Source organism: Acomys minous (assembly GCF_964271855.1).
Source record: "Acomys minous genome assembly, chromosome: 2".
NCBI classification, from domain to species: domain Eukaryota; kingdom Metazoa; phylum Chordata; class Mammalia; order Rodentia; family Muridae; genus Acomys; species Acomys minous.
Window position 1 is genome coordinate 65,997,977 of NC_140484.1, and position 202,486 is coordinate 66,200,462.

Sequence of the window (202,486 nt, forward strand, 5' to 3'; positions counted from 1 at the left end):
GCAGCTACTGTTTCTCTACTTCTCCCGCACACCTAATTTGGAACTTTTGGAGAGGTCTTGTAGGTGATCCAGGCTGTAATACAACCAAATTGCATCTGTTTGTCATTGAGACCCAATGCCCCCAGCTCTGTCGACCACAGTGAGCTGGCCACAGCAAATGTTCCTAACAAGGAAATGTTTGTCTTGGAATCAAATGCCTCCCAGACTTGTTTGTATGGAGACCAGATTAACCAGACAGACCTCTGTGCCTCCTGATACAAGCTGAAGAGTGCTGCACTAAGGGACCACAGCAGGCAGAAGGCAGTCTTGCAAAGAGAGCACCCACATGATCAAGAAAGCGCATGTGAACACATGAACAAATGAACACATACACTCACACAGATGAAGGAAATTCTTCCTACATTTTTGGTCTCCCCAGATCCATGCTGTGGCACTTCCTGGCTGCTGCTTTAAAGAAATGTAACCTATCTGGCCTGATGTTGTCTTTCTTTCCTGAGACTTTATGGACCTGTAGGAAACAGATTCTGAGCTAAGAAAAGTTAACTTGGTTTCAGATTTATTAGGGGGAAAGAAATCAGTGTGGATGCAAAAGATAAAGAAGAAAAAGAAGAAGGGGAAGGGGAAGAAAGAAGGAGGAAGAAGTGGAGGAGGAGGAGGAGGAGAAGAGGAGGAGGAGGAGGAAGAAGAAGAAGAAGGAGAAGAAAAAGAAGAAGAAGAAGAAGAAGAAGAAGAAGAAGAAGAAGAAGAAGAAGAAGAAGAAGAAGAAAGCAAGGAAGTGAATGTGTGCTTTTCTCCAGGAGGGAGACAAGGCTGAGCACCAGGATGTTAGGATATGGATCACATCTCCAAGAAAACATTGTGCAGCAGGAAACCAAAGACTCACACTGTTCCTAGAATCATCCTTAGGGTGGTGTGCATGAAGGGACCACCATTTCTGAAGACATACCATAAAAACATCATTGTAAATGTTTAGAAAGTGTAAACAATGGGCTAGAGAGATGACTCAGGGTTAAGAGTACGTAATGCTCTTGCAGAGGACTGGAGTTTGATTCCCAGCACTCATTTATTTGATGGCTCACAACCGTCTGTAACTCAGGGTAGCTGATGCTCTTCCAACCCCTACAGGCACTGCACTCATATGCACCCAATACACATAACCAAGCCATCTAAAACATGAATAATTAACAAAATGCTCAGCACAGTGGTGTGCCTTTAATTCCAGCACAAAGGAAGCAGAGGCAAGTGGATTTCTATGAGTCAAGGCCAGCCTGGTCCATGTAGTGAGTTCTAGGCCAGCCAAGGCTAAATGTTAGACCTTGACTCAAAAAGTAAAGTCACAGCCAGGCATGGTGGCTCATAACTTTAATTCCAGCACTGGAGAGGCAGAGGCAGGGGGATCATTGTGAGTTTGAGGCCAGTTTGGTGTACAAAGAGAGTCCAGGACATCCAAGGCGACACAGAGAAACCTTGTATTAAAACAGCAACAACAACAACAACAACAACAAAACAAAACACAAAAAGGAAGAAAAAAGAAAAAATCTAAAGTCATAATAAAATTAATTTTTTAAAAATGTGAGAGCTGAGCCGGGCGGTGGTGGCACACGCCTTTAATCCCAGCACTCGGGAGGCAGAGGTAGGCGGATCACTGTAAGTTCGAGTTTAGACTGGTCTACAGAGTTAGTCCAGGACAGCCAAGGCTACACAGAGAAACCCTGTCTTGAAAAACCAAAAAAAAAAAAAAAAAAAAAAAAAAAAAAAAAAAAAAAAAAAAAAAAAAAAACCAAAAAAAAAAGAAAAAAAAGAAAAGAAAAGAAAAAAAAAGAAAAAAAGAAAAAAGTGAATAAGCAAAAGATGGGTGAGAGATCACCCTCATTTTCAGAGCCTATAAATAACACTGTTATTGCCTATGTGAATATCCTTCCAGACTTTTCTATCAAGGAACAAGCCTGTATAATCCTGCCCCCCCCCACAAATCAGACCATACTTATCTGGAAACCTATGTTTCTTCATTGCACATTTCCAAACCACCTTTCCACAGCAAGAACATTCTTTGACTTCTTCCTCAATATTTTTAACAGCTGCAGACTATTTCTTCCCCGAAAACACATGGAAACTTGACTATAATTAGCATGAATGCAATTTTCAGTGTTTCATGCTAGCAAAACACTAGAAGGAGTATCCTTTTGCCAAATCTTTGCTTGAATAAAATGCAAACACACCGTTTGGAAACACACCGTAATGGAGGGAGCATATCTCTGTGAGTGTTCTGATGCCCGGTCCCAACGATCAGGGTTCAACCAGCCAGGTCATCTGCAATCGGTGGCCTGATTCCTGCCTTCCTGAAGTCATCACAAAAATCACTATAAAAAGTAAGACAGGCTGGTGAGATGGCAGAGGAGGAAAACTACTTGCTGTGAGAGCTTGACAACCCGGGTCTGATCTTTGAAATCCACAGGGAAGGGGAGAACCAACTTCCAAAAGTTGTCCTTTGACATTCTTTCCACATACATGTTGTGACATACATCCTCCTGCACTGCACACACCAGACACAATACACATACAGCCACAAACACAGACAACACAACACGTGGAGAAAAAAAAAAACGAAACCAAAAAACAAAAAACCTCACACAACACACACATACACACAGACGTCTCTACACAAACACACACAACACACAGAGACACAGGAAGGCAGTTAACCAGATTCTAGGGTCTCAGAAGTCTGTCAGCTGAGAAATAAATACTTTCTCTTCTCTCCCCTTCCCTCCCTGGGCCCCCCTCTCAGAACTCTATGTAGACCCAGCTGGCCTCACATGAACAGAGATTGAAGGTGTGCGCCACTACGACCAGCTGCATTTTCCATCCTTTCCTAGCACACCTGCAGAGGATGGTCAGAATCTTGTAAGAGACTGCTGGTATCTAAAGGAACTCACATAGTGTGTGTTTGCCCATGCCTACACAGGTGGAAGCCAGGCCAGTATTAGGGTGTGTGTGTGTGTGTGTGTGTGTGTGTGTGTGTGTGTGTGTGGAAGCCAGGCCAGTATTAGGGTGTGTGTGTGTGTGTGTGTGTGTGTGTGTGTGTGTGTGTGTGTGTGTGTGGAAGCCAGGCCAGTATTAGGGTGTGTGTGTGTGTGTGTGTGTGTGTGTGTGTGTGTGTGCGCGTGCACGCGCCATGGCACACATGGGAAGTCACAGAATGGCTTATGGGAGTTGGTTATCTCTTTCCACCACATGACTCCTAGCAAATGGACTCAGTCAGGTCTTCAGCAGCTGAGCCATCTGCCCAGACCCTCAGTCCCAACATTTGGGCATGACTTGGTGACCAGCAAGCTGCAGGGACCCTCCAGTCCCTCCGCAGCCCTGGGATGACCAGATGCACATGAGCACACCTAGCTTTTCACCTGGGTGCTGGGGATCTACACTGGGGTCCTTGTGCTTGACACCAAACACTTTACCCATGGAGCCCTCTTGACCGCTTGTTAAAATATAAAACACTATCACTGCGTGTGCGCATGATTTGTGGACCCGAGTGCCACGGCATGTCTGGAGACCGCTCTTTCTGTCTTCCTTTGTGTGGATTATGGGGACTGAACTTTATAAGCAAAAGCTTTTCGCTGCTGAGCCATCTCACTAGCCTTTTAAAAAACCTCCTTAGGAAAGCTATTTTGCTAAGGTAATTAGTGTCACCTGCCCCACTGTCCGGCATTTAAAAATCTATATCCCAACTATTTAGGGATGAATTTCCCATTTTATGTTTTGACACTACTCCAGAAATACCCGCCACAACATTTAATCATGTTTTCCCTGAATTGTGAGTAGGTGAGAAGAATTCAAGCCTTTTCTCCAAATGGTTGGAGTTTGGAAACCACATCACTCAATGCAACAGCTCATTTGCTGGCCCTGTTCTGAGAGCCCAGGTGTCCTACAATACCAAGTTCTGCATCTCAGTTGTTGGTGATGTGGGTGGAACAATCACGTCAAGCCAAAGTGGCCCTTCGGGGTACGTGCTGTCAGCAGCTTCAGCTTTCTCCGCTATGGGAATTTCTCTATAGAGCTTGGTTCTCACCACACCTTCCTTGAAATCAACACAAACATTTGACCGAGTTGTGTTCTTAGATTCCTCTTGAAGCCAGACAGGTCCCTATGGAGACTGAGGATAAGTTTCAATGCCCTTTAAAAACTATCTACACTATGGGCTACAGAGATGGCTCAGCAGTTAGCAGTAGCTGCTGCCCTTACCAAAGAATCACTTTGGTTCCTAGTGCCCGCACTGCAGGCTCCCGATCATCTGTAAATCCAGCTCCAGGGGACCTGATGTCCTCTGCTGGACAAATGCACATGCAGGCACACACACATACACACACAAATAAAAATAAAAAGTCTTAGAAAAAAATTAAACATACCTAATAAGCAGGAACTTGCTGATGCTGAGACGGACACTAAAATAATGCATCATGATTAAATAGGCTTTTATTGTCACATTTAACTGCTTTGTCAGATATACACTGTATATTTCAGTATGGCATAAAAATAAGAATATTTTCCTGAATGTCAAAATCTGAACAGAGGAGATGGCGATGGCACTTTAAAAAACTGGAACTCATACCGTGCTGAAGCTGATAGTAGGTAGCGGATAAAAGCTGGAACGTACTGCAGATAAAGTGACCCTCAGCATTCTAAACAAACGGCAGTGGTGTGAGCCCAGAAAATCCAGGACAGCAGTTACAATGCAGACCCTGGGGCGAAACCAAAGCAGGGCAATCCAGAATCTTATTTCTAAGCCTGTATCCACTGTCTGAGACTGGGAGCTGGAGCTCATGAGTAAACATCGCTATAAAATGAAATGAATCCTTTGGAACCAGATTTTAAGCCTTTTAATGGCATGTTCATCCTTACATGTATTAACTAGTCCAAAGAAAGGCAGTTCAGCCACAAGCATCATGGGCTGATTGACAGCCATAAATGGTAGATCTTGCCACTTCCAATCCAGTAGCCCAACATATTAAAAAATGTTTTTTAGTGGTTTCACACATTCTGGTCAGAACTAGAAAACAAGCAGTAATTAAATAAAAGCATAAGTGCATCCCAATGGTCTCCACACACTTGCATTTCCCCCCAAATGGCAACTTTAAAAAAAGGTAGCCAGACAAGGAGGCATATGCCTTTAATCCCAGGCCTGGGGAGGCAGAGGCAGGTAGATCTCTGTGAGTTCGAGGCCAGTCCAGGGAAGCCAGGGCTACATAGTAACCCTGTCTCCAAAAACCAAAAACCAAAAACCAAAACAAAACAAAAAGAAAGCTATGCTTATTCTGAGTTGCAGTGGATCTTTATTTGCCAAGAGTCCTGGTTATGATCTTAAACATGTCTTGCCTCCACAGGTCTAGCCTAGGATCTGCCAGCTCTAATTGTGTTACATTCTTTACACAGGAACTCAGCTCAATCCACTGTGTCTGGGATTTGCTTACCAGCCTCAAGCCTGGCCATCTCCTTTCTGCTACCCACTGTTGTGTGGCCTCCCTCAGAGACCCGAGAAGAGAGGCCAGCCATGCTGCTACAGCAGAGTTGCTGCCCTATACCAAATGACAAGGAACTGCCTTTAGGACATTGATTTGGCTGAGCACTCACCACGGATTAGTGTTTCTACATTTTTAAAAAGGCAACCATTTTAAGTGACAATACACATCAGGCTAGAAGAAGAAAGTTGAAACAAAGCCCTCTCTTCCCATCTTCCAAAGCCATGTAGATGAGAAGAGGAATGAATGTCTGACTTGTTCCAATTAGGCTTCTTGGAATTAACAAAATTTATTTTCTGGCAAAGATGAATTTGGCTCATCATAGAAAGTTCTTCCAAGGCTGCTGCTAAACTCATTTCCCTTTGAAAAAGCGAACTTCAAGGCATGGTAGTGCAGAGGTAAGTTTCTGACTTAGAGAGCATTATAGACTAATTGTGCTTGGCCTCTCATCTCCAACTCATCTTAAAGAACAGGCTACACTGAGGAGCTTCACTCTGCCTAGTTTACTAGTACATCCATGAATCGCACCACAATTAGGACAATTTGATTATCATAATGATTCTGTTGTGAGCCCGTGCACTGCACCCAGAAGTGAGAACCAACGGACAGAGGATTCTGGGAATTTTGTGCACACGATGCTCCATTCAGGAGCCACGGCATCTGAGAAAGCAGTTCTCTCCACAGATTAAGTCCTCAACAAACACTCAATAAGCCATTAAGAAAAGCAGTGCCAAGTGGAGAGTGTCACTTGTTTACTTAAATCTGGGAGGTCTGAGTGTTCCTGGGGTCCTCATCAGGATGTGTCACGGGATGTGAATTCTTTGAATGTGAGTATTCGCTACGAGGGGACTCTGCAGGGTCAATCAAATTTTCATAATCACTGTCATCTGACTCCTCCCCACTGTCTCCAGCTGCACTCTGGGAAGGAAGAAGATCTGTTCCACTTCCGGTGAACTTCAGTCCAGCACTGGTTGAAGCATAGTTGGAAGAGCCCACAGCCTGAGGCCGAGGCATGAAGACACTCCTTTCCATTCGAGAATGGCTCAGAGTACTTTCTTGATTGTTTGGGTGGAAATCAGAGTAAGGGGGAGGAGGATCAGAGGGCTCGGGGTCTGCTAGAGTACTTCTTCCCTCGGCTGAGAACCCAGAATAGGACATCCGAGGGCTGAACGCGGGCTCCAGACTTTCGGATGGCATCTGTCTGCTTAACAGGGCCTGCTGTAATCCTGCGTGGAAACAGGAGGAATGTTTTAATAAGTTCCATGTCTTCACAGCTTTTTACTCCCACTCATTAAAAGAATGTTCTGGAAATGAGCAGCAATGCTGTGAAATGATCATTGCTAATATTTTACAAAGGATTTCTTTATACATTAATTTCTTTGCATCTCAAGTATCAGGCCAACCACAGTTACACAGCAAGACCCTGTTTCAAAAACAAAAAAGAAACCCGACTTAAAAATCCAGGCAATCTGACTAGAGGTGCAGCCTCAAGATGTAGAACATAACTTTGTTACTCCAAATTCTGGGATATTTTGTCTGTTGCCCACTGTACTTAAAAAAAAAAATTGGGAGTACCAGCTGACACTAAAAGCCATCCTCAATACTGTTACAAGTCACATGAACACAGAACATTCCTTAGACAATATCCTATCAAATGCCATATTGCTCTTCTTTTAATGTGTTTTTGTGTCACTGTCTACCATTTGCATAAAAGTGCCCAAGGAGGCCAGAAGAGGGCACTGGATCCTTTGGAAAGTGAATTTACATGCAGTTGTGAGCTGCCCTACATGGGTGCTGGGAACCAAACTTAGTCCTCTGCAGGAGCAGCAAGTTCTCTTAACTCCTAAGCCATCTTTCTAGCCCCCAAGAATTTCGTTTTGAGAAACATGATATTGTCAATACACACAAAAAACTGTCCTAAATTTCTTAGATCTGTTCTAACTTTTACTTCAGCATTTCTCTTTGGTCAGAAACTTGAGGAATTCCATGAAAACAGCACTTCTCATTAGGAAATGCTTAAAGACAAGGGAATGCCCCCTGTCCTTCATGCGAACCTGGTGCTTGCTTAGTAGTGTAGGATTCATGCCAAACTGAAGATATGGCTCAGTGGGTAAAGAGCTTGCCTAACACACATAAAGCCTGGGATTCAGGCCCCAGCACTACATACAAGTGTGGTGGCACTTGAGAGGAAAAATCCCAGCACATGAGAGGAAAAATCAGGGAGGACCAGAAATTTTAGATCATCTTCAACTGCAGAGAAAGTTCAAGGCCAGTTGGGTGTATTGGCAAAGCAAAAACAGGCAGATCTCTGTGAGTTTGAGGCCAGCCTGGTCTACAGAGCGAGTTCCAGGACATCCAGGGCTACATGGAGAAACCGTCTCAAAAAACCCAAAAATGAAAAATCAAAACAAAACAAAAGAAAGAAAATTAGGTCAAGGCCAGTCTAGGATATATGAGACCCTTCCTTAAAATTTTGGGGATTAGGAGAGGGTTTTCAAAATGGCTTCATGTCACTTAATGGATAATTTGATAATAAAGTAATGAATAGTTTAGCCAGGTAGTAAGACCTAGCTACACTGAGCTGCGCATGGTAGCAGCTGCCTTTAATCTCAGCAGCGGCAGGCAGATCTCTGTGAGTTAGAGGCTGGCCTGATCTACACAACAGAGTTTGAGGCCTGCCTGGACCATGCAGCAAATTCAAAGCCTACCTGGGAAACTTAAGAACATTGTCTCAAAAACAAAAACTAAGGCCAGTGAGACGGTACAGCAGATTAAGGCACAGGTCTCCAAACCCAACAACTTGAGTTCAATCCCTGAGACCCACACAGTCGAAGAAGAGAACTAACTTTTGCAAACTGACCTCTCACTGGTACTCACAATAAATAAAAACAAATAACTAGACAGATATATGAATGAATGAACAGAAACAAAACAAAAGAAAAAAACAAAAACCAAAAAGCAAAGCTGGGCATGGGAAGCATATGACTTTAATCCCAACACTCAGGAGGTAGAGTCATGTGGATCTCATGGGAAAAGCAACCCTGATCAAGTATGGTAGCATACACCTGTAGTCCTAGTACTTGGGGGGCTCGGGGGAGATCTCGTTAGAGGACAGTGTGGTCTACATAGTAAGTTTTAAGCCTACCCAGGATACATAGTAAGTCAGTGTATAAAATATAAAATTAAAATAAATACAAAAAGGGGGCTGGGGTATAGCTCAGTGGTGGAGTCTTGCCTAGCACGTGGGATCCCAGTGTCAATCCACAGTATCATGCCCCAGGGAACAAAGCCACCCTCTGATACTGGATGGTAGATGGGTCAGAAGCTTACTTCTTTCTTGTTCCTTTTCATTTTTCTTCTGAGTGATTTGTCTTCTCAATTCATTCACCTCTGCCTGACAAGATTCAACAACTCGCTCACTCTTTTCTACATCTGCACATACTGCCTGAGGGGGAAAAAGAACACAAGAAGAAAGATTAGCTTCAATCCCAGGAAAAAAATGGGCTTGTAATGAAGAGATGGACCAGCACTTAAGAGCGCTGACCGCTCTTCCAGAGGACCCAGATACGAATCCCAGCAGGATCACAACCACCCAAGAGATCCACACCTTCTTCTGGCTTCCAAGCTCACCAGGCACGGAAGTTATCAAAGTTAAATGCAGAAAGAAAATGTAGAGCATTCTTGAGTGCTCATAAAAGCAGGGCTGTGTTTCCCCACTTCCCTTTATAAGACAAGATCCCCTCTATATAGGCCAAGTTGGCCTCAAATTTAAGATCTGCCCCCAAAAGCCTCTTGAGCACTAGGATTACAAGTGTATGCTACCATGTCTGATAAGGATTGCTTTTCTTCTCTGTTCTTGTAGGCAAGCAGGTACATACACATGTGGAAGCCGGAAGTCAACCCTGAGTGTCTTTCCTTAAGAACTAACCACCATTTAAAACTTTAAAAAAATGTTGTCTATGTGTTGGGTTACACACACAAAGATGAGAGGAAGGCATCAGGTGTCCCCTCTACCACCTTCTGCTTTATTCCTTTGAGAAAGCGTCTTTCCATAACATGGAGTTCATGAGTTTTTTTGGTTAGCCCGGAAGCTAAGCTTCTAATACTGTCTGCCCACACAGTGCCAGGGGCACAGGCATGCACAGGACCATGCCCAGCTTGTTACATGGACCCTGGGATCTGAACTCTAGGCCTCATGCTTAAACACACTCTAACCACTGAGCCACTTCTGCAGCTTGATTTTTTTTTGGTGGGGGGGAGGGCTGTGTCCTAAAATCTATATTATATTAATCAACACAATGAAGAATCAGTTTTAGTCATCTTTTAAAAAAAATTATCACTAGGGGTTAGGGAGATGGCTCAGTGATTAAGAGGAGGACTGCTCTTGCAGAGGACCTGAGTTTGGTTCCTAGCACCCATGTTGGGTGACTCAGAACTGCCTGTAACTTGAGCTCACTGGAATTATCTGGCCTGTGTGGGTACTTGCATTCACATGCACATACCCATACACATACCTAATAAGTTAAAAATTAGTAAGTGTAGAATTAGCATGTATGTGTGTGTTTGGGGGTGTGGGTATGTGCCATGAGCACATGTGAAGGTCAGAGGGAATCTTTGTGGAGTCAGTCTTCTCCTTCCACCTTTACAAGCTCCAGCTCCAGGGACTCTGATGCCCTTTTCTGGCCTCCCTGGGCACTTCATGTATATGGCACACATCCATACACACAAGTAGAACAGCCATACAGGTAGGTAAAATAGCTAGATGAATAAAATAAAACATTAAAAAACATAAGGCAGACTTATTTAACTGAAAATAATTATGATAAGGGAAATCTAGAAAAGAAAGTAAGTTTCAGAGTCAAGGTTTGAACATATGGAATTCAACTACCAATAACCACTCTGAGAGCAGGCACTCTTTAAGCAGCAAGGTAGCGTGCGACACCATTTAAAGCCATTTGGCTGCTGCTAACGGTATGAACGGCCATGGTCAGGAATTCAGGACAAAACCCTGTTTTTCACTGCACATTCCACGCGTAGCAGAAATACCAAGAGCTTCCTGAAAAGAAGTTTGGCAGCAGTGAGTGTGAACAGCGCTCCCTGCACTTCTGAGAGTGGGATGCACATAGGCCCTGGAGACTGTCCTGCCAGGCTTTGCCCTTTTACCCAGGCTTCCCCGTTTTGGAGGCTGCCTTCACTCCTCCTCTCTCTATCCTCTGGGCTCTTCCCCAGGCCCAGCAGAGTTCCAGCTTTGCCACTTTCCTCCTCATTCACAAACGTAAGTACAGTGGGCAGCGCTGTCAGTGCGTAGCTGGCAGCTGGAGGTGATGGCGTCAATACCGGCTGCATGACTGACCAGGAAGAACCAGGTCCCACTGTGATCCTCTCCCGCTCCACAGTGGCGGCTGCGGGCAAAGGGAACAAACTAGATGAAACAGAGCTACTCGGCGGCCAGCTCTGGACATTGTCCCCCTTAGAATACAACTGACAGGGAAACTGCGACCTTGGCACCCCTCTTCAAACTCACTTTTGAAGATACACTCCCAGAAAAAGCACGGCTGCAAAGGGGTCCCGAGTGCCCTAGGAAGCAGCATTAATTAATAAGTACCACAGGGCCTCTCCCGCGGCACAGGATGCAGCATTTGGAGGTTGGCATCTGACATTATCTTAGACATTCTGACTTTTGAACCACTGCCCACTCATCTGTCAGTTAAAGATAAGTGTTTGTTTTTTTTTTAAAGTAGCACTTGAGCAATATGAACAAGCTGGAAATATCAGTTACCTGTACTTTCTCCTGAAGTGCATTATAAACCTGATAAATTGCCCTGATGTCCTTCATGACTCCATCTTTGTCAAAAAAGTCAGTACTAGAAGACAGAAAAAAGATGTCAGAGTTATTAAAACATGAGAGGTATTTTTGTTATCACTTCTACCATACAGTATTAATTACATACTGTGACTCAAAGGTGACAACATCTAAGCAATAAAATTCTAGAGTTATAGAAAAGAAATAAAAAATATGTTACTAATTAAAAACAAAACATTTTAGCCGGGCGTGGTGGCACATGCCTTTAATCCCAGCACTCCGGAGGCAGAGGCAGGCGGATCTCTGTGAGTTCAAGGCCAGCCTGGTCTACAAAGCAAGTCCAGGACAGCCAAGGCTACAGGGAGAGACCCTGTCTCAAAAACCCAAACCAAACCAAACATTTTTCAGTGACTATACCTATCTTTAGGAAAAAAAAAAAAAAAGACTTGGCTGGTCTGAAACTCACTATGAAGTTCCAGTCTGGCTATTTTTCTTTTTTAAACTGAAGGAAAGCAGCTAGAGAAATGGCTTAGAGGTTAAAAGCACTGCTGCTCTTGCAGAGGACCTGGGCTCAGTTCCCAGCAGCCACGCCACAAATCACAGCATCCGTGACTCTGGAGCATCAAGTGCTCTCTTCTGCTCTCCTCGGGCACCACACACACAGAGCACATACATACACCCAGGAAAATATTTACATGCATGAAATAAAAAAAAATTTTTTTCTTTTTGTTTTGAGACAGGGTTTCTCTTATACTCCTGGCTGTCCTAGACCAGGATGGCCTGGAACTCACTGAGATCCATCTGCTTCTGCCTCCCAGGTGCTGGGACTATAGGTGTGTGCCACCACACCTGGTGTAAAAAAAGTGGGGGGCTGGAGAGATGGTTCAGAGGTTAAGAGCACTGTCTGCTTTTCCAGAGGTCCTGAGTTCAATCCCCAGCAAACACATGGCGGCTCACAACCATCTCTAATGTAATCTGATGCCCTCTTCTGCCTTGCAGATGTATATGAAGACCACTGTATAAATAAATAAAAAATAAATCTTTAAAATAAATTTAAAAAACTTGAAAGAAGATACAATAAAATAAAAATATCTTTATTTTTTAGACAGTAAATATTTTGTACTTGACAGCCATATGGTCTTCAGCCACTGTCCATATATAAATAAATAAAATTATCTTGTTTTTGTTTTTTGAGACAGGGTTTCTCTGTGTAGTCTTGGCTGTCCTAGACTCACTTTGTAGACCAGGCTGGCCTTGAACTCACAGAGATCCACCTGCCTCTGCCTCCCTGAGTGCTGGGATTAAAGGTCTGCACCACCACGGCTGGCAAATTATCTTTTTAATAAGAATAAAAAGCTTAATACAGTTAGGGATTCCTTTGTGCATGCCTGTGAAGGTGCAGATGTATGCTTCTACAGGGGCCAGAGGTCACTGTCCGGTGCCCTCCTATTTCTTTCCACCTTACTATTTGAGACAGAATCTCTCACAGAACCTGGCGGGTTCCATTTTGGCTGTTCTGCTGCCTGATCAGCATGTCCCAAGTACCTGCCTCCAGGTGCAGGAGTCATAAATATGTGATACCCAACCCAGTCTTTTATTTTATTTTCTAAAGATTTATTTATTTATTATGTATACAGTGCTCTGCTTGCATATACACTGGCAGTCCAGAAGAGGGCATCTGATCACATTATAGATAGTTGTGAACTATCATGTGGTTGCTGGGAATTGAACTCTGGACCTCTGAAAGAACAATCAGTGCTCTTAACTGCTGAGCCATTTCTCCACCCACAGTCTTTTGTTTTTAACTGATTTGTTTTATGTGCATGAATGTTTTATTTGCATGCATGTCTGTGAACCACATGTATGCCTAGTACCTGCAGAATCCAGAAGTGGGCGCCACTGGACCCCCTAGGACTGGAGTTACAGTGATTGTGAGGCACTATGCAGGGGCTGGGAATAGAACCCAGGTCCCCTGCAAGAGCACCCAGTGCTCTCAATCACTGAGCCACCTTTCTCCAGCCTCCCACCCAGCTTTTGCACATGGTCTTATGCTTGCACAGCAGGTACTTACTCTCCACTGGAGTAACTCTCCAGCCTCAGATTTTTGGATTTATTTTTATCTTTTTGTGACAGTGTTTCACCATGTACCTCAAGCTGACCTGGAACTCAACAGAAATCCCCTGCCTCTGCTTCCTAGGTGCTGGGATTAAAAGTATGTGCTACCATGCCCTTCAGAGCAGGCTTGTTTTGGTGTGGGTTTTATTGCTGCGGCTGTTTTGTTTATTGCTGCGGGTCCTACTCTGTAAGCGGGCCTTGAACTGATGGCCACCTCCACTTGCAGCCTCTCAAGTGATGGGATTGCAGGTGTGAATCACCACACTCAGCTTCAGGGATTGTTTCTATAGTTTATTAAGAACAACTTTTGGTGTATATATACAGTGGTGGTGGACTAGAGAATTGTCTGTTTTCTTCAATTTCAGTTAAAACAAACTTAATTTCACATTTCTTCTTACACTTTGAAAGACATGGACGAAGGCAATACTGTTGACAAAAGAACTCACTTTACCTTTCAACTTACCCATGCTCTTTAATAACTTTGGCATAACTTTGAGAAGTGTTTGGCACTGAAGACACTTTGTACTCTTGCTGGCTAGTATTGCCTAGATTGGGAATAGCAAGTGATATCCTTTGATTATACCTATGGGGACAATCGAGAAAAACAGCATGTAATATGTACATTTCTTGGTTGTCGGAGGCAGGGTCTCACTACATAGCCTAAACTGGCTTCAAATGTATACTCTGCCTGCTTCAACCTCCCATGTGCTGGGATTACAGACATAGGCCCCATACCTGGCTGCACTGCTATGGTGCCTGGCTCAAACACTCTGCTCACCTCAGTATCCTCATTCCCAGATTTATAGGTATTCCTTTAAGAATTCGGGTTGACAGGTTTGATTCCCAATACCCACATAATGGCTCAGTATCATCTCTAATTCCAGTTCCAGGGGATCCAACACCGTCTTCTGGCCTCTACCAGCACCAGGTATACATGTGGTATACCGAAATACATGCAGGCAAACACTCATATATACATAACTTTTTTTTTTTTTAAGGAACTGGGATTGGTAGCTGTGGATGCAGCACAGCTGGTAGAGTACTTGTCTAGAGTGCCCAAAGCTCTGGGCTCAATACTCAGCAGTACATAAAGCAGGTAATCCCGGCACTCAGAGGCAGAGGCATGTAGATCACTGTGAGTTCGAGGCCAGCCTGGTCTACAAAGTGAGTTCAGGACAGCCAAGGCTACACAGAGACACCCTGTCTTAAAAAACAAAAACAAAAACCAGAAGCTCAAGGTCACTCTTAGCTACACAAACTAGTTCTGAGCTACATGGTGAGTCCCAGATCTGTCAGGAATCCACAGGGAGGCCCTATCTTAAGAAAACAAACAGCAAACCCAGGAGGATCACACCAAGTTCAAAGCTGGCCTAGTCTACACAGCAAATGCCAGGTCATCCACTACACACCTCGACTACAGAGCAAGACCCTGGCTCACAAACAAAAGAAAAGGATAAGGCTGGCAGCAGGCTCTGTGTCTCCAACCTTGGGAAGCTGACACAGAGGGCCATGGCCACCGAGCATGCATCAACTTCCCTTCCCTTAAAGCAGGAACCTCCTGAACACCCCATGAGGGCCGGGGCTATGGCTCACACATTATTTGTATGCCAGTGACTGACAAACCCTAGGAGATAACTAATGAAATCCTAGAAGATTTACCTACAATGACTACTTTCACTGATGGTGACTATGGATCCTGTGAGCACATTTCCAGAGGGAAAGCTTTCTGCAACTCTCAAGCAGGAAATGTGGTCACATAATATTTTCTTCTCTTTAATAGCGTCACAATGGAAAACCCCCATCAGTAATAATGGATTCTTTTTACAATTTCTATCTTTGCATTCTGTGTTCTACAGTTACAATTAGACTCCAAAAGTGGCAAAACATTTTTGCATAATGGGTCAAGAGGAAGCAAATGAATCTCCTACCTGTAAGAATAATAAACATGTCTAGGCGATGCTTACGGATTTCCAAACCACTTTAATCCATTTAATTGGCAAGCAAGCCCCTGGAGTGCCCATGTTCTGCCCACTGACTGTTGGGGTTACAGATGCAGGCTACCACGCCCAACTTCTACACAGCTGCTAGGGAGCCAAACTGTGGTCCTCACTCTTGCTTTGCCCGCTGAGCCCTGCCCACAGGCTTGGTATCTTTGTACAGCTGGAGGGAAGCTTCCTTTACCTGCGATTTGGTCTAAAGAGAACATATTCTAAAGCATGAGTGGAACTGTTGGCGGTAGAGATGAAGCTGAAGAGCAGGAAGACAAGATCGGGCACCCCAAGGATGCGCGTGAGCTGCTTGTGGATGACCTGCTCTCTGTAGGACATCTGCTGCTGGGTGTTTCTCCGGAATCTGTACCACCCGATAACCTTCTGCAACAAAGACAAGACAGGACAGTATTAAGAGCTTATTTAATTCAGAAGGCGTCCAAATGAACACCAAATGAACACAAATGAATTAAAGGTGGTGGCGCACGCCTTTAATCCCAGCACTTGGGAGGCAGAGGCAAGCAGCCATACTATGAGTTCAAGGCCAGCCTGGTCTACAAAGTGAGTCCAGGACAGCCAAGGCTACACAGAGAAACCCTGTCTCGAAAAACCAAAAAAACGAAAAACAAAAAAACAAAAAAACCCAAAACAAAACAAATGAACACCTGCTATAAACAAATGCCCATGACCACTTTATGTTGGCTAGCCCAAAACTAAAAGGAGCCTTGAGTGAATGGACAAACTGGGTAAACTGTGGTACATCTGTACACTGGGACCATATGCAGTAATAAAAAGGAACAAGTCACCATGGAGGAGTCTCAAAATACTGTGCTCAGTGAAAGACGCCATTGCAAGGTGTGCTGAAGGATTTTACTAGCATAAAGTTCTGGAAAATGAATCTAGAGTGATATATAGCATAGCTTCTTATACTGTGCTGTGACCCCATATAGGGCCACATAACTGAATGTGAGGTTAACAAAATTGCCAACAGTAAAAAGTTTCTAAATGTGAAATGATCAAAAACTAATTCAAAATCAAATATGTAGGTCTGTAAGATGGCTCAACAGGTAAAGGTACCTGCCACCAAAGCTGCAGACCTGAGGATAATATCCAGAATCTACACAGTGAAAGGAAAACTGACCCATGCAGATTACCCTCTGACCTCTACATCTGTGATATGGCACAAAATGACAGGACAGTGAATGTGTGACACTCTGGGAAACACACACAAGCACACACACATGCCATGCACACACCATTAAGGCCTGAGTTCAGCCTGGGCTCTGAACACAGCACTTGCACTACACGTGCAGCACACCATGCCATGCCAGCAGATGCGGGCAGAGGACCCCAGCTGTGTCCCAGACGGGGTTATACCATGAGCTGCACAGACAAAGCTTTTAGCTCTGCTAAGAACACAATGGTTTCAATATGGAAAACAAAAGAATACCTTCTGCTACCATTCCTCAGTGCATAAATATCAAATTAGTGCATCTTTGAATTGAATGTCGTTAAATGCTTTAAAATTAAAAAAAAAAAACATGCTGACTTAGGCTTACCTAAAAAATAAATTACCAAATAAATTTGGGCTTGGATTAAGACAGAACTTCTAGCAATATTTGTAATATTATGTAATGCTATTTTGCATATAGTCATGTGAAGTTGCTTTCCTAGCCTTAATGATTATAAAATTTAAAAATCAATTAACTTGAAATATACTAAAGATTTCCATAACATGAAATATACTGAAGATTCCCATGTCCTACAGTATTAAATACCTAACAAATTTATTATTTTTTTTTCTTTTTTTTAATTTTTTTTTTTCAACACAAGGTTTCTTTGTGTAGTCCTGGATGTCCTGGAATTCACTATGTAGACTGAACCAGCTGGCCTAAAACCCAGAGATCCACCTGCCTCTTCCTGGAATTAAAGGCATAGGCTACCACAACCTGGCTAAAGATTTAATTCTTTTTTTTTTTTAAGATTTATTTATTTATTTTTTGTATACGAGTGCTCTAGCTGCATGTACACCTGCACACCAGAAGAGGACATCTGATCACATTATAGATGGTTGTAAGCCACCATGTGGCTGCCGGAAATTTAACTCAGGACCTCTAGAAGAGCAGCCAGTGCTCTTAACCACTGAGCTATCTCTCCAGCCCAAGATTTAATTCTTTATATAATAAATAGAGACATCACCTCATTAGGAAGCAAGTTTGCTTTCATTTTCATTGTCAATAAATGATAAAATTATATGTATACAAATGAGTTGTCTTAAAAATCAATTTCTTGCTGGGGTAGTGGCACAGACCTTGAATTCCAGCACTTGGAAGCAGAGGCAGGAGGATCACTGTGAGTTTGAGTCCAGCCTGGTTTACAAAGGGAGTCCAGAATAGCCAAGGCTACACAGAGAAACTCTGTCTTGAAAAACCAAAAGAAAAAAAATCAATTTCTTTGTGACCTATTATCAATAAATGTTTTTGCACAGCTAGGGCATATAAAAAATTTTTTTTAAACACAGAGTTTTCGCTGGGCGTGGTGGTGCACTCATTTAATCCCAGCACTTGGGAGGCAGAGGCAGGTTGATCTCTGTGAGGTCAAAGAGAGTTCTAGGACAGCCAGGGCTTTAACACAGAGAAACCCTGCCTCAGGTGGGAGGGGGGGATTACCATAAAAACAAAACAGCAACAATAACAAAAAAGGGTCCGTGAGTGGAAAAATTCAAGAAGCCCTGACATAAGCAATTCAGGGGTTGACACAGATAGGGAGGGAGGGTGTGAAGAGAAGAGGAATGGGAGATGGAATCAAGAGAGAGGTTTCCAGGTGGCGGGAATGTTCACTGTCATGTTAAGGTGATGTGTCCAGCGTGCGCATGAGTATTAAACTGATGAGAGCATGTGCTAAGCTCACTTGCCACATGCCCATTGTACAGCGCCACTCCATAGCCAAGCTCCCTGGTTGACTAGGCTCTCAGAATACAGACACATAAGAACATCTTTAAACAACAAGTTCAGCTATTCAAATTATTACGTGTGAAGAGTGTTAGAAGTATGTTAAAATAAAATTTTAAAAAAGAAGTATGTTAAAATATAAAAACCCTGAAAAGACCTAGGAATACTGTTTATTGTCCCTGAATCTCAATAAGTAACACACAAAGAATTTAGATCTGTTGTTGTTTATTTTTTGGCCTTGTCTCACCCACTCCCCGCACACAGGATTTTCTTTGTGTAGTCCTGGCCTCCCTGAGTGCTGGGATTAAAGGTATGTGCCACCATGCCCGGTTACCTTGTTTTTGTTTTGTTTTGTTTTTATTATACATTTTTTTTTTTTTGAGACAGGGTCTCTCTGTGTTAGGTTTGGCTGTCTTGGAGTCACTTTGTAGACCAGGCTGGCCTCGAATTCACAGGATCTGCCTGCCTTTGCCTTCCTTGCTGGGATTAAACGCGTGCGCCACCACACCCAGCTTTTATTATAGTATTTTTAATGCTTCTCTGAGAATTCTATACGCGTGTGTGTGTATGTATATATACACCCCCACACTCCTCACGCTAGCTCCTCTCAGATCCACCTCTTGTTCATTGTTAAGTTATACTATTGGTCAATTTTCTCTATAGCATTAAGCAATCATTAATACAAAATCCATAGTTACAAAAAAAAAAAAGGCAATTTGACATTTGCTGACAGTTGTTTTTTTTTTTTTTTTTTTTTAAGATTTATTACTGTGTATACATGCGCGCCTTCACACCAGAGGAGAACACTAGACCTCATTACAGATGGTCGTGAGCCACCATGTGGTTCCTGGGAACTGAACTCAGAACCTCTGGAAGAATAGTCAGTGCTCTTAACCTCTGAGCCATCTCTCCAGGCCTGCTGACAGTTTTAAATGAAATTCTCTCATCTTTCTAAAAAGTGAAGACGAGGATGCCAAGTTCATACTGGTGTTATCTGCAATTCTGCACCTCTGGGTTAGTTGCGAGCTCACTGAGAAACTAGGTCACTGGCACTAAAACGTCATTTTTGGATTGCTACATCTAGGCCAGGCTGAAGAATTAAGTCCTCTCTCCCCAGACCTTGTCTGTAAAATTTCATAGCTGAGTGTTCACAGACGTCCTTCTCATGTCTCAGTATTCCCTGACACTGGGGCACACTGATGAGCTTTCACTTGTGTTCTCTTGGTCCTTACAATGCTATGGAGATTTTATGTCTGTAATTGTCTATTTCATAAAGGGTGCTCTGACTTCAGAAGACACAAATTTTGCCCCCGCCCCACATGCTTACCTTAATCTAAAACCTGAGGCCTGGACTGGAGAGATGGCTCAGAGGCTAAGAGCACTGTCTATTCTTCTGAAGGTCCTGAGTTCAATTCCCAGCAACCACATGGTGGCTCATAACCATCTAAATTGAGATCTGGTGCCTTCTTCTGGCCTACAGGCACACAAGTGGGCAGAATACTTACTACACAAATAATAAATAAAAACAAAAACAGCAAAAATAAAACAAACAAAAAACCCTGAGGCCTATGGAAACTTTGTAAATTGTAATATTCTGCTAGAATTGTACATGACTACAGACTTAAAAAAAGCAGATCTATGTACACATGTAGTGCGAGAGCTTATGTGCACAAGTGCATGTGCATCTTACTTAACATGAATATGTGTGGACCTCTGAGAGTGAGTCCATGTATCTCACCTTCCACTTCATGTGTTGAAGCACAGTCTCTCACTGGAGCAGAAACTCACTAGTCTAGCTAGCTAACTTGCTCTCAAGAGCCTGTCTCTACTTCTGAACTGTAGGCTGCCACTCCCAACCAGCATGCGCGCGTGTGTGTATGTGTATGTGTAAATTATTACTATTAGTTTTTTGTTGCTTTTGGATTTTTCAAGACAGGGCTTCTTTTATAGTCCTGGCTTGCCTGGACTCACTTTGTAGACTTAGCTGGCTTCGAACTCACAGATACCTGCCTGCCTCTGCCTCACAAGTGCTGGGATTCCAGGCTTACACCACCACACCTGGCCTTACTATTAGTTGTTAAAGATTTAGTTTATGTTTCTGAGTGTTTGCCTACAATTATCTATGTGCACCATGTGTGCAGTACCTAAAGAGGCCAGAAGAGGGCACTAGATCATCTGGAACTGTAATTACTGCATTACAGACAGTTGTGAGTTGCCATGGGAACCAAACTGGGTCCTCTGGAAGAGCAACCAAGTTGAACTATTTCTTCAGTCCTTATTATTTTATTAATGAGTATTTTGCCTGTGCAAAATTATAATTGTACCACATGTGTACACTGCCAGTGGAAGCTAGAAGAAGACACAATATCCCTTGAACTAGAAGTGCAGACAATTTTGAGGCCTCATTGTGGGTGCTGGGAACCAAACCCCAGTCTTCTGCAAAAGCAGTAAGCACTCTTAAGCTGCTGAGCTGTCTCTCCAGCCTTCCATTCAGTTTGTGTGTGGGATCTGGGAACATGAACTCCTGTCCTTACATTTGTAAGGCACACAACTCTACCCAGTTATAAACCCTTTTCCTGCCCAATATGAGATTTATATAGGAAAAAATTGGCTCAATTCTCAACTTTCACATTACAAGTGTTCCTTTGTAGACAGAACACTCTTTTGAGATGAAGGTTTAATTTCATGCCTTTCCTGCATGCTTTATTTGAGTGGACCCAAATAAGAATAAACTTTAAAGCTTTCTTGTCATCTTAAAAATTATGTATCATCTCTGCTTTTGAAAAAAATATCTTAGCTGAGTGGTGGTGACACACACCTTTAATCCCAGCCCAGAGGAGGCAGAGGCAGGCAAATCTCTGACTTTGAGGCCAGCCTGGTTTTACAGAGTGAGTTCCAGGATAGCCAGGGCCACATAGAGAAACCCTGTTTTGAAAAACCAAAATCAGCTGGGTGGTAGTGGCGCACACCTTTAGTCCCAGTACTTAGGAGTCAGAGGCAGGTGGATAGCTGTGAGTTCGAGGCCAGCCTGGTCTACAAAGTTAGTCCAGGACAGCCAAAGATACACAGAAAAACCCTGTCTCAAAAAAAAAAAAAAAGCCAAAACCAATCAAACAAACAAAAAAACCTTTCAAGGTGGTCTCTTGTGTATTTGAATCATTTACTCAAATTATATCTAGTTATATGTAATACTGCTTTCTCCTCGAACTACTTCAGTAGTAGGGTGCTATAATGCATGAGGTTCAAGCTTAATTTTACACTCAAAAAATGAGGTAAAGTCAAAAAAGATGATGAGCTTCAAAGAACCTCCTTATGGAGATGGCTTCAAATGTGGCAAACCAGCCACTAGGCAAAATGTCCTTGTTTCTGCCACAGACAGAATTCTGCCTAAAAATGGGCAAGATTGGGTGTGGTCGACAGCAAAACTCTGCCAAGACAGGGTAAGCGAGTCCTCAATAGTTCCTGCCTCACAAACATGTCTGTCAGATACACTGGGCCAGAAGGCTGAAGAAGCTGCTCCAACGGTATAGAGGTTGGATGACTGTTCAGGCAGCAAACTGTCCCTGTCATTTTCTCATTCTGGAAGCTGCTTACCTGCACTTCAGTGTCTACTCAGGTAATTAATTTTATTCCTTCTCAAGTCTCTGATGGAGTTGAAGACTGGATAGTTTAGTTTTACAATTAAGCTTAGTTGTTTTGGGATTAATATGTGTTTAGGTCTAGATAGATGTTTTAAGTTGATAAAGATGAGATATGATAATGATTTATATTCAGAATTTTAGATGCACCAAGATAGGAAAGATATTCTCGTCAAGGATGACAAATACAAATAGCCAAAAACACTATGAATGCAACATTAATATAATTCCTGATTGTTTTGTGGTTCTTCTTGCTGTAGGTAGTTTATTGTATGTATGTGTAATAATATAAATGTATATATAAAAAGAAAAGAAAAGAAGAAAAATGAGGTAAAGGCACTTCCCGCCAAGCCTGAGGATTTGAGTTTGATTCCTAGAACCCACATGATTGATAGCTACTCAGCAAGTTCAAACCCAGCTTGGACTACATTGGGCCCTGTCTCAACAAACAAGCAAAAACAAACAAAACCTGCCTACCAAATCCTGCACTAATTTCCACTCACAACCACTCCTCATCCTTACTATATTGTCAGTGCTTCTAATCTGTGGCAGCATGATGGGCCAAAAATGGCACCCCATTTGAGTTCGTGTTTTTGGTTGAGGTAGACCTCCTTTCATGTGTGTCCTGGCTATTATAGACTTCTTTTTACATCTTGTAAAGTGCTTGTTCTGTTCTGGTTTTTTTTTTTCCCCTTTATTCCCTCTTTTTAAAAAAATATTTGTGTGGAGGGCTAATGAGATGGCACAGTAGGCAAAGTGTTTGCTATGCAATCTGTACATCCCAAACCCTGGAACCCATGTGTGGAGGTTTGAATGAGTCTCACACAATTGAATACGTAGTCCCCAGTTGTTGGTGTTGCTTGGGGAGGCTTAGTGGGCACATGGCCTTGCTGAAGAAAGTATGTCACTGGGGGCATTGAGGTTTCAAAAGCCACATGCCACTCTCATTCTGTTTCCCGTTTGAGTTTGAGATGCGAGCTCTCCACTGTAGCTCCCATGCCTTCCTGCTGCCATGCTGTCTAGCCATTGCATACTCTAAGCCTCTGAAACCATAAGCTCCCTCTATAATTTGGGTGGGTCATGGTGTTTTATCACAGCAATACAAGTCCTAACTAGACACTTGTCATGTAGGTTCTCACATGGGACTCAGGCCATCTGCAAGAATAGATATGATATTAACCATTGAGCCATATCTTCTCCCTTTATTATTTTTTAAATTTTTAAAAAATTGAGCAGTAGCTGCGCACGGTGGCGCACGCCTTTAACCCTAGCACTTAGGAGGCAGAGGCAGATGGAGTGCTATGAGTTAGAGGCCAGCCTGATCTACAAACTAAGTCCAGGATAGCTAAGGCTACACAGAGACACACTGTCTCAAAAACCCAAAACCCAAAACCCAAAAAACAAAAACAAAAAAGAAAAAGAAAAAAAGAAAAATAAATTGACCTGCATGTCTGTGTGTGCCTTGTGTGTGCAGATGCCAGTGGAGGACAAAAGAGCACATCAGATACCCTGGAGCTGAAGTTACAGGCAGTTGTGAGTTGTCCACAGAGCTGCTTGGCACTGACCTTGGGTGCTGGGGAAGAGCAGCAAGTACTCTAAGCTACTGAGCCATCTCTCCAGTTCGTACATGTTTGTGGGGGTAGGGTGGGGGATGCTGTCTTAAGACAGATGTCCAGTAGCCCAGATGGGCCCTCCACTCCTGATTCTGCAGTCTCCACTTCTTAGCTTCTAGGACTACAGGTGTACGCTACCATACCAGGCATACTTTACATTTTCTATGATTGTTTTGACTGTAAGATCAGTATATTTTTATGCGGATTCACCTGAAGCTGAGGAGTGACAGCGACTGAATGCTGCTGAAGGGCAAGCCAATGTTCTTAGGGTGTGTGGACACGGGTAGGCTAGTCAAGTATATCTAGGCAGCATGAACTGGACTCAGTGAGTTAAAGAAAACAAAAAGAGGCGCATGCCTTTAACCCCAGCACTCGGGAGGCAGAGGCAGGCAATCTCTGTGAGTTTGAGACCAGCCTGCTCTACAAAGTGAGTCCAGGAGAGCCAAGGCTACACAGAGAAACCCTGTCTCAAAAACCAAATGAAACCAAAAAGAGGACATAAAGATGAAAGGGACAAATGTTAGGGAGAGGTATGGGGGCGGGGGGGGGGGGAGGGGGAGGGGGGACAGAGGTTGGAGATGGATATGTGTTGTGGTGATCTTTTTGTGCACTGTGTAAAGGTTGTCTTTATATTATTCAAATGCTGATTTCTGTACTAGCAGAGAGTTGAGTACAACCGAACTTTGGTATTGTTACTCTTATGTTTGCTACATCATATTTTGTAAACCCTCCCTCCAATACCTCCTGATTGGTTTCATAAAGAGCTGACTGGCCTACAGCGAAGGAGGGGAGGATAAAGGACAGGTGGGAGTTCTGGCAGAAATAGGAACGTGAGAAAAGAATCAGGTGCAGGGATTCGACAGCCAGAGGAAGTAACAGATGCTGGGACTAAGTGACTGAGAGGGAACAAGCCTAAGCTAAGGTCATTACTTGGGCTGCTGATGAGTCCAGACAGTCTGTCTATAATTGGCACCAAACATTAATAATTGGCGTCCAACATAGTAGCTACAAATCCAAGCTTAGAGCCTGAGAAAAGTTCCAGATAGAAGGCAGGAAACAAACACTTCCCAGAGCCAGATGCGGTTTCTTAGGTGGGAGGTTCCTTTAAGAAGGGGTGGGAGGGCTGGAGAGAAGATTCCGAGGTTAAGAGCACTGGCTGTTCTTCCAAAGGTCCGGAGTTCAATTCCTAACAACCAAATGGCTCAGAAGTCTCTATAATGAGATCTGGTGCAACCTTATGGCCTGCTGGCTCACACACAGACAGAACACTATATAGATAATAAATAAGTCTTAGGAAAAAAAAAGGAGCAGGAACCCAGGAGAGGCTGAGTGCTCTTCTAGAGCCCCTGCTGAGCAGCAAGACCTGCTTGGCTGCCAGGTGTTGCGAGGGGACCTGGGAGCCACAGTGTACTTCACAGCTGCTGGAGAATGGACTGAGAGGCTCCCAGCACCAGGCCTGGAGACAGCAGCTTCTCTGACCAATGGGGCAGGATGGCTGCTAGTGGGTGCCTACAGGTAAAAACCTGTAGGCATCAGAAAATCAGTGGGTTGGAAAGGCTTGGTGAGGGCTAGCAGAGTGCTGCCGACAGAGTCAGGCGGAAGGCTGGAGTGAAGCCAGCTGCCACCACCAGGTGCTAAGCTCAACAGCAGAAGGAGCACCAGGAACATGCAGAAGAAATCCAAGTCCAGACTGAAAAGCTGAAGCCCTAAACGTCTAAAAGGGTAATGTATTAAATTTGAAACAATAAAATAGAAAAGAAACTGGGTATAAATAATCATAGAAAGAAATAGTTTGAAAATAATAAAGTGAAGTCCTTAAAGAGAGAGTTAAGTAAAATAAAAAATATAATGCACATAAAAATGTGAAATACAAGACTAAGTGTGGTGGCGTAAGACTTTAATCCCAGCACTCGGGAGGCAGAGGCAGGTGGGTCTCTGTGAGTTTGAGGCCAGCCTGGTCTACAAAGCGAGTCTTGGACAGCCAAGGCTACACAGAGGAAACCCTGTCTTGAAAAACGAAAGAAAACAAAACAAACAAAACAAAAACATGAAATATATAACACAGGGTATTTGGATTGTATATAGTGCTACTTTAGATAGCTTAAAATAAAAACAAAAAAATGAAGATAAACGATTTAACTGAGATTGGTTCAATACCAATTATGTTTACTATTATTCTGGTATTTTGTATTTTATTCTTAATACCCATAGCGGCTTTCTGTGTCCTCTCAAAGAAAAAAGCTTTAGAGAAACAGAAAAAAGAAAAATATGAAAAGCGGGTTTGATGAGAGACAAGCCTTAGAGGAAAAAATTAAGAAAGACTTATCAATCAAAATGAAAATGATACTCATATAGAGACAGAGGAATTAAGACAAGAGCCGACTATGTCACCGTATAATGAAATTAAAGGCAGTCAGCCAAAAATTCTTAAAAACCAACCTAGCCTTTCAGGTTACTATATGATAAATGCCAGAAGGCTATAGGCACCCCATAGCTATGAAGAATTTGGATGGCATCCTGTAGAAATGCAAAATTTTAAAACAATTTAAAGAAGCTATAATTTCATATGGTACGAATTCACCATTTGTGAAGCAGATATTAAATTCTTGGGAGATTCAAAATAGAGTAATCCACCAAGGCTGGAATGATAGGACAAAAGCAATATTAGAAGCTGGTCCTCGGTTACAGTGGCAATCATGGTGGAAAGATTAAGCTAAGGAGAGAGAACAGGAAAAAAGGGCTAGAAGTATCAGTACTTCCCAAAATCAGTTGCTAGGTGAAGGTCAGTAAGCTGAGAGATAGCTCAGTGATTACGAGCACTGTCTGCTCTTCCAGAAGTCCTGAGTTCAATTCCCAGAAACCACATGGTGGCTCATAATCATCTTTAATGGGATCTGATGCCCTCTTCTGGCATGTCAGTGTACATGCAGATAAGGCACATATACACTAAATAAGTAAATTAATCTTAAAAAACAAACAAACAGGGCCAGGCATTATGGTGCACCCCTTTAACTCCAGCACTCAAGAGGCAGAGGCAGGCAGATCTCCTTGAACAAGTCTAGCCTGGTCTACAAAGAGAGTTCCAGGACACCCAGGGCTATTACATAGAGAATCCCTTTTTCAAAAAAACCATACCAAACCAAACAAACCAAAAAACAAATGCAGGTTGAATATGAGGATGCCATCTTGGCACTGTGTCATACAGCAGCTTTATTTATTTGTTTGTTTGTTTGTTTATTTATTTATTTAGGTTTTTTTCGAGACAAGGTCTCTCTGTGTTAGCCTTGGCTGTCCTGGACTCACTTTGTAGACCAGGCTGGCCTCGAACTCACAGCGATCCGCCTGCTTCTGCCTCCCGAGTGCTGGGATTACAGGCGTGCACCACCACGCCCGGCTCATACAGCAGCTTTAAATCCTTGGGACAAAATATAAAAAACAAGAAAAAGGTCTGAACTGTTTACTAAAATTATACAAGTTCCAAAGGAAGCATTCACTGATTTTTTTTTTTTAAACAAAGATTGACTTCGCTGTAAATAGAAGAGTATCAGATTCAGGAGCTAGGCAAGTATTAATCGAATCTTTAGCTTTCAAAACTGCTAATTCTGTATGCAAAAAGGTGATTAGGTCTCTAAAGTCGAGATCAGCACCAATAGCTGAATGGATTAGAAATATGGCTGATAATGGATTTCATACTTATGATGCAACTTTAATAGAAGTAATCTTTTAAGGCTTTTAAGAAAAATCAAGCTGTTAAATGTCTTGGCTGTGGTAAGCAAGGTCATTTAAAAAGGAATGGTAGGTAGAGACAAGCTAATTTTGAAAGAAGGCCTGAGCCTTCTGGAATATGAAAAAGGCATGGCAAAGGCCAGCACTGGACTAATGAATGCATATCATCAAGGGACAAACAAGGTAACCCCTTGTAGGAAAACACCCTGGTGGCCCTTCTGCAGGCCCCGATATCAGATTCAAGTTGGCTATTTCTGGTCAACAGCAGAGAAACTCATCTGAAGAGTGATTAAACAGCACTGCTCTGGATACATCTATTAATAACCCAGATATCAAAGTCAGAGAAGCTTCAGTAGACAGAACAGAAAACTCAGGAGAGACCAGAAATCAAGTATTCTGGCAAGCTGCTATAGATACTCAGAGGCCAAAACTAAAAGGTATTTATAAATGATATTGAAATTGAAGGTTTGCTAGACACAAAAGCAGATGTAACAATAGTATCATCAAAATCATAGCCTCCAGATTGGCCTCTTCAGGAGGGAGATATTCAATTTCTAGGGGTAGAACTTTATCTCAGGTAAAATAAAATGTGAGTTGGCTTAGATGTATAGGGATAGAGGGACAACTAGGAAAATCAAAGCCATATGTGAATTTTGGTAATGAATGTATATGGGGATGTGATTTGTCACAGCAATGGAAGATATAGATTTAACAGTCTTTCAATCTCAGAAATAAGCCGTAAAATAAAAAATGCTTCTGAGAAAAATATTAAAAGGTGTCATCAAGAATAGTCACAGACTGTCCAGGTTGTTCATGAGTAGGACATGACAAGTGTTGGTTTTTCAAATGTACCAATGCCCTACCTTTAAAATGGCTGACAAATCTGGGTGTAACAGTGGCCTATGACAAAATAAAAATTACAGGCACTAGAACAGCTAGTGCAAGAGCAGCTGGAGGCTTGACACACTGAAGAATCTACCAGTCCTTGGAATTTATCTGTATTTGTTATTAAAGAGAAATCTGGAAAGGGGAGAATGTTAACAAATTTAAGAGCCATAAATAAGGTGATTTATCCTATGTACTCTTTAGAGCCTTGGATCTCATTGTCTTCAGTATTACTTAAGGCATTGAGTATTATACTGATTGATTTAAAAGACTGCTTTTCCACAATCCTTTTGCATGAGCATGATAGGGAAAGGTTTGCTTTCTCAGTATCTACTTGTAATAATAGGTGTCCAACAAAGGGATATCAATGGAAAGTCTTATCACAAGGAATGTTACACAGCCCTACCTTATGTCACTATTTTGACAATAGCCATTAGAAATAATTTGTAAATAGTTTCCTCAATCTATAATTTATCATTATATGGATGCTATCTTATAGGCTGATTCAGATGCAGACACCTTAGGAAAAATATTTGATGAAGTACAGCAAATTTTGCCTTTTGGGGATTACAAATTGCTCCTAAAAAATACAAAGAAGAAGCCAGGCGTGGTGGCACACACCTTTAATCCCAGCACTTGGAAGGCAGAGGCAGGTGGATCACTGTGAGGTTGAGGCCAGCCTGGTCTACAAAGCACATCCAGGACAGCCAAGGCTAACCCAGAGAGACCCTGTCTTGAAAAACAAAACAAACAAAACAAAAACAAAAACAAACAAACAAAGCCCCCCAAAGAAAAAATTCTAATGATTAGCTAGGAAATAAGATAGATTGAGAAAAAATTCCAACCACAGAAAATATAAATCAAGAGAGATCAATTAGAAAATCTTAATAATTTTCAAAAATTGTTGGGAGATATTAATAGGCTAAGGCCCACAATTGGATTAATTACTTAAGAGCTAAGTAATTTATTTCAAGCCTTACAAGGTGATTTGGTCTTAAATAGTCCAAAAAAAATTATCAGCTGAAGTTGAAAAAGAATTGGTTCTGGTGGAAAAGAAATTATAGGATGCACATATGGATCACTTGGCTCCAAATGGATTGTACTTTAGTTATTTTGTCTTCTGCCTATTCTCCTATAGAAATTCTTATGCAGAAACAAGATAATATCATAGAACGAATATTTTTAGCAAACAAGAATGAAAAGACCTATGTAAAAATGTTTTCTGAATTGATTCTGAAAGCAAAAATGAGACTGTCAATTAGTAGGAATAGACCAAGCAGAAATTGTGGTACTTTTTACTAAGGCTGAAACTGCCTCATTATGGACAGAAAATGAACACTGGGAAAGAGCTTGCAGTCATTTTTTGGGAGAGATTCACAACAAATGTCCCAAAACTAAGAGACATCAGTTTATAAAAGTAACTTGTTGGATCCTCTCTCATATAGTAAAAGGGGCACCAATTTCTAGAGCTGGTACATTCTATATGGATGCAAGTAAATCAGAAAAGGCAAGTTATAAGTCAGGAAAAATAGGTAAAGTGTTCAAAGCCCTTATGATTTAGTTAAAAAATCAGAGTTGTATGCCATTCTTATGGTATTATGTGATTTTCATGAATCTCTTATTATAGTTACTAACTCTTAATATGCAAAAAGAGTCATTTTACATACTGAAACTGCTGAGCTTATTCTGGATGACTCAGAATTAACTTTCCTATTTATTCAACTACCACAAGTAATCAGAAACAGGAACCATCCATTGTATATGACACATATCAGTCCCTCTAGCACAAAATGATGATGGAATTAATCAGCTATTAATAAGAAATGTGCTAGAAGCCTGAGAAATGCAAGTTAAGGCCAGGAGTGGTGGTGCAAACCTTTAATCCCAGCACTAGGAAGGCAGAGGCAGGTCGATCTTCATTAGCTCAAGGCCAGCCTGATGTACAAAGAAAGTTCTAGGACAGCCAGGGCTATTACACAGAGAAACCCTGTCTCAAAAAACAAAACACAGACAGACACACACACACACACACACACACACACACACACACACAGACACAGACAAAAGAAAAAGAAAAAAAAGAAAGAAAAAAAGAAAAAAGAATAAAAAGAAATGCAAGTTAGTAGCCAGTCAATCAAAACTTATGGTCCGGTTAGGTACTAGGTTAGTTAATCACAGAAATAAGCTTTATTTATCCTCCTGTAGAAGTTTTCAGTTAATCAGATAGTAAATAGCTAGAAACAGCAATCAAGCAATGTGCCTACTCAGTTATACTATAGATAGATAGATGGTCTTCAAACATTTTAGAGATCTACAGAATATGGTATTTGAAGATGTTTTAATAATAAAAGGCTTATTTGACAGTGAGACACATCCGCCTGGAAGCAGCCCGTACTACTTCAAGGAAGATGACGGGCATCAAAGAGCCTCCATATGGAATTTGCTTCGTATCTGGCAAAGCTAACCACTAGATAAAAACTGTCCTTGTCCCAACTGCTGACAGCATGCTGTCCAAGCCGTGCCTAAACAGGACAATAAAGAAAGTCAACTGCCGAACTCTGCCAGGACAAGGTAGAGAAGTCCCTCATAATTCCTACTTCACAGAAAAATTCTGTCAGATATTCTGGGCTATTAGGCTGAAGAGATGGATGTTACAATGTTGCAGAGGAATCTTGAGTAACTGACCAGGCAGCCGGCAGTCTCTGTTATTTCTTGAGTTTTGGAAGCTGCTTGCTTTACACTTCCTGTTTACTCAGGTAATATTTATCCTTCTTAGGTCTCTGATGAGGTTGAAGACTAGTAGTTATAGTCCTACAGTTTTCCTTGTTACCAAATTCAGAAAAGAAACTCACAAAACGATATGTAAAGTTTATGAAGGCTGAGAGACATAAAAACTTAAGTTGTTTAGGATCTAAGAAAATGTTTTAAGTTCTAAAAAGATGTCTTAAAGGTTGATAAATGCAAGTTATGATAGTTGAAAGGTCTAAGAAAATGTTTAGGGGATGGCAGTCGAAGTTACAGAGGTTAGGGGACACAAAAGTTTAGATGAAAATGAATTAGGTATAAAACTTTGGATTCACCAAGATAGGACAGATAATGGAGTACTTTGTCCACGGTAGCCACAAAAAATGGACTGGACATTGTGAATGTAATTCTTACCTGATAGCTCTCATAATTATTCTTAATGTATATAGTTTTCTGATGTTAGAAAAAGAACCTTTTATTGGACTAAAAGGGGGAGTAGTAGTGGTGATCTTTTTGTGCACTGTATAAACATTGTCTTTATATTATTTAAATGCTGATTTCTATACCAGCAGAGAGCCGAGTACAGACCAGGCTATGGTATTATTATTCTTACAGCTGCACCATATTTTGTAAACACTCCCTTTAACATTTTCTTTGGTTTAATAAAGAACTGAAGAGCCTATAGAAAGGAGGAGAGGATAGGTGAGGCTTCTGGCAGAAATAAAAACTCTGAGAAAGAATCAGGAATGGAGCTTTGCCAGCCAGGTGGGGAGGAAGAAGCAAGTGCTGGGACTAAGAGACTGAGAAGTAACAAGCCACATGGCAGATCATAAATTAGTATACACATGCTACTTTAAGTTTAAGAGCTAGTTGGGAACAAGCCTAAGCTGAGGCCAAGCTTTCATATTAATAAAATGTCTCCATGTCATTATTCAGGATCTGGTGGTCCAAAGAGAGTACCGTTATATATATGATCAAGAAATACACTACATATGTATGAAATTGTTAAATAAGGTTAAATTTTTATAAAAATACAAATATATAACTTTACTTTTCAAATTATAAAGTATAACTAATCATCCAGAGTCATCTGGACTATTGTTAGTTTTTTGTATTAAAGTCTAAATTTTAAGTAAATGAGATCACATTAAAAATACTCATTCCCCCAATGATATAGTGTAAGCATTATTTAAATCTGTAATTTACCTTTAAAATCTACTCACCGGTGTAGCTCAGTTGCAGAGCATTTGCCTATTATGCACAAAATCCTGAGTCTGCTCTCTAGCACCAAGAGAAAATATTTAACACACACTGAATATATCAGCTCTAGCTGTCCTTCCTTTTGCATGCTAAAGTATGACTTCCAAATTGGATCAAGCAATACATAAAACATACCTTCCTCCGATCTTTAAGGATTCTGTCCAAACTCTCTTCATTCACTTTGCTTGCATAATCATAAAAACTGTTTTTTATTAAAGAAGAAAAACATTAATTAAAATGCTATAGTACTATGATACAGACATAACCCCAGGGGCCTACAGAGCATGTAACCCTAACAGACGCAACTGCTTCTACTCAAAGATTAGTAAACAGGAATCAGCCAAAGTGCTTTCTTGCTGGGAAGCTACATTTTGAATCAAATATTACTCAAGAGATTACTTCATTCAAAAGACATTCCTTCCATGTGTGGGAAGCAATCAAGCAATTACAAAATGTATGGTTTCAAATGGCTCCACTACTTTGTTTCTAAGTATCAATTACTTATGAAAAAAAGGTAACAGCAACTCATTTTTCTGGGAAATGAGGGGAAATGACCATTTGTGGAATGTTTAACAGACCCTCAGCTGGGTGCTTTTTCATTACATGTGCTAGCCACAGTGCTGAGGTATGAGTTCATCCGAATTCAACAAGGCTTTCTGCTGTTTTTTTTGAAAGAGACAGCATAGCTAGTGGGACAGATGGACTGGACTGGAAGCCAAGTCTACCTAGGCTCAAACAATGTGCTCACCTCCAAAACAAACCATGACCAGTCAGACATATTGACATGAGGGCCCTCCAATGTCCCTGGTTATGGTCTTAGAAATGTCATCCTCCTCCCACCTCACGCCACACAGGCAGGAAGGCATTCAAGATACAAGGAAAAAACTGACCCAGAGATCAGGAGATGTCAATTCCAGCCGTGTTGCACTTCTCACTGCAGGATCAAGGGCAGACTACTTACCCTACCTGCTCTCTTTTCCTGCTTTGCTAAGTAAGAGGCTTGGAGTATGGACATGATTTCTAAGAGAGTCTTCCATTCTAAGTATGAGTCAAATCCTTGTTCTGAAAGTTCTGACTTGCAGTGTTTTGTGGAATTACTCAGGAGGGTGAGACATAGCATGTCCAGTGAAGCCCTGTCAGGCCCAGAACAGACACATCCATATCCAGTCAGAGGTAATGTATGGACCAACACCTCATGATCTTTTCAGATGAACCCACGGCTCCTCATCTGGCTTCCTTACTCCTCTTTCAGGTATGTGGAAATGGAAAGACCTGAGGTCCTTGGCTACTTTTTGGCTTCATTTATATGAAGCCACAGAGCTTAATGACAATCCTCTGAAATCACTAAGGACTAAGGGTGTGTATGTGTGGGGTCCCCAGGAGTGGAGAGGTGCTTGCAGAGGGGTCAAGGTGAAGACAGAAAGGGACAAACAGCAGGAAGAAGTAGGCAAAGTGACTAGACGGGATGACAGAAGGAAATGAATAACAAGAACACTGAAGAGAGGGAAAAAATAAAATAAAAAGAACACTGAAGAAAAGATGGCCATGGTGGCATATATCTTTAATCCCAATACCTGGGAGGCAGAGGTAGGGGCAGCTCTGTTTGTCAAAAGCAACTTGGTCTATACAGTTAGTTCCCAGTGAGCCAAGGCAACATGAGATTCCGTCTCACAGAACAATGAATAATGTTTATGTGGGCACACTGGAAGGAAAGCACTGGCCTGGCCTCTGGGAGAAAAGGGGGAAGAAACAGAGCCAGGGGAATTTTCTGAAATATGTATCTCAGTCCCTGGTGGAAGGGTGGAAGGTGAAAGAAGACAGAGACTAATGAGGTAGTTCAGCAGTAAAGGGCTTGCGTAGCATGAGCAAGACCCTCCATTCATCTGGTCATAACATGACAGAGAGGCCCGGTGGGAATTTGGGAATATCTACTTTTCGCTCCAGGTGTCATTCTCCTATTGATTTTTCCTTCAGAATGTCTCCTTTCCATTAGGTTCTGTCCTTCAGTGGCCATATTACAGAAATAGTGTATACTAAATTAAACACAAAAAGCAAAGTTCGTATTCCTTTTTTTGAGATAAGGCCTCACTGTGTAGCCCTGATTGGTCTTGAACTCAGAGATCTACCTGCCTTTACCTCTCAAGTTCTGGAATTAAATGCATGCACCACTACTACCTGGCTCCTGGTTTCTGATTCCTTTTATTTTAAAGTTAATCACTGAAGACTTTTAATTTTCTCAAAATTAAATTTATATCTATATGTGATTTCTATAAATAATTCTGTCTACATATAATCTTTGATTAACTTACTTCCTTAAGTAAAGAAGCCTTGACAGGGAACTTGAGGGGAAGGCTCATTCTAAGCCACCAACACTGTAATTAACTCTTCCCCTCTTCCCTTTTCCTATTCAAGCATAGTCATGGTAGGACACTTGAGAAGGAAGGCCTTGAGTTCAAGGCCAGCCTGGAATCCACAGCAAGATCTTTTTTCAAGCAACCAAACAACAACAAACACACATGCCAAAAAATACCAAACAGAAAAAAATTTTAAATAGATTTAGAGTATCCTTAATTATATTTATAACATAATCAGTTACAGGCCTAAATTCACTGGTTTCAAACAACTTTTTCAATGAGGACCAAAACTACAAAATCAAATGTGGCTTACCTAAAGAGTTTTGAACAGGGCTGATGGTTATGGATTTCTGTAATCAGACAAAGCAAATCAACTCAGTTAATCATGTAAAGTGCAGGCAACTAAAAAAGCTCAGGATTTTGTTTGGGTAGGGGGAAAGGGGTTTCGAGACAGGATTTCTCTGTGTAGCCTTGGCTGTCTTGAAACTCTCTTTGTAGCTCAGGACTTTTAAAAGATTTATTTATTTATTTTATGTATATGAGTGCTCTGTTTTCATGCACACCAGAAGAGAGAATCAGATTCCATTCCATATGGTTGTAAGTCACCATGTGGTTGCTAGGAATTGAACTCAGGGCCTCTTCAAGAGCAGCCAGTGCTCTTAACCACTGGGGCTAAGGTGAGCCCCTAGCTCAGGATTTTTTTTTTCAGGATTTTTTTTAACCAAAATTGAGGATAACCAAGATCACTTTGTTCTTATAAACAGATGCCATGTGTATGCCATGGAGGCAGTGTGGCAGTGTGGCTGCTTCCCATGACACCCAGAGACACAGGCTCAGAACAAAGCCAGCTGGAGAGTGAGAGCTCTGCTTCCACTTGTCCCTGTGTGATGAGTGCACTTCTGACAGTTTTCATTCAGGAAGGCACAGCTATTGTACAACTTACTCAATCTTACCTATTTAAACAAAACATCATAGGAAAAAGTGGCCGCTGACTGGAAGCAGTTAATCAAACTGGATAAAAGCTGTGCGGACAGCTTTCCTATCATTAATAACCATCTAACGATGTCTGACCACTAGGGCCAGGTGTTTGGAATGCTGAACGTCCATTAACTCTTTCAAAGCTGGTTGGTATTAAGGGAAAGAGTCATTTATAAGACAGATCCTAATAGCTTCTGAAAAGATGCTGGGATTGAGCAGAATGAACATTTTCTTCAAGCTCATCAGGGGGCCACAGGCTGGTTTTGAGAAGCACATGAGACTAATTGACTATTCAATCGTATTTACCACATTCTCCCAGAGAGTGACTCATCACCTGCTGTTTAAAAAACCACAGCCTTGGAATTTGGGGCAATAATTTTACCTCAATTAATATAAAACCCACAGCCTTTGAGGACAGAGCTATTGTCACTAGCTAACACTGCCAAAACACACGCAGAAATGCAGAACTAACACTGAAAGAAGAGTTCATTTACCTCACTATGGCATCAACACAACAATGCAAACAAGAAAGCCTCATCTATCAAATTCCCTTCTTTTAATGCTTAAAATGATCCAGCGTACTATCAGGTTAGGATTTGGAATAAAGAAAACTTTTTTTTCTTGTTTTTTTGCACAGAGTTTCTTTATGTAACAGCCTTGGCTGTCCTGGAACTCGCTTTGTAGATCAGGCTGGTCTTGAACTCACAGAGATCCTCTTGCCTCTGCCTCCCAAGTGCTGGAATTAAAGGCGTGCACCACCTCGCCAGCTGAAAACTTTTCTTTTACCTTAAAGGTAACACTGTTTTGTCCGCTGAAAGCCCTAGAGCAAGTTCTAAACTCTGAACCAGTAGTAGTCCTCAAGATAAACTGTCTAGCACACTACAGACATGATCTAGGCATGTAGCTCATGGGGGGGGGGAATGAAATGTCTCTCTCATATATGTGGAGGCCTTGGATTTGATAGCCAGTGCTTGAATAGATACCAGAAGTGCAATTTTTACACTCACTTAACAACATCTGGCAATTTAGAGGTTTAAAAAACACTTATTTGAGTGTTTGCAACCATCATGGCATAAGTGTGGAGGTCAGAGGACAACTTAGTCCCTCCTCCCACTGTGTGAGTCCAGGGGTCAATCTCAGGTCATATGGTAGGAAGTGCCTGTCTACTGAATTATTTCACTGGTCTTACATCTATCAATTAACCTTTACTTCCTAGATGGATTTTAAAAACTTAGATGCAAATAATAAAAAACTACATACACAGACATCTTTTGAAGTAAAATCTTACTACTTAGCATTTTAATATATATATATATTTGTGTCTGTGTGTGAAGCTACACGTGCCATGGCATGGGTATGGAAATCAAAGAACAACTGTTTCTCTCCTTCTACAATGTGAATTTCAAGAATAAAACTCAGGCTGTCGGGTGTAACAGCAAGCCCTCATCCTCAGTGAGCCATCCTCCTAGCCCATTTTTTAAGGATTTAAAAAGTTAAGCAAAACGAAACCCTCAACCTCCGGATGAAAGAGGCTGCACACAAAACACGTCTTTGCCTGGCAGGGAAGGGCTGTGTGAATGCTATTACAGTCTTTACTCTTCTGCCCCCATTCTCTACAGTAGAAGGCAGCCATTAGACTAGACTTTAAATTGATGATTTAGTTCCAATGTGACAGCCCAGCCCCCACTCAGCTTCCCTTTAATTTTTGTGTTTCATTTACACAGAGAGAGGGCAGATTCTCTGTATGCTCTATACAGCCGTGTAATGGAAGTTCTGGTTTCTTTGTAAACTCAGTTGGGTTATGTAAATGTTTTTGTTCTAATCCCAAGTGTAGGATTTTAGTTTGAGCTTTAGCTTGTCCACACCTGTTAATTGTCTCCTGAGGGGTGTGGCTTTTGCCAGCTGGTGACGAGGGGTGTGGTCTAGGGCTCTGAGACTATAAATAGGAGCCCTGAGAGCGGAAGAGCATGGTGTTGGGTGTGGTGTTGGCACGCGTAGTGTACCAGTTCAACGAGACCAGAGACAGATGGTGTGGTGGTTTGCAGAGGACAAACGGAGAGAAACGCCTTGGGGAGCAACAGCTTGGAGGACTGCTGGTCGGTGCTGTTGGTGGAGACAGGTATAGCACAAAAGAACCCAACTGACCCTAAATAGCCGGGCCCCCTCCCCCGACTAACCATCTTTCTCCTGCTTAGGGTTAGGAGGTTAGAGTCTAAATACCCCAAATAAAATAGAATTTAAAAGCACTATACAGGGCTGGAGAGATGGCTCAGCCGTTAAAGGTTAGGCTTATAACCAAAAATATAAGAGTGCTACTCAGCCGTTGCTCATGTTCCCCCACACGTGCTGCCCTCTGAGACTATGTTGCCTCCTTCATGATTACTGGCCTCCTACTACCAGTTTGTTCCTTGACTCAGACATTTACGGGGCTTGGTTTCTTTTTTATAGTTTCATCTTGTGCTGTCATATCCTCCCGATCATTCTTCTGGAAGGCAGAAAGGTGTCTGGGAATTCCTTTCTCTGCTTAGCTTAGGCCTCAATCATACAAAGTCCTCAGTAGGGTTAGCAAGGTGGTTCAGTAGGTAACGGTGCTTGCATGTACGCCTGACAACCTACGTGAGATCCCTGGAACCCATGGACAGGAGAAGGCAGAGACCGGGCTCCACGAAGCTGGCCTCTGACTTTGGCATGCCTCCCCATCAGGCACAAGGTTATTAAAAAGGGCTAGAGTGAAGACCTATGGTGAAGAGCATGAGTTGCTCGTGTAGAGGACCCTAGCTCAGATCCCAGTCGCCACAGCAAACGGCTCACAACTACCTGTAACTCCAGCTCTAGGAGGAGCTGATGCAGGCACCTTACACACACACACACACACACACACACACACACACACAATAGGGGGAGGGGAGGGAAGGGGAGGGAGGGAGGGAAAGAAAGAAAGAGAGGGGAGAGGACGGAGTAGAGGGAGAAAGAGTGGAGGGGAGGGAGGGAGAGAAAGAGAGAGGGGAAGGGAGGGAGGGAAGGACAGAAGGGGAGGGGATGGGAGGAGGGAGAGAAAGAGAGAGGGAGGGGAGGGAGGGAAAGAGAGAGGGAGGGGAGGGAGGGAAAGAGAAAAAGAGAAAGAGGGGAGGGGAGGGAAGGAGGGAGGGAAGGAGAGAAGGAGAGAGGGAGGGGAGGGAGGGAAAGAGAGAGGGGGGAACAAAGCATCCTTTGTTCTACTTTGCTTATTAAGACTGCCATGTGGCAGCTGGGTGTGGTGGCACATGCCTTTAATCCCAGCACTCAGGAGGTAGAGGCAGGCGACTCACTGTGAGTTCGAGGCCAGCCTGGTCCAGCGAGTCCAGGACAGTTAAGGCTAACACAGAGAGGCCCTGTTTTGAAAACAGCAACAATAACAAAAGAAAAAACAAAAACAAAAACAAAGACTGCCACTTGGCACTGACTGCTCCTCCAGAGGTCCTGAGTTCAATTTCTGGCACCCACATGGTAGCTCCCAATGTCTGTAACTCTATATCTAGGGGATATAACATCCTCATCTGGCCTTTGTGGACACGACACACACATGTGGTTCCCAGACATAAATTCAGGCAAGGCACCCCGCCACACAAAATCTAATAATAAATAAAAACAAAACTTAAAAGATTTACTTTAGGCCTGGCATGGTGGCGCAAGCCTTTAATCCCAGCATTCAGGCGATGGAGACAGGTGGCTCTCTCTTGAGGCCAGCCTGATCTAGAGTGAGTTCCAGGACAGCAGTTGCAAGCCACTTGTCATAGGTGCCATCTCTCCACTTTCTTATACCATTTATTATTTTTAAATTCAATCTATTTATTTGTGTGTAAGGGGTCGATATGCTAGAGCATGCATGTGGAGGTCAGAGGACAATCTGTGGGAGCCAATTCTCTGCTTCCAGCATGTGGACCTGTGGACTGAACCCAGGCTACAAAATTTAGCTTCTGTGCATTCCTTTAGCACTTTATTTACTTATTTAACTTTGAAATAGGGGCCTAAATAACCCAGGCTAGTTTCAAACTTGCTATGTAGCAAGAGCTCTTGATCCTTCTGTCTCTACTTCCAGAGTGTTGGGATTACAGGTATGTGACACCCATCTGGTTTTGTGCAGTACTGGGATCCAATCCTGGCCTTCTTGGAAGCTTAGCAAGTAAGTCTACCAACTGAGCCACACTCCCAGTTCCCTGTAATACTTTCAGTTAAAGTCATTAGGAGCCAAAGTACAAACAAACAAGTACACATTTGGAAAAGGGTATTTCTGGGGCTGGAGAGATGGCTCAGCAATTAAGGCTGCTTTTCTAGACGACCTAGGTTTGATTCTCAAGACCCACATATTGGATCACAACTGTCTGCAACTCCAATTACAAGGTATCTGAAACCCTATTTTCACTTTTAGTTCTTCAGGGTTCCAAGGGCACCAAGCACACACGTGGTACACAGACATACATGCAGGCAAAACATCCATAAACATAAAATAAAAACTGTATTAAAAAGATACTTCTAAGCACAAAAGTAAGCTTACCAATTACTTGCAGAAACTCTGTGTTGCTGATTTGTGAGTCACTGATGCTAAAAGTTTCCTCTTGTCTTACCTCTCCCAGCAAAAACCCTTCCTAAAACAGAAGAAAATATCTGGTTAAACTTAGATAATTTTTTTACTACAATTGAAAGGAAATGAGGATGCACTATCTTACATCAATTTTAACAATAATCCAAGTAAGCTTGGCATGTAAAACGCTGTCTTATAAACCAGTGACTGGTCTAATCTATTAATAGGGCCATATGGGCAAAAATGCTCCAAAAATGAGATGCTATAAACCAACATGTCTTCCTGTTGTAAGATGAGTCCATTACTTAAACCACCTTAAATTGCCTTAAATGCTGGACAATCTGAGGAAGCAGAAATATGCCATGGATGCTTATATTAAGTAATATATAATTTCATGTTGCCTATTACTTTTTTGCTTTAAAACCCCCACTAATGATTAAAGAATAAAGACAATGACGGATAGGCTGACATGAGAAATCAGGATTTCAGTCAACACACCTGCTCTCATCTAATAAATGCAAAGCTTATTTATACCTATGGAGAACATCTATCAACACAGAATTTCTTTGCAAATTACCAGTTTGAGCACTTGCTGCCATGTTCAATACAAACAGCTCATGAGGATAAACCCTAAAAGTCAAAATAATCCTCCTGCAGAGAGGACAAATGGCTTCGCTCACTGTCTTGTTATCTCTCTCTTGGCAAATCCAAGGCTCACTCCTTCCCTTTGCTCAGATGGCACTCCATCTGAGAGGTCCTGTCCTCTCACAGGACACACAGGAAATAAGATCTGCCAGGCACTCTGTCCCCTACATCCTGCCTCCGTTTGTCTTCTCCTTATCTGCCATGTCACAGACTTACAGAATAGTCAGTGCCTACCCTGGCTAAAATTTAAGCCCAGAGGCAGGCACCTGTGCTTGTTTACTGTTAAGGCTGCTGCACTTACATTGCACCCAACACTGACTGTTGGAGTGATGTTATTATGCACCATGTAAAGATTGTCTTTTAATTATTCAAATGCTGATTTCTGATTATTTATTTACAGGCTGGACTTTGGTACTGTCTTTTTTGTGCAGCACTTTCTACTTTAGTGTTTTGTAAACATTATTCACCACCATCTTCTGATTGGCTAAATAAAGGGCTGAATGGCCTACAGCAAAGGAAGGACGGAGAGAGCAGGACTCCTGGCTGAAAGAGAGGACCTCAGGTGGGAAGTGGAGGGGCAGTAGTCAAGCACAGAGAAAGAAGCAAGGACTAAGAGACTAAGAATGAAAGGTAATGGGGCCACAGAACAGGACAGTATTGCTGGGTTAGAATAACTCAGAAACGGGCAGCTATAGTGCCTAAGCTAATAATAAATATACTGTCATTATTCAGGAGATGGGGCAGGCATAGAAAGGCGGGACAGTTGTAACTGATTGCATAAATTCTGCTGTAATAAGACCATGTTCTACATAATCCTCCATTCTACTCTGATTCCTCAAACCAGCCACAGAAGCCCCCCAGTTTAAAAACAGTTCCAGCTGCAAATGCACACCTGTGGGTGAATGGAGCAATACAGATACTTTGTGGCCTCACTTTTGTATTTGATTTGGGGGAGTGTTTGCTGGGCGTGCAGAGATTGCTGGGAAATGTCATGCCCTGGTCAACCCACAGCATTGCCAGACACCACAAAAGAAATGAAAAATTGGGCCGGGTGTGGTGGCGCACGCCTTTAATCCCAGCACTTGGGAGGCAGAGGCAGGCGGGTCGCTGTGAGCGGGTATCTATGACTACTGGTTTGAGAAATAACGACTAAGTGGCTAAGTGGTCCAGGACAGTAGGATATGTTGGTGAGGCCAACATAGGAGGATCATGAGAAACACTAAATAACCTGGTCTTATTAATTATGAGTTCTCATTACAAAAGAAAGAAAATATAAATTTTCTGGACCAAAGTTAAAAAAAAAACTAAACAAACAATACACTATTACCACATAAGCACACTAATCCTTAGCATGAGAAACCATGATAAAACTCATGTGCAGCCAGACATGGCAGCACACACCTTTTATTCCAGCACTTGGAAGCAAAAGCAGGTGGATCTCTGAATTCAAGGCCAGCCTGGTCTACTTAGGGAGTTCCAGGATAGCTAGGGACAGACTCTGTCCCCACAAAACCAAAACAAAAATCTCAGGTGATATTAAAACATTCTAAAGTCAACTAGTAATTTGGAATGTTTATTTATCACTGGTCTGAATTATCTGAATAACTATTACATCAGTGTTTTTTGTTTGTTTGTTTGTTTGTTTTGTTTTTGAGACAGGGTTCCTCTGTGTAGCCCTGGCTATCCTGGAACTCACTCTGTAGATCCGCCTGCCTCTGCCTCCCTGAGTGTTGGGATTAAAGGCCTGTGCTACCACCACCTGGCACATCAGTGGTTCTTAACCTGTGGGTCTCAAACCCTTTAGTAGGTCAAATGACCCTTTCACAGGGGTTACATATCAGGTACCCTGCTTATCAGATATTTACAAGTCATAACAATAGCAAAATTACAATGATGAAGTAGCAACAAAAATAAATTTACGGTTGGGGTCACCACAACATCAAGAACCGTATTAAATGGCTGTCGCATTAGGAAGGTCGAGAACCACTGTGTTACACTGTAACGGGAAGAAGCAACCAACAGGCACAGCTCTGTTAATGCACAGCCTGCATGGTGTATGGTTGCTACAGGTTCAAATGGTTGCAAAAATTAAAACATGTTCCACAAAACGTTACAACCACTGGCCACTCAAATTTCAGTGCATAAATAAGTTCTTACTAGAACAGTCACCTCACTTGCTCATGGTCTACACGTGTTCTCTCCTCACAACTGCAAGATTGAAGAGTTGGAAAAGAGACCATAAGGCTCCAAAACTTTTTAAAAAGTGAGAAAGTACTATCTTTATTATCTGGTCCTTTTCAGAAAATGCCTGCTTTCTTCCAAGAGCCAAAAATCCACCTAACAAAAACCCAGGCCTAAGAAACATTCTGAGTCAGGACTGTCTGAGAGACTCCGAAAACACAGTCTACTGCTATTGTCCTGTCCTTGGCAACCTCCAAGAGGTATAAGAAGTCCCAATTGTCGAAGACACACCATGTACTTCAGACACTGGGCCCAGCGGCCTCTGAGCTGGAACTGACCTGGATGTACCCTCCCTCAGGAGAACTAGCTTTCACGGTACTAGAAGGTGCCATACAAGCGTCCAAAGGAAGGCGACAACCAACAGTCCAACCCAGCTGGGACACTTAGGAAGCAGACCAACAACCAGCGTGTCACAGTAACTCTAAGGGTGCAGCAGCGGCACACCAGCTGGACTTAAGAGCTGCTCAATAAAAGGAAAACCGTGGCTGGCACCAAAAACCCAACCAACTTCTCAATGCTAGTAAAGTTATGGGCCTTGGAGAACCTACAACCACCACTTGACTAAACCAGCATAAACCCTAGCAACAATCTAAACACTTGTCCTTCTACTCGCAGGTAAGTGTACTCCTCACCCCTCATCACTACACCCCAAAACACTACAGAAAACCACAACCAATCCAAATGCAGCATTATGGAGCCCAGGCCCAGTGGATGCGTCTACAAAACACTCTCCCCCTAAGGCTCAGGGAACACTGTGGGAGAGGGGGCAGAAAGACTGTAAAAGCCATAGGATCATGATGTTTGCTGTGAGGCTGTCAGAAGCTTCGCCCATAATCTCACAAACACGACTTCCTAAACATGAGCCCAACAAGGGTGACGCCGACAGGCAAAGTGGACAGGTGAGAGCCTCAACCCCTTAGGCAACTAAGGAATGCTGAGAGTGGGAGAAAGTTTTCTTCAGGGAAGAACAAATCAAATCTTCCCCAGGGAAGAACAAACCAATTGGTTATCAAAAACAAATAGTCAGCCCTGAAACCATAACTATGGGTAGCATTATACAGACTGAGCAGGTTGTATTTAGGGATATATACGTATACATATAAATATGAATAATGATTAATAAAAAAAGACCATGAATTTGAAAGACAGCAAGGAGGGTTATATGGGGAGGAGGGATGGAGAGAGAAAAAAGAAGGGAGAAATGGTCTAATTATACTATAATCTCCAAAAGAAAAAAGATTTCAGAAGTGTTTGCTAACCTTAGCTCCATAGAATAATTCTGGTTTTAGATTAATTTTCTTAGTAAATTCTTGGTTCTTCAACTTTAAAACTGACATCACTTTGAAGCATTCTAAATCCATATTTTTGGTAAGGTTCATAGAAAAGAGTATAATCATATAAAACACAATGCCAACTATTGGCCTTGTATAAAATTTCTGCCCTCATGCCAAACATGAAAAAAAATATTACGGAGAAGCCGAATGTAGTGGCGCTCAGCTGTAATCCCACCACTCGGGAGGCAAGGCAGGTGGGTCTCCGTGAGTTTGAGGCCAGCCTGGTCTACAAATCGAGTCTAGGACAGTCAAGGCTACAAAAACTAACTGTCTCAAAAAACTAACTAAATAGATAAAGAAATAAAAAGGAGATTGCCATTAAATGGCTAGCAATCTAAAGCTGCATGTAATGGCATACCCCTGAAAACCCAGCACTTAGGCTTTTGGAGGCAGGAGGATTAGGAGTTCAGGGCCAGCCTTGAATGACACTATCTCAAAACAAGAACAACAAAAAACTGGTATCAATTGAAGAAGTAGGACTACAGCAGTTCTTAGAACTACTGCCCAAGTTTCTTATCCTTATAATAATCTTGCCTTATACATAACCATGACATTCTTAGGTACTCTATAAAAGAGAGTGGAGAAGCACCTCTAGCCGGGCGTGGTGGCGCACGCCTTTTTAATCCCAGCACTTGAGAGGCAGGGCAGGCAGATGGCTGTGAGTTCGAGGCCAGCCTGGCCTACAAAGAGAGTCCAGGACAGCAGAGGAATCACCTCTGAACTTCTAACTGTAGTCCATGGACACTAGGAGTGTCAATACCATTTACATTTTTTTTTTCGAGACAGGGTCTCTCTGTGTAGCCTTGGCCGTCCTGGACTCACTTTGTAGACCAGGCTGGCCTCGAACTCACGGCGATCCGCCTGCCTCTGCCTCCCGAGTGCTGGGATTAAAGGCGTGCGCCACCATGCCCGGCTCACCATTTACATTATTAAGCGGCTGGCTGCAATACCAAAGGCTACTGTTTAGAGCTGTCTCTGAAAAAAAAAAAAAAGACTACGCTGAATATATTCCTATCAGTAATCCCCACCATCAACAGTGCAGAGAAAAAAGGAGAGTCCATAAAAGTAAATTTATTCCACTCAATTTACTAATGGAATCACCTCTCAGCATCACTTTTTATTAATGGAATCAAAGACTGCTGACATCAAGTCAAATCCAATTTCTCCTCCAGCAATTGCTGTTTTGTAATGACAACCACAAAAAGGCCACTCTCTAACTTAATGAATTTAAATCGTTCACCAATAGCATCACTAAAAGATGGACAAAAAAATAAAAAATAAAAAAAATAAAAGATGGACAAAAAAAAATAATAATCCCCCAATTGGTGGGCAAATTAATCATGTCCTATAAAAGCATCTATATCACAAAGAATTTCCACTCCGAGGTCAGTGGCATTGAAAGGTAATTCGTAAAATAAAAACACTCGAAGAGAGACTTTGCTCCTATCGACTCCACGGCCTGTACATTTCTGCTCGCTCACATGTGGGCCTGTCACTTCCCTATTAAGACTTAGTTCCGTGGATTAGGACACTCGCTGAGGAACTGAACATGCAACTTCGCGGAAGTGCAAACAGACCCTGCACCTAACGCGCCTGTTCTCCATTTTCCAGTGGGGTGAAAAAACAACAAACAAAAAAACCACAACCGAATCTGATAAGTATGAACAGTGACAAGTCACACGGCGAGCGAGCAGGACTTGCTTGGTTTCCCCTCCTTCTAAATGACAAGCCGGATCTCCCAACTCCATCCCGACCCCACACAGCACTCAAGTCTGGAAGCCCTACTCTCAGCAAGGAGTGGGTACCAGCTTTGGCTAGGCGACTACTCCTGACACTGGCAGGGCTGGGCGCAGGAGGGCGGCGGGACTGAGAACAGCCGGGCTAGGACCCGCCGGAGACGGAGAGCACCAAAGTGAAGGGCCCCGCGCAGTGCAGGAGCTGGAGGGGGGCGGGAGCCGCCTTGGGTCACCAGTGCCTCGGCTTGGCCCCGAGATGGAGGGCCGAGCCTCCAGCGGTCCTCGCTTGGCCGCAGGCGCCGGCCCGAGGAGATGGCCGAAAGCTCCAGAGGCCACGGCAGGGGGCCCGGCACCTACGTGGTCCGCGTTGCTGTTGGCGCTGTGGAAGCACACAGCGCTGAAGGTGTAGCCCGAAATGGAAGCCGCCATGATGGAAATCTCCAACCTCCCCCATCATGCCCCGCGGAGGGCGCACAACCTTCCGGATGCCCCGCCGCTGGGCATCCTGGGAAATGTAGTCGTCCAAGCGGCCCTAGGAGAGCACAGATCAAAGAGACCCAGCACACGTAAGTTCTTGGTGTCCCTCAGATGGCGGCCTGTCTGTATAGTACAGCCTTGTTATAATCCAACGTGTCCATTCTGCAAATGAAGCTGAAGGATGAAAAGCCAGAGATGATTCAAAGAACTGAAAGGTTTGGGATTTGACACTGGAACAGCATGATCTAAAACTTCAATTTGAACAGACCACTTTGCCTACGTGGTTGAGACTAATGCCTAAGAGAGGTGGAAGAAATACGGAGATATACAATAACCCTGACTGGTGTAGTGACAGAGGAATTTTGGTCAGAAGTAGTGGAACTGGTAAAATGATTGGATTCTGGATTCAAAAACAATTCAATTATAAGCCGTGTAGTGGCAGTAAGATTGCAAGTCTGACGCCAGCCAAAGCTTCATAAAGAGACGTTTATGTTTCAACAAACAACAACAAAAGTAAAACCCTACAAGTTTCACAAAAATCACAGAAGATAAAAACAAATAAGTAGCAGTGAAAGCTAAACTATCAAAGTTAGAAAAAAGGGAACTCGGGGAAGGAATTAATTCTTCTGCTACTTGTTGAGTCTTCAGTGTCCCAAGCTGGCCTCCTGATTTCTCTATAATGCTGCTTCTTACTCCTTTCCCAAATTCAGCAGATAAAATTGTTTCTAACAACTACTCAAGTCAAAACCCTTGTAGTCAGCCTTGACAACTTCTTTTCTCCTGATCCTCACATGAGATCAACTAACACAATCTTCAGCATATACAGAGACCTACAATTCACAAACAGTACACCTGCTACTCCGATCCGAAGCACCATCATCTCTCTTCTGGTTCTGGCAACTTCTATGAGAGTCCCCATTGGTGGCAATTTTGCCCTTAAGGGACACTACATCATCATTTGGAGATATTTTCCAATGCCAAACCCAGGGGAAGGAGCTAAACTCAGGGAAGGCCTCATAACAGAATTAACCATCCCAAAATGTCACGGAAATGAAGTGATGCTGTTCACCTGCCAGATATATTCGCAAAACCAGCCAATGAAATGGTAGGTTAATGTTTAAGTATAAGGTGTCAATCATACTTGGCCAACCTCCAAATGCTACCCTGACAGGATTGCCCCACCCCTGATTTCTGATTGTGTTTCCTGCTTCTACTACTCTGGTTTACTTGGGCTTTGGCTACAGTCATAGCCCTTTTTGCTTTCTGGAAGCACTGGAAAGTTCACCAGGTCACAGTGCCTTTGCATTTGTTTCCTCTGTCTGGAATGCTAGTCTCCTTGGCGACGACTGCATAGTCCACTGCTTTCTGCTTGCCCTAGGTGCTCTGAAAGGCCACCCAGATCCCTTCTTGCAGGACTGATTGGCTTAGCTTGCCTGCTGGGGAACTTTTCCATTGACAGCTTCCAGCTCACATCTCCCGGTGAAAGAGAACCTAATTTTCCAAGAGCAGCCCTTTCCAGCTCAGCTACTTTTCTTATCCAGTTTAGGACCAGCTGCCTAAGTGCCACCCACAAAGAGCTGGGCCGTCTACATCAATTAACAATTGCTAAATAAAACTCGATGGTTTACTCACAAGCCAGCTTACGTCCAGCTAAACATGAACAGAAAACATTAGACCCTTGCTAATGCCTCATAGTCTCCCTATTCCCCACCACACCCAAAGTTTAATAAGCTACCCTCCAAAAACAATGATCACAAACAGCCAAGCTTGCCTATAATTTGATAAGCTCTAAGATAAGCAGGATGTAAAACATGGAGATACAGCTATACATGGTTTATCTTGTTAGGATTGTAGCCTCCTAGTTATTCAAAAGTAGAAGGAAGGGTCATTTGTTAGGGATTATAGACAGATGGTGCTCTGGAGTCAGTTAGTAGTAGGCTTGCCATCCTAGGCTGACATAGGAGTTTTCAAGCTTGCAAAACAAACTGCTTCATTCCTCTACTCTGAGTTTCTAGGACTCTTATTGTGAAGTGGGGTTCTTGTTTCCTACAATCCCCCCCCCCAAGGTTGTGCCCAATAAGCCAAGCTAATCTAGGCAACTTCTCACTGGAGGGTGGTCTAGTCCCAGATAACTCTAAGGTGTGTCAAGTTGGCAAAGCTAACCAAGACAAGCTCCTACCACCGTTATCCAGCATCGTCTCTGTTTTTATTCCATCTTCATGTTTATCGTCTTTTTCCTCTGCTAGCCTACTGTGAGCTTTGTGTTTAATTTGTTTGCAGTTGCATTTTTGTCATATGGGCTAATGGCAGGCATGTGGACACTACCCAATGTATAACTGTTGAGTACATGTTGAGTGAAAAGGTGTGGAGTTAAAGGAAGATGGTTTTATTCTATCAGCAGGTTGCTGTAAGGGAACGGGGATGTGCTGGGTTGGTGGGGCCTGCCTTTTATCTTAATATACAGAGTTCAATCCCTGGACCCCATGTGGTAGAACGCGCGCCCACACCCACACCCACACACACACACACACACTTACAGTTCCTCAGCTTTTGGTGATCTCCAACCATAAAATTATTTCATTGCTACTTCATAACTGTAATTTTGCTACTGTTATGGCTTGTGGTGTAAAGATCTGATGTGCAGGGTATCTGATAGGCACCTCCCCAAGGGTGGCAACCTACAGTTGAGAGCTGCTGCTCTAGCTGGTAAGGACTTCCAGTTTAACCTCTTGCCCCTGCGCCGACTTTTTCTTCTAGCTGCCTGGCTTTCCCTTCATACTTTAAGTTCAGTGAAACTAAACTCCTGCCCTCCCCCATGCTTCCAGACCCGTTTGTTTGTTTGTTTGTTTGTTTTGAGTCAGGGTTTCTCTGTGTAGCCCTGGATGCCCTGGAATTCACTCTGTAGACCTCAAACTCACAGACATCCAACTGCCTCTGCCTCCAGAGTTCTGGCATTAAAGGCAAGGCACACGCTACCACTGGCCCACCAAATCCTCTCTTTTAAAAAATCATTACATGGGCTGGAGAGATGGCTCAGAGGTTAAGAGCAAAAAGGCCCTGAGTTCAATTCCCAGCAACCACATGGTGGCTCACAACCATCTATAATGAGATCTGGTGCCCTCCACATGCAGGCAGAACGTTGTGTACTTAATAAATAAATTAATAAATAAATCTTTAAAAAATTCATTACATGCTTACTATGTTGTTGTTGTTGTTGTTATTATTATTATTATTATTACATGGGCAGGAAATGAAGAACAATTCAGTAAGTGTTCCTCCATAGACTCTGCTTCAGTTCCTGCCTTGGTTTACCTCAATGATAGGCTATCTAACCTGTATGCCAAATAGACTCTTTCCTCCATGAGCTGCTTTTGGTCAGTATTTTATCACAGCGCAAGGAAAGCAAACTAGAGCAAAGATGCACAGCCTGTAAAGGTCACAGCTGGCATTTTCTGAACCTTGAGGATAGGTCGGCCTCTTTCCAAGCAGGGGCTGTTTAAGCTCCATTTTATAGTTGGAAAAACAGATCTTACATTTACTGACCATTTCTCATGTGTCAGACAGGTAGGATTTGACTGCACTAATCTCATTAGCATTCTCTAGGCGTCTATTATGCATGTTGTAATATAGGCTACACAAGCTGAGCTGGCGAAGTTCCAGAACTTGCCCACAGTATTGCCTCAAAACGTGGGAGTCTATCTCAAGATCTGAGTGCCCACTGTCCTCTTTCTGGAGCTCACATCAGAGCAGGGGAGGTAAGGAGAGTTTTTCTAGACATATGTTTTTTTTTTTTTGCTACTGAGCGTTGCATGGTTGCAGAAGGGAAAGCTCTGCCCTTGATCTTGGATTTGTGAAATGTTAAGTGTTTGAGAACTCTGGAAAGCATAGGGGTTTTTTGTTTGTTTGTTTGTTTTTGTTTTTCTGAGACAGAGTTTCTCTGTGTAGCCTTGGCTGTCCTGGACTTGCTTTGTAGACCAGGCTGGCCTCGAACTCACAGAGATCCACCTGCCTCTGCCTCCCAAGTGCTGGGATTAAAGACGTGCACCACCACGCCCAGCTGAGAGCTCTGGGAAGCATAGTTCCAGAGGAGCTGCTGGTGGACACTGTGCAGGGATAAAAATAAAGCAAAAAACCAAAAACAAACAAACAAAAACAAAAAACAAAACATCAAAAATCCCCCAAGGCTGGCAGCCTCATAGTCTACAATTCTACAGATCTGCCTTTGGCCTCATGTGGGTGGTGCTCAGTGGGAGGGGCTGTGTCCTTCATATAGCTCTTGTTCTCCCTGGTGCTAGGCAGCTTACCCAATGGAACTTCTCCACTTGCCAAGAATCCTGTTTCCCTGGGTGATCAGAGGTGCCCCACAGCCCTCAGCACTAAGCAGCCAGAGTAATCCTTCCTGGAGCCAGGGAAGAAACTTGGTATAAACTATGGGTTTTTTTTCCCCCTCAGGGCTCCATACCAACAACTGTTTATAGCTTTCATCACACACAGAGAAACATCTGAAGTGTTGGCATGACACAAGGCTAAAGACAGGCTTATCTTTCATGGATGCTCCTTAATTAGAACCTACAACTTTTAAAGACTCAGTCTGTCACAATTGGGCTTGCTTTCTGTAGATTCTAGAGTCTAGAAAGATCAAAACAAGCTACTTGCTCAGGGCAGCGCTAATTGGCTGTGGTATCCGGTGGTTTTATTGCTCTGTAATAAGGTTACTTACGCTGTTTCTTGAGTTCTTTAATCACTATGTACGTGGATTTCCATCTGCCCTTTACTTTATTCTTTATTGCCAGAAGATCTTGGAATACCATGTATAGAAGAAAGCCCAACTGCAAACTGGGAGGGCAACTGTTGTTGCCATTTGCCTCAAGGGACTTGTTATCCCAAAGCCAACAGAAACATAGCCCTGGAAACAAGGTTTCCTTGGAAGTCTGCTTGGCTTGCTAGGGGCCTCTGAGCTCCTTGCCTAGGACATTGGACCATATGTATTTGGCTATTTTGTGGCTAGTACGGAAAAGATCCTAGGCCCTTGACCTATAAAGAGCTCATGTATTATATTGCAGAACGACTGTAGTCGGACCAACAGGCAGAAGCCACCTCAGGTTCACGTAGTCTTGAAGAACAAGTTCCTTTCTTATTTGGAGCTAATTACATGCAGACATTGAGAGCTGGACAAGCTCAAGTGCCGGGCTGGGGACAAAGCAAGGCCTATATAGGCACTCTAGCACTCTGCTTCCGGTTTTATCATAATTCCATGGCTGGTAGTGTACTGTGGGTGGCCCTAAGGCACTCATTTTCTTGGCCATAGACTCTTCCATTTGTTTGTTTATTTTTTTGTTTTGTTTTGTTTTTCGAGACAGGGTTTCTCTGCGTAGCCTCGGCTGTCCCTGGACTAACTTTGTTAGACCAGGCTGGCCTCGAACTCACAGCGATCCGCTTGCCTCTGCCTCCCGAGGGCTGGGATTAAAGGCGTGCGCCACCACCGCCCGGCGGCCATACACTCTTAAAAGGTCAGCGGTTACATCTGGTCATTTTCCATAATTCTACCCACAAATGAAATTAGTCTTTTGGTCAGGGAGCCAGTCAATGCGATGGGCTGACCTACCCAGTTTCCAGATCGGCCTGGCTACGGAGAGACGACTTGGCGTTTGGACTGAGCGGTGTGTGTTTCAGGAGTTTTTCTGGCTTCTGACAGTTTGTTTTCCAAAATGCAGCGTTTTCAGTAATGACAGCGGTCCCCTGATTTGGTCACTTTGTGGACTGGCGAGAAGGGGATGCATAGATGTTGGCTGGATCTTAGCCTCTCTAGCCTGCACTGCACACTAGGTGGCCTCTTAAGCAGCCTAGGTTCTCTCTTGCAGTCAGCCTTCCACAGCCTGGCCTAGAGCATTAGAGAGAAGGCCTCCTATTGCCTAGAGAGGCCAGGTCCCACGCATCCACTCTGCTCGAGCTGCGTCTCTATGGCGGCCGCGACAGCTCACTAGGCTCAAAGCGACATGAACGCGGATGCTGACGTTCAGAGCGGTGCTGTGGTCCCTGTGCGGTCTCGAGAGGGCAGTCCAGCGGCGGATGACTTCGTCCCGTCGGCGCTGGGGACACGAGAGCAGTGAGTGTGGCGGGGAGGGTAAGCGGGAGCCTGAGGCCAAGAAGGAGGTGGCGCCCCTGGGGGCCTGAGGGAGGAGGATGGAGGCCACCTGTAGGGGTTCAAGGGGCGAGATCCCAAGCACGCCCTGGGTGGCAGTCAACCCTCTGTCAAGGGATCCAAGCCCACTCGAAACCCTTGGGGGGCCGGTGTAGGGGTCTGGAATCTGTCTTGGGGAAAATAGGGAGAGTATTGGGCAATGAACCACACAGTGGCCCGAATGAGGTCCCGGGAGAGCTGTTAGCTCTGGGAGCAGGAGGAGGTGGGCGTGGAGGATGCTCTAAGAATACAGGGAGAGACAGAGACTGTTTTGGCACTTACTTTTAAGCCCATTTTATCTTGGCTACATTCATTGTGAACAAACCACTGACTTACTGGTAAGAAAGTCCTCTGTCTGCCCATTGAAGAGCAAATTTGCAGTAACAAACTTAGCTTGTGTAGTCCAGTTTTGTACTTGGGTCTGGGACTTAGAGATTCGTGGACAGTTGCCTCTTTCTATTTAAGCTAAAATGGATGTACGATTATTCATCGGATGAGTTTAAGTAGTTGTATTACTTATTTATTTATTGTTTTTTTCAAGACAGGGTTTCCCTGTGTAAGGCTGGCCTCTTGAACTCACAGAGGTCTGCCTGCCTCTGCCTCCGCTGGGAGTCTAGGCATGCAGCACCACACCCACCTGTCATTCTCTTAACCCAAGGATGTTAAAAAAAATTGAGCTATATGCACTTACTGATAACACTAATAATGCTTAAGACCACCGTAAGCACCTATATAATACATTGGGAATATATATTTAATTCACAAAATACAGTTTGATTTGAGACTCTTGCTTCACGTTTCCTTGTTTATGTAGCTGGGATGCTGTTTATGAGAGAGAACTGCGAGCATTCCAAGAATATGGAGATACAGGGGAAGTCTGGTGAGTGAAGCCGAGGCCTTGTCTGTGTGGGTGTGAGAGCATGAACATGCGCACTCAACAGCTGCACCGGCAGCCTAGAGCTCGGCAGAAGCATGGCTTGAGTCTCCAGGGGCAGCTCTAAAGTATTTTTTGTTGTTGTTGTTGTTCTAGTTTTTTTGTTTCTTGGTGTTATTTTGTTGGTTTTTGTTTTTGTTCTTTTAAGACAGAGTTTCTCTACATAGTCTTGGCTCTCCTGGAACCTTGCTCTGTAGACTAGGCTGGCCTCGAACTCGAAGATCCACCAGCCTCTACCTGAATCTGACTTCAATGATAGCTTTAAAAAAAATTTTTTTTTAATGGCCCAGATTTGAATTGATCATAATACTAGGAAGTTACTTTCATTCTGTAGTTGTCATTTTTCAGTACGTGATAAAACATTTGCTGATGTGTAAGACGGCAACTATTAGGAGAGTATCTTAAGGGATTAATGCCGATGTGGATAGAGTATATGTGTTTGGAAATATGTGTGTACATACTTACATATATTACATATGGTATATACATAAATATGTTTAATACACACATATGTTGGGTATTACATTTTTAGAGGTATAATCTCCTAAATAACAATAAAGATAAAGCTTAAACCATTAAAATACTACTTTTCACTTTTCAAAAAAGACTTAAATGAGCAGACAGTATTAAGCAGCATAAGTGGAATATAGTTGTAATTTTTGCTATCTATCTGCCTTTTGCGTTCTGTTTCTGACAGGTTTGGGGAAGAGAGTATGAACCGACTGATAAGGTGGATGCAGAAGCACAAGATTCCATTGGATGCCTCCGTGCTTGATATTGGAACCGGAAATGGTGTTTTCCTGGTTGAACTTGTTGGTACCTTTAGTATTCATATGTGTGAACCATTTCTAAAATGATAGTTTAAAAAGAAATGTTTCAGTTAAGAGGTTACCATCTAAATGTGAAACGACAGCGCAGCTGGGACACTGACGCTGAGTGTTCACGTGGGAGGAAAGGCAGACTGCCTGGGTTGCAGCAAAGCACTAAATATACTCTGTCAGGCATAGTCCTGAAAGACAGGCTCCCAGGTGTCTAGTGAACGGTGAAGTCCTAGGTGTGTAGAACCTTAAAATTCATAATCCTGAAAGAGCAAAATCTTGAATGTTGAAAATTCTGGAAGCCAGAATTCAGAAATCCTCAGTCCCTTTATTCCTGTAGCAAAAAGCAAAGGCTATATCAGGAATAAAAAGCTGAGTAATGGGCTTAGAACATTTGTAGTTCTGTGTGTGGTAGTTGTAGCACGTAGGGTGTAGTGAATACCAAAAATCCTGCCTGAGCATTTTTAAAGCTATTTATGTGAGGTTTCCAGAGGAGATTAACGTCTGAGTCTAGTTGGAGTAAGGGAGGAGCTGTCTCAGTTTGGGTGTGCACTATCTAGTTGGTTGAGGCACGTCAGGGACAAACACAGCAGGAAGTTGCTCTTTCTGGAAGTTAGGACAGTTTTCTTTTGCTGCTGTGCATTTTGAAACTTTTGGCTGTAAGACTCTAGGCCTTACACCAGCGGTCCTGGCTTTGAGCCACAGACTGAGAGTTACGTCACTAGCTTCACTGGTAATACAGATTTGGTATTGGGGAAACAACATAATTCCTTCTTACTGTGTTCCTTAGAACATAATGAAAGAAATCTAAAAAATTGTTCCCCTCACAGAAAGTTTTTGCAATATTTTAATTTTTATATTTGTTTGTTTGTGTATATGTGTTTTAGTCTTGGTGGCCAAGTGCCTTTACCTCCTGAACCATCTCACTGTCCCCAAGACTTTGGTAATTTAATTGTACAAGGCTACTTAATTGTTAAAGATTGTTAAACATCTTAAAGCTAGGGTCAGTGAGGCAGCTCACTGGGTGAGGGTGCCTGCCCCCAGGTCTGCCCACCTGCATTTGATTGCTGTGACCCACGTGTGGAAGGAGAGAATTCATTTAGTAATGCTGGTCACTTGCCCTCTGACCTTCATAGGGGTGCCTGTCACTTATACAAACACATATAACAAGTGCAAAAATGTTTTTCAAGTTAAAAAAGTGTGTGTGTGTGTGTGTGTGTGTGTGTGTGTGTGTGTTTGTGTTTTAAATTGAGACAGTGGAAAAAAAAATTGAGACAGTGTCTCTATGTAGCCCTGGCTGTCCTGGAATTCTCTATTTAGACCAAAACCAAGCTGACCTCAGACACACAGAGATCTGCCTGCCTCTGCCTCCTGTGTGCTGGGTTTAAAGGTGTGTGCAACCATGTCCAGCAAGTTAAAAAAAATTAAAGTGAATTACTGGTGGTGTGGAAGTTGCTGAATTGCAACAATCAAACAGTAGCCAGCCCTTCAAATGGACACGTATACTTAACATAATTTGACAGCTGAAAGTCTTCAAATGATAGTGCACTGTGGCAGAGAGTGCAGTAAAAATAATGGTTTGAACACAAGAAAACCAAGGTTTGGATACTTAGCTTAGTAGTAGAAGAGCCCTGAGTTCAGTCCTCAGCCCCGATGGGGATGGGGGACAAAAACCATTCAGGGGGCTAGAGAGATGGCTCAGCAGTTAAGAGTACTGGCTGCTTTTCTAGAGTACCCAGGAACCGCATGGCAGCGCACAACTGTCTAACTCCAGTTCCAGGAGATCTGACACCTTCACACAGACACACATGCAAATGAAGCACCAATTCACATAAATGAATGAATGCAAGAAAATCTTCCTTCCCAAATTACTCAGTTGTGTGTGGCTGCCACTTCTGCACAGCACCGGGCTCCTTGCAAAGAATGCTGGTCAGAAGGCGCTTGAGAAGATCAGTGGCCTTGTGAATAAAAAACCTCAGTTTGACTACTGAAGAAGTCACATATTTATCGTTAAGTCTAACAACAGAATACCTCACTGACTAATGGATGGCCCACGCTGTATTTTGAAACTATCTCCATTGAAAAAAAGATAAAAAGCTCACCCCCCTGAACATTTTAAAACTTACTGCTTTTTTGTGTATTAATATCTGGAAAAAGTGAAGCTTTGGGAGAGTTTTTAGAAAAGCAACTTAAATTGCATCCCACGACAGTAATGACATGTGAGCAAGGGTTTAGGTACAATCCAACCTTCAGCCAGTGAATTTTAAAGTGTGACCAGTAAAGGGTTTTGTTTTGTTTTCCACTCAGCTGGTGCATTTGTGACCAAATTTAGTTATGATCAAGTACTTTCAGTAGTATAGTCACAGACAAGAGACTGTGTAGGTGCATGAGTGCAACACAGTAGGGGTGAAATTCAGTTTAAAAAGGACACTGACTGCATTTCTAGGGACTGGGTTTAATTCTGAGCACCCACATGGCAGCTCAGAACCATCTGAAATCCTGTTCTCATAGATTGTGGCTATAACTCCAGTTTCAGAAGATTTGATGGCCAGGTGGGCACCAGGCACACAGGTTGTATACAGACATGCATACACACAAAACACCCATACACTTATAAAAATACATGACATTTGAACTTAGAGCTCCATATTCATGAGAGACCCAAGAGAGAGAGAGAGATGAAAATTTGAGGAAGTTTCCCAGTGTTCCCAGTGTTGACTTTTTGGCTTCTACAGTCATGCACACACATATAAGAGCACAGGTTCACCTGTACCCACACATAATGCATACATGCAAAGTATCATTTGTCGTCACTGGCATCATTTCTAGATGATGCAGTTCCAGGAATTTTTGATGAAATGAAGCCAATGATACTACTGAGTGGTTTGGGGATGATGAAGTGCCCAGCCATGGTGTGTGTTCACCAGTTTTGTGTGTTGAATTTGTTGCCTATGTCTGAGTACATAAGGAAGAAAATTGCCAAGTGCTCAAAACAACACGAGCATGGGGCTGAAGATGGAATGTTCATCCCTTTAAAGATGTATTTTTTATTATGTTGTATGTCTGGTCTGTGTGCATGTCTTCGGTGTGGGTGAGGATGGCAACAGAGGCCAAAACAGATTGTCTAATCCCATGAAGCTGGAGTGGCAGGCAGTTGGGAGCCTCCCTATGTGGGTGCTGAGAGCTACACTCAGGTTCCCAGGAAAAAGAGAAGGCACTTTACCTGTCAGCCATGGGTCCAGTCCAAGACAGATCTTTCTGATAGGGTGTTGTTATGCTGCTTTGTATGAGTCATAGAACTTCAGAAGAACAGGACCCAAGGAAATAAATGCAAGTTTATTTCTCTAAGAAAGGCAAAATACACATCTTGACATGAGACCTCGCAAAGCAGGTCAGCACTTAGGGACTACTTTCCTGTACTTATCCATAATCTGTCTTTATGTGTTTGGTTTTCATGCATGGTTTTTTTTTTTCCTTTTGATTTATTCCCAGACCTCTAAATCTCCAGTTTTTTTTTAATTAGGCAATTTGCTCTGCTATATATTTTATCTTTTGTATCATTTTGTATAAAATGTGTAAGGACTTAATTGTAATTTAGGCCAAGCATCATGGGGCACGCCTTTAATCCCAGCGCTCAGAGGCAGGTGGTCTTTAGGAGTTCAAGGCCAGCCTGGTCTATGCAGAAAATTCTGGGTGAGCTAAGGATATGCACTAAAAACCGATCTCAAAAAGAAACAAACAACAGAACCAGAAAACTGGTTGTTTTATACCTTTTTGTAGAGATGAATTATCTTAGTGTTATTGGTATGGTGGTAAACAGTTTGTTCTTTGAGACACTGATACTAGCAAATAAGAGGTGGGGTTTTCTTGGCATTTGTGAAAATTTCAGAAAGCTTCTTTGTTTGCAGATTATCAACAAAACTTTATTGTGGGTTTTTAAAAAACTTGGATTTTTATTTGCTTTATATACATGAGTGTTTCATCTACGTGGGCTTATGTGGAATTAAAAGGTGGCTGTGAGCCATCATGTGGGTGCTGAGAACTTGACTTACATCTTCTGCAAGAACAGAATCTGCTCATAACTGCTGGATCATCTCTCCAGCCTGTGTTCATTTATATTTTTTGTCCTTTGAGACAAGGTTAATGTGTAGCTCTGGCTGGTCTTGACGTTGATCTGTAGACTAGGCTGGTATTGAACTCACAGGAAACTACCTGTCTCTGGCTCCCCAGTTCTGGGCTTGAAGGAGTGTGCTGTCACACCCAGCCCTGGTTCTGTTTTGAAGTAGGGTCTTGCTGTGTGCTCCAGGCTGGCTGCTAACTGAGGTGCTCCTGCTTTTGCTTCCTGAGTGCTGGGTTTACATGTGTGTGCCACAATGCTGGGTGACCTGCTTAGTTCATCTGACGTTCAGATATATCTCCAATCCCTAAGTTAATGCCCTTTAACCATTATTTTATATATTATTGTTCTTTTGAAATAGGATGTCATGTAGCTCAGGCTGGCTCTAGCTTACTGTGTAGCTGAGGATGCTCTGAACTTGTGGTACCCGCCCTTCTCTTCTGAGTGCTGAGAGTACAGATGAGCATCACTATGCCCGGCTTAAGACAGTTTCTAGAATTAGGCTCCTAGAGTTACTTTTGAGATATTTGATCTTTCAGAATTTCCTATTTAGTGATTTGGTCTTTCGGGGTTTCATCGTTTGGGATTGTGGTATTTGAGACTGTGTGTTGGGGTTAGGACCTAAAGCCCAAGTGAGAGGCCCCAGGGCAGCACATCAATCTTGGTTCTTTTGCTTGCAGTCTTTACCCTGAGCAAGCCAGCCTAATTTTTTTTTTTTTTTTGGCTTCAGCTTCTCTTGAGGTGTAGGCTGTGTGATGTGTATTAGCTCAAAGCTCTAGGAATCTGTCTATATTAAAAAGAAATGGAGCTGGAAAGGTGGCTCATTGCTTCAGAGTCCTTGCTGCTGACTTTGTAGGCAAGGCTGGCCTTGAACTCACAGAGATCCGCTTGCCTCTGCCTCCTGAATGCTGGGATTACAGGCATGTACTACCATGCCTGGCTAGAGGTGTTTGCTATTATTATTATTATTTTTTGTTTTGTTTTGTTTTTTTGTCTTTTGTTTGTTTGTTTGTTTGTTTTTCAAGACAGGGTCTCTCTGTGTAACTTTGGCTGTACTAGACTCACTTTGTAGACCAGGCTGGCCTAGAACTCACAGTGATCTGCCTGCCTCTGCCTCCCGAGTGCTGGGATTAAAGGCATGTGCCACCACACCTGGCTGAGATGTTTTCAATTCCAATAGTGCATATATTCCTTATTTTAGGTAATTATGTAGCTTAACAAAAATATAATGTTCATATACCTGAGTTTTGGTACAAGTTCCTCTATTCAGTATTGCCCTGTGTTTGTAGTGGTTGTTGCTGTGCAGGACTTGTAAGATAGAGGCTTCACCTTAGATGGTTTTACTGTTCTTACATTTGTTACATGTAACATTTTTTGTTTCATTTATATATTTGTGTGTTGCATGTGTGCATGTGTGTATGTGTCTGTGCATGTGTATCACAGTGCTCATGTGGAAGTCAGAGGACAACTTGAGGGAGTCAGTTCTTTCCTCCTATCATGTGAATTTCAAGGATTGAACTCAGGATACCAGACTTGGCAACAAGTGCCTTTACTAGTGGAGCCACTTAAGATGTATAGGTAAGAGCTGGGCGCGTGGGCGCACGCCTTTGACCCCAGCACTCGGGAGGCAGAGGCAGGCTGATCTCTGTGAGTTTGAGGCCAGCCTGGTCTACAAAAAGGAGTCCAGGGGGAAAAAAAAAGATACATATGTAAGATTGAAATTTACTAGTTAACTACCACATACTAATACTAGGTCCTGAAATGATGAAAGTGGATCTTGTGCTTAGATTGTAGTACAGTAGAGGATGGGCTGGCACATAGTTAAACTGTAGCTCGCTGTAGGCCAATGGGTACTGAGTATAAAAGAGGAAGCAAGGAGCATTGGAAAAGGGGGATGAGGAAAGGTCTTGAGGAGTTAATATCCAAATTGGGTGGGAACTGTAGTGTGGGTGGGTGGAGCGGAATCACAAAAGGAAAAATACTGAATAACGAGAACTGAATACATGAAGGTTGAAGCAGCGTAGGTCTTGTGCCTTTAAATAGTTGGTAAAATAGAGTTTGTGTGGGGCAAGGGTAGAGCCAACTAAGTTCAAGTTAGTTACCATATTGTATGTTGCACTGTGTAAGAAAGAGCTGAGTTTCTGCCTTTCAGGGGTGGTGAGGAGAGAGGTGGAGTCGCCTTTCTTGAAACAGTTTGAAACGTCCAGACAGAACATAGTTCTTTAGAGAGCAGGGATGGAATGTCTGCAGCTCAGTGGATTGTTACAAAGTGGGTACTGTGGCCAAGTTTCCTCTTCCCTAAAAGTAACTACCGTTCTCTGCTGGTTAGCCAAGTGGGCCTTCACTTCCTAAATTGATCAGCCTGTTTTTGAGGTGTCAACAGAACGTGGGTCTCCATGCAACGTTCTGTGAGGTCTGCTGGTGCTCGTAACAGCAGTTAGGTGTTTTCATTGCTGTAGGCTTCTCGCTGTGGCCACTTCACTCACATACTTATTCACCTGTTCATTTTTCCTGTAGATTTTTTTTTTTTGGTGGGCGGGGGGGGGGGGGGGGTTTACTTACTTATTCAGTTTTTGTGGATTGAACCCAGGGTTTTACACATGCAGGACACCTACTCTTATCACTGAGCCATTGTCCAAACCTTCTTTGGATTGTAATAGCTTACTTGTAAAAGCTAATGGTTGATGCTTGAGATTGTTGATTGCTTTAGATTTCCTCCGTCTGTAATTATGTGCTTTGTGGTTAAGTGATAGCTTTAGTTTTCCCCTTTTAATCTTTATTGCTTCCCTCTTGGTGTGTGCATATGTGTTCATGTGGATGTGATTGTGGGTGTGTTATATGTATGTGGAGGCCAAAAGTTAACATTGGGTGTCTTTCCTAGTCTCCACCTTATTTTTTTTTTATGTCTATCATTTATTGTTTGTTTATAATGTGTGTTTTGGGGTGTGCATGTGGAGGTCAGAGGACAACTCTGTGGAGTTGTTTTGGGGGATCAAATTCAGTGTTGTCAGGCTTGGTAGTGAGCACCTGTGCATGCTAAACCATCCTGCTTGCCTTTTCCCTCATTGTTGATTCACCTACTGTCTGGCTCCAGGAATCCTCCTGCCTCCTCCTTCCCCAGGCTGGGTGTAAGTGTGTGATCCTGTACCTTGCCTTTACACGGGAGCTGGATATTGAGCTCAGGTCTTCATGCTTGTGGAACAAACACGGTACCGATTGAGCATTTTGTTTCTGGTCCCCTAAACAGTCGTGCTTTTGTTTGTTTGGACAAGGTCTCCAGCTCAGGATGGCCATGAAATTGCTAGTAGCCAGATTTAACCTCTAGCCCACATGCCTCACCCTCTGCCTCCCAGTGCTGGGCTTATAGGCATGCTTGGATATGGGATGTGCTTGTTACTGCTGAGCATTCTCTTACATGGCTGTGTCTCACCTTATTCATCCTTCCACTGCTTTGTTTGTTTGTTTTTTGAGAAGAGCTTCCCAAGTGCTAAAATTACAAATGTGTGCCACTATGTTAGCAGTTTTGGATATTTCATATATGGCCTTGTGTCTGGCTTCTTTCACTTGCATAATTTAAAAAAAAATCTGTTTACATTGTAGCATGTCAGGACTTTATTCCTTTATGTGGCTGAATAATATTCTGTCCTATGGCTATACTACTGCTTATATATACATTTGTCAATGGATTTTAGATTGTTTTTTTCCAAGACAGGGTTTTTCTGTGTAGCCTGGAACTCAGTCTGTAGACCAGGCTAGCCTTCAACTCAAAGATTCACCTACCTCTGCCTCCCTGAGTGCTTGGATTAAAGGCTGGCCTAACAATCATAGAGATCTGGCTCCTCGTTTGAGTCTTCAGTCGTCACACTGCTTTACATCCCATGCCCCTGTCAGGTCTGGCTGTGTGCATTGCTTCCCTGATAGTGCTGAACTGGTATGCTCTCCCATGATGCTGATGATGGGCCTCATCCTGGGATGCCCGTGGCACCTGCTCCTGTAATGAGGCCACCCATGGGAGGCCACATGCCCATCTTGCCTCCAGTGATGAGACCTCCTCTCCAGATGATGGTACCTGCTTGGCCTGGCATGACTCAGCCAGATAAGTAAGAGCGTAAGGGCTCTATCAGTTCTGTATTTCACCAGATCATTATGCTGACTGAGCCTGCGTGTTTTCCAGCTGCATGACAAGGAAGACTTCCCCTTTCCTAACAGAGAGAATAAATTTGGAGGGGAGAAGTGGGATAAAAAAGTACAATTTTCACTTGTATTGTGAAATGTGAAAATAAAACTGATGGCTGGCTGTTTTAGTAAAAAACCAAAAAACTAAAACCAAAAAAACCCCACAGTGATTTGCCTGCCTCCTGAGTGCTGGGGTCAAAGGTGTGTGCCACTGTACCCGGCTTGTTCCTCTGTTCTTATTCCCTTGTACTTTCAAGATTTTTCTTCTTAGTTTTCACCAGAAATACTATGGCTTTATGTAGTTTTGTTTGTTTTCATCTCATTTTGCATTTGAAGTGCTTGGGCCCTTTGTGAGGTTTGGGGGGAAAAAAAGCCCAAAACTCGGTTACTTGTTTCTAATTCCTGCCCATTCTGGTTTTATCTCCTTCTTAGATCACTGATATCTGTCAATACAGTGGACTCTCTTTCTCAGTGAGGTCTCTCTTCACCTCATCTGGGGAACCCCAGATCTTGTAAGGAGCATCATATTAGCTCTCAGGGAAGATTACAGGCCCAACCCTCTCCTGGTAGAACTTATCCAGCAAGCACCTGGGAATTCCTGCAAGCACCTCACCTTATGTTAAGGAGATCCTAGCTTCCAGCAAATGACCTTTAATTGTACCTTGGAGTTCTTCCCCCACCCATAGGACACTGTGGTACTGTGTTTCCCTTCTTATCCTAAGACTCCATGTTACTGCGTATAAGTGAGATACCATACTGTACCACAGTATATAGATTAAGTATCCTAGCATTTCTAGCCTCAGCAAATCAGACATATTCACCTACAAATCCCTCCCCACTGCCCAAGGTTTATAAATAAAGGTTGGCTGACTTACTCTCTCATGCTCTTGCCATTCCTCCACCATGACCATCTAAGACTTCATTTATTCTGTAGAAAAACCCCACTGGACACCTGGGTGCTTGACTGCCAGCCAAGATCAGTGCTAACCACCACACCAGTGAAGCACCTGCCAGGTCTGCGTCTCATTTGCCCGCTTTCCCTGCTGTGCCTAGCATGGAACAAAGGGTTGTAACACTTTGGTGTCATCCTGGGCTTATGGAGCTCCCAAGTCTCCACTGCCATCTGATAACAGCAATCTCATTCTAAAAGAGCTAAACTGTAACTAATCCATCAAACCTACATTTGACTCTATTGATTGTTTGATTTGTTGTTAAAATTCACTGTTTCTGGCCAAAATTTTTTGACTTTTCATTTTCTTTCTTTCTTTTTATTCAAGACAGGATTTCTCTGTGTAGCCCTGGCTGTCCTGGAACTCTCTTTGTAAACCTTGTTTTTGATGGTTTATTGTTTCTTAGAATATCTATTTATTTTTTCACTTGGTGCAGGAACTGGATATGAAAAGCGTTGTTGATAGTTTGAGGTTATGAGTGAGTGAACCCAAAAACATTAGCAGAATTTGTATAAATGGTATTGAAGAGTCAACACTCACGGCAGAAGAAACTGCTAAAGCCATGTTAGGTTTCAGTCTGTTGGAGAAGGAATTGTGGGAAATGAGAAGAAAATTAATGGTAGAGGTGGAGGCAACTAAGAGGCTGGGACAGTAGGAGGATGTGGGGGTGGTCACCTGTAGGCCGTGCACCCATGCGGCAGAGTCAGGAGGATCCTAAGTTAGAGGTCAGCTCTGACTATACAGTGAGAGAGACTGTTTCAAAAACAAAAGAAGAGAGAAAACAACTGATCTGTGGGAAAATAGCTGGTGGTGTGTGTCTCTTGAGGTTAGATTACAACCCAGTCCTTAGGGTTGAAAAGTGTTTTCAAAATATGATTATTTTTAAAAATAAGTCTTGTGTAGGTTACTTTTTTTTTTTCCTTTTAAACCAAGGATTTACTGTGTAGCATTGGTTGGCCTGGGCATCAGGCTGGCCTTATACTCACAGAGATTTTTTTTTTTTTGCCTCTGCCTCCCAGTTCTGGTATTAAAGATATGCACCCCATGCCTGGCACTATATTAACTTTTGGAAGAAGTAGCCATTTTGTAAGTAGTGATGCCCACCAGGACAATTTTCGACCATACCGTATTTTGCAATTTTGTTGTTTTTATTTCTTTTGAAATTCTTTTTTCATGAGGAGAACCATAATTGGGCCTGGGTAAAGACAGAAACCACCTTGCCTTTTCCAAAGGCACCAAACATCTGAGGAGGGTTCATGCCCAGCAGACACTAAACCCTCAAGCCTGGTCATCTTTCTGCAGCTCCCTGCAGAAACTGTTACCCAGCCTGGCTCCCAGGCATTTCACAAAGAGCTGATAGAACATGTGAGAGAGTTGAAAAGTGAAAAAGTGCTATACAAATATAAGATGGCTTAATTATGTGGCTGGTAGGGAATTAAATAATTTATAATTTGCTGAAGGAAAATAACTTAAAACCAACTCATTGTATATACATATAATTTATTCATATAAGTTGATTGGATTTAAATCAAATGTGAGATAAATTCTTGTGTGAATTTGAGCATAGCAGCATCAGATTAATACTACATTTGCAGCCCAAGGCCTTGTATGTTATCTTTGAGAAAATAAATTCCCTTTTAAAAAGAAATCAGGAGTCAGAGGCAGGTAGATCACTGTGAGTTTGAGGCCAGACAGTCTACAAAGTGAGTCCAGGATAGCCAAGGCTACACAGAGAAACCCTGTCTCAAAAAGCAAAAAAAAAAAAAAAAAAAAAAAAAAAGTCATGAATTTAAGCTTTTAGTTTCTGTTTAGAATACAATAAAAAATTTAAACGTGGATAATTGGATATTCTATGGCATTTGACCTATAACAAAGATAAAGCAACTCTAGTATTTAAAGAGTATGATAGTTCATAAACAAAAGAATTAAAAGTTTTAAACTAAACTATAAAATTGTTTTTCTTCTCTAGGTGAAACATGGTTTCTCCAATATAACTGGCATTGATTACTCTCCTTCTGCAATTAAGCTTTCTGCAAGTATCTTAGAGAAAGAAGGGCTAGCTAACATTAACTTGAAGGTAACTATTATTTATGTTAACATTTTAAAATAAGCTATAATGTTTAAATGTTTCTAAAAGTAAGTTAATCTGCTGGCCTTTTTGACTTTGTAATTAAGGCTCAATCATAAGTAATACATCTAGTTAGTTTAGGGAAATTGCTTTCTTTTGTTTTTGTGTGTGTGTGACAGTCTTACTGTATAACTCTGGCACGTCTCAAGCTTGCCTTCTCCTGCCTCAGTCTACCCTGTCACATTATGCTTTGTGGATGGGTCTTCTTCTTTGTGTATGTAAATGTGTGTGTGTTCATATGATACTAACCATTTTTGCAAAAACATACTGTGGATTAATGAGATCAGAAAGTTATAAATGCTGGCTCTCCCTGTGGTTCTGTTTTCTGTCTCAGGTTCTGCTAGAACTGGAGGCTACAGCCACTTAACTGTGAGGGATTTAGGGTTTGATTGTTTCTATTTTTGAAAAAAAGTGACTTATATTAAAGAAAAACTTATAAATGCATAGGCTGTTATACCACATGTTATTTTTGTCCTTGTTGGCCTTAATTGTCAACTTGACATAGCCTAAAGTCATCAGAGATAAACACCTCAATAGAAGACTTGTCTAGACCAGGTTGGCCTGAGGGCGTGTCTTTGGGGTTGTCTTGGTTACCAATTGATACAGGAAGGCCCACTGTGACGAGCACCATCCCTAGTATTCCTGGGCTATATAAGGCAGTTACTAGCTAAGCATAGCGAAGCATAAACCTGTGAGAAAGTCAGAAAGTGAGCTAGCTTCAGGTTCCTGCACAGACTTCCTGGACTGCAACCTGGAAATGTAAGATGAAATAAGCCCTTTCCTCTCCAAAGCTGCTTTTGGTCTGAGTGATTTCTCACAGCAACAGGAGGAAATTAGAAAACTTAAAACCCAAGGAGTCAGCCTTGTTCCTTCTCTTTTCTGTCATTCATTTTGCCTCACCACTCCCATGCTTACAGACCTCAGATCCACACACACGCCCCCCCCACCCCCCACAGTGGTACTTTTGATCTAAAACAAGAAGTGGCTTACTTCACTGTTTTGATCACAGACCTCCATTGGCTCCCTTTACATTCAGCACGGAACCCGCATGCTCTGGCTAGCGTTAGGAAGCCCTTCCTTGCTTATGTTCCCTCGTGTGTGTTAGATAAGTGCGCTGCCAGGGACTCCGTCTTTAGCCCTCATTTCTCCCTCCCTCCCTCCCTCCCTCCCTCCCTCCCTCCTTCCTTCCTTCCCTCCTTCCTTCCTTCCTTTCACCACTGCCTAGCCTTTTTTTTTCTCCCAAATTTATTTATTTATGTTGTGTAGGTGTCTTACCTGCATGTATGTCGGCACACCGTCACTGTGCCTGGTGCCTGAGGAGGCCAGAGAGGGTGTTGTATTCCCTGGGACTAAGGTAGAGATGGTTGTAAGCTGCTGTGTGGGCTCTGGGCATCAAACCTGGGTCATCGGGAAGAGCAGCCATTTTTAACCCGTGAGCCATCTCTCCAGCCCCTTCAGGCTGCTTTTTGTGTTGTTTGTATTTTTTGAGACAGGGTTTCTCTCTATGTAGCCCTGGCTGTCTTGGAATTTGCTCTGTAGCCCAGGCTGGCCTCAAACTCAGAGATCTGCCTGCGTCTGCCTCTCAGATGCTGGGATTAAAGCCGTGCCCAGCTCAGGCGGCTTTTTATAAAAGATTTCTCTTCTTAGTCACTTACCAATCTTACTACTGTGTCTTTTTTTTTCTTTTCTTCTCTTTCTTTCTTTCTTTCTTTCTTTCTTTCTTTCTTTCTTTCTTTCTTTCTTCCCTTTGCAGCCTAGGCTGCCCTAAGACTTGGGATTCGCACGACATTCATTTTCTGAAGACAGCACTATAGGTGTGCACCTTCTTGGCTGGCGTAAGATTGTTTTGTTTTGTGCTATTGAGACAGGATCTTCTATAGTTCAGGCTAGCTTCCAACAGGCTGCATAGCTGAACTTCTGGTCTTTTCATTGCCTCTGCTCTCCCAAGTGCTGGAGTTAGAGGCATCTACCACCATGCTCAGCCTTTTCTCTTTAAAATTATGCTTATGTGTTTATTGTGTGGTGGTAGATGTGCCACAGTGCACAGTAGAGGGTCTCCTTCTACCATGTAGCCTCTAGGGATTGAGGACAGGTTTTTGGTTTTGGTTTTTGTTTTTCGAGACAACATCTCTCTGTGTACCCTTGGCTGTCTGGGCCTCACTATGTAGGACCAGGCTGGCCTCGAACTCACGTGGCTCCACCTGCCTCTGCCTTCCAAGTGCTGAGATTAAAGGCATGGGCCACCACACCCAGCGAGCTCAGGTTTTTTGGCTTAGTGGTAAGTGACTTTATCTTCTGAGCTCAGGCTCTATTTTTATTTTTATTTTTGCTTTATCTATTTTTATGCATATTAGTGTTTTTGCCTATGAAGGCCAGAAGAGGGCTGCAGATCCCATATTTTGTTTTTTGCTTTTTGTTTGTTTGTTTTTCTAGACAGGGTTTCTCTGTCTGCCTTGGTTGTCCTGGACTCGCTTTGTAGACCAGGCTGGCCTGGAACTCAAAGCATTCTGCCTCCCTGAGTGCTGGGATTACAGGCGTGTACTACTATACATGACCTGTTTTTGTTTTCTTGATAGCACTGTATCTAAAGTACTTATTAAATGATATTCCATGGTGTACTATTATTAGGCAGTTATAATTTTTAAAAATTAAATTGTGTGTTTATTTATTTTTCTGTGGACATACATCTATGTGCTCATGACTTGAGATCAGAGGACAACTTGCTGGAATTCCTTCTTTCCTTACATCATGTGGATCCCAGGGTTCAAACTTTGGCTTTCAGGCTTGGTGGCAAGCCTCTACCTGCGGAGCCATCTGAGATAATTTTATTATCTTAATTACATTCATTTGTTTATTCGTTGTGGCATGTAGATGCACTACAGCATTCTTGTGCAGGTCAGAGGACACCTGGGGGAGTTGGTCCTACCATGTCAGATTGTCTAGTTGTCATGAAAGCCTTTACCTACTGAATCTGAACCTTGAAATACTTTAAAGTTTTAAAATATTGGTCGTCTCTGTGTGAATGTGTGTGTGAGTATAGGTACCTGTGTGAGTGTGTGTGTGCGTGTGAGTATGTGTGTGTCAGTATAGGTACCTGTGGAAGCCAGAAGCACTGGTTTCCCGTGGAGCTCAAGCTGTGGGCAGTTGACAGCCACATCATGTGGGTCCTTTACAAGAGGAGCATGTGTTCCTAACTACCAAGCCATCTCTGCAGCCCCTCGAAGTATTTATTTATTTTTTGTTTTTGATTTTTCGAGACAGGGCTTCTCTGTGTAGCCTTGGCTGTCCTGGACTCGCTTTGTAGATCAGGCTGGCCTCAAACTCACAGAGATCTGCCTGCCTCTCCCTCCCAGAGTTCAGGGATTTCAGGTGTGCGTCACCGCACCCACCTTCAAAATAATTTCTTAAATTTATGTTTCATTCCTCTGACTGACCAACATAAATTAGGTACTGTATAAAGCATAGAAGTTTACTAAGTTCACAGTCCTAGTGGTTGCAGAGTCCAGGATTATTACATGATGTGATGAGAGGCCTTGCTCTTGCATCATAGCAGAGCAAGTAAGCCAAAAAACGCTTGCTTTTATAACAAAACTTTTCCCTCATTTGTCCATTCATCTGGTCATGAGGAGAGAGCCCTCATGACCCACTCACCTTCCATGGCTCCTTTCTAATACTGTTAACATATGGCTTTGTGTTTAGGTTTCCAATATGTGTATTCTGAAAGATGCTTTTAAATGATACCAATTTGCTTGTTGTTTATCTTCCCCTCTGTAAAGCACAAGGCTACTACCGTATTCTAACACAGGTTCCTTTACTTTTTTATTTACTGTTATATCCTATAGTTAATAAGTACAGGTGTCATGAAATACCTTTGGAATACAAGAGTGTTTTGTACAGTGTTTACGATAAGGATGTTCCCGCTCAGTGAGCTCTTGATATAGCTTTTGTTTTGATTCAGATGTATTGAATTCTGTACTTTGGATATGAGAGCAGGAAAGGCCCCATCTTCAAATAGAAGTACATGCTAAGTGTGGTGTGTTGGTACGCACCTGCAGTCTTAGCACTAGCAAAGCCTGGGCTTCCCGTGTGAGACCCTTCATCAAAAAAGAGTCTCAATACCATTGTACAGTATCCATTTTAAGGGAATTGTTCTAGATAGTTACTTATTTTATTGAAATTGTGTGAATGATAATCAGCTAATTGCTTGTTTTAAAAAGTATTTTAGAATTAAATTCATTGGTAAAATTTTGTCCTATAAAATGGAGGCACGTCTCTATTTCCAGTACTGTAGTTGTATTAGATTATTGAAAATAGAATGCTACACCGGATGTGGTGGTGCACAACTTTAATCTCAGCACTGGGAGGCAGAGACAGGCGGATCTATCTAAGTTCAAGGCCAGCTGGCCTGCAAAGCAAGTCCAGGACAGCCAAGGCTACACAGTGAAACCCTGTTTTGAAAAAAACAAAAATACAAAAAACCAAAAGCAAAAATAAAACAAAACAGAACAACAAAAAACCACCCCAAGATGCTGATGAGTTATTAAAAGCTGAAGTGCAGGACATTTACCAAGTTCAGTTTAAGTTGTTCCTTAATTTCTTAACCTTCATGTCTTTTGTTACATCCATTAGTAGCTTTGTGAGCTGCTAAATCAAAACAAAGGAACTTTTGATAATTCCTTGTTTACTTTAGGCCGCTCAAGTGGGAGTATAAGCCATAGGTCTTTCCAGTGACCTGGACTCCAAATAAATTTTGTCATTTTGATAAATATGTTAAATATTTTCAAAAGAAATAACTTTATGTAAACTGCCTTTGATTTGTTTCCAAATTTGTAGTGATTTGAAGTGTTCAGGAAACACTATCAACCTCTCTTCTAATTTTGACTTTAATGATCTCGGAAATAAAGCATATAAAAGTTTGCTATAAAGTTGAAAATATGTTTATTGTATGTAAAGTGCCATCATAATGGGCCCTTTTATCTGTAAACTTTTACATGTTGTCACTTAAGTTATATAAAGATTGTGTTAATTGTTCTCATATGGACACTCATTTTTAATATAGGTAGAAGACTTTTTGAATCTTTCCACAAAGCTGTCTGGATTTCATGTTTGCATTGACAAAGGGACTTTCGATGCCATAAGTCTTAATCCTGACAATGCAGTTGAGAAGAGGAAGCAGTATGTGATGTCTCTCTCCAGGGTGTTGGAAGTAAAAGGCTTTTTTCTAATAACCTCATGTAATTGGACCAAGTCAGAGTTGCTCGATGTGTTCCGAGAAGGTAACTGGCTACGTGGGTTTGACTGTATGCCTCCTTAGGTTTTTATACTTCTCTTTGGCTCCCTGTGGGTACAGTTTTTTACATTTCTGGTTCTGGGCATTGCCTGCTTTTCTTCTGTGTTAATGACCTTGGTAATAACTTTGAACTGTGTATACAAAGCACAGAAAAGTAAATTGGTTGGGATCCAGAGGCCTTTTTAACATTTTTCCCAGAAATCTTGGCAGTTAAGTACTAAAATTTATGAGCTTGTAAAGATCAAGCTCTTTATTTAAGCAATGCAATCTTTTATTTAAGCTGTGTGATCTGCTATCCAGAGACTAGGACACATGTGTTGTGCTGTTGACTTCAGTGCACTCATGTATTTGGGAATCTATAATTATGCAAATGCATGTACATGACCAGTGTTTTCATTTTATACACAGTTTATATGGTTTGCTTTAAGGGTCACTTAAGTGTTTGGGATTTGTCTTTTTGTTTCCAGTATGTATGGAACAATTCTTTTTAACATTGCACAGAAATGAAATGGAGAATTTATGGCAGCTGTACATACTGGTTTTTGAGGAAGTTCCCATCTGCCTATTTTTATGTCAGGCAGAATTTGTTTCTGTCTCATTAGGCAAAGGTAATTAGGATTGTTCCACTGATCAGGAGTCTTGTTAGCGTTGAGAATCTCTATCTGTACATCGAGCATTGGGAGTTTTCTCAGACTTTCTCGTGTGGACACTTTAGGAAGTGTTTTTACCTTCAGTTTATCCATGGAGCACACAGGCATTCCTGGGAAAGTACTTTGAACAATTTTTGGTATTTGTTTACCTTTTTCTTGGAGTCTTTCTCAGGGTTAGTACTAATTATTTTATAGAGGAATGGAAGGAATTTTGGGATGAAGCAATAATAAATGATTCTAGACTAAATATTTGGTCACGAGCTGATGAGAAGTTAGCTACCTCAGGAGAGTTTACTGCACCCTGTTTTCTGCCACCATGTTGCCTCATATTGAATGCACCTATCTTAGATTTTGTTTTCTTTTTAGTGTTAAAGGACTAGGCAGAGAGAATATGTCCTTTGTCCTCTTGTGTACATCCAGTGGCTTTTGTAGGTTTTATAATGGAAAATCTGAAGCATTTATTGCTGAAAATCTGAGCTTTTGACTTCCAGAAAACAAGAATTGTGTATGATTTACTGTCTTTTATTTTGTCGTTAATTTATTATCTTTCATGTTAACATTTGCTTTTCTTAGAGCTGTTGGGTTCTCTCAGTGGGCCTTCCTTCTTCCAGAAGCTCGACAGTTTTAATAAATGTTCAGGAGTTCTGCTATGCAGCACAAGCTCCTTTCCTGGTTCTTAAGTACAGGTGTTCTTTTTTACCCCTGGAGCCAGCAAACAGAAACACCTTTGTCTGTCTTTGGTAATGAGGAACAGACTTGAGCCTGGAACACCATACTTTAAAATGTGGTGTGTGTAAGAACTGTTGAGTGAGCTGAAACTGGTAAGTTTCAGAAGTAAACAGAGAACTAAGGAAAATGTTCTAATAGGAGATGTTAAAGAAACAATGCATAGCTTTAGAGACCTATTAAGAATTGAGTTGCTTAGAAACTGGTGCTCAGACTTAGATGCAAGACAGCAACAGAGTATTCCGCCCCATGGCACTGCTTAGGGCCTCCCTGTTAGCTGCCTGGATTGGCTGCCATAGTCCCATTGCCTTAGAATGAAGCTTATCTCATTAGTCTTGTTTTTAATTAAATTTTTTTAATACAATGCATTTTGATCATGTTTCCTCCCCTCCCCTAACTTCTCCCGGTTCCTCCCCACCTTATCCACCCAACTTTGTTCTTTTTCTCTTTAAAACCAAACAAAACCAAAATAAAACCCAGAAGTAAAAAAGACCAAGAAACACACAGAAACAAAACAACCCCCCCCCCAAAAAAAAAAAAAAAACCAAACCCAAAACAAACCACAAAAATGGAAATTTAAGTAAACAGGCAAAAGGCCCAAACAGAACGTAATGAGACACAGAGTTGCCAGGTGGTCCTGGTGCATGCCTTTGATTCCAGCACTTGGGGGGGTGGGGCGCAGGCACAGGCGTAGTTCTGAGTTTGAGACCAGTCTGGTCTGCAGAGTGAGTTCTAGGACAGCTAGAGCTACATAGAGAAACCCTGACTTGAGAAACCAAAGCCAAAAAGAAAACAAAAGTCTACAAAAATACCATGATACGTTTTGTGTTGGCCAATTACTCCTGGGCCTGGGTCTTGTCCTGCAGTGTGAGTAATATACTCAGTAACAGCCCATTGGAGAAAACTGGATTTTTCTTTTCCAGTGAATATCAACTGCTGGTAGCTTCTTGGATGGGAGCCTGTATCTACTTCTGCCTCTCAGTGCTGAGACCCGTGTGTGTGTGTGTGTGTGTGTGTGTGTGTGTGTGTGTGTGTGTGTGTGTGTGTGTGTGTGTATGCTGCCACAGTCTCTGTGAGTGTGTGCCTCACTTCACCAGTCTTTTAAGTTCTTTGTTTTTTCCCATATTTGAAATGAATTGTGCAGTTTTCTTTGGTAGTCCTGTTCATACAATGTAAATGTTATTTGTTTAGTGACCTTTCAGCTTTTTAAAAATGGGTTTCTAGCTGGGCAGTGGTGGCGCACGCCTTTAATCCCAGCACTTGGGAGGCAGAGGCAGTTGGATCACTGTGAGTTCGAGGCCAGCCTGGTCTACAGAGTGAGTCTAGGACAGCCAAGGCTCCACAGAGAAACCCTGTCTTGGAAAACAAAACAAAACAAAACAAAAAATGGGTTTCGATTCCACATCTAAGCCTCATATATACATAGGAGGCAAGTGTTCTACCACTGAAATACCCTGGCAGTTTTGTTTGTTTGTTTGTTTATTTTGTTTGTTGTTTGAGACACGGTTTCTCTGGGTAGCCCTGGCTGTAACTCACTGCATTGACCAAGGTGGCCTTAAACTCAGAGATCTGCCTGCCTCTACCTCTCAAGTGCTAGGATTAAAGCCATGTGCCAGCACTGCCCGGCTTCCCTGTTTTATTTATTTATTTATATTTATATATATATATATATATTTTTAGACAGTTTTTCTGTGTATCCTTGGCTGTCCTAGACTTGCTTTGTAGACCAGGCTGACCTCCAACTCAGATCTGTAAGCCTCTGCCTCCCCGAGGCATGCACCACTGCGCCTGACTCCTGTTTTATTTTTTTTTTTAAATATTTGATTTTTACATATACAATAAACTACCTACAGCAAGAAGAACCACAAGGCCGGGCGTGGTGGCGCACGCCTTTAATCCCAGCACTCGGGAGGCAGAGTTGGGCGGATCGCTGTGAGTTCGAGGCCAGCCTGGTCTACAAAGTGAGTCCAGAACAGCCAAGGCTACAAAGAGACCCTGACTCGAAAAACCAAAAAAAAAAAAAAAAAAAAAAAAAAAAAAAAGAAGAACCACAAAACAATCAGGAATTATACAAATGTTACATTCATAGTGTTTTGGCTATTTGTATTTGGCAACCTTGAAGAAAACATCTTTCCTATCTTGGTGCATCTAAAATTCTTAATGTAAATCAATATCTAGCATATCTCATCTTTATCAACTTAAAATATCTGTCTAGACCTAAAAACATCTTAACCCCTAACAACTAAGCTTAATTGTAAAACTAAACTATCTGGTCTTAAACTCCATCAGAGACTTAAGAAGGAATAAAATTAATCACCTGAGTAAATAGGAAGTGCAGGTTAGAAGAATTTATTTATTTATTATGTATATAATGTTCTGCCTGCAGGTGTGCCTGCCCCTGGAAGAGGGCAGCAGATCTCATTATAGATGGTTGTGAACCACCATGTGGTTGCTGGGAACTGAACTCAGGTCTTCTGGAAGAGCAGTCAGTGCTCTTAACCTTTGAGCTATCTCTCCAGCCCTCCCTGTTTTATTCTTAATAAGGAAAAAGAAAATTAAGTTGGGTGGTGATGGTGCATGACTTAATCCCAGCATTCAGAGGTAGATCTATGAGTTTAGGGTGAGCCTGATCTTTAGAGTGAGTTCTAGGACAGCCAGGGCTACACAGAGAAACCCTGTCTCAGGAAAAAAAAATAGAAGAGTGTGTGTGTATCATGCATGCATGGTATATGTCTGGGTGCTGTGGCTTGTGAGTAACCAGAGGACAATTTAATAGTTTCTTCTCTCCCTCCACCTTTATGTAGGCCCCGGGGATTGAACTAAAGATAAAGTGAGAGCCGAGATCCTTTCCCTCAGGGGTTCTCAACCCTCCAAATGCTGCAGCCCTTTATAATACAGTTCCCATGTTGTGGTGACCATAAAATGATGTTTATTGCTACTTCATTAACTGCAATTTTGTTCCTGTTATGAATTGTAATGTAAAGATCTGCTCTGCAGGTGGTCTTAGTCATCCTCAGTGAAAGAGTTATCCCACCCTCCCAAAGGGGGCTTGACTCACATGTTGAGAACCACTGCTTTACCTACTGAGCCATCTCGCCATCTCTGTTTTATTTTTAAAGTCAAAATAACAAAATACTAATTTACAGTGTATTTTGTTGTTTAGGGAAACACTAATTGTTTTGTTTGAATCTTTACCCAGCCACATGGAGGCTTTGCTCTCTGCTGTCTTTGTATAGAATTCAGGTTCATGGAGAAGGCCCACTGAGCAAGGACATCTCTTACTTAGAGGTGGGAAAGCTGAGACTTGACTTGGTTCTAAGGGAGCTTTTTCAAAAAAAGCATCCTGTGATCTGAATGTTATAATTTCATTCAAAGAAATAATAGTTTGGTTTGGGTATTAATCTCTGTTTAATCTTCTGTCGTAAAGCTTGTGAAGAAACACCCATGGATGTGCTTACTATTTCAACCATTGCTGTTGTTGTTCCTTTTCTGTACGTTGGTTTTTTTTTTTCTCCCTGGATTTCTGAGAGATTGCATGCAAGACACCGGGGTTAGAGATCCTCGTGAGGAGCCGTGCGGACTCTGGGAATTAACCTCGGGCTCTCTGGTTCTCTACTAGAACAAGCCATGTTCATAACTGCTGAGCCAGCTCCTCGGCCTATTGTAACCATTTTTAGGTGTACAATTCATACTGGGCAGGGAAGTATGCACTTTTTATGTTAGTGCTTCTGGGGTGGAGGTCGGAGGATCAGGAGTTTGAAGGTCATCTTTAGTCATATAGGAAGTGTAGGGCCAACCTTTGCTAGATGAGGCCCATCTCAGAAAAACTGAGTACAATGAAACCTATAAATAGATAATGAAGTTCAGCAACTTCATCTATGTTGTTATGTAACTATCAGAACTCTGTCTTCCAGAAATTTCTCATCATTTACAAAATCATTTTTATCCTAAGTAATTTAACCTTTCTGTATTAAATGCCTTTATATTTGTGATGTGATTGAGTTCCTACATCTAAAGCCACGTAAGAAGCAGTGTTGGCGTATGACAGTAGTCCAGTGTGTCACAGCTACTTCCTACCAAGGAGATAGTGGAGTAGACGAAGGGAGATGGAGGGGAGGTAATGTAAGCAGGCCTGGAGGAAGTGGAGAAAGACTTCCCTGATGATTGTGTTTGGTTCTTTTTGTTTCCTGTCTATTTTTTTAAAAAAATGGTAGTGGTGAGGTGCAAGCTGGAAAAAATTGTCAAATTAAATTTAGTTACCAGTTTGAAATTACAAAGGAAAATCTTAACTTATTCTTGGTTGATACCTATGTAAGTGCTGACTCCCATGCTTGCGGCTTCCCACCACCCCATTAATTTAGAATGGTTTTGAAAGAACACCGTTGGCATAGAAATCTCTAACACAGGTATTTTAATTTTGTTTTCTAGGATTTGAACTTTTGGAAGAGTTGCCAACTCCCAAGTTCAGCTTTGGAGGTAGATCTGGAAACACTGTAGCAGCTTTGGTTTTTCAAAAAAGGGAAATTTCCTTGGACAAAGTCAGTTAGCTTTCTAGAAGAAACTGCACAGCAAAGCAACCCTGATACAGAAGGAGCAAGTGCAAGTAATGTTTAGTAAGTACCCAGGCTTAGCAAGCACCCTGGCAGCGCAGACTGAGTACAGATAATGGGTCGTGGGAAGCCACACACGTCGGAATCAGCATTTAATATTAACTGAGAGTAATTTAAGATTTTCTTTTGTATTTGAAATATAAATATTTTCTTGTGATTTATGACAGTTTTCTGTAACTGTTAATCAGTTGAAAGTTCCAAAGCAGTAAATGAATTCAAAGAAAGCATCTGTTCTTGGTTTTTGTGCCTAGGTACAGTTTTATTAAGTATGGCTACTTATGAAGATTTAACCAAGCTGTTTCAAGGCCAGAATAGTTTTCTTCATGCATTATAGAATGTGATGTATGCTAAACAATGCCGTTTTGGGTTGATAGTTGAGAGAACTCTCTCATTGTCTTACGTTGTAAGCAAAATCAGAGAAATTGATGAAATACATTTATTTATTTATTATTTTAGAGTCAGTGTCTCACTATGTAGCCCTGGTTGGCCTAGAATTCACACAGGTCCACATGCCTCTGCATCCCCAGTGCTGAGATTAAAGGTGTGTGCCACCACACTGATAACTGTTCATACGCTTTGCCCTGTGAAGGATAAAGGGGTAGTGTAAGGAAAGAGAATAAAGGAATATTGTTAAATGCTTAGCCCCATATTAAGTAATGATGCCTTATTAAATCATCGAGTCTTGGTGTTTTCATGAAGTACTACTTGTTTGTGTATAGGGGCGCTGCCACTGACAGTGAGGACACTCTTGCAAGGCCAAACAGTACTGGACGTGGCCAAGATCCTTAGCTGGGTCTGGCTGACGGTAGCACCCTCCTCTTCTAACATAGTCACCTCCCAGGTGCTGACTCTCTCTACAGCGTCTGTAAGTCAGGGCCATACAGAAAATTGAGGAGCTGCACGACCCTTTGTTACCGTTGCTCACTAACAGCAGCCTAGCGCTGCTCTGTGGACTATTTGAGAATAGCGAGTCTGATGATACCTGTTATTACTCTTTACTGTCTGTCTGTTTTGAAAGAGTGTCCTTCACCAGGAGCTGGACTTTAGGTAGAGCATGGCTCACCTGTCACGAGGCTGAAGGAGGTGGCGGAGTGGGGTGGGGGTGGGGTGGGAGGCTGCCCTGTAAACATGAAGACCTGCATTCAGATCCCTAGCACCCAGTACATCGCTGTGTGTAGTAGTGTGCACATATAACCCCAGTGCTTGTGAGGCAGAGACAGGAGGATTCCCTGAGGCTTGATGGCCGGGCAGCCTAGCTGTCAATCAGTCGGCTCCAGGTTCACTGAGGGAGCAATTGAGAAAGATACCTCAAGACCTCCGCTTCTACACATATATCCATGCACCACGCACACACATGCGAGCCACACACATAAAAGAAACGTGAAAACTGAAGCTTGTCATTCATCTTTCTGGGGGAGGGGCTCGTCAGTTGTATGAAGAGGCAAAGGCACTCTATCCAGGAGCTGATTTAACTGGAGAGTGTCGGTATATTACTTTGAAAAGATAAACTATCTTTTATTTATATCTAATATTTAGTGAAACTCTATTTGGGACAGTATTTTAGTATCAGAGTCTTAATATAAGGGTTTTGATTATTTGTTTAAATTATATAACTTTTGGGGAACTGAAGAGATGGCTCAGCAGTCAAGAGCCCTTGCTGCTCCTACAGAGGACCTGAGTGTGGTTCACACCGTCTGTCGCTCTAGCTTATAAAGATCCAATACCCTCTCTTCTGGCCTCCTTGGGCACCAGACAGGCATGTGGTACATAGACGTGCATGGAAGAAAAATACCTGCATGCATAAAATAAAAATAAACACAGCTTTAAAGGGTATATGACTTTTGATGATGTTCAGCTTTTTGGGCCTATTTGGCCTCAAAACAAACTTTTTTTTTAAACAGTAAATACTCCTCAAGTAGTTAGCATAGCCCAACATCACACAGTTTTCTGTTTTGAAGGGAAGAGGAGAACAGGCCTGTAACTTTAACATCAGCTGATCATTAAGGGTACCACTTGACTTTGCAAGTTCTGGATGGAGACAACTACATGGACTTTGAACAAAAATAATTATTTTGGAATAGCTTTTATTTTAACATGTAAAAAGTGAGCAATTACTTTAAAATATATGCAATTTAAGCTTTTTCATAAAATTGTGCTTTATGAGACAGGATCTTTTTAGTGTGTATGAACACATACATGCAAGTGCATAGGCATGCACATCTGGAGGCCAAAGGAAGACTTCAAGTATCTGTTATTGTTGTTTTGAGACAAGATCTTTCTAGTTAGTCCTGGCTGTCTTGGAACTCACTGTAGACCAGGCTTCGAACTCAGAGATCTGCCTGCCTCTACCTCTCTCATCAGGTGCTGGGATCAAAGGTGTGCTCCACCACGTCCAGTCCAAGTAAGGTAAGTAGTCCTAGAGGTTTGAGTGGGTAAGTTTCGAGTTTGAGGACAGTGAGTCTAGCCTGGGCTACAGAGAAACCCTGTCTTTTTTGTTTGGTTGGTTTTTCGAGACAGGACTTCTCTGTGTAACAGCTCTGCCTGTCCTGGACTCACTTTGTAAACCAGGCTGGCCGTGAACTCACAGAGATCCACCTGCCTCTGCCTCCCGAGTGCTGGGATTAAAGGTGTGTACCAACACGCCTTGAGCCCCCCCCCCCAAAAGGAAGAAATTAGTATTTTCAGATAATACCAAACCACTAAAAGCCTGGTCACAAAATTTCCATAAGTTAATGAAGCATGGGCTGGAGGGATGGCTCAGAGGTTAATGAAGCAAACTATAAATACTTTATTTTAAAGCTTACTATTGTTAGCTCTTATAAGTATGTGGGCACATGATGAAATGATGCAGTTACAAAATAGGAGCAGCACATGACTGTTCTGTGTTAAGAAACTGGAATCGGAGTTAATTTAATCAAAAGATATTTTGAAGAGACTTGTTTGAAATGCAAACAAGAACTGAGGCTTTTCCTGCAGCAGTGCACACAGGTGTCTGCAGAAAGCACAGGTCCACAGGGAGCCCACAGGTCCGTGGGGACCAGGCTGTGCTGCGATCAGGCTCCACCACTTAACAAACAAAGTTTTTAGAACAGTTTGTTTTACCTCAGATGTACAACTTAGAGCTTCTTTTGGGGACTGGCACTTAAGTCTGATTCAAACCTGACACTGGACGTGGCAGCTTGAATAAAGCCATTTAAAAATAAGCACAAATATCTGGTATAAATTTGTAACATTTCTTTCATACTACAGTGCACCGCTTCATGCTGATGCATCCATGCTTCATTGTCATCCAGAAGACAGTAGAAACCTTTGAGACATGGATGTGATTGTTTGATTTTATTTTCCTTCTCTTCCCTTCTCCTTCTTCTCCTTCTCCTCCCTCCCCCTCCCTCCTCCCCTTCTTTTTTGAGACAAGATCTATGCAATCTAAGCAGGCTTTGACCGTGCTTTGCAGCTAAGGATAGCCCTGAACCCTGATCTTTGATCTTTCTGTCTCTGTCCTCTGTGTTGGGATTATAGGAGTTTCTCGTTACACTCTGCTCAAAATTATGCAATTTCATTTTATAGATTGTGTGTGTATGTATATACATATATACATATATCTGTGTATGTTTGTATATGTGTGTATGAATGTGTCTGACTTTTTCTGCTGTCTGGTAACCTACATTGAAAATAAGAACAGTTGTGGGACTGGAGAGATGGCTCAGAGGTCCTTAGTTCAATTCCTGGCAATCACACAGTGGCTCACAACCATCTGTAATGTGATCTAATTCCCTCTTCTGGCTTGCAGGTATACATGAAGATAGTGCACTCATGTACATAAAAATAAATCAATAAATTAAAAAAAAAAGAAAAGAAGGGCAATTATAAACAATCAGGTTGTCTCAGGGAGATGCCTGAGTTTTGACTTCCTGTTTTTGCCTGTGTGAACTAAGATCTATCTGCATCAGAAACAGTGCTCAGCTTTCAGGGCGAGAGACCAGGTGTCTTGTGTTGCACAGTAGTAGCCGCTCCAGTTAAGCGCAGGGGGTATGGACAGCCTCTGAAAGGAGTCTTGTGTCTTGTCCAGTATATTTTACTGGAAAAAGTCTGCTGCAACCTAGAGTTTGATTGTGGAAGCAAGGAACACAGATTTAAAGACATACGGGGGAGGAAGGGGTGGAATTAGAAAACCCTTATCATTTCTTTTGGTTAGACAGGAAACAGAGATGGTCTTAGATGAAGGGAGAATGCAAGAGCATGTCTTATTAACAGCTAATGGAAGAAAATTAATGCTAATTTATTCTTCATACACACCATGCAATTTGTTAGAAAGTAAAGGAATAGTTTGAAATTCTTTGGTCAATTGATGTATTCCTATGTTAGGGCCATAGAAATGAAACTCAACATTAAGTAGACAAATACCCAAGCCCACAGGCTACAGAAATTCTGAATAAAACCAGCTGTACAATGGAACTCTGAAAAGCAGTGGGTACCAAGCCTAATGAATGATTGAATATGACCTTAGCAAAATCCCTGGAGTGTTGTTGAAAGATCATTCATCTCCAGCTTAGATGTCAAGATGGGCTCTAGTAACCCAGAAAGAAAGAGAGCTGAGTGGGTACTAGCATGGTGAGTCCGACTAATATTAAAAGGGCTTCTCTAGTGGAATTTCAAGCTATAATTGTGTGGACTTGTATCTTAGGTCCAGCGAAGGCAAATTAAAAAGCTAGGAATAATTCTAAGACGTGAATGTATCAGTCTTCTGCTTTTGTGGGAGACGCAGAATGTCCTGGTAGAATGTACTTTTGTCATGCTGATGCTGGTGTGAGAAAGCCTGAAGACCGGCCATCCATTGTGTCCTGAAGCGTCTGGAAATTACTGCCTGGCTTCTAGAGCAAGCCAGAAGCCCTGTGAATCTACAGTTTTCATTTCCTAGAGGAAACTATTTTCCTGATTTCCTGAAGAAGTGGCATATTTTTAAAAACTACTTTTTGATTTATTATTTGTGTGTCTGTAAATATATGCCATTTGGGGGAGTGCCCATGTAGGTCACAAAAGAGGGTGTTGGATCCCCTGGAGCTGGAGTTACAGGCAGTTGTGAGCTGCCTGGTAGGGTGCTTGGGACCAGATCTCTGGAAGAGCAGCCAGTGCTCTTAGCTGCTGAGCCACGTTTCCAGCCCTGTGCTATATAGTTTACGTGTTGTTGGTATTCCCGTATCAGCAAATGATAAACATTTCAGTGACTAATCTTTATTGTGTATGGTGTCTGGAGGCTTTTCTTTAAAGAATAAGTGTAATCTCTCCATTTCCCCAAAGCTGAAAGCATCGACATGTGATTCAGCAATTATATCCTGGATAACACCAGAGTCGCTTAGAAAAAAGTGCGAAATGCTGCAGCTGACTAGGGTGTTCACGGATGCACTGTGGACGGGGCTTTGTCGTGAGGGACAGTGCAGCTGACTAGGGTGTCCACAATGCCCTGTGGACGGGGCTTTGTCGTGAGGGACAGTGCAGCTGACTAGGGTGTCCACAATGCACTGTGGACGGGGCTTTGTCATGAGGGACAGTGCAGCTGACTAGGGTGTCCACGGACGCACTGTGGACGGGGCTTTGTCGTGAGGGACAGTGCAGCTGACTAGGGTGTCCACGGACGCACTGTGGACGGGGCTTTGTTGTGAGGGACAGTGCAGCTGACTAGGGTGTCCATGGACGCACTGTGGACGGGGCTTTGTCGTGAGGGACAGTGCAGCTGACTAGGGTGTCATGGACGCACTGTGGACGGGGCTTTGTCGTGAGGGACAGTGCAGCTGACTAGGGTGTCCACGGACGCACTGTGGACGGGGCTTTGTCGTGAGGGCCAGTGCAGCTGACTAGGGTGTCATGGACGCACTGTGGACGGGGCTTTGTCGTGAGGGCCAGTGCAGCTGACTAGGGTGTCCACAATGCACTGTGGACGGGGCTTTGTCATGAGGGCCAGTGCAGCTGACTAGGGTGTCATGGACGCACTGTGGACGGGGCTTTGTCGTGAGGGACAGTGCAGCTGACTAGGGTGTCATGGACGCACTGTGGACGGGGCTTTGTTGTCAGGGACAGTGCAGCTGACTAGGGTGTCATGGACGCACTGTGGATGGGGCTTTGTCGTGAGGGACAGTGCAGCTGACTAGGGTGTCCACAATGCCCTGTGGACGGGGCTTTGTCGTGAGGGACAGTGCAGCTGACTAGGGTGTCCACGGATGCACTGTGGACGGGGCTTTGTCGTGAGGGACAGTGCAGCTGACTAGGGTGTCCACGGACGCACTGTGGACGGGGCTTTGTCGTGAGGGCCAGTGCAGCTGACTAGGGTGTCATGGACGCACTGTGGACGGGGCTTTGTCGTGAGGGACAGTGCAGCTGACTAGGGTGTCCACGGACGCACTGTGGACGGGGCTTTGTCGTGAGGGCCAGTGCAGCTGACTAGGGTGTCATGGACGCACTGTGGACGGGGCTTTGTCGTGAGGGACAGTGCAGCTGACTAGGGTGTCATGGACGCACTGTGGACGGGGCTTTGTCGTGAGGGACAGTGCAGCTGACTAGGGTGTCATGGACGCACTGTGGACGGGGCTTTGTTGTCAGGGACAGTGCAGCTGACTAGGGTGTCATGGACGCACTGTGGATGGGGCTTTGTCGTGAGGGACAGTGCAGCTGACTAGGGTGTCCACGGACGCATTGTGGACGGGGCTTTGTCGTGAGGGACAGTGCAGCTGACTAGGGTGTCCACGGACGCACTGTGGACGGGGCTTTGTTGTCAGGAGCAGAGCAGACACTGAACTGGGCTGGCTCCGTTTTCTTTCTTGCTGCTTTAGAAAGGAAAGACTCGCGAGGAAGCGGCTAAATGTGGATGAGTGTGGGTGCTTCAAGTCTGGATCCTCTTCCCAACCCCTTGCTAATATGAACATGTCAGGCCTTTGTTCCCATCTAATTTTAGTACATCCTGGCTAAAAAAAAAAAAAGTTAGGATGATTTCCAATCATGAACTTGAGAGGCAGGACACAGGGAGGAAGAGTGGAGGAAAGAGCAGTTTATATTCCATATCCGCCTGCCTTTCTGTGACAGCAACTAGCCCTTAATCTGTTGATTTGCTGAGGAAATAAATTCAGATACACTGAAGCAATGGTAATTAGGGTTTCCTTCCGTATCTTCTGTGAAAGCCTCATTGGAGTTGGAATGAGGAAAATAATGGAGTGGCTTTTAATAGAGTGCCCTGTTGTCTGAGTTAGAGCCATGCGCGGGCTTCGGGAAGGAAGCCTAGAGCTGTGAGTGATAACTTTTGTCTTGTGTGATTATAAACGGAACATCTGAGGTGTTTCAGTGAGCCTGCTTTTCTGCTGTTGTGTGAAGGAGAATAACATTTGTTATTTTTGAGAAGTAGTTAGAAGGACAGGTTTCATGTGTCTATCTCCTCACGTACCACAGCAAGCTTAGAAGGACATCTCTGATTCTCTGGAGAGAGCTTCTTGGGTGATATAGTTTACTCACGAGGTAGAATAAAATCCCACATAGACATAGTTGTGCCATTTATTATGGTTATTGTTTAATTAAGTAAGTAATTAACTAGATTGAACTAAAAGACCAAATTTCAAGTATTTTACCTCACTATGAAGCAAGCTGTCTTTCCAAAGGTTTGTTCCTTTAGTGAGGCTCCGATGAGATGCTCCTATAGTAAAGATGCTATGTAAACAAAAGGGATCGTTTTGTTAATTCTATTTGACTAATGATTTGCACTAAATGAAATAGGTTAGTTTTGAACTTGAAATGTAGTTGACTTGTCTAGGGTCATTTCATTGAATAATTGCAGATGGTTTGTGTTTAAAATCTATTTAAGTGGATTAGAGTACAGCTTATTGGTAGTTTTTGTTGTTGTTTTTGTTTGTTTGTTTGTTTTTTGTTTTTGTGTTTTGGTTTTTTGAGACAGGGTTTCTCTGTGTAACAGCCCTGGCTGTCGTAGACTCACTTTGTAGACCAGGCTGGTCTTGAACTCACAGAGATCCACCTACCTTTGGTTTCTGAGTGCTGAGATTAAAGGCATGTGCAACCACGCCTGGCTTAGAGTCCTTGTCTGGCATGTTTAAGGTCCTGGATTTTACCTCTAGCACCACAAAGTCAATGACTCAGTCGATCAGTGAGTTTGTTATGTAGTAGAGTAAGTATCAAAGGGATCAGAACTACTGTAACCACTTTCCTTTCCTCTCTATAAGTCATGGGCATTCAATAAAACGTTAAGAAAAAGAGTACATACTGGTTTTTTGGTGCATGCGTTTACACACCTGTGTATGTACATGTTGGCACAGATGTACTGTGGCAAGTGTGTGGAAGTTAGGGTAACTTTCAGGAGTCAGTTCCATCTTTCTACTGTGTGGGCCCCATTTGCTAAGTGTCAGCTATTGGGTAACTTGACTCTTTTTTTTTTTTAAAAGATTTATTTATTATGTATACAGTGTTTTGTCCGCATGCCAGAAGAGGGCACCAGATCTCATCATAAATGGCTGTGAGCCACCATGTGGTTGCTGGGAATTGAACTCAGGACCTTTGGAAGAACAGACAGTGCTCTTAACCTCTGAGCCATCTCCCCAGACCAACTTGGTGACTCTTAAACTAAGGTATTTGTATATTAAAAAGATTTGTATGTAGCAATAATAAAATATTTGAAGCCATGAGAATGTTTTAATCTGAAAAAAACTTGTGCTTGGTGACTGATTGTTTCTGATATATTTTTGATTATTCAGTTTGTATTCATTTGACCAGAGAAATGACTTGACCAATAAATTCAGAAATTTACATCTTTTGTGTAGTCTGTTTACATCTTACATGTAGAAAGATAAGATGAAGACAAGGTCAAATGAACAACCATACTATAAAGAATCTTCCTCTGATTCTTCTGTGCCCCAAGTACACTCAGAGGAATGCTTCCAGCTGGCCCACTTTGTCACTGTAAAGCCTTAGGCTTTGAGATGTTTCTCTCCTGCCCTCATGCTTGAGTCGAATTTGTGGGTCTGTCCTTTTGTCCCCACTGCCTTGGCAATCTGTCAGTTTGTCCTGTAACTGCTTATCCTGCTGGTGAAAAAGGGTTTCTTTTTTGTTCTGTTTTTGTGCCTTTTTGTTTTGGTGGTGCAGTGGCATAGACCCTAGGGCCTTATGCATGTGAGATAAGCATTCGACCACCGAGTCCTATCTCAGCTTGGAAACTGAACTTTGTTAAAGGCGCTAGCAAATTACCTAACATAATTCTTGTAAAAGCTGCTTTCCTTTCTGCCCGTTTCTTTGAAGCATCTTGATAGGTGGGGAGAGAATCAGGTGTGGACTCTACCCAACAGGCCTGTGCATATTGCAAAGATACATTGCAAGAAGCTTAGTACGAGGTGAACACTCTTTCCTTCTCCCCATCGGAGCTAATAGGTGAACCGCTCAGCGCTACCCAGTTAATGTGTTCAGTTCCACTGAGAGGAGCTTGTATTAAGAGAGCGCATCTGGAACAGGGTGGGTTCTCAAAGCAGCTTTAAAAGTCATGCTGTGTGCTGCCTGCCTTAGTCTCTAACCTGCACCGGTGCTGAAGTGCCTTTTCACGTCGCAAAGGAACAAAGGTAGACATCACAATCCTGAGATTCCAGATGTTTTCCTGTATTTCAGAGTGCATGGAAGAACGCCTTTCTGATCGAGAACATGATCTTTTAAATAAGTGTTAAGAAATGTAGATGTGGAGGTGAAAATGTTAATGTGGATGTATTTGAACTGAAAGCGAATGGGTTACTGTGCACCCTTCTTCATTAGCTCTGAGCCAAGGCATGACTCCAGGGCATATCAAACCAGGGACCAAGATCATGGCAGTGGTTCAGTTGCACCAGGCCTAATGAGGATAGAGTTGGACTTGGGTTTTCCTGGCTAGTTAAGAAGCAGTGGACTGACATGACATAGCTAGTTTCTACTCTCTACCATCAAGGTTTCATTTCTTCGATTTGAGTCACATTTCTTTCTGTGCTGTAAGTTGAGTTCACTGCCATTTATATTATGTTGATGTTGAGTAATAGTAGTTTATCCAATTTGTTCTTAGTTTATTCTAGAACTAACAATAGAGTGTGCGAAAGTGCAGTGAACCACTTGGTTTATGCAAGTCTAGAAAATATGTCTTCAACCTTCTCATTGATGGTTAAGTGAATTTCTATGGCTGTACAACTGTCAGACCCCAGCCCTGATGCCTTTTCTAGTTGATCCCAAGAAATTTCAGATCTTTTTGGTCACCCCCCTCACCCCCTAGTCTTGCTATGTATCTGACTGCTTAGAATTCACTATGTAGATTAGACTGGCCTCAAACTTACAGAGAAAACCTCCTGCCTCTGCCTCTCTAGTTCCAGGATTACAGGCCTGCACAGTAAATTGTACCTTTTTAAACCTTTATTTTATTTTTTCCTGAGCCTCACTGTAGTTCTTGCTGCCACATCTTGGCATGTGCTGGGATTATAGGCAATTGCTACCACGCACAAAAAGATTTGTACCATTTTAAAGAAACTGTGATAAAGTCTGAGGTCCTTTTAGAACAGACTGTAATAGAGATGGTTTAACGGAACAATGATTGACTAGCCTGGATTTGACCAGGTTTTGAGAATTTTTATTTTTTTATCCCTCACCTGTAAATTAATTCTTTAAAATAAGAAGCCAACTTCTCATTCATATCAGGTATCCCCGACTCCTGATGCTGGGGATTAAACTAGAACGCCTCTGCTGGTCACGCACTCTACACTGACGCTAATTCCCTCCCGACAAGTTGTGTCTGTCCCCTTATGCTTCACGTATGGTTTTCTACAGTGCAGGAGACCTCACGTGAAACTGGGAGTAAGAGTAAAGAACCAGGCGAGAATGAAAACAAAAGGCCTTAGCTTTTGGATACAACCGACAGACAAGCTGATGAAGAGAGTGGAGAAGGTCACAAGCTCACAAGCCAGGCCGACGTTCTCATGGTGCTCCAGTCCCTCCTGGTAGACCCAGAGACAGAATCATCCTTCTTCTTCTTTTTCCCCCCGAGACAGGGTTTCTCTGTGTAGCCTCGGCTGTCCTGGACTCCCTTTGTAGACCAAGCTGGCCTCAAACTCACAGCAATCCCCCTGTCTCTGCCTCCCAAGTGCTGGTATTAAAGGCGCGCACCACTACCACCTGGCTCCTTCATATTTTAAATCCAAAGGATTTGGGATTTGGATTATACATTTAGGCTCTGTGAAATCATGATCTACACCTGGTTCTTCTCTGATGAAAGGAGATTTCCTTTGTGGGGAAGAGGAAGGATAACACTAGCTTACTGGTAAGGGTGAATTAAAGTAGGTTTGCCTCGAGACAATGGCAGTTACTCAACAGAGGAAAAAAATAGTTTGAGTTTGTATTGCAAATACTAAATGAATTTTAAAGAATACGAAAAAGTGGCGATGCTGTGACTTGCGCTGCAAGAAGCGGAATAAGATGGTGCTTACCAGCTTTTTACCTGCGCCTACCCAGCTATCTCAGGACCAACTTGAAGCTGAAGAAAGAGCAAGACCTCAGAGATCACGGCTGACCTCACTGCTCTCCTCAGGAAGGGAGCCTCCCCCATACGGATACGGGAAAGGCTGGATTCTGCGCTTGTTAGAGTATTTTAGAGATGGAGATGCTTTTCCCAGAAATCCATGTGGCCCAGTACCCACTGGATATGGGGCAAAAGAAAAAAATGTCCAATGCACTGGCCATTCATTCAGGTGGATCCTGAAGGGTAAATTAAGTATGATGCAAGTGCTCGACAGGGACAGTCCAAAGACAAGGTCATTTACAGCAAATATGCTGACCTGGTTCCAAAGGAGGTGAATGTGAATGTGGATGACCCAGACTTGCAAAGGCCGGATGAAGAGTCAATTAAAGAGATAACAGAAAAGACGAGAGTAGCCTTGGAGAAGTCCGTATCGCAGAAGATTGCTGCAGCCATGCCTGTGCAAGCAGCCAACAAGTTGGCTCCTGCTCAGTATATCCGATCCACACCATCTCAGCAATGGGTGGCATTCAACTCTGGAGCTAAGCAGGGTTATTCGGTTGGTAGAAATGCAGAAAGACCCAATGGAACCTTCAAGATTCAAGATTAATAAGAAAATTCCCCGGGGCCCACCATCTCCTCCTGCACCTGTGATGCAGTCAGAAGGTGACTGTAAAGGAACAACAAGAGTGGAAGATCCACACACCCCCCACGCCCCCCCTCCGTATTTCCAGCTGGAAGAATGCTAAGGGTTATACGATTCCGTTAGATAAACAGCTGGCTGCTGATGAAGAGGACTACAGACCGTCCACATAAATGAAACTTCTGCCAAACTGGCTGAAGCACTCTGCATCGCCGATCGGAAGGCCTGTGAAGCCGTGGAAATGCGAGGCCAAGTGGAGAGAAAGATGATGGCTCAGAAAGGAAAGGAGAAACACGAAGAGAAACTCAGAGAAATGGCCCAGAAAGCCAGAGAGGAGAGCTGGCATCAAAACCCATGTGGAAAAAGAGGATGGAGAGGACAGACAGACAGACAGACAGACAGACAGACAGACAGACAGACAGACACGAAATCCGTCGTGACAGGCGAGAAGAGAGACAGCACGACCGGAACCTTTCCAGAGCAGCTCCTGACAAGAGGATAAAGCTGCAGAGAAATGAGAGTGGAGATGTCAGTGAAGTCATCGCTCTGGGTGTGCCAACCCTTGAGCTTCCAGTGAAACTCACTGTGACCAAAGGCTCTTCAGCAAATCCAAGGGTGTGGACAGTGGATCTGCAGGCGGAGAAGATGAAGTTTACAGTGTTTATGATCAGACCTGGAGAGGTGATAAAGAGATGGCTCAGAGTATCTACAGGCCCAGTAAAAATCTGGACAAGGATATGTGTGGTGATGACCTCGAAACCAGGATAACGACCAACAGATTTGTTCCTGATAAGGAGTTTTCTGGTTCAGACCATAGACAACGAGGCCGAGAAGGACCAGTTCAGTTTGACAAAGATTCTTTTGGTTTGGACAAGTTCTTGGAAGAAGCAAAACAGCATGGTGGTTCTAAAAGACCCTCCGATAGCAGTTGCCCCAAGGGACATGAGCATGAAGGGAAGAGGCGGAGAAAGGAGTGGATAGGCTTCTCGTCAAAGCAAATGAACTCTTACCTTAATGGTGCAAGTCACCGGGAAACCCTTTGTAAATGAGGAGGTTAAAAACCAAATCTGGGTGATAGAGCCCAGCACCACTTTTTATTCTGGGAGATTGGGGGTTGAATATTCTACTTTGGATTATTTGTTTGTTTGTTTGTTTGTTTTTTAGAGACAGGGTTTCTCTATGTAGCCTTGGCTGCCTTGGACTCACTCTGTAGACCAGGCTGGCTTCCAACTCACAGTGATCCACTAGCCTCTGCCTCCCGAGTGCTGGGATTAAAGTGTGTGCCACCACACCTGGCCGGATTAGTTTTTTTTTTAAAGAATGGGCTATGTTTGTGCTTCTCCCATCTTGCAGCACTTATAGAAAATACTGCCCCACACAGAATTCAGACCGTTAACTTGTGTGTGACACTTACTGGTCCAGGGGTAATATTCTGTGTAAGAACTTTATGAATAAAATTATCCCAAACAGTGAGTAGGATAATGTCCACATACTGGAACTGTGCTACCAAATGCATTTGCCCTGTTGTGCTGTCTTACCTTGCAATGGGGAAAGTAAGGTCTTGCTTAGGGCAGCTCTTGTTTCAAATAAAAACATTTAGAAAAAAGAGAAAAGGCTTGAAGTGTTTTTTAAACTTGAAATATGAACAGAAATATGAAATATGAAACAGAACATGAATATAGTTTGGGAGTACAGTTGAAATGTTTTCTAAATTAAACATAGGGCAATATGAAAATCACTGTACCTTGTTTTTAGCTATGTCTTTGGTGGAGTAACAGGCACACTGTTGTAGACGGTTAGTTGTATGGTAGTGACGCTAAAGTCTACTTCTGTTGCCATCACAAATACATCAGAGGGTATGCATTTGTTAACTTTTTGTTTGTTTGTTTTTTGAGACAGGATTTCTCTGTGTAGCCTTGGCTGTCCTGGGACTGGCTTTGTAAACCAAGCTGGCCTTGAATTCACAGAGATCCGCCTGCCTCTGCCTCCTGGGTGTTGCAGTTACAGGCGTGCATCACTGCGCCTGGCATTAATTTTTCTTTTTACAATTATTTACTTCTATATGTATGAATATTTTGTCTGCATGTATGTATGTGCACTCCATGTGTGCTCGGTGCCTGTAAAGGCCAGAAGAGGGCATTAGATCCCCTGGAACTCAAGTTAAGGGTTAGTTTGAACCACTGTTAAATTCTGGGAATTGAACCCAGGTCCTTTGCAGTAACAATAAGGGCTCCAAACTGCTGAGTAATCTCTCTAGCCCCCAAGGTTTTATTTTTGAAGCTTAGTATTGGGATAGTAAGTAAGATTGGTTTAGTAAGTTTCCTTATGCTAGTAATTGAATGCCTTTTTATACTTTTTCCTTTTTATTTACTGTGCATAAGCTTCAACGCCCGCTGCTTTACACCCCACACAGTGATACCGTTAGAAAAAAGTTACTACCAAATTGTCTGAATTTTCAAGTTTTAATTCTCACTCTGTTCTTCTTAGCTTTTAGCTTGCCTTACCCCGAGGTCTTCCGTCCATTGAGCTGCAAGCGTGACATTTGCTGTGCTCTCAGCACCTGCCAACTTGGAAGGCAGGGTTTGTGCTCAGGACATAGGCTTACAACCCACACTTTGTGGTGCACAATGCCGTCCCAGCTGCCATGCGTTTGTACCTCAATGGTGCTAGACACTCGGTTACAAAGCTGCGCTGCTTCACATGTGCAGATTTCAACGGTCATTCCTTTCCAAGTTGCTTTCAACTCTTCCTTTGTGTCAAAGGAGTGAGATTGGTATCAGTAAATTCACTGCTGTGGTTATTTTTCAGTGGAAATAAATTTGGTTTATTTTTGGATTAAAAAAATACAATTTTCCCTTTTAAGAATCAAAAATGCTTCTAAGTAGGCTAAAATATCATGTGTTTTATCTATCTAGCATACATATGTTATAGCCCTAGATTTCTGATTTATTTTCATAGGTGACTAAAAAGCACAGCATAGAACAAAAGAATTAATGTATAATAACATGTATAATAGATAGAGGGTGTTAGTTGTAATTCAATGTAGATGTGGGGAAAGTTGCAGAATTTTTCTAAGATCCACATATGAAAATTGCCCCAAGGCTCAGAGTTTTGGCTTCTAACTCTGACCAGAAACTTTACATATTTTCCCAAGAAATACATTCTTATCGACTTGCTTTCAGTAGCCAGTCTCTTTGAAAACATTTCAGGTGGATTTGGTGATGTCTGTCTTCTCATAATCTATTATAAGCAATTTTAAAAGGTTTTGCTTGGGGGGAAAAAAAGGTCTTTTCAGATGTAGAAAGAACAGTGTGAAATGTGAGTGACTGGCTCTTAATACAGCAGGGTGACAAAGAGGCGCAGTGGCTTTTAGAGGCTGAATGAAGGGGTTGGTACACAGCATCTGCAGACTGCTGTTGGGCCCAATGTATAACACGGCTGACATTTGTTTAGTTCACTTTGTTAGTCCAGATGAATTCCTATGCTTATTCTCCTACAGCGTTTCAGTGGTGTGCTCCTAGACATAGGGACTGAACATGCACTGGCACCGACTCAAACTTCGAAGCTTAGCTCTTTGTAGTTTGAACATCACATTGATCTGGTTCTACAGGCATAAAAATAAAACACCCACTAACTGCTTTAGACACTCCTTAGTGCATATCAAAAGCAACCTTTACCCTCCTCTCCACAGATGTGCTTAGGGGAACACTTCATTAGCTTGTTGATACAAGTTATAGTTGGTTACACCCTTTCTTAATAAAATGCACCTTTATTGTCTCCTGTTGCTTAAGAGCTGTAAGCTTGGAATTGGGGAGCTGTAGCAGTGACCCTCAGGGAAGGATACATGGTGCATACCGTGCATACAAGCAACCCGCTATTTGCTAGTCCTCCTTTCGGGGGCAAGCCAAAAGAACCCTTGATCCCTGGGTCTCAGATTGGCCTCAGGATAGGAGACTGAATAGCAGCCCCTGCATTTTACACTTTCCGGGATGCTGCATGGTTTTACTCAGGCTAGTCCTCACTGAGGATGGTGGCAGAGTTACAAGCGGTCAGTTTTTAGGTTTGTCGATTCATTCCTGAATTGGCCTGTGAGCTTGTGCTTAGGTGTCTGGCTGCACTCTAAATCTGGTTCTGATTTGCCTGACCATTTAGACACGAGCCCCTCCCTCTGCCCAGTTGCTCTTACCCAACCTTAAATTCAGGTGACAGGATTTGTGTCTGTTCTGAATTAAACAAAATGTTAATACAACAACCTAGTGGACAGGACTTTTTGTAGTAGTCATCACATTTAGCATTAAGAAGCAAAGGTGTGACATAAGCCTTTATGTAGGAGTGACATAAGCCTTCATGTATGTCTTTTCAGTCTTGAAGATTCAGATTTAGACAACTCCACTGGTTAGCCCAGCTCCTTAAGCAGAAATTTTAGTCCTAGGCAAGGTCAAGAAAGGCCAAGAACCAGAAAAACAGGATGTTTAGGGTAGGAAAAGGTGTTAGAGCAGAGGAGCTGCCATAACCCCCATCTTTGGAATTTCATGAGACCAGCATGGTCCCGAAAGCAACAAGAGTAATGGTTGCAGTAATTGTTTCCAGGCGTAGGACCCCTGGCATCTTGATTTTTTAAGTTGACCTGATGAACTAGTAATTGCAGGGATAAACGGAATGTTTGCCAGCAGGAGTCACTCTAGGCCTCCCAATAAAAAGTTAGTGCATTAAACTCCAGTCTTACAGTGCTTGGAGGCTAAGGGGATAGTGCTGTGATAAAGTGACTTTTGGGAAATGACCTTAAGTGTATCATAGTAGCCTCTGCTTTCCCCTTGTGCCTTCTTTGGACAGAACACATGCTTCTTATGGTTCTTAACATGGTTTTTTTTTTTTAAAGGAAGTAAGGTTTGTGGATATAAACATACACAAAATACATTCTATGAGTTAGCACATTTTGACTTCATTAGGGCGATCTGATTATGTTCATATCTCTCTGAGGTGAACAGACATCCTTTCTTCCGATGAGCATCTTAGTCTTTTGGCAAAACCTCTGGAATGAACTGTAGTTAATGTGAAAGATGTTAGCTCATGCTTTTCTGAAAAGAATAGGTCCAGTGTGGTGTCAAACTGAAGTATTTCAGTAATAGACATGAAATCTAATAGTTTCCCAAATGCACACAAAACTCAAAAAGTTAATTGTTCATTTATGTTTGATACTGGGATTGCAACATTGGATTAAAACCAATTAAATGTTCCTCGAAGCAACAGAAAAAGTTTCCTGATTTATGAATAGAGCCATTCAAATGGTGCAGACGCAATCCATGTAAAGTAATGAGGTGTTTTGTTTTTTTGGCAAAGGGGAACGTAAAACAGACATAGGGACTTAAAAAAAAATTCTAAAAATCCCTCTTTGGATCAAGGTTAATGACACACATCAGCAGGAAGGAGTGATGGGAAATGTAGGGCTTCATTTCACAAGGAACGTCGTCCCCTCCCCCAGGTGAGCCGCACAATGAAAATACTCTGCTTATTCTATCAGGGCTACATTCCTGCACTTAAGTCAACATCCTAAGTTACAGAACTAAACATGCCCTGCCTCTGCTTAGCAACCGCAAATCCTTCCTTCCCCACTTGCATGTATTTTGGATGTGGCATCTGAAGTACAAATTCCTCTATTTCGATCGCACCCAGAGTGAGGAACAGTGCTTTATTATCCTAAAGTGTGGCCGCTCCAGGCTCCCCTCCCCACCCCCTTGTGGTCCTGTTCTTCTCAGATAGGATCGTTACTTTTAAACTGCGAAGCCTAACCCGGAAGCTGGCATTCCGAAGCCCACGAGGCCTGAGATTCTGCCCTCTGACTTGTGCGGGGCTACTTCCCGCGGGCCGGGCCTCCAGGCGTGAGGGGCGCGCGGTGCGGGTTCGCTGGACACCCGGCAGCTCTGCCGGAGGCGCGCCGCGAGCCCCCGTCCCAATCCCCGCCCACCGGCGGCTGCGCGCACTGCACCTCGTAGCGGCACGCCGGGCGCCCGGGCCGCGACGCCGCCCGCACAGCGCCACCGAGTTCACGCAGCCGCGGTCGGGCGGCCCGGCGGCGACGGCGGGCACTGGCGGCCTGGCCAAGGCCGGTTAAAGGGACGAGTTGCAAACAGTTCAGGAAGTGACAAGTCGATTTCCTCCTCCTCGGGAGTCGCACGGTACAAAGCGCTCGGCGCCGGCAGGAGAGCGTGCGCACGGCGGACGCGGGCGAGCAGCCCGGACGACTTGGCGAGCTCTAGCAGTGACGGCCCGCGTCCGGCGCGCACAGTAAGCGACCCGGCCGGGTGACCGCGCCTGGGGGCTGGTCTGGAGCGGGGTCGGTGCGTGCTCCCCGGGCGCCGGTAGGGGAAGCCCAGCTCGCGTGCGCAGCGCTCGCTCTTTTCCCTAATGCTCCTGGCTTTCTTCCCCCGCCTTTCTCCTTGTTAGGCGGCGAATCGGGTGATTTCTGCCGGCGCCGAGTCTCGCTCGCCCCGGTGCAGGCGTGAGACTTGTCAGCGCGCAGGCGGGGGAAGAGCAAACCTGGCGCTGCAGAAAAGTCTGCGCTCCGAGGGCCGGGCGGGCGGCCACAGAGAAGGGTGCGTCCGGGGTAACCTCCCTCTCTGAGGCTCAACTTGAGCCCCGGCTTGTGGCAGCAACGGAGACGCTGAGCCCCGAAGTTCCGCATCGTTTGCAGACAACTCTTTTGTTCACGGAAGTTTACACTCGCCACCCCCAGGGATGCGGGCGCGCAGGGACGACTCCAAGGCTGCCTGACTGGCCCGTGTCGATGGGGGTGAGAAGGCGCTCTGCCTCGGGAGGGAAAGCAGGCGGCGTGGCTGCGACCAGGGCTTGCGGAGTGGGGGTCGCCTGTACCGGCGTGGTTTTTGCACATGGCGAAGAGGGCCGTCCGTCACAGGATACTAGTCTAATCACACGTGTGTGTGTGTGTGTGTGTGTGTGTGTGTGTGTGTCTGTGTGTGTGTGTGTCTGTGTACACGCGCGCGCTCCAATCTTTGATTTGCGAGCCGGTGGGAGTCAGGTTCCCAACTAGGGGTTTCTCTTGGTGGGAGCAGGACGAAGGAGACTTGGACATCCAGAATCCGAAGAGGGTCTGTGGTTTGAGTTTGCCCCAAGTGTTTTCTTGGGTAACCCCCCACCCCCACCCCAACCCAAGCTCCTCTTCCATCCCCGGGACTAGGGGAACAATGCTTGGGGTGTGGGACAGGACCCTGGATTTGCGTGGGCAGGCTTGCGCTGGACCCTCGCCTTCAGACACCCCCTGATGCCAGGCTTGCTATTTCTGACCGCCGGGTTCATTAACACGTACTGTACTTAGTACCATGGCGAACAAAGAAAAGCTCTTTGCAGCATTTGGTGAAGGGGATTCTGCCTCCTATAGGCCACACTCTTGAGTATTCCATACGATAGTATCTGGACTCTAGTGTTGGGAAAGTGGCCCCCGCCGCGGGTTGCATTCCGGTCCTGGCCCTTGGGCTGGGCATTTGTGGTGTAGCCGCTGTCGCTGTCGCCGTGGTGCTTGTCTCGCAGGAGTTGGTGCAGATGGAGCCAGGCTGATGGTTGTTCAACAGGAACAAATGTTTGTTGAATTGTTGGACGGTGTTTGAAAAAAAGGGACTGTTCTCTGTTGACTGCTTCAAGAGTTGGAATGGCATTGTTTATTGGCCCAGGAAGCCAGGCAAACGTCTTGCGCTCCTTCAACATATTAGCAGACCTCCAAATGACATGCTAGCATATGTGTTCCCAGCAGTCTCCACGCCTGGAAGGGGGAATTTCTCCTTGCTGAATTCTGGGCTGTAGGTTACGAAAGATGCATCTTGATTTGGGGCACTGGGGGAAGAATGGTTTCTGCCTACCCATGAAACTCACGCTCCAGACCCGGGCTAGGTTTTGGTTTCATTTTAATTTGTTCACTTATGGAGACTTATCTCAGTTACAGTTTTGACAGTGAGTTGAAGGTTTGGAGATCCCCACCCCCACCCCCTTTTTGCTGGGCGCTAGATTAGCAGAAAACAGCTAACTTGTTCCAGGTGATAGGTCCCTTTTAGTGAAAGAAGGTTTGAGTCGTAAGTTAAGTAACGGTTGTTGTAGACTCAGGGGTGTGCTGATCCTGTTCTGGATGCTGTAGTAGGCAAAATGTCTAAGAGTCTTGGGGGAATGCCTACGGTTTTCTCCCAAATGCCCGCATAGGGAAACAAGATCCTCGTAAGACCAGTTCAAAATAGTTCAAGGACTTGCTGTACTTCATCCCCCCTGCCTCCTTAGAAGATGAGCTTGATGTGTGTTCATTTTAGCTCAAAGCAAGGATTCTGGAAAAGCTGGTGTGTGATTGCTGCAGAAGTGGACTTGAAGGTTGTTGAAGACAGGCTAAGTTCACTGCCTTGATTGGTAATGATTCTAATGAGTTTCTGCCCTTTATTTTCAGCACACTACGTTATGATATGGAAAGAGCTTCAGATAGGTACTTAAAGGTCTTTATAGAGGAGTCACTCAACAGACATTTTACAGGAAGCCCTTCCTGGGCTGGCTTGGGCTCTCCCTCTCTCCCTCTCTCCCTCTCCCTCCCTCTGTTGACTGCTGTCCCCTAGCATCCCCATCCTTTAGTTCTGTAGAAGCTGTTTTGCTTTCAGTGAGACCGGTTGAGCTGGTGTCTGACCTACCAAAGGAACTCAGCGAAGGTTGGCCTTCTGGCCAGCTAGCTCTCCTCGCCTTCAGGAGGGAGCCATGCTTAACTACTGTCAGCAGGGGACGCCGTGGAGCAATCTGGTGCCCGCGGAGCTCTTTAAAAATCGCACACCCTCCTCACCCACTCCACTTGTGCTGGCGCTGAGGGCCGAGGGCTGGGCCCACTGTCTCAGTGGATGTGTCATTCAATCGTGAGACCTTCTAGGGTTAAATCATGCAGAGTATGGAAAACTTGTTTGTGCCCCTAAGGGGGGGGGGGGGAGAGACTGAAATAAATACTCGGGTCAGCACAACCCCCACCGCCGCCGCCGCCGCCGCCGCTGCCACCACCATCACCACCACCACCATGTACACCTCTCTGATGTGTAATAAAAGAAACCTGCAGGCATAATTTGTTATGTAATATGCTGATAGTACAAGTTTTGGTTTTAGATGGAAACCAGATGTGAACAGACTCTGTTTAATTGATCCGGCAACGAGGGGGAGGGGTGTTAATAGATTAAGTAGCCCTGCAAACCCCAAAGGTGGTTTGTTTTTGTTTTAACTTGTGGGGAGAGCTCCAGCCAGTCTCTGGGCTTCCTTGAGGTTGCTGCCTCACTGCCCTTGCTTTGCTGCAGTTGTCCTTTTTGTCAGACTCCTCCTCTCTCGAAAGAACCGGTTTGTTGCCAGCACGAAGCACATGGCTGGCTCTGGCTCGGCTCAGCGCCGCTCAGCTCTGCTGGGCTCCATTCCCCCTTCTCCTCTGGTCCAGCTGCTGCCCTGCCCTTCGCGCTCTGCAACAGAGACTACTGGCCCAGGGACCTGGGTGCTGCCAGAAATGCTGACTGCTCTCCTTTCTGAAACGCTGTCCCGGAGGAGCTGGTGTTCGCCCTTGTTCAGTGAATACCTTTCCCCAAAATCTGTGAACTCACTCTCCCTTCTCTGATTAATTTCTGTTTGTTTCCTGCCTAACTTTATGAAGGGTTTTCTTTTTTCTTTTTTTTCTTTTTTTCCCCTCTAAACACCCCAGTCACCTTTATTATTCTCCAGGGCTGGGGACTGCTTGGTAATAGCTGACCCCATTAACAGTAGCTTCATTGCTTGCTGGGATGTGAACTTTGGAAACAAACCCAGAGGCTTAGATATGCTGATGTGCCCTGAGACTTGCTTAGAAAATTTTTTGTTTTAGTGCAGTTTACATTAACATGATTAATGACCACGCCGCTGGAAAAGTCTATATTCAAAAGCACTTTCCATTCTCTAGGGTTCTTCATATGGCGAAGTAATTGTCTTTGCCAAACGGCATTGTTATAGAGGTAGCTTCTTTGGCTTTAATGCAGACCGCTAGTGCACGTGGCTTTGGACGAAGGTTTGGCCTTCGTGGTTTTGATGGTGTCTGTCTTAATTTAGGAACCTGGGTCGGAAGGAACCTGTATTCTTGTCTGAGCAGAAATTAATGCTTTTGCTGATAAAAAAAAAATGGGAGAAACTTGGCTTTCAGGATGTTTTGGAGGGGGTGCTGGGAGGCTGGAGCCAAGGACAAAGTTGCACCCCTCCCACCTCCACGTGAATGGAGATACTTGAGCCTTTTTATAAAAAAAAAAAATAGAGATGTCCTTGGTCCTCCTCCCCCCATGGTAGTTGTTAAATGCCAATTGATTGAGAGGGCAAATGCTGGATGGGTGGGTCTGAAAGCAGCCTTAGGAACCCGAGAAAATAAAAACACATTTGAAGGACCCTGGGAGATTTTTGCATTTCAAAGGGTCTACCTTGTAGACTTTCACATCACGTCAGGGGTTACAGAGAAGTGTGACAGGCACCCCCACTCTTTTAACCGGTCTCTCTCTCTCTCTCTCCCTGCTGTGGGGGCCGGAGGGGAAGCTGCCTTTTGCATGGGGGATGGGAGCAGTGTGGCCAGATCTTGCCGGGACATCATGGAAACTGTATTACTCTCAGGCGGGTGACAGCAAGTCATGTTGGTAAACAGCCCGTTTGGCCCCAGGATGGGGTGGCAGGCCAGCATTTGACTCTTTCCTTCTCCCTTTATACTAAGAAGCAGATTCCCTCCCAGTGCTGATATAATACTGTCCCCCAAGGCTGTAGCCCAAAAGATGCAGGCTGGTGTAAGATGCTGAACAACACCTACGGGTTGTAGAAGGCACTCCCTGTGCTTGGCTGCCTTGTGCACAGCCAGCCTGCACTTAACACTGAAGAATCTGAGGCTTTGAGAGGACAGGTACGTGGTCCAAGGCCACCCACAGCTGGAAGGCAGAGAAGCCAGTAGCACTAGTGGAGTCTGGCTGGCCAAAAAGCCTGCTCTCCCCTACACTGTGCTATCAGCCTGAGTGTCACAAGCCAGAGGCACTAGGTTCTGTTTTATCTCAAAGTGTAAATTTTGTTTAGTCTTGTTAGCACAACATTGAAACTTACAAATTTTAACTGCTTCCTTCTCCCTGTGTCTCTCTTTTCTACACCCCCTCCTCCCCTGCCCCCCTTTTTTTCCTTCTTTAATTGAACTCTTGAGTTCTATCTTCTGCAGACCCAAAGGCAGGGCCTTAGCTGGGGAGACTGAGATGCTTTGCTTGAACTTTACAAAAGACAGATTCACAAGAAAATGTAATTATTCCCAGTGACCTTCTGGGGGGAAACAGGAAGTAAATTTGGCAGCTCCACCCTTGCCATTTATTCAGATTCCATTTTTTCCACTCAAGAGGTTGTTAAGAGGGTTTCCAAAGGCGAGTGGGTCTTTTTTTTTTTTTTAATCTACCTTTTTATTTTTTGCATTTGTAATTCAGCTGTCTCAAAGTAAATTATGTTGCGGTGCTTACCACCCCAGATTTGTATAGTGTCTTTTTTTGTTTTTTTGTTTTGTTTACATGTCTGAAGTAATCAGAGAATCCAATTGCACATCTTCCAGCACAGGGGAACTGGGTCTGCCTGTCCCTGCCAGGGCTGGGCAGACGTTCTTCATCCCCACACAGATGGTTCAGTGCAGGCTAGTCCCAGTGTGTGGATATGCTGTGGGGGAGTAGCCTTCAGCAAGGCCTGCCTGCCTAGGTCTCCGACCTTTCTTTCTCTAAAGAGTTTGTGGGGGAGGGTTGTGGGGGAGGGCTAGTTCCTTGTGTGTGAGTTTCTAGATGGCAGGGTAGTAGTCCTTCTGCGTGGCTGTGAATTACTTACCATAGGGGTTTCCCCCCCAAAAAAACCAAAACCAAAACAAACAAACAACAACAAAAAAAACCAGTTGCCTAGACTCAGACCTGATTATATCTTGACTTCTGAGAATGTCCTGGGTTGGGGGATGGGGGGAGGACTTAAGCACTGGGATTTTAATATTCCTGATTTGATTCTGTCGGACATTCGAGACCCAGGACAGGCCAGACCCCACCATACTTTGGTCTCTTTAAGCAGGGGATTAGGAGCCTTCTTGTGTAGGAGTGAAGCAAAGTCTTTGGAATTTTCCATTGCTGCCTCATCCCTGTGAGGAAGAATCTGAAAGGTACTCACCTCTGGGCGAGGTGCCCGCTGTGGATGTCACCCAGGTAGTTCCTGTTTCTGTTGTGGCTACCCGGTCCCTGCTCATGGTTCCTGAGATCTCTGAGCTACCTTCCTCAGAGCTGGAGAGGGCAGGAGGCTGCCCAGACAGGGTGGTTTGCAAGCAGCATTTTCTGCACTTTTCTTGAGGTGTAGCCCATGATGCTCCCCTCAGTTTCAGGGGAGGCAAGATGCAGTTTTGGGGCCAGGGCGCAGCCCAGTAATCTTCCCATGAAAATGAGGCCTAGTTCCACCTCACCGCTCAGAGCTGTTCATAGGATCACAGTGCGTAGAGTTGGCCAGTGGTCTTGGAGAGAGCCCCTCTGACCTCCCAGTCCTAGAAGGAGAACTGGAAGAGAGATCCAGCACTCTGGATATAAGGTGGGAGCAAGGTGACTCCCGAGATCACGTGCTAATCCCAAGAGGAATCAGCCTGTCCCTCCATAGCCTTCACCCTACTGCTGGGAAATCTTCACCTGGGATCTCATCCCAGCCTCGGGCCATCTGCTTTCGCACAGGTCAGAGGGCTGGCCAAATCACTGCCATTCAGAGTTCTTCAACCAATCAGCACATACTCTCTGGCTCTTAGGTAATAGTCCCTGCCATTTTCTGCCTCTCTGCCGGTGCACGCTTACCTCAGCTGAAAGGTGGATGATTCCGTGTGTTCAGCCAGTTCTCTAATGTTCCTCACTGAGAGATGGGCATAGATGGACAGGCCGGAAACCTGGGCAAGATGGGCGCCATGAAAAAGGTGTTGGCATCTTAGCCCTCAAGTCTGTGTGGCAGCAAGTGAGGTTAGTTTGGGGCTGATATAAAGGCAGGGAGAGGGCGAATTCTCCATGACAGGTTTTCTCACATATATTCTGAGGACATTGCCTGGGCCTTGCCGAATGTCCAGCTTGGAGGTGGGCACCTTATTTTATTAGTTTATTTGCTGCTCAGCGTCTGGCCGCGTGTTATTGTTCCGAGGGATCTCTTGCCCTCTTGAGAGGGCGGCTGCAATTTGATCTCAGCTCTGTACTTCTACCATGTCATGCCTTACCCATCAGTGCAAAGGAAACAGACTTTCTGCTATAAGTTAGCATCGTGTACTCCTGCCGCGAGGGGCAGGAGTATAGCTGTGTATAGCCATGTGGTAGGTTGCTTCTGTCGGCTCTGTTCACCTTGTCCTGTGGAGGCCATCTTCCCTCCCAGGCTGAAGTACGCAGTGCCCTGCAACATAAAGCCCAGCTGGAAGAGGCCTTGCCTGCTCTGACAGTTACACTGGCTGAGGGCCTGGAGTCAGAGGGAGGTTCAGCCGTCTTGCTGCATGTTTAGAGGTGAAAGTTAATATCAGTTGCTGTTAGCAATCCTCTGGGTGATGGGAGGGAGTCTGTCTCCTGGGGTGGGGCGCTGGTGGGTCAGGTGTGTGTCTGTGGTTTTGTGTCTTTAAAAGGTGTGGGGAATGCAGGGCCATCCCTCGGGCATAGTTCTAGGGACGGGCCCTGGGAACTGTGTCTCCATGCAGTCCCTCTGATAGTCATGTGACTTTCCCAGTTGTGAGGTAGCAGGTACTATACTGCTTCCTAGCTGGGCATAATTTGCCTCTGGGCCTCAGGCTCTGCAGCCTGCTTGCATGGCGCCAGTGTTTTAGGAGGAAGATCAGGGGTGTGTGTGTGTGTGTGTGAGAGAGAGAGAGAGAGAGAGAGAGAGAGAGAGAGAGAGAGAGAGAGAGACAGACAGACAGACAGACAGACAGACAGACAGACTGACTGACTGACTGACTGATTCCTGACAAAAGGAGAGTGGTGCCATGTGGAGGGATGTAAAATAGGAGATGACTGGCAGACATAGTTTCTGTCGTGGTCCAGGGCAGTGTACTTGCCAGTCAGGAAGTGGGAAGAACCAGAGACTGTTCATTATCAAGGGAACTTAGAGCAGGGGCTAGGTGAGCCCTTGATCCAGTGACTCGGGATAGAGCCTGTATCCCCAAAAGGCTTCTGTTGACACAGACTGCCCATTCCCCGTGTGTGCTTGTGGGTCTGTCCACGTATGCATGTGTGCATATGCATGTGGAGGCCAGAGGTCAACCTAGAATATTCTTCCTTAGGAACCATTCTGGGTATGGAGCTCAGGCACGGAGCTCAGATTGGGCCATAGCACTGGCCCTGCACTGCCCATTTCTAGCACTTCTGATCCCTGTGTCTCAGGAGTATTATTACATTACTATCAGCCATAACTCCTGAGATACACAAGTCTTTCTCTTCTTCCCCCTCCCCCTCAATCCCCTTCTGTTTGTTTGGTGACCTCAGACTCATTATGTAGCCAAAGCTGGCTTTGTGGTCCTCCTGTCTCAGCCTCCAGAAAGAGTACTAGGATTATAGATGTCTCCCACTGTCCCCATCCAAGTAGAGATCTGAAATTTCCTGCTGTACTGCTGGCCATTTGGGGAGACATTACTTGACAGAAGAAAACGTATTTATGGGATTCTGGGAGGGGCCCTGGTTCCATGTTGTGTCAGCCTTTCCCCTTGGGAGCTGGCCTTAGTCTTCAGCCGTCCTGTGTTTCTTCTTCCAACCTGTCACTTGTTTTTGTGGAAAGCACAGACCCTGCCTGCCGTAGTGATGGTATAAGGGCTCATCTGAGTTTGTCAGATCTGGTAAATTCCTGTCTCAAAGAGCTAAGAGCCGAAAACACCAAATCCTAGCTTCCCAGCGTGGAGACTTGAGTTATGGTAGCCAGTGTAGTAGCTGCTTACGGAGGTTCCTGCCGAGTGCCGCACAGTGTGATTACTGTAGTGGAAATGTGTGGACACAGGGACTCACAAGTTACAAAGTTTTGCGGAAGTCTTTGGAAGGTCGCCTGGATCCAGCTGAAGGGTAGAGGCCAGGCCATCTTCTCAGAGGAGGTGGCATTTGACTCAAGTCTAGGGGCTGAGCAGGGGTGTGGTCAGATGAGGGCGGAGACAAGGAGCTAGCCTGGCCTGGGGAACAGTTGTGTGTGCCAAAGGCACAGCAAGAACAGGGAACCATCTCCCGGACACTCCTGACCCTGGGTACCAGGGTGAGAAATGATGGGAAAAGCTAGCCTGGTCAAGGCCAGGGTAACTGTGGGTACCAAGCAGAGGGGTCAGGACTCTAATCCTCTGAGGGATGGGAACTGCGGATGGCAAGCTGATGCTTGTAGGTTTGAAGGCTCTGTGCCTGGATCGGCAGCACAGTGCAGGCTGGGAGCAGACAGCTTGGAGGCCACTATGTGACCTGGGAAGGATGTGGTCCACAGAGGCAAAGAGCAGGTGAGGGCCAGGAGTAAGCATCAGGGGGCTAGATCCCACTTGATGAATAAGACTGGTTGGGCCTGCCATACAGCTGTCTGTGAGACTCAGAATGTAAGCCAAAGGCTGTGGGGTCCATCTTCTCCAGTAGGCTCCACTAGGTGCCATCTTCTTGGTGGTACTGCTGACCGAGGGTCCTCCCCTTTTGACCTTGGTGCAGCCTCCAGGCTACCCCTGCGCTGCCTGTGTGACCAGAGTGACATGGTCTAGTTTATTTTAGCCACAGTGAGCATTCAGTGGGGGCACCTGGGACTTGCAGGGGCGGCTCACATCTTACCCGTGCCTGCATTCAGCCTGGCATAGGTTACAGATGTCTGACTCACTGTAAACATCCCCCACCCCACCAGCACCACCAAGGGGAAAAAGCGTCTCATCGTGTTGATGTGATTGGAAAAGAGCTTTGGTGCCCCTTGGGCTCTGTCAAAGCATGTTCTCTGAGGGTGGGGGAGTTGCTGACACAAGCACTGAGAAATGGCCTGCCCAAGTCACCTGATTGCTGGCGGCTGGCCTTCCTGAGCCTCACAGCCCTCAGATACCAGCCCAGATTCCAGGCCCAGTTGACTGGGTGGCATGTGACTCTGGCCCAGAGGAGGAGAAGGAAGAAAAATAAGGAACCTTTGAGGAGGCGGCGGCTCAGCAGCACCAGCTTGGCCTTTTGGGCGTCTCTTCCAAGCCCTGTAGAGTCTGCTCATCAGCACTGACTCCTGAGGTGGGATTGGATGATGAACCTCTAGGAAGGCTGACATTGGCTTTGACCCGTTCAAGGAAGGGGAGAAGACAAATTGGGCCTCACTGAGCCAACATCGGCCCACAGGTGAGCTGCACACTGCAAAGAAAGCATAATATGGCCAGAATAGGAGGTGGGACCCCCGCGGATCAGGTGGCCAGGCTACTTGGTGTGGTAGGCCATCACTCAACAGGATGTACCTTGCCTTGGGGAAACACTTTTTCTTTCTTTCAGGTTGTGTGAACTTTAGGCACAGCCTTGTGTGTTGTGTGTGGTTGTGTGTGTGTGTGCGGGCATGTGTGTGTGCGCACTTGCTTGCTTGCTTGCTTGCTTGCAGGAAGTCACAGTTTTGTGGCATGATTCTCACTCTGCTACATAAGTGCATGGCCAGCAGCCTGCTCTCTTCCCCTGCAGAGCTTCCTGGTCTGCTAGCTTCCTGCTGGGCTTTGAACCAATGTGTCATATCTGACCCAACCCAGTCCTCCCCCTGTATTTGCGAGAGAACAGCCAAGCACAGACACTCCAGTTTTTCGGGGAGTTAAAGGTGGCAAGGGACCTAGTGATGCTGGGCACTGCCGGGCTTCAAGTACCCCCCAGAGACAGAGGGCTTAGTTCTCTGCTTGAGTTGGAGCTGAGGAGGGGACTGAGCACCATTGCTGCTCCCTGAGAGGCTGAACATCTACTTCTCAACTGGCCTTTGTCTAGTTTGTTTTTGGGGGGGCGGGAGGTGAGGGGGGCCGCCTGTTGCTGCTGGTGCTAGGGTTGGATCTTAGCTGGTTATGTTCCGTGGCTCTGGAGAAGGTGGTGGTTCTAATGACCTTTTCTGTGGCTGCCGATAACCATAGTAGATGGATGGAAGAGAGGAAAAAGGGCAGACACTTGGTGACCCCCTGTGTCTGCCTGGGAGCCTAAAACTCAGTCCCAAGTAGAGTAAGAAAGAAACTTTCACTCAGTTTATGTAGGAGCTGACCTAATCGTGTGGAGATTTGTGTGCCTCTGACAGGCGTTGGAGAGAGCAGTGGCCAAGGACGGGACAACAGTTGGCCGTTTTGGAGGCCTCGTGGGAAGGTGGTGCCGTGGTCCACAGCCTGAATTCACCTGGTTCTCCAGTATGCTGGATGCTATGCGATCCTTCATGGTGGAGGGTAGCTACCATGGAAAGGTGTTCCTGCCAGTACTGGTGCTGGCATGGAGTCAAGGACCAAACCTAGGACCACTTGACATCTTAGAATCTTAAGATGCTATTGACTCTTTTTTTGTTCTTTTTAAGAACTTGCTTTTATTTTTATGTGTATGTGTGCCTGGTATCTGTGGAGACCAGGAGAGGATCTTACATCCCCTGGAATTGGAGTTACAGGTGGGTAGGTGTTGGAAACTGAAGAGCAGCAAATGCTCTTAACCACTGGGGCCATCTCTCCAGCCCTGACTCGGTGTGTTTGTGTGACTTCCTCACCTGAAGCCCACGGTTAGTACAAATGATGCAGTTGGTCAGGCAGTGCTCTGGTAGGGCCCCCACCATTCGGCGTGACTGAGAGCAAGAGAGCCTGGCAAGGAACCAAGAGCTCGGAGCCCCAGTCCTGTTTTCCCTAGTCCTGCCCTTGGATTGCATTTGACCTTGAGCCCTGGCTGCAGTTTACTCCTCTGGCTGGATTTTGCCCTTCTGTAGACAAGGAATCCACAGTAGAGGAGGAATACATTCATAGGGTGGTACGGTCAGGCCCCTCGGGACTTTTGCTCTCATTTAGTCCACAGGGACCCTTTGGTGCTTGTCTCGCATGAACATGGCCCGACAGAGCTCAGCACTTAAAGGGGGTGGGGAGGGCAAGGTGCTGAATGGTTTACAGTCTTTTCTTTTAAACCCCCTAGCCACCTCAAGAGGTGAGTGTGTGTGCATGTGCTTGTGTGTATGGGACCCAGAGCCGCATACATGTGCCAGCCTGTGCTCTATTATTGAGCTGTACCCGCAATGTACTTTTGGACACTTTTAAGAAAGTAAAGAATTTAAGGTCCAACAAGATGTCCAGGGTCATCTAAGTGGCAGTCAGTAGTCCTGAGGTTTAAAGTCCCAACCTTGTACTCTGTCAGGCGTTGGGAAACTGTAGGCAGATGAGACAGGCTTTCTCTGTGTAGCCTTGGCTGTCCTGGACTCGCTTTGCAGACCAGCGATCTGTCTGCCTCTGCCTCCGCCTCCAGAGTGGGATTAAAGGCATGTGCTACCACTCCCAGCTTCCGCTGCTTATTTTTATAAATAAAGTTATGCTGGAAGACAGCCACACCCATTTCTTTAAAGAAAGATTTGTTTTTATTATTTTCAGTTATGTGTGGGTGTGTGTCTGCACGTGGGTATGTGCATGTGGGTGCAGCTGCCCTCAGAAGCCCGAGGATTGCTTGGCGCTGGAGTCACAGACAGCTGTGAGCCATCTGACGTGGCTGTTGGGAATCAAACTCAGGGCTCCTGGAAAAGCAGCAAGCGCCCTTAACCACCGAGCCATCTCTCTAAGGCCAGCCACACCCATTTCTATGGCTGCCTTCAAGTTGCTATAGCAGTTTATAGACCAGATGGTCTGTGAGGCCTAAACTATTTACTACCTGGCCCTATACGGAAAGCCCTGACCCTTTCTTTATATGGTGCTCCGTACTCCGGATTGTGCTGTTCAGGGTGGTAGTCACAGGACACACGAAACCAAATGGAATGCAAAAATCAGCTCTTCAGAAATGTTGGTCACATTCTAAGTGCAAAGTGGCCCCCGTGAGTCATTGCAAAGCAGGGGCATGCACCCTTGTCCTCCCTGCAGACCGTTCCATCAGGTAGGAGGGCTCTAGTCTCCCAGTGTGTGAGGAATCAAAGTTCAGAGAACCAGACGTGTAGAGGAGACAGTCTGGTAGAAGACTAGATACTCAGAGCTCCTTGGCCTACAGACACAGAATTAGAAATGAACTCATTTCCTCGGAGGACTAGGGAAATATCTGTCCAGGCAGAGGGAACCCGGGCTGATGCGCAGCACTGCCCTCTGACCTGTGACCCTGTAAGTAGTCCATAGCCCTGCTGTTCTTCAGACTGTAACTCCAGCTCATCCCTCTTAGCTCAGAGTTCCCCCTGGACCCTTTGGCCTCTTTAGCTCAGCCACATCAGGAAGCCTGTGTGTATTTGCATGCTGGGCCCTTCGGAAGTCTCCAGCCCTCCGTTTTCCTGTAATCAGGGCATGTTCTCTGCTGCTCCATCTGGACCTGCTAGGATCTACCACCGTTCCTACCGAGCTGGCATAGGAGAGTCTCTGACCTGATGCTGTGGCCCTGCTTGGCTACAGGCAGCAGACAGGACTTTATTCACTCAGGACGGTGGCTCTTGTCCTAGCTGATGTCATGGGGCCTTCTGAAAATGCGTCCATGGTAAGCACCAGTGCTTTCTGGTGAGTGGTGTGGAAGAAGGCTGAAGGGTAGTTCTGGTCTTGCTCGGTCCAAATATATTCACAAAATCATCTCTGGGGAGGCCGGCGAGGGGCAGAGGCACTTTTAAGTGTCGAGGTGAGTGAGAAGAGCGTGCTTTCCAGTAATTTGGATCCAGCTACTCAGACGTAAGTGCTACAACCCTGTCCACCGTACCACTAGCTGCTGCTGGACTGAGCGTGAGAGAAGCTGTGCGGCTGCTTGCTATAGGGCTGGTCCTAGTCTGGACTGGGCTGTTGTGTCAGGTATATGTGAATCTCCTACGGTGACGCCTATGTGACCCTCTACTCCCTCTGCAGATGACTACCATCCCCTTTATATCCGAATGGAAATACTTTAAAATGCATATGTGAGGTGCAGGGAGGACACTTGGGCTGGAGTGAAAAGAGGAGACGGCTGGATGAGTCTGGTAATTGAGCCCTGTAATATTTTCACGAAAGAAGTGGCCCAGTAGTCGGGAGGACATTGGGTGTTAGGAGGGTGTATGTAGATAGAAGAAGCTTTGTCTTCATGCTTCCAAATGCCTTGGAGGGGCGGCAGACTTAACTGCAGGCCCTCCTGTCAGCTCTCGGGACCTCTGGCAGTGTGCTTGCCTCCAGCTGGCTGCTCCCACAACTTTTCTTCGCCCTACTTTAGCCAATGGCCAGTGAGAACATGGAAAAACTATTGTCTCAACACCGAGAAAGGGGGTGCAGTTTGTATTCCTGCCTAGGAACCTTGGTTTAACTATGTGGAGGGTTACCTGATTTTTTTTCCCTTGCAGATCTGGCATTGGTTGAGTGTCCATGTGTACATCAGTAGATTGTGTCTCGGTAAGACTGGGCCTGCCCCAAAGGGACAGATCAAGCTTGAGCCTCAGGCCTGGTGGCCTGGAACCTCTCTTTCTCACCCAGCTTTGTTCCCCAGCCACATACCAAGCTGCTATTTGAAAGAGAACTCTTTGGCTCTTCTGGGTGGCTTCGCTGACCATATATATATATTTTTTATCATAGCCTGCGGGTAGAGATGTAGGTTGCTCTCTGTGGGGTGACATCTTAGAAAGCCGGCTCCATTCAGCTTTCCCTTTGACTATGTTGTTATGGTACATGACATTTTCATTTGTCCTAGGCTATCTTGAAATACAGGCAACTCCCCTCTTGTTTTTATATCTTGCACAGAAGTCATCAAAATAGAATCCTCTATTCTCTGCAGGACAGGGTCAAGGGGGCAGTTGTCCATTATGATCAAAAAAGCCAGCAGCCCAGAGGCTGCTCTCCATCTGTTCAGTTTAAGGTATTTGACATGGACTTCACTCTGTCCCCAGCCTCATCTTAGGAAGAAGCCAGAGGAAGATATCCCATTGAGGTGGCAAAAATCTTAGATGCCTCTGTCACACACAGTGTAAGCCCGCCATTAGAAGGCGTGGCTCAGCCTAGAAAGGACTGGGTTCGCTGTCTCTCCAGTCTGCCCTTGAGGAGCAGGCCTGCTCTGGGGCTGGGAGTCTCATGGGTCAACTTGGATGTGCACAGACTTTTACAGTCTGAGCTTCCTAGTTTGCATGAGGCCTTCAGTTAACCCACAGAGTGAGCCGGGGAGTTATGCAGGGGCTCCACATGCCTATGGATTTCTGAGACCAAAATTAGTCCATACGGCTCTTCGAACTAGTATGAAAATCTGTATGCCTGGTGTCTTCAGGGATCTGAGTAGGTACCATCATTCAGACTACAGTCTGCACAGTGGTCCCCTGGGGTCCAGATGGAGTCCTTGCAGTTCGCTTGGCCCAATGATGACTTACCAATGTTTGCACTTCTGGCTGCTCCCTTCTCTGCTTTAAGGGAGAGATTTATTTTGTTTTTCATTATGTGTCTGTGTGTGCCTGTGTGAGGATACGTACATATGAGTGCAGGTGTCTGAGGAGGCCAGGGGCCAAAGTTCCAGGTCGTTGTCAGCTGTCTGATATGGGTGCTGGGAATTGGATGCTGGGCCTCTTCAATAGAAGTATTCTCTCTTAACTGCCGATCATCTCTCAAGCTCCGCCCTTTGATTTTTACATCATTTATTTTAACATGTTTATTATTATTATTATTATTATTATTATTATTATTATTATTATTATTATTATTATTATTATTGTGCGTGAGTGTATATGCCGTGAAGCACGTGTGGAAGTCAGAGAAAAATTTTGTGGAGTTGATTCTGTCCTTCCACTTAAAAATTTTAATAAATTACTAATTTTTATGTGTTTTTGCCTACATGTATGTCTGTGCACCACACATGTGCAATGCCTCTGAAGGCCAGAAGACAGTGTCCAATCCCCTGTTACAGACAGTTGTGAGCCACCAGCAAGGGGCTGGGAATTGAAGCTGAGTCCTTTGTCAGAGCAGCCAGCTCTCTTCGCCGTTGAACCACCTCCTAGCCCCTTTTGTTCTACTTTTTTTATATGGGCTCTGGGGATCAAATTTCAACACCTTTCACCCACCGACCCATCTCACAGCCCCTACCCACCACCTTGTTTGTGGACTGGCTGGCCATGTAGCCCAGGCTAGCTTCCAGTTTGTTATGTGGTCAATGCTGGTCTTGAATGCTTAGTCCTGTTTATCCCTCCCGGGAGCTGCAGTTGCAAGCATGTGCCGCCATGCTAACGCTTCAGTTGCTTGACAGGATTTAAATATCACAGGTTTGTACAAAGTAGTGTAGCATTTTGGCCTCTGTTAATAAGCTGGAAGAGATGGCTCAGTGGTTAAGAGTACTGACTGCTCTTTCAAAGGACCAGGGTTCGATTCCCAGCACGCCACATGGCAGCTCGCAATTGTCTGTAACTCTAAGATTGGACACCTTCACACAGACATACATGCAGGCAAAACACCAATGCACGTAAAATAAAAATAAGTTATTTTAAAAATTAAGCTGGAGGGTTCTTGGCTTTGGCTGAGGCCTCTCCATCACAGCCGCACAGCATTTATATGTACCAAAGCTCTTTGCTGTTGGTAGGCACATCCTCTGAACACAGTGCTGATCCTACCCAGTGCAAGCTAGCTCCTCATCTTTCTTCCCTGTGTAGCCCCATTGAGCATTTATATTTGAGGTCTCTGGAGTGGCCAAGACATTCAGGAGACAGGTCCAGAGCCTCCCCCGCCAGGTTATTTGGTGCAGGGTTAGCTGTGAATGAACAAGGTTGGTACAGACGCCCGGCAGATTGTCTTTTCCAGTGCCTCAGGTCATTGCCAACATAACCTAACTGTTCCGCCCACAAGGAAACCCCCAAGTGAGTGGAAGCTCGGAGATTCTACGTTCCCATGATGACCGCTAATGGAAAGCCACACGTGTCCACCAAGTCCCCAGGGCCAGTCTTACTCCAGGGCCCATCAACTCTGTGGTCCTTGGGGGGGGGTCACTTCAGGAGGCCAACCCAGGGATTCTTTTTGTTCCTTCCCTTCCTCAAGCACCCTCAGTCTGAGAAGTACCTTCATGGTTTACGCAGATACTGCAAGACTCTTACTAAAATAAGCATTTTATCTTTAACGTCTCTTGACAGGCCGTCTAACTGCCATGTCAAAAGTAGATAATTTCTGCTGGTGGTGAAGAACTGAGGAGGATAAACTAAAGTGCCTTGCAGACTCTTGTAGCTTGTGCTTTTCAGCAGAGGTTCTGGGAAACTAGTGGAAGTCAAGACTGCAAGTGGCAATGCATACTTGAGAATGAAGGCCAGGTGATGGTAGCACACCTCCTTAATCCCAGCGTTCGGGGGGCAGAGGCAGGCAGATCTCTGAGTTTGAAGCCACCGTGGCCTGCAGAACGAGTTCCAGGACAGCCAGGGCTACACAAAGAAACCTTATCTCGAAAAGCAACAAAACAGAACAAAAACACCAAAAAAACAAAGGAGCTTTTTTTAGCTGGAAAGATGGCTCAGTGGGTAAGAGCACTGGCAGCTCTTCTGGAGGACCTGGGTCTTGCATTCCCAGGACCCACATGACAGCTCACAGCCATCTGTAACTCCATTTACGGGGATCTTGTTCCCACTTCTAACCCCCATGGGCTCTGCATGCACGTAGTGTACAGACATACACGTCGGCAAAGCACCCAGACATACGAGATTGAACAAAGTTTTTTTTTTTAAAGAATGGAGCATTTCTCTCCACATTCTCCCATGTATCTGATAGTACCACTTCTTTGTCACTCAGCTCCCATTATTTCCTTTGCGTTTCTCAGTGTCACCTCAGTTTGTGGCCAAACTGTGTCACATTGCCTGAGAACCCTTCTTGCCTCCCTTGGTTTTCATCAGAAGCTTGGTGTCTCATCTGTGTCCATCTTCTACAATGGTCAGTCACTGCATGCTAAATTTCAGGCCCTTGGCTTATTAGGCCAAGTCTCTGGAGTCAAAGGCCCTGACTCACAGAGTTGTCTGTGACTGCATTGTGGAGACAGTTGGAACCCTTTGTGCCTCAGGTCCTGGCCCAGAGGAAGTGCTGGGTGTGCTGTAGGCCTCCTGTCTGTCTCTTTCTGGCCTGTTTGACTTTTTTTTTTTTTTTTTTTTTTTACAAGATATACAACCTTTATGGATTCCGGTTTTCTCTTTTGCAAATTGCCATTGCTTGGCTTCTGGGACTGAATTAAATGGTGACTGCTGGCCACCTCTGAGTGTTTCTGATGTATTTACTCCTCGATGTGGCCGGAAACTCTGTTTCTAATGAGCTTTCAGGTGATGCCACTATTGCTGCTAGTGACCTTGGGACCACACTTTGGGACCATGCTGTTGAAGCAGGTGTTAAAGTACATGTTTACCCCCAAAGGACGTAGGCTAATCTATGGGTTCTCACCTGCCTGCTTTGTGAAGTAGTCCTGTCTCTTATGTATACCACCCACTTTCCATTCCTGTCCCTCGCTTTCCTTATCTGGACACTGGATGCCAAAGGAGCTGACCATAGTGCGTTGGAGTTTGAAGCCTTGGTTTCTCCGGGAGATTTATTCTACCTAGTCTCAGCTAGCAAGACCGTGGTTGAGTGATTGACAGAACCAACAAGCATTGATTGATCTTGCTCTCTGGAATGCTCAAGATGCCCCACAACTGCTGTCAGTCCATGTTGGCCTGTTACTGTCCCAGGTGGCCTGAACTCAGGGACCCTGTGTAGCGGTGGGAACTGCAGTCAGTGCCAAGAATCAACTGGTTTAGTCCCTTCTTCTTTTACCCGAGTCTCTAGAAGTGAAGGACCCTGGAATGCCCGGAGAATGGAGGTATAGAGCCAAGAAGGCATGTGGTTGAGGCCATGCATCACAGCCAGTAGTGGGGTTGAAGGAGGCTGCTGAGATTTAGAGCTTGCTGAGATTGGGCCCATCGTCTTTGGTTGGCCTGTGTACACTGCAAAGGATGCTGGTAGGCAGCAGGGAGTCACTTTGCCAGCTTTGCAGTCTCTTCTCAGTTAAAAAGTAATTTAGTGTCTGTGTGTGAGCCCACACATGAGTGAGTGTGTGTGTGTGTGTGTGTGTGTGTGTGCATGTGACTGGGTATTTGAGTGTGTGTAATGTATGTATAGTATATGTATGTATGTATAGTACATATATATAGTGTGTGTAGATGTATGTATGTATGTGTGTGTATAGTGTGTGTATGTATATATAGTGTGTATAGCATGTATATGTATGTATAGAGTGTGGTGATGTATGTATGTGTGTTTTGTGTGTGTGTGTATATGTATGTGTGTGCGTGCATGTGTGCTGGGCACACATCCCACAGCATTTCTTGTGGAAGTTAGAGAACAACTTTATGGAGTTGGTTCTCTCCTTCCACCTTGTGTTGGTTCTGGCAATTGAACTTAGGTCACCAGGCTAATGCAGTAAGTGCTTTTACTCACTAAACCACTTAATTCAGTTTTACTTTATAAAGGAGGCCTTCCTCCTTCCTCCTTCCTTCCTTCCTTCCTTCCTTCCTTCCTTCCTTCCTTCCTTTCTTCCTTCCTATTTCCTTCTTCCTTCTTCCTTCTTCCTTCTTTCCTTCCTTCCTTCCTCTCCTGCTCCTTAAGATCTGGAAGATACTAGGTTACTTGAAGCTGGAATGACTCTTCTTTACTGCCCCAAGGCTCTGCCCTCCACTTTGGCTCCCAGCAGCTGTGGCACATTGGCCCTTGTGCTTTCATCGCTATAAGAGCACGTGGGGAGCGCGTGCCCTGCACATGGCTTGAGCACATATTTATGACTGTGCTGTGTGAGACCATCGTGATGCTCTCATCTGGGGCTCTGTGTGGCTACTCTCCTTCCCCAGGGGAGAGCACAATTGTTGTATTGTCTGTGGCGTTCTGGGTGCGCCGTGTGGGTCAGCACGGGATTGCTGTGCTGGGAGATGGAAATAGTTGTCTTGCAGTTTTTCTGTGGCCATTATATGAAAGGGGGAGTCTTGGAGATGCCCCCAAGATCCCCTAGGTCACTTGACTTTGTTCAGTTAAGTACACCACAGCCTCGCCACTCAGATCACTTGTCTGGAGGGCTACAGAAGAAGTAACCCGGTGTCTGGTGGGCAGACTGCAAGTTAAGGCAGAGCAGAGTAATGGGAGTGGGTGGCACCCTGGCCACTCTGTGGGCCTCCTGAGGGGGACTGGTATGTGCCCTGCCTGCCTAGAGCTATGAGAGAACACTCACCTCCCATCTTCCCTGCAGCTTGCTGGATGGAGTGTCAGACATGTTACTTAGTGGCTTCCCCTTACAATGCTCTGAAGCCTGAGTCTGACTGCTGAACTCCTATCCAACACTTGTGCCCCTTCTCCAGGAAATCCTGTTACCTCTCTCTTCCAGGCATTATTGGCCCGTCCCTCTGTGCCATGCACTCATCCTGTGGCATCTGTTATGCCTGTAGCTTTCCTGTGTGAGCATTAGCATCCTAGCACAGTCATCCCAGCGACAGGACTTGGGGCAGGACTCTGATGCTAGGAGGCTAGTGATGGAGGAGACATAGGAAGGCCGTGTTCAGGGTCTGCCTGTTCAGTTGGAGTCACTTGAATGCTTGACTCCTTGGGACAGCTCTGCCTCCTTGGTCCTCTGCACTTGTTGCAGTGGAGTTCCTACAAAGGCTTGGGCTGTGCAGACTATGCCTGGCCCGAGGCTAGCCTATAAGCACTGCCTCACCCCTGTTCTGGCTTTAGCCAGTTTCTTCTAAAAGCAGAACACACAGGAAACAGCTCTGAGGCAGGGCTCTGTGCCCAAGGCTTGCCTCTGACTGGGTGTGAGCAGGCCTCTGACTCTAGTGGCCCACGACACTGTTGAGTTATAGAAGGTTCCATAGAGGGTGTGTGTGTGTGTGTGTGTGTGTGTGTGTGTGTGTGTGTGTGTGTGTGTGTGTAGGGGCTAGCTAACCAGTGGGCGATCTAACGTGTGTGTGTGTGTGTGTGTGTGTGTGTGTGTGTGTGTGTGTGTGTGTGTAGGGGCTAGCTAACCAGTGGGCGATCTAACCTGTGTGTGTGTGTGTGTGTGTGTGTGTGTGTGTGTGTGTGTGTAGTGTGTGTAGGGGCTAGCTAACCAGTGGGCGATCTAACCTGCTCTGCGGCGGCGGCAGTGCCAGGGCTTCAGGCTTGGTCCTCTGTGAGTGAGTGTTAACAATAGTGTTTGGATAATGTGGGAAACTCCACAGGCACAAGGCATCTCAGCACCCTTTGGCAGCAGAGCTGAGACTTGCCAGGGTGTGATGAGTGTGGTGCTCGCCATTTTTAAAAACACAGGACCAAAGCAGATTGTGCCGTGTATCCTAGGGGGCCTTCCAGCTTCTCATGTTCCTCCCGCTGCAGCTTCCCCAAGGCTCAGAGGCACAGGCAGGCATCACCACACCTGGCTTTGCTTCTCTTCTCTTTTCTTTCAGCAGACATCTTCTGAGTAGCCATGTCGGCCAGGTCCTGAGGATGGGACCGACTAAGGTGCACTCCTGCCCTCTAGAAGCCCACACATAACTGTGATTGACGTCCAGAGGGATACCGAGCCTGAGTGCCTAGCCCAGGGGAGGGGAGAGGGGGCTTTCTGTCGATGGAGGCGTGAGCTTGAAGATGGTTAGTTTGGAGTCCAAGAGGGCAATTGGAGGAGTGTGAGCAAGTCCCAACCAGGCAGTAAGCAGAGGGCTCAAGGCAGGAAACAGTCAAGAGTATCTAGAATTAACTGAGCACGGTGGCACACGCCTTTAATCCCAGCAGAGGCAGAGGCAGAAGATTGCTGTGAGTTCGAGGCCAGCCTGGTCTAGGAGTCCAGAATAGCCAAGGCTACACAGAGAAACCCTGTCTCGAAAAACCAAAATCAAACTGAAACGAAACAAAACAAAACAAACAAAAAAGAGTATCTAGGAACTATAGGGCTTTCTGTGTTTTAAGTGACAGGCAAGGTATGTGCATGGCACCAGCTCAGCTGTGAAAAGCAGTCTTCTACTCCTCCCAGACCCCCAGCTATGCCCATTTTCTTGTACCTCCCCGAGCTGGTCCATGCTTGTGCATAGAGTCCATTCTGTGACTATATCAGCATCTGCATTCTTTAACATGCATGGGTATGGGATGCCTGCGTGCATGCGTATGGAGTCTACGGGTATTTTCCTTAATCCAGTGCTCCACCTTAGGCTTTCGGGGTTGTTTTTAGACAGTCTCTCACTGAACCTGGGGCTCACAGCCTGGCTGACCAGCGAGCCCCAGGTGCTTCCTTTTCCTGCATCTTCCCTGACCCTGTGTTAAGGTTGCAGATATATTGCAGAACCTTGGTTTTTTACAATAAGGTGTTATGGTTCCACAGTCAGGTCCTCCTACTTGCACGCCAAATACTCTGCTGACTAAACCATCTCCATAGCCCTTATATTTTATTTATATTAGCTTCTAAAAATGTTCTGTGGTTTTTGTTCAGATCAATACACAAAAGGGCATTCCTTGGAGAGCGGCCTTCCCCTGGATCTCATTTGTCCTCCTGTGGACAGCTGCTGTTAGTTCTTCTAGAGACTTCTGTCCTTTAGTACAGTATCCGGTTTCTGCCAAGTGGGAGCCGATGTACCCATTCTTCCGTTTCCTCCTTTTGACTAGGCGCTGTCTGGAAGGTGTTCTGTTGAGGGAGTTGCATTCTCAGAGGCCTCTGCAAACTGCACTTCGGGTTTGGCACGAACGGCTCGGCACTTGCTCGTGCTGCCCCTCCTGTCCGGTGGTCAGGGCACTTCCGGGCTTGGCTGCACCACGTGGTCTGTGCACTTTGCACATGAGTAGGACACATAGATAGGCACTCATGTGGTTCAAAGGGACATCAGGAAGGGTAGCAGCAGAATGGGACTAGGACACTGTGGCAAAGTCCCTTCTGTGGCACTTGGCTTCCATTGAGTTTTGGAGGAAGCAGTTTTGATACTTAGCTGCCTTCATCTGTGATCTCTCTGCAGAGGGGCCCAGGCCCCTGTGTGGGCTCTCAGAGGATGAGGCTTACTCAGGGGTGTGGTCAGTATTGCTCAAAGACTTCTGTGCTGACTCTGACCCTTGGGCCACACCCAGCAGCAGGCATGACCAGGCCAGCCAGGCTGAAGGAGCCTTAGCTCTCCCAGCCCTGCCCGGCGGGACCTCATGTAGGCAGATGCTCCTTCTGGGCACTTGATAGGTTTGTGCCACATGAACATCACAGCTGTAGTGCATGTTTGCCAGCTTGTTAATAACTGAAGTGAACAAGGGCCTGCTCAGGCAGAGGACACATAAGGCGTGGGAGGGAGCCATCCGGGAAGGCTTTGTAATCCTTACGGCACTGTGGTGCAAGTTTCTGGACCTCACAGAGCCCAGTTTTGTGACACTATTTGCTTTTAAGCATGCGCTTTCTCTTTATAAAATTATTTTACGTGTGTGTGTGTGTGTGTGTGTGCGCATGTGCATTTGTATCTCTTCTTCCTCTTCCTCCTCCTCCTCCTCCTCCTTCTCTCTCTCTCTAGGGGGGGTGTGTGTCAGCCAGAGATCAAACTTAGGTGTTGTTACTGAGGAGTCATCCACTTTGTTTTTTGAGACAAGGTCTCTCCTGCATCCTAGAGCTTATTGATTTGGCTAACCTGGGCAGTGAGCCACAGGAATTCCCCTGGTTCGGCCTCTCCGAGGCTGGAATTACAAGTGCATACCACTATGTTAAGCTTTTTAACCAGGTGTTGGGAGTCAAACTCAGTTCCCTACCTTTTACCTAGTTTTTTGTTTTTTGTTTTTTTGACAAAGCATCTTCCACTGGGACCTGGAGCTTGCCAGCTAAGCTGGGCTGGCCGGCCAGTGAGCCCCAGGGATCTGTTGCCCCTGCTTTGCCAGAGCTGAGATCACAAACCTGTTGCCACCCACAGCTTGCCATGTGTGTTCTAAGGGCTCAGGTCTTCCAGCTCTTGTGGTTGGCATTGACTGAAGGGCCCCAGCCCCTCTTGAGTGCACACTTTCCCTCTTGATGCATTCCGTTCGTCTTGGCGACTGCTCCTCCATCAATCATTACTAATTCTCACCTCTGTGGAAGCAGAGATTGTGGTTCTGGATGACTGTGTCTTCTACCTCACCACAATCCCAGCGCACCCAAAGTACTCACCCGGTGAGCCTGGTCGAATGAATTGATGCAATTAACCGCTCTCATAGGCCTTCCGGGACTTCCGTGTGCTGTTGACTAAGCGTGGTTTTTGTGCCCAGGTGCCAAGCTCTCAGCCTCTCACCCATCCGTATCTGTTAGGTTTGATCTGTTCTGATCTCATTTGTGGTTGACTTATTTAAACTTTATTTAAACTGTTATTATTATTTAAAAGATTACTATTTGTATGCAGATGTCATGAGCCTACATGAGTTTATATGCACCATGGGTCTGTGAGGGCCCTTGGAGGCCAGAAGAGGGTATTGGATCCCCTGGAGCTAGAGTTAAAGGTTATGAGCCACTATATGGGTCCCGGGGACCAAGTTGGGTCTTCTGCAAGAACAGTAAGTGCTCTTAACCACAGAGCCATCGCTCCAGCCCCTGCCATTTGTTTGTTTGTTTGTTTATAAGTCTGAGAGCGTGAAACACCTCCCTAGCCTGGCTTGTGGCTCAGGCTGCCAGCGTTGGTTTGTGGAGCTGTCCTTCTTCCATACGGCTGTATGCCTGTGCTGCTTGGTCTGGGAGGCGCGTGGAGGTGGAGTGCTCAGAGCCCCCAGTGAGCTTTACTGCTGACGCACTGAGTGGGCTTCCTGAGAGCAAGGACATCTGCACCAAAACCTGTTTCAGATGGTTCTGCCGGGGGTGGAGGGTGGGGGGGGCGATGGGGCGGGGGGTTGAAGACAACAACGTAATAACTGCAGCAGCAGCTGGCATGCTTGGCAGTTTGTCAAGCACTTTACGGTATGTTTTGGACAAACAATAGAGCAAATTTCTGTCTCTTCTGGAGCATAGGCCATTTTTGATGAGGAAGATGATGTGCTCATCTTTGGAAATTGGGTTAACTCTTTCAGGGTCCTTTGAATCTCCGGAGCTGTGCAGAGATTGGCTTGAGGCTTTGCAGAGGCTAGATAGCTTCCCAAGATGCCTTGCTTTTAGGCTGGGTGACTGGTTGGCTAGGCTGTTTCCCCTTTAGCCAGCCACTGATTCCACCCTCAGGTCTGTACTCTCAACCTTTACTGGAGACTTGGTGTAGAAGGAAGTGGAAAAGAATTTGCAAATAAGATACCGTCCTTCCTCCTGACCCCACACCCTGCCAAATAGAAAAAGGGAGAGACCCATTGAGCAGCTGCTCCTCCAAATTTCTCCCGTTGCTTCCATGGCCTTTTCAGTAGACCAGATGCCTGGACTGAGCTTAGAATGAGGACTTAGTGAAGCCGTTGATGGGGGGGAGGGGGAAGGGAGGGGGGGAGGGGAGATGTCTCCTTCTCTATCTCAAGATGCAAGAGTCCAGGGCTGTGTTGGCCTGTCTTCTGACAGAAGGCTGTCACGCATAGAGGTTCCCTGTTGTGATGCTGCAGCCAATGCTAGGAGTGGGCTTCCTGTAGCTGACCCTACCCTTTGGAGCCCTCCCCATCATAGGGACCAGATGGATGGCTCTGGCATTCTGACCCAAGAAGATGGCTTGTTTTCTGGTTCTTGTGTTTGTCATAGGCAGACCTGCTGGGCAGCGCTGAGCCTCTCAGATGTTGTTTTGGCAGCCGATGGCATTCTTGAACTTGTAGGTGTCATAGAACCTGCAGTGGTGTCGGGTAGAGGGGAAAACACAGAAACATATATGTGATTGGTTACTCTGATTAATTTCTGTACCACCTCTGCAGAATAGATTGGGTATGACGCCACCAGGTCAGGAAGGGGAAGTCTTGAGGTGTGAGCTGAGGTCAGGATGTGTTCTCTGTGTGGGTGGCAGATGGGAAAGCTGGGGCCTTCGTGTCTGGAGGGGTTCCTACAGAGCTTGCAGGTATGTTCCCGGTGTATCACACACAAAACAGGCACGATCCTGGTGTGGATGAGGATGTTGGAGCCGCTTCCCCCTGCGGTAACGTTGCTGCCTCGGCTTTGGGGCTTCTGCAAGCACAGGGCGGGCAGGAAGGCTTTTCCTTTCTTGACTGATCACTGAAGCCAGACTGTTAGGAAAGCTATGGTGTAGCCTGGGCTGAGGTGGGAAAGAGCATTTCCACAGAAGGGCCCTACGCCTCATAAGCATTTCCTGGGCTGGGGAGATGGCTGATGGGTAAAGTGCTTGCAGTCAAATATGAGGAGCTAGGTTGAGATCTGTCAAGGCACGCAAAGCCAGCGCAGCAGTGCACATCTTCAGTCCCGGGGCTCCCACGGGAAGGCGGAGAACCTTTAGAAGCTTGTGTGCCAGCCAGCTTGAGAATACTTATGCACGGTAAGAGATACTGCCTGAGAGCAGCTGACAGGCAAAGACCAACACGTGGAGTTGCCATCTGACCCCCACACATGTCATGATATGCATGATATGCATGCACCTGCAGTGTCACACATTAATGTGTACACACACACACATGTGCACATGTGGTTGCATTTTGTTTGTTTCTTTGTCTTTTGAGTTTTGTGAAGACAGAGAAGGAAATTCTTATTCTGAGAAGTGTCACAACTGGCCAATGGCTGATTCGTTCCCTTCTCAAGGAACCCTTAATTCAGAAGGCTGTTGCTGTCACCAGAATATGTTCCTGTGCTCCGGTGTGCTTGCAGACTGAGCTTTGAAAATGTACTCACACATACACTGCCACCCCCTGCGTGACATGTAGGAGAAGGGCTACCAGCCCCTTTCACCTGTGCACTCAGAAGGTCTGAACCTGGATTTGGTCCCCCAGGGCACCTTTGGGGGATGTCACATTTTGGACCCCGCGGCAGCCAGTGAGGACTTGGCTTTTGCTATTGCTCAGTTTCCCGGGGCCCTGAACACTGTCCATCAGCCACAAGTGGAACTAGGGGAGTGGAACTGGATATATCCCCATATAGTAATTGTCCTGGGACCAATGTGGGGTCCCCATGTGCATGTAACAGGTAGGGAAACTGGGGCTCAAAGAGGCATAGAGCCACACAGCTGATACTTACCTGTACTCGGATTCTGATAGAGCTAGTCTGGCCCAGCCTCCCATCTGTCAGGTAAGGGCCACTAGGCCTAAAGGGAAGTGACTTGGCAGACAAGGCGCTGCTGGCCAGTGACATTGCTAGGGCCAGAGTCCGCACTTCCTAAGCCCCATTCTACCCTCACACTCTGCACTGCCTCTTGTTTGAACTTCTCCATTTTGGGGGTTTGTCTTTAATTTTTTTTTTTTTATATAACCCCCTCATCTCCTTTGTAAATCACGGATTGATTAAATTCGATACAACATAAATAGGTCTGAGTGCTGAGCAGGTCGCGCTTGTCTTAGGCTAAGTGGCTTAACATTGCCGTAGCTTATCCTGAGGGCACCCGGCTGTCCTGTCACCACCCTAGTCTCTTTCTGCTCTTCATCCTGCCTCGGAGGAGAAGGTGCAGTGTAGCAGCTCTGTGCTGTCAGTAAGTGCTACTTCCCCTGTGTCCTGTTGCTGTTTCCTTCCTTTTGAGTTTGTTTAGCAAGTTCTAGTCTGCAGCACTGAGTTCTGGCTGAGTGGCTGCTGGTGAGAACTGGGGTGGGTGGGTGCGTATTGGAACCCATCTTGTTACTTCTCATTGATAAACAAGCTCTTGACAAGTCATGCGTCGCCGTTGGCTTCACTGTCAAGACACAACACAGGCCCTCTTATTTCCACGTGCGGATTGGTTCTGTTCTCCCTCGCAGTATTTCTCTGTCATCCCCCTCCCTTCTTGAAATGTTTGCTTAAGAAGAACAGAAAATCCCTGTGACACCGAGAGAGTGATCAGAACAGCCTAGAAAACAGTCCTGGGTTGGCTAATTATGTTTTGTTTCCTCCCCTTTATTGGGGGGGGGGTGGGGGAGGGGTGGGGGCAGCAGGCAAAGGCCAGGCCTCTTTCTAGCTGTGCACTGTAACTTCAAGTCCTTTTTCAAGGGTGAGACTCCAGTGGACTGTGATTAACCAAACCCCTGGGCCAGGGAGTGTGTATTCATCCCCGTGACTGAAGAGAACACCTCCTAAGACATGCCTCATTCTGAAGCAAGGACAGGGCTGGGGTGAGGAGGCCTTTATCACCTAAGAATGGCAGGTGCTTTTTGATGGCAGCAAGAAAATGCCTCTCATCCCTTGAGTGCCCAGCACCAGCGGTGCAGGTTTTTTGTTTTTTTGTTTTTTTTTTACTTTTAGCCAGTTTACAAGTGCTTAGTAAGTGTCTGCTCTCTGAACTATGCAGAGGATTTCAGGAGATCTAGGGATGCTTTTGTACTCCTACCACATAGGACATTATTTCCTAACCTTACACCCAGGCCACTAGAGTGCAGAGGGTTTTGTTTGTTTGTTTGTTTGTTTTTTGTTTTTTTTTTAATGCATCACCTAATGTCTTAGCAAAGGAATATAACTTATCCAGGGCCGCATGGCTCATCTTGGACTGATCTTGGAAATACGGCTGTAAGACTTTCCAGCTCTCTGTGCTGTTCCTCAGCTTTCTTGAACAGATAGACATTGATGAGGCTTCCGCCCTGTAGCCCAGTACTGAGGTTGAGGATGACTAAAGCAGGGCCGCACCTAAGAACTTTGAGAGAATGGTTGGGTGTGCTGTGGTAGGCCTCCGATGGGAGACAGAGGCCCCGGGGCCACTGGGAAGAGGCATGCGCACATATTCCAGCCGGGGGTGGGGCGGTGGGGGTGGGGGTGTGATAAGCAGTGTAACTCCCTCCATGCCTGGGAGTAGTAACAAGTTTCCCAGGTGATGGCTTTGTGTCCCCCTTTCACCTTAAAGACAGCCCTCACCTGCCTGATCCTGCTGCCTGCAGTGTGGCCTGTGGTGCTGTGTTTTAACCTATGTTCTAGAAGACTGGTGCTTGCCCTAGACTGCTTCAGAAGAACTGTGTTCAACAGGCGTATGTACTGCTTCAGTGTTAGAGCAGTGTGTGTGTGTGTGTGTGTGTGTGTGTGTGTGTGTGTGTGTGTGTGTGTGTATTTTAAGACAGGGTCTCTCTCACTAGCCTGAACTTGCCAAGCAGGCTGGGCTGGGTGACCACTTGTCTCTACTTCCCTAGTGCAAAGCTGTGTTTCCTCCCCCACCCCCTTGGGTCTTTTTTTTTTTCCTCTCTCTCTCTCTCTCCACATAAGTTCTGAGAATTGAATTCAGTTCTTCATGCTTGCAAAGCAAGCACTTTACTGACTGAGCCATCTCCCTAACCCAGGGTCTAGTAGATAAGACAGCCTTTGGCGTTCAGCAGGTATGAGTTGAGGCTTGCTGAAGAGTAAGCTCCAGGTTCAGTGAGAGACCTTGTCTAAAAAAATGAGGTGGAGAGCAGGAGGAAGTATGGTAACACACACACACACACACATACACACACACACACACACATCAACACACACACACACACCACTACACACACCACACACACACATAAACCATAACCCCCCCACCACCACCACACACACCATATACACATACTCACACCACCACACACATACCACACACACACAAACCACACACCACACCACACATACACACCACACAAACCACACACACACGCGCACACACACAAACCACACATGCACAGACAGGCACACATTTTTTGTGGATGCTGTTTCTATTGTGGGGCTTGCTTAAATCAGTGTTCGGTACTGAGCATGTCCTTAATGTCAACATCAGACTATAGAGGTTTTCTTTTTTTTCTTTTATTTTTTTTTTGAGACAGGGTTTCTTTGTGTAGCCTTGCCTGTCCTAGACTCACTTTTTAGACCAAGCTGGCCTTGAACTCACAGTAATCCACCTGCCTCTGCCTCCCAAGCGCTGGGATTAAAGGCGTGCGCCACCACCGCCCAGCCTCTATAGAGGTTTTCATTTGTGTCTTCATCCTGTCTTTCCTAATCCATCTTCTCTGAGTACTGAGGAGCCTGGCCTGGATTGAGCTGTGTGCTGGGGCTACACATCTCAGCATCTTCCCCAGGTTGAAATCACAGCCCCTTTCCTGTGTCATCTTGGTCTGGAAGGTGTTGCTCTGGATAAAGTCCCTAAGCTGCTTTTCACACTCTTCCTTCAGACGCAGGTGGCTTAGTTATACCCCCAGCAAGGAAGGGCAGTCTGAGGGTACAGTTCCTTTCTCTTGGCAGCCAGGGAGCAGACCCAGCTACCTCAGCTCTGCTCCTGCTCATGACTTGTTACACAATCTGCAGGAGACGGCGTGATGGTGGAGACATGCACTCCCGCAGATGGTTATAAGTTTGTTTCTAGATCTGTCTCCAGAAGACTTGTCACGCAAGATTTAAATGTGCATAAGACCTTCACAAAGACCTTGTGGTCTTGCCATCCCCTTCTGCTTCCTTTGCTTAATGAGAGGGGAAGTGGGGACGCTAAGGGTTGTCAGGAAAATCAGTGTCTGCGGCCAAGTCCACACTTAAGTTTCGGTCAAGAGTTCTGTTTTTATGACACTGAGATACTGCTGTCGCTCCAACCACACAGGCTGGATAAAGATGTTGAAAGAGGAAAAGTTAAGTTGTCCTGGCAATTTCCAGTGTGGTCAGTTTCTTTCTTAAGGGATAATAGCCTTTCTAAGTGATTAGTGGACTGCTTCCCCAGTAAACTCCTGCAGTCTTAGTATTCATGGGGAACTGGGCATGGTGGCGGCGCACACCTTTGATCCTAGCACTCGGGAGGCAGAGGCAGGCAGATCGCTGTGAGTTCAAGGCCAGCCTGGTCTACAAAGTAAGTCCGGGATAGCTAGGGCTCTATTACACAGAGAAACCGTGTCTCAAACAACAACAACAAACCCAAAACAACAAAAAAAGGATTCCTGGGGACTTGTGAAATTTGCAGAGTTTCCACGTGTTGATTCATTTAGCTTGCACACCTGCCACAGATGTTCCACGTGTGTGCTTTACCATTCTCCAGAAGCATTGTGCCTGGCCTGCAAGTGCTGTCCCATGGCTGCGTTCAAGAGCGTAAGTCCAGGAACCTCGCCGATGTATAGAAAACAAAAGCAAGGCAATTTCCTGTCAGGAAGGACTTGTGTGGAAATAGTTCCAGGCCATCCTGCACTCTAGAATAAGACTCCCTCTCAACAGCCGGGTAGAGAAGAAACCATGTGTGTGCAAGGTAGGGAAACAGGCAAGGAGCAGGCCTGGCTGTGAATGCTGGCCTTGCCCTGTTAGCTATGTGGTTCTAGCAGGTGGGTGGACTCAGGTGCTTTAGCCTTGATCTGCCCTTCTGGAAAATAAGAGCACTCCTTACAGCAGTGTCTCCTCCTAGGGATGTAAGACAAGTGAGACACTGGTCCAGGGTTGATGCCCAGGGTGATGCGTTGCAGGGCGTGGTACCATGGTTATGGTACCCTGGGTCTCTTACCCTGAGGTCTTGCTGGGTCACAGCCCTAGGAAACTTGGGAGGTTTGTTCTTTGGAGAAAGTCTATTTCTGAGGCTAGTTTCAAGTCCCTTACCCCTGTATCTCAAAGGCTGGGATGATAGGCGTGCAGCAGGTGCCCAGCTTCTAGGCTGTTCTTATATAAATGCACCATTGGGGTGAGGACTTGGGAGTGGGCAGGAGCCTCTGCCACACTTCATTGTCACTCAGGGATGTGACGTCAGGAAGCAGTAGAAAGTCTAAGGTGGGCTTTTGCTCTTACGCTGGAAATCCTGAGGTCGCCAAATGGGTCTCAAGGGGTAGGAGCCAAAAGGCACTGTGTCCCTATGGTCACGTTGGAGTGACAGCCAGGGGAGACCCTCCCCAGACACTGGACAGCCTAAGGGGTGTGAAACAGAGCAGGAAGTCATGGCCGTCAGGTGGGTATAGAATGTGGGGCCTGGCCAGTGTGACAATAGAGAATTTGAGTACAGATCAAGAGATTCACAGAGGAGATGGCGGGTGAAGACATGTGGTGAGACACGTGTCACAGGTGAGACACGTGGCCTGAAACTGTGCTTGCAGAAAGGGGGACGGATACCGGTGTTCAGGACTTCATAGAGCAATGCACTCTTTTGAAGCATTTAGGTCTGTGCTTTTGACATGCACTCATGAAGTGGGGTTTTATTTACATTTTTAAATTTGAGACTAGTTGAGAGGGGTCAATGGGGGGAAAGGTTTCTTCCACCAAACCCAGATGGATTCCCAGAACCCACAAGGTAGAAGGAAGGAGCCAACACCTGCAAGTTGCCCTCTGACCTCTACAGTGCATCATGTCCCGCACACGTACTCCAAAAGATTTTACTTTAAGATGATGTCATTTTCTACTCATGCAGATTTAAGAAATTAAACAGGAGCATGGGCGTTTTCACTGTTTCCCCTAATAGTAACAGCTTGTAAGACTGAAGCCCAGCGTCAGAAACAGGAAGTAGACAAGGAACAGTGGCGGTCAGAGCACGTCCATCCTCCCCAGTGTACCTTGTGCTGCTCTTTCTGACATGGCGTCTTCCAAACTCCTGAGAACTGCTATTCTTCAGTTCTATGATTTTTACCATTTCAAGAAGTTGTTACAAAGGGTATCGTGTAGCAATTTAACCCTAGGGGAGTCACTTTAGAAACATAACAAAACAAAACCCAGAATAGTTCTCTGGGGGGGGGGGGGCTCATGGAGTTCTTGGGTGTGCTGCCTGCTTCCTCCTGTCACTGAGTGGCGTTCCCTGGAATGGATGAGCCACTGTTTAACCATTCACCAGTGAAGGGCGTCCGATCAGTCTCCTGCTTTGGCCGTTATGAATAAGGCGTTTGTGTGCAGGGTTTGAGGTGAGCATGTTTTACCTTTCCAGGATAACTGCTGAGGAATGCGATTGATTGAGAGGCCGGATGGTAGTTGCCTGTGTGGGTTTCTGAAGGGCACACGTGGGATGGACAGGTGGGCAGCGGTGGGAAGTTACTAGATGCTGGTGAGTTGCTGCATGTGGCTGTGGAGTGGGGATAAATGAGCCTATGGCGCAGCTAACGTGGGCGGAGCAGCTTTTACCAGCACGGTAGGTGATTGTGTTAGTCTCTTATTTTAGGGTGCTGGTGGTTTGAGACAGGGTCTGATGTAAATGAAGCTGATCCTTCTGTCTTCGCCTCTCAAGGGCTGGGATTACAGGCATGAGCTGCAATGCCTGACTTGTTAGCTCCATCTTCTGCTGCTATGATAAAATAACTGGAGCTGGGTAACTTTACGAAGAACAGGTTTTATTAAGAGGGAAGGTTTCATGGCGTGGCTGAAGAACTGATAAGCTCTAAAGCGCTGGAGGCAAATGGTATCCCATTATGTGTAAGAGGGAAAGAACACACAGTGAGACAGGAGTGGCTGGGTGTGCCAGACATGTGCTTTAAAAAAAAATTTTTTTTTTTAATTAACTCAATCCCATGGCACCTGCTAAAGGACAGTGCTCCTGAAAGATGTGATTGGTGGTCTCTTACTATGCCCTGCATCCCCTTAACATGGCCACCCTGGGAACAGGTGCACCTCTGGAGGAACCTGCAGCCCTGCTCAATAGCTAGGAGCTATTCTGAATGTAGTTACAGAAAAGACCAACTGGGCCAAGCAAGTCCTGTGCTCCAGAGCTAGCCTCCACGAGGACATTGCCAGGCTTCTGTCTTGTCCCCCTCCTTCCTGGTGTCACCCAGTGTTTTCCTTATCTCTCTGCAAAGAGGCCAGCGTTCCCTGACAGGGTTGTTGGAGCCTGTGCCGCTGGTCAAAAGAATCCCAGGCAACTCCAGATTGTGGCAGGCTCTGCTGGTCTGAGTCTACCTCCTGAAGCTGCCGTGAATAAGCTGCAAAGCCTAAAAGTGTGTGCTGAGCTCGAGTCTGTTCCGGGGACCGTGCTGGGGCATGTGCAGAGCAAATGGCTCTCCCAGGAGATCCCAGAATCAAGTCTGCACTCAGCATGGCTCTCCAGCTCTTTGTCCTGTTGCCTTCCATGTACCCTGGGTATGGCTGCTCAGTGTGCTGTGCACTCACTACTTTCCCCATCATGCTCAGACTGCTTCGTTAAAACCATTTTAAATGCCACGTAGTATTATTCTGTCACACAACTAGCCTGTGGTTTGTTTTACCAGTCCCCTGTGAGTGGGTAGCCCGGCACTCCTGCTCTGGGCTCCTGTGCGCGGAGGCTCTAAGACTCCACTTCACTGCCCCACCTCTCCGCTCTCAGCATGTGGATAGCACTGCCTCTTTCCAGAGCTGTGAAGAGCAGGGATGGTGCCATACTTCCTCCTTCTCTAGACCCATGGTCCTTTACCTACCACCCAGGTACACAAGTGTTTACAGCGCTCCCATCGCTAGTGCAGCCCACCTCTGCCAACTCTGGTCCTTTGTAGGGCTACAGCGAGGGTGGAGCTGGTAAGAGTGGGGAGGCCCACTGCTGTCACCGTCCACTTTGTAGCTTTGTGCAGAGCTGTGGCTGGATGGGTTGTCATGTGTCCATGGCAATAGATTTCCACAGCATTATTCTTACCAGCCTTCCAGTTTCACCAGAGAGATGGACCATAACACAGCCAGGCCCCCTGCTGAGGGAATATAAACAAACTAGAGAGGATGACTGTCTAGATGTCCATTGCTGGAAAGAGGGTTGGGATCCCAGGCTCCCAGTGAAACCAACAGTAGTAGCTACTGTCTGTGACTTCTCAGACGAACCAGGGGCAGAGCAGAGGGCTTAAGCTCTGCTTCCCAAGGATACAATAACCTTAAGAGTAGGCAGTGTTATTTCTTTTTTTGCCAAGAGGGAAACCAAGCCCCACAGAGAAATCATTAAATTTCAGGAGCGAGGGTTCTAACCCAGATGTGCTGGTCTCGGGATCTGAGTTTATGACCACTGAGCCTACCAGTCACCTCAGGGAAGGAAGCTGGGGGAGTTTACCTCCCAGGCTTTGTGCCAATGGCTGCCTGCCCTAGAACTGAATTGAGGCTCACACCCAGAAAGGTGATGGCTGCCATCAGGCCTCCCCTGGCGAGGCAGCACAAAGGGTCCCTTTGAAGGGTGAGCCCAGGGACACCTCTCCCGGCCTGCTCCTGATCCAAGCATGTAGGGGGCCAGCGGGCACTTCTGGCTGTGCTGTTGAGCCAGAACTAGGCGGGATGGTTTGACATTCCTTCCTTAAACACATCATACTTGGTAGAGGTGTGCGGTTTGTCGACGGGTATGGTACTGAAGCGGGAAACAGGTCTCCCAGCGCCACAGGGGACTCTTGACCCTCCTGGGCTTCCTTTCCTGAACAGTCAAGCTTTATAAACGCATGGACTCCCCTCTCCCCATCCCTGATTTTGCACTTTGGACGAACCCTTGTTTTCCAAGAAGGTGGAAGGTCATTTTCCCGTGCTTACCAGCTGGCCTGCAGTAACAGATTCAGTAGCACCCTCTGCAAAGTCTAATCGAAGTAAACAGGAAAGTATGATTTACAAGCTGGACGAGAAGTAAATAGCAGGGTGCAATTATTTTTCACATAGCAGCTTCTAAAACATTTTCCTGCACTGAACAGTTTGTTTTTAATTACACATTAGGAACAGCCTTTCTATTTCTTTATTGCTATTATTACCATTATTTTTTAGGTTTTGATGGTGACCTTTGGATCCTCATACCTGTGTAACTTTTCTTTGAAACTTTAACCACAGACTGGTTGGGATTGGGGAACTAGGACCAGAGAAATCACCTTGTAAGGATTGGCTTTTCAGAGCTGCAGAGACGCCTGTGCAATTTCTGCCTTTGCTTGGAGGAACGTATGGGTGGGTGGTGGCAGGGGGCGTGACATGGCTTTGGAGAATGGCAGTACTGAGGAGGTCCAGGCACTAGCTCATAGGTCACTTGGTTTGGTTCACTCTGGGGAAAGGGAAACAGTTACAAAGGCCTCTAGTGTTGTGAATATGTGGGAAGCAGGCACTGCCAGGGATGGGGTCTGTGTCTTTAAACAGACCCTCCTGATTTGCCAGTAGCATTTGTTTATAACTAGGCAGATGAGGTGAGCCAGTGCCCAGCGCTGGGTCCCCTTTCCTCTTTGATATTGCATGTGGGGATGAGGAGTATTGATCCTTAGCCAGTCTAAACTTGTGCTAATGTGAGCTCGATGTGCCTGCAAAGCCAGCCCAGCCAGTGGTAAAAGATGCTACATTGCCAGGAACCACAGATTGCTAGCACCTCAGAACCTGTGGTCTTGAAGATGTCTCATGGCTGGATCCAAGTCTGTTGCTCTGTCTAGCAGAGCATTGGCTGTTGGGTGTCCTAAGGCTAACTGGGGTGTGTGTGTGTGTGTGTGTGTGTGTGTGTGTGTGTGTGTGTGTGTGTGTTGGGTGTCCTAAGGCTACCTGGTGTGTGTGTGTGTGTGTGTGTGTGTGTGTGTGTGTGTGTTGGGTGTCCTAAGGCTAGCTGGTGTGTGTGTGTGTGTGTGTGTGTGTGTGTGTGTGTGTGTGTGTGTTCTGAGAAAGTGATTCTGGCCCTTGGTAACCTCCCAGAGTACATTTCCTCTGCTAAGAATATGGTGCCGCCCCTACTGGGTCCCCTGCATTACTGGGGCTGAGCTACATTATTGGCATCCCAGGCTTTCCTAGTCCTGAACCCTCTGCCTGTCTTTTTGTCTTTTCAGGTTGTTGTCTGCGTTTGGCCGTTCCCAGAGAGCCTTGTCCCCAGACTAAGCAACTGATGGGGAGCTGTTTCTGATGACATCATTCCCCGGGATGCCCAGATATTAATCAAGTCTGCCCACCTGAGGATGGCCTGTGCCCACCCTGGGATGCAGCCCAGTGCCTGAGGTCCTTACCATGGTGATGATCCTAAGGAGAAGCCTCATCAACCAGGGAGCTGACTCCATAGCACACAGGCCCTTCATCCCGGAACCGGTGAGGACTTCAAGGGCTGCATTCCTTTCTCCTCCTTTGTGGTGTGGCCGTGGATAGGCAACCAGGCTTAGCAACGTGGGAGTAAGCAGAGCTCTGTGAGAATGTTCCGTGCCTGGGCTGCGCGGCAGAGTAGAGTATAACTGCGTATTCAGAGGGAACTGCTTTGATTCGGGGCGGGGGGGGGGGGGGGCGGGGATGTAGATCGTGCCAGGGAAGGTTCAGCTGAGCCCAGCATTCCTTTCATCCCCACCTGAAGAAGGCTGTGGTTTCCAGGATGAGGGGCTAGAGTAGGGGTCCACGATAAGGCCATCCCCCAAAGGGCAGTTTAGGGTGAGGGTCAAGAGTGGTAGGCGAGGGAGAAGAGAGCACAGTTTGGCAGTAAGGCGGCAGGCTGTGGTATTAGCCACTGCAGCTGCCCGCTGACTCAACCGTGGTAGGCTTCTGTCTTGTCACCCACCCTCCTGGAGTCACCGGGTTCCTTGCCCTCTGACCAGACAGTGGTGGACTTCACACTTTTGGTGGGCCTCCTTGTCTCATGCTGGCAACTGCCACATTGTGACAAAGGAAGCCCCTCCCCATTGGCAGTGTGGGGAAATACCTGGGACCTGCACGTGTTCCGTAAGCCTTCACAAGCGCCTGTCCCGTGGACTGGCAGAGACCAACAGAATTGAGGAGCCTGCATGATTTGGTTCTGAGCCCTGCCCTTTTCGTCTAGAGTAGTTCCCAATCTAGAGGGAGGCTCCGCCAAACCTATGTATACAGTGACCCTTACAGAGCCATTAATGCCAGCTCACAGCCGATGCCCTGTTGAGATACAGGTGTGCCGAGGAGGCTGGCTCGTCTGTAAGCATATCAGAACCTCACAGAACTGAGGTGCTGGGTGTGGCCTTGAAGGCCAAATAGAAGCTGGCTTAGCAACCACTGAGTGCAACCTTATTTTCCAAACACGTCACTGAGAGCTGAGATCTGCTCAGTGGCTTGCCCACCTTGTCACCCCATTGCCCCAGTTCTTGGCCTGTGCTTAGGTCTCTTCCCTTAGGCTGGTACTGGAGCACCTATCTCTGAGGCTGCTCTCTGTGCCCCAGCACTGCAGGCACAAGGCAGAGAGCAGCAGCCAGAGTTCATCTAGTTGACGGACACTTGGGTCACTATAGCTGGAGTGGAGCTTCTTCAGGCATTGCACTCCTTCCATTTTGCCTGTGGTGTTTATCTGCAGTTTGATCCCTCTCGCCGTTACCCCCACCCTCACCCATCGGCCGTCATGTCCATCCGCTCAGAACCTTCCCCCGGCTTCCTGCCTCACACATACTGTAACTTTCTGCTTACTGCCCACAGCCAGTATCAGTCCCTGGCACAGAGATGCCAACCTCAGGACCTCTGGATTTCCTCCACAGCCTAGAACTCTTCCCTTAACACAACCCTCTCTCTCTTTCTGTCACCACTCAGCCCAAGATTCAGTTCTGCCTGCCCCATACTTTCCGTCCTCTATCCACCCGATTTTCCCCTTTTAGCTCTTACCCCTTTTTAACAGGTTACCTACGGGGCTTGGGTATTGAGTGATTGCTCGTGCTAGCGCGGGCACTTAGTGAAAGCCAGGCATTTGCCTTTCTCTCCTGGAACCAAGGCCTAGTGCAGAATCGCTGTTCAGTTAGAGTGAGTGAGTGCACAGGCTCCCATTGCCACGGCTTCTGACTTTGTTTTGGTCCCTGTGTTTAACCTGTAGCTGAGGTGTCATACGTGTACGCCATGCTTGTCTTGTCTTTTTTGTCAGTATTAACCGTCTTTTGGGGAAGGATCTGTAGACGGTGCTTAGAGTGGCCTTGGCCTGAGGGGCAGCCTGGAGGTCCCGAGGGTTGCGCTTCCTAGGGTTGGCTGGTTGTTGGCTTCCACGGCTGCCTCTGTGCTTGTCTAGTGTCAAAGTAGGACCTGGCCGGGCCTGGCCACAGAACCAGTACCAGGGCCCAAGGTCATGGAAGCAGTCCTTCCTGAGCCCCAGCATGAGGAACGTGGCCTTGTGCCCTCCCTAGGGGAGGAGCCTCGTCTTCCTAGAACAGAAGGGTGGGGCAGACTCATCCCTGCCTCAGGGTTCACTGCCTGCACTCTGGCTAGGAGGCCCAGGCTACACCTTCCAACCTCTGCTCCTCTTGCAGAGAGCAGCCCTTCTTGCCTCTGCTCTTTGCTGTTGGCCTAGGTAGGCCCAGAACCATCTGTCTCCTTTTCCCCTCTGCTCCAGATGGCAGGTCAGTAATTGGTGCTATCCTCTTCGGAGAGAGAGCTCTTCTTGTCTGTGAGTTTGCTGACATCTTACATACTGACTGTTGGTTATATTCTGGGCCAGACTCAACGTAAGAGGAAGTACAGCGTGGCCACGGAAGGTATGCAGAGTACCATGGAGGGTGCTCAGGCAAGGGCAAAGGGTGTTTCCATCTTTCTCCCTTAGACAGACGGGGACTGTGGTTCAGAAAACTCAGTATAGTAGGTAGTACATGGTCTGGCCAGTGCCTTTCCATGGTGGCCGAGTCTCTGAAGGTTGCGGCTACCTCAGGGAGAGTTCTGTGGGCGCCTGAAGAAAGAGCCAAACAGTGCCAGTCTAGTGATATCTCCCAGAGATGGAGCCCAAGGTCAGCCAGTCCTCATAGGGAGCACAGAGCAAACTGCTGGGGTCCGGCTTCGCATTCAGCACGGTGACAAGCAGCCGCACCAACCGCTACCAGTCAGCACAGAAAAGGTGTGAACCGGTTTCTTTTTTGTTTTCTAATTAGACCAAAAAGAGAATGGAACTGCAGGTGAAGATTTCACAAGGAAACAGGATTCTGGGGAAGGGTGCCTTTGGGACACCAGCCTTCAGGATGTGGCTGTGTGGTCCCAGCCTCTCCTGATCACAAGAGGGAAGGTCTGAGAGCCTAAGGTAGAAGGTTCCCTAGACCCGGGAGGACCCTGACGCGCCCCCAGCCGCTGCCCTGAGTCCTGGTGAAGAACGAGAAGACCTGTGGTGGTCTCTGCCCTTCCACAGTCACCACTCTTCCGTGCTCTCTTTTTAAGAGCTAGTGCTGTACACCTCTGATCGTGGTTCCTGGGAGGAGGCGGCAAGAGGATTAGAAGTTCAAGGTCAAGCTTTGGCTAGTTAGAGGCCATCCTTGACAAAAGGACGCCCTGTTTCAAAACAGAAGAGCAAAACCCTAATTCTGATAACAAAGGCGACTGTCCCTACTCCCGAGGAAGGTTCAGGAAAACGAACAAGAATTGACAAGTGCTTAGTGCATTCTCTCTGGGCACATGAACCCACTTTTCTGGGTGGGTGAGGGGCGGTGGGTAGGGGTATAGACCATGCTCACAACCCTGGCATGGCTTGCATACTAGGTGGCCATGACCATGTCTGGTCCTCTTTCCCTTGTCTGCCTGGTTGCTTTTCATTGCCCAGAGGGCTTTTCTTTCTCTTGTTCTAACATTAGCCACCGTCACTGGAAAGCAGCCCAGATGTTTGACCCTGGAGCCCTGAACTCCCCCAGCTCCTGCCCATTCGCCTACATGCACGCCAAGAGCCTGTCCTCGTTTCCAGAGTAACCACCTCCTTTGACCAGGCCAGCTTTCTCTCCCAGCCTACTCTAAATCCTGGAGCCCAGAGGACACAGGCAAGCGGCTGCTCTGGATAGAGGATGGTCTATAGCTGTAGATGGCTTGCTTGTCCCCCAAACCACGCCCAGTCAGCAGTAGAAGAGGCGCTGCCACGTTAAGGTACCAGAGCTAAGGCGTTCGCCCGATCTGAAACTGGTAGCCACATTAGGCCTCCTGTCCAGCTATCTAGGCAGGCCAGCCTGGCGCTTTGGCCTCACCAGCTCCAACCAGGGTCTCTGGTTGGCCACAGACTAGCTGAAGTCTGGTGTCTTTCACTGGGATAGACCGATGTGCCTTAGGGACTCCTGTGCCTGGGGATCCTCTCAGACTTGAAGTTGGGGCTGCCGCGGCATCTTTGAGCGCCTCCTCCGTTGCGCTGTTCCCTTCACCTTCTCTTCATCTCCTCAGGCCTGGGATGCTCTCTGCTTCCTCTGTGTGGGAAGGTAGGCATGATCCAATGCTTAGTCTCCATTTGTGGCAGGAGCATCTCCCCTTTCCACTGTGGCTCCCGTGTACTGTGTCGGCAAGAGGAGAGAGTGGCTCAGTTGTTTTAGGCAGTAACCTTTGAAGAAAGTTGTGAAAGCCGTGGGTAAGGCCTGGCATATACTCCCCCCCCCCACCTCCCCCCCACCCCCCCCCACCTCCCCCCCCCACCCCCCCACCCGTGTTTGCTAGCTTCTCTTTTGGAGCCTTAATTGGGTCCTTATTGAAGTCAGGGACTTTTTTTTTTTTTAGTCAGACAGATGTCCCTGAAGCCTCAATTTGATTTCCAGCCTTTGTCTTTCCTACCAGGCTCTGATTCCAAAGACTTCTCTTGTGACGTGAATCATCTTACTGAGACTAAGCCCTGGTGGGTTCAGACACAAAGAGGGAGGCTTGCAAAGAGGAAACATGCTCTCGCTTCCTTCCCTGCAGGCCTCAGCCTGCAGTTGAACTCACCCTTTTGCAGATTCCGGAAGTCTTGGGAGGCCTCACAGCCAGAGTCCCCTCTGGGGCTGCTGGCCCTTGGCTTGGCCCATTGGTTTGCTTAGCCCTTCTTCCTACTCTGGGAATAGAGGATTTGAAGAATTCAAGGCCTGACTGCAGGAATGGCATGTGCCGGTGGGAATTTTATTGTATTCTTGGTAGACTGGGAACAGGAAGGCTTGTGTCATCTTCCCTTGGCCCTGACCTCCCAGACCAGTGGAATGAATAAACCTCAAGCTCTCTCTCTCCTACTGACAGGGCACAGGTGTCTGTACTCAGTTTCCTGCTTCTGCATGTGAGACCTCAAGCCTTCCTTTGTGACACTTGTGTGCCGATAGTGCACACTCACTGTGCCAGCCTTCCTGTTCTCTGAGCTTGCTGTGGCCTCTGTCTTGGTGTGGCTTCCGTGGGCTCCGAGCCCATGTGGTTGACACTGGGCATGGATGCTCTGGGTAGAGCTGACTAGGAACCACCCTGAGCACCAAGACCTTGTTTCCCCTGGTAGGCAGGGCACCCCAGCAGGAGGCAAACCCCCGGTCCTTCTCAAAACCCTTTGCCGGAGAGTAAGGGGCCTGCCTGGGTTCTGTAGGCTTCTGCACTTGGTTGTGCGGGTGGTGCAGCCCTGATGGCAGGCTGTCCTCTGTTTGTCACCTGTTCTCTATTGGGTGACTTTGGTGTGGCTCTCAGCTCCACATCCTGCAGCATTAGCTGCAGGTGGAGGTACAGCACTTTTTAACTCTTTCTAGATATTTCAGTGTGTGGCTATAGGCAGTTATATACCAGGGGAGGACCTCGCTTGGTAATGGTGAAGATTGTTTTAAGCCTGGAAAAGGACTGTCATTAATAACTTTCTTGTCTACCAACACCAGCCCAGGTGTTCCTCGGGAAATTGGCTCTGACCTCTACCCACTTTAACACACACAGTCTACACCCTGCACCCCAAGTCCCATCTTCGTAATATAGTGAGTTGTCTGTGTGACTGTCCTGTTGGCGGGTTGAGCCCTCCTCCCCTTCTTTGTGCTTAGTCTGGGAAGGACTGCCCTTTAAACCCCCATGGGCCAAATGCACTGCTGACCAAGAGCAAAGGTCCTCAAATTGGGCACTGGGATGGGGTGAGAAAGCTGGTACCAGGCGCCTGCTACCTTATCTGGGTGGGCCAGGTGTTGCTTGTCAGCCCCACCCTCCTCCTGGGAGCTGAGGCTCCCACCCACTTCTCGCCCTAGAAGCCTGGCCTCTTTCTGTCATGTGGTAGGCGCCTGGAGCTTCCCTCAAGCTGGAACCTTGTGTAACAAACAGACTGAGAACTTCGTTCCCCCTTACATGACCAGCCCCCAGGGAGCCTGGATACAGAGAACTGTCAGTCCCTGCGTACAGTGTACAGCGTATACTGTAACCGAGTGTGAGGAAGTAAGGTAGCTACTCTCAGGAATGCGTGAGGCAGACCTTCTTCTCAGGGTCCTGCCTGAGATGTCTGCTTCTCAGTCGCTTCTGTGTAGGCCCCTTGCCTTGGATGCCAGATAACACAAGGGCCCACAGAGTATCCTGTGCTCAGCTTCCCGTGCATCCTGGCTTCTTTTTCATCTGTATTCAGCCGAGGTAGGCGTGGATTGTGAGGGAAGACAGAAAGTGTACACAGTGCAGTGGGAAACCCAGTGGACTTACGGTGCCCAGGAATTGGAAGCCATAGTGCCCAGGCTGAGACCTGATGGACGCAGTGTCAGTCTTGTGCTTCAGAGAGAATGATTTGCAGCAGCAGCAGCACTGTAACAGTAAGCCGGGTGGTAGAGGATGCTGTCTCAGGATGATCCCATGGGAACCCCTCAGGGAGTAAGAGAATGTCCCTGGCCCCTCACTCCTAGGAGGCCCGCCCCTCCAAGTTTCTTTCTAGCCCCTACTAAAATTCGGTTCTATCACTGCATCAAACCTCCCTCATACCCCTGTGTGGAGACAGTCACAGGCATTTTGTATGTATGGCTCAAGAGCCCATTAGCCCGCCTGGTCTGTGACTCGGGAGCCTTGGGGCAAAGTCCAGGCTCAGCGCTGTGGAGATGTTATCTCTTGGGCTACTTTCTTTCCCTATCCTCAGCCTGATGCTGCCTAGGGGCAGATCCCCCCTGTAATTGTGACTTTAGCTAGAGCTCGGTGCAGAGTCGTGTGCAAACGTGCTCCTGATGACGTGAAGAGTGAATAGCTTTTCTGGTTGTTTTCAGCACACGCCAAAGAAGATGAGTCAAGGACCTACCCTCCTCTCCTGTGGAATTATGGGTGAGTAGCTGCACATTATGGGCATCTTCTCCTAGTCCTTCCAGCCAGGTGAGACTCCAGAGGTGTCCCGGGGAGACTTTCTTCTGTGCTTTAACTATTTCAGTCCCCAGAACGGCTGGAGTGGACCAAGAGGTTGCTGGGTGTGAAGGTGAGGGGCACTGGTGTGTGGTTCATAGGCACCATTTCCAACTCCAGCATTGAGTTCTAGCTGATTATTAAGTAATTTATGGTGATTTTTTTTCATTCAGAAAATATATCATAGGTTAGGAAGTAAAAATCCCTTAAATTATACTATTCTCTCCATCCCCTGCCTCTCTCTCCCCTCCCCTCCCCTCCCCCTCCCCCTTTCCCCTCCCCTTTCCTTTCCCCTTTCCCCTCCCGCTTCCCCTCTCCCTCTTTTTGGGTTGTGAGCCTTTAACTGCTGAGCCATCTCTCCAGCCCAAATTCTGGTTTTCAGTGATAGCTCCTATTGATACTTCCGTGTGTGTGTGTGTGTGTGTGTGTGTGTGTGTGTGTGTGTGTGTGTGTTTTGCATTTTTTCACATAACCAAGTCCACCATGTACATATAATGCTATAAACCGTGTTTGTTTTTGCACTTAGTAATTCCTACAGTAGGGAAATGACTCAGGGCCTGCATCTTTTTTGTGTGTGTGTGTGGCAGAGTCTCTCTGTGTACCCTTGACTGTCCTGGACTCGCTTTGTAGACCAGGCTGGCCTCGAACTCACATCGATCCGCCTGCCTCTGCCTCCCAAGTGCTGGAATTACAGGCGTGCGTCACCACGCCCAGTTTAGGTCCTGCATCTTAATGCTGTAGAGTGCTGCACAGTGTGGATACATTGAAATATCCTGGGATAAAGGGACTGTTGGATTTTTAGTTGTAATGCACAGGGGTTTTCTCAGTCTGAGTTTTTGTCTTTTGTCTCATATTTTTACGATAGTGCCAGTGTGTCTGTGCACACGTGATGCTGGTTCTTGTAAAGGGAAGAAAGGATGGTTGCATTAGTTACATGCTTTTTTTTTTTTTTGATGCTCTACAGATGGATTCTATGATGTCTAGGTTGAGTCAGAGACCAGACCTCAGTGATGGACTACCGTAGCACGCTTGCAGACTCAGGGCTTTACAGGGCTGTGTGAGGTCGTCCTCACCCTCCTTTCTCTGTATCTAGTGGCTTTGTTTTCTAATTTCCAGGCCCTTCCCAAGGCTCAGACCATGAGTGCACAGGGGACTCAGGTCTGCCATGATGAGCCCCGCCACTCACATTGTTTACAGCTTCAAAGCCTGGCAGGTGCTTGTTCATACCTGGGGAAACTGAGGCCCAGTGACTCTCTGAAAGTTCTCTTAGGAAATAGAATTAGACTATGTGTCAGAGAAGGACAGTTATTTTCTTTTCAGTACCTGCTATAGTGCAGGCCCCTAGACGTCTCTTCTTGTTGCTGCTACCCATGGGAGATCGAAACAGGGAAGCCACTTGGCTAACACATGTCTGTGGCCTTTCCTTGTATGACTGTATACTTCTTTGGTGGTTAAAGGCTTTGCTCCTGCACCATCAGCAGCAGCAGCAGCAGCAGCATCCCATGATGCAGAAGCCTGCAGTACTTCTGCACCCTGGGACAAGTCCGCTGTTGAGCTGCCATGCTTTGTCACGGGGTGGGGGTGTCATGAATGTCCAACCGTCACCCCAGGCTTAGCTTCAACAGAGTCAGACTAGAAACCTGTGCCATGGGGATGGCTGGCCTCCATTAAAAAAAAAAAAACTGCTCTGTTAGGCTTCCCTGGCCTTCCACTGTGAGTCCGTATAAGAAAGCTGACTCTAATGGGTCTGGTCTGTGATAAGCCTTCTGAGTTGCTGAAACTTAACTTTTCTGAGCTTCAGTTTTCTCATATGCAACAGAGCAGTTGTGGGCTTGTGAGGACTGGGACAAGATTGGCACAGCAGAGCACACCACAGAAGTAGTTTTGCAAAGAAGACTGAGACCTCAGCCGAAGATACTGTTCCTCAAAAGAGGCCTTGTATCTCAACAGAGGGACCACAGCAGCTTCCTTTAGGGGTGGGTATAAGTGGCAATTGTCCATGGGGCCAGAGTAGAGGCCTGGGGAAGAAGACAGGTGACCAGCAGCTCAGGTTATCCAGGGCCATCTGGCTGCCTGAGCCTGTGGGGCCCAACAGCCTGCTTTCTCTCCAGGGTGGCATGGGGCTTGGAGGAAGTGCCAAACTGTTTACAGGTTGACTTTTCAGGGAGCCCTGTCCCACCGGCTCCCCACTGGCTCTCTCGCTTCTGCAGGACGGTGCTAAAGCCCTGCCACTGAGCTCAGAGGAGGGGCAGGGCTAGCTGCTTAGTGCCTGCACACCCTGCTTCTGCAGCCCCGCGGCTGCCTGCTGCTCAGCTTCCCTTGCCTTGGGAGAACCATGCTCCAACGTGTCTTACCAGGGCTTTCATTGGCCGCCCATGGTCTCAGATGAGCATTTAGCATGTGCTAGGCACTGACTGCAGGGCAGAGTGAAAGGAACCCTTTCTGACCCACAAGGTACCCTATGACTAGTGAAGGAGAAAGAGCCACAGACAGTTAATCCCATGTGCACAAGACTGGGGAAGCCAGAAGAGACACCGAGCAGCGGACTCCATTTTCTCTTTCCTTGATCTCTTCCTCTGGGAAAGTGTAGCTGTTATGGGTGGGAGGTGTTCCCACTCTCCGTCCCATCCCATCAGCTGCTGAGCCAGGGCCCGCAGCAGTCAGAGGCCTCCCTTCTTCGCTGTGAGTCTTCCAGCCCACTGACTCCGTGAACGGAGAAGTCTTGTGATGTCTTCTCCGTGCGGTCACCGGAGCCCACTGGGAGCCGCAGCCCAGGCAGAGAGATTTCATCTTGGGTGTGGCTGCTTTTCAATAGCAGGGAAGAGAACACCCCGAGGGGCTAGCCAGACTTTCCAAAAAGGGTTTTTGGTTCTTCCAGGCCTGGACAGTGCTGAGCAGAGATAACATGCCAATGGTCACAATCACCAGGGCAGCCCTGGCTCCTGAAGACAAAGGCTGTGACTCAAGCTTCTTCCTCCTAACCCCGTGCCCAGGGTCTTGCTGGCAACCGCTGCGGGGCGTCTCCTAGGTGCTCTGAAGAAAGGCCTGGCAAGTGCAGCAGGGCTGGGAGAGCAGCAACTGGGTTGCTGCTTCTCACGGAATGCTGCCCTTCCGGGTGGCTGAGCTACCTAAGGTGCCCACTTTACAGTTCAGCAGAGTAGAATCAAGTGCTCTTAACAATGTGTGTGTTATTTTCTTTTTTAAAGTATCTCATTCTTGTGATTGTGGCCTGGATAGTAGACCACTCTCGATTCTTGTGCCCCACCTCAATTTGGGAACATGCTACAACGTATTTTTGTACTTTTCTAAAGTGAGGGAGAGAGCAAATTTGGGTGAGTTGTAGATGGAAGACACAGGACAAAATAGAGTCCAACCCTGTCCACCTGCCTTGTACCCTGTTGAAGGTTCCTTCTTAGGGTGCCAGGCCAGCTCCTTCTAGCAGACAACTGGGTTCATTTCTCACCTCCAGATCTTTCCCTCCCACCTCTGTGCTGAGGCAGAATTTCCCATGCAGGCAGCTCTCTCAGGGAGAGGCTTTTACTCATGACATGAATTGAATGGCAGCCCCCAGCCTGCCATCTGGGCTGGGAGCGCACGGTTCTTTACACCTACTTTTGGCAGGTTCAGGACGCGTGGGAGGGGTGTCCTCCTGGGTTCAGTGAAGCGGGGGTGGCGGGAAGGGGAGCCGAGCCTGGGACCGTCTAGAAGATGCTTCTTCATGCTTGCTTGGGATCACACGTGTGCCAGCTTCTTTTCTTTCCTTTTTCTTTCCGATAAAACAGGGCAAGTAGGGTGAGTGCAGGCCCCATTCATTACCTTTGGCTAATTACAGCCGTTAAATGAGCCTGTTTCATCAGGATTGGACACCACGTATTCCATCTTTCTCACCACGCAGGCCAGGAGATTAGAAATCACATAAAATGTGAGAAAGTGAAGGCAACACCAATTATTCTCAAAAGGCCACTAGGAAAAAAATCTTGTAAACACAAGTCAGTGGACAGAGAACAAAACAATTCATATGCTTTAAAAAAAAAAAAAGGATGAAAACCCATAATTACTTCAGGAGTTATGGTAATAAATTATTTATTAATGTAAATTATTTCACAGGCAAGGAACATAGAGGAAACTTGAGCAGAAGGATCATACATTATGTATAAAAAGGAATTGTAAAAACATTATAGCGGCCTGACTTGTGCCGCTCTGGTTCAGGTTTGTCAGCATTTTAATTATAAGCCCTCACTTTCAGTGTTTAATTACTCGGCTGTTAACGTCTACTCTGTACATAAAAGGGTTGTTCCCGGGGGCACTCTCTGAATGGAGGTCCTTGGGAAACCAGTTGGCTGTGTTGAGTTGCACAGGGCTAAGAGATTTCATGTTGAGATGCAGCCGGCTTTGGTCTCTTAGCTCCGCCTGGTTGATCACTGAACGCGGCCTGTGATTGTACCTGGGTGGAGGAGCTGGCATTTGGGGCTGGACAGTTCCTGTTGCAGTTAGACAAAAACCACCACTAGTAATACCAAAGGTATTCTGCCCAGGATCTTGTGCTGTTTTGACTATGATCCTTGAGCCAGAGCCCCCTAGCAAAGAAATTGCTTACGGACTAGTGCAGGTTAGCATACGATTTGTTTTGAGTCTAAAAAGTACATCCGAATACAAGTACATGTGTCTGGTTTAAAAAAAAAAAAAGCTCTTTACATTTGAAACTTATCTTTGTTGTGGTTACATATGTATGTGATTTTAAGTACATACAGAATGGTTTCAGTTCTTCCATGTACCTTTTATTGGTTCCAGACATCGTGTGGGGGATACACTACAGAGCAGAAGTAGGATGAGATGAAGTTGACACACAAGAACTGCTCGTAGTGACGAGTGAACCTCCTGGGCTGCCTTCTCCCAAAGGTGACAGAGGGGCCATAGGCCAGGGGATGGGAACTGGCCTCTCAGGAGAGAAAGATGGGCCGTGGGCAAGGCAGGAATAGCCTGTCCTAGTTGCAAGAGTCTGGCTGTGGGAACGCAGAGCATGCTTAAGTCTGGCTTCTGCTGTTTGCCAACCAGGTATGCCTAGAAGACACATGAAGCCCAGTTTCACCAGTGGGCAGGGATAACTGTGATAGCCCAGGAGATAAACAGTTGTTTAGGGTACATGCTCCTGTTCTCTCTCAGCCTCAGCAAGGACCCCATGGTGTAGGTAATGCATCTACTGACAGTTTCCTGAAGAGTTGTCCTCGCTGCCAGTCCCTCATCTAATACAATGGCACCTAGTGTTGTGTGCATGGTTTAGAGACGTGTCTATCTCACATGCTCTGTGTATACTCTGAACAGAACGATCATTTAAAAAAAAAAAAAAGAAGAAGAAGAAGAACCACCAAACTGGCTTTTCTGTCCCTTTGGAATTTTGTTGCTGTGGAGAATCCTAGTTTCCCCCATGTTTGTGAGTGTTCTTGGGAGCTTAGGGATGGAGTCAGAGGCTCCTGTCAGAGTTGAAAAGGTTTTCAGGACTCCACACCACCTTGTTCGGGTGAAGAAACAGAGGCCTGTGCCTCCAACATTCAGGGTGATGCAGTTTTTAAAATCTAAGTGGTCCCACCAGGCCCCCTCCCCCCTTTTGTTTTTTTTTGCAAGACTATAGGCTTGCCAAAAGCAGTGACAGGAAGCATATGTAGTCCTCGCCCTACCAATGAGGCAAAGGCCCTGATACCCTTTCTGTACCCTGATCTTTGTCCCTTCTTTCAGAGCCCCTCAGGTCAGCCTTCCTAATTCCCCAGATGCGACCCAGGGCGATGTCATCTGCAACCATCCTAACCTTGTGTCTGGATGAGGTCCTTGTGAAGTGAACTTGGTATCTTGTATCACTGCCCCTAAGACATGGCAGGGCCAGAGGCTACAGCAGAGAAGCCCATGGGCCTCACTTCCTGACTTGGCTGCTAGGAAATCTCCATTCTGGGGAGAGTGTCTAAACTTCATTAAAAGCAGATCAGAAAGCCAGACAAGATGACTACTGTCATCCCATCATCTGAGAGGCTGACACAGGGGGATTGCAGCAAGTTCAAATCCTGACAAGGTTATACAGTGAATTTTAAGTCAGCCTGAGCTATAGAGTGAGACTTTGTCTTCAAAAAAATAAAAACTAGGCTGGATGGTAATGGTACACACACACACCTTTAATCCTAGCATGAGACAGGCCGAGGCAGGTGGATCTCTGTGAGTTTGAGGCCGGCTTGGTCCTCAGAGTAAGTTCCAGGACAGCCAGGGCTATACAGAGAAACCTTATCTTGGGGGGGAGGGGAAACCAAACCAAACCAAAATCCTAAACCAACCAACTAACCAGATGAAACCTTGTGGGAAAGCTCCGGTTATGACTTAGCTTGTCCCTCAACGTTCCTGTCAACAGATCAGTTCGGCAAAGCTAACTTCAGAAAGACATCCAGTTCCCTGGGTTCTCACATTTAAAGGGCTGGTGAGCTTCTGCCCCAAACATCCCCGAGGCCAAGTTAGCAGACTATGACCTGGGGTGGGGGTGGGGGGCAGAGAAACACGACCACACCTCACTGTCAGCACATTTAGACAGGTATGAGATCCAGGAATGAGTCAGCCACAGGTCTGGCTGGAGGCTTGCTTCTGAGCTTTTGAAGGCTGCAAGGATCCGTCTCTTGGGTCTGTATGTAACTACTTAGGCTATTCTAGAAACCGCACTGGGTATGGCAGTGTCACTTTAAGAGCGTATCGAAAACACAGCACTGAGGTCTCCAGGCCTGTAAAACTCCTCTATCTTTTGAACATAAGAAGTCTTATAGTCCCCCAAGAATCTGGGCCCCTGGGAGTTTCCCAGTTTAAGTGCAGAAATGGAAGCAGGCACATTTGAGGTCAAATGCTATTTGTGTTCCTCCAAGTGCTTTTCTTTCTTAAAGCTCAAGATCTGGGTACTGAGACGCCTCTGACTCTGTGGTCAGGGTAGCAGGACTGGGTCCTGTAAGTGTGAATTTTGGGTGTGTGTCCTTGTCTCTTAAGGGTAGCTGGTCAGAAGCTTCGGGCTCAGGCCTCGAGCCTCAGCTTTGGGAGGGGTTTTGGTCACGTGGTTCACCGATAGGAGCGCTGTGCCCAGGGTATATTTATGTCCGTGTGGTTGGTCCTCCCATCCATAGGCAAAGTGGTATGCTGAACTCCCCTCCCCCACGCGGATGTGTGTACCCACACACGCATGCACTCAGACACTTCCTCACCGTTGTGCGAATTTCACACTTGTGGTGCACTAGGAACATGTGTGGAGGAGCGTTTTCAGACCCTTCTGAGGGGCGATACAACAGGGACGGTGTGATGCAGGCTGTGTGCCGTTTGGGATGGAAGCCCCGGGAGTTCCCACCTGGCTTGTGAACCGTGGACTTCTAAGGACTCGAACAACAAAGAGATTCTTCCCTATAAGCTTGCCGCCCTCTTAATTGCCCAAAGCTTCAATCTTATGAAACAAATTTGTGGCAACCAAGATTTTATGTCTCTGCCCCGAGTTTCACCTCCTCCCTTCATAATCCTGCAGGCAATCGTGGAACCATACCTCAGGAAATCCCTAGTATGGAACCATACCTCAGGAAATCCCTAGTATGGAAAATATTGATTCCCTTTTTAGCACAGGCATACCCACAGACATTGGTACCCAGGTACAGAAGAGCAGATGGCAAACGGAAACATGTTTTCAGTGATTCTGAATTACACTGGTGGCTGCCGCATCTGAGAGATTGCCCTGGACGCTCTGCTGGGCCTGCGTCTTTTCTCAGCAGCTGACAGAGATTAAGAAATGTGCAGAACTGAGATTTGAGCCAAGGGCCGTGCCCTTTCTAGCCATATCAAGTGACCATTGCCCAGTGGCCCCGCCACATCCATGGCCTTTGTCACTTTGGAAAGAGTTCCAGTTGTTTATGCAGAGGTGATATTGAGTGGCAGGGTGGGGGCACCCGCTATCATCTTCTCAGAGCCCTTTGTGCTCTGTAAAGTTGAGGCTCTACACATAGGGCAATTTGCCATTAAAAATTAGCTTCTATTCCTGTTCTTTTGTCTGGTGACCTGACCCAACAAAGTGCTCTCTGGACCCTCGGTGAAGGGTGGAAACACAAGAGCTAAACATAGCATTGATTGTTTTTACTTTTTTTTTTTTTGTATTAACACTTTTCAAAGAGATAAAGCTAGAAGCCATTAGAGTCTGTGCTGCAGACGAGTGACCACGTGGATGCTCTCGATACACACTGGCAGTGCCTTCCTTCCTCAAGGAGCTTTCGTTCAGTTCTAACCAGTCGCCTGCCTGTTTCATATACAGCCAATCCAAGGCCCAGAGGAGAGTGGAGGTTCGTGGCATAGCCCAGGTGGGCTCTCTGCCTGTGTTGAGGATAGGGACAAGGAATAGCTTCCACAGCCTCTTCCATAGTCCTTGTCCCCATGTTGTCACCCGCTTCTTCACGTCCTCCCACCCCCTGCCAGGTCTGCTGTGTACCAAACCCTGTGAAGGACCCTGGAGAGCCATCCTGAGTCTTCAGAGCTGGTAATCCTGCAGAATGAAGAGCAAATGTAACCCCCACCCCCACCCCCACCCAGAGATAGGATCAACCCTTTCTAAACTGATGCCTTTTCCCCCAATGTGACTGGGACATTTTCTGCCCTGTGTCCTAGGCTTCCAAGCACCAGCTGTGGTACTATCTTGGTCCCTCCCTGCTCTGTGGATAGGCCCTCAGCCTGCCACATCCCTAACTCCTGTGCTGTTTTCAATGTCTTGGCATCAAGGGGAGGTTGGTTCCAGCAACTTCCTGAAAGGCCCACAGGCGAGAACCCAGAGGAGGATGAGGTTTGGACCCTGGTTCTAGAGTGGCTCCGTCCCAGAATGAAGGCAGAGCGCAGCCCTGGTAGGCTTGGCAGCCACAGCCCTCTCGTGTCCGTCAGTTCAGTTTCCTCATAGGAAATGTACAGACCAGAAAAAACGAAACTAAGCAAGCATAAGTTAACCAACCACTTGACAATCAGTCCTTAACATTTTGGTCTGTTTCTTTTTGTTCCATGTATGTAGCGCACTATGGATTTTACTAAATAGGAATCATAGGGCTTTATACACAGCTTGTTTAGCGATGTATCACTGGCATGTCTCCACACCATTAACTAGTCCCCGAAACTGCACTGTTGCCTGCTGTGTGTTATTCCCTTATAATCTGTTTAACCAGCCACCTGCTGAGGGGCATCTTAATTATACTTGTCAATTTGCTATCCTTTGTTATCATTTTGATTTGATTCCCACTTTTCTCTCAGGATTGCTCCCCCCCCCCCCCCCCCCCCCCGCCTCCATAAAAGACAGCCATGACTGGGCCTGTGCTAATTTGCACTTCTCCTCATTCTGCAGTCCAGGTTGACCTTGTATTCAGCGTGATCCTCCTGTCTCAGCTTCTTGGGATTAAGCTGGATTTATACCACCATGCCCAGTTTAGTTTATATTTCCTCTGTTTTGGATGTATTATTTTGGCTCTCTAAAGTAATGCCAAATTAAAACTGTTTTCAAAGAATGGTAAACATTGAGCATGGGAGACAGGCCAGTGGGTAAAGCACTTCCTGTGTAAACCTAAATTCACAAAAAAGGAAAGACACAACTGGGTGGTACTGACGCACATGTTTAATCCAGTACTCAGGAGGCAGAGGCAGGGGGATCTCTGAGTTCAAGGCCAGCCTGGTCTACAGAGTGAGTTCCAGGACAGTCAAGGCTACACGGAGAAACCCTGTCTCAAAAAAACCAAAAACAACAACAACAGAAAAGAGAGAAAGGCCAGACACTGTGATCCTAATGGTCCCAAGCAAGAGATGGGAACAGCGACAGAGAACTCTCTAACATTTCATCAGTAAACGAGAGCAATGCTATCTCAAACAAGGTAGGAGGACTAATACCTGAGGTTGTCCTCCTCTAGTACACACACACACACACACACACACACACACACACACCATATGTACCACACACCACAGATATACCGCACACATACTCTATATACACATACCACACACACACACCTACACACCACAGATATGCCACACACATACTCTGTATACACATAACACACACACACACACACACACACACACACACGTAAGAGGGGAGAACATTCAAATGGAATAGAACACTGGAAGGAAATGTTTTCCACGGGTACTAAAGACAATACTTGAACAATGTAAGCAGCTTGCAAAGAGCTATTTTTGTCAGGAAGGGGAATTTTATCTTTGGAAAAAATGTATCAAATTCATCTAAAGGAGTAGCTATCAGAGCGGCCACCGTCAGGAAGAGTCTGAGTAGAGGTTCCCAGCTGGCTTGCTGCTAGACAGCCTCCAGCTCCGGGGGCTCTCAGGGTGCATAACCCTGGGCAGTTTCTCCCTGTGTCCTCTGCCCCTGTGTGCAGCCCCTGGGTCATCTGTCTCACAACTTAGCAGAGTGTCTAGAGGAAGAAATGGTATACTTAGCCTTGGTTTGGCTTCCTTTGGTTCCTGGGCACCGTCTTGGGCTGTATTACTTACTCCCTTGACCTGGGTGTTATCTCAGGCCTTTGAGAAGTGACCATTGTAAGCTAGGTGTGGTCAAGGTGGTGCCTATCTAATTCCATCGCTTGGTAAGGTGAGGCAGGAGGTTTGCCACAGTGTTAAGGCCCTAAACTACAGAGTAACACCCCGTCTAGAAGAAATACAACAACAGAGTGGCACTGTAGAGCTGGATTTACAGGTCTTGCTACCCAGAGTGCATCACCTAGGGACTGAGCAGTCTTCTGAACCATCATACTATATCTTCTCTCTCTTGCTACCCAGAGTGCATCACCTAGGGACCGAGCAGTCTTTTGAACCATCATACATCTTCTCTGGACTAAGTGTCTTGAAGCAGGGCCAGTGCCAGACTGGCTTGGGTTTTCACTGTGTCATATAGCTGTGTTGCCCTGGGCAGGTGCTGTGACGATGTTATAGTCCCAGAAGGATGCTCAGGGAGTGTTCTGGATTGCTGTGGGTGTCGGTGGAGGCATTTAAATAATCTAATGCAAGCCATTTCCAGCTTTATTTCAGGTCCACTGACTGTCTGGCTCAAGCTGTCACATTTGCCAACTAATATATACATTCAGATTAGCAGAGAGAGAGAGACAGGGCTAACTGGACAGCACATGCTTCTAAATTTTGCTGTGCTTCTAAATTTTGCTTTTGCATTCTAAGTTAGAACAAGATTTTTTCATCTCCTAGCTTTCCCAGCATGGTACCTGATTCTATAGTGGAAAAACAATAATTTGTTCTTAGGATTTTTACTGAAGTAAAAGTTCAAGTTCAGATCCTGCATCCCACAGTTGGGCTAGCCTGTGGACTCACACATTAGAACCGAGCTGAGTGAGCTTAAGTCACACCCTGCAGTCTGAGTGCCTCTCTTACACACTTCAGCTGCTTTAAGTGGCCTCAGTTTGAGCAGGAAACCAAATGACTATGAATACAGTACTGTGATGGGCAGCTATTGCAGGTGCTGACATGATCAACATTTTGGCAGAAGGCGAGTAAGTCAATAAGAGGCTGTATCTTTCATAAGCAAATGTTTTGTTGATGGAGTTGAGATGAGCTAACCCAGCAGTATCCAGTCCCATTATGACCTTGACCATCTGAAGTGGACAAGACTCACTGTTGGTCATGCTCTTTTGCCAACTGCTAATTTACTCTGCTCCCCTGACTCTGCCACCCACTAGGGCAGAGCCCAGGACAAGTGACCATTGCGGGAGACAGCATAGGATGTCAGGAGGAGAGCTGGATCGATCAGGAACAGGGGCAGCTCTGGATGTGGGATGCTGGGAGGAAAGCTGCATCAGAAACAGGGACAGCTCTCGGTATGAGATGCTGAGAAGAAAGCTGGGTAGATCAGGAACGGGGCCAGGTCTGGATGTGGGATGCTGGGAGGAAAGCTAGATCAGGAACTCCAGGCAGGGGTCTGGATCCCAGGCCTTGCTCTGCTTCCTACTCTGAATGCTGAGCCTCACTCTTCTCTGGGCCTCAGTTTTCATCTATAAAGTAAAGTTGAGCTGGCTGATTTATGAGGAGGACCTTTTTGGGTGCCAGAGTACTATGTAACAAGCAGTCTGTTCGTACAAGAACAGAGTGCTATTCTAAAGGCCTCTCAGATCCTATTTTCTCTTTGTATTTATGCACCAGAAAATGACAGATGGCGAGACCTGGATAGAAAATGCCCTCTTCAGATTGACCAGCCGAGCACCAGCATCTGGGAATGTCTGCCCGAAAAGTGTCAGGAGGGCTCCCTGTGGCACCAGGAGGCGGTGACTGCCTGTGCGGTGACCAGCCTAATCAAAGACCTCAGCATAAGCGACCACAACGGGAACCCCTCAGCTCCCCCCAGCAAACGCCAGTGCCGGTCACTATCCTTCTCCGATGAGATGTCCAGTTGCCGGACGTCGTGGCGGCCCTTGGGGTCCAAAGTCTGGACTCCTGTGGAGAAGAGGCGATGCTACAGCGGGGGCAGCGTCCAGCGCTACTCCAATGGTGTCAGCCCCATGCAGCGGAGCTCGAGTTTCAGCCTCCCTGCCCGGGCCAATGGGCTCTCCTCACCTCACCACCGCTTTGGGGGACAGCCCAGCCAAGGAGCACCAGGCTCAGCCCCCTGTGGACAGGTGGGCGATGCCTGGAGCCCAGACCCACGCCCCGTGGAAGGGGGCCGACTGGACCTGCAGCGGTCCCTCTCTTGCTCACATGAGCAGTTTTCCTTCCCAGAATACTGTCCCCCCTCAGCCAGCAGCACACCTGCCTCAACGCCGGAGCTGGCAAGACGCTCCAGTGGGCTTGCCCGCAGCCGCTCCCAGCCGTGTGTCCTTAACGACAAGAAGATCGGTGTGAAACGGCGGCGTCCAGACGAAGTGCAGGAGCAAAGACCTTCTCTAGACCTTGCCAAGATGGCACAGGTAAGCAAGCGCCCCAGTGGCCTAGAGGAGGCTCCAGGAGCACCTCACTGATCTCTGGGATTCTGGGATTTTAGTACTGGTTCTCTCCACTCAAAATGAGGTGTGCTCTTTCCCTGTTAAGCTCATTGCTAGTGGAACAGGAGCGACAGATGGCGAGAGGCAGGCATTGGCTAGGAGTCCAGGGTGACCAAACACTAATTAATCCTCCCCTAGTCCTTGGCTGGTACCCCCTCGCCTGGAGCCCACACACCCGTGTTCAGTATCACTCGGATTATGCCGATCCCTAGATCAGGGCCATGGGTAATGACTTGAGAGGAGGTAGGAAGCGATTATTCTCTTTGATTGAACTGTCAAACATTGACTGCCAAGAAATCGGTAGTCTGCAACCATCGCTAGCGCACTGGTTATAGGAGGAGCTGCTCCCGTACTCTCCTGTTGCTCCGTGGCCGTCCGTCTTGGAGTTCAGCATTGCACCAACACTTGCCTTGGGTATTGATCTGGAGTTTGACACCATCGTCAGGTCAGGGTTAGAGCCTGGAGGCTGGCTGCATTTGGTGCTTGCTGTGGAGGTCATAGGGTGGCCCTTGTGACTGTTAAGCTTTAGGGTGGATGGCTGCGGTGGGTAAACCATGGCAGGACTGGCTCCATGCCCATCTGGGAAGGCCTCTTGCTTAGTGCTGTGGCGCGAGTGTCAGTTCCTGGTGTTCTCTATAAAATATTGATTACTAGCCAGGGATAGAGGCTCATGCCTTTAAGCCCAGCACTCGGGAGGCAGAGGCAGATGAGTCTCTGCCAGCGTGGTCTACAGAGTGAGTTCTAAGACAGCCAGGGCTGTCTCGAAAAACCAAACCAGTGTGTGTGTGTGTGTATATATATATATATATTTGTTTGGCTTGAGGAAATGAAGACCTGTTTGCTAGTGAGGGATTGGTCTTAGCAGAGTTGGCAAGTTCTTCAGCCATGGGCAAACCCAGGGCAGGCAGACTCATGGTGTCTGTTCTGCATCAGGCAGGTATAACCAGTAAGCAATTTTTGGTCCCTCATATTGTCTCCCCCACCCCAACTTTCCCCAGTGGAGCCTTCTGCTTACAAGAAAGACATGTTCCTCTCCGTGGTGTTGCCATGTCTTCTACCTGCTATAACTTTAATTCTCCAAGCCTGTCAGGCCCACTGAAGACCAGGTGCAGGTCACCTCTGAGGTGGCCGCAGAGTCCTTTGAGCCACCTTTACATATGAGCCCAGCCCATGTCCAGGACGACTAGGGACAAGTTGGCGATACTCTTGTGCCACTCCCGTGCCTATGGGTCAACATGGTACAGAGCTCCTAACCCCTTTCCATGTCCAGCTTCCATGACTTCCATCTTGGCTCCAAGAGAGGCCTTTCCTGCTTCCTGTGTGGTAGGCCTTTCTGACTTGCTCCCTGGATAGTAACTGAACACATGTGTTGGATACCAAGAGGAAGCTTCCATCTCCAGATGGACTGAAACCAGTTGAAGGAGGGACAGCATTGGGGGACGTCACCTCTGAGTTCTGGGTACAATGCACAGCCTCAGTTGATTTTTTTTTTTTTATACCTAGCCTGTTTTCTTAGTGTATACGAGGGAGAGGTAATAAAACCAGCTTACATGTGGTACTGGATTTCACTAGCCACAAGCTGGAATAACATGACTGCATCACTGAAGACATTTTCTGGCCTCACATGCCCAGAAACTATTTTAAAATACATTACTCGGTGGGGTTGTGCCCAAATGTATGGATCGCCTCATCGGTTCCAGGCAGCGCTCCAAGATCCAGGAAGGTACACTGGAGTCCAAGAAGGCCACCCTGGTTCAGCCTGTCTGCTGTGGCTGGCTGCTTGGCTGGGAGGAGTAGGTAGGACAAGGCACAGACATCCTGTCGTCAGAGGTCAGAGCCCGAGGATGAAGTTTGTGAATCCTGGTCCATGTCCCACTGAGCATCCCCATATAGTAATATATGGTCTCAGGCAGCAGGCCTTACTTGCCAAGGGGCCCTGATAAGCAGGCCTGAGACAGTCCTTATGTGTTTGTAAAGAGTCCTGGATTAGGGGCCTGGAGAGATGGCTCAGTGGTTAAGTGCATCTGGTGCTTTTGCAAGGGGCACGGCTTTGGCTCCCAGCACCCACATAGTGGCTCAAAACTGCCCATAACTCCAGTTCCAAGAGATCTGATGCCCTCTTCTTGCTCCTAGGGGCCCTAGGCATACATGTGATGCACATATATAGACCCAGGCATGCACGCGCGCGCGCGCGCGCGCGCACACACACACACACACACACACACACACACACACACACACACACACATGTTTTAAAGAGTCCTGGACTCAGCCAGGACATTGTAGGGCCCTGGGCCGGGGTTCACAACAAGCAGGCATGTCACTGGTATACAGAGAGCCACACAGTGCCCGAGGATGGTTGTGGCTCGTACCCTCCACATGCTGCGGCCTCACTGGAGGTTTGTAGCTGCTGAGAAGAACACAAGGTCCTCATGTCTGGGAGGACGAACTTAGGGGGTTGGTTCCCATACTTTAGGATAGGTTTGGGCCCAGGGTTGGTGCCGCCCTTTCTTCCTTGAGCTGCCTCCCAAACTGTTTCACAGGTCTTTGATCTTGGTTCAGACGTTCTTCGCTCTACTTGTGTGTTCTTGTGGAGGAACCTCTTTGCACATGGCTTCTGAGCCATGTATACAAACGCTTTAGATAAAGGTACAAAGTGTCTTTTTGGTTAGACCTTTGGAGCAGCTGGGTGTTCTAATAAACCAGCTCCCTTGAGGGGCCCGCTGGGGCCCAGAACAGATCCTGAGGGTGTGTGGACTTGTGGGGCTTCCCCTTGGCCTTCTTTGCACAGCTGGTGGGAGCCAGAGCTCTTTAGCCTGCAGCAGAAAAGGAGCCCAGTCAGGATGAGAGCTGAGAGCCAGTAAGCAGGAGAGCGTAAAGAGCTCTGAGGTCCAGGCTGTGAGGCCCCAGCCTTCATTGCTCCCAGGGTTAGCAGGAGCGCCTGTCATGGGCACAAGCTGTCTGGTAGAATCCACGTTCTATCAGAGCTTATCCATTACAACCCCATGAGGGCACTGAGGCTGTGCTGGTTCCTAGGCCTGCCAGAGCCTTTCTGACAGAGTACTTACTTCTGTATCCTTACCTAGAGATGCTTTAAAACAACAACAACAACAAAAACCCAAAAAACAAAAACAACAACAACAACAAAAAACCCACCCCCAAAACAACAACAAAAAACAGGGCCTCCAGAAAGGGGCTCTGATGCTGGAACCCTAGGCAATTTGCTTAACATTGTTGTGTAGCAGGTCCGCAACCAACACGGACTGCGGGGGGAGTGGGAGAGGGATTGGGAAAAGAACCAGTGTATATTTCATGTGTGCGTGCGTATGTATGTGCGCATGCGTGTGTACGTGCATGTGTGTTCTATATAATCTGGAGAATGCTTTTGATAACTCTGGGGTTTTTGTTTGTTTGTTTGTTAGAAATAAATGGGTTTATTACTATATAACAAATCAAAATAAAAGAATAAGTAGCCAGTAGCAGACAGACAGAAGCAACAGATAGACAGAAAACATCAAGTCAGGGAGGCAGCCGGCAGGAGCTCCCGCTCGTCTCTCCAGATGGGCTTCTGACTTCGCAGTCCCACTGCAGGCACCTTGATGTCGTGGGATGAGGGTGGTGGTCCTGTTGGAAACAGTGCATCTTCTAGCTGTCCTAAAGGACAAGTAATGTTTTTACTTCTGTGCTATTCACCGTTCTTTTCCCTGCCACTGAGCTGGGGGGCAGGGAGACCATCCACAGACACACCGTCTTGGAGAACACACTTTGAGACACTCTTTCTTGGGCTTGAAAGTGGGGGGGGCGGGTAACCCCACTTCCCAGGCAGCTTTTCAGTGAGCTCAAACAGCACATTACAGTTCGCCAATATAATGTACATTATAGTGTGCACGCATGTATGTGTATCTCTGTATATTTCTGTATACATACATATATATATATATGTCGATAGTTTTTGTGTGAACATTTGTGTCTCTATCCTTACGTGCATGCACACAACACCCCATGTTACCCAGTGTACTGACACACACGGTGAGTGCTGACAAGCACAGTTCACCCGTGCGGTGCACTCCCTAGGCCTACGGAGGAGGTGTAAGTAGCTATAAGGGCTGGTCTGAGACAAGAGTGCCGAGTGTTCCCAGGGATGCAGTCTGTCTTCCATCAGAGAACTGCTTTTTCGCTTCCTCCTGTCCCAGTGCCCTCTCTGTCTTAGCCATTTCCCACTCCTTGTTTGTTCATCCTCTTGCGTCATGCTTTTCTCTTGTAAATGCTAAGGGAGGTGATCTCCTGGCTACCAGCATGCCTGCTTAACTCCATGTTGGGAGCCAAGTGGTGACAGACTAGGATCCACCTCCCTCCAACAGGAAGTTGGCCATATGTAAGCACTCTCTCCTCGTCCCCAGCAAGCGCTTTTGAAACAGGGCTGAAATATCCCCCCCCCCCCCCACCGAGCCACAGACACCCCTGTCCTGCCATATCTCTGGGGCTCGGCTGTCCTACCAAGCAATGGTGGCCCTTGTCCCTCTCAGCAGTGAAGCCAATTGCCTTCCAGTTGTTTTAGCTCATGTTGCCCTAAAATCCCAATGGGACGATTGTGCCCAGGGATGCCAGTTGAGGCCACAGGTGACCCAGCTGTCTGGGTCTTGAGTATACCCTCCCTGTATTTTCAGTTATGGCCTCTGCTCTGTGCTGTGAGCTCTCCATAGGCAGCATGGGAGCCCGTGCGCTCCAGCCCTGCCTGGGGCCCGTCTTGTGGCTCTCCTCCCATGCTTCCCTCCTCAAGCGGTCCTTCTGAGGTTCTAGTTGTCTGTGGTGGTCTGTTCACACAGGGCCCGTGTATAGCACTGAGGACAGGCCTGATCTGAGCACGAGAGCTGGGAGGCAGCAGTTTGTCTCCCAGCAAGTCCCGAGTTGTGCAGTACCCTTTAGACCGTGCATGTGAGCAAAGACTTCAGAAAAGCAACAATTACTACGATTACTCATGAATGCCATGCCCCTGGGTGCTGTGTTTTTAACTCCAGGCTGGTCAGTTTGAAAGAGAAAACAAATTGTATTTTTCAGTAGAGCTTTGAACAGAGGCAAGACATTCACAGGGAGGGCTCAGGATGCCGAAACAGACGCTTGATTGATTGCAGCTGCGCACACACTGCACTTCCCCCCCCACCCCCCACCCCCGCCCTAAGCTCCCCGAGGAGGCCCCAGAACAGGCAGCAACTGTTGTGTTAGCAGATGTTTGAGAAACCCATGAAAGCTGGCTGGGGTGCTGTGGGGCAGGAAAGAGCACGAGGTAGAAATCAGCATGCTGGCATATGGTTGGGGAGCCACTGAGAGCCAGGCCCTGCCTGTGAGTTCAGAGAGCCTGGTGGAGCTGGGCCACAGGGGTGGCTGGCGGGCTGCTGCTGCTGCAGGGGTTAGAACAGATGCTCGCGCATACTCCTGGCTCCTGGCTGGGCCTTAGATGAGGCTCCTTCCAGCCAGCCTTCTCTCTGCTCTGTGTTCCAGGGGAGCCACCTCTAACGGGGGACAGTGGCTCTTCTTGTTGCCTTCATGCTGCTGTGGGTCAGCCTTCCATTCTCTTGGCCAGTTCCCTGGCTGTAGGCCCTGGGTGGCTTAAGCCATCGTGGCCTTCTCTTGTCTACTCTGTCAGTGTCCAGTGCCTCGCCTGTTGCCTTGCCTAGTGACTCAGCCCTTCGTCAGCCTTGCTGCCGAGGTGGGAAGCTGTATTGATGGTAGGGAGGGGGCCTTAGAGCTGGAACTTGGACAGCATGGAATGCAGGCCAGTGAGAAGCTCTGGGTTGTATTGGCATGACCGGAGTGCTAGGCAAAAGTGAAGACAAGCCCATCAGCCCTTGGAATGATGCTTCAGGTGGGCTGGACCCCAACAGAGAACCTGAGTTCTTGGGGTTTGTAGATGCCGAGCTATGGCAGCTCTGGGCACAGTAACCTAACATGCCTTCCTCCCTGCCCTTGACAGTCATTGCTAACCAAGCGCAACAGTCTGTTCAGGGGAACTCAGAAGATGCCATCTTGGCAGCCACTGCTGCTCCTTCAGTGGTTGAGCACTGTCTGTGCTGGTTTATCCCTTCACTGGCGGTTATGGCCATTAGCATGTTGGGGAGTCAGAGACGTACCCAAAACCATATAATGAATTGGAAACCCCTAGGAAGGCTGGAACCTGTCATGTTTGGGCCCTAATGAGCCCCTCTCCCTCTACCTGGCATACCCTGATCCTTGTAGGGTATGATGTGAGCTTTGAAGTCAGGCGAGTCATGGCTCTGTCCCATTCCTGCCATTTCTCAGCTGAGCTGTGCACCCTTGGTCACTCGCCCCCTCTATGTCTGTAAAATGGAATAATTATTGCTTTTCTCTGGAGAATAGAGAGAAGTCATGTGCTGTGAATCTAGCATGTAGTTCTTAATTGGACACAGCTTTATAGAGGAGAAAGGTGAGAGACTGTAGAAACAGCACAGTGGTTAAGAGTGCATGCTCTGAGGAGCCCAGCACCCATGTGAAGAGCTGAGTGTGGTCTTGTGCACACCTGTCACTCCAGCTGGGTGGGGGAGGGAGCAGAGACTGGGAGATTGCTGGGCTGGGCTGGGCTGGCTGCCAGCCTAGCTGAAAAAATAATGAGGTGGAGGGCTGGAGACCACTTGTTCTTGCAGAGGACCTCAGTTTTATTCTCAGCACCCACACCGTGGCTCACAATTGTCTACAACTCAAGTTCCAGTGCCCCTTCCACCCTGGGCACCAGGCGTGCACATGATGCATAGACATACATGTGAGCAAAACACTCACACACATAAACAAATCAATCAAAAACAAAAAATCAAAATAAGATGGAGAGTGACAGAGGAGGACACTACTGCCTTCTTCTGTCCTACACACTGACACATATGTGCATCCTCACAACACACATGCATGTATACTTCACACATATGAATACACACACATTTTAAGAAAAAGAAATTGCAAAACAAAGTGGCTGCCGCTGAAGAGCCTGCAGCTTTTCTGCTGTGCTCACGGGCCAACTTCCCTGCCATAGTGACTCTGCAACTCTGGTCAACCTGCTGGGCTTGTGCTGTTGGTAGGCCAAGTCCTGTCAGCTGTGCAGCAGGCTGGGATTGGAACTCTTGTCACGTGTCCTTCCTTTTCTCTCAGAGACAGGTGTGTCCATGGTACCATAGAACCTTGTTGGGGGACTCCATGGTTCAGGAAAACCCTCCTCAGACACCTGTATCCTTTCTTGTCCCAGGTCTCCATCCTCAGGTTACATAAGCAGTCTGCTGAAGGTCACTCAGATCAGGGCCCACTGTTGACATAATAGCTTTGATCTCCTGGGGAAGAGAGAAAATAGGAGTTCCCCTGGGACTATGCCAGCGAGGCAGCTTCACATGCCATTTGGTGATTTTCCATGCCTCACTGGAGAGGTAGTGGTGCTCTGGGGCTCAGGACTCTTGGGAGTGGGTGCCTTTCCTTCTGTGGGGCAGTTTCCTGGATGAGAGCCCCCTGGAGCTCCTGATCAGACTTAGAGCACCTTTGGCTTACCAGTCCTTCATGGTGCTGGCATAGAGGCGTGAGATCCCTGTCATCAGAGGCCTCGGCCGATGGGCAGAAGGAAAACAGCCTCTCCTGCTGAGGTGGCACCCTCCAGGGCAGCTCCAGGCTGGACAGAGGAGACCACTATAGGAAAGGCCCGTGGGCTGTTGTTACTTGTAGTGCATGGCTGGTTCATTCACCTCCTGGCCCTGTGGGTATCGACCCCTTGAGGGGTAGAATGACCCTTTCACATGGGGTCGCTGTCAGGTACCCTGCACATCAGATATTTATGTTGTGATTCATAACAATAGCAAAATGACAGTTATGAAGGCATGATGAAAATGATTTTATGGTCGGGGGTCATCACAGCATGAGGAACTGTGTTAAAGGTCGCAGCAGCAGGAAGGGTAAGAACCGCTGCTCTAGAGAAGGCCCTGCGTTATTCCTAGGTGGCTGAAGAAGAAAGAGAGAGTATGTATGGAAGCAGTGAGGCAACGGGGGCTGGAGGGAGACAAGACCTGCTCCCTTTGTCCACGGCAGCCTAGGTCCTTCATCCTGGGCCATTTATGTCACCTTTCCACACCTTAGTATCCCTGTCTAGGAAGCGGGATAGCACTAGGGAGGTGGGGAGAGGCAAGGCATCCTAGCCAATGACTCGGTCCCACTAGCCAGTCATCAGTGAGCCTCAGGTCCCCGCGAGAGAACCGATCTCAAAAAGAAAAGTAGATGAGCCGGCCATGGTGGCACAGCACTCCAGAGGCAGGCAGACCTGTGAGTTCAAGGCCAGCCTGATCGACTTAGTGAGTTTTAGGACAGCCATGAGTGAGCTGTGAGAGAGAGCTATGAGAGAGAGATAGAGACCCTGTCTCATCCTTCCACTCCTCCCCTGAAAAGTAGATGGCTCTTCAGAAATGACACCCAAGGTTGACCTCTGGCCTCCACACATGTGCATATGTCCTTGCACACCCACCCACCCACAAAAACATTTGGCTTTTATTCTTCACACAGGGTGGAAGTAGTCAAGGGTTTGAAACCCAGGAGCAACAGAAGCCCTGAAAATGTCTCTGGACTGTGATGAGCGGGTATGGCCTGAGGGGCCTGGGGAAGTCAGGGAGGCCAGGCAAGGTGCTGTTGGCAAGCTTGGCTGCAGACTAAAGCAGAGGGTGCGGTGGACATGCTGGTTCGTAGTCAGGCTCCAGAAGCGTGAGACAGCAGGACCCACCGAAGTGCAGCCATTGCTCTTGGCCTCCAGCTTCTCAGGGTAGACCGCACTGTGCAGAGTCAAGCACCCTAACTCTCCAACGTCACCCCTTTTGCCTAGAATATTCTGTTTAAAGCTTGTTGATTACAAGTCCCTATGTTCCAATCTGCATGCTTACTTTGACTGTCTCTTCCTTTTGTGTGTGTGTGGGTGTACCATGCGTGTGAATGCAGGCATGAAGAGATGAGAAGACAGCCTCCACCTTGTTGGAAACTAGGTCCCGGTTGCTTTTCCACTGTGGGTGCCAGGCTGTGTGGCCTGTGAGCTCCTAGAGAGCCTCCTGCTCCCCACCCCCACCCCCGTCTTCTTGCAGGAGCATGGGGAATACAGAAACTCTCACTGTGCATTTGTCTGTGGCGTGGATTGTTTTCGGCCCTCACGCTTGCACGGCAAGTGTTCCTACCCTCTGGGCCATCTCCCCAGCCCGCATGTGTCTTCTTGCTCAGTTCTTAGTACAAACGAAGCCTGGCTGTTCACCAAGTGTCCAGAGAGCCACCTCACCCGAGTCATTCACTGCATGTCAGTGGTTTATCAGCCAGGCTGCCTTTTTCCTCTGGAGCCTCAGTCCTTCTGCTAAGCGTGTGTGTCCTTGTCCATTAGAGACTGCATTCCCTACCCCCAAGCTCCAGGCTCAGAGCTGGAGGAGGCCTGGGCTGGCCTGGGGCCACAGGAGGATTCTTCCATGGTTTTGAATGCTTGTCATGCTGGGTCTCATCTCAGCTGTGCCATATCTGGTCATTTACAACAGCTGGGGCAGCAGCTCCTGAAAAAAAACAAAAAAACAAAAAGTGGGGAGGAGTCAGTGGTGGCCCTTCCAAGTCTCCACATAAATCTAAGTAAACCTCAGTGGGCTTGAGGATGCAGGGAGGAGGGCAGTGGACAGACACCAGAAGGAGTTTGGCCTTTTTCATCTCGCTCCTCATCTCTTGAAGGACATCAGAACAATGCCTTCCCTAAAATATCACCAGGCCCTTAGTAGCATGGTGCCAACAGGGCTGGGAAAACCTCAGCAAGGACCAGAGAAGGAAACAGGTGTCCTTGAGAGGCCATGAGGTCGGCCCAGAGCTGAGCTTGGCTGTGCCACTCTCGAGTCCGGCAGGCTGCTGTTCTGGGAGGTCACTGCTCTGATGCGCAGGCATTTCGGGATGTGGTACTCTGCCACCCCAAGCACCCCATCGGCAGCCTCTCCCTGTTGATGGGGGTGATTCATCTAGAGCATTCTGTGGTTTCAGCTATCTGGATTAGTCCTCTTTTGTGCAGCTTCTGGCCTCAGTGGGAACTGAGGAAAACCAATGCCACATAGAAGGAAGATCCAGCTTTCTGCTGCAGTTCCCTCGCCATAGGACTTGATCTAGATCGGTTAAGTGTGGGTTAATTGCTCTTTATGACCACAGGATTGACAATGTCCCCTTTGAAAGTTAGACTAGAACTCTTGGGGGAGTCCTTTTGGGCATGGGGAAGGGTGGCTTTTTTTTTTTTTAATTCTTTTAGAAAACAAAAGGAATGTTCAGTCCTACAATATAATACAACTCCCAGAGGCTCCCTTTGTAAGCCATAAACTCGAATCAGTGCATATCTCTAAAGGTCATCAGGCCCCCAGTCCTGCCCTGACACCGTGCAAGGCCACATCATGCATCTGCCCTCCGTGGAGCAGATGGGGAGACAGCTGCCCATTGCCAGAGTGTGTAGGGGAGTGTGGCATGGCTCTCGGGTCAGCCAGAGCCTGGCCAGGACAAGCCGTCCATTGAGTCCAAGGAAGTCACCGAAAGTATGTGTAACTAGGTTTTGGAAGAACCAGCATCTCAGAGACACAACTGCAGGAAGCTGCTCCCTCCAGCCCTTCCGGAGGCCTGGCAGCCTTCGGTCTGAATGCTCCACCTCTGGCCAGGCCTGAAGCGAGGGGAGGGGATGAGTGTTCTGGAAGGGTGGCATGCTGAAGCGGCTGCTGAGAAGGGAGCAGGCTGCTCTGGTGGGGGTCACATGTGTTTGGGTGACTGGACCAGCACGGGAAACGGCCAGGGGAGGCTAGCTCTCTTCCTTCAGCCTCCATTTGCCTGGCATACTTTGGCTGAAGTAGGGCGCTTGTGGATATGAGTTCTCTCCTTCCATCATATGGTTTCCCAGGATCCGACTCAGATCATCAGCTCGGGCGCCAGGTGCCTTTCCCAACCCTGAGCCATCTCACTAGCCCTCAGCCTTTTGAGGCAGCATTAGGTCTGCCCTCGAGGGATGGTGGGCACCCAGCACATGAGAGAAACCTGATTCTTGAGTGTGGTGGGATCATTTTTTTTTTGATCCCTGAGAAATGCGGATGTTGATAAAATGGGTGATGGCTCCAAAGAGCAGGTAGAGTCCCCACACCATGGTACAGGGTTCCAAGGAGGGAACTGAGGTTCTGCGCAAGCCTCCGTTGGGTTTGCTGGCCTCGGGCAGCTCCGGGAGTCCATTCAGAAAAAGGGTTCTGCGTAATCACGTTGTTCCCCTCCCAGAGTGAAGAGGACATAAGGTATAAGTGTCATGAGCTTCTTGGTGCCCAAGTCTGTGGGAACCTGGAACTGGGGCTGCAGCCGAAGACCATCACAGCCTCCATTTGGATTTGACCCTGTCAGCCCACTGTAGCCTCATGGCGGTCCTGTGAGCTGTTTACTGGAAGATGTGCTGGGCCCAGAGGTGTTCAATACCTGCTCAAAAGACCTTGGAAACTTGGCCCAGAGCCTCCCAGATTGGTAAGAGGGGAGAAATTCAAGGTCATCATATACCAAGCAAGCTTGAGGCAGATAACTCTGATTTCTGCAGAGTCCCTGGGTAGCATGGAGGGAAATGCTGGGAAATGGGAGCTGCTGCCAGGCCCTCTGGAAGTGTGAATTCTAGACTAGGTTAAGATCATAGCAAACCCTTGTCAAGTACCTGAAAGCGGCCACGGAAAGCTTCCAGCTCACAGTGGGCAGGCCGGTCCCCTACCAGCACCTAGCATCGCTCAGCCACTTGGTAGGACTTTGGAACATGGCATTTGGTCTCGACCACAGGCCTGCCATACCAGAATCTGTATTTGAATTTCCTCGCCCTAGCTTTTGAAAGGTCTCAGGATGTAGTCTCTCTGTGGGAAGTCAGTCAGGTTTATTTTGGCCTTACGCAGTCCATCTATGGGTTCTTCTTGTACCTGGGCCCTGAGGGGTGGTCCCTGAGTTACCTGGCCAACCTCACTCTAGTACCAACTCTGTCCTCTCTCTGGCTTGAGTCACCTACCCGCTGCTGTCATCCAACCTGCCATCCTTCTGCCACTGTCCTTTCTTTCCAGGAATGAGGAGGACGTGGTTCATATTGGGAACCTTTTACTGGAGTCCCAGGCCCCACCCACTGAAACTCTGATCAACATGCAGATAGCAGAGTGAGATGAGAGATTCTCTTCCTCTCAGGCCTCGAGCAGGCACTTTGCATATGTGTCCTGTACCCAACAATGCCCTGTGGGTCAGGGCTGAGGCTGCAGAATGGATGAGCTCACCCGACCCCTCTTCCTGACCCTGCTTCAGAAGGAAGCTTTGACATCCACAGCATGAGTGCCAGGCTAGCCCAGGTCAGCAGCAGGCTAGCCCAGGTCAACAGCAGGGGAGAAGACAAGTGAAGGCTTGTGGGTGACTTTGGGGCCCACATTGACGTCACATTCAGAGACAGGGATAGGGAACAGGTCCAGATGTGAGTCTTGCAAATACCCTGTGACCCCTTCCCGTTTCTTCGAGCATTTTTCACTTGGTCTTTGCTTATTAGTGGGGTCAGTGTTGGTGATGTGGTAACCTAGTCATGTCAGGAGGCTCTTATGAGCTATGTGCTAGGCGTGAATGTTTCTCTACTCCCTGAGCTCTAGATAGTCTTTGTCTATAACTGAAAAGTGCTAGTAGATTATTAGATACTTATTTTAGATGAATGAAGGAAGGAAGGAAGGAAGAAAGGTGAAACCCTGGTTTCTTTTCTTAAACCCTGGCTTCTTGATGGACAAGTCAGTCAGCTGCTGCATCAGTCATACTCAGTGACAAAGGTGGCACTTACCTCTCTTGGGCGTAGGCAACACAGGTAGTTGCATGGTATTGTCCTTAAAGCAGCTCCTTGCTGTTTCACAGGGGAGACTGGAGTTTAGAATCACTGCCCTGGTCACAAGGCCAGGAGTCCCTCCAAGGGTGCGCTTACTGAACTCCCAAGGGTACACTCATTGTGCTCCCAGTCGCATGGCCTAGGCAGGGTTCAGGGTGCCAAAGCTTCCCTAGGGGGACACAGAGGACCCTCAGTGTGAAAGCATCCAAGTGGTCAGGCTCAGGGATTGGTCCAGAGTCCTGAGATGGCAGCTGGAAACTCACAGGCCATCACCCAGGCAGCACATTCAAGGCTCTGGTGCCCCAGCTGTGTAGACATTCTGAGGTGACAGTTGTCATCATTCAGGATGAAGTAGGGCTAAAATGAGATGATGGCTGAAATTGGAGACTTAAGTTTGAAATGGTGACAGAGTAGGACACTGAAGGTAGTCTTGATGAAGCCTTGCAGTTCCCAGAAGGGGCAGACATTTGAGAGGGTCGGGTAGAAGAAATGAAGGGTTCCATCTGTCCCCACCTAGTTGTCCCATTCTGGAAGCCTAGAGAGACCTGGTGGGACAGGAGGGACCACGAGGACTCCCTCATCACAGAGCAGACCTCCAGGAGCACTCACAGCGGATGAAGCCCAGTGTCCCGGGCTCTGTGGAGGCCCCAGCACACCTCCTGTCAATGCTTTGAGAGAAGGGGGCCTTCTGTGGAACTTTAAAAACATATCTCCCAGGCATAGTGACAGCTTTTACCTCAGACTGTCCTGATGAAGAGTCTGGTCACGTAATGAAGTTTTACTTAACACCAGCACTTTTTGATGCATTTGTCATCTGCAGCTTCCCTGTAGCAACTGAGTCCTGGCAAGGTTGGGGTGTTCCAACAGGAGCCCCACCGCCCGCAGAGCTTTAGTATCTACTATCTGGCCCTCGAGCTAGATAGCCCAGTGCCTCAGTTTCCCTGTTTAGAAAGAAACTGGATTATGTGGCAACCTCTCACCAAAAGCTGGTCTTTGGAAGGGTCCAGAACAATTATCTTGGTGATCAAGAGTGTGGCAGTGATGTGGCCTGTCTCACGGTTGCCTCCAGCTCTGCCTTGTCCTGAGCTGGCTCCTGTGAGGCATTCCTGTGCTCCCAGAGTGGCAAATAAAAATGCTGCTGTGGGGCTGGAGAGAGATGGCTCAGAGGTTAAGAGCACTGACTGCTCTTCCAGAGGTTCTGAGTTCAATTCCCAGCAACCACATGGTGGCTCATAACCATCTATAATGAGATCTGACGTCCTCTTCTGGTATGTAGGCGCACACGCAGGCAGAGCACCGCACTATATACAAAAGAATAAATAAATTAATAAAAAGAATGCTGCTGGGTCAGGAGCTGTGGAAAAGGGGCATCTGGGCACCCTGCCTTAGGATGAATCGCCTGTGCTGCGTCTTGGTGCACAAAAGCACCATGTTCCCACACTGGCTAGAAGTACTGGCTGGGCTGCTTGTCCAGTCCTGCAGTGAGCTTTCCAGGCCGCCCGTGAGTCTTTGCCATGCTTGAGAAAGTGTGGGCCAGAGCAGGGAGTATTCACTTCCTCCGCTTTCACTCCCTTCCTCCTGTCCCTCGAAGAATTTTGGTGGGACTATGCCCTCAATATGCTGGAACAAAACCCAGGGGGCAAGATAGGCTGGGATTGTTATCTTTCAGACAAAGTTCTAGAAAATACTCCTGGGCTGGGGATCTAGGAGTGTCCCTGCCAGCCTGACCGAGGTGGACAACCAGCTCAGAAGTTGCTAGAGGACATTAATTTGTGGGAAAAATAACTTGGCCCTGAAAGGTGGTTTTGTAGCAGCTTTGTTAAAAATAAGGGCGGGGATGGTTGGCTCCAGCATTTAAAAGCCTCATGCGGCTGCGGTTTTATCCCGTGCCCCACCTCAAGCTCAGCGAACAGACGCCCGTCCCAGGTTGAAACTGCAGCGGCCAGCCCGGAGCTCAGGATCCGGCGCATCGCCAGGGCCCTAGGAATGAAGTTGGAAAGTTCTCAGCGTAGACATCATGGATGCTGGCACAGGCTCGCTTTGAGCTGGTGAATGATGAGGACATGTGGACCAACGATGTAAAACTGAGTAGCACCCCCTCCCTCCCCTCCCATGCCTCCAGTCCCTTCCCTGCCTACCCCCCCACCCCCACCCCCAGGCAGCCGTGCAGGGGAAGAGAGATGGCAGCAATCTCCTCAGACTCTGAAGATGAGAGTGGCAGGGATTGTAGTTTTCCAAAGGGAGTTAGCTTTCAAGCCTAGAATGTTCCATGCATCCTTTAGGCTCCCATTGTATAGCAAATCCTGTGGACACACTCATATGGAGCACTATCCTGAATACCATATGCAAACTGGTCTGCTAAGCTGTGTTAGCCCTAATGCAGGTATTGCTGTTGGTACACCAGGGATGAAAGTACAGAGACTCCGTGAAATGGCTTCCTACAGCTGCTAGTCCTAGCTGGTGTGGAGTCTGAACTCGGGGCATGTGGCTGAGAGTCTCTGCTGAACCTGGGTAGTACAGCCACTGAGGACTCCATTGAGGATCCAATGGCTGGAGAAGGCCTAGTAGGCAGACTTGAGTGTGCAGAACTGCGGAGCAAAGCCCTTTAGTCAGTGTATGCTCCCTCCTTCCCAGGTTGCTGGGATGAAGGCACCTGCCCATTCACAGGAGTCTGCATCAGTTTGTGTGTTACCAGGGATGGACACCCGGCAGTGTGCAGGAGGTGGCACATAGCTTGGGACCCGTGCAGAGATGACCCCGCAGTATGTTGGTGTTACAACATACTGAATATTGGCCAGTAGTGTTCCTAGTCTGTATCACAGTAGTATTTTCTTCAGCTTGATGTCTAGTGAAGCAGACCCCCGCCCCAATCCCAGCTCCCCCTCCCCCCCCCCCCCCCCCCGCCCCATCATCTTTTCCCTGCACAGGCCTGTCTGCTGGGTGAGGCTAGAAACAGACCGGGCTTCCACTGAAGAGAACATCACCGATGTAACTCTGACTCGGCCGGAGTGAGTCTTAACATTTGACCTTAGCCTGACCTGCATATCGTCCTAGCTGCTTTTGGTGGCCAGGGAGAAAAAGGGCAGGCTGGAAGGAGCCTGCGGCTGCCAGGAGGCTGAGACCAGGCTCCAGCAGGGTCATTGCAACAGGTAGAGCAGGTGTATATGTGGCTGTGGGGCTTTGACAAGGCACTGAATTTCCCTGGGTCTCTGCTTCCTCAGCTATAAAACATAGGTAAAAACAAGTGGCCTGTTCATTGTAGATGTCAACATTCTAGAACATCAGCTTGAGTGATTTCCAAGTGGATGTGTTGGTGCATGCATATGGTCCCATACCTCGCAAGGCTAAGGAGTTCACGCCTAGCCAATATAATGAGGGCCTGTCTCAAGAGAAAAAAAAAGAAATAGTAATTCCTCGATTTGTTATTTATTGTTGTTCTTAAGTACAAAGTACACGTGTAAGAAGCTTAAATTTCAAAAGGCTTTTAAAAAGGCATTGTGAAGTCTGAAGCACAGGACATGAAATTCCTCCAAAGCCACAGGAGCAGCCATGTTTCAGGGCTTAAGGTGGACTCCTGCCATTCTTTCTCTAAACAGCTCTAATAGCGAATGGAGACTCTAGATGCTCCCTTTAGCTCCGGGAGTCCACAGATTCAAGAACCGATTTTAAATTGTATTTGCCATGGTGCAGTAATGAGAAATAAAAGTTTATTCCTCAAAAGGGGGAAATGAAATAACAACTGATTGAACAAAATGCAGCGCTTACTGCCCGTGTCCTACTCTGCAATTTGAGCACAGAGTTTTTTTGTTTATTTTTTGAAATATATTTTCAGAGACTTATTACTTCTTAGTGATATGTCCATGTGTGTGAGAGAGACTGTGTGCCACACGTGTGCAGGTGCCTTACAGAAGCCAGAAGAGGGTGTCAGATCCTCTGGAGCTGGAGTTAAGGTGGTTGCGAACACCCCTTGATGTGACTGCTGAGAGCCAGACTTGAGGCCTCTGCAAAAGCAGTGTTCTTAGCCACTGAGCCAAACTCTTTCCAGCCCCGAAGACACAGTCTATTTCTTGAACCTGTGTATAAAGAGTCAAATTCCTTGAAGCTGTTCAGGTCAAGTTTTACGAACTCATTGATGTTGTTATACCCTTGTTTGGAGCATTTCTCCTTCCTCTTTAACTCCAAACTGTACAGCTCTGTCAGGACAGGCCACATGTCATGTGTTCTTTAATCAACTCCATGATCCATTGAGAAGAGCCACATTTGCTGGCTGCGCTGAGAATGGCTTCAGCAGATGTTTGCTGCTCATCCATGAAATAGAGCAGTTTCCACATTCATTTCTCCACCAGGATTTTGCACAACCAGCTAGACGGTATCTATGGTTGTCATGGTTTCTCTGCACAGTCTGCAATGAGTCACTTTCTCTGAGCTAGCTCTTCCGCTATAACTGTGCTGCCTGGGAACACCTTTGTCCTTTCCACTGCAGAGCTCCAGAGACCATTGGCCCACAGGCATTCAGGGTTTGGAGGTCCATAGTGCCTGCTGTGTCTCCCACTGCCACATACAGCTGGACTTGTGTCTTTTGAGTCAGCCAAGTCATTCGTGCATTTCGTGACTATCTCCCAGGGTCTTGGGACCTGCTCCAGCAGGCGGGATTCCTTTGTACGTAGGAGGGACCTATTCCAGTTCTCTGTCACCCACTTAAGCTATTTCTTTGGCATGGGAAGACATAAGACATCCCTTCCCTCTCAGTAGATTCATCCGGGAGCAGTTCTCTTTAAAGCAGATCATACTGGTGTAGTGATCGGATCCGGTGCACAGCTGCATGGCTGAGGGCCCTGCTCTCTGGAAGCTTCTGTCTGGTATGGCTAGACAATAAAACAACAGAGTCATGTCAGACAGTGTTGTTGTGGAGATAAGGAACATGGGTGATAGGACAGAGATGGTGGGCATAGAAACAGAAGGCCTTTCCATAAAGGGGGTGACATTAGGAGCCTCCAGAGGCAGCTAACCATGGCCGAGAAGCGGAGTTGGTTGTCCACTTGAGCTAGTTGGATTCCCTCTAGAACTGGGAGGCCCCTGCCTGATCCAGCCCCCTGCCAGCAAGTGGTCCCCCGGATGCTGATAGCTCATCTCTACGAGCAGCAAAGCCCATTTGTGAGATGTCTTCCAGGATGGATCCCAACAGCATACTCTTTCTCTCCCTCAGCAATGTCTGGTTGTCTTGAGAAAGCGAAGTCAGGTGATGAAGTGTCAGTTTCAGGAGCCTGTGGTTTCCTGACAGACATCCAAGAGGGATGTTGCTTCCCAGCCAGCCAGCCACCCCAGTGGGTCTCAGTGCCAGCCCTGAATTTACATGGACTCACTAGGCCGTCTAGCCATCTGTGTGATATAAGGTACCACTGTGGGAGTAGCCCTAGAGTTTGAGTGGACAGATAAGGTAACTGTGTCTAGTGTCTAACCATCTCATCTGAATGTGCCAGAAGTATCCAGTGTGGTGTAAACTTTATAAATTGTTTCTAGACCGGACCTGGGGGTGGTAGTTCTGGACTCTGGAGCTCCAAGCAGAGTTCCCATCAACTGATGTAAAAAAAATCCCAGAAGTGTCAGGTGTGGTGGTGCATGCCTTTAATCCCAGCACTCAGAGGGAGGCAGAGGCAGGTGGATCTCTGAGTTTAGGCCAGCCTGGTCTACAAAGTGAGTCTAGGACAGCCAAAGTTACACAGAGAAACCCTATCTCAAAAAAAGAAAAAAGAAAAAAAAATTCCAGAAGCTCAAGGCCTATGTGACTGTGAGTCCCATAGTGCAGGGGCTGTTTTAGGAACTATGGTCCACAATAGCCTCAAGTGTTGGCACAGTGGAATCATCAGGCCATTCCTGCCTAGCTTGCTTTTCACAGAAGCTGGTGGCCTTGTGTGAACCCGCCCCACAGGGCTCCTTAGGCCAGAAGTAAGTAGAGTAAGTAGTGTCACACAGGGCCTCCTTACCTTTCTCTCAGGTGGCTGTTTCAGACCCAGGGACTTGACTGGGAGGAAAACAGTCAAAAGCACCTGCTCTCTGCTACTTCCGTCCTCAGAGCTGCTCATGTCTGCATATACGAAAGAGTGAGATCTTGCACCCCTAGGCAGCGTCAGGTTTAGAAGGTGCACCCCTTCAGTACGAGAGTTGCCTTTCCATTCCAGCTGTTGGTTCTGGAGTGCCCCCTGTTTGTGCAGTGTCCCGGTGCCCACCAGAAAGTCACAGGGTGGATGAGTCAGAGGCCGGTTCTCTTTCAGTAACTGCAAGGGGTCTGGTTCTGCTTCCGTGCTGGAGTGCAACCGCTCTGTTCCGTCACGTGCCTCACTGCTGCTGTGGTTGACACAGAAACTGACCTCTGAAGGGAGGTTGGGGGCCAGCCTTCCGCGTCTCGTACAGCCTAGACATATGCATAGAGTCTCTCAGCATCATCAGTGCCCGTTGTCCCCCATACTGGAGAGCTTCACTTTCATAGCCATTGGTAAAGGCAGGAGAGTCTATACAGAAATCCACTCCAATGCCAATGCTTTTTCTGTCAGATAAGCCTCATCTTTTAGAGGGCTGGTAGCAAAGGGGTGTGTGCTAAAGGGATAGAGACTGGGTTATTGTTGCGCCGGGAAACAGGCCATAAATGGACCATCTACAAAAGGAGCAGTTTCCCTCCTGGCACTGCTCGCTTGGACATCACAAGGAAGCAGAGGATGGGAGCCCGGTGGGCCAAGGCTCAGCTCTCAACCTCACCCTTCTAGCCAGGTGTACACCCAGCACCCTCATTTGTTTTGCTTCCATTTTGGGCCGAGATCTATGAAGTGTCGTATAGCTCAAGATGGCCTTGAATTCACTGTGAAGCCAAGTCTGGCCTTGAGCGTCTCCTGGTCTTTCAGCTTCTATGGGTATGCGTAACTATGCATGGCTTTGTTTTGTTTTGTTTTTTTTCCTTTCCTCAAAGTGGGGACGATAATAACTTGCCTCATGGGGTTGGTACGAAGACCACACAAGCCAGAGGGCACAAATAACCTACCACATCTGGCCAGTGGACAAGAGTCGCTGTTGTCAGCATCGGCGTCTCTGCCCCATGATGCCGCCTCATTGCCTTCCTTCTAGCATAGAGAGTCCCTGGAGCCTCCGAAGCCTCAGGCTGAGGCAGGACTCAGGCTGGTAGAGACCCATGCTCTCAGATACCCTAGTGATGTGGGCTGTCCGCTCACCTAGGTTTCTTCCTCTTCAGCCTCCTTCAGCTGTTAAAACGTCCTTTCTTGTAGGGAAAAGCCTGCCTGTCTCTTTAGCTCTTACCCGGAGAGTAGAGCAGGACCTATAGGACGATAAAATTAACCAATACTTAAATTATTTTACTAAGAATAAAATATCCTGGTTCCATTAGGGAGAAACGTTGTCTGGTAGGCAATTAAGTCTTCTTGTTAGAACTTGAGCTCCTCATGCTATAAATATCTCAGTAGATTACTGGAGATCTGAGAGCACAGAGAGGGGAGCTAGCCTGGGGCTGGGAGGCCAAGGGCTCACTCCAAGCTCATTCGTTGTTTAGCTGCTGCAGGACCCTGAGCTGCTTAATCTCGGCCTCGGTTTTCTTAACTACAGAATGGAATGCTAGTGCCTGCACCTTCTAGAGGAGTGCATGGCGCAGCTCCTGAGACCTGCGTGCATTTGGTAGGTATCAGCTACAGGAATGAAAAACATACTTCCCACAGTACCCTCAAAGCCTAGGGATGGTGTCACTCCAAGTTCTTGGGGAAGGCACTCTCAGCTCACAAATCCTGCCATCTTCCACGTGGGCAGTGTTCACAGCAGGCACCCTGCAGTTGCATGAAGGGCCAACTGTGGACTATACCCGGGGGGTGGGGGTGGGGGGATAGGGGGGTATAATCTGCCAACAGAAGCAGCTGCTGACTGATGTGGCAGGTGGGTCCTCCCCACCACTGCACTCACGCCTGGCCGCTAGCCTCACAGGAATCTCTCCACCCATCCTGCTTATTCACCCCAGGAGGAGAGGGACCAAGCAGGCTCAAGCACAGCACGGAGGCCTCCATGAGACTGCAAGAAAGTGTGCTTTTCTTAGGCCCAGACTTGAGGTTGGGAGAAAGCACAGGAGAGCCTATCTGGAGTGCATCAGCCTTCTGGCTCAAAGGAGCACGGCGTTTGTCATTGTGTGCCTGAGGAAATGGAGGCCCAGGGAGGTGAGGCACTCTGCCCAAGAGCACTGTGATCTGGATGGTGCCTGGGCAGCAACAAGGCCTGCCCTCTTCCTGGCGCTCTCCCAGCTGGTCCTCTGCCACGTCTGCAAATTGAGAGGACACTCTCATACTCTCCCACTGGTTCCATCCTGTCTTCCTGAGCCTGAGTGACTCGTCACAGCTTTCCCCCTGGCCTCCAGTGACAAGGCACATTCCTCAGGGCCGGGTGGTGCTTTCTCTCCCCAGGCAGCTTCCCACACTTAGTAATCCCATCCAGACTGAAAGCGACAGAGGAGCCTGAGCAGACAGGGCAAGTGAGCTGGGCCTGGTCCTCGCTTGAGAGTTTAAGTCTTAGGGCCTTTGGTATGTTCCTGAACCCCTCTGAACCTGAATGCCAGTCAACAAAGCAAGCAGGGGCCTCTCATGGGCTTGTGGCCACCACGAGGGTGCAGTCTCAGGTACTGCTACGTCCTCCCTTCCTGTCTTCCCTATAGTCCTATCAGGAGAACTGAGCAGAGGCCATTATTTCTTCTATAGATGAAGGAGATCCAGCTCTGAGGGGGAAGGAGAGGTCTATATGGCAGATGGTAGGAGATCCAGACCAGGGCACAGTATGTTGAAGCTGACTTCCCTTAGCCCCACCCCTACTGCCCAGGCCTGTGCCTCCATGGGCACGTCTCAGGCTCATGGGTGCTGGGCACTTGAATGTGGAGGCAGCCACTGCCCATCTGTCCCTCTCCATCAAAGAGATGCCCTGCTTCAGGCTTGCCTTTTGGCTCTGCCCTTGCCTGTGGTCTCAAACTCAAGAGTTTTCAGACAGATGTTCCCAGAGCTTCTGAAATTCAGTGTGTCTTTGTTTCCTCAGGAAGCTGGCTGGGGATGTCCCAGTGCGACAAGAAAGAGTGCTCTCGGTGGAGGAGTGTGTCATTTTGTCCTGCAGAGGCAAACAGATTTTCAACACCTCAGGGAAAACTGAGACTAGAGCACTGTGGGGGTGGTAGCAGCCGGGCCTCAGCCTGCTACAGGGCACGTTCCAAGGGCATTTCCTGTTGATGCTGTCCTTGCCCCAACCTACTTCCTCTCCCCTCCTTGCTCTCCTCAGGCCCCCTGCTGGCTGCTAGCTGGGTGTACTATCTTGATGCTCTTGTCTGCTTCTGCGAGCACTGGCCCTATATGGTGCCTTCCCTGCTGGGGAAGCTCCTACTGAGTGCCCTAGTGACTCTAGTGACCTCTGGGGATGTTATCTGCTCATTTTAGGCAGCTCCCTCTTGGAGGAGGTCCATACTCATCCTTCTAGGCAGGTGCTGAGGTGACCTTAAGATGAACAGGATCCCTGTGGGTGACCTTGGCCATCCCTGCTACTTCCTCACTAGGAGGAGCAGATCCTTCCTCTTAGAGCCTCAGTATAACATTCATATGTTGGTGACTTTATTTCTCCTGGTTGTTAGGACTAAAGTGTACCCCTGTGGGAGAAGGTCTGGCCCACAGAGGCCTTCAGCAGATTGTCCTTCTGTCCGTCCTTCTGTCCTTCTGTCCTTCCTTCACCCTTGCCAGGCCACTTAACTTGGAGCTTCCAATTGTACTCATCAACATCCCTCACCCTGGCTACAAGTTCCTGAAGCAGCGACATTCCTCTTGGCTCCAGGCCCTCAGTGACAGGTGCTGGGTCAGCCAAAGTACGGCCTGTGATTGGGGATGGCTTTCTTTCATGAATGACCCCTGGGCTGACTCCAAGGGTGCCTGGGCACTGGGATCTGGTCAATGGAGCCTCACTTTATTATTATTTATTATTTTTTTTATTTAAAAATTTTATTTATTTATTTATTACATACACATATTCTGCCTGCATGTATACCTGCAGGCCAGAAGAGGGCACCGATCTCATTATATATGGTTGTGAGCCACCATGTGGTTGCTAGGAATTGAACTCAGGACCTCTGGAAGAGCAGCCAGTGCTCTTAACTGCTGAGCCATCTCTCCAGCCCTGGAGCCTCACTGTAGACCTGGAGAGAATGGCATCTGGGTGTCTGACCTCTCATTCGGCTTGTCACAGTGGGGAAGAAATACCAGCAATTGGCTAGGATCTGAACACCCATCCTGGTATTTGCAGCCTCCCCCAAAAGTCATCCGGTCAGTCATGCCACAGCCCCGGGCTTAACATTCAGAGAGGGTTGGCAGAGGTGGCAGAGAGCAGCAGAGAGCGGCTTTGACCTCCATTGCTCGACTCAGGGGTACCAGCGCATGGAGAAGCGTATGTCATTGTACACCCTGTATTGTGCCTTGCGTCTTTAGCCATTGGTTTCACAGCCTAGGGATGGAAACACAGTCTAGTATGGAGACACAGGGTCAGTGTGACACAGCCATGGAGAGCCCCAGTCAGGGACAGGTGGCTCTCAGAAAGCAGTTTCATTGGCTCTCATTCCTTGTGTGTGTGTGTGTGTATGTGTGTGTATGTATGTATGTATGTATATATACACACATACACGCCTTGGAGGAAATACCTGGGGAAGATGTGTGAGCCCAAGGTGGAGCCAGAGCAAATACAGCTTTGTAGCCATAAAGGGAACATTCTGTAAGCACTTAAGTACCAAGAAAGATACAGGCCCTTCCCGGTGTGATGGAAGACAAACTGACATTAAGACCGGAGTAGAGTGTCCCCAGCCTTCATGCTAATGGCATTGGGGCCTGTGCTCTCTGGTATGGAAGGAAGCTTTCCTGCTCTGACCTACTAGATGCTAAAAGTGCCCCCACTCCCAGTATGGCACAATGAACAGGTAATCTTTATTTGGAAGCAATATTGCCCAGGTTGAGAAACGCTGATGGGTGAAAGGCCTTGACCACCTTTGGAAGCTGTGGCCACTGAGGGCCTTGTTCCCTCCCTAGCCTCAGGAAGGCAGATCTGTCTCAATGGGACAGTGTCAGAGGAGAGGCACCTGGTTGGTGCTCACTCAGCCCAAATGCCATGCAGGGTGGCGTAGAGCTGGGCAGCAGACCATCCTGTTTCCTGGAAACATGGGCATGCTGCAAAGGTTTCTGTCCCTGGGATCCGCCCCCGCCCCCGCCCCCCGCCCCACCGCCTCCATTGTTGGCCTGCTGTTTTCATCTCTGAGTCCATGTCCCCAAGGTCCAAGAAAGATAGTGACACTGTCCAATGGTCTCTCAGCCCACTTCTGTTGGCTCCTGGATAATGCCAGGTTCTCCCCTGAGCCCTTGCAATGAGGCCAGGCAAGCAGGCATTCTGCCAGACAGCCGCCAGCAGTGTGCGGCCCTGCTTTTCATAAGAAAAGGCATCCCAGCCCCACTGCCAAAGCACAGAGCCATCTTGTCCATTAATCAGGACTTCGGTAGTCTCAAAGCAATCTGAGCAACTCCCTGGCTAGAGCCCTGCTCGATTGCTGTCACCTCTCTCTGTCTGCAGCACTGGCTGTTATCCACACCCCCCACAGCACATTCTGGGAGGACTTCTAGAGAGCAGGGCCACCCCAAAACCTCGGAGCCTGTTTAAAGGGCTAAGACTTTGCAGGTCCCAGCAAGAATGGAAAGAGCATCAGAATTAATTATTTTTACTGTTGCTTTCATTTTTCCATTTAAAAAAAATGTTCAAATATAAGAAGAATCTGGGTCAGTAAATCCCTTTGTTCCTTGAGAAAGAGGCTGTGAGCATGAATAGGTGAACAGACCATGGGGTGGAGGTGATGATGTCAGGCTTGTCATGCACCTGAGGCCTCCAGGGAAAGTTGAGTTGCCCCAGCTGCCCCTTTCCACACTGAAGCCTTGAGCCAGCCCCTCACACATGCCACGGGTACCCTGGGACTCCCCCTTGAAGGCTAAACCTGTCATTGCTCATAGTTGCCTCCATGGCAGATGGCCACTGTTGGTATGGTTGCCCATGGGTCTCTGCCCTGCTGGAGGCACTCGCGTGGCTCCATTTCATAATGTTCCAGGTACAGTGAGGCCAACGCCTCAGGGCACTAGTGAAGGGGCAGTGGGGCTCACCCACCTGGGAAAGCTGACACATGTGGCCCTCCTGTCTTCTTCCGTCACCTTTCCATCGCACTGCTGCCTAGCCTCACCCCACCTCGAGGTGAAGCTGGGGGGGGGTCTTTCCTGATGACTTCAGAGCCCACCGACAGCTCTCTGGGAACCAGAACCTTGAACCTCTTTCAAGAACACCAGGGCGGTCCCTCCTGGGCCTCCTCTGTGGCTGAAACCTTGGAGCAGAGTGTTTTGGAGCCATTCCTGGTGGGAGGACTATGCATTCAGCAACTCGGATACCCTGCTAATTTGCAGAAGGCTGCTGAATGCCAGGCAGGTCAGCTGGAATTAACGTGTGCTTTGCTGAAAGAACAGAGTTGCCACCCACATCTTCTTCCACGTCTGGGCTAGGAGCCGTCCTGGAATTGTAAAGGGAAAGCAGGAAAGGGTGGTGAACACCCCCTCCCCCCCTCCTGAGCCCCAGGCCCTGGGGGCTTCTCATTGGCCTTCAAAGACTCAAAGGTCCTGGGTTTGCTGACAGAGCACCTCCAGGGCTGTGCAGCTAGAGATACTGAGTTAGCGGCCATGGTCTTAGCTATCACTGGAGGGAGTTGTTACCACGCTGATCCAGCCGACTGGCAAGCCAGCATTTCTTACCAGTGTCCAGTTGTAGAAATAGGCTCAGGGTGCTTAGTAACCAGGGTGTGGATAAGCAGCTGGGAAATATCCAGGCTCCGGTTCTTTCTCTGCTCAGCTATGATTCTCTATAGTAACTGCCACTGATGCGCCGGCTGACTGCCCACCAGGGGCACTGGGAGCAGGCAGGCGATGTTAGTCCCTGGAATCACGGCACCCCTGCAGCAGTGTGAGCCACAGACTAACCTCTTCCCTCTCCCCCCATTCTTGCCAAAGCTTCTGGTAGATGCAGAACATTTCAGAGATGGAAGAGACCAGATTTTTCTGGACTTAGATGTCCCGGTGGTTGGCGCCTTGCCCTCCCTATGTGTCCTGTGGAATGGGTAGAGGTTGAAGGGACCCATCCTCCCAGTGTGCCCAGTTGCATCCCATCTTTTAAGCCACCAGGGAGGGAAGCATGGTTTTAATTGGCTTAGTTCAGTGATGGAGGCTCCAAAGCTCTGGGAGGTGAATGGACAGCTTCGCCTTTGGAACCTGCTGCCAGTGGACACAATGTAGCTGGGGGGATGAAAACAAGAAAGAGAAAGGCCCACCGGCTCTGGGTTTTTAATTGGCACCATTCTCCCACTGGCCCTCCAGCCCTCTTAGGACTGTTGGGGCGGCTGGGCCTGGGCGGCAAGAGATGGAGCCTTTCACAGTTTGAGACTGGTTTAAGTGGACCTGTATGGATTCCTGCAGGCACGTTGAAAGAGCAGGGCGCAGTCACCGTTGGAGCAGCCCTGGGAACGCGATCAGCCACCTGCAAGTAGTGAATAGCCGGGGCTGCTGAAGCTGCCTGGGCTTCGGTGGCCCCGTGGCCCTGCCTTGCTACAAAGAAAAGAGTTTTGTAAAGCTGCAATTAATGTTTCTCCTTCCATCCATTGGAAGTTGCTTTCTTGCTGTCAGTCCTGCCAGTAGCCTCCTTGCTTCTCCGTCAGCGCGGTGCTGCCACAGTTGATGGCGTCTCTCAAGACACATTCTTGTCAGGCACTCAAGGAGGGGCTGTTCTGTCTTTTGTGTGTCTTTTTTGCTCCCTCCCTTTCCAATACCCTCTCATGTTAGTAGTGAGAAAATAGGGCCGTGTAAGCGATTCTGGTGGGACAGTCCCTGAAGTCCCTGAATTCAGGACTGCCAGTTTTTCTTGCTTCTATGAAAACATTGAAGGTCCCACTTGGAGAGGACGGCAGTGGGGATCAGTAGGGAAAGGGCAGAAGTAAACCAGGAAGCAGAGAGAGAAGCAGTCAGCCTGGATGCCAGAGATGAGTGCCAGTTTTAAGGGGTGCCTCTAGACTCACCCCAGCCTGTCAGATAGTTACAGGGACACCCACGACTCCTGTAGATTCTGCAGTGAAAACCAGACAGAGAAGACAGCCTGTCTCCCTGGGGGGTGGGGGGTGTCACCGTCTCTCTACCCCGCCTGTGAGCGTCAGTCATTAGTGCCTATGGGTCTCTATGGGGCACTGGCCTACAGTGTTCCGGTTGGAGTGACCATTGCTACCAAAGGATGTTAGCCAGTGCGGCTGCGATTGTGACTGAGCTGTGAATTAGCCTGACCACCTGACTGCCAGGCCACCAGGGCCGCACCCATTCCAGGCGAGCTGTCCTGTAGGAAGGAGGTCTTAGCCTTGTGAAAGTAGCATCTGGGCCCTGCCAAGCCACCCATCTCTTGAGGTTCAGTTGGATCTCTGCCCCGCTACCCTGCCCTCAAAGCCGGCCTCTTTTTTTTTTTTCCTCCTTCTTAAACAACAATAGCCAAAGAAGATGTTGGCATGAGAGTGAGACGGTCCCCATGGACTTATCCGCATGCATGGCCTGCTTTCCTGTACTTCATGAAGCTATCCTTGGCTTCGTTACAGGACAGATGTCTGTGGCAGCCACACCCGACAGGGCAGGGCTCTCTGGGGTCCTCTAAATGCCCATGGATGCAGGTGCTCTGTTTTTAGGTCCTGCCAAGCTTTTATACAGAAATGAACAAAAGGGAAAAAAATAAACCTATCAGGAAATACACAATTGTACTGAGGTGTGTCCCTGGGAAAGTCAAAGCTACAGAGACTCGCCCTGGCTAGCCCTTCCAGAGCCTGCAGTGGAGTCTGGGGTTGGGGCACACATAGCTTCCACAGGCTCTGATCCTGCTGCATGTCCCCAAGGCCAGCTCAAGTGGAGCTGTGTGGCTGTCAGGAGCATGCTCCAGGGTGGGCCAGGCCCCACCACTGAGGCAGAGCCTTCCTCATTAACAGTCTCTTGGGGTTCTCCTGCCACTTCTTCTGGTCCAGAATCTACATCTCTTGCTGGAATCTGCCCAGGGTCCAGCCTGCTATAAGCAGACAATAGGGATCCCCCACACTGCAGACCCCAGCCAGATTGCCCAGGAGTGTGACACCAGGGCTCCCTCTTAGCCTCAGATCAGGTTGGAGAAATGGGAATTTATTTTATTTTATTTTATTTATTTTAGGCGAGAGGGCAGGTCATTCCCAGCAGGCGCCTGGAGGGCAGGAGTCCAAGGTGTCTCTTTCTCCAGGATCCCAAAAATCAAGCGAGTGTTTTGTTTACTTCCAGGTAAAGCCCCAAGAAAGGTAGCTCTCTCTAACAGGTCCTCCAATGCTCAGAGGACATCAAGGAGCCACACACTTCGTCCCTGCCACTCACCTCTGGCTCTGGGTGGAACCAGCTGAACCCAGAGAAGCAGAATGTGCCCAGGAATGTCCTGCTACACCCGCTGCCCATGGGCATATCCCCAGCAATTGCCCTGCGCAGGCATGCTGGGACATGCCGGCCAAGGCCCGCTGGATGCTGCCCTGCACATGCCTCATGCGACTCTGGTGGTTCCTGGGAGCCAGTGCGGCCCTTCTTTCCACAGCCAGAGGTTCTACTTATGACTGGAGCAAGTGGGGGGGGGCTCATTCTGCCTCACTTGGGGCTGTTCTTCATCACCTGGCACAGCTGGGCACCGTCAAGTGTTGTCTCAGCCCTTCTGGGCCAAGCATCGTACATGATCTCATCTGAGCATGGAAACAAGCCCTTTAACGTCCGGTTTTGTTTCCCCATTTTACAGATTGCAAAGAGAAACTCAGCTTGCTTAAAGAGATACCAGCTCTAAGGTTAGAGACAGGCTTTACCCCACATGCACTTCCTTTCCCAACCAGGGCCTCACACATGTTAGGCAAGTGTTCACCACCGAACTTCACCCCAGCTCCTGGTCTGTCATTTTTAACCTCTCATTGGTTCACCCACCTTCCCATCCATCTTTGAGCTGGCAGGCATCAGGGTCAATTAATGTATACTGATTCTCTGGCAGAGGTCTTCAATTACGAAGGCAAGGACCCACTTGGATTCTGGCGGCCTGCTCAGGCGTGGGGCTCCCGCGTGGAAGACACGTGATTCCCTCTGCTGGGTAGAGAGGCTCCAGGGGGCCTTGGTTGGGGCAGGTTGGTGGACACTTTAGCTAGCCTATGAAGTATAGTGAATTTCCAGAGGTAAGAGAGGCCTATGAGCATGGCGTGTGTGGAGCGGTGACTTTTGCCTAAGGAGCGTATACCGTGGAAGAGTTCAGCATGCCTAGGAAGGAAGCTGAAGAGAGCATTAGGGCACAGCTAAGACAGGAACTAGGCCGCCAGGCCTCGTAGTAAGCCTTTGGCCTTGGAGGGAGGCGTTTGCTTTTGGAAGGCTTGAGGAGGAAGGTGCTAGAGCTACACAGAGCTAAGAGGACCATGTGACAACTTCAGAGACATACCTATTGGGTCTGGAGTATGAGATGAGATCGGACCTGAATGTGGCTGTTGGGAGCCACTGTCATCGTCCCTACAAGTTTGCTTTCGGATTTGGTGCCAGTTTCTCAAGTGGCACTGCAGTTGGTATCCATGCTGCAGTCTGTCAGGACAGCGTAGCAAACCCCTGTCCTGTAGGCCCTGTCCATGTAGACTCAAGCTCATGATGTATCTCTTGGGGAGACTGGCCTAGAACAAGCAGGGCTTTCCTGGGTGGCCCCAGTATGTGGTAGCCCGGAAGCGGAAGCCAGGAGTCCTTAGAGTGAGTTTAGTTGTTATGAGGTCAGCAAGGTCAACCCTTGGAAGCACCTTTATCTAGAGGGCAGACAGAGACTCAGAGGAGCCCCCCATGTGCCTGCTGCTCCCCCCCATCCCCGCCCCACCCCAGGTTGTATGCAGATCCCTCTTGGGATTTGGCCTGAGCAGGAGGGGAAACACACTGCCAGCCACAAAGGGCAGCCTTGGGGGACGGGCACTGCTTCTGACTCATCTCTGATCAGGTGGGTAGGCCACAGGAATGATTTAACTGTTTCCACGAAGCCTGCTTGCCTTTTCTTTAGGAGAGTTTCCCCCTCACCTCTTGAGCCTGGCACTTTGAACTTGGTCTCTGCGTCTCATCTGAAGGGGTAGAGATGTGACAGGTGAAACTGGGGTTTGAAAGTGTAGACACCAGCCCAAGTGTGTCTTCCACATTTGCGCTGAACCCTGTGACAAGCCAGGGAACTTCTTAAGCACTCTGGAGATCTCCTGGGTTAGAAAGATGCTGTCTTGGGGGTCTAAAGAGCAACATTCTTCCCAGAAGGAGGGAAGATGGCCCTTTCTAGCCCTGGGCAGGCAAGCAGATGCAGCAAGGACATTGGAACCTCAGAGCAGCAATATCTATCATGGTGCCCTGACCCTGTGTTCTATAAGAGGGCCCAGTGGCCATGCTCAAGGCTATGGGGCTTACCATAAACAGGCAAGTAAGTGTCCATGCAGCAGGTGTGGCCCCTAGTTCCTGTAGCCTTATTCTTGTTTTCTCATCATAACTCAGATTTAATTGGTGATTTTAGATTTTTAAAAAAAGAAGCAGAAGCTGGGCCTGGTAGGTTTGGTTTTTGTTGTGGTGGTTTTTTTTTTTTGGTTTTACTTTTGTTTCTTTTTTTATTTTAATTTTATTAATATATTCAGGTTACATCAATTATTATCCCATTACTTGTATCCTCCCATTCCTCCCTCCCTCCTGCTTTCACCCTATTCCCCTCCCCTAGGTCTAAGACCAAGGGGGCCCTCCTCCCCCACTATATGATCATAGGCTATCAAATCTTATCTTGGTAGCCCACTTATTCTTTCTTTGAGTGCCACCAGGCCTCCCCACCAAGGGGAGCTGGTCAAATATGGGTCGTTCTGTTTCTTTTCAAGACAGGGTTACTCTGTGTAGCCCAGGTTGTCCTGGACTTGCTTTGTAGATCAGGCTGGCCTCAGGAATCTGCCTGCCTCTGCCTCTCAAGTGCTGGGGTTAAAGGTGTATGTGTCACCAGGCATACACGGTGGTCCTGCTTTTTGTTCGGCTTTATTTTTTGGGTGTTTGGGTTGGTTGGTTTGCTTTTTTTTTTTTTTAAACACAAAGCTTTGTAAAGTTCTTACCAATAGAGACCAGGAAAGGAAAAGAGACTTTTGAAGGAGACACACTAGAAAGCTTTAACATGCAGGTGGAGTGGAGGCATCTTCTCTAAAGTATTCAAGCTGACTGGAGATTTTTGTCCTTCATCCCTAACTTAGGATGTCCTTTCCTCCAGAGGAGATAAATAATAAAGAGCTATTCAGACACATTTTTTTGATAGCACATTCAAATTTGCAGTTTAAGAGTGGTACACAAAGACACCCTCATATTTTCCAAAGGCTCAACTTTCTATCACTGTGACAAAAATACCAGGGCACCCTCCTCCACACCTACCTCTGAGCTGAGCTGCTGGGGCTCATGGAAGCGCTGAGCTTAGTGTTTTAAGGAACCTTCAGGTTACTTGGTACAGTGGCTTAGCAACAACATCATTAAATACTCCCCCCCCCCCCCACTTTTGGCATCTTTGGACATGTACATGGTTTTTTGTCATTCTTAACTCTTTCTTTAATGGCTCTGGATGTTGAGCTTTAGAAAGGAAGGCTAACCTCGGGAGTCTAAAGCTGTTCTCCTGTCTCCCTCTCAGCGCCTACAGCTTTCTGCTGTGATCTCTGGTCTGTAGTTTATCTTGCACAAGCTGCGAATGGGGAGCCACGCCCCTGCTTTTAATACCCTCCTCACTTGCGATGCACTCCTCAACTAAAAACCATCTTCTGCTCGCTGCTTTGAGATGCTGTTGGCCCTGTATATTGTGCTGTGTCTCCCTGGAGCATCGTCCCTGCTGTCTCGGTTTCCACTGATGATGTGTGTTTGCTGTGCTTTTCCAGCTCCTGAGCCTTTGCTTGACCATCGTATTTGTTATGGTGGTCTGTTAGGATTAGCCTGTATTGTTTGCCACAGAACTTTTCGGACTCATGTCATTTGCTTATTTTTCTATCAAAAAAAAAAAAATGAAATAGCTGAGCTGGACGCGGTGGCACATGTCTGTAGTTCCAGCACTCAGAAGGCAGAGGCAGGCAGCTCTTACATGAGTTTAAGGCCAGCCAAATCTACAAAGTGAGTTCCAGAGCTACTTCATAGAAAAACCCCTGTCTTGAAAAAACAACAAACAAACAAAAAACAAAAAAAGAAAGAAAGAAAAGATGAAACAAGAGAGAGCGAGAGAGGGAGAACACAGAGAGCATACATACACACTTACACACTCACTCCTGGGCCTGTTCCAGAAGCTGTGAGCTCTGGTTGCACATCCATTAGCTGTGTAAATTAGGGCAAGTCTCCTCCTCCTCCAGCCTTGACTGGCCCATCTCTAAAGTGAGATGGTCGGTACCAGCCGAGACTCGATCACTTTTCCAGTATGGATTCCCATTCTCTGAGTTACCTCCCATGAATAACAGTAGCCCAGACATCCAAGGCCTGTCATCCTCTCTGAGGGCCCAGGCTCACCTCGGTGCCCCTGAGTTGCTGTGGAAGCTGCTCCTGGACATTATGCTGGGCAGTACTGCCCTGAGGGCTGTGGGCTCAGACAGCATTGGCCCCGAGCCGGATCCCTGTGTCCTTTGGAAAGGCCCCTTGACTTCTGTAAAGCAAAGAACCTTCTTAACACCAAACTGTGAGCGAAGTGGTTTCACAAACTCCTTCCTGAATTGTGTTGAATGGAGTGTTCACTGAAGAAGCAAAATGTTTGTCTTCCAGTGGTGAGGGCTCAAGGAGGCCCTTGAAGTCGGCTTCCACACCCTCTGTGTTCAGGCATGCCACCTGCCATCCTGGGGCCTGGAGCAGGAACAGCAACCACCATGTGTACTATTGGGTGCCAGCAGAGAGGGGGCCCTGGCTAATTGCCATCCAGAAAACCTGCAGGGTTCTGGACTGCCAAGGTCTTTTCTTACCTGCAGAACTCTAAATTTGGGGCCTTCAGTAGCCACGCTGTGAGGCAGTCCCTGAACTGGGCTCCAGGGCACCATCAGGGTTGGTTCCCTGTATGGTTGGCAGGGAAGAGAGTGCAAATAGGAATTTGAGGTCGGCTCCAAAACGTGGTATACGAGGCTGGGTTTAGTAGGGAAGAAAGAGCATGCCAGTGAGAGAAGAGAGGTTGGAGCTGGGTGGCCAGCACAGTTGGCAGGAGAGGAACTTCACGTGACTGCAGGATGCAGAGCACATGTTGGGAGCAGTGAGTTGTCTGGAGCAGGGCCAGGCTCTGGCCTATCTGAAAGGTTTGGCCCAATGAGCATCACTCTAGCCAGCCCTTAAGGACTCTCTGAGTCAGGTGGTTAGTTTTTGGAGTTCCCCGTTAAGAAGGAGCCCTTCCCTGGCAACCCCTGTTTGATGCGTGACATCAGGGACTCTGATGGACCCTTCCTTTTTTTCTCCTTGTATGTGGTCCTGGTATCTCTGGCTGAGGACACTGGCCCTAGGTCACTTCTTCACAGTCCCAGGTTCATAGGAGGCTGTGCCTGTAAGTGGACTGTTCCAAAAATGACACCCCACCCGCAATGCTAGGTCATCTTTTTATTGTCCCTCCTACAGTCTGGACACGGAGCCTCCCAGCATTAACCAAGACCGGAGCATAGCTTATAAATATGTCTAGAAGGTGGCCCCCAGATGTGCAGCAAGGGAGTTCCAGAACAGAGACAGCCAAGGTCCGGAGTGGTTGTGGGTAGAACGGTTCCTTCCTAAAGGGCATCTCCAAGCCTTGTGGGTGCTTTTCCTAGGGTGGCTCTGAGGATGGCATGGTTTAGCAGCCATGCAGCTTGCCTGGCTTTGATGTACCTGGGTCTTCCTGGCCTGGAGGCAGTTGCCAGTTCTGAAGCACATCGAGTCTCCTAGTCTCTGTCCTCTTATTAGTAAGAGGGGACAAATGACTGCCTGAGCTGACATAGGCCCTGTATGTAGTCTGTCACCCGTTGGTGTGGGTCCTGAGAGGGGCCGTAGTCTCACAGCACGAAATAGATGCTTGCAGGAATATTTGCTGGTTTCCTGCAGAGGGACACTGGGGATAGCAGTGGCCCGGAGAGGAAGGTAGGAACCTCCCCAGGGACAGGGTTGGCTTCCACTTACCAGGTATTTACTGCCCCCATCAGTCTGTTGGCTTCTAGATCCCGTGATGTGGGAAGAGGCCAGAGTCTGTGGTGCCAAGTCAGTGGTGCTGTCAGGGTCCCCGAGGCCCACCTCTTATTTCAGTTCCTATTCTCAGTCCCTGGCGTCCTGGCTCCCACCCAGGTTTTCCAGCCAGCATTCCCTACATGCCAGTCTCCAAAAGGCCCAAAGGTGAGCACTACATAGAAGTGGCTTGAGCACTGTGTTGTTGATCCCGCTTAAGAGTATGTATGTGGGGGCTGGAGAGATGGCTCAGAGGTTAAGAGCACTGACTGCCCTTCCAAAGGTCATGAGTTCAATTCCCAGCACCCACATGGCGGCTCACAACCATCTATAACAAAATCTGTATACGTAATAAATAAATAAATAAATCTTAAAAAAAAAAAAGAGTATGTGTCAAAAGCCAGGCATGGTGGCCTTTAATCCCAGCACTCAGGAGGCAGTGCAGGTGGATCTCTGCGAGTTTGTGGCTAGCCAGAGCTACACAGTGAGATTCTGTCTCAAAAGTAAATAAACAAATCAAAACCCAACCCAGGGAAACTACAGGCTTTGTCAGGCCCAACACAAAGGAGACACAGAGAACTTGTCTCGTGGTCTGTTGTTTTTAGACGGCGCTTGCATAGTTCTGTTGTGTAAGTGTCTGCGTGAGGAGGAAGTGCCTCCACTCAGGCACATCGAAGGACCCAGCCTTATGCAAGGCCAGCTGGAGGCAGGCTGCCCACCTGGCCCCCCCTCCCCCCACAGAGTGGCCTTTTGGTTGTTGTGGTGTCTAAGAAGGATTTGAGGCAGCTCTACCACCTATAACATAGAGAGGGCTATGACGTTTGGGCTTTTAATCTTTATTTATGTGTTTGTGTATGTACAGATGCATGTGTGTGTGTGTGTGTTCAGATGTGCATGCATGTGTGCATATGTGTGTATGTGTGTACACGTGTGGAAGCCAGAGGTTAAACTTAGATGATGTTTCTCAGTTGCGATCCTGTTTATTATTCATTTATTCGATTCATCCTCTTGTATATGTATGTATGCTTTCATGAGTCTGTACGTACCATATGTGTGCAGCAGCATGTGGGGGCCCAGAACGGGCATAAGATCCCCTAGAACAGGAGTTGCATGTGGTTTTATAAACTGACATGTGGGCTCCTGGAATCAAACCCAGTCCTCTGCAAGAGCAACATTTGCATTTAACCACTGAGCTGTCTCTCCAGCCCCCATGCCTTGTTTTTTGACGGGGCCTCTCTCTAGCCTTCATAATTAGGTCACTCTGCCTAGCCAGTAAGCCTGAAGGATCTGCATGTCCTTGGTTCCTAGTTCTGGGATTATAAGCATGCAATACCACACCTGGCTTTTAAAACAAAGATGAAGACAGAAAAAAAAAAAAACCAAACAAACAAACAAAAGAAAAAAAAAACCCAACAGGGATTGTGAAGATCCAACTCAGGTCCTTGTGCTTATGTGCCAAGCATTTTAGTGACTGAGCCATCTCCCCAGTCCCATAACAAAAGAGGGAAATGGCATTAGAAAGAAAAGCAAGAGGCTGGAGAGATGGCTCAGAGGTTAAGAGCACCTCTTCCAAAGGTCCTGAGTTCAATTCCCAGCAACCACATGTTGGCTCACAGTCATCTATGAAAAGATCTGGTGCTCTCTTCTGGTGTGCAGGTATACATGCAGGTAGAATACTGTGTACATAATAAATAAATAAATCTTTAAAAAAAAAAAGGAAAGAAAAGAAAGGAAGAGAAGCAAGCATGGCAGCCATGAAGAGTGGTGGCTGCAGAGGGACTGGACACTTTTTTTTTCCAAGAAAAAGCATGTTTGTACCTGGTGAACTTAGCTTATTACTGTCAGATGTGGTCATGCAGGATCTGTGCTTAGACCATAGCCTGCTCAAGGCATGGTGTCTCCAGCAGCCATGGCTCTCTGGCCGACTCAAGGCGGCTGGTACCCATAACTGGACTCTTGACAGGGCCCAGCAGCAGCATCTGCTCAGGGCTTGGCGTTTCTGCTCTGGAGGGAACAGAGGCACTGGAGAGTTAATGTGTGACAGACCCCATGGTCACACATGCTGAGTCTGGGTACCATGTTTCTGTTCCAAGAAGCAGAGCTGAGGATTATTAAGCAGGTGGTTGGTGGTGAGAGGGCAGGGAAGACCCCAGGACTGAGAAAGGCCCCATTGAGAGGCAACACAGGAGTTGTGACTCTGCCTGGGGCCCAGGTAGCGTGGCTAGCACTGAGATGTCATTCCACTGGGTGCAGGACAGCACTTCTTTCACCTGTGACTGTCCTTCTTGAGCTGGGGCTGCCCCTTCGAGGAAGCTGTCCACCGGGCTTGCTAGCCCGCAGCCATTCTGGAAGGGCCAGCTGTGAGCAGTAACCAGGCAATGGCGTGTAGGTGCTTCTGTGGGCCAAGGAAACTAGGTGAGATATGAGCAGTCCACCCCAACCCCCAGTTTGCCTCTCCTTGTCATGGCATTCCTTATGATAGGCCGTTGAAACAGCTGGACCAACACAGCAGTGCCTTTCCCAAGTAAGGGTCCAGGAAGCAAGGCCATGGGGCAGCAGAGAAGCCCAGACCCCGTGCTGTAGAATCTAGGCTGCCTGTGCCCCTACTCTGAGGCCTATAACAAGGGTGAGAAAGATGCCGTGCCATCTGTTCTTAGGCATCCACCCCCACCAGCTGGCCTGTCTGTGTCCCCAGATGCCCACTTCTAAGTATGAGGGACAGGGCTTATAAGCTTGGGGCCCTTGGCACCCAGGCAGTATTCCCTGGGGCAGGCAGGCAGTGGGTGTGGAGGTGGGGGGAAGGGGTGAGTTGCTTGTCACCTGCTCTGTTCAGGCCTTCTTTAGTCTTCCGTGTCACCGCTGAGGAAACAGACTGTTAGAAGATCTTTCTGAGGTCCCATCGTCATGCTTGACATGCTGGCCCAGAGCACCTGAGGAAAGGACAGGCTGATCCGGCACAAAGCCTTGGCTGGGCAGGCACCCTGTCCAGGCAGCAGGGACAAGTGTATGTTGAGTTGACATGTTTCCCTCAGGGGATTGGGTTTCAGTTTATACCAGGAAAGCAAGGACCCGGGAAGCAAGCCACCTTTATTCTTGCCCAGGCCAGAGCCTCCTACCCAGAAGGAAAATGTTGGGACAAGTCTGTGCACAGAAAGGCCCTGCAGCTGGGAGAAGAGACATCAGTGTTTTCCAGCTGACAAGCGCAAGGGGGCTGGGGCTGGGGGCTGAGCTAGAGAGCCAGGCTAGAGCAGCAGCATGCCCAGTGGCCTCTGCTGTGGCTGCCTACAGCTCAAGTCGGCCTGGTAGAAAAGCACCCCGGACACAGCTCAGCGTCTCTGTCCATAAAGACAGTTCCCACTGAGCCTGTCAGCTAAGCAGTCCGTAAGAAGCGGGGAGCCCATCCATGAGCCTCAAGAGCAGAAGTTGTTAGGTGAGTCACAGTATGTCCTAGAGCAGCAATTTCAACTTGGAATTAGATGTTCACATGGCACTTTGAACTTCACCACTCTGTGCTTTCCCCCCAGACCTCCCTGAGGAGACACAGGCCTCTAGGCTACCAACAGGCCCGTGCAGCACTCAGTCTTACCCAGAGCACCGTAGGAGAGGGTAGGCGGGCACTGCTGAGGGTGTGGTGGGCTGGAGCATGGGTGAACTCCGAGTGGATGGGATAAGATTCTGCACAGAGGCCTGGAGAGATGGCTCAGAGGTTAAGAGCACTGACTGCTCTTCCAGAGGTCCTGAGTTCAATTCCCAGCAACCACATGGTGGCTCACAGCCACCTATAATGAGATCTGATGTCCTCTTCTGGCCTTTAGGTATACATGCAGGTAAAGCACTATATATATAATAAAAAATAAATCTTTAAAAATAAAAAAAGATTCTGCACAGATAGTTCACTAGCCCACCATGACAGTCACATTGCTCCCTGGCAGGTGAGACATGCCACCAGATGGAGCATTCAGTAGTGGGTCTTGTTTTTCCCTATGGCCAAATGACTGAATTTTGAGTCATCAAAGTTTTTCAAGTGACACTGGCTTTGTAGGCAGGGAACAGATAGATGACTCTGAGGATTATTGCGGGGGAGGGGGACAGATTCTATGGTGTTCTGTAGTTTGCCTGGGACAAAATGCACCACCCAGACCTTGTAGCTTCCCACCCTGAGCAAGAGCATCTCGGTTATCACAGATGGCAGGGGGAGGGATGGCCCCAGGATGCCCTTGGCCACCCATCCTTAACAGACAGACCAATGTTCAGGGGTTGAGGTAACTTGCCTGAAGCCATGATGCCATATGAGGCTGGCCCTGCTTCTGAAACGGCCTGTGTGACCTTGGTACTTCCTGGGTCCAGCAAGTGCGTCCCCAGCACCCTAGTATGTGCTATGTCACATGCTTAACATAACCGCTTGTGTTTTTACTGTAACAGCAAGCCCTTAGAGTCAGTAATTTGGGAATAAAGAGTGGGCTTTGGATCCAGAGGCCAGGAAAGGCTGTCATCTCTGCACTAAGGTGCCGCATCTGCTGGGGAATCGCTTCTTCACAGGTGGCACCTTCTCATAGGGGGAGAGAGATGTGGTTCCTTGGGCCTAATAGAATTGATCTTCAACTCAACAGGGATTCCAGCCCCGGGACCTAAACACCCTCCGATGACCCCCCACTTCTTGATACTTTCAGCATTGACATATGAATTTGGGACACACAAGTCCGACCACATACGCTGTTTCATTGGCCACAAAGTTGGGACCTATTAGCTGTGCTTTAAACCACCTGCTGGGCAAGATCAGGATGAGACAGGAATAGGTCTGGCAATATGAGGAGAACGCGGCCCTGGAGCTCTGGGCAGGGGACATTTCTGTTGGGGCCTACCCCAAGGCCACCGCCCTTGTGTACTTGTCAGCTCACAGAAAACAGTGAGGCACGTTCTTGCATCTGGCACACTGGGGAGAAGTGGTGATACTCAAGTGCTGCTGGCGTCACTCACCCGGGACAGGCAGTGAGCACTTGAAACACTCAGGTGCTCTCTGTCCATTGCTGTTTACTCTCACACACCTGTTCAGGCAAAAGGATGCACTGTGTAGCCAGGGATACAGGAGAGTGGGTTGGGCAGTGCAGGTTCCCCCCAAGTCCTTGACTAGTCCTAGACTCACCCCTAGGCCCTTCTCCATCCATGCAGCCTGGACCCAGCAAGGTACTGCCGGTGCTGAGCCATCTTTCTCTCTTGTGCCTTGCTTTCTCCCTCAGCTCAGGTCAGTAGCCTGGAAGGCAGAAGGGACTTTTAAAGCGCATCCAGGTGTTGCTGTAGCAATGAAGGAAGGCATCCCATTGACTACAGGGCTACGGCAGATATCAACTCCCAGCACTGGCAGGGTCTTACAGCTGTCTGGGGGGTCCTCTGGCCTGGGCCTGCATCTCAGGACCAGATGTTGGCCCAACCTTCCCTGAAACCCAAAGCTGAGCCCCTCAGTACCTCAGCCTGGTCCTTTCTCTTTTATTTATTTCTTGACATTTATTTATTAGGCACATGTGGGGGGAGGGGTGTTGTGCTATGGTGACCTTGTGGATGCCAGAGGACAACTTTTGGGGGTCAGTTTTCTCCTTCCACCATGGGGGTGGAGGAATTGAACTCAGGTCATCAGGCTTCGTTGCAAGCGCCTTTAACCACTGAGCCATCTTTTCAGCCCCTCCTTTCTTTTTTAATTGAAAGATCCCAAGAAAAGTGAACCCATCAAAGGGTTTTGTGTCAGGAGCAGTGTGCGCCTGTGACAGCCACAGCCACCTTCCCCTAGAGAGAGCACCTTTCATCCCCTGTCTGCTGAGCCTGTCCTAATGGCCGGCAGACATCTTTAGTTCAAAGCAACACACAAACACTTTGGCCTTTGAAAGGATTGGGGCCCTTGGGACAGGCCTGCGCTTTTCATCGGCAGGCGAGAGGCAGCAGGTGCTATTAGGTTCCTGTGCACTGAGGAGAAGCCAAAGCTTCCTCCTCTTTCCCCAGTTGCTGCAGGGCCTTTGCGGGAAGTCAGCCTGGCACGGGTGTCCCTCCCTGCCACAGCCCCTATTCATGTCTGCTTAGGGAGACCCACATCTGAATCGCGTTGTTGAATCTACTGTTCGGTGGCACCACTATGCAGTGTCAGGCCTGACAACGCTGGTCCTGTGACTTAGAACAGGATTGGCTTTGACAATGTCGTCAGTCACACCTGGTGCCCCACCAGGGAGAAACTCTTGTGCAGCCATGCTTCCCCTCTGGGGCTATTAGAGGCCCAACAATTCATGTGGGGGCTATAACATCTCTTTCAGATGAGGCTGCTGAGGCCCCCGACTGGTGAGGCCTAGAAGCAGCTGGAGCCCGGTCCTCCTCCTGCTGGGTCAAAACCACTGTCCTTCTAGGTATTAGCATTTTCAGCTTCAGGCAGAACCAGAACCAAGAACTCACATAAAATCAGATCCCCAGATGGTTCTGATAATATCCAATTAAGACATCAGATAAAAAGTCCGGGTGTGGTGGCTCCCAGCACTTGGGAGGCAGAGGCAGGGGGATCTCTGTGAGTTCGAGGCCAGCCTAGACTACAAAGTAAGTCCAGGACAGCTAAGGCTATACAGAAAAACCCTGTCTCAAAAAAACAAAACAAAAGAGATCAGATAAAGATCTCCAGCACCCCTTCCCTCCCCACCCCACCCCACCCCATCTCACGCTGGTCAAGGGAAGTGGGTGGGGTGGGGATTATGGCCTGGTTATCAGTCAATCTAAGCTGGTCCCCTTCTCATAGGCAATATGACATTGTCTCTTGTCTGAAAGGACATGTGGGATCCGGGGCACTCGCTGGTTTTATTTAATGACTGTGTGGCTGTTGGTATTCATGTCCGGCTGGGGGTGTGGTTCAATGGTAGAGGGTAGACTTAGCACACTCATTCTGGTTGGATCCAACCACCAAGAAAAAAAAAAAACAAAAACAAACAACAAAAAACTCTGTTTCTTTTTTTCACACATACCGTAAGCTGCCTTCTCAGACTCAGTCAAAACCTCAGGAAAAAAATATGTATCTTCACAGAGAGTGTGAAGAGCACAGTATTGGCAGCTACCGATTGGCATTTCCGTCCTAGTGGGTGTCATCCGCAACCCAAAGCTGACTGCACACATCATTTTAGATAAAGTTTTGCACGCTGAAGAGGGAGGGGGTCCTAGAACCAACCCCGGACAAGGGCCATCAGGAATGAAACGGCCTCAGCAAGGATCAGACACCTTGTTGCCAGGCCAACCGTCCAAGAGTCTGGGGTCTCCTGGAAATGCCACGAGTGGCCCTGTCTCACTGCAGCCGCCCACAAGTGAGGCCTCACCAAGCGGTTGCCCTTTCTGTAGCGACCGCCTGCAGTTGTACGCCTTTTAGCAGCACAGTGGCCAGTGCCTGGGGTTTACTCCTTCACGAACCATTCTCACACGCGGTGGTCATGCTACAGCCGAGCAGATTAAAGGGCAGCCAGGCTTTGGGTGGCTTTGTAGGAGGTTCCAGAGTGAGCCCGGCCCCTTCACTGACCAGCGTGTTTCTTCCTCCACAGAACTGTCAGACCTTCAGCAGCCTCAGTTGCCTGAGCACAGGGGTGGAAGACCACAGCTCTCAGGGCCCCTTTGCCCTCGTCAGCAGTACCCGATCCTGGACCGCATTGCTCTCAGCCTCCAGCCCCGGGGGCAGGACCCCTGTTGGGACCCCGGTTCCTGAGCCTGTTCCCCACTCCTTTGATGAGCACTTCACCTGCCAGGAGGACCTATCCTGTGAGGAGTCAGATGGCTACAGTCTGGATGAGGACTGCTGCCGGAAGCGGGAGGCGGCCCCAGCCTGGCGGGACCGTGGTGGCGCCTACACGGACAGCCTCTGCTCTCTGGACGGCGAGCTGGACATTGAGCAGATAGAAAACAACTGAGGAGGGGGCTGAGGGGGGGCGGGGGGGGGGAAGCTTTGCAATGGATGGGCCTTTCCCGAGGCCTTAGGTGGTCACTCCAAGGGGGATCCTGGCTCCTGGATCTGGCAAACGCTCCCCAAAAGGAGCTCGTCCATTTCCCAGGAGTTGATATCACCCTGCAGTGCCCAAATTTGTGAAGGCAAACCTGGCCACACCTCACAGGCAACAGCTGCCCCACCCACCCACCCCCGCCCCACACCAGTTCCACGGAACTGCTATAGTCCACGAACGGGATTTTGGTGTGGGCTCCTCCTCTTCGTTGCTTATGGGGTGCTGGGCAGCCACTGTTCGGTAGGGTTGGGCCAGCTGCATCCCCCAGGTAGCGTGCCAGGGGCCGAAGCTCCTTATGGCCTCGCTCAGGTTCCTTCTGGGGAGTTACCCAAAGCCTCATTTACTTAGTTTACTCCGTGCCTTCTCTCCCAGGTCTCCCAGGCTTGGGAAGGTTCGGGAGACACCTCCTGTAGTGACACCAGACCGTGTGGCCTTAATCCATTTGGGGCACTGGCAGGGATTCTAGGATAATCCGTGTCCCATTTTTTTTCGGGACCAGGGGATATAGGTCAGGGATGACCAGAGGCCATCCATACTGGGTGGTTGTGTTGACTGAAAGGTGGGCCCATCAGCTCTCCCATGTCACCCACACCTCTGCCACCTCAGGGGCTGCCTTGGCAAGGCTGTCCTTGGCAGCCTTCCTACTGTCCCCAGTCTCTGAGGGCTGAGCTCAGTGGATTCAGCTGAGTGTAGAGATGTCAGTGACAAGATGACCTCCTCTTCATAGTGTCCTCAGGAACTACAAGCAGGTGCAGGAGTTTCTCTCAGCCCTGTGTACATTCCTGGGCAGAGGGGAGTCTGCTGGCTGGCCACTTTGTAGGCTCCCCTCTGTAGCAGCCTATGTTGGGGGCCTGCAAGCCTCCACAGCATTCCTAGTACACTGTTGCTTGTTCACAGACACCACTGGCTTTAATGAAAGCATACCACCATTGTCTTCACGACACCGCCCCCCCCTCCGGCCCCCCAGTCTACTGATGTGAGCCTAGCCTTAAGGCTCTTCTCTACAAGCCCAGCCACAGCATGGCATGAATCACACCCTCCCTCGCAGCTCCTCGCTCCCAGCATAATTCCCAGAGGGCATCTGTTCAGGCAGCTCCCCCACCCCACCCCCCAGTGTTCCCTGTAGACATGCTACAGGGCTCTGCACTCTGGGACTCTGGCTTTTAGCAAACTTGGCATCTTCTGCAGACAATAGCAAGTGGGCTGGCTTACACAAGTGGCTTGCTTTCCCATAAGGCTAAAAATAACTGGTGCACACTCTTGAGCTCTGGACATGTGGGCTGCGTACTTCTGTCGTCACGCTGCAGTGCCTGCCGTGGTTCCATCCCCTACCGCTTAAGCCCAGATGGTTGTTTCCCGTCTCCTAAGGATAGACCTGGATGGGAACCTTCTGCTAAAACTTTGTCGATTCACCAGAAGGACAGAGGCTCAAGTTCTGATTCGTGTATAGGCAGTGTTTCTTTAAAATCAGACGCCACGGTACAGGAAGCCCCACTCCTATATCCCAGGTTGGGCAGCACGGTGGGTACATGTGGTGGTGATGGGAGACAGCTGGCCTCGGGGGTGGGGTACTGGAAAAGCCGAAGTAGAAAGCTGGCGAAGGCATGGCATGGGAGCCCTGCCTGGTGGGTCCTGGAGGAAGGTAGTTCAGAGGGCATGGGATACACACACCCCTGCCATGTTCCCGAGAGAGTCCACAGTTGAGAGGGTCTGGCATTTGAAGTAGCCTCACAGTCCCTAAGGCCACCCCTCCTGAGGAAGGCAGAGGCGAGGCCCCGTCCCCTGGTCTGCTCACACAGTCTGCTAAAGCCAAAGCATAGAGCAGTCGCCAGCTGCCTCTCCTGTGAACCGGGACCAGAAGCTCCTGGTGGCAGGTGTATATCTTAAGGCTATTATGTGGGTGACTTGTCCTTTTAGACGATCTCCCATAAGCCTGGTAGCTGAAGGACAAACAGGAAGTTGCTGAATGACAGCTTCATCCCTCTTGTGTGCCTCTAAGGCACTGTTCCCTGGGCAGAAATGCTCCAAACCTGGGGTAGGGACTGGCTCTTTGCAGCTTCCTCAGGCTGCTCTTGACTGTCCCTGTTCCCCCACCCCCACCCCAAGACCTCAGTCCAAGCCTCCAGCAAAAGCAGCCAGAGCAGACGGCAGGAGCTTTTCTGTTTGGAGAAAGAATGCCTGTATTGCTTTCTGCTGATCGTTTCATCGAGCCAAGCAGGTCTCGTCTAGAAGGTGTCCGTTCATCTTTGAGCAGTCATGCTGCCCAGACAGACCCACTCATCTGGCCCCACTCATGCCCCAAGACCTCTGGTCTTGGATCTCTCAGAGGAAGGTTCACCTGGGAGGTTCCCCCCTGGCTCCCACACACTTGGCACCATGAGCAGCAGGCAGCAGGCTCACCCCCACAGCATCGTGGCTTCAGCAATTTCCGGTCAACCACAGAAGCCTCACCTTCCTCAGCCTGCCTGGGAGTGCCATCCCCCCGCCCAGAGGAACTGAGGGTGTGTGCTTGGCTACCCCATTGCCTAGGGAGCCTGAAGGTCTAGAGCAGGGTGTGTCTCCACCACAGCCAACAGGGAAGAGGGCCTTCTAGCACAGTGCATCCCACTCATTCCAGACGCCACTGAACTGACAGGAGTTGCTCTCTGCCGGGTACCTCGCCTGAGATCAGGGTAGCGGCCTAGACGGTTTACATGACTGCCCACTCTTGCCTTACTCGTGGGTGGTGATGGTAGAACCTGGCCAGCACCCACGGGCTCCCTCATGGACAGGCCCAAGGAACCTGTTCTGCTCACACCTGCAGGTGTGCATTCTCAGAAAGCCTTACTTTAAAAAAAAAAAAGTTTTGTTTTGTTTTGTAGCAGGAAAGTTTTCTAAATTTTATGCAGAAAGGAAATTAAATAAAAGAAAGGTCTACATTAAACAGGAAATGTCCCCTTCCCAATTTCTAGATGGGTGTCCTATGCAGGCTGTTGGGCATATTTTTTTCATGGTTTAAGGTTCAAGGTTCACAGCAGTTAGAACTCAGCCCTGGATCCTACACCCCATTTCCACTGATGTGGTTAAAGTTACTTGAATGATAGCCACTTAAAATGTAAGCCAGGTGCCAGGGCTCAGGGACGCTCTGCCCATGTAGCGGCTGCCCCTTGCCCCGCCTCTGGTGCCAGGCCCCTCTAAGAAGGAAGAGAAAGATTATTTTACAGTTGCAGACTGATGGAGCTCTTGTAGCCTTAGTAGGGTAGCCTGACCTCCTAGCATAGTCTCATTGGCAAATGAATTGCATTGTCAGTGTTGGGGGATGCCCAGGGGCCAGGGACAGATGGGCCCACAGGCCATGCTAGGGCCATCCGTGCTGTCCCAGCCAGGCAGCAGCGGTGGTACTGTTTCAGACAGTGTGGTGACTGGTGTGGTGGGTCACGCCCCCACCAGGGCAGCAGTCTGCGCGTGCATAGCCCCTGCTGGGTCTTTTCACTAGCACTAGTGTACCGCTGCCTGCCCCTCCCCCACAGGCCATGACTGGCTTGCACTACAGCCGCTCTAGTCTCAGGAATTTGCTTGTTACTTTTACTGTGTAAATAAAGCTTCCTGGTTCAACACCCGGCTGCCTGGGCATGGCTGTGTGCTTTTTGTTGGGTGCAGTGAACCAGCAGCTCTCTTGTCCACTCTGTCCATGAGAGTGTTGGCTCTGGGCTGGGAGGACAACAGGGTGGACTTCGGTTCCCGTGCCTCAGGGAGAGGATGCAGTGCAGGGTGGCTGTGGGAATAACTGCAAGAGAGGACTGCTCTTGGCCATCACAGGGAGCCTCAAAAGAAGAGCCAGAGACCTACACTGGCATGGGGTGTGGGGCATACTGCCCTGTTCTTTCTGAGGAAGCTGACCTGGCTGAGAGGCCACCAAGAAGAGTCCCTTAGGACCTGGGAAGCCCACTTCCTATCCCGTGGAGCATCCCCGTAGGCCATATAGCTGGGCTGTCACTGTCTGTCAGCTCAGGGCCTCTGCCCCATGGAGGGCAGCACAGTTCAGAACTGTGTTTACCTTCCAAACCAGAGACCTGGGTAACTAAAGCTCAGGAGAGCGCTGTGTCTACAGTCCCGAGGAACCCAGTGCAGAGGTTCATTTCATCTCCATCACCCAGCGTTGGTCCCTGTCATCGGGCCTTGGAATGTTCTCCCAGATCCTCTGCTGAGGCCGGAGCATCCTAGTCTGGAGATGACATCCTGGAATACTCTTCTATTTTGCTTTTTCGGTGAAAGGTTCTCCGTCAAACAAAACGGTATGTGAGCATGTAACTTAAGAAGTAGGGGCTGGAGAGATGGCTCAGAGGTTAAGAGCACCGTCTGATCTTCAAAGGTCCCTGGTTCAATTCCCAGCAACCACATGGTGGCTCACAACCATCTGTGATGAGGTCCGGTGCCCCTTCTAGCCTGCAGGAGTTACATGCAGACAGAGTACTCTATATATAATTAATAAATAGATAAATCTTAAAAGAAAGAAAGGAGGGAGGTGGTGTTGGACTGGAAGTGGCTCAGTCAAGAACCAAAGAGACAACCCTGTCTCGAAAAAACAAAAAAGAAAAACAAAAACAAAAAAAGGATCCAAAGAGACCCCGATGGTTCTGGTCTTCCTGGGCACTGCATGCATGCCGTACTTAGACATACATGCAGGCAGAACATCTATGTACAGAAAATAAAATTTGAAAAAAAAAAAAAGAGGTGTCCTGGATTGGTGACACACACCTGAAATCCCAGCACACAGGAGGATTGTATATTCAAGGCCAGCCTGGACTAAGTACCAGGACTTGGTCTCCAAAGAGACAAAACAAAACAAAAAAACCTATATGGGTTAGGCTAATGACATAGCTTAGTGATGGAAGTCCTTCCTAGCATGTGTAAGGCGCTAAATTCAATCCCTAGAGCCACCAAAACAAAAACGCCTCAAAACCACCCTTTGTGGCTAGAAAGACAGCTCGGCAGGCAAAGGCCATCACATGCACCCTGGCACACACCCACATGCATACAACGTATACTATGCGCACAGTTAAAATCAGTGCATGAGAGCGAGCGAGCCCAGGTTGACTGTTGTTTGGTCTTCCCAAGATACCACCCTTCTGCTTTTCATATATGATAGGTGACAATAGCAAGAAAGCCACCAAGCACTGCGCTGCCCCTCAGATTCCCAAAGACAGGGCACAATGGCCTTGAATGGCCCAACAGCCCCATTACCCGCCCTTCATTCTCCCCAATGGTACCAACCTCATACTGGCCCTGCTTCAGCTCAAGCATGGCTGCCCTGGCCTCCGTCCTGATGCCTCCCCAACCATTGCTATGTCTACACTTTGAGATCTTCTTAAAACAGGACCCTGCAGCCAGGCATGGTGGCGCACGCCTTTAATCCCAGCGCTTGGGAGGCAGAGGCAGGTGAATCGCTGTGAGTTCGAGGCCAGCCTGGTCTACCAACGAGTCCAGGACAGCCAAGGCTAAACAGAGAAACCCTGTCTCAAACAACAACAAACAAACTAAGTAATAAAACCAGGACCCTGCTTGCAGCCAGGCTTGGGCTCACAGACAATGGTATCACTCCGTGCTCTGTTGTTCAGCTGTAGGCCTCAATATTCTGCAGTCCCCAAGCCTAGCTGACTCATGGATGTAGCCACTGAGGGATGGTGGCCCAATGGGCTTCTGTGGGCAAGTCGATGTTGGCTCTCTGCACACTAGAAAGCAGCCCTTTCCCCAAGTGTGCACAGAAATGTCCCAGCCTGGACAGTGACCAGACCTCCAAGTGGCTACTGGTTCCTATTTAAACTTTCTGGTTGTATTTCCGACAATAACACTGCTTCTATAGCCCCAAGACATCAAAATTTAGTGCAAGATGCTCACCATATCTACCACCTGAGGGAAAGCTGGCACAAAAATGATAACTGCACTGGCTGGTGAGGTGCGTATCTGATCACCCTGTAGCCTCAGCACATGGCTGGGTCTCCTGTACCCCCATTTTAAGGTAACCTTCAGGAAGCTTTCTTCCTGCCCGGTCCACTGTTGAGAACTTGAGAGTCTTAGGCGTTTCTCCTTTTTCTTCCCTTGTGATAACTCTATATAGGCTGACTGCTAGGCAGCTGAAAGACCAAGAGAAGGGGGGGACGGAACCCTGAGAAGCATCAAGGCAAGAGGCTGTCACCTGTAGGGCAGGAACGGATCCTCTCTGGAGGGAGAGGACAGCGGTGCACTGGATGACTATAGCCCTGAGGTCACCACGAAGCCATCTTCATGAGATTTCAGACAAGGCTGGAGGGAGCATCTCAGAACCCAGCTTCAGAAAGGGCACAAGACGTAGGCTAGACCTTGGAGTCCCCACCCTGCCTCTTACTTCTGGAGTTTGGATGAGTCGCTTTAAGGACCATTTCACTGAACCCACTGTGGCTCAGAGGACAGTGCCATCTCTGATCAGATCATACAGGGTCTGCAACCCACTCCTTGGCAGAAAAAGAAAGGGGGGAGAAAAACCCCAATACCCCAAGGCACAGTCACTAGCAAGCACTGCCCACTACACTGCTCCAGTGGTCATACACCCTCCGTTCTGAGCTGCTGTGTACTCCACAGGGGCTTTCTGTCTATCCAGCTAACAGGGCAAAGACCCTCCCTTGAAGCTTAGTGACATTGGAAGACTGGTGGCCCCTCATCCTGATTCGGATACTCAGCCAGTTTTTTCCTCTGCTAGACTAGAGGTCAGCCTGCACAGTGCCAGGGGACCCGGGTTTCAGTGTCTTTGTCTAGGGAACTACTCTCACGGAGGACCCCTGACTCCTTTATGTGTGTGCAGTTGCACCAGTGTGCACATATGTGGAGGCCAGATGTCAGCCTCAGGTTTTAGTCCTCAGATGACATCGTGTGTATGTGTGTTTGTGTTTGTGTGTGCGCGCACGCGCGTGCATGTGGAAGCCAGAGGTCAATGCCAGGTGTCTTCTTCAATCTTTCTACTTTATGTTCTATTTTTCACCATATTTATTTATTTGAGTATGTGTGAGTGTAGGGGCCACAGGATGGGTGTGGAAGTAAAAAACAATTTGGGTATAGGACTCCATTCCCTCCTTGTGTCACAGGGATCCCAGGGATCAAATGAAGGTTGTTTAGGCTTGGTGGCAAACACCTACACACTCAGCTGTCTTGCCAGCCTGTCTGTTTTTAAGATAGGGTTTTTTTGTTTGTTTGGTTTTGGTGGTTTTTGTTTTTGTTTTTGTTTTTTGTTTTTTTTTTTGGTTTTTCGAGACAAGGTTTCTCTGTGTAGCCTTGGCTGTCCTGGACTCACTTTGTAGACCAGGCTGGCCTCGAACTCACAGCAATCCACATGCCTCTGCCTCCCAAGTGCTGGAATTAAAGGTGTGTGCCACCATGCCTGGCCCATAGCTGACTTCTTATGAAAAGTTGTCTCCCTAGATTAATCAGCGGCTTCTGGGTTGATTGGGGAAGAAACAGCCCATCAGCTCTCTATTCAGCAGGTTCTAAAACCTGACACTGGGTGGGAGGGAGGAGTGTCGCAGAGGTCCTTTGTCTTGTGCCACTGTGGACAGCGTGGCTCACCATTGGCAGGCCTACTGAGGCACTGTGGCTGGAGATCGTTGTGGTATCTCAGAGCCGTAAGTTGGAAGTTTGATCCCCTAAGTGGTGGTGGCAGGAGCCGGTGGGACCTTTAAAGTATGGAAAGTCCTTAGGTCAGCTGGGGTCATGTCCTCAAAAGGGACATCCCCTCTGTCTTCCTGTCTCACCTTGGACAATTTCATGAGGTTTTAATGAAACCGGCTGAGGCTGAGGCTGTGCCTGCTAGCCTCCCCAAACCTGCTCTTCTCTCTTTTCTTCCTTTTTTTTTTCTTTCATTTTTTGTTATCATTGTGACAGTTTTGCTATGTCGCTCAAGCTGGCCTAGAACTTGTGACGATTCTCCTGCTTCCGCTTCCTAAGTGCAAGGATTACAAGCACGGACCGCACTACGAACCGCACCACACTTAGCCTGCCTCTGCTGCTTTACTGTAGCAATGAAAACTTGGGGCTGCTGCAGGCGTGGCTGGTAAGGTGTTTGCCGTGCAAGTGGATCTGCTGC

General features: G+C 47.2%; 3 protein-coding genes and 1 pseudogene across 13 annotated transcripts; 3 read left to right on the forward strand and 1 right to left on the reverse strand.

Annotated features, from left to right (window-relative positions):
• Positions 1 to 4,448: 4,448 nt before the first annotated feature.
• ABRAXAS2 (abraxas 2, BRISC complex subunit) lies at positions 4,449 to 46,593 on the reverse strand. The gene is made up of 9 exons (XM_084772721.1): positions 46,447 to 46,593; positions 40,107 to 40,197; positions 34,908 to 34,944; positions 32,376 to 32,442; positions 15,616 to 15,806; positions 13,898 to 14,017; positions 11,296 to 11,380; positions 8,847 to 8,961; positions 4,449 to 6,742 (listed from the first exon to the last, which is right to left on the reverse strand). The coding sequence occupies exons 1-9, from the start codon at positions 46,516 to 46,518 to the stop codon at positions 6,273 to 6,275; spliced, it is 1,248 nt and encodes a 415-aa protein (XP_084628847.1). The 5' UTR covers positions 46,519 to 46,593; the 3' UTR covers positions 4,449 to 6,272.
• A 5,876-nt stretch (positions 46,594 to 52,469) lies between these two features.
• EEF1AKMT2 (EEF1A lysine methyltransferase 2) lies at positions 52,470 to 79,552 on the forward strand. Of its 5 annotated transcripts, XR_014777393.1 has the most exons (7): positions 52,479 to 52,672; positions 53,562 to 53,627; positions 54,379 to 54,493; positions 65,712 to 65,819; positions 70,930 to 71,146; positions 76,965 to 77,149; positions 79,508 to 79,552. XR_014777393.1 is itself a non-coding variant. In XM_084772738.1 (6 exons), exons 1-6 carry the CDS (start codon positions 52,563 to 52,565, stop codon positions 77,081 to 77,083), a joined length of 735 nt encoding a protein of 244 aa, XP_084628864.1. In that variant the 5' UTR covers positions 52,480 to 52,562; the 3' UTR covers positions 77,084 to 77,370. The 5 variants fall into 5 exon arrangements, 3 of the variants coding, with proteins under 3 accessions (XP_084628865.1, XP_084628864.1, XP_084628866.1); XM_084772738.1 differs by lacking the exon at positions 79,508 to 79,552 and having other exon boundaries at positions 52,480 to 52,672; positions 76,965 to 77,370; XM_084772740.1 differs by lacking the exon at positions 79,508 to 79,552 and having other exon boundaries at positions 52,598 to 52,672; positions 54,379 to 54,497; positions 76,965 to 77,370.
• Positions 79,523 to 90,893, forward strand: LOC311592368 (SNW domain-containing protein 1-like; annotated as a pseudogene). Its single transcript, XR_014783595.1, has 3 exons — positions 79,523 to 79,552; positions 85,582 to 85,764; positions 87,965 to 90,893. The product of XR_014783595.1 is annotated as an SNW domain-containing protein 1-like (transcript).
• A 4,152-nt stretch (positions 90,894 to 95,045) lies between these two features.
• Positions 95,046 to 197,992, forward strand: FAM53B (family with sequence similarity 53 member B). Of its 6 annotated transcripts, none has more exons than XM_084772715.1 (5): positions 95,046 to 95,577; positions 132,005 to 132,257; positions 139,049 to 139,103; positions 151,362 to 152,122; positions 193,942 to 197,992. In XM_084772715.1, exons 2-5 carry the CDS (start codon positions 132,180 to 132,182, stop codon positions 194,302 to 194,304), a joined length of 1,257 nt encoding a protein of 418 aa, XP_084628841.1. In that variant the 5' UTR covers positions 95,046 to 95,577; positions 132,005 to 132,179; the 3' UTR covers positions 194,305 to 197,992. The 6 variants fall into 6 exon arrangements, with proteins under 6 accessions (XP_084628841.1, XP_084628844.1, XP_084628842.1 ...); XM_084772718.1 differs by having other exon boundaries at positions 95,046 to 95,468; XM_084772716.1 differs by lacking the exon at positions 95,046 to 95,577 and adding an exon at positions 95,674 to 96,082.
• The last annotated feature ends 4,494 nt before the right edge of the window (positions 197,993 to 202,486 follow it).

Excerpts from the sequence above, each read along its gene's own strand:
- FAM53B (XM_084772715.1), top strand. The coding sequence starts at position 132,180 with ATGGTGATGATCCTAAGGAGAAGCCTCATCAACCAGGGAGCTGACTCC. Across the intron at positions 132,258-139,048 it reads GGCCCTTCATCCCGGAACCG|CACACGCCAAAGAAGATGAG; the intron begins GTGAGGACTTCA and ends GGTTGTTTTCAG. Across the intron at positions 139,104-151,361 it reads CCTCTCCTGTGGAATTATGG|AAAATGACAGATGGCGAGAC; the intron begins GTGAGTAGCTGC and ends TTTATGCACCAG.
- ABRAXAS2 (XM_084772721.1), bottom strand. The coding sequence starts at position 46,518 with ATGGCGGCTTCCATTTCGGGCTACACCTTCAGCGCTGTGTGCTTCCAC. Across the intron at positions 14,018-15,615 it reads CTCTTTAGACCAAATCGCAG|GTATAATCAAAGGATATCAC; the intron begins GTAAAGGAAGCT and ends TTGTCCCCATAG. Across the intron at positions 8,962-11,295 it reads CACTTCAGGAGAAAGTACAG|GCAGTATGTGCAGATGTAGA; the intron begins GTAACTGATATT and ends TTTCCCCCTCAG.
- EEF1AKMT2 (XM_084772738.1), top strand. The coding sequence starts at position 52,563 with ATGAACGCGGATGCTGACGTTCAGAGCGGTGCTGTGGTCCCTGTGCGG. Across the intron at positions 52,673-53,561 it reads GCGCTGGGGACACGAGAGCA|CTGGGATGCTGTTTATGAGA; the intron begins GTGAGTGTGGCG and ends TTGTTTATGTAG. Across the intron at positions 71,147-76,964 it reads GCTCGATGTGTTCCGAGAAG|GATTTGAACTTTTGGAAGAG; the intron begins GTAACTGGCTAC and ends TTTGTTTTCTAG.